The following is a 288358-nucleotide window of genomic DNA, read 5'->3' as shown; positions in this document are numbered from 1 at the left end:
TGGAATCTTCTGCAGTGGTCATATCCAGGAGTGCCAAGCATGTGATTGTGTTTTCCTGATTTGCATCTTCCCTTCTATTTTGGTAGTATTTTTTAAGTGGAAAGGGCATACCTTCAGAGGGCTACATTAATTGGTAAATTCAAGTTTTGGCCCTTCCTATCACACCTGCGAGAGGTAGCCCAAGCCATAACACAGCTTCAGCCTAGGTCGCAGGCAAGGTTACAGCCTCAGGGGAGTGAAGGAACACAACACTTTTAGTTTACTATCATTGTGGTAGGAAGTTTGACCTTTCAGAGGGTAAAATGGGGCTTGTAGTTGGCAGGATCAAGGAGCCTGCGACCATTCCACACACCATTCTGGCCACCCAGGAAAAAAGAGGACACTTTTACTACCTAAAAATGTCTTTCATGCTCACGAAAAGGCTCAGTGGCATTCAGAAAAAATTACAGAAAGGCCCTCTGGACTTATTCTTATCAGATGGTAAAAGATATTTTAAAGCTGCATTAATGTAAACAATTTGATTCTGGCACAGAAATGGATCAATGAGCCAAAATAAAGAGCACCAAAAGAGCCTGGAAAGCATAGAATAACTTAATAAATAAAGCATATGAAATAGGTAAAGGGGATAAAGAGGCACAAAATCTCAATTATAATATAAATTTAGTCTTGGGAATGAAAGTACAGCATAGAGATTCTAGTCAATAGCATTGTGATATCTTTCCATGTTAACAGATGGTAAGTACACTTATTGGGGTGAGCATTTAATAATGTAGGTAACTGTTGAATCACTATGTTGTACACCTGAGATGAGTATAATTATATATCAACTATACTTCAATAAAAAATTTTAAGGAAAAGAGGAAAAAAACAAAGGCATATTTCCAATCATCGAGAGAAAGATGGGCTCAATACACATAGTTGGAAAAAGTGGTTAACCAGAGGGAAAAAAGTTAAACTGTATCCTCCTTCAAGTCTTTATACCAAAATAAATTACTGGTAAAAATGTATATTTAAAAAAAGAAGAAAACTGTAAAATTACCAGATGGGAACATGAGGTAATTTTTCTTATAATCTTGGAAAAGGAGAAACCTTTCTTATTAAGACAAAACTCAGAAGCCACAAGTTAAAAATAGTGATGAGGTTGACTATTAAAATATTTAAAATTTCATCCACACCAAAAAAATACTAAAATGATGTCAAGATACAAATGAAAAGGTGGGGAAAATATTTGAAAGACAGGTTATGGACAAATATATAAAGGTCTTAATATAAAAATAGAACTTGTGAATGAATCACAAGGGAAAGGCCACGATCTTAATTTTTTTTGATGAGCAAAACATATAAACAAGTAGCTCACAGACAGGGACAGAGAGAGAGAAATAGACATGTCATATAAACAAGTGCAAAAAAAATTAAAAGAAAAGTAAAATGTGTAAAATTTACTATTAGATTGACAAAGATCAGAAAGTTTGATAATACACATTGTAGATTAAGATGCAGTGAAACAGGCATTCTCATCAACTCTGGGTTGTTTTGAGCTTTCTCAAGGGTAATTGAGTAATCAAATAAGATGCCCTAACTCACATGGGCAAAGACTGAGGACTTTCTGCAGCTTTGTTTGCAATGGCTAATGACCGGAAACCATCTGAATGTTCACCAAGAGGAGACTGGTTAAATGCTTTATGAGCATTCACACAAGAGTACACTTTGCAGTTGTTCAGAAGAAAGTGAGGCTTCTGTATGTTCTAAGAGAAACAATCTCCAAGATGGCTACATGAAAAAGAGAAGGAGCAGACCCTGTGTGTCACAACATATGTGTGCGTGGGTGCACATGTGGGTACACACTTGTGCACTCAGCCAGCAAAGCTTTATTGAGCAGCTGTCACACACCAGGAAGTGTTCTAAGCACCGGGGACACAGCATTGAACAAAACAGATCATCTCTTCTTTTCATATAAGCCTTCATGGGACTTTTGAGCTAACGAGGAAAACAGTAAATGGAATACATGGGGGGCCACGTGGTGGGAGGGGATGTGGAGAAAAATGAAGAAGAGATGGATAGGGCATGCAGGGAAAGGCTGCCGATTTAAATAAGGTGCTTGGAGACAAGCTTCACTGAGAAGATGTGTGAGCTGAGGTTTACGGGAGGTGAGGGAGGGAACTTTGCCTGTAGAGCGGGAAGCGGGTTCCAGCCAGAAGGAACAGCAGGTACAAACGCCCCAAGCAGGCAGCCTGGTGACCTGATGGGGAAGAGGAGGAAGTCTGAGGCTGTCGCAGTGGGTGGAGAGAGGTCCTGGAAGAGGGAGCTTAGAAGAGCTTGGCGGCTGTTTGAGGGACTCTGGCTTTTTAGCAGCAAGAAATGCGACATGACCTGACTTCAGGTTTTAGGAACACACAGAGAAAATTTCCAAAGGGATGCACCCAACCTACTCATGGTGGTTGCCTTCACAGAGAGGAGGGGCAGGGGAGAGGGGAGGAAGGGGCAGTCAGAGGGGTGGGAGGAGAGAATGGCTTTGCATCATATTCCAGGGCTGTTTTGTTTGTTTCTTTGTCCTACAGTGTGCAGATGGCTTTTTCTATTTTTTAAAGAGCCCTCTTGCTCTGGGAGAAATGCAAAATAAAGAGCTTTCCCCAGAAAAAGACCCTTTTCCTGGATGGCCCGATCATTTAGGGAGGGCCTGAATGATGGCTTAGGCTGGGTTCCCCCAAACAGCAGACCCTGAGATGCGGATTCAAGAACAAGGAGTCCATCTGAGAGGTGAACCCAGGGGACGCTGATAGAGGAGTGGAGAAGTGAGGCAGAGAAGGAAAGGAGGCTGACACCCAGCACGTTTTGGCACACTGCCACTTGGGCAACTGAGGTTGCATCCTACTGGGAACTCAGAGTCAGTGTGAAGCTTGCTTCAGAGTTACCCACCCAGCTTAGGGGCAGGAAGCTGGCTTTGCCCTCCAGCTCCTGATTGCCACTGCTAGGGGAGCTCTGGGGCCTTAACTTCCTGGCCCTCCAGGGCATCAGGAAAAAGCAGGCGGTGGAAAGCTGCCATCAGCAGATGCAGGAATGGGAGGGGATGCGAGCTACATGCTACAAAGGGTGTTCTGCCTTTTAAAAAGCACTTACAATGGTTTTTCCCTCAAGTTCTTTCCTCCCTGCCTTCCCCAATGGGCACTGTTCTTTAAAGCATTTCACATAAAGATGGAATAAAGAGAACAGAACAGGGTGGACTTCACAATGAGCTCTGTCCCACCTCTCCTAGAGCCCACAAGAAACCAAGAGTGCCCTGGAATGAGGGCACAGATGCAAGACGATCTGCTAAGGATGCTCTGATAGAAAAAAAAAAACTTTAAAAATACACCTATAGAAAATCTATGGCTCACATATTTTTTTAAGAAAAGAAATTATAATAACAGTCCACATTGGATGCCCCACCCTCTCCTCCACACCCAGTCATGTCCCTCTCCTTCTTCAAGCCCAGCTCTAAAATGCTCACCTCTTTCAGGCCCAAAGGAATTCCGCCTGCCTTCATCCAGTCTACCAGAAGATGCTCAGCATTTGGGCTACTAGAGCCCCTGCCCCGGTCCATGACAGACATCAGCAGTGGACCTGGAAGACTTGTATGTATTGAATTCAAATACTCAACCAAATCACTGGGCCTCTCTGACCCTCTGTCTCTTCATCTTTAAAATGATTGGGTGAGATTAAAGCATCTCCACTAAACGTTCTTCTCTCTCAGTCATTCTATGGTTCTAAAGCAACTCAAAAATGGAATTCAAAAAGGCTCTGAGCAGGCCCAGTTTTGTTGAATGAGGGCACATCCTCTCTAATTGATGACTTTGGAGGGGACAGCTCTCACTTGAGTACACAAGTTCCTGTATATGTATATATATATTTTAATTATTTATGAGTTTCTCAAAGGCAGGCCTTAAATCCTACATTCCCTCATCTCCCCATTTTTAAGGTTCTGCCTTGGGTTATTGATAGACCAAGCCAGTGAGAGGGGAAATCCAAAGAGGATTTAGCCTTGGCTTACAGATTTAACAATTGCTCTGTCTAAAACCCTGCAGTGGCTCTCCATTATTCTTAGGAAAAATGTTTGCCTTTGCTTTTGTTTTTTGAGGTGACCCACTTTCACCCTCTACCCACCTCCCCAGCCCAACTAGAGTCACTCAGCCCACTGAGGGGCTTCTCAAAGTGTGCTCTTCAGGCCACCTGCACCAGAATTGTCTGAGATGCTGGTTTAAAACCCATCTCTCTGGGCCCCACCCCGAGCTACTGAGTCATGCTCTCTGAACATGGGTCCCAGGAACCTGCATTGTCACCACACACACAGGCAATTCGTGAGAACTTTGAAGGTTGAAACCACTGCTTCTGCTAGCTCCCCCAACCTTCAGGGTCTTGAATGAGCTGAACACTGTCTCTCCTGAATTAGTCACCTACTGCTGCATGACAAATTACTCCAAAACTTAGCAGCATTGAGAAACAAACACATTACCTCACAGACTTTCTAGTGGTGGGGAATCTGGGAGCAGCCTGGCTAGGCGCCCTGGCTCAGGGTCTCTCTGGAGATTTCAGAGCTGTTGGCCAGCCCTGCAGTCATCTGAAGGGTCCAGAGAATCTGCCTTCAAGCTCAGTCACATGGCTGCTAACAGGCAGCTTTACGAGCCTCTCCACGGGGCTGTTCACATGACATGGCAGCTCGCTTCACCCAGAGCAAGTGATCTGAGGCAGAGAGGTGAGCGTGCAAGACTATCGACACAGTCATTTTATAACCTGATTTGGAAGCCACAGACCATCATGCCTGCCATATCCCACTCATCAGAAGTGGATCACAAAGTCTGGCCCCACACTCAGGATGGGGGGATATCAAGCCTTACATCTTGTGGGATGGAATATCAGAGAATTTGTGAACATTGTGAACATATTTTTAAAACACCTCTCCACTTTAACACTTTCACCAATTTGGTTTTTTCTAAGTGAAATTCACATACATACACATACACATACACACGTGTGTGCACACATGCACACGCATTTACATGTGCATACACATGCATAGACATAGACACGCACTTGCCGGGATAAATCCTACTCGCCCTTCAAGTGTCACATCAAGCATCATTTCTGTCCAGGGCCACCCTGTATGATTGCTACATGGAGATGCAATTCACCCAGGAGTCATTGAACATGTGTGTGCTTAGTAAGACCATCTTTTCAGCAAGTGGCTGAAAACATCAGCAGCCTATATTCTCACATATCTGCCCCAGGATTCTGAGAAGTCTTGGTCAGCTGCAGGCCAGGAGAGAGCCACCTCAGGAACCCACAGCTCTAGCTTCGAGGCCCACTGCCAGTCCCCAGACTCACAGCAGAGTGCCTGTGAATGCAACCCCCACAGGGCCTACGACCCAAACCCAGCATGCCAGCTGACCTGCAGGTATGTGACAGCTTCCAGACAGTTGCTCGCACCAGTAAGTGTGAGTTCTGTTTGTAAGGGGCAGAATTCCACAGCTCTTTGCACTCAAGGAAGCAGACACAAGAAGATGAGGGGAGGAGACCAAGACCAAGATCCATTGCGGCAGTTGTGAAATAGGACAAATTTGGAACCAACCCAAATATCCACCGGGGAGGAATGGACACATGAACTCCAGCGCCTCATAGCAATCCAAAAAGATGGAGGCGATTCATGCACATCAACAAGGAGAGATGTCAAGTGAAAAAAGCAAGTTGCAGAATATGTATAGTGACCCCATTAAAAATAACTGTCCATATTATGATACATACATAAAATATGTATACATACATCAAATATGACTGTATTTACATGGAAGCAAAACGAATGTAAAGGGACATATGCCAAATGGAAAACTGGGGTAGATGGAGAGAGGGAGAGAAGCTTCTACAATTTACTTTAGATGTTACAGGACAAGGTCTGAAAGGTATTGAAATCACAAAAGCTGAATGTATGCCAGGAGTTCTTAAGATTTCTTAAAATAAAATACATAGGGCTCAAAAAGGACACCAATTATTTTAAAACTAAATAATCAAAGGTGTTTGCTTGGTGCTCTACGGGTTTTATTCATGCACTAAATAACACGGTATCCCTGCAAGTCTCAGGCCTCCATAACTTCAGAGAAGCAGTGAGCATGGCAAGGCTTCAGATATCCACACCTGTCATGTGGTATGAAAATCACCCACGATTCCCACTGGTGAAAAAGTCACAGATACTGTGAACACATCACTGAAGGAAATGCTAAAATTCAGTGAAAATAAAACTGTAATTTTTTTACCTTCCAAGTTCATGGACTCCTGAATTCTATCTGTAGACCCCTTGAGGGTCCAAGGAACTCAGCCTGAGAACACTGATGGTTTCCACCTTCTAAAGGTCCACACTAGTCTCTCGGTCAATTCCTCCTTTTCTTCTGAGAGAGACCACTTTGGAGAGTTCATTTATTCAAGCAGATGAAGGGATTTTCTTAGGGAGTCCAGAGTCAGTGAGTACCCCAAACGCACATGCCTCTGATGGAGATGCTCAGTGTTCCATTAGCCAATGTAAAATAGGTCTTTTTCCCCAGCTTTATCAAGATATAATTGATACATAACATTGTATATGTTGATGGCAATACAGTCATGTTGATTTGATACACTTGTGTACTACCGTGGTATTAGTTAACACCTCCATCCCATCCATAATTACCACTTCCTTATTATGGTGAGAACATTTAAAATCCACTCTCTTAGCAACTTCCAACTATACAATACAGCATTATTAGTTATAATCACTGTGCTGTGCAGCAGATCCCCAGAACTGACCAGACAAAAGCCTTCTGCTCTGCGGAACGGTTCTGATGCCTCAAATGCACTGTGTTCGGTTGAATATTGTGATTGTCTTTTCCAGACCAGGGAAATGAAACCACATCTCATGGGCGAGGCAGTCGGTACTCCGGTGGCACTTTTATCTATGATCAAGACAAGAGGGAATCTATTGATACGGGAAGTAAGGTGCAGGCAGCTGCAATATCTCCAGGATGAAAAGGGAATCATGAAGTTACTAGAGATCCTGAATTGATGGAGATACACTGAGACCCGTGTTGACAATAGAGCTGGCTCTCACTGAGGAACCAAAATCAGGCTGAGGCTGTGGGCCTCCCCGAGTGGGCGCTTCTGGTGGCAATTGCAGTTAATCTGTTGTGCTTCTGATCCCCAAGCCTTCAGGGCAGGCTCATGGATTGTTGCAACCTGGGCAGAGATGTGCTTTGGTGGCCCTGGTGGCTAGGTTGGGGAGAAGCCAAACAGCAGTGACCTGGGAGCTTGAAGTAAGAGCTTCTGGAGGGAGATAGATGTCCAGGGTGGCAGGTGGCCATGAGAATGCTTTGTGCAATATGCAAGCCTTCCTCAGAGTGTCCCATTAAGTGCCTGGGAACTTCCCATTGTCCGCAGGATGGGGGCTCAGACTCCTGGTATGCAAGCATAAAAGGGACACACCTCTCCCAGAATTTGTGAGGTCAGGATCATCTTGGTTGCTTACACTTCAGGGAGCCTGAGTCACTTAAAACAAGCAAAAAAACTAAATAATAATGAAGACCAAAGGGAGGATAAGAGAGAAAGTTGGGGAAGGGAGGGATGGAGCTTTACGGCTATAACCAGAGGGAGAAAGGGGGTGGGGTAAGGGCAACATCGAACAGGGGGATCCCTGAAATAGCGCAGGCCCTCCCTGGGTGGCTACGCACCCCTTGCCCCAAGTCTACCAATGGGCCTATAAGAAGCTAGAAATCCTGGTGGGAAGCAGGGGCTGTCTGCCTTAGAGAAGAAATGGAAAGCCAGAACTGGTCTTTTTGTTCTGGAGACAAGACCTAGTCTTGTTGAGATGGGGCAGAAAGAGAGGTCTGCTGGGAGCAGGAAAGGGGTTTTGAGGTCTCCTTTGAAGCTGCCCAGCCCTGGCCTTTGGGACAGAAAGGCAAGCAGCAAGTGAGTGTCCTGGAACAAGCAGTGCACAAGTGTAATCCCTGCCTCTGTTGCGCAGGGTCAAGAGGGAGAGGCCCAAACCCGAAGCCCGCCCAAGCTGGAGGTCAGCTCCACGGTGCTGCAGAAACAAACAATGAAGTTGGGGCCAAGCATAAACTGGAGGCAGCTTTACAAAGTCTGAAAGGCTCACCAGGCTACAGAACTCTGACTTGGCCAAAAACTCGCCATGACCTCACTCCTCTCCATGAGCTGCTGCCTCCTTGCAGAATCCCCTTCATGAGCCTGGAGGGGACCCACCAGGAGCCTAAAGCAGATACGCTTCCCACACCTCTGTGCTTGTCACACACGTCTCAGCTGCAAGTGGACTGTCCAGAGTCCCCACTGCCAGATGGAAGCCTGAGGGTATCTGTGGGGCTCTCAGCTGGGCTCTGGCATCGTATGTGGCACAAGCAGGTTCTCAGGGTGTATCTGCCAGGTGCCCATCGGACTGGCTGCAAACTTGGAAATGAGAGGATAAGATAGGTCTGTGAAAGTGCATCTCAGCTGACCAAGGTTAGAGAAAAAATTAGAACAAGCTTGGAATTCCATCAGATGGGCATGGGTTGGTCTAGATGTTAAGTTTTAAGAGTCTGTGCCTCCTGCTCATCTGTCTCTGCAGTACCCTGAGGAAGGACATACCAAAGGGACCTACCAAATCCTTTATTGGAATCATACTATCAGGTCCAGAAGGAACCTTACAGCAAGGCTGCCTGCTCAATGCCTCGAACCTTCTACAGACCTGGTCAGGTGGTTTTCCCGGTCTCTGGACATTATGAAGGAAACCACCTCTTCCCAGTGCATTTTGTTTCAGGGGTTAGGACTTGCTGTTGTAAATCATTTGTGCAGTTAATTCTTGCATGCCAAATCTGCACCAGGCTGTGGACCAGGCTCTGGAAGTATGACAGGGAACCCACGTGACCTTGTCCAGATTTCTCGGCACTCACTGACTCTCTGTCCCACTTCTGCTGGCCCAGTGGCACACAATGAACTGCGTCTGAGGATGTGTGCCCCATAAGGAGTGGTTTCTAATAAAGCTGCTTTATGATACAGGGTGCATCACTGAATCCAGGGGTCAGCAGGCACAAGCAGAACACACCTGCCGCCTCTGAGGATACAGCAGCAGGCCTGCCATAGATGGAACTGGGGAGGACGGGGAAAGGACTTGTGCAGGCTGGATTTGGAGTTGAGAGCCTGGGTTCCAATCCCAAAGAGGCTCATGGATGCCACTGTGTAAGCCAGTCGATTAGGAAGCAAGGACAAGCTTACGGGCAGAAAAATGGACATGGATGAGCTCCAACACACAAGTGTCAGCAGGGCCTGGCACAGCTTCCTTCCAGCTATGGCGTCTCTGGTGCTAATTTTGCTCTCCATAAATGTCCTCCCAACTGACAGGCACAGAAACAATTCCACAGAGGCAGGTTTCTAACTTGCCTGAAAGTTGTGGCTTCTCACATCCCTAGTCTACCCAGATGAGTCCAAGGTTCTGAGTGGCTGAACAAGTGAATCTAAGGGGAAGTGAGTTGCTACCATGAGCCTTGCTGGGATTCCAGCAATATAAGCTGCCTAGAAAGGCCTCAGGTAAGGTGTGCATTTTTATTTGCCATGGAATATAGAGCCTGGGAGAAGAGATGGGGGCCCCCACCAAGACCCCTCTCTCCTTTTCATACACTGTTTATACTGTTGTATCCCATAAGGAAATTGGATCGTGGTCAGGATTAAGGCATAGAATATGGGGTGGCATGGGCTCCACCTAAACACTGAGGTGTTCCTGTACCCCCTGCTGGCCCTGTCTGCTCCCCTCACCCCCAGGCCCTGGGAAATCCCACGTACAGTCAGTGCCAGGAACAGGCACAGGCCAGCCAGGCCCTACCGGCAGGGGACATGGTAGTGTGATTTCCAAGTAGCTGGCTGAGGCTTTGGGTTCCAGGTGAGAGGTGGAGGCCGGGAAGGGCTGGAGGAGGAAGGGGGAGGGTTTCCTGACTGCTTGACAGACAGAGACCCGAACCTGAGCCTCAGACGACGTGGGACCACAGCAGACCCAAGGTCCCTGCCTTCTTCCCACCCGTCTCCCGTTCTGTCTTCTCTTGTCTGGCACTGATCAAGCTCAGGCTCTGAAAGCGCACCTGTCCCTGCAGAAGGGTGGGGATTCCCGCAGGCTCCTAGGGATGAATGACCCGGCCAGGCTGAAAAGGGCCCCCATGTCCAGAGGCGCACATCTGCTGCACACATCCTGCAAAGCACTGTCACAATCCTTCATCACCTCTGTTGACACATGGAGGCTCAGGGCCAGTGTTCTGTCTCCTCGCACACGTCGTCAGTGCCTGTGTAGGATTCCTGCGCTGTGACCCCTGCCCCTGTGACTTCTCGGCTACTTCTGAGGGCCTCATCAAAGCCCAGGGGTAAAATCCCTACCTCAGAGTACCTATTTTGTTCTTCCATCCTAAAAAAATGACAAAGAGGGGACTGGGAAGCATCCATGCCTCCTACAGAGGCCAAATAAAGGAAGAGCAGGATTTGCCAATCATGCTGTGCTATTAACTTGTCCTGTTTTAATAAAGCCCACAATTTTTTTTTTTTTTTTTTGAGAGGGCATCTCTCATATTTATTGATCAAATGGTTGTTAACAACAATAAAATTCAGTATAGGGGGGTCAATGCTCAATGTACAATCATTAATCCATCTCAAGCCTAATTCTCGTCAGTCTCCAATCTTCTGAAGCATAACGAACAAGTTCTTACATGGTGAACGAATTCTTACAGAGTGAATAAATTCTTACATGGTGAACAGTACAAGGGCATTCATCACAGAAACTTTCGGTTTTGATCATGCAATATGACCTATAAACCATCAGGTCAAATATGAATATTCATTTGATTTTTGTACTTGATTTATATGTTGATCCCACATTTCTCCTATTATTATTATTATTTTTATTTTTAATAAAATGCTGAAGTGGTAGGTAGATGCAAGATAAAGGTAGAAAACATAGTTTAGTGCTGTAAGAAGGCAAATATAGATGATCAGATGATCAGGTGTGTGCCTATGGACTAAGTATTAATCCAGGCTAGACAAGGGCAGCAAGACATCCACGGATGCAGAAGATTTCTCTCAAAGCAGGGGGGGTGAGGTTCTGAGCCTCACCTCTGTTGATCCCCAAATTCTCACCTGATGGCCCCCCTGCGACTGTGCCTGTCTTAGGTTGTTCCTCCCTTGAGGAATCTTACCCGTCTCTGGCTAACCAGTCATCTTCCGGGGCCATACAGGGAAATGTAAAGTTGGTAAGTGAGAGAGAAGCCATATTGTTTGCAAAGGTTAGCTTTTTACTTCTTTGCAGATTTATGCCCTGTGGCTTCTATGCCCAGCACTTGTCTCGAGGTATCTTTACCACCTGGAGGAATTATGATACTCGGTAAATTCGATATGAGGCACGAATTCTATTTAAGGTTTGTAATTAGGAAGGAAGAAGAAAAGCTATAGATGTAGCATATGAAGGAAACTTGGGAGGATTGATTATTTCTTTGACATATCTTCTTGTATAGTACCTTAATTATGTATAGGTTTTAAACTACTAACTAATTTGCACACACATATTAACATAATAGGAATACGGTGACATAAACAAAGCAAATCTATAATTACCAGCCATCTCCAGTGAAGCCAAGAAAACCATTTAGGCACCCTAGGCATTTGTGAAAATTTATCTATGATATGATGGATATTGTCCAACTGTACTTGAACCATCAGACAAATTAAAGCAGCCCATTTCTGGGATCTGTTCACATCCCATATGTTCTTTTAACCATAGATAGTCTATAGTCATGAGATTTTGGGGTGCTACAACTTGCACCCCTCCCAACTCCTGGTTGAGTTCCAACAGTACAGATCTGGTCAAATTCGTTGTCTCACTGTATGCACATGCCAGCCTAGACATCTCCCTCCTCCTTCTTATGGCAAGTCCAGGAGACGGTGGGCTGGATGCAGCCACAACCGCAGCATCGTCCGGATCCCTGTGGAGGCTTTTTGATGATCATCCCCCGGCACGAGTCCTCCAGAGAGTGCTGATGCCGGAAGCTCCTCCTCATATCGTATCTTAGTTCATTTTCTGGGTATCCAAGCTAGGCCTTGATCTTCTGCGTAGAAACAAACAGACCCTTTGCCCACACTTTGACATGCCCTCTATACCACTGTGCAGAACTCATTGGAGGTCAGCACACAGTAACTGCTTTTTTTTTTTTTCTTTTTTTTTAATTAAGAGAAAGGAATATTATCAGAAAAGAGTACCTCCATAGCTGATCATCTGACACCCTTTAAGTGATCAACATTAAGGATATTTAAAGCATGCGTTGATCTTTGATTTACCAATAGTTTTATCCTGTTAAGGAGTAATCCCCCTTTTCTTTCTTTCTTTCTTTTTTTTTTAAATTTTTAATCTACACTTACCTGAAGAATACTATGTTTACTATGCTCTCCCCTATATCAGGTCCCCCCTAACAACCACATTACGGTTACTGTCCATCAGCTTAGCAAAATGTGGTAGAGTCACTACTTGTCCTCTCTGTGTTGTGCAGCCCACCCTCCCCTTTCTCCCTCCCCCCCATGCATGCTAATCTTAATACCCCCCTTCTTCTTCCCCCCCTTATCCCTCCCTGCCCACCCATCCTCCCCAGTTCCTTTCCCTTTGGTACCTGTTAGTCCATTTTTGGGTTCTGTAATTCTGCTGCTGTTTTGTTCCTTCAGTTTTTCCTTTGTTCCTATACTCCTCAGATGAGTGAAATCATTTGGTATTTCTCTTTCTCCGCTTGGCTTATTTCACTGAGCATAATACTCTCCAGCTCCATCCATGTTGCTGCAAATGGTTGGATTTTTCCACTTCTTATGGCTGAGTAGTATTCCATTGTGTATATGTACCACATCTTCTTTATCCATTCATCTACAGATGGACATTTAGGTTGCTTCCAATTCTTGGCTATTGTAAATAGTGCTGCGATAAACATAGGAGTGCATCTGTCTTTCTCAAACTTGATTGCTGCGTTCTTAGGGTAAATTCCTAGGAGTGGAATTCCTGGGTCAAATGGTAGGTCTGTTTTGAGCATTTTGATGCACCTCCATACTGCTTTCCACAATGGTTGAACTAATTTACATTCCCACCAGCAGTGTAGGAGGGTTCCCCTTTCTCCACAGCCTCGCCAACATTTGTTGTTGTTTGTCTTTTGGATGGCAGCTATCCTTACTGGTGTGAGGTGATACCTCATTGTAGTTTTAATTTGCATTTCTCTGATAATTAGCGATGTGGAGCATCTTTTCATGTGTCTCTTGGCCATCTGTATTTCTTTTTTGGAGAACTGTCTGTTCAGTTCCTCTGCCCATTTTTTAATTGGGTTATTTGTTTTTTGTTTGTTGAGGTGTGTGAGCTCTTTATATATTCTGGACGTCAAGCCTTTATCAGATCTGTCATTTTCAAATACATTCTCCCATACTGTAGGGTTCCTTTTTGTTCTATTGATGGTGTCTTTCGCTGTACAGAAGCTTTTCAGCTTAATGTAGTCCCACTTGCTCATTTTTGCTGTTGTTTTCCTTGCCCGGGGAGATATGTTCAAGAAGAGATCACTCATGTTTATATCTAAGAGGTTTTTGCCTATGTTTTTTTCCAAGAGTTTAATAGTTTCATGACTTACGTTCAGGTCTTTGATCCATTTTGAGTTTACCTTTGTATATGGGGTTAGACAATGGTCCAGTTTCATTCTCCTACATGTAGCTGTCCAGTTTTGCCAGCACCATCTGTTGAAGAGACTGTCATTTTGCCATTGTATATCCATGGCTCCTTTATCAAATATTAATTGACCATATATGTTTGGGTTAATTTCTGGGGTCTCTAATCTGTTCCACTGGTCTGTGGCTCTGTTCTTGTGCCAGTACCAAATTGTCTTGATTACTATGGCTTTGTAGTAGAGCTTGAAGTTGGGGAGTGAGATCCCCCCTACTTTATTCTTCTTTTTCAGGATTGCTTTGGCTATTCGGGGTCTTTGGTGTTTCCATATGAATTTTTGAATTATTTGTTCCAATTCATTGAAGAATGTTGCTGGTAATTTGAGAGGGATTGCATCAAATTTGTATATTGCTTTCGGCAGGATGGCCATTTTGACGATATTAATTCTTCCTAGCCATGAGCATGGGATGAGTTTCCATTTATTAGTGTCCCCTTTAATTTCTCTTAAGAGTGACTTGTAGTTTTCAGAGTATAAGTCTTTCACTTCCTTGGTTAGGTTTATTCCTAGGTATTTTATTCTTTTTGATGCAATGGTGAATGGAATTGTTTTCCTGATTTCTCTTTCTATTGATTCGTTGTTAGTGTATAGGAAAGCTACAGATTTCTGTGTGTTGATTTTGTATCCTGCAACTTTGCTGTATTCTGATATCAGTTCTAGTAGTTTTGGAGTGGAGTCTTTAGGGTTTTTTATGTACAGTATCATATCATCTGCAAATAGTGACAGTTTAACTTCTTCTTTACCAATCTGGATTCCTTGCATTTCTTTGTTTTGTCTGATTGCCGTGGCTAGGACCTCCAGTACTATGTTAAATAACAGTGGGGAGAGTGGGCCTCCCTGTCTGGTTCCCGATCTCAGTGGAAATGCTTTCAGCTTCTCGCTGTTCAGTATAATGCTGGCTGTGGGTTTATCATATATGGCCTTTATTATGTTGAGGTACTTGCCCTCTATTCCCATTTTGCTGAGAGTTTTTATCATGAATGGATGTTGAATTTTGTCAAATGCTTTTTCAGCATCTATGGAGATGATCATGTGGTTTTTGTCTTTCTTTTTGTTGATGTGGTGGATGATGTTGATGGATTTTCGAATGTTGTACCATCCTTGCATCCCTGGGATGAACCCCACTTGGTCATGGTGTATGATCCTTTTGATATACTGTTGAATTCTGTTTGCTAATATTTTATTGAGTATTTTTGCATCTACATTCATCAGGGATATTGGTCTGTAATTTTCTTTTTTGGTGGGGTCTTTTCCTGGTTTTGGTATTAGGGTGATGTTGGCTTCATAGAATGAGTTTGGGAGTATTCCCTCTTCTTCTATTTTGTGGAACACTTTAAGGAGAATGGGTATTATGTCTTCTCTGTGTGTCTGATAAAATTCCGAGGTAAATCCGTCCGGCCCTGGGGTTTTGTTCTTGGGTAGTTTTTGGATTACTGTTTCAATTTCTTTGCTTGTAATTGGTTTGTTTAACTTTTGTGTTTCTTCCTTGGTCAGTCTTGGGAGGTTGTATTTTTCTAGGAAGTTGTCCATTTCTTCTAGGTTTTCCAGCTTGTTGGCATATAGGTTTTCATAGTAGTCTTTAATAATTCTTTGTATTTCTGTTAAAGCCCACAATTTTTGAAGGCCCCTGTCTGGGTCCCATCCTGGCCTCTCATTCAAGCTGAAGAGCTCAGGCCACCCCCAAACACCTGGCTCGCATACACCTGATACACCTGCACCAGCAGGTTTATGCAATTACCTCCCTGAGGGCTTCCATGCACCCCCTTATCTGGCAAGCAGCCTGATCTCCTTCAAGACGTGCTCCCAGGCCACAGCTAGGATGTTGCAGAATATGGAACTGTTTGATGTCCTTACTGTCCCACCAGAGTGAAGATGACCTGTGGGGTCAGTCAGGTTAAACATCAACTGTTTAAACACCAGCCATGGAATCTACAACTGGGTAAATACCATACTCTGCATGGGAGCCAAAGAATTTACTCAAAAACAGCTACTCAGTATGTGTCAGAACAGGGCCTTAGTTACAGAGCAACACAGAAGAGCCAACCAAGTACATATTCTGGTGTTTCACAAACCTCCTAGAGCAGGGAGATGAACTGAAACAACTCTCTTGCCAAACAAAATTCCAGATGCAGAGGAGATTAGTTCGAAGAGGCTGTTGGCTGTGGGTAGAGACAGCTAGTTCCTTCTTAGGGATGGAATTCCAGTATGTTCACAGGCCCCTGAGTACCCAGGTCCCTCCAGCTCAGACAGGTGGATGAGGTCACATTAAGGATCACCCACATTCCACTCTGCCCCCCTCTGTCCAGGCTCCATGCCTACTCTGGGAGCACCAGGGATGTCTCACAGATTCTCGTGAACAAAGCTGGTTCTGCCACACATCCACAGGGTTCTAGTGGACCCGGCTGTTCCTTATTTACATCCTGGGCTGTGGGACCCTGCCTGTGGGTGCACTGTGGAATCAAGAAGCTTTCTCCCACTTTTCATTTGTATTCCAGGGCCTTCTGGGATTTTAGCCAAAGAGCCCTTAAAGAGTTTGACATGCAGGTCCCCCCCCACCCCATGACATGCAGGTTCCCACATGCTCAGAGACAACTGGGCCAGAAGACAAATCTCAGCAACAGATACCGCGGGTGACTCAGGATCACCCTTCTCCCCCAAGGACCAAGGTTTCATTGCTGGGTCCAGCTGGTGTTGGCCAGCTGCTTCTTCCCTGGGAGAATTATTTCCTACCAGCCTCCTCAGCCCTCATGCAAACACACTCATGGCTGGCAAGTCCCCATGGTGGCCAGACCTGTGAGCCCCGGCTTTGGCTTGAACACAGTACCCCCGTTTCAAAAGGAATTAGACTTTTTATATCTTAAAGTTGCCTCAAGAGGCAATGTAGCTGAACTGCAATCCAGATGCAAGAAATTTTCTTCAAGATGTAAGGTATTCATAATGTCTTTGGCTCATGCTTACCTTGTTATAATAAGCTGCAAATTAAATTAAACAATGATATCTATAAAACAATTTAATTTATAGAGTATACATATACTTGTGTAAAAACTATTAAATACCTAGAAATTTTTTTTAATGTGTAACTGCTTTAACTCCAAAGGAAGTGGAAGATATAATCCCAAATCCCCATAAACTCTAACACTTAATGAGGCTGTATAAAAGATAGCTTCCTAAATATACTCTGGCTCTTAACTCCCATAAAAGGATAGAAGAAACAAAAATTCTTATTGGAGGAATTTAACACCTGCCTCCATATCTATAAATGTCCCATGGACACAAAATAGTTATTCAGATTCACTGGAAATCACCTATATCTTCACAAGAATTATTCTGGGCAAGAGCTGGGAACCCAGGAATTGGGTCCGGAGCTCCTAATTCATGCAGCTGTCCCAACATGACACAGGCACAGAGTTGAGTGCAAAAGTTTCTGCAACACTCTCGAATGGAGGGAATGCATTTGTCGGGCAAATTCAACTTCTTCAAGTAGCATTTACAGCAACTAGCACATTGTATCCTCTACATCTCTGTAAGGGAAACAGAATCAATATGAACTGCTTCGCAAATATGAACTTCAGAAGTTCGCTACCAGTGGAGCCATGCTCAATAGATACACCCCAATCATGAAACTGGCTGGGTCTGCCCCTCATAACCAGACCCCCTTGTGTCTAAAGACAAAGCCCGTCTGCTTTGAAATTGAGTTTAACATCACTTGCTTTGGGGCCAGCTGGGAAGAGTTCAGAGCATGGGTGGACCAGGTCCAGCTGCAGTCTGACAAGTAACATCTGCGATCCAGCCAGGAACTCCTCCCCTGCCAACTCGCTGTGCACCACAAGCCTTAAAGAAGCACAGGGGAGAAAACCCCCACTTCTCAGCAGTGGACACTGAGGCCCCCACTGCCATTTTATAAACCGTCCAAGGACAAAACATCTCAATACCTTGGGTTCAGGGGCCAAGTGGAGCAGCAAGATGTGATAGCTTGGAATTCCCCCATTCTCGTTTTTAAGCTAACTTTCTCTTGACCTCAAGCCCATGCTTTCATACTTTGCGATGCTGTAGTGGGGACACTGCAGACCACGTTTCTGCTTCCCTCCCAGGTAGGCGCTGCCCATGCAGGGCGCTAGAAGGAGCCTGCCAAGCCGAGGAGGAAGAGGGAGGCCCTCCTGGCTGCCCCCTGTTTGCTTTGTGTTGCCCTCTGTTGGCTTCCTGACTGTCCATTTCCCCTGCTCACTCAGGCCATGCCAATTCCTTCCAGAAGCATGGAAGTCAGTTTGGGGTTTGCCCAACACCCACAGAACCAACCTGAGCCAAACTGCCCCCTCTCCTTGGAGGCAGGGGCACTGTCCCCACGGGAGCTCTCTCCCAAGCTCAGATACTCCTGCACCAGCTGGGAAGCACCCCACTCTCCCACCTAGAAATCTGTGATTCAGCCCACATGCGCCTTCTCCAGGTGTCTAACTTTTGGTAATTCCGGGATCTTCCCTGTGTTCCCGAGCCTCAGGGGTGATGAATGCCTCCTGCAGGTGCTCCCGCCACTCTCACCTTTGTGTTCTCTTCCTGCCTTTTCAGTAACCTGTTTAAGAATCCTTTATATTAAATGATCTCTGGTAAAATAACTGGTGTGATTTCTGTCTCCTGCCTGGACCAGGACTAATTCACCCAGAGTTAGGTCCTCAGTATCTGTGGCAGAAATAGAGCCTGAGTCCCCCGACCCCACCTGACAGCAATATTGGCAGGGGATCCACCCACCCACCCCCATTCTGATCTGCTTTATCTCAGCCTACCTCTGCACAAGCAGGGGCAGGGACAAGGTCAAATTTAAAGGTCATAGTGAAATTTGTGGCAACTGAAACTTAATTGTTGTACAGTTCTGGGGGATGGCTGCCGGGACTCCTCGCTAAATGTTTGCATGTTTCTCCTTGCTGGCTAGAAGTGAGCTGTATGGAAGCATCCTCATCAGAGGTTTTCGAGAGAAGATGATCTTGTTATAGTCTGCGGTGGGATTTTCTCTGGATTCTGTCTGCAAATGTATGGGTTCTGAGATAACAGTGTGACCCATGGACAAGGCAGAACTCGTGCTCCACACTGATAACATGGTCTCAGACCTCGAGTCCTCGAGCACCATGTTGCCAGAGGACTTGGATGACCTTTTCCTTTTCAGCTGCCTGATGCTGGAAGTGTTGTTCGGCCTCGTCATCCGCTGGCTTTCCTCCAGAGCTTGCGTCCATGCAAGGTCTCTAGCTCTGCTTTTCTCAATGAGTCGCTTCACCGTCGGGGAGGTATATGTGACGTAGGCTGGCCAAGGGTCATGTTGTTCAAGCAGATGCAGGGGAAGCCCAATGTTTTCTGTGAGTTCTACCAGCAAAGAGAAAAATAGGCAACTTAGAGGCACTCACATACAGTGCTTTGATTTTTCATAGCATTGGGACCACATTTTGAATTTCTCCCCATCATGCATTACAGCCCTTGCACCCCTGGATTCAGTGGGGTGGAAGGAAAATTAATTGTATAACACCAGTTGTTTAATCTGTGAACTTTTTTTTGACCAATAAAAATGATTACCATAAGGTCTCTGTGAGGACTAAATGAAGTAATACATTTTAAGGGCTGGGAACAGTAGAGCTTAGGACTTGAAAGCTGGGCTCTGGGTGAGTTCAAATTCCTTCTCTAGCCCCTTAATAGCTGCGAACCTTGAGCAAGTCTCTTAGCCCTTCTGAACCTTAGTTGCTTTGTGCCTAAAATGCTGATTAGAAGATCAATTTCAGAGAGCTCTCTTGTGGGTTAAATGAAATAATTTATGTAATGCTTTTTAGCACACTACCTGGCCTGGAGCAACCAGTAAACAGTTAACTAGGAGCATTTGTATACTTCCTGATGCACTGTTTCATTTAGTCCCTGCTACACCTGACAGCAGATAATACCCCCATTTAACAGCAGATAAGGCCAAGGATGACTAGTTTGCCCAACCAGCAACCATGGTGGGCTTGGACTCAAGTCTAAAGGGCTCAAAAATCCATAAGCTTTTCACTGTCGGGTGTTTGGGATAGGGAGGCTTTACTGGAGATCCTACTACCCCGTTAGTTTACCAAGCAGCCTGTCCCTCTGTAAAGACCAAATCCTGGGCAGGTCACTCCTTCCTTCTTCACCTGGAAGCTTCATTGTGTCTAGCAGAAATGCCTCAGAATTCTGTCCTGCAGCTGCTACCTTCCCATTTTCTCAAATGGTGCCCCTTCCCTGATTTTATACTTCTTTGGTCATTTCAACAGAGTTCAGGAGGCAAGGAAGGTTGAAAGGTGCATCTCACCATCTTCAACCTGAATTCAGTGAAAAACTACCAGTGGGGCTGATCAAGAAAAAAACAAAGGCTATATAGTTATTCCCTGGCTGCCTTGCAGACATTTGGGAGCTCATCTGGGAACAGATTTGTCAGTAAGGAACGTGTCATGGAAGATTCCACCTCCCTGCAAGAGTTACACATCACTCTGCCTGAGGAAGGCAAGAGGTGTGACATCAAGTTGCACTAGAAGATGCCCTTCCAAGCAGACACGACTGTTCATCCACGTCTCACCAAAGCAAATGCAAAACACAAAGATCTTGCAGGTTAGAGCAGTTGCTTGCATCTGGCAGAGGGGAGACTAACACCATCTGGAGCACAGCAAGCAGCAGCTCTCTTCTGATTCCCAGCATGCTGTATGCTCTCTACTTGTGTGACAGGAGTGGCCACCTTCTGAGCCCAGCCCCACTTTGAGCACTGTGGCTCAAAGGCCCACCTCTGTCTGTCTTCATCTTTCTTGCATCGCTCGTCTCCTCTCCCTTGTTAGAGAGTTCTTCATGCCAAATGTCCAGATGCCTTTAGGAAAATACATGTGTTAGCCAGAGCCACCACAGTGGGACCCAAGAAGAAAGCGATGGGCAGCCCCCTGGGCGCACCCATGTGTGAGGGTCTCTGCATGACTCACCCCCGGAGAAGCAGACGTGCCTCCCATGGAGCCAGGCAGAGGCAGGTGAGCCCCGCACAGGAGGCTGTGTCACCCTAGGCCTTCTGCTTTCTGGGCTCCTGGCTCTTAAGGGCTGAGTGCTGGGCAGGCCTGGGGGCTGTGTGGAGGTTGAACCACTGAAAAAGGTAAAGGAAGCAATGTCCCCGCTTTCGCACCACACCATCTTCTCTACCAAGTGCGGTCCTGGTACTGCAGGTGCACCCAGCTCCTGCCCCCGAGGGCTGCCCTGCTCAGCCTGGCATTGGGGGAAGGGTGGCGGAGAGGGGCAGCTGCCAGGAGCCAGGCTGAAACAGGGAAGTCGTAAAGCTCTACCTGGCCAATGCATGTGGGCAATGTGAAGGGAGCTATGGTCTAGTGGGTCCCAACCTGAGGTCTATCTAACCTGGAGGGCTTGTTAGAACAGTGCTGGGCACCCCCTCCAGAGTAGCTGACTCAGCCCACAGTGCTCCAGTCCAAAGGTCGGGAGGGAGACACTGAGGTTTCCTTAAGGTTTTATTAAGTACCCAGCAAGGAAACAGTCCCAGGGGATCTTTCAAGTCCTTTACTGCTCTGAGACTGGAACTCTTAACCAAATTTTATCCAAAGATTCATTCTTTTATATGTTCAGTTTTGCCAGTTCTGTGACCTTTAAACATTTGAACATATCGTGGCATATTTCCATCATCATGTGTCAATGCCCAATGAAAACAGAGTGTCAGGTGGTTTGGAACAAGTTTCCAGGTGTGCTGGTGTGCCTGGGCAGGAGACCCCACTGTGGGAACCATCTTTCTAGGGAAGTGCTCATCAGTCATGCCAGATGGTAGAAACATGTTTTGAACTGGTGATGTTTGGGGAATTAAGGATAATTTCTCTCATCCTTGCTTCTAAGTTTCTAATTAATGGAACTTGAAGCCTCAGAGATGCCCAGTGATTAGTGAATCATTTGTTTTAATGCCAGTGTGCCCTCTCACTGTATCCCACTGGGCCCTCACAACAGCCCTCCGTGGCTGGTAGAGCAATTCTATAGATTGGTAGGTATTTCTCATACCTGCTGCTGCAGGGACTAGGAAAATCTATGATCAGTGAGCACCAGAATTACCTGGAGAGTTTGTGGAAACACAGACACCTGGGTCCACCCCCACCAATTCTGATTCAACAAGCCCAATTTGGGGACCTGAGAGTTTGCATTTCTAGGTAACTCCCAGCTGGTACTGCTGGTCTGAAGATTGTCCTCCAAGTAGCCCTGCCTTAGATTGGTAATGGTGCCAAATCTGTCTTTCATTTGCAACATTGTGAGGGTCATTGACTTGCTCATACGTGAATCACTCTGCCAAGATAAGCACATTCCTAGGCTTTCCACCTTTTCCTCCTAACCAAGGAACCATTATAGAATGCAAGTGTGTTACTGACAAGGGCAACCTTAAATTGGACCATATTTCTTAAGTAAATTATTCACAATGTCATCATTTTATTATAACACACCTAACAGAGATTCATTCATACTCTAAAGTATAAATAAGTAAAAGCTGGTTTTTCTCAAATCTACTCAGAACCAGGCCATGTGGAGCCTCTAATGTTAAGTCTCAGTGGCAGTCTTTCATGACAATACATTTTCAGCAGGGTTCACAGAATCATTTTTCTGAGGCTAGAGAAGAAATACTGCTCAAATAGTCCTCTAACCTAGAGACAGTTTCATGTAATAATTTTTTTTAATGGAAATTGAAGCATCTGTCTCTTTCTAAGGTCTACCATAAGATCTCAGAATTCCAGGTCATTCGTTCCAAGCCCCCAGTAACACAGAGTATGTCATCCAGGTGGTTGCCCACCCCATGCCTGTTCACCTCCAATAAAAGCAATTTCTTGACTTGTCATCCATAATTATAGAGCTGCTAGAAATGTGTTTGTACTTCCCCCCATATATACAATAGGATGAGTCAGTCATGCCACATGGTGGAAACATGTTTTGAACTGGTGATATTTGGCGAGTTTGGGATAATTTCTTTCATCCTTGCTTCTAAGTTTCTAATTAATGGGCCCTGAAGCCTCAAAGATGCCCATTTATTAGTGAATCATTTGTTTCTGCACCAGTTCATGCACCAGTGTGCATGTGCATGACCCCCCATCTTGCTCGAAGCCTCTCACTGTATCTCAGTGGGCCTTTAGGACAGCCCTCCGTGGCTGGGAGTGCAATTCTATAGACTGATAGGTATTTCTCATACCTGCTGATGTAGGGACTAGGAAACTAAAAGACCAAGGGACGGAATGTTTGAGACAGCGTCAAAACTCATGGGGAGGACTTGTTTGTGTGAAAATAAAAGGAGACAAATAGTTGACATTAAGTCTGAAGACAAGCTGTGGGCTTTCATAATTTCCTTCATCTCTGGCACAAAGGTTCCATTTTCTCTCTCCATAAATAAAATGCAAACCAGCAGTCTACAGACAGAAACATCATTGATGGGAGGGGCAGGGGGCATGACATTGAAGTGGTTTTCTTGTTTCTCCTACAGGCACAAAGGCTCATGTTCAATCCACTGGGTGTTCAAGCCCAGCTCCTCCCACCCCCTACCCAATCTCCAACCCCACCATTTCCAGAACCTAGTCCAATATGCTGGGCTTGGTCTAAATACATTCAAAAGAGTGACACTTGCTTGGAATCTGACACAAATTTGTGACCTTGACTGTATTCCTTAACTTTCCAGGGCCTCTGTTATCTCTCCTAGGAGATGGGAGTAAATTCCTGTCCTGACTCACAGACACGTGGTTGTTATAATAAAATGTTTGGAAATTAAAGTACTTCTATACCAGCGGTTCCCCAGCTTTGCTACCCCTTGGAATTAGTGGTGAATGTATAAAAAATTCAGATGCCTGGCTCCCACCTGCAACACTGTGATTTAACTGGAATGGAACATAACACAGGCACTGGGATTAAAAGCTTGATTCTATTACGCAACAAGGTTTGGGAACCACTGCTCTAGAAACTAAATCAAACAACACTAAACATTTACAGGGTATTAACTACTTAGGAATAGGAAATAGGGCCAGGAGATCATTTTGGTCCTTTTGCAGTTCTAAGAATTTTCATTCAAGAATTGTTTTATTATATATGCATTCAGAACTGCATATCAGTGGCTTTAAACATTTAAAAGGACCATGGAGCATACCCACCACCACCTGCCAAAACTGGGATTGATTTAGATCAAAGGGGAGCCTATGCCTTAAAGTCCTCAGCTATGAAAAGTGTGGCTGTGGGTGGTATTCTTATGCAAAGCTAACCTCACCCTCTGTCTGTGGCCACAAGCTGCCTCCGTACCTCGGAAGCCATCTTGCAGACGGATTTTGCAGGATCCCGGCAGGACTGATGGATGAGCGCATTTGCACAGGTCAACCCCGCTGCACACACACTTTTTACCCCACTAATGCTATGAGAATTGTGCCATTTGCATACTCATGAGGGGCAAGACATTATTGTAATCTGGAGTTTCCTAAAGTGTGTCTTAATTGAATGCTGAATCTCTCAAGATGTGAATGAACAGGTGCTACTTAGGGGAGAGAAAAGGTCCACAGCAAGGGTCACCCTATGCAGCTGTATAGATTTTTTTAATCCAGGGGCACCATTCACATCATCTATGCTGTGCAACATAAATACAGCAGGCCTGGGTTCAGTCATGCAAGTTTGCAAAAATGACATGTTAAACAAATTCCTTTAGTGCAGGACTTCTTAAAGCCTGTAGTATGCTAACTTGGTTTGTAACCCTCCAAAAAGGGAGGTTGATGTACAGCATCTCCTAATCTCATTTTACCAGGGAATCATTCATTCATTCATTTATTGGGTAGGGCATGTCACAGAACTGGTACCCAGGGAACACTTGTGTGAGTTCTAAAGCAGCGTCCTTCTCCAGCCCTCGCTCTGGACCTGAGCATCAGACGATGTAATGCTGTCAGAGGATGGAGGGAGGCCCTTCCTCAGGGCCCAGCTGGGTCTTTGGGGACTCACCTCGTCCGAAACCAGCCTGAGAAGGTTGGTCCCCCAAAAGTGTCCACATGTAGAACAAACCAGTGGGGGCCCAGCGCTTCACTGGAAACTAGCCTTACTTCCCTCTCTTCAGCCTCTTTCCTCTCTTCTCTGCTCCAATCTGCAGGGGTCTTGGCATCTCGTCCTGCACGTGTTTCATCCCTCTTTCCTCCCTGAGCCGCACCTGGGTTCTGTCTGGCCCCAGGAGGAGAGCCACATTATCCCACCCAGGAAGCCGCAGGAGTTCATTGCATCTCTGCAGTTACCCTCCCAGCCTCCTGTCTCCTCCCCTGCTTCTGTTTTCTCTCCTGCCCTCTGACTACTCCTCAATTATTTGGGCTGAAGAGGAAGCTGCCACTCAGGCCATTAGCATCTGGGCAGGTTTTTCTCTAAGATCCGGAGAAATGTTCCTGGGCTGAATCAGCTTGGCGCAGCGTGTGGTTGGTGAGCTGGTGTCCGTCGCAGTGGCCTACCCAGGACCCTCAAAGGTACCCCATCCTTCAGGCCAAGGGCGTGCTCTGCCCACCTGCATTTCAGACCTGGGGAAACAGTGCACGCCCCACAGGCTTTCGGTTAGCCCCGCCTTCTCCCCACTCTCCGCCAGTCTGCCCCGCCCCGCCCCATCCCATGGACGCCATGGAAATTCATGCCAGAGCCCTGCAGCTACTTGTGGGGAGGTGGGTGTCTAATCAAACTGCCCGTCTTCTAACAGATCTGGCATTAGTAATTCACCACTTATGGTGGTTTGGAAGGGGACGCACGGCTTCTTAATGCTTCGGTACTCTATGTATTTTCTCTAACCGTAAGAGATACAGCAGTGGAAATAGCTCAAGTGTCTATGGCCGCGGAGCACCAATTCATTCATGCATACAAGCAAGCAACAGATCTACAGTGAGTTCCAAACCCTACGCTTCTCATAGATGTGAGTCCTGTGCTCACCCAAAACACATGATTCTCCACATTCACCTCCCGCTTCAAGGCCTGCCCTTCTCAGTGCCAAAGGTCCACAACAGATTGCTTCCCATGGTCAGTAGAAAACCAAACAGGAATAATCCATGTCATTATCATCATCAGATAAAAAAAAAAATCAGGCCCAAAGAAGTCACAGCCACTCTGCAGCCAGGTATTATTTGCAAGTACTGGGTATTGCAGTAGGTGCTGGAGACAAAAAGCAGAATGAGATAGAGCCTTGGTTCAAGGAGCCCACAGCCCCAAAGAGCAGGCAGATGATGAGAGGCCCAAGTCAGCCTGGGTGGAGAAGGATGTCAAGAAGCAGGTTCAAGAAGAGAAGATGCTTGTCCTAAATTTTGTAGGTCATGAGGAATGACGGGCAGTGGCCATGGTTTAAATGCCTCCATGTTTTCAGATCCTGAGTGAAGTGCTTCTTGCTTAGGATGCACAGTCTTCTTCCAGTATGCCAATTATATAGGCTGTTTCCAAATGGAATGTTTTCTGTCTATGAACTACAGTGTCTAATTGGCTGAACAAACACTTTGCAAGTTCACTACAGGAAGAAGCACTGGTCATTGTATACCTATCAGATACAGCTATGAATCTGAATTGTACATTTATCTGAGAAATAGCCCACCATAAATAATCAAGGTTCCCATTTTAAGATTTAATTTATGCCATCAAGCACAAAGCACATGTGGCCATATTCTCTCTAGATCAAGTCCCAATTCTTAAAGTGAAATTTCCAGAACAAGCCCAATAGACATAAACAGAGGAAAGCTTGTGGATCTTTTCCTTCCATGGACATTTGGGATGGATCTGTGTATAGATGGAGAAACAAGCAGCAAGCTACAGTGCTAAGATTTCATATTCGGGAAACCAAACATGAAAGGCTGTCAACAATTTGTGCTCAGAGACCCTCTCTGCCTGACCACTGCCATGCGCAACGGGATTATGAAACCCACAGCCCCACAATGTCTAATCAATCAGAAAAGGAAATCCTGCTCCTCTGGAACAGTGGGGCATTGTGGACCTGGAGAATACATGGGGGAAATAGGCATTTCCCAGGACTGGTCTCAATCAATGGGCCAGGACAACCCCTTTCAAAATGCTCAAAGCACTAGGAATCCAGGCCAGTGTTTGTGTTGAGGAAGATGACTTGTATTTGAGCCTTTGTCTAGAAGCAAATAACTAAAGTAGCTGCTGTTTATAGGATTCCATGACTCCCTCAGCTGATTGACAGCATGTCCTCAGTATCATACAGCTATCCCAGCTCACAGCAGAATGTGAGAAAACGCATACATCCCACACAGCACCCACCTCCAGCATCACAGGCAACCCCAACTGTGATTCTAACTCTCAGTTGTCTAGGGTGAATTTCCCCCAGTTGAGCCACAATCCAAAGAAATCACTCTCCTGAAAATTAAGAATTTGTATTTTGTTCTCAATCTCTTCATTCCTACTTAGTAATAATTTTAGTCCTAAAACACCTTACAAAATGGGAATTAAACAAAAGGAAGATGCAACATTTGGGAAAGAAGCAAAGGAAGGAAAGCTTTGCAGATGGATACTCAGCACTATTCCAGCTGGAAGACAGAGTGAAGGAGGCTAGTTTCAATGCTGTGCAAAGACAGCTCTACCCAATAAGCAGCCCCATTCCACTTCCCACATGTGCCCCTCACACACACACACACACACACACACACACACACACACACACACACGCACTCTCACACACACACTGACACACACACACACTCACTGGCAGAGTGTGAGCAGGACCTGGAACAAACCATCACCTGTCCTAGAAAAGCAATTCAAGGCACGTGCTATGTCGGTTACGGCCAGTTGTATTTTGCTGCACTTATTTGTATGTGTTCTCGTAACAGAAATTATATAGCAGCATTATAGAAAGTTTAGAAAATGTTGTTTTTCAGTCTCAAAATTCCATTACCATCACACAACTCTCACCTGCATGCCTCATCTGGTTCTTACAGGGTGATGGTCACAAAATGTACCCATCCCTTTGAGTCTGTCATTTCTCCTCTAACATATAGCATTTTTTGCCCATGTTCTTAAAGATACCTCATAATTATTTTAGAGGCTGCTTGGTAATACATCAAGTGAATGAACCATTATTAATTCTGCCTTCATCTGGGGACTCTGAGATGTTTCCAATGTTAGCCCCTTTAAGCAATGAGCAGTGTCCTGTAAGATGAAGAATTCATTGGTGCCCTTCTGCTGTTTATAAACCTGTGTACAAAAGGTGCTCAGAAAATGTCAGCTGCTGAAGGCTTCCAGACTCCCAAAGACCTCAGCACTACCGAAGCCACTGCCCTCTCACTGACCATGGAGCTGCTCAGTGCTCCCTGCCCTCCTGCCTTCATGGAAAGAACAGGTGGGATGCGTGTTACCATGGACTTGAGTTCCTACCAGCTCCAAGGGCTGTCATTCACTGGAGCACACCCCATAGTGATGAGGCCAGAAATACAACAGTCTGTGAACAACCACTCCCGGCACCAAAGCAGGCAGACTTCAGGCAGGAGACCTGTAGCTGAAGCCCCTGCTACCACCACCCCAGCCATAGAAGAGTCAGGGAAGACGTTAACAAGAATCAGTAGCCTGTGGCCCAGACCACCTATGCCCAGGGGAACTGCCCTGAAAACATCCTAAATGCTGCAGTGCTCCTTAAGACCGGGTGTGCTAGCAACAGGGTCAATGAAAAAACTCTAAACTTCCAAGGGGTGGTGCCTAGAGCTTAGGGCATAGGAGCCAAGTAAAGCCCACCCAAATATCCTCTCCAAACAAGGAGGTACAAGATATTGCAGCAAACTGTCAGGACACTGAGTGACTGCTAAAGGAAACACAGAACAATAAAAGGCAGATCAGTTCCCTGTAAAAGCACAATAAGCATGAGCCATTTAGGGAAGGGGCCGCCAATCTCCCAATAGAAATCACTGATGCTCTTGATCAGGTCCCTGAGCCATCAAGAAATTGTCAGATTATGTCCCATATTTTCTATTGAGAAAGCAAGGAAGTGTGGAAAAGATCCTTGCAAAGTTTGCAAGTTTCCTCCAGCACTGTGCAAGGATGAGGGTGCCATGGGCTGGAGAACACCTGTATTTGCTCCTAGAGAAGTGATTGAATAAAAAGGGTGGCACCCTGGCTGTATGAGTTGAGAGAAGTGGTCCCTTTAGCTCCTGTTCACTCAGCAATCTTTTGAAAATTGATTATCTCAAATAACCCATAGGTCTATATCTCATTATTAATAACTATATATTGGCATCCTGAATTATTAGTCATTTTTCCTTTGAGATTGGTCAAATTAGCCACGTCCTCAAAGCCTTATCACTCCATGTCTTCAGGGTCACTGGGACCTTGATAATCAACCAAAATGTGCTCCCAGGAGCCATCTCTCTTCTGAGACTAGATTCTTATTCCCAACTGCTTGTTAAACAAGTTTCTCTAAGTGTTTTGCCTTTTCATCTAACTTAAACCTGTTCAAAACCAAAGTGTGTCTGTCATCACCCTGTGCTTCCATGAACATCTCTGTCCCCACGTCCTTTCCACCATGGCATCACCATCCCTACTGACATTCAAATTAGAAACTCAACTCCTTCCCTCATTCAGGCTCCATTCCCCAAATTTGTCTCCCTACCTCTATTCTCTTTCTCTCTAGCTCATCCTCCATATGGTGACTGCAAGAATCATCATTTATAAATCCATTCATTCATTCATTTGACAAATATTGGCTGAATGCTTATTGCCAAGCACTACACCAGGCATTACTCTAATCAGAGAAAACCAACTGAGAAAGGTCTGATCACGTCACACTTCCCTTTTAAGCGCATTTTCTCCCTACTGCCTGGAAGATAAAATTCACATTCCTTAAAATCTAGTCCCAGAGAAGCACCACTCCATTCCCCTCCCTCCCTATACACTCTCCTCCTACCCACACCAGGCTCATGCACACTCGACACCCCATCAGTCCCTGAACTCTCTCCCCACTCCCCACTTCTAAGGGGCTGTGTGTGCTCCAAAACCCAGAGCATAGCTCAGCCACTCAGTGAAGCCTTTCCTGACCCTCCCAGGAAGAGAATCTGTCCTTCCCTGTGCTCTCAAAGGACGGCAAAATGACCCTATTACCACATTCTGCTGAGAAAATTGCCAAGGGGATCAAAAGGCGTGGGATCTACTTGGAGCCTTGAGTAAACTGATGAAATTGTGTCCAGAACTGGAAAGCTGAGGGTAAGAAGCTGAAATCTGGGGATCCCCTGGCCCCTGTACACCCCTGGGCCTTTCTGCCAAGAGTGTTTTGTGGGATCATCACCCAAGGAGGTGTCTCCTCCCCCGGTCCTCAGGACACCACGTCCCTGCAGGCCTCTCGAGGGAGGGCTGTTTTGCCCCTCACGAGCCTCCATTTCCAGGCCTGGAGGTGGGTGCTTCCTCCTCAGCCCCCACAGCCATTCTCAAACCACCTTCCTTCCTCCTCCTCGGGAGCTCAAGCTCTTAGGCGGTGCCATGCCCTTCCCCCCCAGGTCGGTGCCAGCTTCTGCTCCCACACCTCTGCCCTGCAGTCACAGACCACGTTAGCTCCTGGTGTGCTGGCTTCGTTTGCACATTACTCCTATCATCCATAGTGGTTTCTTCATGTCATGAGTGGGCCATGCAAACCTGCAGTCCAGCCTTCCTTGATCTACTCAGTTCCATTAACCTTGCCCTCCTGTCAATCTCTGCCATCTGCCCCTGTGGTCAGGCCACTGTTCTTATCATCACCAATAACCACACTACATCCAAGCCTTGACTGTGAACCTCGCTATCACCCTGTGTGTCCTTCCAGCTCACCCCTCGGGCAGCTTGAGTTGAGCAATTCCTCTATGTCAGTCCACCCATCCATCTCCCTCTGTCACCTCCTCCTGCCCTCACTCCCTGCTTTATCCTGCTCACATTCCATGGTCCTTTGTTATAATCCCTTGCAAACAACCTTAACGCCCTTATTCTTCCCCCCTTGCTACCATATTTGCATGACAAAACACCGGTACTCATCAAACCCAACCTTTGGACTCTCTGGGTGCCTCCAGCTCAGCTACTAGACAGAATGGGAGAGAAATGCACGTGCAGCCTGGCCCCAGGGCATGACGACAGCCGACAGTTCTCCACCTTGGGCTGTGTACTGGGCACAGTCTAAGCACCTAACCTATGTTAACCAACTTAATCCTTGTAACTACAGATACCATATCATCCCCACTTTACAAGCAAGGAAACTAAAGCCCATAGGGATGTTTGGTGGCTTGTCAAAGGGAACACAACTACCGTGGGACAAAGCCAGGCCATCAAGCTGCAGAATCCTTTTGTTTAACACTCCACACTAGTGCTTCTCCATCCCAAAGTCAGCCAACAGAGCAAGCCCATCCTACTTTCCCCCATTTCTGTGTCTTTTCACTCTCCCACCCCATAGACAAGTATTTCAGACCTCCTCTCCACCTCCTTCTCCCTCTCACTCTCAGCACATGTCCCTGCCTCACACTCCTTTGGGAACATCCGGGAATGCATGGGGAACACCTCCGGCTCCCCAGCATCACCCCTACTTACCACCTGCTCCTGCGCACACTGTCTTCCTCCACTGTGAAGGATAAAGTGTCACTGTTTCTATCAAAGTGACCTCTCCTCTTGCACGCCAGGCTCCTCCCCACTGGCCTTCCAGACGCGATGGTCATGGATAGACCATTCCATGCTTGAAGCATTTCCCTGCTTGACTTCCGTGACACCACAAGGACCTGTTTTCCTCCCCTGCCACTTGCTGCCCTCCTTCCCAGTCTTCACTGATGATTTCTGGGCTCCCTTCTCTTTCATGTCTACACATGTCCCCAAGGTGACATCCATCAGTTCTGTGGCTCTACATCTCACAGATCTGCCAAATCTTAACACTCGCCTGACCCTTTCCTCAAAGTGCAAACATATGTGTCCACCTGCCATCTTCACATCACCATTTGTATATTCTGACCTTACTCTCTCAGATGTTCCTGCCCCATCTTTCCCATGTCAGATGGAGGTACAATCATTCACCAAACTGCCCATTCAAAACTCGAGAGCTTGTCTTGAATTCCCTACTTCTTCATGGAGTATATCCAGTTCAGTGCCTGCCCCCGCCCGGCCCTGGGTGTCACCTGACTTCTGCATCGACATTTCTTTGCTGGACTCCTGAATATCTGCTAAGTACTCCCCCTTCTCCACTCTTGTTCCCTTATAATTCCTTGTACGCAGAGAACTCAGAGTGATAATTTTTAACACAAATTAGATTAAACCATTTTGCTGTCAACATGCCAATGGCTTCCTGGCCCATTGAGGACACAATGCACGGCCCTCCTCTTGGCCTGCACAAGGCCCTGCTTGAGCCCCTGCTGACCCCCTGGCATTCGCTAGCACTTCCCTCCCCATCGCTCACTGCCCCAGCCACACCGGCCTTCTTCCTTTCAAACACACCATGCTAGTACCCACGCAAGGATCATTCTCCAGCAGCTCCCTCTGCCCGGGATACACCTTTCCCTGATCTCCGCGTGGGGTGTTTGGTTTTTTGAGTCAGGATTCAGCCTAAATGCAAATTCTTCAGTGAGGCCTTCCATGACCACCTCAAGTCACCCTCTGTCACTACCATGTTAATGTTCATTGAAAATTTAATCTCCTATTTTAATTCTCTGCGTAGCATTGTCTCTGACTGACATGTCTTATGCTTTACTCATTTGTGTATTTTGTCTTCACCAACTAACTAGTAGGCAAATTCCAGAAGAGGAGGGATCTCGGGCATCACATTCTCTGTCCCCAGGTACTTCCATCAAAATCATTAGCTAAATGGACGTAACTGCAGTTGCCACAGCAGTTTCCCCTAGAAGGCCTAAGGACTTTTAGAAACCTAAGTATTAGGCAGCTATATACTTGCGCAGGACCCAAGGGAAACCAGTGACTAGCTGACTTGACAATAGCGACTGGGGAGGGTCAAGCAGCAAAGGTGAGATGTTAAATAACATGATGAACAATCATGGCTGATGGAAAGGCCTGCGTTCAGTTCCTAGCACTGTCACTGCTTTTAAGTGGGCAAATCACTGCCCCCCACCCACTCTCTCAGAGCCTTAAGTTTTCCCATCTGAAAAATGGGACATCTCCCTTGCAGGAGTAGATTAAATAAGAGCCTGCCTGTGATGTGCCCAGAAAAGAACACCAGTGCAGTAACTCAAAGTCATGGCCATCCAGGATTCAGCCTTCTTCAAAAGACAAAGTGAAACCCTGGCTGATGTGAAAAGTCCATAGGGCCTAAAGTTACCTAACACCAGCTCAAGCCCTACTTTGTCTCCCCTCCAGACCTCCATTTCCCTCCCTGCTTGCCCACTGTGCGTCTCCTCCACTCCCAGCAGACAGCGCTGGTCTCACTGCCACCAGCTGCAGCCTCAGGGTGCCCACACACCACTGGATGTGGCTGCCTGTGAATGGATAGGGGTTTTCTTCCCTCAAAATGATAACAAGCTTAGATGCACAGCCTTGCTGTCCTTCAATGCCCCAATGACACCCACCTTGGGAGGCCAGCTAGGCCTGTGGACGCGCTTCCACATCCCCACCTGGGCCTCATCCATCAGGGCCATTTACCCCACTGCGTGTTACTTAGCTGATATGTATTTCCGTCCCTCTCTTCCTAAGCTTGCTTCTTATGGCTCAGAAGTAGGATCTTTCAACTCCAGTCACCTCTGGGCCCGCTTGCTGTCTACCCCAAGGACTGACTTGGAGCAGACTCGCTCACCTTCCTCTGACCTCCTCTCGCCCTCACTTCTTCGGTTTGCAAGTTCTTGCAAGCACATGGTGCAGTTCATTTCACAAGGTTTCTGAGAAACAGAGAACAAGAAAGATAAACTGACAAAATGTAATAAAATCTTAACTAATACAGATGGCCGGGGGAAATGGACAGTTGAATATATAGAAAACTGTTGCCTATGCTTTAAAGAGAAAATCGCGATCATCAATTCCACAGGGGTCAAGGAAGAGGTCTTTTGAGATTGGGGAGAAGTCTTTAGTTACTGGTTTCAAGTGAATCTTTCTAGGCACAAATATACAAGTAGTATACAGTGAAACATAACTGCTATCCACATCGAAATATGTGTGGGTAACATGCCAGGAAGTCTTGAAGTTCTGACAAAAGGACTTTTTGTTGAGTCAGCAATCCAATTAAACAACAAGGGCTATAATGTGTCTCCTTGGCAGGGGAGAGGGATGCATTGAATACTTTAAAAATCTGGGGACAGGCCCTCCTGGAGTGTGTGGTGTGGATGTCCCCCCAGCGAATGCCTGGCCTTTAAGATCCATCCTTGTATAGCATTTCAGGAAAACCAGCTCTCTCCTTGCTGTTCTAGTTGTTTCTGTGTGATATTGTGTGCATTTCCTTTTCTCAAGAGGCACCTGATAAGAAAATTAGCCAAAGTTCCTAACATGGAAAAGCCGCAAAGCACACGATTGTTTGGTGTAAAGGACAGCATTAGAATTAAGAGCGTGAGTTCCAGACAGGCCAGCTCCTTCTTAGCTATGTGACCAGAAACAAGATATTTAAAATTCCTTAGACTCAATGTTCTCATCTGTAAAAGAGGGGCAGTAATAGGAACTATCCTTGGATTGTTATGAGGATTTTTGTCATGAGATCATTTAAATAAACCATCGAGCACAGGGCCTAGGCAATGGTAGGAGCCAGTTGGCCGGACTGCCATCACCCTCGCTGATATGTAGGACTGTGGTGTCTTCCATGATGCCAAAACAATGTGGTCCAGTTTCCAGGAAATTAGTAACAAAATGTATCTTACCAAACTGGCCAATAAGTTAACCATCAGAAAAGAAAAGAATGGAGCAGCAGGGGGGTCAGAGGATGGGCTCAGGGGACCCTCCAGCACAAGTCTGACAACACTACCACCCCTACATTTCAACCAGCCCACCCCACCCACCCCACTTCCCAGGTCCCAACAGCCCCACTTATACCATTTGCTCACTAACCGGACACCTTCTGGAGGTCATCCCTGAGCCTGGGCAGGTCTGAGGCAGCTCCGCCCACTTGCAGCCACATAGGTGATCACATACACATATACACACACAGACCAGGGCACCTGTGTCATGCACGCACACACACACACACACACGCACACACATGCACACCCACCCTCCGTGTCTCCCCAGTCACCAGCCATGTCTGCTCTGCCGCCTTCAGCTTTGACATCCCTGGCCCAGCTGAGCTCTAGTTCTCAGGCTTGTGCAGTCCTGGTCTAGAATGACTTAATGAGGGAACCTGAGCCAGGAAGTCTTGCTAGACTCCTAATGGGAATAATCTGGAGCCTAAGCAATGTTAAAGAGGACACAGGGTGGAGCACAGTACTTGGAGTCAGGAGAACTGGTTTTCAGCGCAGGCTTCACTTCATCACGTCCCATCTGTGCAAGTTACTTGATCTTCCAGGATAAGAAGCATCCTGCCTCTTGGGACGTTGTGATGATCCAGTTAGTTCAGGTGAAAGTATTTCATGATCCATAAAGATCTATATAACTGTCTGCTTTTGTGGTGAAGACCAAGAATCTTAATGGTATAAGTCTATTCTCTGGTTTATGCCTGGGGTTTCCTTCTGATAAAAGAATAGTGAAGCCATTGGCACAAAGGTGGGGACAAGATGACCTCCAGGGACAGCAGCTATGTCACAGAGCTGTAGGGGAATGACAGAGACCACAGAGAGAGGGTGGCTTATGCGGATGCTGTCTGAGGCTCCTCTGCTTCCCTTGGGGTGGAGGTGGGCTGAGAGAACAGAGGTTAAGAGTAACTCATTTAGAAAGTCAGAATTATTTGCCCTGAGAAGTCTTCAGAATGCTATGCCCAGGCAGGTACGCAGCTCCCAGGAGGAGAATAAGGAACTTGGAACTCGTTTCCCTCAGCCCCTCGCAGCCACTGGCTTGTCAGAACTGCTGGGGTGGCAGGGCCTGCAGGCTGACAGATGTGACAGCAGCTGGGTCCAAAGGCCTGAGGCGGGCAGCCCCCAGTGACACCAACTCCTGGTATTCGCCTTCTCATGAAACCTTCTCCCTTTGAGTGTGAGCAACATCTACGGACTCACTTTAAACAAACACAACATGATGGAAGTGAGGGGATGTCACTTCTGAGATTAGGTCCCAAGAATCCTTTGGCTCCCATCTTAAATACTCACTCTCACAGTCTGTCTTGCTCTGTCATCCGTTCTGGGGGAAGCAAGCCACCGTATTAGGAGCTGCCCTGTGGAGAAGCCCATGGGGCAAGGATCTGCGGGAGGTCTCCAGCCAGCAGCCAGCCAGGAGCTGAGGCCCTGAGTTCAATAGCCCGTGACTAGCTTACTCTTGCCAACAGCCATGTGAGTTAGCTTGCAGGTGGGCCCTCTCCCCAGGGCAGACAGCCCCACCTATGCAATGACCACATCCTCATGGAGACGCCTGAGACAGGCCCACAGCTGAGTGACCCCCATATTCATGACTCACAGAAACTGGGAGATAACAAATGTTTGTTTTAAGCACCTGAGTTTGGGGTGATTTTATTACATAGCAAGAGATAACTAAGTGATGGAAGGCTCTTCCCAGACGTTCCAGGGGAAAATTCCACCCAGGAGACTGAACAGAGAAGGACTTCCTACTCCACCGGCAGTGGAAGCAATTTCACTGCATAATTCCTTCCAGTCCACACCCACCTCCAGCAAACAAGGCCATGCCTTCTAGAAGAAAGGAGCACAGGTAAGTAAAGAACGTATGGCTATAAAGCAACACAGAGATGAGGCCAACCTCTGACAGCCAGTTTTGCCACAGCACGTGTTCTGATGTGGCTCCAGGTCAGGGACAGAGGGAGGGATAGGGCAGGACAGAAGGGGGCTCAGAGACGGTGCTAGGGTGCTTGCCTCACACGGTACCTGAGAGGTACAGAGAGCTGAAACTGCAGTGGTTTCTTTTAAGACCAGGTAAAAAAGTCTTTGGCATCCAAATGGCTTTGTGAAACGAGCCAGCCAGATCATCATGCCAAGTTCTATCACAGAACTACTTCACCAGCTCCTCAACATAAATGCTGTATGGCTCCCCATAGGTCCTGGACCAATCTTCCCTTCTGTCTGTGTGCACGCATGTGCACACACACACACACACACACACACACACATCATAAAAGGGTTCAGGGACAGATTTCCAGGGTCCAAGAGCACAGGGTCTAGAATGATGTGCATCTCAAAACTGTCTGCCCCAAGCCTACTGAGAGGTGGGCTGTGCTGACTCCGAAGGCTGACAGTCGCCTGGCCCAGAGGCTGGAGCTTCACCTAACTCTAGAGAGAAAGACATAGTGGGGTCCCAGGAGTGTGCCCCCTGTTTTGTTCACCATCCCACAGGGTAAGGATGAAGAAACTGCTTATTGTGCACAGTGAGAGTAACAAGCACTGGAATTGGAATTTTATCTTGTAATTGATCCTATTGGTTTCTGAAGTTCTCAGTACCTTGAAAGCCACTGAAGCACCAGCATTTGATAAAGAGAAGAATGTCTCTCACACCCCATGTGGTTGTATGGCAACAAATAACAGCAAAGTCACAGTGACCCAACCCCCACCAGCACACTTCTGAGTAACCTACCCAGCAGTGTTGTGGGGTCTGCCACTCTTGTGCCCCATCCAGCTCTGAACCCCTGCATATGGCCCCAAAAACCAAACAAGAATAGCCCACCGAATAAATTACTTATGAGCTCGGCTTCTGTGTTTACACCATCAGGGAAAACCGGGCAAGGCCTAACCTTTAGAACTCAGCTCCTCACTCCCTGCTGTGTTTCGAAAGAGGAAAGCTAACTTTTGCCCTCTGTGGTGGGAAATGTGAAAGGCACAGCTCCGAGCCCCGAGCTGAGACCACCACAAACCGCTCCCGGGCGTGGAGCCCACTGAGCCAGCGCTCACAGCTCTCCATCCACCGGGAGGAAATTCTAGACGCAGGAGGAGCCCAGACAGACCCTGGCTTGGCTCCCCTGCCAACTACCGTAAACCTGGTTCTGTGCCGTTGGAGTTGCAACGTAGAGCCAGAAATCTGGAAGAATTTAACACCCAGTCGGTTCAGACACAGGAAAACATTGTTCAGAGTAAACACTGGAATCCCTCCCTCATCATCCAGGAATGCAGAGCTAGCAGGGTTGAGATCAGCAGCTTCTCAGAAAAGCCGTGGCCCTGCTGCTCTGCCTGGGCTGCAGCCCGGGAGGCCCAGAGGGGCTCCGCCCGGCTTTCTGACCGCGACCTGGCCAAGGCTGGGCGGCCAGCAGGGCTCTCCTCTCGCTCCCGGCAGGCAGGGGTTACCGAACTTGCTGTTTTCCCTGGACTCAGCCTCGTGCAAAGGCCCTGCGCTGTCCCTGAACTTGGGAGAGGTCACTGAAGGCAATGTGCCCCCCACAAACTGGAGGGGCTTGGGGCATTCTGGGACTTTCCGTTTCCTGAGCCTGTGGCAGGCTGTGAAAGAGTCACTTTTACTCAAGAAAGAAAGAAGGCTCTGTGTGCACAGCCAGGGTGCAGAGCCCCTCACCAGAAGATGTGTGCTGGTGCGATGTGGCCACCAGCGTGCCTTTTGCTTGGAGACTTAACTAATTCCTTCTCTCAAAAGCCATGTGCCAGGCCCCCACCCCAGTTCCTCTGGCCCTGGAGGGTGGAGAGGAGGAACTGGCTTTCCCCAGGGGCTACACAATGGATCCGGGGAAATCATTACGCATTAAATCTTTGTGTCCCTGTGTCCGCTGCCTGAACTCCGCCCAAGAGGATGCAGCCTGAACTGAGTTGTTAAAAGGCTTCTGACAGCCCATGTGTAGGAGGAAACCTGCGAAGGAATGGTTCAAGGAGAAGAGTGCAGAGTCTGAAGGTGGCCGCTCTGCCCTCGAAAGCTGGGTGGAGTGTCCTCCACGGTGCCTGCTGGGGCAGGGGGAGAAGCTCAGGGGCAGCAGCAAATTGGGTGACAGCTGTCTGTCCCTGACCCTCACCATGGCACTCACCCCGTTCCTCAGCCCTGGGGGATCCACAGAGGCGTATTTAATACAGATGCATTGAGTGCTTCCTCTGAACCAGACAAGCAAGAGGGAGCTCCCCGCTCTCAGGGAGTGTAGAATCCAGACCTGAGGTTGTCAGCCACGTCACCTACTGACGCTGGGAGCTCATTAGAAATGCAGTTTCTGACCCTCCCTGGCCTCCTGCATCAGCCTCTGGGCAGGGACCTGGGGACCTGTATTCTACAAGCCATCCAGGGGATGCTGATGCACTGGGAAGGTTGAGAACTGTCAGCCTAAGCTATCCCCACCTTACTGGATAATAGAGAAAAGATTAAAGGTTCCTGGTTTGCTTTGGGAAAGTCATAGAAATGGTGTGACTGTTAATATGCTCCTGGATTCAAAACAGCTGCACCAAATGGTGGTGTCACTGGCAGGTTTGGATTCCAGCTTCAAAAACTTTTTCCACCCTAGTCTGGGTCACCCTTCACTGGTGTTGTCTAAAACTCTGAGGAAACGGGAATGTTTCTCCACTATGAGCAATGGAAGAGGTGGATTCTTCCAACCTGCAGTGCCCCCCTGGGCGGGGTAACCCCTGAGAAGCCTGTCTGCCCCGTTGTCTCATTCTTGCTGCGCACCAAGGAGAGTGTACATACAGACTTCTAATCGAATTGATTTGCGTATAAAATTACCAACTGACAAGTAAGACTTCATCCCTCCATTCAGCGAATGACCTGAGTGTTTCTAGACTCAATTATCTGCTTTGTATTTGGTGGGTGGCTTGCCTGACCTACTGGGCAGCGTGGCAGCCTGGCTGCTCTCTCTCCCTCTTCTCTTGCCTCCCTCACTCCACTTCCTCCTGGTTTCACCACCGCACCGCCTGCCCTTTTCAGGCTCCAAGCAGGATGCCTCTCCTCTGCTCCACCGTTAAAGCAACAGAGCCCGGGGCTCTTCTTTCTCCACCCGCACAGCCTCCGGGGTGACGCCCTGGCAGTGCCATGTCTCCACATGCCTCCAGCCATCGACTCTTCCCAGGCTCCCATCGCCAGACTCCTGCCAGACGTCCCTTCTCGGTGCCTCAGAACCACGCTGTTCAGAGCTGAGCTCCTGATAAACACACACACACACACACCCCAAAACCTGCTACTCCATTGGCCTTCCCCATTTTGTTGAACACCACCACTAACCTTTGGCAAAAAACTAGGGGTCCTTTTCTCTCCTCTTCTTTAAAACCCAATGTATCACCACCGTGCCAACTCAGCCTGTACAAATACCCTGAATCTATTGTCTCCTCTCCATTCTCTATTGATCACAATTACTCCCACTGCTACTGCAGCTAATACTACAAAATAAAATAACTCACAGTGTGGGTGCTCACATCCTGCCTGTAGGAACTCACTGAGCCTTACCCACAAACCTATGAGTTAAGTGCTGCTAGTATTCCCTCTGACAGAGGGCACAGTCGAGGCTCGGTGACTCGCTCAAAGTCATGCACCTGCGGTGGAGCCGGGATTTAGATGTGAGTAGTTGGCACCAGGATCCACATGATTAAACGCCATGCTCCCTGTGCTGCCTCTGTACCCCCCAGATAGTCACAGGGCTTCCAAATTGGCCTCTCTGCTTCCACAACTTATTTTATGTGCACAGCAGCCAGAACATGCCCATGTTCAGTCACTCTCCCACCTGACATCCCTCACCAAAGGTTTCCACATAACTCTCAGACAAAAACCCAAACTCCTCCATGCTGCCTGTCTCCCTCTCCCTCCCCTAACCACATTGCCCTTCTCTCTGTCCTCACACACACCCAACTCCACTCTTCTCTCAACCTGGATTGATCTCCCAGATTTTCACGGAGCTGTCATTCAGATCTTGGCTCCATGTCACCTTCCCAAGAAGACTTTCCCTAATTTCCTATCCCAGACTGGCCACTCAACCCTTCTCCATCATGTCACCTTATTTTATTTTCATCATAGACATATCACTATCTGAAACCATGTTAAGTTTATTTGTTTACACCTTATTTTCTTGCATGCCTTCTTAGAATTTAAGCTGCATGGGAGGATGGAACTTGTCTTTTCCTCACATATATCCAGACTCTAAACTGGACAAAGTCACTGAACACCTACTCTGTACTGGGCATGGGGATAGAAAGGTGAACACAGCAGTATCCCTACCCATAAGGGGGCCACCGTCTGAGGCGCCACTAGAGCATGAAGGACCATGTAACAGGAGACAAGTGTCATGAGGACGCCAGGAGCAGTTTCCCACCCAGCCTAGGAAAGTCACAACTACATCCTGGGGCAGAATTTAATTGATTTCATTTCAAGAAACAATTATTCTGGAACCAGAACTGCCAGATACAGAGATGGAGGAGACCGGTGGTTATCTCCCTAGTCACCTAGAGAGCTTTGTAATGCACAGACTGTTGGTTTCTGATCCAGTAGATCTAGGGTAGGGTCTGAGAATTTGCATGTCTAACATGTTCCCATGTGGAACTGGTGTTGCTAGTTGGGTGCCACACTTTGCGAATCACTGGACTGGACCCTTTCCTTGTCCAGACCTCCATGAAGAGAGCTGAGCATGATGCTGTGTTGCTATGTGCCACCTGCTCTGATAGAAACATGGACTGATAATGCGGGAGGGTCCCCAGCTTACCTGGGAGAAGGAATCAGATGTGACTGCTAGAAGGGACTGGTGCCTGCATTTAGTTCTGCATAGCAAGTAGGCATTACTGAGACACAGGAAGAAAAACAGGAAAATGTTTAAAGCTGGAAGTAGCATGATTTGATTTTAAAAGTTAAAATATATTTCAATATCTCTGAAGCCTAAAGCATAAAACCAAGATTTGCTGGATGTGAGACTGAAGCAAGTACCAGATGCAACAGTCTTACAACATAAGCAGCAGGAGGCCAGGCGGAGTAAGAGTAAGGTGAGTGTGCTTGCTCAGAACTTCAGGAAGTATGGCCGACACACAGGGGGCACACAGGTGGAAGGAGAGGGCTGCACGGAAAAGTGAGTTTGTCGGCAAAGGTAGTCAAACCATGAGGGGACCCCCCTTGGGCCTTTGTTTCCTGTTGAACATTTGTGCTGAAGAGATCCATCTTTGTCTTTCAGGCGCTGGGCGACTGCTGCTGCGTGGCTCTGAGCAGGGAGTAGCACTGTCAGCTTCATGTTGTAGAAGGATGCCCAGGGCAGATGTATAGCTGTGCACCAAGGATTTGTACTCCCCATTCTTTGTGCAAACTTCATGATGGAAATCAAGGTGCCAGCCAAGAATTCTATTCCACCCAATTTGTATCTTGGTGGAGTCCTGTGTCTGAGTTCTGGCCCATGGGTGATCTAATGTGACTTCTCACTCTCTTTCTTTTCCCATTCAAAGGCTGGAAGGAATGCAAGGAGATTGAGAAGCAAGGTGCCAAGAAGCAAAGGTGCCACGGGATTGCAGAGACACAGATGGAAGGAACCTGGATCCTTCAATCACTGCATGGCAGTTAACTGCAAAACACCCAAATGATTTTTAATGACATGAGAAAAAATTTTATTGTGTTAAGTCCCCTGATATATAGAGGGTTATTTGTTACAGCATCTGGGGATATCTTCATAAAAACCAATGGCTACAAGCTTGAAGGATGGAAATCAGCAAATAAGCTGATTTTTTACCAACTGGGGGGAAAAATATGAGAAACAGAACCAATGTAATGGCAGTGAGAATGAACATAAGAGGGAAAGATCACAACTAACTGCAGGGAGGAAGGAGAGAGACACGCCAAGGTTGCTCTTGTCTCTGAGCTGGGTGTTGGAGGTAAGCACATTTGGGGCATACAGAAACCCACAGAGTTATACCCAGGGGCAACTGTCCATATGAACCCTGTATCCAAGAAAATTATCATGGCTACAGATACACAAATTTGGTAAAAGATGAGGCCAAAGATTGTCATATATCTCATTTGTATAGAATGAGCTGAGAAGAGGGATGAGAACAGAATCATGAAAAACAAATCAACATTTAAGGCATGGGAGGTAAAGAGGATCTGGACAGGAGACTGGCAGAGAGAAGGAAGGAGAAATGGGGCGGATGGGGTGGGAGCAGGGGGAGGTGCGGGGGAAGCTGGGTAGACCAGGAAGCCAGGAGAAAACACTTGCGGAGGAGAACATGCTGTAGTATAAAATAAAAATCATCAGTATTTGTTCTTTGTCCCCCATTCTTACACAGAATTTCTAAAACCTTTGGAATTTTTTGTCCTTTGTACACTAATAAGATGGTTCATGGGGGAAGCCCTAGATTCCTGAAGGATGGGGGCTGGTGGCCAGGGAGACCCATCAGGTAATTACAGGGTTAGCACTTTCAGCCCAACCCCCATCCTCCAGGACGGGAGACAGGCTGCAGATTGAGTTCAGTCTCCAATAGCCAATAACCTAATCAACTGTGACCACATAATAAAGCCTCCATAAAAATCCCTCAACAGTGGGGTTCAGGAGGTTCCAGGTTTGCACTCGGAAAGTGGAGTGCCTGGAAAGGGCAAGGAAGCTCTGTGCCACCCTCATCTCTTCTATTTAGTTGTTCCTAACTTATATCCTCTATAGCAAACTGGTAAACATAAATAAAGCATTTTCCTGAGTTCTGTGCATCACTCTAGCAAATTGTCAAAGCAGAGGAAGGGGCCCTCGGAACTCCTGAATGTATAGCCAATTGGTCAAAAGTACAGGTGGCCCCTGAGATTTGAAACTAGAATCTAAAGTGGGGGCAGTGGCAGTCTCGTGGGGCCAAGCCTTAACCTGTGAGGTCTGCATTAGTTTGTGTCAGAGTTGAATTGAACAGTTGGTATTGGAGAATTGAAGAATTGGTTGATGTGGAAAACTCCACCCATTTGGTGTTGGAAAAAAGACATCACAGAGATGGAGATGTCAAGGGCCACAGAAACGCCAAGAAACTCAAGCACTGGATGAACCCACAGGAGTTGGCACGGGAATGCATTTATGAGGCGTGATTCCACAAAATGACAGAGGAAATGCCAGAATTGGGAGCCCTGTGAAGTTAACAGGAGAGGAGGGAATAAAGACAGCAAATGCAGTAGCAAAGGGTGGCCCTCAAGATGATTCGTGCTTCACTCGTTTCTTACGGTAAATGCATGAGACAGTGTCTCCATTCTGCAGAGAGAAATGAGCCTCAGAACAAAATGAAGTAATTTTCTCAAAGTGCTGCATTTAGTAAATGGTGAGGTTAGAATCAAAACCAAGTCAGATTCTAAAAACCAGTGTTCTTAACTAGTATTATTATGATAGAAACCCAAACAAATCTACAAATTCAACTATTAGAACAAGTGAGTTTAGCAAATCATTTGCATTTCTAATTATCAGCCATAAGCTGATAAAATAAATCATCTAAAAAGATACTATGTACAACTCCTTCAAAAATATTGAAGTCAAGAATAAATCTCACAAAAGATGTACAAATCCCCACAGAAAATTATACATTTTTGAAAAAAAAAAACATGTTTTAACATCGAAATGAATGGAGGGATATGCCATGTTCACTGTAAAAATGTCAGTTCTCCTAAAATTGGGCTGCAGATTCAATATAATGTCAACTGAAATCCCGACAGGATTGTTTACAGAACCTGACAAGCTGACTTGAAAGTTTATGTGGACACAGAAGGACCTAACAGACAAGGTAACCCTGCGGATGACGGAACACAAAGAACGTGATGGTAAGCTGGGTTGCAGAACTTTCAAAGCCAGAATAACTGAGATTGTGTAGGACGTGTGCAAAGCTAGATAAAAAGACAATGGCACTGAACAGACAGCTCAGAAACGACCCGCTTCTCTACGGCTCTGCAGAGCAGCAAGTGAAGGACAGCATTTTCAGTACGTGGTGCTAGGCCAGCTGAATCTCCATATGGTGCAGGAGTCACACAGCTACTACTCTCTCACAACACCCAAAAATCAAGTCCAGGTGGGTCATACTTCTAAGTGTTAGAAGTAAAACTATAAAACTTCTAGAAGATAACACAGGAAAATATTTTTTCATGCCCTCATGAAGAAAAAAATTCCTTAAATTTATGAATTTCTAGTCACTGAAAGACGACATTGAGAAAATGAAAAGGCAGGCCTCAGTATGGGGGAAGATTTCTGTACTCCATACAACCAAAGAGCACTTTTACACAGGATTCATTTTCTTAATTGAAGTATCAGTGTTATACAATGTTATATTGGTTTTAAATATACCATCCAGTGGCTTGACAGTTCAGTATACACTTTTAAATTTTAAAAAAAAACCTACAATCAATAATAAAAAGACAAAAAAAAATATAAAGTTGATCAAGGGACTTGAATAAGCTCATCCCAAAAGACAGTGTATCCAAATGGCAAAATAAACAAATGAAAAGGTATTCAACCTCCAGGAAAACTGTTAAAACCACCGTGAGATACCACTATACCCTGAGAAGAATGACCAAAAATTTTTAAAGTGACAATACCAAGTGGAAGGAAGCTACAGAGCAATGGGAGCCCCCACAAGCTGCCAGCAGGAACGTAAACTGAAAACAGTTTGACACTGTCACCTGAAGACACACACACCCACTCCCTGACCTAGTGATTCCACGGCCAGGTCCAGAAATGAGTAACATAAAAATTCATATTCAACAATGCTTATAACTGCGTTACTTAAAATTGCCAAAAATGGGAAATAACCCAAATATCCACCTAGAGTAGAATGGGTAACACAGCGGTACATTCATACGGCGGCACACTTCACAGCACTGAAAGTAAATAAATGAGATGCCTAAGTGGAGTCACGTAAATGAAGCTCACAAACAGAAAACAGCGAGTGAAAGGAGTCAGCCAGAATGGTGTTTAAGAATACATGTCCTTGGTGTCAAGCCCAGGCGGGATCACCACAATCAGGCGCACAATCACCACTGAGGCCCCGGGAGAGGGAAGTAACGGAGGGCGCGGCGGGGAGCTCCTGGCAGGGTCCCACATCCTGACAGGAGTGTGTTACCACATGTCCACTCTCAGTAAATCTCACAGCTGTAAGCTGTATGTCTTTGTGCACTTGATGTATATTTCAAAACTTGGTTTTTTATTTTTTAAAGATATGAGGATGAGAAGGGAAGGAATAGGGAGGGGTGGTCAGGAATGGAGAAAAATTGCTAGAAGGAGGAAAATGGAAGATTGTGTAACCCAACCACCATGAGAGAGCATGATTGTAGGATTACCAGTGTGTGTGGGAGATGGAGGTGGGGATGGGAAGAGGGGATGGGGGTGGGGGTGGGGATGGGCACAGAGGTGGGGACAGGGCTGGGATGGAGATGGAGATGGGCTGGGGGTGGGGATGGGGGTGGGGATGAGAACAGGAATGGGGGTGTGAATGGGGTGGGGATGCACAAGGGTGAAGACCCAGGGGCCAGGCAAGCCTTCAGGAGTGAAACACTGACGCATCTGTGTCCCAGAACACCTCGAACCTGTCCAAGGCAGAGGCAAGCAGGGATTACCAGGTGTGGTAATGAACATGAAGGTGCGTGAGCAGTACTATCAACCTGCAGATGTGCTGCCGTTTCAGACTTGCTTCTCTGTCCGCCCCTTTACGGCGAGGAGCTCATTCCTGACTGACATCTCCAGAAACTGGGACAATGGGCAATCCCAGAGCTTGGGAACAAGTCCTAGGAGGAGGGTGGCCCTGCTGACATCCATTTCCCTGCACTTCTCATTCCCCCCCCATCGCGTCCCAACCCCACCCCTGTTCAGCCTCACTCCCAGCCTCCCGGCCAGCACCTCACAGACAGCCCACTCCACGGCTCCACCTTCCTGCCTTCAGACTTTCTCAAGTCTCCCCTCCTCTACAAAATTCTTCCCTTGACCCCAAGCTTCCCCGACTTCTATTTTTTTCCTTTTCTCTGCCAAAATTTCCCAGGGAGTGGCCTGTTCCAGCTGCTGCTCTTCACTCCCCAAGCCCCTGTAGCCTGGTGTCCATCCTCACAACTCAATGACAGCCACTGGACAGGAAGGAGCCAGTGGGCTTACATGTAAGAAACAAGCACAGCCATCAGCTGGGGGAGTGGGGGCTCTAGAAAGTGTGGGCAGGTGGGCACGTACATAGAGTCACACAGCAGTATAAAAACACACTAGCACAGACAGAAGCATCACAAACATGCACAGACATATGGGCACACACAGATGCACACAAATACACATCATACAAAGACAAACACATGCACACAGGTGCACACACAGACACAGACACACATACACCAACACACACACACACACACAGAGATGCACACGCACACAAACCCATTCCAGGAAGGCAGCCAAGGGGCTGTCATTTTGATTAGAGAGATGAGGGGACATCTCAGCCTGAGGACGCCAGCCCCTGATGGTGACAGCACTGGAGCACTGCTGCACCCAGGACAGATCCGGGTTTCCTGGGACCCGCACACCCCACAGCTGGGGAGGAAGCCGTCTGTACCCTGAACCAGTCCCAGCTGTGAGCACTAGAAACACACCCCCAGAATAGTGTCAGCTGCAACACAGGGAAAGATATGCTGGTCAGGAGGCCTGGAAAAAGTGACCCTGGGACTCAGAAGGTCAACTGTGCAGGAACCAGCCCTTGAAACACAGTGGGAGACCCTCTCTGGAACAAGGGGCGGAGTCTGGATTTGGCCCTAGGGGATCTGCCTCCCCAGGTTCTTGCCCACCTTTGACTGCTTCTCTCATTGTGACTTGCAGCTCAGGCAAAACCACAGCTGCCAGCCTGAGGGAGCAGCGTCCGGGCGCTCGAGCCTCCAGAACCGCCAAGGGGATGGGTGCCCAGGGTAGGCCCAGCCTGCGGCGAGCAGGGCAGAGAGGAGAACATCTCTTCACTCCCTCCCCTTCGTATCCAAACCTGCACCCAGTGCCTTCATGATCATAAGACTTACTAATTGCTGTGTTTATTTATTGACCCCTTTTATTCCTTCTTCTTAATGATTTTTACATTAGCAACTCAAATATTCATTATTGTTCATGTGGCTGTTAATGGTCTTGTTCCCTATAAGCTCCTATAAGTTCTCAATAATAAAGGCGTTTACCAGTCTTAGCTTAACATTTCCTTGGTCCTTGGCTCTGCGCCCTCGGAGCAGGGGGCTGTGGTGGAGGACACACAGTACCACCCCCTGCTCTGCACCCTCCGCCCAAGAGGAAACATGGGTATAGTTTGGGTCTGCTTCATTTCCCTGTTCAAGTAGAACAGACCTCATACTAAAATCACCTGACCATTTTTAAAATATATCCATGCCTGAGCCCTCTGCAGACAAAACTAACCAGAATCGGGGGTGTGGGGCTTGGATGTCCCTGTTTGCACAGAGTCCCAGTAGGTGTGTGACCTTAACTGAAGGGAAAGGAGACGGGGGTCCTCAGACCAGCAGAAGACTCCAAGGAAAGGAGCCCGTGGGTTTTACTCTGACCTGGGCTCTCCTCACCGCGCCCCCTGGTGCCCTGCGGTGTGAAACAGGACCCCACCCAGGCTGTTACCTGAGAGGCTTCTGGCGCTCCGCATGCCAGCTTTGGGGTCTAGGTGGCTCTGCAACCCGGTCTCTCCTCAACACGTGTCCTCAGTCCCACCGCCCCCTTCACCCTCTGCTTGCTGCTGCCAGCCATCCTGAAGTCCGGGCTGAGTGGGGGCACTGTGACATCACCCGTTGCCGTGCTCCCCAGCCTGACTCCTCTGTCCTTGTTCTCTCCCTCCTCTGTGAGCGCAGCCTGCCCCAAGGAGGCAGACCTCAAAGCCCCGTGCTGGGGCAGCCCCTCCTGGCCCATAGCAAACGCCTGCTGTGTGCAGGGCCGCAGCCCAGGTGCTGTGTGTGTGTGGTCTCTGATGCCACAGGGGCAAGTGAGGTCCTTGAGTCTGTTAACAAACACTCCTGCACCAGACCTGGCCAGGTGCGGGACGTGCGACCAGGGGCTGACTTCCTGGGTGCCAGAGTCGCCTGGAGGGCCATGACACAGTTTGCCGGGTCCCTCCCCAGAGTTTCCGATTCAGTAGCTCAGGCGTGGGGCCCAAGAATCTGCCATTCCAACAAACTCCTCAGCGTTCTTCTGAAACATGATGCCCTTTGGATGTTTTGGAGAGGGAACCGCTATCGCCAAGAAGCTGTTTGGAATCGGCTGCCTCCCCAGCTCTCCATGGACCTGCCCATGTTTGCAGTGAGCATGCACACCTTCTGAGCTCACCTGCAACCTCCGGCTCTGGAAAACATCCTCCAGTATCCAAGGAGGACCAGCCCGGAGCAGGCTGGGAAGTGTGGCAGGCCAGCTGCAGGGGCCGGTGTGGGGCAGCCTCGGGGCCCAGGCTGGGCTTCTGCGGCACAGAGCCGGCATGGCCAAATGGGCATCCCTCCAGACTGTCTCTCCTGGAGCCCACTCACCTCCATCCGCCCACCACTCTAGTCTCTTCCCACAACCTGTCCACCTACAATCTAAAGTCCCCTGGCTTCCCTGTGCCCAGAGCAGCGCATTGGCTTCCTCGGTCTCATCAGCACATCCCACTGTGCCCTCCTCCTCGAGGTTCTCTGAAAACTGGAGGGGCACATGCTGGAAAAAGCCCAGGACTAGAAGGCAGGTCTGTCTCCTGGTCACAGTGTGATCGCCTGGTGGTAGGAAAATGCATGCTAAATGTACCCAACATGAGCCCACCATTCTTACTGCCCACGGGCCAGACCTTTGCCCAGACCTTCTTCTCCAAAGGCCTTCCTTAGCCTCTCTGTCCACCCTTCCCTCCAGACTCCAGGTCCTCTGCAAGTCCTGTCTCATTCCCTCCAAATCCTGCCCCATTACACACCCCCATGCCAGAGGGGCCGTGCTTCTCACCTCTCCTCGGGCATCACAAAGACTCTCCAAACAAGGGTCAGAGGCCTGCATGGCCAGGCTGTCTGGAGGTGCCGTCAGGCAGGCATGGGTGGGGAAGATAAGGTCTGAGGAGGTTCTGACCTCTCTCTTGTCAAGTCTGGACATCTTCATGTGCAAAAGCCAGGAGCAGGAATAGGTACAAAGTGTGGAGGATGGCACGTGAACTACTCCAGTTTTATGAGAACCTCCAAAGGTGCGACCCTTAAAGGCTTCTGCAGCTGGAAGTAGCTCCTGGAGCTGCTTATAGGCCTAGCGCTGCAGGTGATGGGCCCCTGGCCCAGCGGGGAGCCAGACTCCTGGACCAACTGGTTAAAGAGCTGAGGGGACATTAGGGAGTGACATCATCCCCACCACCTGCCAGCACACAGACGATGCTTCTGCAGGCCATGATGCTAATCACGTCTGTGTCTATGTTGTTCATGGCAAGACTCCAAGCCTTGGAAATAAAATCTATAGCCCAGGCTTCCTCTTACAGGGCTTGCCTGGCATTTGTCAGATTTAGAGGGTGCATTTTTCCCTTCTCTGTGGAAGCAAAGTCCCCACGAATCAGCCTGTTGTGCCCCGGGCTCACCCAAACGCTTCTATGGGCTGTGAGGGGTGAGCTGAGCATGCTTGAGCTGCTGAGGTCCCTCAGTGCACCTCCTGCCTCCTCACTGCCTCCAGGGTGCTGAGCAGGCCCCTCCTTCATTCACAGAATAAGTTAAGGCCCTGGGGCTTCAGGAACTGGCTCCTGGTTACAAGCACATGGATCCTGTGCTAGGTACTGTTTTCAGCTTTCCACACACTACCTGATCCAATGTTCGGAGTCTCCTACAGGGACCTGACAGGTGAGTTCAACTGTTTTAATCACCATTTTACAAATGGAGAAACTGAGGCAAGAAAAGTGAGTTGCCCAGGGCATACATGCATCATAAGGAAAAGAACTAAATGTGCCAACGCCAGAACATAAGCCACTAAGAAGGGGAAGCCAGGTGTCTCTGTATCGACTCCACATCAGGACCCCCAAGTCCACAGCAGGCTTGCCAGACCCAGCGCCTCCCTCTCCGGCATGAGCTACTCTTTCCCCTCCCCTCCTCAAATCTCTAGCTGAATGGACTCCCACATATCTCTTTGGTCCATACATTCAGATTTTTTAGGAAAACTGAAAAGAAAATCAGGGGACAATAATCAGTACTTCGGGTCAGAAATTTATTGGCTCTCCCTCTGCATCCCCAAATTGCCTTCCAGAATGTCAAACATCAGGACACATCACCGCTTCCTAGTGGGGCTCTCTGTAGCCCCAGATGGACTTACGACCAAATCAGGTGGCCCATTGCCTGGCCTCTGACCTGTGGCATGACCAGGAACAAAAAGAGGACTCAGGCCACTTCAGTTCTCTTGGGAACACACACAGGAGGTGAAGAAAGAACTAGCACTTGGCATTAGAAGCTGAAGCTAAGAGGATGTCCTGAGTAGCATAAAGGCTGTGAAGGGTCCTGGCAAACCCAAATGAGGGCCACAAGCAGCTGATGTACCTCTTAAGTCTCTCATTGTACAGATTTCCTTCCCTCTCATTTTGTTTCCTTATTTGTAAAAGAAGCTGAGTTTTCCACAGTCTAGATTTGCTGACCACATCTCCCTGGGGTCCTTTAACTCATTCCTCAGTCCCCTATAATTTGGCCATAGGATCTGGAGTCTTGGCCAGGTCCCATTTTGCCTCCCGTATGTGGTGGTGTAAATATCAGCAGGCACGTGATGCCCAGTTGTCTGTCCTTTTGTGATGTCAGCCATTGTTCATGATTTTAATGAAAACATTTCATTAGTAGCTTCCAGTTGGTAAAATTCTATCATTCCTTCTTCATTTTTTTATCCAGAATACTTCCATAAGGGGATCCTGTCTGTCAATTCTTGCCCACACTGAGGTACAGTTCATGGGAAAAGCAGGGCAAATTCTGGATTTTTTTCCTTACTTGTAAGTTTTCAAAATAATAAATAGGATATTTTGCATGCTTCAAAAGTAAAGTTTTTGAGCTTTGTAATGAACTTGCAGACTTAAATGTATTAAAAGTGTTTCAGTCCATTGAAGCTCTTATTCTTATGGATTCTCAAAGTGTCCTTTCTCTAGCCAGTCAGAACATTTTCAAGCTGGTTCCTGAGTCCTCTCAACAAGACCTTTTGACATGACCCTAGAAGGCTTTGATAGCTTCCTTGCTATTTTTACAACCAGCTATTCCAAGTTCATAGAACATGAGATGGGCAGTTTTTCTAAGACACCCTCTTGCTTTGGTGGAAATAGTTATTGGAAGTTGCACAGAGACTCCCCGTAGGGTGTCTTTAGTCACATCCTCCCCCTTCTGCTGATGTTCTCCACAGGACCTTCGTGCAGAGCTGCCCCCAGGGACCTCCCTGCCTACCCCGCAGCATAGTATCCCAAGGCAGATTCCAGAGATCCACTACTGTGCTACAAACCAAGATTATTTCATGTAGGCCTCTGTGGGTCTGGAATTCAGAAAGGGCTAGGCTGGAGAGTTCATCTCTGATCCGCACAGCATCAGCCACAGCAGCCAGACTCGAGGGTCCATTTCCAAGATGACTTCTTCATTACATGCCTGGCATGGTGACGCTCCCTCCCTTCTTCTCTCCCCCTCTCCCCATGGTGTCTCATTCTCCATGCCTCTCCCTGTGGCTTGGAGATGCTCTGCACCAGCAGGGTGGTCTCAGGGCATAACTTCTCACACAGTGACTGACTTCCAAGAGGCAATAAGTAGAAACCACAAAGCCAGTTAAGGGCTATTCACAGAACTAGCACAGCATCACTTCTGCCATATTTATTGGTCAAAGGAATCACATTTGCCCAGATTCGAGAGGGTGGTGAAACAGATTGCACCTTCTGATGGAGGAATGACAGGCAAGGCCAGGTTGCAGAAGAGCATGTGAGATGGTAGGTATAGTTGAGACCATCTTCAGAAAGTGAAGTCTGCCACAGTAACTATGCATAGTCACAGCCCTGGGAGTCATTCACAACACTTTCCCCTGACTCAACAAATAATTCCTGAGTTAGGTCAGTCACTCTTGCTAAAGACATAGAATTTCTGAGAAAATGAGAAACGTTTGGAAACAATTTCAGTTTTTTAATTTCAATTTCCCTTTAATTCCCACCTTACTTTTTTTTTTAATCTTATAAAAAGTAAATCTTGCCTGTTTTAGGCAAGCTCCAATATCACCACCACCTCTAAGAAGCCTTCCCTGATCTCCCTTCAGGCACACTATTAACTCCCATAGCACTTTGTTCACACTAGCAGTGCAATGCTTATATATGATTTATAGCTCATATCTGTAGCTTATATATGATTTGTAGCTCACATCCCTCCCAAATAAAGACCATTTCCCAACCACTTGTGCAACTGGATGGCCGTAAGACTAAGTACAACCTACAAAATTTAATGGGAAGTGATATTATGCAACTTTCAGAAAAAGTCCCCAAAGAAAGTGAGTATATCCTTTCCTTTCCTTCCATTTTCTTGATTCCCGGAATACAGACACGATGGCTGGAGCAAGCCAGCCATTTTGTACCATATAATGATTTGGGGAGTGGAAGCTACATACAGGAACAAGTTAAAGAGCTTGGGTTCTTGACGCTGTGGATGGTCACTCCCACTCTGGGGCTCCCACGTCCAGGTTTTTACATGAAACAAATGAATTTCTATCTGGTTTAAGCCACTGTTCAGGATTTTCTGCCACCAGAGCTGAACCTAATCCTAGCTGATAAGACACATATCAAAGAGGAGAGTGGAAAAAAACAAAATACAACTGAGTGACTTCTCCACTGAACTATGTACAGAACTTGTAGCTTTGGGGAAAAACTAATTCTACCACTCTAATTCTACTTCCCAGGCAAGAGAATGGGTACAGCAGATAGTAAAATAATGGCCTGAAACTGAATGTGTCTGGTGACATTGCATATAATGCTCAGAGTCTAGAAATGAGCTATATGCTGACCCAGGGAGGACTGATTAAAATATGGAAGATACGTATGTTGGAAATTCTATGTCTCTTTTTAAATGAATGAGGCAAATCTGTATGCACAATGACCACAATAAATATTTAGGTAAAAATGGCAAGGCCTTTAAAATACTAAAATCCCAGTGGAAACCAAGCAAAATCAAAGAAAGCAGGTTGTAAATGAAAAACTTGGGCAAAAGTGGAAAGCTGTTGAAGCCGTCCGCTGGGCACATGAGGGTCACTGCACTTGCCTCCCTATCCATGTGTACACTTGAAAAATTTCTGTCATGAAAGTAAAACAAAACCATGTGGTTCTGAACCTTTTTAATAGTTGTGTTTTTTGTTTTCACTTTTTATTAAAAATACTTTCAAGGGGCTGCCTTTGTGAAAAAATGAAAGGGATGAGAAGGTGCAAATCTACACTTAAGTGTTTGAATATACATGGAAGATTGGTGTCCAGAATGCAGGACATCAGGAAACTCCCCCTGTGACCGAGGAGGGAAGGCAGGGCCACAGGCTGGAGGCAGGGGACTTGCTCTTGGTTTTATAGTTTGCTTTGCCGCCTGCCTGTGCGCCTTGGCACACAAAAACGAATTTCTAAGAGGAAGCATAGGAAAGGCAGACAGTCACCTGTGGTAGGTCTGGACGCTTTGAGGTAATGAATCCCCACCACTGTCCCCCTGCCCCCCTTGGTTTCCTGTCTGGCTAATTGAGACCAGCCCTGAAGTTCCAGGTCGGAGGTCACCTTCCACAGTGAAGCACAGAGCTCAGAGGCTTTGAGCAACAGGCTGGGAATATAAGTGTCCCAAACAAATAAGCTTAATTTGTTAAGGAGTGGCAGGAATGCCGGGCAGCCTAAAGTTGCTGAATTTCAAAATCTTTAAACCCAGCAGCAGCCTCCAGTACATGTGTGTGTGGACCAGGTCTGAATCTTGGCCCCAGGTTGCATCCTGCACAAAAGCCTCCCTCCTCAGGCATCCACCCCATGTAGAAGTGGCTGTTCCTTTACTGTGCCCATGGCCATTTGGTCGTATATCTTATGCCCTGGTATAATCACTCTTGTGCCTCTCAGACTGCAGCTCTTTGAAAAATTAGTGTTAATCATTGCCAATCTTCCCTGAGGGTACCAGGGGCCAGGCAGCATGCAAGGACTTTGCATCGATCCTCTCACTTGGGCGTCATAGCCAACCTAGAAACTGGGTACAATTTTTTAATCCCCATTTATCAGATGAAGAAACTGAGTCTGAGAGAGGTTGAATAACCTGCTCAAGGTCATACAACTAGCAGTGGGGAAGGCGGCGGAGCTCGGGTCTGAACACAGGCAGTTTGGCTCTTGAACCTACCTGCTTAACCGGCACTTTATTTTGGAAAACAGGACTTGTGTCCCAATCCTATTGGGAGATACAGCATCTAGCATCTTACTTTAAATAAAGCGACATTAATTCAACCATATTTTATTGAATAATTACAATAAAAGTCTGCATCCCTGCTTCCATAAAGGCAATAGCAGAGAGTCATTTTCGTTACATCTCACCTGACCCACAAGTTCTTCTCGAGAAAAACAGCCACTACGTGAATAAACCCTGAAAACATTATGCCCAGTGAAAGTAGTAACAAAGATATCATATTACATGACTCCATTTATCTGAAAAATCCAGGATAGACAAATCCATAGAGACAGAAGCAGACTGGTGGCTGCTCAGGACTGGGGGAGGGTGGGGGAGCTGGGAGGTGACCACTAAAGCTACAGTGTTCTTGCTGGGGTGATAAAAATGTCCTAAAAATTGACTATAGTCATGGTTTCACAACTTAATATGTTAACACTATTGTATGATTTAAATTGGGGAATTATTTGGAATATGAATTATATCTCAGTAAATTCATTATTTTAAAAAGGAAAATACCTGAACTATCTTTCCAAATATATGCCAAAGATTAGATGAGAAAGAGAATAGATGAGGGATGCAGTTAATAACAGATAGCGACAGATTAGATAGTTAGCTAAGCAGACAGATATCTGGATAGACAGATGATAGATGGACTAGACACGTCTCCTGTTTATTTTTTTCTCCAGGTTTTCCCTCCCAAGACCAGCAACCTGAGAGAGTAGATCTATCAACCAATCAGGACAGCGACTAAGTTGTTAAGAGGATGGCAAACAGCAGAGAGTATCAAACACCAAGCCATACAAAACTAGGGCTTCTCCCAGGCAGAGAAAGACAAGTACCAAATGATTGCACTCATCTGTGCAGTATAAGAACAAAGAAAAAACTGAAGGAACAAAACAGCAGCAGACTCACAGAACCCAAGAATGGACTAACAGTTACTGAAGGGAAAGGGACTGGGGAGGATGGGTGAGAAGGGAGGGATAAGGGGAAAAAAGGGGCATTATGATTAGCAGACATGATGTGGTGTGGGGGTGGGGGTGCACAGGGAGAGCAGTACAACACAGAGAAGACAAGTAGTGACTCTATAGCATCTTACTACACTGATGGACAGTGACTGTAATGGGGTGTGTGGGGGGGACTTGATAATGGGGGGAGCCTAGTAACCATAATGTTGCTCATGTAATTGTACATAAATCATACCAAAAACAAAAAGCAAAAAACTAGGGCTTCTCCACAAGCAACTGCAGCACTTTTTTACCAGTTCTGATGCCCCAGATCGTCTGGGCAGTCAGTCACTTCTCTCAGATGTGCATCGAAACTCCTGGCTTTGCACTGTGCTGCCATATATCAAAACACATCACAAGATATATTTCACCCAGCCAACCCTCAACTTTCAACTCAAGAAAGAATGTTGCAATAGCTAATCAGTCTAGCTGGCAAACCCATAGGAATTTCTTTTATCTGTGGAACTCTTTACAGAATTTATTTGGCAAGAGATCCACATACCCAATGCCATTTTTCATTGGCAGCTATTCACAGGAATTCACCTTCATTCCCAGAAGAAATTGAAACTCCACAGGATGCTGGTGGATGGAACAGGAGGAGATACAGGAGAAAGTGTAGATTCTGAGCCAAGGATCCTGCAGCGCTGAGAGGAAGGGACTCTGTGTCAAGCGGACTTCAACTGTGGACCCTCACTGACTGTCAACTACATCTGCCACTCAACAGCCCCAGAACCATGTGGGAGGAGGGACTCAACAGCCTCATAAGGGGTGGGAGGCATGAAAGCAAAGTGTTGCCCCAGGGGAACTAAACATAACCTTTTGAGGATTTCCCAAGGAGCCCAGCCAGTGTGACAGGTGATGTTTCAGAATGCTCACCATTCCCAGGGCATCAGGCACATTCATGCTGTTCCCTCCACCTGGAATGTCCTCATCTCCTTGTCTTGTTTGCAAACCTCGACCCATCCTTCCAGGCTGGCTTCACCTCCCTGGGGCCTTCCCTGACCCCACCAGGCAAAGCTAATCACTCCTCTGAAGTTCCCTGAACATGCCATTCATGCTTATCTGGCTGTAATATTCTTGGTTGTTCATGTGTTTGTTTTCTCCAGTGAGTCAGTGGCTCCTTAAGGGTAGCAACCGTGTTTTGGTTACTGCTAAATCCAAGGCTTTGTGCCCTTTCTGGGCTGGCAGTGGGCCTGCCACACCTCCTGCTGTGCATTACTGAATCACTATTTTTTAGAGACCCTGTAATTAATTTACAATAGTACAATTATATTTCACTGCACTTTTAGTATATTGATGAATTGCTTTTTTATTGCAAAATTCCCTTAAGATGGTGGTTTTCTCATCTGGCAAGATTCCAATGCCAGAAGATGATGGTTTTTCTATAAGAAGACAAACCTGATAGTTCTCCACTTCCTTTCCAGCCCTAGACTGTAGGATGCTATAGCCTATACTTACCCCGTAAAGCATATCCCAGTAAGCAGCCTGCCTCCTGGCCCAGCCTAGCAGCAATCCCTCCTTAGCATAGTTCTCCCATGACTACTTAACACCTACACGTCCCAGGCAGCAAATATTTCTGTTCCAAACAATTTGTGGCACAGAGAAAAGGTTTAAATTCTGCTTTTTACTAACTTGGGAGCCTTAGGAAGGTCTCTTCACTTCTCAAAGAGTGCAGTTTCTTCATTACAAAAGAAAGATCATGGGTAAATGTAGTAACCACATTGTTTTTTCATGTGAAACCTTCATAAGAGTGTGTATCACTAATACCTTAATAAAATATTTTTTAAAGTAAACAAAACAAACACACACACAAAAAAAAGATCATCGTAAAACCTGCCCTATTCATTTTGCGAGGATGCTTTGAGTATCAAATTAAAGACTTTATTTAGAAGTGTTCATAAACTGTACACGGGCCATGCAAATGGAAGAGTTTTGCTGTCAGCTTCTCCTCTGTATGTGGATAAGCCAGGCTTGATATGGAAAATGGTACCATTTACATGCAAAAAAAAAACTAACATAGAAAACCCTCACTACTATTGAAGCAAGAGCTGGATGACCCACTTAGACAAGCCCAATCTTACTGTACAAGAAGGCAATCTTTTTTTAACCTAATCCTTCTTCCAAAAAATGCAAATATAATTCCTTCCTTTAATGTTACTTAAAACTTCCAATAATTAATAAACTGAATATAATGACTCCAATAGGACCCCATACCCACCCTCCCCAGCTAAAAGCCACTCTTGGGGCTATTAGCTATTTCTAAATGGGGGCTTTGTATTGGACATGTATAATGTGCAGGCCCTGCTCTAAACATTTTATGAGTGATAACTCAGTAACTGACAACTTTATAAGATATGTACTTGTATTTCTCCCACTTTACAGATGAAAAAACCAAGGCACAGTTGATGAGTAATTTGCTCAGACACAAGACTGGAGAGTAGCAGAGCCAGGCTTGAATTCCCGACCTCTAACGGGTGCACCCAGCTTCCTCACACACCCTGATCAGTGATTTGAATCAATCTCAATTTAGTTTTCATTCGACAATGGGCAGTTTTTAGAGCATCTGCAGACTGAGCAGCTGCAATAGGAAGCCCACCTGGGAAGAAGGTGAGCAGTAACTCTCAGCAGGAAAACCGCTCTGTGGACACTGGTTGCCACAGCCCCTGCTTGTTCCCACCCAGAATCCCACACCACTAAACAAGCCCATGAAGTTGGTAGTCTGTCAATGTTCCTAGGTAAGAAAACTGAACCCATTGGGCTGACCCCAGACAGTACAGCTGTGAAACTCCCGGACTGAGGGCCACATCCAGGAGTCTCATGAAATCTTCTCCCTCCCTACTGTACCCGCATCCTTTGAGATTTCCGGAGCCATATACATATTTTTTCACCCCTGTATGAGAAGCTGCTCTGATCTCTCGTTTCCTGGGACAAACCAGAGACCATTTCCGCTTTCCTGAGGTCCCAGCCCCCTTCAGGGGATCCAACCTTCACCCAGCCTGAACATTCAGAAGACTTTTCAAGAAAAATTCAGAACCCCTATGTTTGAAGCATCTGTTACATTTCCAAAATGCTTGTACTACATTTAATGATTGAAATGTTTTCTTTTACAATGCAGCCAAGAGCTGCAGACCATAGAAGGATGGACTCCCCCAGTTTATGCTGGCTGGAGGTGCAGGAAGTAGTGGAAACGGGTGAAACCATCAAGGTCATAGGAACAACAGAAACCAGCCATTATTTGTGTCCCTTGGGAAGAGGGTCTAGCTGACGTAAAATCCACAGGAGGCTGGTGAGAGAAAGAGGCGCCAGGCAGACATCCATCACCTTCACGCAGCAAGGTGAAATGACAACACGAAACAAAGAGTCGGGGAAAGCCCACCTCTGCGTGAGAGAGACGCCGTCCTCGTCCAGGCGGAGAGAAAGCACGCGGGACTGGACCAGAGGACGCCAAGGCCGGCCCAGAGCCCCGTTCCGGGGGACGAGGGGCAACGTGAAAGAGGCAACAGAGAAGCTGGGAAGAGGCTGTAACATCTCCCAACTTCCCAACTTGGGGCAGCCCAGGCTACAGGCTGAGGCGGGCCATGGGGGTCTGGCCGTCATGGGGAAGATAGAGGATCTCCGTTATCAGGCTGGGGGCTCATGGGACTGCATGGGCTTCCTCACAATGAAATGGAGACCCCACTAAGATGTAAGCCCTGTAAGACCCAAGTCTGTGTTTCTCTTGCTGGCTGTTGTGTCCTCGGCACCTAGAAGCGTGTCTAACAGGACTTGCTGTCCTTTGCGCGCTCACTAAAAAGCCAGCCAAAGATAAGAGTGCCGACGTCACCCGTCAGTGCAGCCCCAGTGCACCCATCACAAAGGACATGCCTGTCTGCGACATCAGCTCCCCACCCCACCCCCGCCCCCGCCTGGGACAGCCTCCAGCTCCACCTTCGGCCCCTCCCACCGCGGATCTCAAGCCACTGGGCTGGGTGGCCCACACCTGCGGGAGATTTCAACAGCACCAGGTAAATAAAGAGAATCCTTCTGGGGGGACCAATAGAAGTTAGATTTTTTTTAAATACCAGGATTAACACAAGAAGAAGAAATTACAGAACTGAAGCATTCTGTACTGTAAGTGTGGAGATGACAGATACATAGATAAAAGACAGATACAAATAACTGTAGACAGATAATTAACAGGTAGATGGTGGATGAATGGACAGATAGGTAGAAGTCTGAAGATGGAATATATCTTTACATATATGTATAAAATGTATACTCTATCATGTCTATATAATAAATTAGATAATATATATAGTGCATGAAATATTCAGTGCTGTCTTCATCCCCCCAAATACAATGTGTTGTTTATTTCTGGCCTCCTTCTTCCCAATTACATGGAAAAATTATATAGAAAGAATTGGAAATTTCTGCTATTTATTTGGATGGCTTCCTGCAAAATATACAATGTGTTGTATGGACCTGAAACTTTAAGCATCTAAGGCTCTGAGCTGCAAGAAATGTGATATGGGCTGAATCGTGTCCCCCAAAAAACATGTTGAAGGCCTAACCCCAGTAACTGTGTATGTGACTTTATTTGCATTAGGGTCTTTATAGAGGTAACCAAATTAAAACTAGGTCATTAGAGTGGGCCCTAATCCAAAATGACCGGATTTTTAAGCCACCCCGTTAATGGTACTTTTTTGCAGCGGCTCTAGGAAACTAATGCAGACAGACACCAGCTAAAAGCAGGAAAAGGAATGTCCTCAAGCTCAGTGTTTCTTGATTTCCCTAAGCTCTGCTTTACTCAGTCTGGGCTCCAGTCCCAGGCTGTCACCGCATAGTGGCCTCCCGAAGGGACAGACTTTCATTTCAGTTTCAAGTCCATTGGAAGGAGAGCTTCTCTTCCCAGGAGTTCCAGCAAAAGACCTGGAATCCGGTCTTAGAGACGTGAACCTTGGGGGTAGTGTTGGCCTGCGAAGAATGTGATGAGGACTTTTTTCCCATGGAAAACCAGGGTTTTAATCCCCCCAAAAAAGGGAACATGGAGGCTGAATGCTGTACAGGCAAAGCATAGGAAGGTATCTGAAGCACATTTAACATAAAGGACTCATGTGTATTCACTCAACAAGGCACTATTCTAGGTACTTGAGATACAGCTGTGAACGGGATGGGCAAAGCTCACTCTCCACTAGGAGAAAGAAGTCATCATTGGGGGCCAAGGAAATCCCTATGGTAAAGTAAATGCCTGCCATCTTGCAGGCTCTGTATGTTTGTTGAATGAATAAATGAATGGAATATGAAAACAAATAGATCTGCCCACTGAATTCCAGCTGCCTCTGAGAGCCCATGGATACAGGGGATTATGGAGTTTCCAAATGCTATGTAGAATGGGACTTCAGTTAAAAAAAGTGGGGGGGGATATCTGAACCCAGGAAGGTGATAATAAGTAACTTCATCCACACTGGGGAACCTAATGCCTGGTAATGGGACATTGTGACAGACACAGAAAACTGATGAAAAATGGACACACAAAACCCCTGTGACAATGGACCTTTGATGAGCTGGGACTGAACATCTCCTAAGTGTTGTTTTTCTGTTCCTTCAGGGAACTGCTGGCCCGGGTGTGCCAGCTTGAAGAGAACTGTGCTTATTCTAAGGGAAAAGAGAACAGTGTGAAGTCACCCTATTTTGCAATCAGGATTCTTCAACAGCCAAACGTGTTTAAATCCAAAACGCTCCCTCCCTGAATGAGATCACAGATGGAGTGAGTACTTGCAGCTGCACCAGTAAGCTTTCAGAAAAAGGAGAATTCTAAAATAACAGCCTTGACACTCCCTCTGAAATTCTGAATCATTCAAACAGGTCCCCACTCCCTGAGCGAAGGACACAGTCTCTTCATTTGCTTTAAACCAAGAGCAAAGATGGTGGCCACTGGAGAAGGCTTCAGTGGGTATTCACCACCTTTAAGATCATCAATGACATTTTATTCATTAATTTACTCACCCATCAACAAGTATTTTTTGAGTGCTGTATGCATGAGAAACAATGACCAGCAAAAGGAGACTCGGTTCTACCCTCATGGTGCTTACAGCCTATCCAGTTTGTGCAGCCTACAGACTGACATCCATCAATCACAAACACAATTTCAAGTTGCAGGCAACATAAATGTGGCAATTGATCCAATTGGGGGTGTCAGAGAAGAGTTCTCTGAACAAGTGAGAATTCAACTGAGGTTTAAAGGATTGAGTAGAAGGTACCCAGTGAAGACAAAGGAAAAGGAATTGTTTGGAGAGAAGGAACAGAATGTTTGCCAATTAGTAGTGAAACAGAATGACGTTCAGCATGCATGCCATACACAAGGGTTGGGGAGTGGGGTAGTTGGCAGTGGGAAATAAGCCTGGAAAACTTGGCAAGGACAGACATTGAAGAGAAGCTTTCTCTTCACCCACCACCCCCACCAAGAGCACAGGGAGGCATTAAGGTTTTAAGCAGGGAGTGAAACTCACATTTGTATTTTGAAGCCGTGGTAGATACAACATGGAAATGAATGGAGGCTCAAGATGGAAAGAGACCACTGAGAAGGCTGCTGCAGTCCGTGGGCTGCCTGATGAACTGGGAGGTGGTGGAGGAGAGGAAGACAAGAGGATGAGTTCGGAATTGTCTGGGAGGTTAAAGCCACCACTCTTGCTGATTAAAAGATGCAGAATTGAGTGAGAGAAGGTATCAAGGTCAGCTCCTGGGCTTCTGGCTTACATAATCGGATGCTTGATGATGCCTTTGATTGAGATAGAACACATTGGAGCAGGAAGAGGCTTTGAGAAGTTAATTGGTGAGTTGCTGATATTGTTGTTTTAATTAAGAGATTTTAGTTTTTACCCCAGTTTTAGTTTTACCAGAAAAAATTGATTAAGACAGTACAGAGTTCCCAAATACTCCCTTCCGGACAGCTCCCCATTATTAATACCTTGCACTGATGTGGTGCTTTTGTCACAATTGATTACTCAGTATTGACATATTATTGTTAACTAAGGTCCAGAGTTTACATTAGGTTTCCTTCGGTGTCGTACAGTTCTATGGGTTCTGATAAATGTGTACTGTCACATACCCACCATTGTAGAACCATATAGAATAGTTTTGCTGCCCTGAAATTCTCCTATGCTCCACCTATTCATTTCTCCCTATCCTCTAACCTTTGGCAACCACTGACCTTTTTACTGACTCTATGGTTTTACCTTTCCCAGAATGTCACAGAGTTGGAATCGCACAGTATGTAGCCTTTTCAGATAGGCTTCTTTCACTTAGAATATGTATTTAAAGATCTTCCATGTCTTTTTGTGGCTTGGTAGCACATTCCTTTTTATTGCTAAATATATTACCATATCTAGATGTCTCACTGTCGAGTTATCCATTCACCTACCAAATGATATGGTGGCTGCTCCCACGTTGTGGTGTAGGATTTTATGTGCCATAAGTCACGACCTCACTGAGGTAAATTCCAAGGAGCATAATTCCTGGATCATACGGTAAGAGGATGATTAGTTGTGTAAGAAACTGCCACATCGGCTGCGTGTTCTGCATCCCCCACCTGCAGTGAATGAGAGCTCCTATCGTTCCACATCCTCACCAGCTTTTGGTGGTGTTCGTGTTTTAGATCTGAGCCATTCTGGTGGGTGCGTAGTGATATCTCCTTCTTGCTCTAACTTGCAATCCGCTGATGACATGTGATTTTCAGCGTCTTCCCATATGCGCATTTGCCATCTGCAGATCATCTTTGGTGGAGTTTCCATTCAGATCTTTTGCCTACACTTTAATTGGCTTGTTTGCTCAGTTTTGAGAGTTCTTTGTATATTTTGGATCCCAATCCTTTATCAGATATGTCTTTTATGAATGTTTTCAGCTAGGCTGTGGTCTGTCTTTTCATTCTCTTCACAGAGTCTCTTGCAGAGTTGGTGAGTCTGATTTTGAACTGGTTTACGCTGAAGAGCCTGGTGGCCTCAAAGGGGAAATGCCAGGCAGGCGGGGCGAAAGTCCTGGGACAGCAGGAGCAAGCTCAGAGTCCCAGGAACCAAAGAAGGGAGGCCACAGCTGATCTTCACAGGGTCCTGTGGGGTTTGGTGAGGAGTTTGCTCTAATTCCTGGAATTCTGATGAGTCACCTTTGAAGCCAAGCCTTTCAATTCTGATACAGTTAAGGTCACAGCAAAACTCCCTTCTCAAAGGTGGCAAGGCAGCAAGGAGCAAGTCTCAGGGTTTGATCCAGGGCCTTGGCTTGAATATATGTTTAATCAGTGTTTGTTGAGTAAATGAATTACATGTCTAATATGTTGTATGTTGGCATTTATATAAATATCCACGTGAAAAATTCATTAATTCATTCAAAATGTATTTCATGAGTGACTGTTCTGTGTCAGGCACTGTACTAGTTGCTATGAACAAGACAGACGAAGATCACTGCCCAGTAGGGGGAAATAGTGAATAAAATACAATAAGAAGTAAATTATATTGGATGCTGAAGGGATTGTCAAGCTCTAGAAGAAAAGAATATATAAATCAAGGTAAGGAAAGTGTTTAGTTTATGGGGTTAAATGGAAGGCCATGTCATGCTTCATTGATAAGTAACAGTTAAACATTTGCAGAGGGGAGGGAACAGCCATGTGGGGAAGAGCATTCCAAGGGGAGGGAACAGCCAATGGAAAATTCCTGAGGCAGGGAAGTTCAAGGAACAGCAAGGAGGCCAGGTGGCTGCAGAAGAGAGAGAAAGGGAGAAAGGAGTAAGGGGTTATGTCCTAGGCAACAGGAGGCAAGATCCCATGAGGTCCTACAGGCCAATGTGTGGGTGCAGACTTTTCTTCAGTAAAATGGGGAACTGTTGCTGAATTTTGAACAGAGAAGTAACATGATCTGGCTCGCATTTTTTTTATTGAAGTATGGTTGAGATATTATATTAATTTCAGGTGTACAACATAGTGATTCAACATTTATAGGCATTATGAAATGCTCACCACAATGTATAGTTACCATGTCACCATACAAAGTTATTCCAATATTATTGGCTACATTCCCCATGCTGTGTTTTAAAAAGATCCCTCTTGAGAAGGATGGGAGGAAGGAGACCAGTTAATGACTGCAGTAATTCAAGCAGGTGGTAATAATGGTTTAATTCTAGATACAGGCTGGAATCAGCAGGTTTTCCTGACAGATTGGATATGGGGCGAGTGCAAGAGAGGGGTCAAAGGTTCCTGACCTGAGCAGCACAAAGGATGGGACATGCAAACAACCAAAATATAAAAGGATGCAGGGAGAGCAGGTTTGCGATGGGGGATTCAGAGTTCAGTTTTGGAGCTGGTGAGTTCAAGATGCCTGTTAGAGAGCTAATGGACAGAGATGTCAAGCAGGAGTCTAGGAGGAGTCCGGGCTGGAGACACAAGCTGGGAGTCTTAGTAACACAAGGTGGTGGAAACCGTGGCACTGAGTGAGATTGGCTAGAGAGTGAAGATGGAGGAGAACCAGGGTGGCCCCCCGGGGTGCCCCACACACCACCCACATCCATTCACCCCCTGGTCCAAAGCCCAGCATCAACTGCATTGAACAGCCTCCAATCAGCCTCCTAGGTTCCACGCTTGTCCACTTTAAGCCCTTTCTCCATACAACAGCCAGAATGGTCCCACCACTCCTCTGCTCAAACCCTGCCATGGAAAACAACCGAGATGTCTGTCAACAGACCAGTGGATAAGCAAAATGTGGTGTACCTATACAATGACTATTATTCAGAAATAAAAAAGACTGAAGCGTGGGGACAAGCTGCCACAGGATGAACCCTGAAAACATTGTGCTAAGGAAAAGAAAACCACACAAAAGATCCCATATTATATGTTCCATTTAGATGACATGGTCAGAATAGACAAATCCTCCAATTCAGAAAGGAGATCGATGGCTGCCAGGGGTTGGAGGGAGGGAGGAATGGGGAGCAAGGCTAACAGAGAAGGGGTTTCAAAAGCTCCATGGTGATGATGGTGGTAGAGCTCTGAATACACTAAGAATCATTGCAAGGCACAATTTAAATGGGTGAATTGTGTGGTAGATTAATTATATCTCCACCTGCCTATTTAAAGCCCTTGCCACAGCCCCCGATCTCACACAGACAGGAGCCTACTCTTTCAAGGACCCCCTGCAGCTCACACTGTCCAGTCCCTGCCTCTGCTCAGGGGATCTTTCTCCGCCGCTCTTCTGCCCCAGCCTTCCTGCTGCTCCTCAAATATGCACACTGCACTTGGTCTTTTACACCTGCTATTCCTTCTTGCTCCATTTACCTGCATATTTCACCTCACCTCCCTGAGGCCTTCACTCCAGCATCACCTTGCCACCCTGTCCGCGAGGCCTTCCTTGGTATCCCACACCGGCCCATAGTGGCAGTGTACTCCCAGTACCATAGCAGGTTCCCCTCTTCTCCGTTACCCATCTCGCCGTGTAGCCCACTATAAACTTACCCATTTCATTTATTGTCTGTGTTCAGACCAGGAGGTAAGCTCCCACAAGGGTGGGAATTCGCACTGGTTTGCCCACTGCTGAAAGCACAGGACTTAGAACAGAGCTTGGCACCAAGAAGGCAGTCAATCAACCAATAAGTCTTCCGAGTAAGTGGTTTTCTCTGTGTGCCTTTATGCAAACCTTCTGCTTGCTTTTCTGCAGTGATTTGTTCAGTGTTTTTTATGCTGCAAGTTTTCTACAAGGAATATGTATTACTTAGATATTCAGGGGGGAAAAATAGTAATAAGGAAAAAAAGCCCTGCCACTGGTCTCCTCTGCCCCCAGGATGAAATCCTAAACTTCTCAGGAGATCCTGGTTTTTCTGAAAGCCGAACTACCCACCTCCCTGACTCAGGCAGAATGAGTTCTGTGTGGCTCTGGCTCTGGTTCCTCAAGATGAAAGTGTTTTCTGAAACAAAAAGAAGGGGTTTCCCTTGCTTAAAAATGGTTGAGCAGGTGTCTTGTCTCATTTTGTTTTGTTTGTATATTGAAGAAGAAGCCTGCAGTATACTTCTGTGCCTGGTGGAACTCTAAGAGGGCCAGATAGCAGGACCGCTCCTCTGGTGGCTGGTCTCCCAGGACTGAAGTCCGTGGAACAAGTCTCAGTGACACGGCCCTCGTGAGCCAGGACTCCAGCAATCCAGCAGCATCTCACGCTCTCCCAAGACGCACTGCTGGAAACTTCAACCCTTCGCGGCCTGCGGAAACCCTACTCCCGCTTCAAAACCCAGTCCAACAATGCCCACCTGTGACATCTTTCCTCATCTCAGGCTCTAATTAGCATGTCACTTCCCTGCATTCCTACAGGATTTTATTTATATGATTGAAGCTCATCATATTTGTGGCTTGAGCTCTGATCAACTATTTGAGTGTCTTTCTCCAACCCCAGACTGTGAGCCCCTCAAGGGCAGAGTGGTGGTGCCTCCTCTGCCCAGGTTTCCCAAGTGCCCAGCGTGGCACCAGGCTCCGGGAGTGTTTGGGCTCCTGGCACTGCCTCTGGAGGCAGGTGGGCCTCCCCAGGGTGGCCAGCAGGCCAGAGGCAGCCTGGAGGAAGGCCCCAGGCAGACACTCTTTCTGCTCTCCCTTCTTAGTGTCTCTGGCATCTTAGGGGAGAAGGTCCCTGATAATCTTTTTTGTAGCTATTCTCTCTTTATCTCTGGAACTTATGTAAAAGACTGGGATTTTCTGCCAGTTTTATTGAGGTGTAATTGACATATAACATTATATTAGTCACATGTATAAAACATTATCATCTTAAATTTGTATATATAGTGAAATGGTCACCACACTAAGTCTACTTAACATCCATCACTACACATAGCTAAAAATTTTTTTCATGTAATGAGAACTTTTAAGACCTACTCTCTTAGCCACTTTCAAATATACCGCAGGTATTGTTAACTCTAGTCACCATGATGTCCATTACAACCCCAGGACTTATTTATCTTTTAAATTGAAAAGTACCCTTGGACCAACTTCATCTGTTCCCCCCACCACTTCTGGTGACCACCAACATGTTCTCTGTGTTTGAGTTTATTTTTTTAAGATTCCACATATAAATGAAATCATACAGTATTTGTCTTTGTCTGACTCATGTCACTAAGTGTAATGCCCTCAATGTCCATCCATGTTGTTGCAAATAGCAGGATTTCCTTCTCTTTATGGCAGAATGACCCATATACATATATATTCCACATTTTCTGATCCATTCAACCTACAGTGTTTCCTTGTCTTGGCTATTGTAAATAATGCTGCAGTGTACATTGGGGTGGAGATATGTTTTTGAGTTTGTGTTTTCATTTTCTTCAGAAAAATACCCAGAAGTGGAATTGCTGGATCATATAGTAGTTCCATTTTTCATTTTTTGAGGAACCTCCATCCTGTTTTCCATAGTGGCTGCACCAGTTTACATTCCCACCAACAGTGCACAAGGGACCCCTTTTCTCCACATCCTGTCCAACACTTACTATTCTGTTTGTGATACTAGCCATCCTAACAGCTGTGATGTGATCTCTCATTTTGTGGTTTGGCTTACATTTCCCTGATGATTAGTGATATTGAGAACTTTTTCATGTACCTATCAGTATTTGTATGAAAGGGGACTCTTTTTTTTTTTTATTAAGGTATTGTTGATACACACTCTTATGAAGGTTTCACATGAAAAACAATGTGGTTACTACATTTACTCATATTATCAAGTCCCCACCCGTACCCCAATGCAGTCATTGTCTATCAGTGTAGTAAGATGCCACAGAGTCACTATTTGCCTTCTCTGTGCTATACTGTTTTCCCCATGATCCCCCACACCATGTGTACTAAACATAATACAAAAGGGGACTGTTTTTAAATCAGAGGTTCTGGGTTCTGGAGTTAGCCTGGCCTGGCTATGATTGTGTCATACTGAGCCTGACATTTCCTACCAACTTATTAGTTGTCAAAGGAGCTGTTTAGAAAACAAAACTGCCCACTCTGTGGGCAGAGGGTTGTGATCTTCTGGAAAAGCGCTAGACTGGAAGTCGGGAACCTTACGTTTGAGTCTGAGCAGTGTCACTAACACTGTAAGGGTTTGGGGCAATCCCTTAACTCTTCTGAAATTCTATTTCCTCAATTCTAAAATGAAAGGATCTCAGAGAACCTTAACAGCTCCAAGATGAAAGATCTGCTTAAAAGGAATAGCCCTCAGGATATATATTTGCTGAGAACTTTATTTTAAAACAGTCTAATGACCATGAAGTACCATCTCACACAGGAAAGCTCCAAGATCTCCACCAGCATCCATAATAAAAATCAGATGGGATTTTCATCCATCCCTCTTGCCAGCCCCTTTCAAGATGGCCTTTGAGGAGCAGCGCAGTAGTCGTCTATCTGGAAGCTCGTTGGTGACCTCAGATTGGAGAGAGCTTGCATGCAGCTGCACTCGCCGGCACCACCTCCCCTGCAGGGGAACCATCTCCAGAGAAGCCACTCATAAAGTCAATAAAGTCATTGAATGTCCAAGGTCCTCATGTCCCATCAGAACCCCGTCCATCCAGGCCCCTTGTCCTGATTTAGTTTGGAAAAAATGGTCGCTATAGCCATGGCTCTGTTCCTCCTGCAGGCAAGGAGCTGGGGAGCATGAGTCAGTTCTTCCTGGACTTTCAGGAGACTCTGAGCAGAGGAAGGACAGGGAAGCGGAAACAAACAGAAATCCTGGACAGTGAAGGGCCATTGATCTGGCAGGGGGAGGGCGTCGCCTGGATGGGTGACATCTCAGGCAAGGGAAGGCTCCGATGTCCGATGATGTCCGTGCTGGCTGAGATAACAGGCCCCGCAGGAAGTCTGAGTCACCTCGGGCAGACTCTCTTTCCAAGCATGTGGGCCTCACTCAGAGCAGCGTAGCCCGGAGGCTTGGGGAGTCAGCGTTTCCTGTTGGTGACCTTTGACCTGGGCAGCCACCATCCTTGGGAAGCTTCCGGCCACGCTCACCCAGGCACTGTGAGCCTGGTGTGAACAGGTCTTTGCCTCTCTGCGCATCTTGCATTTGTTTCCCCTGGAATGTTCCAAGCCCCTTGAATCACCCTGCACCAGAAATCCGAACATTCCAGAGTGGGAGAGGCGGCCTGTTACTAATCCCTCCGTGTGATTTCCCAACGGAGGATCCAGAGACCTGCATTCCTGCCCAGGTCCACAAACCATTAACAGTCCCTCTCTAAGCTTTACTCTCTTCATATGCATACCTGGGGTGAGGGGGAGGATGGAACAGTTTGGGGAAAGCAAACTTTAGAACAGGAGCATTAGGACATTTATGCTTCCTGCAAATGAGTTGCTACCTGCTGGCTGATGCCTGCCATTCCATCATTTGGTGCAAAAGAAATACTTGAAGCTGTTACCGTTCTTGAACTCCTTAGTATATGCGAAGGATCCAAGCAGGCTTCTGACAGAGGCAGGACTAATCCTAGATTGTGCCCAGGCTCTGGCTCCTCCAGGGCCTGGAGGAAGCCCCGGTGAAGAATGGAGAGGGGAAGAAACACGGATAGAAGACTTGATTCCACACATTTCTTAGGATGTGGCGTAAGTGAAGGGACTTTCAGAGAGGATGACATAAGCATACATGAGTTAGAGTAAAAAAATCACAGGAAATCAGCCGGTCCACCTGTGATTTCCCAGGTAGGGAGACAATGAGTTCAGTCTTATCAAAGTTCCCAGAGCAAGGAGCAGTGCGTTGCTATCTCACCTGAATAGTTCATGCCTTTGGGCAAGCTGCTCGACCTCTGAGGTCTCAGCTTCCTCAGCTGTTAACTGGGATGACAGCAGGATTGTGAGGAATAAATGACACTATATACTGTGTCTGGCAATTGTAAACATGCAATAGATGTTAGCACAATAGAATGACAATAATAGTAACAATAGTAACATCACCCTGGTCTCCCTATAAGAGCTGCCCTGAACCATCCTCTTCACCAGCACTCTATACTCTTCTCAAAGGTTTTTTTCAGAAACAGAGATAATATAATTCAGTTCTTAAATGAACCTAACCTCCACTTTTCACAACCCCTTCACCCAGACCTTTGCTGGAACCCCACACCCATGTGCACCCACAAGTGCCCCAAGAGAAATGGGCAGGGAGGTGTGATCGTGCAGCAAAGGGGACTGAGGGAAAGGGAGACCAGCCTATCTTGGAGACCCTCACAGGAGGGAGCAGCTGCCTCCACCCCCCTGACCAGCCTGGCTCGGCTATAGACGCTCATCTGCTGGAAGGGACGGGGCGCTGACTGCTGACAGCCCTGTGCCCTCCCGGCACCAGGGCTTAGAGCCTGGGGTCCAGAGCTTCCCCTGGGTGGCCGCCAGAGACAATGCTGGGGGCCAGCTACCACTGCTAAGCTGTCCTGCATCCTGAGAGCCCTGGTCTCTGTCAAAAGAATGAATTTGTGCAGCTCAGACCCCACAAGGCTTGGGCATTGTGGACCTGTCTGCCTGCATTTCAGCACCAGGCTTCACCCTCTGCTGAAAGGGATCCTCTAGTCACACAGGCATCCAGATGGGAAGCAGCAGCAGTTCACAGCCTCACTGTTTCAGGCCAAGAGCTGTGTGTGGTTCGGGCCAGAGGCCTGTGCTGGGGGTGGTGGGGAGAGTCACAGGAGTCAGAAATCCTGCCCCTGCCCGCGGAGGCTGCTCTCTAGCCTGGAGAAGGGTGGGCATCTGCAGCAGCAAAAATGAAGTGCTGCCTGGCCTGGCATCTGTCATGCTCATGTGATGATAATAGTGCTATCCTGGGAAATATAACAGAACCAATCATTCACTACATTTCACACATTCGGAAGATAAAATTAAGAGGATGTTCCTAGTAGTTGTTACAACTTACATTGTTAACCCTAAAGTCTGGGTACAAGTTACATGGACCACATTAGGTCATTCATCTTGGCTAACTTTCATTTGACAAGCTGTGGTTTACCTCAACTAACATTTTCTCATTATTTGCAGGTTATTATAATGTTTAAGTTTCTTTTTTGATGCTGTTACTATGTCTCATGGGATAGCCCCAAAGCACAGAATGGAGCAAGAGTTCAAAAGCAATTCCCTGTTGAGTAAGGAGGAAAGCAGTGAGGTAGAGTTTACTCAGAATGACGTAATGGGAACGTAGGCTACATCTCAGAATATCATGGCAGCTGTTAATGTAAGCATGACCTCAGTGGGCATAGAGACTGAGAACATACCAGTACTGAGACTAGTTAATTCACTAATTTACTAAATCACTAGTTAATTTGCAAATTCACTAATTTCCTACACCCCACTAAAAAACAAAAAGAAAAAGGAGCTCATAAACAGGAATTAAGTTAATTTATATGTTAATATTGAATGTCATCAGAACAACCCTCCATTCCAATTTCCAGCAGACTGTCAGGTAAGAAACTCTATTAAATCACTCATTTAATCACAGGTGAGTCAATTAGTTTTTGTAGAACAAGTGGAAAACCATGTTTTAAAAAAAAAACTAGGGGCGGAGCCAAGATGGCGGCGTGAGTAGAGCAGTGGAAATCTCCTCCCAAAAACACATAGAGCTATGAAAATATAACAAAGAAAAATCTTCCTAAAATAGAGACCACAGGACACAGGACAACATCCAGACCACATCCACACCTGCAAGAACCCAGCGCCTTGTGAAGGGGGTAAGATACAAGCCCCGGCCCGGCGGGACCCGAGCGCCCCCTCCCCCCGGCTCCCGGCGGGTGGAGAGAAACCGGAGCGGTTTTTTTTTTTTTTTTTTTTTTTGGCAAGCGCTTTTTGGAAGCCTTAGAGGGACGGGCCCCCGTTGCTGGGGAAGCAGGGTGGCGGGACCGGTGAGGAGGTGCCTGGGAACGGCGCCGGAGGACAAAGAATATCCCGCGTTTCTCCCTGCGAGACCTGGGGGCGGGTACCTGAGACCGGTGCCTGAGGACGGAGGAGGTCGCGCGTTTTTCCCCTTTTTTTTTTTTTTCTCTTTTTGGCGAGCGCTTTTTGGAAGCCTTGAAGGGACGGGGACCCCAGTGCTAGGGAGGCACGGTGGCGGGACTGGTGAGCGGGTGTCTGGGACCGGCGCCTGAGGACAAAGAATATCCCCCGTTTTTCCCTGCGGGACCGGTGGGCGGGTGCCTGAGACCGGCACTTGAGGACAGAGGAAATCGCGCGTTTTTCCCCTTTTTTTTTTTCTCTTTTCTGCGAGTGCTTTTTGGAAGCCTAAAAGGGACAGGGACCCCGGTGCTAGGGAGGCAGGGCGGCGGGACTGGTGAGCGGGTGCCTGGGACCGGCACCTGAGGACAAAGAATATCCCGCATTTTTCCCTGTGGGACCGGTGGGTGGGTGCCTGAGACCAGCACCTGAGGACGGAAGAAATCGCGCGTTTTTCCCCTTTTTTTTCTCTCTTTTTGCCGAGTGCTTTTTGGAAGCCTTGAAGGGACAGGGACCCCGGTGCTAGGGAGGCAGGGCGGCGGGACTGGTGAGCGGGTGCGTGGGACCAGTGCCTGAGGACAAAGAATATTGAGCGTTCCTTCCCTGCGGGACCGGTGGGTGGGTGCTTTTTGGAAGCCTTGAAAGGACAGGGACCCTGGTGCTAGGGAGACAGGGCAGCAGGACCAGTGAGCGGGTGCCTGGGACCGGCACCTGAGGACAAAAAAAAAAAAAAAAAATCGCTTGTTTTTTCCTTTTTTTTCCTTTTTTTTTTCTCTTTCTTTCTGTTCCCTCTCTCATTGTTGCTGCTGTTGTTTTGGTTTGGAGAGTGCTTTTTGGAAATCTTAAAGGGGCAGAACAGGTCACTTAGACCAGAAGCAGGGAATCTGGGGATCTCTGGGCACTCTAACCCCCTGGGCAGCAGGGAGCACAGAGGCCCCTTACGGAGATAAATAGTCTCCTGGCTGCTCCCCCTCCAACGGGGCTCCACCATTTTGGAGGAACAGCCCCAGCCAGGCCAAGCCCACAGCAACAGCGGAGATAAACCCCAAAGCAACTGGGCGGGAAGCAGAAGCCCTGTCTGCGCACAGCTGCCCAGCACAAGCCACTAGAGGTCGCTATTCTCCCAGGAAAAGGCTACAAACCAACAAGAAGGGAAGCTCTTCCAGCGGTCACTTGTACCAGCTCTGCAAACTATCTCTATCACCATGAAAAGGCAAAACTACAGGCAGACAAAGATCACAGAGACAACACCTGAGAAGGAGACAGACCTAACTAGTCCTCCTGAAAAAGAATTCAAAATAAAAATCATGAACATGCTGACAGAGATGCAGAGAAAAATGCAAGAGCAATGGGATGAGATGCAGAGAAAAATGCAAGAGCAGTGGGATGAGATGCAGAGAAAAATGCAAGAGCAGTGGGATGAAGTCCGGAAGGAGATCACAGATGTCAGGAAAGAGATCACAGAAGTGAAACAATCCCTGGAAGGATTTATAAGCAGAATGGATAAGATGCAAGAGGCCATTGAAGGAATAGAAGCCAGAGAACAGGAACGTATAGAAGCTGACATAGAGAGAGATAAAAGGATCTCCAGGAATGAAACAACACTAAGAGAAATATATGACCAATACAAAAGGAAAAACATTCGTATTATAGGGATACCAGAAGAGGAAGAAAGAGGAAAAGGGATAGAAAGTGTCTTTGAAGAAATAATTGCTGAAAACTTCCCCAAACTGGGGGAGGAAATAATCGAACAGACCATGGAATTATACAGAACCCCCAACAGAAAGGATCCAAGGAGGACAACACCAAGACACATAATAATTAAAATGGCAAGGATCAAGGACAAGGAAAGAGTTTTAAAGGCAGCTAGAGAGAAAAAGGTCACCTATAAAGGAAAACCAATCAGGCTAACATCAGACTTCTCAACAGAAACCCTACAGGCCAGAAGAGAATGGCATGATATACTTAATGCAATGAAACAGAAGGGCCTTGAACCAAGGATACTGTATCCAGCACGACTATCATTTAAATATGATGGTGGGATCAAACAATTCCCAGACAAGCAAAAGCTGAGGGAATTTGCTTCCCACAAACCACCTCTACAGGGCATCCTACAGGGACTGCTCTAGATGGGAGCACCCCTAAAAAGAGCACAGAACAAAACACAGAACATATGAAGAATGGAGGAGGAGGAATAAGAAGGGAGAGAAGAAAAGAATCTCCAGACAGTGTATATAACAGCTCAATAAGCGAGCTAAGTTAGGCAGTAATATACTAAAGAAGCTAACCTTGAACCTTTGGTAACCACGAATCTAAAGCCTGCAATGGCAATAAGTACATATCTTTCAATAGTCACCCTAAATGTAAATGGACTTAATGCACCAATCAAAAGACATAGAGTAATAGAATGGATAAAAAAGCAAGACCCATCTATATGCTGCTTACAAGAAACTCACCTTAAACCCAAAGATAAGCATAGACTAAAAGTCAAGGGATGGAAAAACATATTTCAGGCAAACAACAGTGAGAAGAAAGCAGGGGTTGCAGTACTAATATCAGACAAAATAGACTTCAAAACAAAGAAAGTAACAAGAGATAAAGAAGGCCACTACATAATGATAAAGGGCTCAGTCCAACAAGAGGATATAACCATTCTAAATATATATGCACCCAATACAGGAGCACCAGCATATGTGAAGCAAATACTAACAGAACTAAAGAGGGAAATAGACTGCAATGCATTCATTGTAGGAGACTTCAACACACCACTCACCCCAAAGGATAGATCCACCGGGCAGAAAATAAGTAAAGACACACAGGCACTGAACAACACACTAGAACAGATGGACCTAATAGACATCTATAGAACTCTACATCCAAAAGCAACAGGATATACATTCTTCTCAAGTGCACATGGAACATTCTCCAGAATAGACCACATACTAGCTCACAAAAAGAGCCTCAGTAAATTCCACAATATTGAAATTCTACCAACCAATTTTTCAGACCACAAAGGTATGAAAGTAGAAATAAATTCTACAAAGAAAACAAAAAGGCTCACAAACACATGGAGGCTTAACAACATGCTACTAAATAATCAATGGATCAATGAACAAATCAAAATAGAGATCAAGGAATATATAGAAACAAATGACAACAACAACACTAAGCCCCAACTTCTGTGGGATGCAGTGAAAGCAGTCTTAAGAGGAAAGTATATAGCAATCCAGGCACACTTGAAGAAGGAAGAACAATCCCAAATGAATAGTCTAACATCACAATTATTAAAACTGGAAAAAGAAGAACAAATGAGGCCTAAAGTCAGCAGAAGGAGGGACATAATAAAGATCAGAGAAGAAATAAACAAAATTGAGAAGAATAAAACAATAGCAAAAATCAACGAAACCAAGAGCTGGTTCTTTGAGAAAATAAACAAAATAGATAAGCCTCTAGCCCAACTTATTAAGAGAAAAAGAGAGTCAACACAAATCAACATAATCAGAAATGAGAATGGAAAAAGCACGACAGACTCCACAGAAATACAAAGAATTATTAAAGACTACTATGAAAACCTATATGCCAACAAGCTGGAAAACCTAGAAGAAATGGACAACTTCCTAGAAAAATACAACCTCCCAAGACTGACCAAGGAAGAAACACAAAAGTTAAACAAACCAATTACAAGCAAAGAAATTGAAACAGTAATCAAAAAACTACCCAAGAACAAAACCCCGGGGCCGGACGGATTTACCTCGGAATTTTATCAGACACACAGAGAAGACATAATACCCATTCTCCTTAAAGTGTTCCACAAAATAGAAGAAGAGGGAATACTCCCAAACTCATTCTATGAAGCCAACATCACCCTAATACCAAAACCAGGCAAAGACCCCACCAAAAAAGAAAATTACAGACCAATATCCCTGATGAATGTAGATGCAAAAATACTCAATAAAATACTAGCAAACAGAATTCAACAGTATATCAAAAGGATCATACACCATGACCAAGTGGGGTTCATCCCAGGGATGCAAGGATGGTATAACATTCGAAAATCCATCAACATCATCCACCACATCAACAAAAAGAAAGACAAAAACCACATGATCATCTCCATAGATGCTGAAAAAGCATTTGACAAAATTCAACATCCATTCATGATAAAAACTCTCAGCAAAATGGGAATAGAGGGCAAGTACCTCAACATAATAAAGGCCATATATGATAAACCCACAGCCAGCATTATACTGAACAGCGAGAAGCTGAAAGCATTTCCACTGAGATCGGGAACCAGACAGGGATGCCCACTCTCCCCACTGTTATTTAACATAGTACTGGAGGTCCTAGCCACGGCAATCAGACAAAACAAAGAAATACAAGGAATCCAGATTGGTAAAGAAGAAGTTAAACTGTCACTATTTGCAGATGATATGATACTGTACATAAAAAACCCTAAAGACTCCACTCCAAAACTACTAGAACTGATATCGGAATACAGCAAAGTTGCAGGATACAAAATCAACACACAGAAATCTGTAGCTTTCCTATACACTAACAACGAATCAATAGAAAGAGAAATCAGGAAAACAATTCCATTCACCATTGCATCAAAAAGAATAAAATACCTAGGAATAAACCTAACCAAGGAAGTGAAAGACTTATACTCTGAAAACTACAAGTCACTCTTAAGAGAAATTAAAGGGGACACTAATAAATGGAAACTCATCCCATGCTCATGGCTAGGAAGAATTAATATCGTCAAAATGGCCATCCTGCCGAAAGCAATATACAAATTTGATGCAATCCCTCTCAAATTACCAGCAACATTCTTCAATGAATTGGAACAAATAATTCAAAAATTCATATGGAAACACCAAAGACCCCGAATAGCCAAAGCAATCCTGAAAAAGAAGAATAAAGTAGGGGGGATCTCACTCCCCAACTTCAAGCTCTACTACAAAGCCATAGTAATCAAGACAATTTGGCATTGGCACAAGAACAGAGCCACAGACCAGTGGAACAGATTAGAGACCCCAGAAATTAACCCAAACATATATGGTCAATTAATATTTGATAAAGGAGCCATGGACATACAATGGCAAAATGACAGTCTCTTCAACAGATGGTGCTGGCAAATCTGGACAGCTACATGTAGGAGAATGAAACTGGACCATTGTCTAACCCCATACACAAAGGTAAACTCAAAATGGATCAAAGACCTGAATGTAAGTCACGAAACCATTAAACTCTTGGAAAAAAACATAGGCAAAAACCTCTTAGACATAAACATGAGTGATCTCTTCTTGAACATATCTCCCCGGGCAAGGAAAACAACAGCAAAAATGAGCAAGTGGGACTACATTAAGCTGAAAAGCTTCTGTACAGCGAAAGACACCATCAATAGAACAAAAAGGAACCCTACAGTATGGGAGAATATATTTGAAAATGACAGATCTGATAAAGGCTTGACGTCCAGAATATATAAAGAGCTCACACGCCTCAACAAACAAAAAACAAATAACCCAATTAAAAAATGGGCAGAGGAACTGAACAGACAGTTCTCCAAAAAAGAAATACAGATGGCCAAGAGACACATGAAAAGATGCTCCACATCGCTAATTATCAGAGAAATGCAAATTAAAACTACAATGAGGTATCACCTCACACCAGTAAGGATAGCTGCCATCCAAAAGACAAACAACAACAAATGTTGGCGAGGCTGTGGAGAAAGGGGAACCCTCCTACACTGCTGGTGGGAATGTAAATTAGTTCAACCATTGTGGAAAGCAGTATGGAGGTGCATCAAAATGCTCAAAACAGACCTACCATTTGACCCAGGAATTCCACTCCTAGGAATTTACCCTAAGAACGCAGCAATCAAGTTTGAGAAAGACAGATGCACTCCTATGTTTATCGCAGCACTATTTACAATAGCCAAGAATTGGAAGCAACCTAAATGTCCATCTGTAGATGAATGGATAAAGAAGATGTGGTACATATACACAATGGAATACTACTCAGCCATAAGAAGTGGAAAAATCCAACCATTTGCAGCAACATGGATGGAGCTGGAGAGTATTATGCTCAGTGAAATAAGCCAAGCGGAGAAAGAGAAATACCAAATGATTTCACTCATCTGAGGAGTATAGGAACAAAGGAAAAACTGAAGGAACAAAACAGCAGCAGAATTACAGAACCCAAAAATGGACTAACAGGTACCAAAGGGAAAGGAACTGGGGAGGATGGGTGGGCAGGGAGGGATAAGGGGGGGGAAGAAGAAAGGGAGTATTAAGATTAGCATGCATGGGGGGGAGGGAGAAAGGGGAGGGTGGGCTGCACAACACAGAGAGGACAAGTAGTGACTCTACCACATTTTGCTAAGCTGATGGACAGTAACCGTAATGTGGTTGTTAGGGGGGACCTGATATAGGGGAGAGCATAGTAAACATAGTATTCTTCAGGTAAGTGTAGATTAAAAATTTAAAAAAAAAAGAAAGAAAGAAAGAAAAGGGGGATTACTCCTTAACAGGATAAAACTATTGGTAAATCAAAGATCAACGCATGCTTTAAATATCCTTAATGTTGATCACTTAAAGGGTGTCAGATGATCAGCTATGGAGGTACTCTTTTCTGATAATATTCCTTTCTCTTAATTAAAAAAAAAGAAAAAAAAAAAAAAGCAGTTACTGTGTGCTGACCTCCAATGAGTTCTGCACAGTGGTATAGAGGGCATGTCAAAGTGTGGGCAAAGGGTCTGTTTGTTTCTACGCAGAAGATCAAGGCCTAGCTTGGATACCCAGAAAATGAACTAAGATACGATATGAGGAGGAGCTTCCGGCATCAGCACTCTCTGGAGGACTCGTGCCGGGGGATGATCATCAAAAAGCCTCCACAGGGATCCGGACGATGCTGCGGTTGTGGCTGCATCCAGCCCACCGTCTCCTGGACTTGCCATAAGAAGGAGGAGGGAGATGTCTAGGCTGGCATGTGCATACAGTGAGACAACGAATTTGACTGGATCTGTACTGTTGGAACTCAACCAGGGGTTGGGAGGGGTGCAAGTTGTAGCACCCCAAAATCTCATGACTATAGACTATCTATGGTTAAAAGAACATATGGGATGTGAACAGATCCCAGAAATGGGCTGCTTTAATTTGTCTGATGGTTCAAGTACAGTTGGAAAATATCCATCATATCATAGATAAATTTTCACAAATGCCTAGGGTGCCTAAATGGTTTTCTTGGCTTCACTGGAGATGGCTGGTAATTATAGATTTGCTTTGTTTATGTCACCGTATTCCTATTATGTTAATATGTGTGTGCAAATTAGTTAGTAGTTTAAAACCTATACATACTTAAGGTACTATACAAGAAGATATGTCAAAGAAATAATCAATCCTCCCAAGTTTCCTTCATATGCTACATCTATAGCTTTTCTTCTTCCTTCCTAATTACAAACCTTAAATAGAATTCGTGCCTCATATCGAATTTACCGAGTATCATAATTCCTCCAGGTGGTAAAGATACCTCGAGACAAGTGCTGGGCATAGAAGCCACAGGGCATAAATCTGCAAAGAAGTAAAAAGCTAACCTTTGCAAACAATATGGCTTCTCTCTCACTTACCAACTTTACATTTCCCTGTATGGCCCCGGAAGATGACTGGTTAGCCAGAGACGGGTAAGATTCCTCAAGGGAGGAACAACCTAAGACAGGCACAGTCGCAGGGGGGCCATCAGGTGAGAATTTGGGGATCAACAGAGGTGAGGCTCAGAACCTCACCCCCCCTGCTTTGAGAGAAATCTTCTGCATCCGTGGATGTCTTGCTGCCCTTGTCTAGCCTGGATTAATACTTAGTCCATAGGCACACACCTGATCATCTGATCATCTACATTTGCCTTCTTACAGCACTAAACTATGTTTTCTACCTTTATCTTGCATCTACCTACCACTTCAGCATTTTATTAAAAATAAAAATAATAATAATAATAGGAGAAATGTGGGATCAACATATAAATCAAGTACAAAAATCAAATGAATATTCATATTTGACCTGATGGTTTATAGGTCATATTGCATGATCAAAACCGAAAGTTTCTGTGATGAATGCCCTTGTACTGTTCACCATGTAAGAATTTATTCACTCTGTAAGAATTCGTTCACCATGTAAGAACTTGTTCGTTATGCTTCAGAAGATTGGAGACTGACGAGAATTAGGCTTGAGATGGATTAATGATTGTACATTGAGCATTGACCCCCCTATACTGAATTTTATTGTTGTTAACAACCATTTGATCAATAAATATGAGAGATGCCCTCTCAAAAAAAAAAAAAAAAATATTAATTGGGAAATGGTGACAATTATCTATTCACTTTATATGTAACACATTAATGAATAAATTTCGACTATAGGCTGAAAAAAAAAAAAAAAAAAAAAAAAAACTAATCATGTCGATAAAGATGAAGAGACCAAAGTAGAGACATCATACTAAGTTACACTTGAGTAGCAAAAGCAGCTCACACTATTGCTAAGATGCTAGAGAAAAAAAAAAAAAGACCTAAAGGAAAAGACAAATGTAGAGCTTAGAATGAGAGACATGTTTTTGTTTTAATTTATCAATAAATTCCTTTATCAGATGATACTGTTGGGCACCGTAATGTCCATGTGGAAGAGCAATTACTGACGAATGTGACAGCAGAGATTTTCATGTGTATTTGTCTAAACCAGTGATTCTCAACTGGGTCCCGATTTCTGCCACCCACCCCCCCAGGAGACATTCGGCAATATCTGGAAACAGTTTGGGTTGTTATAGCCAGGCAGGGAGGGGGAGGGGGGAGCTGTTGGCATCTGCATGTAGAATCCAGGGACGCTGCTCAAGTCCTACAAAGCAAAGACAGTCCTCCGCAACTAAGAAGTACTTGGCCCAATCGTCAGTAGTGCTGGGGTGAGAAATGCTCGTCAAAATCACTAATGTGCAGATGTGAATCAGTTACATAGGTTGAAAGAAAGAAAGGAGAGAGAGATGAGGAGCCTGAAGACTTTTAATTGTCTTTTTTTTCAAAACTCCATGCAATAAAAGAGATGCTGTTTTTAAGGTAATGATTGTTTTCTGATTCATGATGTCCGCAGAGCATCTCAGCCCCCATGTGATGAAGAATCCGGCATTTGTGCAGCTGCCCTGCATGCGCCTGGCTTGGCTGCAGAGACCAGGCCAGCAAATTTCCTGGCGCGACTCATGCCGAAGTTAAACCATAAAAACTGTGAATATGGTCAACTTGTGGTCACTGGAAGTTCATCTTTTACTCTCGTGAGGAAATGAACCCAAGTTCAAGCTTCTCTTTTTCTACCCTGCAGAGTACAGCACTCAGGGGCCAAGCACTTTCTTGGGGTTTTGAAAGGAACACTGTAAGTTGATTTGTTTTTCTTTTTTTGCTTTGATGAAAATTATGTTGGGAAAGGCTATTTTCAGGATTTCAAGTAGCTTAGGAGGGTGGTGTATCTCACTGATGCGCTGGGGATGATCTTCGGGGCAAGAGCTCCAGTCCTGCTCAGAGCAAATGGAGCTCAGAGGTGGACTTTCTGCCTTCCGGGGTCCCGGATGGCAGGCGTGGAGAGTGCTCTCTACCCCTCGATCTGCAAACCCAGTCGGGAGCCCTCTTGTCCCGCCACAACCCCACGCTTTATAGTTAACCGTGTGGAAGGTGGCAGGGGAGCCTTCTAAGGGAGCTTAACTCTCCTCCTTAACCATTCTCTCCTCCGTAGGAAAAAGAGCTCCTAATCTCCTCTTCGGCGAGAATATTTCCAGTCCCCAATGAGGAAGCAGCCACCAGGAAAGTGGAGTAGAGACCTCGCATGGATTACTCAGGAGTTCCACAGAGTCTTGCATGGCCCCGGGGAGCAGCCACATGCTTGGAGGCGAGCAGGCAGGGGGCTGAGAGCCAGCAGACCTGAGGTCCAAGGGCCAGGGTGCTGAAGCCGTGCAGGCGGACGGAGTTACCTAAAACTCCGTAAGGTGCCAACACACAGACTGCAACTGCTGTAGGACCAGAGCATCTTCCCCTGCCCCCATGCACGTTAGATGGTTGGTGACTGGACTCAGATACTTCTCTGAAAGGACAGGGGATGGAGAGACCCTAGATAAGCAAAAAAGCACAGAAAATTCTTGATATGACTAAGTTGTACCTCTGAATTGGCAAGGTTGTGTTTTCTACTGTCTGTGAAAATACCTCAGAACTGAGAATCCAGTCATGCTAATAATATTAAATGTGATGGTTATAAGAAACAGAGCTCCCTGAACAGTGTAGCACAGAGAAGGCACATAGTGGATCTATGGCATCTTGCTGCACTGATGGACAGTGACTGCATTGGGGTATGAGTGGGGACTTGATAATATGGGTAAATGCAGTAACCACATTGTTTTTTCATGTGAAACCTTCCTAAGAGTGTATATCAATCATACCTTAATAAAAAATTAAAAAAGAAACAGAGCTCCCTTTCCTGCAAAGCAGAGTGCCAAGTTCGAAAATGTGAACCCCCCTGCACTCCTGAACTCAATGGAAATGTAGAAGCTCAAAGGAAGATGCAGATTTCGATCATACCAAGGGGGCAAGCCTCAAAAGAGGGCATACTTGCCCTTGAAGCACCAGTATGAGGCCATGAAAACCCAGACCTGGGGAGAGCTGTTCCTTCCTACCTACCACATACTCATGCGCTCCATGCCTGGGCTAGAAGTGCTCTGGCCCCGGAGACACTTAGAAAGCAATGAGAGGAAACATCTGTCAGTCAGAACCTTCCCTTGGAACAGATTATTTGGCTTTGGGGTCTTCAGAAGCACAAGAATTTCTTTTGTAGAAACTAAGAAGGTCAGGAACTGGAAAGAGGAGATGGTTATGAGAAGTTAGTTCCAAGGAGCCTGGAAATGCCTCTCTGTAGAAGAAAATGAGCAGTTTCAAAGTCCTATCTTGGAATTTTTGTACAGACACAGATCCCCTGAAAGAAGCAGATTAACCCTGTGAAACGGCAGTCGGGGCCAAAGCAAGACCTTCGCTTTTGGGGAGTGGGAGAGGGTGTAAGTATACAATTACATTGATGCTCAAAACTACCCTTTAAAGTTTACTCCAAAATTAAGCATACACACCCACATAAAACACCAGTCTACAATGTTCATCAAATGTTATACCTGAGAAATGCTTCCAAAATTATCCATTCTGGCAACCTCACTCTGCAGATGAGGGCTCAGTGTGACCTGAATGGTGGGAAGGAGGCAAGAAGGTCCAGTCTGGTGGGCACTGACCCTAAATGAGAAAAGCACTGCTCCCTACAGTCTGGAGGAGTGGTTTCCAAATGTTTTGATCACCTATCAAAAAAGGTTGAGCATTAAATTATAGACATATACTAACTATATTAGTATGCTGTATATTTAGAAACATGAACACCAAAGGACAGAAAAATTTTATAGGTATTTTTTAAAAACGAAGTTCTAGCAGAAGTGGACTTAATCAACATAGGGTGTCATTATAACAAACATGCTCCAAATGTCAATGTCTTGACACAAAGTTTATTTCTTGCTCATGTCAGAGTCTGGAGTTGACTGGTCAAGGGGGCTCTGTTCCTTGCACTCATCTGAGGATTCAGAATCCTTCCATCTCATGGCTCCTCCCTCCTCTAGGGACCTGGAAGGCAGAGCATGACTTCCCTGATCCCACTGGTCCAAATGCATCATGTGACCCCAGATCACTGCAAGGGAGGCTGGGAAACGTAGTCTAGTTCATGCCTGGAAAGAAAGGCACAAACCACAGCCAACTCAGACACAGAAGTTCAAGTCTCCCATTCTCCCACCAAAGACTTGTTGAGCACCATGGGTGTATGTGCTCCCCACTTTAGAAACCACTGATCTTGTTTCTAAGTAAAGACTGACCCTGTGGCTCTCCTTTCTTCTTCCAGAGAACAGGACTCCCCAAGAGCCAGATTTGGAGTAACAAATGGGCAACATCTGGGTAGCATCTTCTAAGGAAGATGTTAATACTAATTACTTTGCATTCACCCTATCCAGTACTAAGCAATTTACATACATTAACTCATTTAATCCAACAAACAACCCACAGAGGCAATGCTGTTATTATCCCCACTTTCCACAGGAGGAAACAAAAGCACACAAAGCTCAGAGAGGTATGTAGCCTGCCCCAGATCACACAGTGGCAGGGATGGGACAACTTTGGATATTGGTTCCAGAAGCGGGGCTGTTGGCTAAAGGGAAAATGAGAGATGAGCTCGCAGCTCTTTGCACGCCTTCCACACCAGGTAGAGGGGGCAGCAGAAGAGCAGGGAGGGGCTGGCAGGAGGCGGGTAGTGCTGTGAGAAGGGAGGCAGCCAGAGACAGCACTGAGGCCGGGGGTGGGCACCAGGGGAAAGGGGGATGAAGAAAGCAGGTGGGCTTGCAAGGTCAAGCTGTTGGAGCTCATTCAGGAAGCCAGCGCTGAGTCGGATTCATTGTCCCCAGATAGTGCTCAATGCCCAGAACCCTTTTCATGGTGGTATCTCCCTTTGATTAAGCACAGGGTGACAACTGGGAATAAGATGGCCCCACAGGAATTCCATGGACTGCCCATACCCCAGCTGCTGCCAGAACTCACACCTGTTGCATCTCCAGGGCAAGTTCAGCCTGTCCCCTGCCCTGGCAACAGGGTCCAAGTGCCACCCAATGCATGGGGTGCGGCAGCTCCTGCTGTGGCCAGACCCTCCAGATTCCACCAGCAGGAAGTGAACTCGCCCACCTCCTCCAGCTGCCTTCTGAGGAGTCCACCCTGAAGGCACCTGCTTTTCCCAGGCCCTGGGGTGTCAGCTCCAGAGCACCATCCCTGATATCCTCACTTTGGACTTGAAGCCAGTGGCTGAACAGCCTTGGTTCTGGCTGCCCTTCAGATCTGATCAGGCTGAGAAACAGACTGTCCTGTCATTCTGCCATCACTGTCTGTCAGACCTCCAGCAAATCACCCCCCCGTGCAGTACCTCAGTGTCTGTACAGTAAAATGGGTTTAGAGCCATGATGACGTAAGCTCCCAAAGAAACCCCTGGGTAGCTCTTTATCTCTTCACCTCAAAACTGGTGAGGCCTCCTTCAAAGTGGGTGGAAGGGTCTTCCTCTGAGGATATGTCAGGTGATGATTTAGACTGAGAGACCCAGGCATCTCCACAGGGCCCATCTTCCAGAGAGAGGCCCACCTCCGCCAACAGCAGGGTGCCTAGGGAAGCCACACTAGTCCCGTCACAGAGCTTCCTTGCTCCGGGGGCTGTGAACTCTGCTGCTGAGGAAAACCTCTGCTGGTCAGAGCCTCCGCCTTGCTCAGGGATTAAACCTGGACTACAGCCTCAGCTTCAGGAAAGAAAGAGATACATGCCTTTTCTGCCTCTGGTTTGATTTTCTTAATTGTCCTACCTATCAATCCAGCCAGTTACCATTTATTTTAACCAATTTGTATTGCATACAATCCAAACTGATACAAAGTATTAGGTTCTGCAGTGCATTATGGAATACCACACCCACCCCCCTAAAACACTCTGGAAGGCTCTATTACCCTTACGATCCCATTTAACCCATATGGTAGTCCCTGAAGAGCCCTCTCCCATCTGCACTGTCTGGATAATGAAACTGCTATACAAAGAGTGTAAGTGACTTGGTCAAGAACACAGAGCCAGTGCGCAAGTGAGCTGGAATTCAAACCTTGGTTTCACTTGACTCCGAATTTCAGCTATTTACACCTCACTCTGCCTCATCAGTAAGACAGAAAGTTAGATAAGCCAAAGACAGATGTACTAAGAGAAAAGAAAAAACAGAAAGTGAGGGGAAAGTCACAGAAGGCCTGATGATCAGGTCCTACAGTGTATGACTATTATTATGGTGGACTTAACTATTTGACCTGTTTGAACTTGGAAAATAGTTTTTTTTCATTCTGTAATTTATTCATTCATTGTTTCAATAAGAATTTGTTGAAAAATTACCACATGTGAAAATATCTTGTAAACTCTTAAGATATATGCAATTATTAATTTTTAAGCCTTGTGGGAGATGTGAAAGATGTAAAAGATGCAATTTCTGCCCTCTGGGGCTTGTAATTTGTTTAGCCTATAATATATATTTCCCTTAAATTTCTTAGACCAAGACCTAAGCATCCTCTAATGACAGTGGAAAGGTGCAGGATGTAACTGAATCATTTGTCAGGGTTTCCCCAGGATCTCTCCCTATTTGTCACTGTCCTATCCCATTGACTCACTTCAATTTGGGATTCACTGTGATCACTAGATTCTTCTCTTCTGTCTTCTACTCCTTTGGGAGCCCATTTGGAGATGAACTCCTTAGAGATGATTTACTGCTGAACTTGGAGTAACTTCAGGATTTACTCCTGAGCTCCTGAACATTCGTAATGATTTAATTCCATATCCACAGTGCCTCCCTCCCTGATCTTAAGCTGACTTGGTGACCTATTAATAGTTTCTATTTCATTCCATGTGTCACTGGGGAAAGAGGGGAACATCCCATTTGTGGGACTGGCTGCAGTATGCCTCCAATGAGAAGCTTCATGGCAGGCTGCTGATAACACTGACTCAGGGAGTCCCTGGGGAAGGCAGGGCAGAAAAGGGGGCCTTACAAAAAGTCAGTTCAGCTGGACCTGCCTCCTAAGTCTGGAGTCTTTTTCCATACAATCCCACCAGAATAGAGTCCGCAGGAGCAGTAGGAGAACGATGACATTGTGCACAGTGGGCAGCCAGCTGCAGTGGGCTTGGGATGTAGTTTAAGTAGAAAGGTATAAAATGATCCATTTCAGGGGGCCCTACCCACCTGAGAACAGCTGTAAGCCTCAGCGAACAAAGCTATACACAGGGTGGCCCAGCTCCTCTCCACCTGAGCCACAGTCATCTCTGGCCAAAGGAGCAGGAAGAACCAGACCTCATTCTCCGAATGGGAGAACTGTCCCCACTGAGGCACAGCCCAGAGAGGTGGCCCAGGAGACCAGCCCCCATCTCCCTCCAGGCGCTTCCCCTCTCACCTCCCTCCCCACCCAGAGCAGTGCTGGACCTCATTTGCCAGTTGATCACGTAGCCTGTTGGCACTAAGTAGTGAAATCAGACAACTGTTTTCATTATAAAGGCCCAGAAAAATGTAAGAGATGAAATCAAATTGTGAGACGAAATCAATTTGTATCGGGGGGTGGACCATTAAACACGGACATGTTCTGAAATTAGACCCAGTTAGCCTTACCCATTAGTCACCCACAGAAGCAAGGGTATGTCATTCTGTAAATGGACAGAGTTGCATGCAAAGGAGGAAGGTGGCAGACCTCCACCCCTTCCCTCCTTGTCCCTGCCTGGGAGAGGGGGCGATGCCAGTAAAAGAGGGCCTGGCAGGCGCAGGGCTGGGGGATCCCGGCGTGCCATCCTTTGTTTGGAGCCCTCTGGCTCACAGCTTCCTTCCTCCCGGCAGTCACCCCGTCCTCCCGGACCGGCGGGCGGGGGCGCAGAGGCCGCCCTTCCGAGCCAGGCCGCCGGGCAGTCCTGCATCTTCCCGGCCCTCTTCCCCGCCTAGTCTTTCCGACTCCCCGTCTCTCTCTCTCTCCGTTATTCTCTTCCAAGGAGATGGGATTCAGATTTGTGGGCTGTTGTTAATGCATTCCAGATGCCAGAAGCAAACTTGGCCCAGGCCCTGCAGTTCCGAAGTGGGCCTCTCCCCGCACCCGGCTCCCTCGCCCAAAGGCCGCGGGGAGAAATCCGGCGGGCTGGCGCCCCCTGTCGGCAGCAGCCCAAAGCTCGGCGAAGGGAAGAGGATTTTAGGGTGGGGCTGCAGGTTTCCGGTAAAAGCTCAATTCACGAGTCCCGGGTGAAAGAATTCGGTTTATCTGATGAGAAGTCCCCGAGGCGAAGGATTACATAAATCAGACCTCTGTGGTCCTCAAAAATGAACAATGAAGGGGGCTAAAGATTTATGGAGTGTTTGGACAACCTCTTTGTCTCATTTTGATACTGCCTTATATTCTATTTAAACTTATTTTTTTTTAATTCCAGTCTGGAGCCCAGATGGGTTGTTTCCAATGTCGAATCCTTTGAAGGGTGGAGATCGTTGCGTCCAGTCTTGTGTTAAATAAAATAAGCTAAGAGAAGCCAACATGTAAATTAACTCACACGTCTGTGGCTTGGTGAAATCTCATGAGCAGAGGAGGAGGAAATCTTAAATGAAGCAAATGGAAATGAATGGTCTGTCTTTGTTAGGAAAAAGCAATCATGAGGATTTTCAAGGCTAGCCCTAGGCCATTGACTTTCTAATCAAACAGAGAGAAACTTTCTTAAAATGTGAATCATGGCAGTGCTGGGCAAGGAGAGGATTCAAAGTCCTTTGGAAGGGGAAGCAGTCCTAGTGAAGACCCAGAGGCCAGGCACAACCGGGGGCTGGGTGGGCAGCAAAAATTCCAGAGGATAATTCATCTGGGAGAAGGATGCAGTGCACAGTCTCCCCAGAGTAGAGCACGCAGCCCTGGCTGTGAGTATATTTCACTGAATGTGGTCCTGCCCTCCTCAAACCAGGCCTCATGGAGGATCCGGAAACACCTCCAGGTCCTGGGCACTCCCTCCCCAGACAGGCGGGAACCCAGGGCTCAGGCTTGAATAGTGGGAAGTGTCCCATATAGGACTTTTTATTCATGCATTTTCAACAGGGATAAGACTTACTAGGAGGGTGTTCACACCCTTTCTTCCTTGTCTTCCTGTTAAAGAAACTTCTATCCATGCCAGCTTGCCCCTGAGCTCTGGTACTACAGAGAATGAAGGCAGAAAAGGCAAAGAGGCAGAATGGGAGATGCAGTCATGGGGTTTGGTTTCTGGACAAGGACAAGGATTACTTGAGCAAGAATATTAAAAAGATGGGCTGCTTAAACAGAAGTGCTGTGCAGGCTGCTTATAAACAGGGCTTGTGCAGGAGAATTGGGAGAGGGGAGGTGAAGCAGTTTTGGAGGTCAGCAGCCAGTAATGTAGGAGACTCCAAGAACCATTTCAATGAGAAAAAAAGATATTTTTAAGGTGATTTGTTGTACACTGGGAATGCACTTCCCTCCCCGACCCATGTGTAGTGGTTTCTTGAGGGACTAAAAAATCAGAATTACTTTCCCTTGCTTTTTTGCCAGGAGGAGAGAGGTGTGTAAGACTGTTGTGCCTTTGAAACAGCATCGTGACTAGACTGGTCCACATGGGCCCCAGTTGTATGGTGATTACATATTCAGTGCATATATTTTCCAAACACCGAAAAGTACCAGTAATAAAGGCAGATTTGGAGATACAGTCTCAGAACCTTTTTCTTTCCCTTAATGTTTAAAGCAAACATGACCAATGAAACAAAGAAGTAACAAATATATCAGTTTCTTTATCTAGACTACATGTCTTTCCGAGATGCCTGGAAATCATTTGTCCGAGGTTCATGGCTGTTGATGAGCCTCTGGGTGGGAGTGGAAGTCTGTTAGTGGGGCTTGAGGCTGTGGAATATGTACCAACCCCCACCCCACAGCCTCGGGCAGTGAAGCACAGTGGTTAGGAGCATGGTCCTCCCTCAGAACTCCCTGGGTCCAAATCCCAGCACAGTTACTTCTTCCTGGTAAGACCCGGGCTAGTCATGTCTCCTGCTTGTGCCTCCACTTCTTCATCTGTAAGGTGGGGATAAAAATAGAACCAGTCCCTCAGAGTCAAGAGTCGGGGTAAGGATCAAATGAATGAATAGGTGAAGTTGTTGGCCCAGTGACCACCGTATTATAAATACTCACCAAAATGTTCGTTCCTAGCAGGGAAAAAGAACTATTTTCTGAACAGGTACAGGGCCTTTGTAAATACCTGTAGTCTGACCATTCAATCAGATCAACCCAGAGGCCACCTGCACTTGTGCCACGGGCCGGACAGCCGTCCAACAGAGGAGCTCCCAGGTGGAGGCAGGGATTCTGAGGGGCTGGCTCCACGTCCTCAGCCTGACCCCGTGCATTCTGACTCTTTGCCTCCCCCTCTGGCAGCCCTCTACCTGCTCTACATCTGGAAGTGGGGAGGAGAGGATGTTGGTAGGCAGGTCTGGGCAGCCGTGGTCTTTGTTCCCACCCCAAAGCCTCTGGAAGGAATGGAAGGACATCGGAGGCCGCTCATGTCCCCTCAGCCCCATGTGAGTGCCCAGCTGCAGGGGGCCGGTGTGGGTGACGTCCTGCTCACGCCCTGCAGTTGCCCACATGCCCTGCTCCAACCCGCCAGGAGTGCCCCTCCTGTTCCTCAGGAGCCTGGGCTCCCAAACCCCAGCTGCTCTTGACATGGGGCTCACAAGCCCCTGCTGCCCTCCGCATTGGCTCCCCTGCTGCTTCACACACACCCAAGTCTCCACCCTCCTCATCCGTCATGCACCTGCATTGTGCAATGCCGCTTTGGAACCAGGAAAATGACCCAGTAATAGGCCCTCAACTCACAAATGGGTATGGATGAGGCATCACTGTAACGCTTAAAAATATTCTGGGTATTTCTGGACCTACTTCATACGTCCTTCATAGCCACTCCCTCCCTTGAGTTCCTTCTGCCTCTTTCTATGTGAAGGGAAAGTCACTGCCCAGCCCAGCCTCTCTACTGTCCAGACAGCACCCAGCAGGTGGATGCACCCACCCAAAGGAAGGCCAAGCTGAGTCTTGGTGGCTGTGGTCAGAAGATGCTCTAACTTGGATTTATATTTGTTTTTACACTCGTTTTTTAACTTCTGTTTTTGTATATGTTTCAGATTTTACACAGGAGCCAATAATAACCTTACATTTATAAGTAAATGCATAGCCATGGGGGCACATGCTCACACACAGAGGTGCACAGTGGCAGAGGTTCGGTGACCTCTGCCCTGGCCCACAGCTCCTGTTAGTCATCCTCTCATAGGGCTCCAGGTGGCCTTTGCTACTGCATTGGCACCCAGAGCAGTTCTTCCAGCCAGGGCCCTATTCACACCTCTGACTGCAAGGGAAGCCTGGCACCCTCATGACAATGTCAGAAGCAAACAGGGGCTCAGGGTTGAGCTACAGTAACACTTTAGTCCCGGACTGGGGAGTTTGTTGTGTTCCCAGTGGACGGAGCAAGCAGCCCAGTGTCACTTGGGTGACGTGCAGTAGCTGCTGGCTACAACCAGTTGGGAAATACTTCAGAAGGTTAACAGCCAGCCGTGCTGAACATCAGTTCCCACTGCACCCACACCCTTCCTGTCAGTAGGTGGTCACATCAGCTGTAGCTTTGCAAGTATCCTTCCGCCCTTTCTCTGCCTATGAAAATCCCACTCTTCTCTCAAGATCTAGTTCTGACTGTCCCCCTCAGAGAAAGCCCTCTGGCGCACCCAGCGAGAAGGAAGCACTCCCTCCTTTGCTCACCCTGCACACCTGGGCTCTCTCTCTCCTTCCAACTTCTGTCCCAAAGAAACACTGTAAGTCCCTTAAGAAGAGAACTGCTATATTTACATAAATCCAAGATGTAAACCAATGCCGTGGATAAACCATGCATCATTATTCTATGCACCTCTAAGAAAGAAAGAACCTGTCAATAGACTGCAGACTATAAGACATACCCTTATTTCAGAGATGCTGAAATTTTTAAACACTACTTATGAATGAAACATGGTGCCTAGTTTGTACCTGCATTGCCCCATGTCTAGGGCAGTGCTTTGCATGCGGTATGTGTTCAGGAAATATTTTTGTGCTTTGTTGGAGGTTCTAGCTCAGAATTCCAGGAGAGGAGGGAGTGGAAGAGATCAAGGGCTGGAGGGAGATAAGGTGAGGATGCAGGGAGACAGGATGGGCTGAGTATATGAAGCCACCCCCACCAAGAGTCAGATGTGTCTGCTCCCTGTGGTTCAGGAAGGAGTCCGGGCTAAGGCCCCAGGCATCCCAGTTGGAGTTCCAGCCCTCTAATGACCTAGATGTCACCAGAAAGCCACTTTACCTGAGATTCCCCCTATTGAACGATGACTTGTTAATGACAACTAACATTTATTGAGTGCTAACTACATGCCAGCGCTTTTACACATATGAACATATTTTCTTCAAAAATGGAAAACTGGTGTCACTAGCCCTTTTTATTTTAAGAAGGCTAATGGGAGGGGCAGCCACCCATAGGCTATGTGACATTAGACAAGTCACTTCCTGCATTTCATAGCTGAGGAAACAGGATCACAAAAGTTAATCAGGCACCCAGTCTACATCAGAGGTATCTTATGAAGACAAAATACAAGACAGAATGTCAAAGAGCTTTGAAAATCACAGAGCCAGACAAATGTGAGAGGTTATCATGGGCAAACAATTACATTACAGATTTCAGAGTGCTCACTGCCATCCAGAACAAGGATCCTGTTTCATTGCAATGTATCATCACAATAGACACAGAGTCCCTGATCTCAACCATAAATTTTCCCCACTGGAAGCCTTCAGACAGTGTTGAAGTCATAACTCATTAACAGAAAAGCATCCTGAAAGTTTCTATAGTTTCCAGGAACCCAGAGGAGTTGGTTTTAGGTCTTGAAGAATTGGAATCATTAAAAAATATAAAGTATCAATACAGTGTCTGGTAGTCGGCTGGGAGGCTTCACTGGTAGAGTCTGTGCCAACGTCTCTCTAAGTGGGGCGGTAGACCCACCCTGGCAGCCTCCCTCAGGGAGCTGGAAAGTGTGAGATCCCAGGTGCCTCCTTTAAGGCCCTGTCTCCCCTGGGTCGGTCCCAAAGGGACTTGCCCTGACAGGACTCCAGGGGCCAAGGCACCAGGGGGAGGCCCCCAGGACCAGAGCTGTGATGTGCCCACACCACCACGGTGCCATGCTCAGGGCTTCATGAAGGGTTCCAACAGGTGGCGCCCAGCCCTGAGTGGGCAGCAATCTATGTTGCCACAATCTGAAACTATTGGGGGCCCTCCCACCACTGTGTGTATTGATTATTGGATACAGACTAAATGTATATGTGTAAACCTCAAATAGCCCCTAGAAGGACACTGAGATTTTTTTTTTAACATAGTATAGCTCTCAGATCTGGAAATACTGGAAGACCTCCCTGCTTACCAATGCCCAAGCAATCATTGTGTGCCAAGGAAACCAATCCTACGCCGTGACCAAACCTAACCGGCCAGCAGGAAGGTGCCCAGAGGAGGAGCTACACTGAATCAAGACGGGGCCAACCAGCGGAATCCTCCTGGGAGGCTGAGTGGGGAAGTGGATGGGAGGCGTGGGACCTCCAGCGAGTGCCCCTCCTCCCTGGGCTTTCATCTCGTTTCTGCAAAGCAAGGACACTCTGGCCATGCTTAGCTCAGGAGCCCTTTCTCTCCGCCTGCCATAAACACAGTGACTTCTGTTCTTTCCCCTTCCCTCTGTGCTATGCTAGGAACTTGCCCCATCATCAGATTTGGGTTGGCTGCTCAGAAAGGCTGAGAACAGCCCCTAGGAAACCAAGGCAGACTTCAGACTGTACGGTTGGACTCACGTGACAAGGAGCTTGGACAATGTTACATTGTGGAGTTAAAAAACATGCATTTTTAAGAGCCTGGGCTTACTGAGTCAGCGATTGGGAACATTCTCAAGAGACTAAAAATATCCTGAGAGTGCACTGAATTTTAAACTATGCTTTAAAAAACTTTCTATGTGAAAACAATTGGGCATTTCTTCTTCAAAACAGTTATTTTCTTTATTTAGATTTTCACTACTGTAATAGTACATATAGTGGGTTCAAGCCTCAGTCGGGGCATTGAACACAATGGCCCAAAGGGTCATCCACTCCTAAGATTCTATCCAGAGGACCAAGATTCATAACTCTAAATCTCTCAAAACAATTTACATTTTGAAAGAAACAAGGTAAAAAGCTTTCCTTGCCTTCTGGTGGATAGTTGGAGGGTTTTGGTTCACAGCATCAATCTGCAGGACAAAAGGTTCTTTTAAGCCAGGGGTTGGCATCTGCCAAATGCTCAGTTCTTGGTGTTAACTGCCCTCCTGCAGCATGACATGAGAGAGAGAGTCTACAACAGGTCAGATGTACCACCACCACCCTCCCCTACGAACCTTTCCTTATACACACAGTGCACTTGGAGACATAGGGAAGGCAGAAGTTCATGATACCGAAAACTGACACAGGTAAATGACGACCTGATTCTCAGCAAAAAGCAGAAGGGGCTGGAAGGGGAAAGAACCTTCCACAGTCTTCTCAAGTGTGCTCTGAATCCAAGGGCAGATGGGGAGGGAGGCGCAGAGACACAGGGTCTGTGAGGAACCAGAAGACCACAGCACTGAGAAGCAGCCTCGCACACTGCCAGAACTTTCCCTTTGCCATTCATGGGGTGCCACACCTTACTGTGGGCTGAGGAATTTGAACATGAATTTGTTGAGGACACAATTCAGTCCACGGCATGTCCATTCAACATCCATTTATTGAGCACCTACTATGTGCCAGACATGTGCTGGGTGCCAGGGATACAGAGACCAATAAAACATAAACCCTGACCTTCAGGAGCCCCCAGGCAGTAGGGGCACAAGGGAAGACACATTATCGCAATTCAGTGCAGGAGTTACAGTAACAGACACATACAGGGAGCACTCTGGTGGCAAAGAGAAAGCCTGAGAGCATCAGAGAAGGCTTCCTGGAGGAGGTGGCATCTTTGCTGAGCCCTTTCTCTTCTTTTTATTGGATTTTTTTATTAGAGAAGTTATATTTGTGCTCAGTATAAACAGTAATGTGAAGGTTTATGAAAAGGGGACTCATGTTCCTCACTCTGCCTACAGCCCTAAACATGCAAATCTAATGAAGGGTAACAATTTGCTATGGGCCTTGCTCAACTTTTTCTGTGCTTTTACAAACAGATAGGCACCTGTGTGGAAGAGTGGTGCAAATTCTTTAATTTTGTAATAAAAATGCAAGTATTCTATGCACATCACTCTGAGCCTTGCCTTTCTCTGTATCATAGCCAACCCTCCACCCAGGCCCTCCTCATTCTCTTTAACCAGCTGTCCCCAAAGTGGCTATGTCTTCTAGCAGAGCTTCAGTTAGTAATAAAGCATTGATGTCGTTTCCTTATTTATTCATATTTTTCATTAAATTTTAGTTCAATTAGCTGTCTCACTCTTCTCAGTTGAGCAAGGTGATCAAAATCTTCACAGTGGCATACAGCTATCCGTGATTAAATAGACATCGAGAGATATAAGCAGACTGCTAGAAGTCTGGCCACATGACAGGCGCAGAAGCGCACACAGTTTTTAATTTACACTTTTCATTGTCAAATCTGTAAATTAACAGGGTGGTTTTCACACCCCAGCTGGAATCTAGGGAAACACATCTCAGCATCTGGTATGGATGGTGGAAGACAGCAGACTGCTAACCAACGGCTGCAAGTCAGCTCAGCCAGGCCCTTCCCCATGCAGGTGGCCCGAGGCAGGGAGGGCCTGGGGTCCAGGTGTGTCCAAGGCACTGTGCGTCTGGGTAAACAACCTGTCTGGAGAAGGAGGTGCAGTCAGAGTGCTGAACTGTGCCCAGAGCAGCCAATGTGACAGGACACTGTCCACAGTGGTCTGTCCTGACTGGTCAGTCTGTCCAAGGTGGCTGGGGGTAGACCTTACATTTTATTTCTCCTGGAGCTTATTACAGGCCTGGATACAGTCTTTTGGTTTGGCTGGGGCAGGCGCTAGCCGACTGCCCTCACTGTTGCTGGCCCTCGGGCCCCCATCCCTGGGACGCATCCCAGTGTCCCAGCCTGGCCAGAGGCCGCACAGCAGCAGGCGGTAGCCTTGAAGGAGCCGGTGGCCTTGAAGCCTGGCTGCCTGTTTGCGGCCAGCTCACTAGACTACCTCACACAACCTCAGCCTGATGGCAGAGCCCCTCGCCTCAGGCATGGATGACTCTGAGGGTGTGAAAGTCTGGAGGCCATGCGGGTTGATGAGGGCCACGAGGACCCCAGGACAGAGCTGCCGCCATGTCATTTCATAATCATCACACCACAGCTTCAAGGCCTGACGTGACTGGTCCAAGGTGGTAGGCAAGCCAGCGAAACTGAAGATGAGACTCAGCCCCAGGTAGGCCTCCTCTGGAACCAGGAATAAACTGCTTGCACAGGGTCGCCGTCCCAGTGTCCGTTCCCGAGTCCGGACCCATGATAAGCACCCGGGAGAGGCGGGCACCGCCCGGAGCAGCAGCGTCTCCATGCTCAGGAAGCGTATATGCCTCCCTGGGGGCTGAGGTGGGAGCTGCACCAGATGCGACCTCTGTGCTGAAATGTCTTCAGGCATTTGGATTCAGGGAAGAATGAGATGGAGTATTTTTTTTTATTGTTTCTGTTTGTGGAGAACCAGAATCTAGGAAAGCCAGATGACAGAAGATGAGTCCCTGAACACCAGGCAAAGGAGTTGAGACCAGTTACCCTAAAACCCAGCTTTCATCGTGTGCCTGCCTTGCTCAAGGTCTCTTCTTGCCTCCAAGCTGACTGGACATGAGCAAGAAATTCCAAACTCCAAAGACAGTGAGGCTGAGGGCTGCTCCCAGCACACGCCAAGGAAGCAACAGCAAGAATGGAGAAGAAATCCCGGTGGTCAGTGTGAAGGAAACCCGGGTGAGAGATCAGGTGGGCCGGGGCAGTGTGAGCAGCTCAGGCTGCCAGAACGCAGAGCCACAGACCCGCGCCTCTAACAACACACAGTCATTCCCTCACAGGCTGGAGGCTGGGAGGCCCAGAGCAAGGTGTCAGCAGAGCTGGTCTCTCTGAGGCCTCTTGGGCTGCAGGCGGCTTAGCTCCCTGTCCTCACACAGTCTTCCCTCCACGTGTCTGTGTCCTGGTCTCCTTAGAAGGACACCAGTCATAATGGATAAGAGCCACCCTAATGCCTTCGTTTTAACTTAATCACCTCTTAACCACTGCCTGTCTCCAAATTCATTTACATTCTGAGGTATGGGGGTCAGGATAAGAATCTGGGGTGGGGTGAACACAATTTAGTCCATAACATTTAGCAGTAAGACAATGAGTTTGATTCCAGAAAGACTGAGTTTAAGGTGATGGCCAGACCTTCCAAATAAGTATCCAGATCCAGCATACTGTATTCCAAGTCTGGGAATTAAACTCAGGAGAGAGGCCATGGTGGCAAATGGCTAGAGGACGAGGCTGCCTGTCTGCCCGAGCGAAGCACACACCTCAGGGCATATGCTGTCTGTGGAAGTGCCCAGGCGTGGTTCCCACCCACGTGTGCAAGTTCAGAAATACGATTGTATCCAGATACGGAGTGCTAACCAAACTCCAGTTGAGTCGGTTCATGCCCAGCAAACTCAAAGGAGGCTCCCTTAGAAATGAGACTGCCCATTTAATAACTCACCAGCAGAGATTCCTGGCAGGATAGTGAGTGCCAGCCTTTCCAATGGGACACTGCTTCATATCCCCATTCATTCATTCCTAAATGTATTTTATTAATATTTGCATCCTCCCCAGCATCTAACCCTGTTTCTTGCAGGAGAAGGAGGCCTACAAATATATGTCGATGGTCATGCAGGCAAGACCAGGACTGGTCCCTAACAGGTGCAAAGTAGAGACAGGCTCTGGGTCAGACTTCCTGTCTTTGCCAAGTACTAGCCATGTGACCCTGAGCAGAACCAACTGCTCTGTGCCTTGGTTTCCTCATCTTATCAAATCAAAGAGGAAGAAGCCAGGTCCAGCAAAGGGAAGCAACCTGCCAGCAGCTGCTCAACTGGTAAGTGGCAGACACAGAATGTGAGCCCAGAGCAGTCTCACTCCCATTCTCTTTTTACTGTGAAACAAATTAGGCTGAAGCTAATCCTCAGCCAAGAAGAACGTCCCCAGGCTGTCACAGGGAAACTAACAGGCACGGAGTCAGAAGGCAGGATCCTACCCAAAAATAAGGGGTCAGAGATGCGATCATGTCCCAATTCCTACCCTACGCTTGCAACCCAATATACTATATTAACATCACACCCAAGTTCAAAAGCTTTTTCATTTGCCTCATCCGGAAGGCATCCAGTGCCCCAGAATGTCCCCCTTGGCACTCAGCCAAACCATCAGCAACCCAGCAGTGCCCACATAGTTCTTACGTCTGGAAAGCAGATGACAGCTGGGCTCCCCAGCAGCTGGTGCAAACAGATCATGACCAGAACGGGTTGTTACTGTGCCTTAGAGAATCCTAAGCATTCTTTCAGCTCCAAGATGGCAAAGGGTAAGACACTGTCAGTGCTAATTCTAATTAGTTAGAAGTGATTGCCTAGAATCAGTGTTTTCCAAAGAGTTCCATGGCTAAGACTGAGCTGAGGGGAAAATGCTCCACAGTTGACCAGTGATGTCTGCCAGGGGCACAGGAGGGAGCGCAGCATACTAGATGTATGTTTGCCAGCCTTCTTCAGGCCAAACTGCTGACATTCTCGCAGGTCTGGAGGAAGCACCTGGTATCCACATGGTTCACTAAGGGGGATGTGAAAGCATGGATATGATGTGGCCCCTGTCTTCAAGGAAAGACACCAGAGGTGAGAAATCAAATGAAAATGTAAATACACTGATGTGTGGGGAAATTTACTCCATTGTAAAACCCTATATACTTTTTTTTAATATGGTGGGGCCCTCAGGGGCTCAGTTTTCTCAACATGCTTTAAAAACACAGTCATTTGGTGTCTCTTGCCTCTTATGGAGGCTAAGCTATAAAAACCAAACCATAAAAAGAATTTGCAAGTGGACCCGGGCTGTCATGTAGCTTCAGTCCCTTGCCCACCGCAGGAATACCTTTGGCAACAGCGCAGCTGGACAAGACAGCCACTCCAGTCGGATCAACCACAACAGCCAAAAAGCATTTCCTTGGGCTTAGCCAAAATCCTGTTTAATTTCTATCCAACCTTCCTACTTCTGCCTTGCAAGGAACTACAGAACATGAATACCCCCGCTGAGGACAGTTTGCACATTTCCCCCGTCTTTCCTACTCCCAGTTAACCACTGTTAACCCCAGGACTCCACTGTTTTTCCAGGCAACCTGGTTTCAGATCACCTAATTTACTATGGGCTCCCTGCTTCTAGTCATCTTGATCCCCCCAACTCCTTGCCAGGCTCTGTTTGGTTTCCTCCCCACTGATCGTACTGTCAGAAACTGCCTCCAGGTAGAAAGCCAGGTGATTATAAGGCTCACTTCATTTATTTCCCTTTCCTCAGGCACCACAATTTTGCACCACCTGTTGTCCAATGCCTGAAAAAAAAGTTATTTTCCGTATCTTCCACAGCTCTCTAATTGTTTATCCTATGGGAGATTAAGTCTAGTCCTTGTTACACATCATGGCTGGAAGTGGAAGTCCCAGAATGGTTTTTTTGTTGTTTTTTGATACATTTATAATTTTGGAAGTTATTTCTGATGGAGACCCATCCACTTTGGAGCCCCACCAGTGATATGTGAGAATGCCTGGTCTGACAGTTCTCCAAAGGTTCTTTTATGTCTAAATCTGTATCTATGTATTAACAGGCTCTTGCATACTTATTATTATTGAATTCTCACAATTCTGTGAAGAAGGTATTATACTCATTTTTCAGAAAAAAAAACTAGGCTCAAAGAGATTAAGGAGTTAAAAGGTAGGCTCGTCCTTCCAGGGTAGGACCAAGTAAGAGGTGCATCTCTTCCCTCTAATTCCCAGTCCACTAAACACACATAATCTTAAAGTTTAAATGGGAAAATGTGTGCTTTCTAGTGGTGTTGACTTTACCAAAAGATCTAACACGCCAACTTGATCATTTCCACTCCCATGTTTCAAAACTGGCAAAGTGGGACAACTCTCTTTAAAAAATTTATAGAAACCAAACAGACTCAAGAAAAATAGAAAGCCTGAACAGACTAACAATAAAAGCAACTGAATCAGGAATTTAAAATGCACACACACACACTATCACCAAGCCTAGAGTTTTACAAGCAGTTTCTACCAAACATTCAAGGAACAGATAATCCACATGTTGCACAAATTGTTCCAGAGGAATGAAAAAGAAGTACTCCCAAACTCATTTTATGAGGCCAACATAACCCCAATGACTTCCCACAAAGAAACAACAGGCTCAAGCAGTGATTCCAGGGAGCAGTACCAATCACTAGAAAAACAATATTTCCAGAGTTACACAAAGGAGTCGATGATCTAGAGAAAGAGAGAGTGCCTGGCAACTCACTTCACAAGGCAATCATACCCTTGACACTGAATTTCAACAGAAATTCAACAGAAAAAGTAACATTTCAGATTGATCTCACTTGTAAACATAGATAAAAAAAATTATTTGAAAGTATGGAAGCAAACCCAATCCAGCTCTATATACAAATGGCAAGGAATCATGAACACATTGTATTGATCCCATGAATGTAAGGTTAGTTTGACATTAGAACATTATTTAGTACAACTCACCTCTAAAAGAGAAAAACAAAATGACCTTCACAATGAATGAAGAAAAAAGCTTAATAACATTCATCAGCCATTTGTGACAGTCTTTCAGCAAGCTAGGAATAGATAGGAGCTTCCTTATCTTGATTTTAAAAAATGGTATCTACAAAAATCCTACAGCAGATGTCATATGGTAAAATGTTAAAAGCATTTCATTTAATATTAGGAACAATATTATGCTATCACCCCATCTTTGCAATGTTATACTGGAGTGCCTAACCAGTGCAGAATGCCTAATTAAATAAATAATATAAAAATTGGAAATGAAGAAACAAATTTGTCTTTATCTGCAATTTGTATGGTTATCTACATAGAAGTCCCAAAGCAGCTACACAAAAATCCTAACATATGTACATTTAAAACACACATTTAGAAAACAGGACTGTAAAAGTAACACTTGTTTATGTTAGCAACAAAAAATAAAAGTACCTACCAGTAAAGCTAACAAACAAGCATATAAAAGGCCTCTATGGAAAAAATTAAAACAACTTTACAGAAAGAAACCAAGGAATGAAGATATGCATAATGTTCATGAATCAGAAGACTCAATTTTGCAAAGATGAGAGGTTCCCCTACTGACATATAGTTTCAATTAAATTCCAGTAAAAATCAGTAGGGTTTTTTGTAAATAACAAGCTGACTCTAAAATTTATATGGAAGGAAGCCAAAAAGAAACCCCATAATGCTCCTAAAGGACTAAGTTAGGGGAATGTTCCTAACAAGATTTAGTAATTATTACATATTAATCTATATGAATTAAGTTAGCATGGTACTGGTACAGAGATATTCAAACAGAGAAATGGACCTGAAAAGAGAGCCCAAAAATAGACCCACATACATAGAGAAACTTAATTTGACACAGTTGGTATTGGAGACCAATGTATAAAGAATGGACATTTCAATAATTGGTTATTCATATTGAAAATATAAAGAAATTAATCTGTTAGTCTGCCGTGTTGCTGCAATGATGCTGTATAACAAACATCCCCAAATTCTTGGTAGCTTACAACAAGCAGTATTTATTTCTCATACACAGGTCTGTAAGTCAGCTATGGCATACATCAGCTCAGATTCAGGTCTGCTCTCTGAGTTTCTTGCTCTCTGAGCCAGGCTGAAGGAGCAGTGCTACCTGGGCCATGAACTTCTCATGTTGCAGGTGAGGAATACAAGAGGGTAATCCAAACCACAGCACATTTAAAGTCTCTTGTTGGATGGGGCATGTATTAATCTGCTCACATTCTATTCACCAAAGCAAGTCACATGGCTAAGTTCAAAAACGGTAGGGAAGTAGAGTATATTCTTCCCACAATGAACACAGCAAGGAAAGGGAGGAAAGAAAAAATGTGAGCAAATAATACAATTGATTTGGTACCCAGCACCACACAAAAAAGTTAACCTTACAGGTTTAAAAACAAAAGAATTATGAAACTGTAAGGAAAATATCTTTATATCCTTAGAGTAAGATATATGACACATAAAAAAAACTATAAAAATGTACTATTTTAACATTAAAATTTAAAACTTCTGATCATCAGAATTTCAAAGTGAGACAAAACATTTGCAATATCTATCAATGGCAAAGGATCATTATCCACAATACATATATCTCCCCTTCAAATACACAAGAAAAACGGCCCTGTGCACATGGCATACTTGGTATTTGAAAGAAGCGACATTACAAATCAGTGAAAAATAATCTGAACTATCTATGTAGTACAAGGTGCTGAGATGACTGGCTGTCTATAGGGGAAAAAGATAAAATGGGATCCCTACCTCACACTACACACCAAAATAAATTATGGATTACTTAAGAAGCTAAATATGAAAAGCAGCATTTTAACATTTTAAAAGAACATACAGTATCATTATGCACTGTTTAAGGAAAGAGTGTTTTAAATGAATAATGAAAAGTCAAACCATAAAAAGGAAAGGTTGGTATATTTGACATTAGGAAAAAAAAAACCTTCTGGAAGTCTAAAAACACCCTAAACAACAGTGAAGTTTTAGACTGGAAGAAGATATTTTCAACATATGTTGAAACAAAGAAAAAAGATGAATATCTAAAATATCTAAAAGGTGCTCTGTGCACACCACAAAATTCTGCTGGAGAGAGCTTGGCTCATTCAGAGAGCCAAGTATCTCTCAGGGTTTTGGCACAGAGTGGTGTGTGTGTGTGCACACACACCTGCTTGCTACTGTCTGCTCCTTTGCACAAGTAATTCCTTTGACTTAGAACACCCTTTATCAATTTCTTCCTAGAGCTAGAAAAACCTTCATGAAACTTAGTGCTTCCTTCCTTTATGTGTCTCTGGCTTGTTTTATATCCTCTATTAGACAAACTTCCAAACATTACAGTTGCCTACAATAAGTACTATGTTAGCCTGCTTGGGCTGCCCTAACACACCACAACAGACCAGGTGGCTTAAACAACAGAAATCTAGTTGTCACAGTTATGAAGGCTTGAAGTCCAAGATCAGGCCCAGCAACTCAGTTCTGGTGAGGGCTCTCTTCTTGGTGGGCAGATGACCACCTTCTCACTGTGTCCTAACATGGCCTTCCCTTCGTGTATGCATGTGGAGGTCTTTTCCGGCTTATCAGAAGTCACCAATCCTATCAGATTAGGACTCCACCCTTCTGACTTCATTTACTGCTTAAAAACCTTTGAGCCTTCATCCCAAGGGGAAAAGTTGCAAATAGCATCAGGAGCTGGAAACAGGTGCCAGCAGAAACCCAAAAACAGAAACATTATCCTACAAGGAGCCCCACTCAGCTCTTAGTGATAGCAGCCGGGCTGAAGGCCCCTTTAAACCAAGTAAATAAGGTGCTATAGTGCGGCTGCTGCATCTACATTTTATGTTTGTGTATTGCCATCTAGTGGAAGACGAGCAAGTTCCAAGCAAAAAGGGAAAGGGTGCAGAGAGAAAGGCAACCTAGAAGAAATCATTACAAGTATGAAGGCTGATTGGAGCATTGTTGGATTTCAGTAACTATCTCAAAAGAACACGATGTGCTTTAAATATAAAATAAATTAAAAATGAACACTATAGTAAGTTATCCGCTCATAATCTTACAATCTCCAACTTGTTCTAGGCAAAATAAAAAATAAGATAATCAGAGGGAGCCAAGATGCCGGCGTGAGTAGAGCAGTGGAAATCTCCTCCCAAAACCACATATATTTTTGAAAATACAACAAAAAAAACTTCCTAAAAGAGAGACCAGAAGACACAGGACAACAGCCAGACCACATCCACACCTGCGAGAACCTAGCACCTCGCGAAGGGGGTAAGATACAAGCCCCGGCCCAGCGGGACCTGAGCGCCCCACACCCCAGCTCCCAGCAGGAGGAAAGGAGTTGGAGCAGGGAGGGAGAGGGAGCCCAGGACTGCTAAGTACCAAACCCCAGCCATCTGCACCAGAGTACAGACACAGTGCATGCGTGAGGTGCTGGAAACTAGGGAAACAGGACAGTAAGACCTGTGAGCGGGTCCCTGTAGATGTTGCACCCGGGACAAAGAAAAGCGAGTGCTTTTTGGAAGTCTTAAAGGGACAGGGACCCACGGCCAGACAGAAGCAACCTGGCACACTTAGTCAAGCTGCAGAGAATCTGGGGATCTCTGGGCACTCTAACCCCCTGGGCAGCAGAGAGCACAGAGGCCCCTCATGGAGATAAATAGCCTCCCGGCCACTCCCCCTCCAACACGGCTCCACCATATCACAGCGGCAGCCTGAGGCAGGCCACGCCCACAGAAACAGCGGAAATAAACTCCATAACAACTGGGCAAGAATCAGAAGCCCTTTCTGCACGCAGCTGCCCAGCACAAGCCACTAGAGGTTGCTGTTCTCCCAGGAGAGGAAGGCCACAAACCAACAAGAAGGGAAGTTCTTCCAGCCGTCACTCATGCCAGCTCTGCAAACTATCTCTATCACCATGAAAAGGCAAAATTACAGGTGGACTAAGATCACAGAGACACCACCAGAGAAGGAGACAGACCTAACCAGTCTTCCTGAAAAAGAATTCAAAATAAAAATCATAAACATGCTGACGGAGATGCAGAGAAATATACAAGAGCTAAGGGATGAAGTCCGGAGGGAGATCACAGATGTCAGGAAGGAGATTACAGAAGTGAAACAAACTCTGGAAGGATTTATAAGCAGAATGGATAAGATGCAAGAGGCCATTGATGGAATACAAACCAGAGAACAGGAACGCATAGAAGCTGACACAGAAAGAGATAAAAGGATCTCCAGGAATGAAACAATATTAAGAGAACCGTGTGACCAATCCAAAAAGGAACAATATCCGTATTATAGGGGTACCAGAAGAAGAGAGAGAAAAAGTGATAGAAAGTGTCTTTGAAGAAATAATTGTTGAAAACTTCCCCAAACTGGGGGAGGAAATAATCGAACAGACCACAGAAATACACAGAACTCCCAACAGAAAGGACTCAAGGAGGACAACACCAAGACATATAATAATTAAAATGGCAAAGATCAAGGACAAGGAAAGAGTTTTAAGGCAGCTAGAGAGAAAAAGGTCACCTATAAAGGAAAACCCATCAGGCTATCATCAGACGTTCTCAACAGAAACCTTACAGGCCAGAAGAGAATGGCATGATATATTTAATGCAATGAAACAGAAGGGCCTTGAACCAAGGATACTGTATCCAGCATGATTATCATTTAAATATGAAAGAGGGATTAAACAATTCCCAGACAAGCAAAAGTTGAGTGAATTTGCTTCCCACAAACCACCTCTACAGGGTATTTTAGAGGGACTGTTCTATACAGGAGCACTCCTAAGACTAAACAGATGTCACCAGAGAAAATAAAATCACACCAAAGAAAGCAGACCAACCAAATACTAACTAAAGGCAAAAAATAAAATCAACTACCCACGAAAAGCAGTTAAAGGAAACACAAAACAGCACAGAATAAAACAACCAACATATAAAGAATGGAGGAGAAGGAATAAGAAGGGAGAGAAGAAAAGAATATCCAGACAGTGTATATAACAGCTCAATAAGCGAGCTAAGTTAGGCAGTAAGATACTAAAGAAGCTAAGCTTGAATCTTTGGTAACCACGAATCTAAAGCCTGCAATGGCAATAAGTACATATCTTTCAATAATCACCTTAAATGTAAATGGACTGAATACACCAATCAAAAGACACAGAGTAACAGAATGGATAAAAAAGCAAGACCCATCTATATGCTGCTTACAAGAAACCCACCTCAAACCCAAAGACATGCACAGACTAAAAGTCAAGGGATGGAAAAACATATTTCAAACAAACAACAGAGAGAAGAAAGCAGGGGTTGCAGTACTAGTATCAGACAAAATAGACTTCAAAACAAAGAAAGTAACAAGAGATAAAGAAGGACATTACATAATGATAAAGGGGGCAGTCCAACAAGAGGATATAACCATTATAAATATATGCACCCAACACAGAAGCACCAGCATATGTGAAACAAATACTAACAGAACTAAAGGAGGAAATAGAACGCAATGCATTCATTTTAAGAGACTTCAACATGCCACTCACCCCAAAGGACAGATCCACCAGACAGAAAATAAGTAAGGACACACAGGCACTGAACAACACACTAGAACAGATGGACCTGATAGACATCTACAGAAGTCTACATCCAAAAGCAACAGGATATACATTCTTCTCAAGTGCACATGGAACATTCTCCAGAATAGACCACACACTAGCTCACAAAAAGAGCCTCAGTAAATTCCAAAAGATTGAAATTCTACCAACCAACTTTTCAGACCACAAAGGTATAAAAGTAGAAATAAATTCTACAAAGAAAACAAAAAGGCTCACAAACACATGGAGGCTTAACAACATGCTCCTAAATAATCAATGGATCAACAAACAAATTAAAATAGATATCAAGGAATATATGGAAACAAATGACAACAATAACATAAAGCCCCAACTTCTGTGGGACGCAGTGAAAGCAGTATTAAGAGGAAAGTATATAGCGATCCAAACACACTTTAAGAAGGAAGAACAATCCCAAATGAATAGTCTAACATCACAATTATCGAAACTGGAAAAAGAAGAACAAATGCGGCCTAAAGTCAGCAGAAGGAGGGGCATAATAAAGATCAGAGAAGAAATAAACAAAATTGAAAAGAATAAAACAATAGAAAAAATCAATGAAACCAAGAGCTGGTTCTTTGAAAAATTAAACAAAATAGATAAGCCTCTAGCCAAACTATTAAGAGAAAAAGAGAATCAACACACATCAACAGAATCAGAAATGAGAATGGAAAAACCATGACAGACTCCACTGAAATACAAATAATTATTAAAGACTACTATGAAAACCTATATGCTAACAAGCTGGAAAACCTAGAAGAAATGGACAACTTCCTAGAAAAACACAACCTTCCAAGACTGACCAAGGAAGAAACACAAAAGTAAAGCAAACCAATTACAAGCAAAGAAATTGAAACAGTAATCAAAAAACTACCCAAGAAAACCCCCAGGCCAGATGGATTTACCTCGGAATTTTATCAGACATACAGAGAAGACATAATACCCATTCTCCTTAAAGTGTTCCAAAAAATAGAAGAGGAGGGAATACTTCCAAACTCACTATGAAGCCAACATCACACTAATACCAAAACCAGGCAAAGACCCCACCAAAAAAGAAAATTACAGACTAATATCCCTGATGAATGTAGATGCAAAAATACTCAATAAAATATTAGCAAACCGAATTCAAAAATATATCAAAAGGATCATACACCATGACCAAGTGGGATTCATCCCAGGGATGCAAGGATGGTACAACATTCAAAAATCCATCAACATCATCCACCACATCAACAAAAAGAAGGACAAAAACCACATGATCATCTCTATAGATGCTGAAAAAGCATTTGACAAAATTGAACATCCATTCATGGATAAAAACTCTCAGCAAAATGGGTATAGAGGGCAAGTACCTCAACATAATAAAGGCCATATATGATAAACCCACAGCCAACATCATACTGAACAGCGAGAAGCTGAAAGCTTTTCCTCTGAGATTGGGAACAAGACAGGGATGCCCACTCTCCCCACTGTTATTTAACATGGTACTGGAGGTCCTAGCCATGGCAATTAGACAAAACAAATGAATACAAGGAATCCACATTGGTAAAGAAGAAGTTAAACTGTCACTATTTGCAGATGACATGATATTGTACATAAAAAACCCTAAAGACTCCACTCCAAAACTACTAGAACTGATATCGGAATACAGTAAAATTGCTGGATACAAAATTAACACACAGAAATCTGTGGCTTTCCTATACACTAACAATGAACCAATAGAAAGAGAAATCAGGAAAACAACTCCATTCACAAATGCATCAAAAAGAATAAAATACTTAGGAATAAACCTAACCAAAGAAGTGAAAGACCTATACCCTGAAAACTACAAGACACTCTTAAGAGAAATTAAAGGGGACACTAACAAATGGAAACACATCCCATGCTCTTGGCTAGGTAGAATTAGTATTGTCAAAATGGCCATCCTGCCCAAAGCAATATACAGATTTGATGCAATCCCTCTCAAATTACCAACAACATTCTTCAATGAACTGGAACAAATACTTCAAAAATTCATATGGAAACACCAAAGACCCCGAATAGCCAAAGCAATCCTGAAAAAGAAGAATAAAGTGGGGGGGGGGGGAATCTCACACCCCAATTTCAAGCTCTACTACAAAGCCATAGTAATCAAGACAATTTGGTACTGGCACAAGAACAGAGCCACAGACCAGTGGAACAGATTAGAGACTCCAGAAATTAACCCAAACATATATGGTCAATTAATATTTGATAAAGGAGCCATGGACATACAATGGGAAAATGACAGTCTATTCAACAGATGGTGCTGGCAAAACTGGACAGCTACATGCTAGAGAACGAAACTGGACCACTGTCTAACCCCATACACAAAAGTAAATTCAAAATGGATCAAAGACCTGAATGTAAGTCATGAAACCATAAAACTCTTAGAAGAAAACATAGGCAAAAATCTCTAAGACATAAACATGAGTGACCTCTTCTTGAACATATCTCCCTGGTCAAGGAAAACAACAGCAAAAATGAACAAGTGGGACTATATTAAGCTGAAAAGCTTCTGTACAGCAAAAGACACCATCAATAGAACAAAAAGGAACCCTACAGTATGGGAGAATATATTTGTAAATGACTGATCCGATAAAGGCTTGACATTCAAAATATATAAAGAGCTCACCCACCTCAACAAACAAAAAACAAATAATCCAATTAAAAAATGGGCAGAGGAACTGAACAGATAGTTCTCCAAAAAAGAAATTCACATGGCCAACAGACACATGAAAAGATGCTCCACATCACTAATTATCAGAGAAATGCAAATTAAAACCACAATGAGATATCACCTCACACCAGTAAGGATGGCTACCATCCAAAAGACAAACAACAACAAATGCTGGCGAGGCTGTGGAGAAAGGGGAGCCCTCCTACGCTGCTGGTGGGAATGTAAATTAGTTCAACCATTGTGGAAAGCAGTATGGAGGTTCCTCAAAATGCTCAAAATAGAAATACCATTTGACCCAGGAATTCCACTTCTAGGAATTTACCCTAAGAATGCAGCACTCCAGTTTGAAGAAGACAGATGCACCCCTATGTTTATCGCAGCACTATTTACAATAGCCAAGAATTGGAAGCAACCTAAGTGCCCATCAGTAGATGAATGGATAAAGAAGATGTGGTACATATACACAATGGAACATTATTTAGCCATAAGAAAACAAATCCTACCATTTGCAACAACATGGATGGAGCTAGAGGGTATTACGCTCAGTGAAATAAGCCAAGCAGAGAAAGAGAAATACCAAATGATTTCACTCATTTGTGGAGTGTAAGAACAAAGGAAAAACTGAAGGAACAAAACAGCAGCAGAATCACAGAACCCAAGAATGGACTAACAGGTGCCAAAGGGAAAGGGACTGGGAAGGATGGGTGGGTAGGAAGGGGGGGGGGGGGGGAAGAAGAAAGGGGGTATTATGATTATCATGCATAATGTGGGGGGTGGGAGAAAGGGGAGGGCTCTGCAACACAGAGAAGACAAGTGGTGATTCTACATTTTGCTATGCTGATGGACAGTGACTGTAATGGGGTTTGTGGGGGGGACTTGGTATAGGCGAGAGCCTAGTAAACATAATATTCTTCATGTAATTGTAGATTGATGATAACAAAAAAAAAAGAGAAAGAAAAGGGGGGTTACTCCCTGATAGGATAAAGCTAACTGCAAATCAACGATTAATGCATGCTTTACATATCCTTAATTTTGATCTTCCAGAGGGTGTCAAATGATCAGCTATGGAAGTACATTTTTCTGATAATATTCCTTTCTCTTAAAAAAAAAAAAAGCACTTCCTGTGTGGTGATCTCCAATAGGTTCTTCACAATGGTATGAAGATCATATCACAGTGTGGGCAAAGGGTTTGTTTGTATTTATACAGAGGATCAAAGCCTAATTTGGCTACACAGAAAACAAATTAAGATACGATATGAAAAAGAACTTCCAACATCAACATCCTCTGAAAGAGTCATTCCAGAAGATGAACATCAAAAAACTTCAACAAAGATCCTGGCGCTACTGCAGTTGTAGCTGCAGTCATCCCACCAGTTCCTAGATTTGCCATTGGAATGAAGGAGATATCTATGCTGGCCTGTGCATACAGTAAAACAACAAATTTGACTGGATCTATACTGTCGGAACTCAACCAAGAATTAGGAGAAGTGCAAGTTGCAGTGCTCCAAAATCGTGCGACTATAGACTATCTACTGTTAAAAGAACACATGGGATGTGAACAGTTCCCAGAAATGTGTTGTTTTAATTTGTCTGATTTTTCTCAAACTATTTAAATTCAGTTAGACAATATCCATCATATCACTGATAAGTTTTCACAGATGCCTAGGGTGCCTAACTGGTTTTCTTGGTTTCACTGGATATGGCTGGTAATTGTAGGTCTGCTGTGGTTATGTAGCTGTATTCCTATTATGTTAATGTATGTGTGCAATTTAATTAGTAGTTTAAAACCTATCCATGCTTATGTTACTCTACAAGAAGATATGTCAAAGAAATAATCAATCTTCCCATGGTTTCTTCCTTCTGCTACTTCTATAGCTTTTCTTCTTCCTAATTACAACCCTTTAGTAGAATTAGTGCCTCATATCGAAAATTACTGAGTATCATAATTCTTCCAAGTGGTAAAGATACCTCAAGACAAATGCTGGGCATAGAAGCCACAGGGCATAAATCTGCAAAGAAGTAAAAAGCTAACCTTTTCAAAGAATATTGCTTCTCTCTCACTTACCAACTTTACGTTTCCCTGTATGGCCCCGGAAGATGACTGGTTAGCCAGAGACGGGTAAGATTCCTCAAGGGAGGAACAACCTAAGACAGACACAGTCGCAGGGGGGCCATCAGGAGAGAAATTGGGGACCAACAGAGGGGAGGCTTAGAACCTCACCCCCACTGTTTTGAGAGAAATCTTCTGCATCCGTGGATGTTTTGTTGCCCTTGTCTAGCTTGGATTAATACTTAGTCTGTAGGCACAGACCTGATCATCTACATTTGCCCTCTTACAGCACTAAATTATGTTTTCTACCTTTATCTTGCATCTACATACCACTTCAACATTTTATTAATAATAATAATAAGGGAGAAATGTGGGATACACATATAAATCAAGTATAAAAGTCAAACGAATAATCATATCTGACTTGTTTATAGTTCATGATGCGTGATCAAAACCAAAAAGTTTCTGTGATGACTGCCCTTGCACTGTTCACCATGTAAGAACTTATTCACTATGTAAGACCTTGTTCACCATGTAAGAACTTGTTCGTTATGCTTCAGAAGATTGGAGACTGTTGAGATATAGGCTTGGGGTTGATTAATGACTGTGCATTGAGTCCCCTATACAGAATTTTATTGTTGTTAACAACCATTTGATCAATAAATGAGATGCCCTCTCAAAAAAAAAAAGTAAAAGAAAGAAAAATCTTATAAATGAAGTCATTTAAAATAGTTTAAAATTCTCTCTCTCTAATGGGCTGACATTCTCCACTGAAGGAAGAAAGTAAACGGTAATACTGGATTGCACCCAAAGACAAAAATACAGCTAGCTGTGTGATCCATTATATAGAGACTGTACCGGCAGCATCAAGAGAGACAACCAGCTGAAAGGCAGGTCCCATAACTGTCTGCAGGACACAAACCATTTAGAGGTGAGTACAAGCCTATATGCCCTTATCCACCACGTTGATGTTGGAGACTGCAAAGAATATTCAAGTTTAAGAACTATAACCACAAACATCTATGGTATCTTCATACAAAGATCTCTGTTATAATCATGTATAGAATTCTCTTTGACAGATAAAGTCACACTGTAATTTCAAGAACTGTCATCATGTTTGCTGACTTTTCAGTTGGTACTAAACCTTAATGCTTTTGTTTTAAGCCTCCTTTCAATTCTTATTATGCTCAACCCTGTAACAGCTGTAAATATGCAAAATGTCTCAAAAAAATAAGATAATCAGCAATCTTTCCTGCAACTGACAGCTTTGCTACATTTGAATTCTTCATGCCATAAACTGGATGGGAATCTACATTACAGAGAAGCCACGCAGATATGGGTTAGATTTCCTGACTGCTCTACCTTTAACTAGCTAAGTAACACTGTTTTCCCTTCTGAATAAGGTATTATTATTGAATGTTTAGCATATGCTTGGGACTATGTTGAATATTGAACATGGAGTATCTCATTTAATCCATATGAATCCCTCCCCTCCAAAAAGGGTCATACTTACGACTCTCAGTTTACTGTCTCATCTATAAAGACAGGATAAGCAGCTTGTTTAAAGTTCAAACCAGGACATAGAATTCATTCTACAACCCAGCTCTGCCTGAATCAAACCCAAGTTTTTCATGAGTACATTTCCTTATATACAACATCTGCATTCTAAGAATGTTGTGAGAATGAAAGTCATGGAAAGCACTTTTTGGAAAAAGTACAATGTTTGAATGCTCACATAACAGAACGTTAATGACACAGGTGTAAAATTATATTTTATTGAGACAGCCATTCACTTTACAAAAGTATTCAATAAGGATTGCTTTTCTGACTAGTGACATTCCCTTTCATTCCTGGTTTTAGTAATTTTAGTCTTTTTCTCTTCAGCTTAGCTAAAGGTTTGTCAATTTTGTTGATCCTTTCAAAGAACCAATTTTTGGTTTTACTTATTTTCTGTTGTTTTTCTATTGTTCTTTTATTTCCCCTCTCACCTTTAGTATCTCCTTCCTTCTGTTTACTTTGGACTTTCTTTGCTCCTTTTTCCAGTTTCCTAAGGTGAAAGATTAGACTATTAATTTCTAATTTCTATTGATTTAGACTATTGATTCCTCTTTTTCTTTTAAAGTAGTTTTAGAAATTTTTAAAGTAGTTTTAGAACTGCAGCAAAATTGAAAGGTACAAAGACTTCCAATGTATTTCCTGCCCTACATAACAACCTTCCCCATGATCTAAATTCTCCACCAAAGTCATTCATTTGTTAGAATTGATGAACCTACATTGACACATCATAATTACCCAAAGTCCAGTTCACCAAATGTTCACTCTTGGTGTTTTACATTCCATGGATTTGGACAAATGTATAATTTAGACATGTGTCCATTATAAAAGTGTTTTCACTGCCCTAAAAATCCTCTGTGCTCTGCCTATTCATCCTTTCCCCAATCCTCAGCAACCACTGATCATTTTACTGTCTCTAGTTTTGTCTTTTCCAGAAGTCATATAGCAGGAACCATGTAGTATGTAGCCTTTTCAGATTGATTTCTTTCACCTACACCTAATACTATGCATTTAAATTTCCTGTGTCTTTTCACAGCTTGATAGCTCGTTTCTTTTTAGTGCTGAATAATATTCCACTGTCTGGATGTACCACAATTTAATTATTCACGCACATGCTAAATGACATCTTGGTTACTTCCAATTTGGGGAGAGTTATGAATAAAACTAGTCAATATCCATATGCAGATTTTTGTGGGGACATATTTCATTTCATTTGTATAAATACCAAGGAGCTCAGATGCTGGATCATATGGTAAGAGCATGTTCACCACAAAACTATCTTCCAAAGTGGCTCTACCATTTTACATTCCCACCAGCAATGAATGTCTTATTTTTTAATACAGTAATTTATAGTTATAAATTTCCCTCTAACCACTGTTATGCCTGTATCCCATAAGTTTTGCTGTGTTGTTTCCATTTTCATCAATCTCAAAATACTTTCTAATTTTCCTTATTTCTTCTTTGACCTATTGGTAATTCAGTGTGTTAAGTTCCACATTATTTGTGAATTTCCAAAATTTCTTTCTGTTGCCGATTTCTAATTTAATTCCATCATGATCAAAGAACATACTTTATATGGCTTTAGTGTTTTTAGAATTTCGAGGACTGTTTTATGGTCTAACATCTGGTCTATCCTTGACCGTGTTCCATGTGCACATGAGCAGAATGTGTATTTGCTGTTCTTGGGTAGAATGCTTTACAGAAGTCTGTTAGATCTAGTTGATTTACAGTGCTGTGAAATTCTGTTTCCTTGTTCTGCCTAGTTCACCTATCCATTATTAAAAGTGAGATATTGAAGTCTCAAACTTACAAAACAACTCAGTTTTTCTAAATAACAGTTAAACCTTACCAAGTGCTTATCACACATCTGGGACTATGCTGAGTATTTTACGTAGATTATGTCATTAAAAATTATTAATTGCAAATCATTAGTAATAATAACATTTGTCTATTTCTCCTCTCAGCTTTTGCTGCATGCATTTTGGGGCTCTGTTGTCAAGTGCATATGTTTATAATTGTTATGTCTTCCTGATTAACTGACCCTTTCATCAATATGTAATGTCTTAATCTCTTGTAACAATTTTTTTGTCTTAGTCTATTTTCAATATGTCATCTTCAGCTAAGCTCATGGTTTCTGATGAGAAACGTTTTGATCTTATTGAGCATCCTTTATATGTGATGGGTTTTCGTTTGCTGCTTTCAATATTCTGTCATTGGCTTTTGGCAGTTTGACTATGATGTGGATCTCTTGGAGTCTATCCTACTTAAATTTGTTGAGCTTCTTGGATGTGTTATTTTTTTTTCAAGTCTGTTGTCAAATTTTGGGAGTTTCCAGTCATTAATTCTTCAAATATTCTTTCTACTCCTTTCTCTCTTTCTAGCACACCCATAACATTTATATTGATATTATTGATGGTGTCCCACAGGTACCTTAGGCTATGTTCACACTTCTTTGTTCTTTTCTCTTTCTGCTCAACTGGGTAATTACAATTCCTATTTTCAAGTTTTCTGATTCTCTCATTTGACTGCTCAAAGCTGTTAACTCCTCTAATGAGTTTTTCATGGCAGTTATTGTACTTCTCAATTCCAAAACTTCTAATTAGCTCCTTTTTATAATGATCTGTTGTTCATAAATCATTTCCCTAATTTTTAGTTCTTTGTCCATGTTTCCTTTAGCTCTTTAAACATATTTAGGACAGTTCATTGCAAATCTGGCGTTAATTTAAGGTTTGGATAGTTTGTTTTCTCTCTGTATACAAGCCATAATTGGTTTCTTTGCATGACTCACTTTTTGTTGAAGACTGAGCAGTTTAAATAATATAAGGTGGTAACCCTAGAAATCAGATTTGTTGCCCCCTCCTTCTAAGGTACGTTGTGGCAGGTTTTAATGACTTTTCTGACCTAATTCTATAAAGTCTGTATTCTTCTGTCAGGTGTAGCCACTGAAACCTCTATTCAGCTTAGTCTTCAGCACCTGAAACAGTGTCTCCCACTCTTTGCTGAGAGGCTCATGTGTTTTCCCGCACATCTTCAACACTTCAGCAATTTACAGCTCTGCCTAAGCCTTTATTTCCTGTTTGTACAGAGCCGTGAGATCATCCCAAACTGAGATTAGGGCCTTTTCAGGTCTTTCTTGGGCATCTAAGAAATGCCTTTTATCCCCAGGAAAATATTGGGGTTTTTCAAAACCTCCTATAGACATCTTAGTCCCCTTATTTTTCTAAGTTTCTTGACCAGCCTCTTGTTTGCCCCAACTTGTATCACCATCTCAGGCAGCTGCACTGTTCAAACAGTTGCCACTGATTATTTCCAACGAACAACCTGAGGGAAGGGCTTTTCTCGCTGAGGTAGGAGGTTAAAGATTAGCCCTGTGATTGGGACTTTTCTAGGGAGCTGCAGGACAGACCAAATAGTGACAATTCTCTGAGGATGGACTTCTTGGATAACACCTAGCCCACTCAGGGGAATTCCAAACCATCCAGTTAGCTGACGGGCTGCTTGCTTTCACAACTACTGTGGTTCAAGGTTGATGATTTTCAAGACTACCAGAGAGCTGGGGAGAGAAGGATGGGATGAGGATAAGTTAAAACACCACAAAGTTTATTGTTCTTACAGAGATTCAACCATTTTTCTTGAATACGTGTTCCTCAAATTGTTGTAATCCTTTGGTTAATCTCTGGAGTTTAAAATAGTTGGTCTTGGCTATTTCTGCCAGTGTTTTCATTGCTTTTATGGAGGATCAGATTTTCAGAGATCCTTACCCCAACAACCTCAAAATATTTCTCTGGGATTTCTTTTAATTAAAAAGTGGAATACATAGGATTTCTCTTAAATCCTTAAATGCAATCAGCATATGCTGAATTCACTTAGGACATTACACATTCCACTTGTATCAAAATTGTTTGGCTTCTCAAATGTGACAGTAGAATGTCAGCACTTTTTTCCAGTCTACAGCATCCACTTTAGTAAACAACACAGAATGTTAGAACACCAGAGTACAAGCTCAAACCTTTCTGCTCTCCAATTCCACCTGAGTGAAGAGGGGCTAAGGGACAAACTGTCCATCAGTGACTGAAAACTAGTGTTTCCCACAGCCACTTTTTATTACAAATATTTTTCAATAACTTTATTATTCTAAAAAATTTAGACAATGTATCTTACCTCAGGGATATTTTAACCGATGCGTAACTGTGAAGCAACTTGTAATATGTAATTCAATATGAAAATAAATGACCACAACTACTGAAGACACAAGTCAGATGCTTGCATTTATGTACATGTAATTACTATGAATGTGGCCACTGCAAATGCAAACTAATGCAGCTGCAGTAGTTTTGACTCTCAATTCAAATGTCATGAGCAATGCTACCACTGATGACAGAAGTTTTCAAAATGGTGAAAAACTCTTGGTAAAGTTTTAAACCAAATAAAGAGTACAAACTTCCCTCGTTTGACAGTTGCATTTTTGATAAGTATTACAGATCTGCAACAAAAAAATGTAAAATGGAGTTTCTGTATGTAAAACGGACTTATAGTCTAGACTCAGATATTATTGCCAATGTTCACCAGCTAGAGATCATGAGTAGCAGATCTGTGGTTGAAACAATTTGGGTTTATCAGCACTTTTTGCACCAGGGAGACCCCACACCATGGGGGTTGGGGAGGGCCTCAGTAGGCAGATGCTAAGAAAGGCTTATTATGATTTGGGCTTGTGTTAGGAGATTTCAAGACAGGTTCCATGAATCATAGGTTTACTCTAGATTGGGTACTTTCAGAAAGCAAAGCAATTCTCTAAGTAGATATCTTAATTTTGATCTATGGGGTAGGAGGAACAGTGATCTAAAGCTGTAGTTAGTAAAGCAGCAGCCGTCACTCATGTAAGCCAGGAGGACTATTTGGTCACTCTTGTGGTTTGCAGAGTATTCTTATTTCTATGTTTCAACCTGACTACAGAGTGTCCTTATTTTCACCTTGCTCCATCAGTCACAGAATGGCCTTGTCAGATGTCAGTGTTGTATAAAATTGTTTATACTCAACATCACAGCCTGTTAGTCAGGTCAGCTTCCAGCTTCCAGCTGTCAGGGGTTAATTTTCCTTTCTCATTACAAACAGAATTGTCATGTAATTATTCAGTGGAATATATAGAAGTTATTAGAGATGCACGAGACAACTTTTGGCTGTGTAGACCGATCCTATGCTTTATAAGCACCTGGCATCCCAAGGCTCCACCAAGATATCACCCATTAAAGAGACCAGTTATTGTGGTCAACCACCCCTTCCTTCCCCAAATTACAAAAACACTCCCTTGGGATTGGCACCATCTCCATGAGAACCACTGCTCTGCACATGCTAAATCCAACCCTGGAATCACATTAAAGTCAGTCTAAACCCTCACAAAACTATCTTAAAAAGTTGTGTTTAACGGTTTTGTACCACAAGTTGGCTTTAAAAAAACTGTCCAGATTAAAGGCTGTTTATTTATTGTAGAAATAACACTGAGAGCATGAGCCACCACAGCAGCTGGTGTCCTCTATATGAAGCCCAACTGAAAGGGGTACGCACTGCCAGTTGCCAACCCAATGTCCCTCTCTCCCTTTTTCCCTAACAAAATATCACTTTTATTCAAGGCAGCAGCATGCGTACCCAAGTACCTCCTTTCCCGGATTTCCTTACACCTGAATGACATCATTTTGCCTAATGAGATGTAAGAACCAACTCTCCTGTGACTTGAGAAAGCTTTTGCTTTTCTGATAAAAGATGCAACTGATCCTCCAATCCTCTTCCCCTCTTTAAAGTAGATGAGTCATCTTCAGCTGTGACAGGCATCTCGTGACCCTGAGGCAATAAGCATGAAGACAAAAACCAGCTAAGGAATTGTTTAGGAGCTGCATCCATCCCAACAATTGTCCACTCACAGACTTCCTTTGTAGAACAATACAAAGCCTTTTTCTGTTTAAGCCACTACTGTTTGTAGGATTTTTGGCTACTTGCAGTAGAACAAATTACTAATAGAAGGAATTAACAGTTGCTACAGATAACTGATGGAATAAAGAATAAGGGTTTACGTTAAGCCTTTAATATTATAACCAATTGGACAAAAAAAAAACAGTGCTCAAACTGTAAGTGGGGGAGGTGTTTAAGTTAAATCATCATTTTTCATAGCAGGAAGTCAATAGTTAATGTATCAATTTGGCAAGGCAAGAAATACCGTAAGCACTATAAGCATATTATTTAGCGGTATATAAGTAAATATCCCAAAATATAAAGACAGAAGCAGCTGAAGATGTTTGCTTCTGGAGCATAACTGAGAGCAAGACTGTGGCTTTTCTTTGTGGCCTTTCTGTACAACTTGATTTTCTGACCCTTGAGTACTTTTTTTAAATTAATCATAGTAGGGAAAAGTTATATGACATTAAATTAAAACTTTTTTAGGAAATTATATTTTTCCTTATTGAGAATGATGGTTTCAGGAGTGCTTCTTGCCTCTCACAAGAATTAGATATTATTTCTATTTATATGTTAACTGAAAAGTACATTTAACAGACAATTTTAGAATGTGTTCTTCAAAACCAGGGACAGGTTCTCCTTTCCTGGAAGTGGTTTTCAGACAGTGGCTCAGGAGGCTCTTTGGAAACTGGGAGTTAGGGCTGAGTGGCTGATCCCAGACCCTCCGGTCCTGTTTCCACTAGAGCAGCTCTGCTTTATTACAGATACTAGGCTTCCACACAAGACTTAGAAGAGGTCCACAAGAATTAAAAGTTTGAAAATCATTGCAAAAGCTGACACAGTTCAATCTGACCTGCAAATAATTCACTTTGGCTTCACGTTCCTTTCTTCTCTTTAAATATAATTTACAGGCATTACAAGATCAGATTTCATATAAATACCTAGATTTTCCATTTTTCTAGAAAAACTGAAAAACCTAGCAACACAGAAACCACAATCCTGAGTGACATCAAATGGCTGGAAGTGACTGATCCCTTTAGACGGAGTGTGGACTCTCCTAGTTGACAGTTTCAGCTGGTAAATTTCGCCTGTCTGGCCCCACCAGAACTGGCAACTATGTACTTAGGGACAAGAATACAATTTCTTTCTTTACAAAAAGAAACAGCTGGGGCAGTGGAAAGATTACTAAATTAGGACTTCACAGTTTTCTTCACATTACTTACTCAGTTGTACAACTATATTAGTCAGAATAGGCTATTATGATATGGAAACAAATTAACCAGGAAATCCAGTGACTTAACACACCACAAGACCACTTCTCACTTATGTGCATGTCCAACAGGAGTAGGTAGGGTGATTCTGCTCTTCAAGTCTCCCAGGGACTCGGTCTGACGGAGGCTCCAGCATCCTGGGTACCACTGGTTACCACAGAACAAAGGGGAAGGAGACTAGAGAACCTCACCTCAGTTTCCCCTTCCTCATCCAGAAACGACACTGGTCACTTTCACGCACATTTCAGGGCCATAAATATCACATGGCCTCAATTAATCACAGGGGCTGGGAAATACAGGAGAACAAATAGAGTATCTGGTGAGTATTACCATCCCTGTTACATGTAACCATTGGTAAATTATTTTACTTATCTCAGTCTTAGTTATGCATCTGTAACAGGAGGCTATTAGTGGCCCTTCCTCTCACTAAAGGCACTGGGAAGAATCGAATGAGATAACAGATGTGTAAGAACTCTGATGAGCTCTAAGAGTCACACAAATTTAAAAGCATCACAGTACCCATACCACAGTGGAGTCACTATGCCACACCTCCCCACACACACACACCCTGCCTATTTATTTTAGAGGTGGTGGAATCAAGAGTAAGATGTTGCTTTCATTTTCACTGCTGCATTCAGCCAATCCACTTATACTCAAGGCTGACCCAGGAAAGATAGATGGGAAAACAACACTTAACTCCCCTCAATCTCTTCCAAGTAATTTTTCAGTCTTGAAATGATTAAAGTAGGTGTGGCAGGTTTGACTTTCCAGAGACGGCTGCAGTAGTTTCCCCCATCCCTTATACTCTTGTAATGTCACCTTAACAGCCTTCTCACCAAGCTTGGGTCTATATACTCTTCCCTTGAATTCAGGGAACCTTGGCGGCTACTCCAACCAACTGACAGAGTATAGCAGAGGTGACATGTGAATTCCAAGACAAGTCATAAAAACACCATGCCCTTCTCTTGCTCCCTAGGGAAGCCCACACTTAGGACATAGCCTGCCACGTTGTGAAGAAGCCCAAATGTGCCTGCACAGAAAAACTCCACAAACGGGTCACAGATGTATGTGTTCCAACAGCCACCAAGTTGAGGAACCAGCTGACAGCCCGCATCGCTTCTCAGGCTTCCCGCCCCAAGCCAGCAAAGCAGAGCCTGGCCTTCGGATCTTCTCAGCTGGGCCCAGATACTGTGTAGCAGACAGAAGCTGTCCCCTCCAGGCTCCATCCAAATTCCTGTCCCACAGCATGTGTAGGCATAATACAACAACCATTTTAAACCACTCAGTTTTGGGGTGACTTTTTATGCTACAGCTGAATTCGTTAGCACCTGTAATATTAGCTTAATCACACAGAGAAAGGGGCAAATATGGGTTTACTGAACCATTACATCTCGAATACTACACTAATGCAAACAATTATGGGGGATGCCAAATTCCTCGTATTGATAAGAATTCAGTTAGGCTGTAGCAACAGAAAAGCCAAAACGATAATAACAACCTAAACAAGACCGAAGTTTGTTTCTCACTTAAAAATTCACATAGGCAGTTCAGGGCTACTAGCCCTATCGGAGAGAACTCAGACAATCTCTATACCTTATTTCTCTATTACTCATAAAACAAGGTTTCCACCCCATAGTCCAAGACAGACATTCAAGCTCAGTCTGTCTACATTTCAGTAGCAGGCAGCTAGCAGGAATGTAAAGAGGGGAAGGGGTGGGTTTGCCCCTCCTTGTAAGAATACTTCCTGGAAGTGTATCTATTAGCCAGAACTGAGTCCCGTGGCCACACCAAGATGCTGCAAGAAACCTGGGAAAAGCTGTCTTTGTTGTCATGTCCCAGCTAGTAAGTGGGAAACTCGTAGAAGAGAAAAATGGGGGAAGAAAAGTGGTAGCTTCTGCCACATGAATATTCCAGAACTCAATTCATATCTGGTTTAGGATTGCAGGTTCAAATAACATGATTACCTCTAGAACTATACCAATGTGTCAGGTCAGGCTGTCAACTCTAAAGATTTGGATCAGGCTTTCAGGTTAAATAAAAACATCTTTACGCAGTAACAACTCTCCTGATCAGATGAGTATAAGTAAAATGGCAAACAAGCACTTAATAAATGAATGATTCCTAAGAAAGGAAAAGACATTTCAAAACCAGTATTTCCTCTAAAACAGTAATACATTCTGATGGGTCTTCCTGTAATCTGTGTTTCCCTGGGCACTCAGTAAAAGAAGTTCCATTTCATGATCTGTAAATACGTATCACACATAACTGGTTTGTCATGAGGATGAAATGAGATTACACGTGTCAAGTGCTTTGTAAACAATAGTGTTTTATACAAATATAAAGTTAGGCACCTTCAAGCTATCACTCCAATAAAGTCACCTATTCATTCAAACTGAACGTCTTTTCAAAATTTTTAACAATGTATAAATACATTCACAAAATAATCTATTGATTAAAAGACTTCAACAAAGTTTACAATATCTACAAGAGAACTTACAGATGCCTACAACAGTTTGTAGATTACAAATATTGCTTTGTCTTAAGAAATACCATTAATACAAATGCTTGATTTACAATATCCACCTTACAGCAAGAAATTGATTCATAAAATTAAATGTCTTTGAGGCATTTATTATGCCAAGTATTTAAATGATTATTCTCACTATGACATAAGAATAATACTTTTTTTAGTGGCAAAAGATAGATTTCATTAGGTCAAAGACCACTGAAGAGCTTCCAAGGAGATCCAAGTAAAATCTGGCCATGTCCGAAAAATAAAGAGCAGCAGCAATCTCTAAGTATCCCTTAAACATAAAGAAAATTCCATTTACATCCATTGGGCCTCAGGTATATGATTTGTTACAAATAAAAATAAACAGAATTTTAGAAACTCGTTAATATCACTGGCCCAAATTTGGTTTTTCCTACCTGTGAATGCCTAGGATAAGTTTCATCATGAAGTATATCTTTTAAGTTGCAAAATTAACAATAATTTCTAACTTACACATAGGCCAAAGTGCTCACTCTTAACCACAGAAGCAAAACTTTATGAAAATAATCTACAAAAATAAATGTAAACATAAGAGTTTTGAGACAGACTAAGAATATCCTTTTATGTTCTATTGATCAAAACACAAAGGTCTCCATTACATATGCACATGAACACCCTTTCATTAATTTGGGATATACGGACATGACATGACTATGTGCAAACACATGTAAAACGAACAAATTTTGACAATGTTTCGAGCAACACAATACTTTCAAGCCCCAAGTGTTAAAAGAAAAAAAATTAATGTGAAAACTACTTTTCCTTAAAGTAAATTTTAAAATGGAAAAACAAACCAAGCACTCCTCTTTGTGACATGTACTGTGCTCTAAAAGGTTCAGAGTCAGGTCTTCAGCAGTCCCCCGATTTAACAGACTATGTAAGCTTTTGCTTGCTCTTCAGGAAGTCTGATCATCTCCAGTGCTCTGCGAGAGAAAGAACTCCTTAGTACTGAAATCTATTTTCATAACCTACCCAACTTCAAAGCACTAGAAAAACACTTATTTGTAGTATTTATTGTAATGTATGTAAGCAGAGCCAGTTACTACATTACCTTACATTCAATGTTAAAAATTAACAATGTATATAACATTCCTCACCCAACCTACTGCACTAAACAAAGGTGCGGCATCCCTCATACAAAGACCTAGTCAGTTTTCCCAAGAGACGAGATCAACAATTTACTTATGATTACTTACCCACTGAAAACCCTGATTTAAATATTTTATTAGGTAACTATTGTAAATCCTGCATTTTCTTTAAAAAAAAAAATCTGAGTACTTTAAAAATCTTACAAGATATAGTCTTACTATGTTTCTACTTGTTCTTACTACACAATATACATTCTTCAAAACTGTTCATTTAGAGCCACCAGAACTATTGGAAAGCAACTGAACTTAAGGTAATTTCTTTTAAATAAGTTGTTTAAAATAAGTCTTAAAATAAAATATGAATGGTAGTTTACCCCTCTGGTCTTACAAGTTTCAGGACACTGACAATACATTTATGAAATGCCTGCTGTGATATGATGAATCATAAGAAATACGTATTTGGTCACTGATATAACCAAATTTCCCAGGTATACTTGGTCTTCATCCACAGTTCCTGAAAACACTTCAGAGCCTTAAAGGTGAAATGGGTGTCTTGTCATGTTAATGAGACTTTTGGACCCCACCCAAGGGCAGAGGCTGGAGGCTGAATTAGCCAATGGCCAATAATTTAGTCAGTCATGACTATGCAATGAAGCCCTCACAAAACCCAAGAGAAGAGGTCGCGGGCACTCTCTGCTTTGCTCTGCCTGCTCTGCTCGGTTGGATCCTGCTTCTTGGTCGGAGAGCTTCTATGCTTGGGGAACAGAACGCCTCCATGTGCGGAGCCGGGCCCTAAGCTCCACGAGAATAGAAGCTCCTTTATTTGGGACCTTGCCCTCTGCATCTCTTCATCTGGCTGTTAACTTGTATCCTTTATCAAACTGGTTGTGAGGTAAAGTTGCAGTATTTCCAGAGTCTCTCACCTGGCCTTAGTCCATTTAAACATCAATAGGTATTTCTTCCCATGGCCTTGGAGATGAGGGGTGGAGAGAGGCTGTTCTCTCCTCCCCTCTGTTGCATAATTGGTCTGACACCTGTCAGTTTCTGGGGATCTGCCAGCAGAGTTTCTCCCAGAAGGGGAGGGTGGAGAGGCGAGCGTGCACACCAGGATAGGAGAGACCAAGAGGTGGCCATATGGGAAGAAAGGAGCCGGGCCTCATTGTGAGCAATAAACAGGTTTCTCCAATCTAGGCTTTCTTTAGACTCACTTTGGTCACACTGGTTTATTCCCCCCACTCCAGGAACACTGTTTCCACCCCGTGTTATGCTGGTAAATGTTAAGTGTTTTCCTGAGCTCTGTGAGCCGCTCTAGCAAATTAATTGAACCTAAGGGGGAGGTCATGAGAACCTCCAATTGGTAGCTGGTAGGTCAGAAGCACAGGTAACTGCCTGGGGCTTGCAACCCACACCTGGAGGGTGGGTAGAGTGGAGGGCAGTCTTGTAGGATCGAACCCATAACCTGGGAAATCTAGTGCTGTCTCTGGGCAGAGAGCATCAGAATTGAGTTGAGTTCCTGCACACCCTGCTGGTTTTCGAGAATTGCTTGGTGTTGTTATGTGTGGGAAGACCTCCTCCCACATACTTACACACACTGGAATCGGGTCCGGGAAGGCGAATGGAGTTACACTACTATTACTGCTGTGTATAATATTGTTATTGATATATATATATATATATATGCATGCATGTATGTAGGAAAAGACTACCCCATTGCATTTGGTATCAGACGAGTGGGAATAACAAAGTACTATAAATCTCCAAAGAGTAATTAAAATAACTTTATCTTCATCATCTCATATTTAATTATGTGCCTTAAAAGGTTTTTAAAGTATGACATAAAATTAAACCACAAGAATTAGAAATCATTGCATTAGTCACTGACCACATCAAAATTACCCCCACATCCAGAAAAGACTTACCTGTCTTAAAAACTGCTTCCCAAGGTAAGATGTAGCCATGCTAGTTAAATTCTTTCTGCTGCCCACTTTGCACCTGATGTAACCATACAGGTTGGCACCTTGGAGGACTACACCCATGATAACCACTGCCTGGGGAAGGGAAACAAATATCAATGTTACTGGCGAAAAGTGACTGACCTTGCTGTGTGCCATAAATGAGACAAGGCAGACTGTCATGGGAAAGCAATGCAAAAGGAGGCTCTGTAAAGCAGGCCTGTGCCACTGAGGCTCCTTAACTTGCCAGAATAGACCAACCCAGTGCTGCACATGACACGCCATCATCCACCCAACATATCTTATGAAACACATATGCTACATGCCAGGCCCACACCAGCCCTGGGGGTGCAGTGGAGGAATCCTTCTCTCTTTAGTATTTTCCATGGATCTGTGAAAGGCACTCAGAAGAGACTCAAATGTTAATTATTCCTTTAAGAATTTTCATAAGACAAAAGAATTTCAACTACAGAAGAATGGTGCAGGGACCAGGGATCAAATTCAATTAACTGAGAGCTTACAGAGGTGAATCTGCTGTATGCTAATTTTGGTGTTACAGCTGGTAAACCAGAACCAGGCAGGAGTCCACAGGTGTGGACCTCCTGTGAGGGCACTGGGAGGAAACACACTGGGCAGAGTTGTTTCTTCCTTGTGGCCAAATGACAGACCCTAGAGGTCAGTACACTAAGATCATTAAGGATTGAGAAAAAGAAACTCAAGCCTATTCTTTAAATATTATGGAAGAAAAGTTAATTAGGACAATGTGAGGAGGTCCCATACTTAAATATCCTATAACGGCTTGACAACATTTTTCTGTAAAGGGTCAGATAATTAATATTTGAGGCTTTGCAAATACTCAATTCTGCCATTCTAGCCCAAAAACAGCCAGACAATATGTAAACAAACAGGCAAGGCTGTGTTCCAACAAAAATTTATAAAAACAGGTGCTGGGCCAAATTTGGAAACACTGGTAGAGAAAGACTGGGCTGACATTCCCAGATGGCAGCTAGGGATCCTGGGCCTCACAAATAATGTGAGCAGGAGGGTAGAACCAGGATGGAGCCTATGCCCAGGCAGAAAACAAGAGCTCCGCCACATACGACAAGGGAAAATCCAAGCAGGGCGGCCAAGGTAGCCAGAGGCCAACATCCAAACTAGCTCACAGCAGGACCTAGAGGCCTCGCACAACGTGGGAGGGCAGGCAAGGAGAATTCACCTACACAAACCAGTAAAAAGAGGAGATCTGGGCAGGCAGAGCCAAGATAGCGGCGTGAGTAGAGCAGCAGAAATCTCCTCCCAAAACCACATTTATCTATGAAAATATAACAAAGACAACTCTTCCTAAAATAGAGACCAGAGGACACAGGACAACATCCAGACCACATCCACACCTGCGAGAACCCAGTGCCTCGCGAAGGGGGTAAGATACAAGCCCCGGCCCAGCGGGACCCGAGCGCCCCTCCCCCCAAGCTCCCGGTGGTTGGAGAGGAGTCAGCAGGGAGGGAGAAGGAACCCAGGACTGCTGAACACCCAGCCCCAGCCATCCAGACCAGAGCACAGACACAGTGCATGCGTGGGGTCCTGGCTACTAGGGAAACAGGCCAGCAGGGCCGGGGGGCGGGTGCCTAAGGCTGACACCAGAGAACAAAGAAACGGGAGCGGCTTTTCTTTTTCCGGAGAGTGCTTTTTGGAAGCCTTAAAGGAACAGGGACCCTAATACTAGGGAAACAGGGAAGCAAGACCAGTGAGCAGGTGCCTGAGACCGGTGCCTGAGGACAAAGAAAATCGTGCGTTTTTCCTTTTTCTTTTTTAATTATTTATCTAAATTTTTTTTTTCTTTTGTTGTTACTGTTGTTGTTTTGGTTTGGAGAGTGCTTTCTGGAAGTCTTAAAGGGGCAGGGCAGGACACTTAGCCCAGAGGCAGGGAATCTGGGGATCGCTGGGCACTCTAACCCCCTGGGCAGCAGGGAGCACAGTGGCCCCTTATGGAGATAAATAGCCTCCCGGCCACTCCCCCCTCCAACGGGGCTCCACCATTATGGATAGCAGCCCAAGCCAGGCCATGCCCACGGCCACAGCAGAGATAAACTCCATAGCAACGAGGCAGGAAGCAGAAGCCCTGTCTGTGCACAGCTGCCAAGCACAAGCCACCAGAGGTCGCTATTCTCTCAGGAGAGGAAGGCCACAAACCAACAAGAAGGAAAGCTCTTCCAGCTGTCACTCATACCAGCTCTGCAAACTATTTCTATCACTATGAAAAGGCAAAACTACAGGCAGACAAAGATCACAAAGACAACACCTGAGAAGGAGACAGATCTAACCAGTCTTCCTGAAAAAGAATTCAAAATAAAAATCATGAACATGCTGACGGAGATGCAGAGAAAACTGCAAGAGCAATGGGATGAAGTCCGGAGGGAGATCACAGATGTCAGGAAGGAGATCACAGAAGTGAAACAAACCCTGGAAGGATTTATAAGCAGAATGGATAAGATGCAAGAGGCCATTGAAGGAATAGAAACCAGAGAACAGGAGCGTATAGAAGCTGACATAGAGAGAGATAAAAGGATCTCCAGGAACGAAACAACACTAAGAGAACTATGTGACCAATCCAAAAAGAACAATATCCGTATTATAGGGGTACCAGAAGAAGAAGAGAGAGGAAAAGGGATAGAAAGTCTCTTTGAAGAAATAATTGCTGAAAACATCCCCAAACTGGGGGAGGAAATAATCGAACAGACCATGGAAATGCACAGAACCCCCAACAGAAAGGATCCAAAGAGGACAACACCAAGACACATTAAATAATTAAAATGGCAAAGATCAAGAACAAGGAAAGAGTTTTAAAGGCAGCTAGAGAGAAAAAAGTCACCTATAAAGGAAAACCCATCAGGCAAACATCAGACTTCTCGACAGAAACCCTACAGGCCAGAAGAGAATGGCATGATATACTTAATGCAATGAAACAGAAGGGCCTTGAACCAAGGATACTGTATTCAGCATGACTATCATTTAAATATGATGGCGGGATTAAACAATTCCCAGACAAGCAAAAGCTGAGGGAATTTGCTTCCCACAAACCACCTCTACAGGGCATCCTAAAGGGACTGCTCTAGATGGGAGCACTCCTAAAAAGAGCACAAAACAAAACACACAACATATGAAGAACGGAGGAGGAGGAATAAGAAGGGAGAGAAGAAAGGAATCTCCAGACAGTGTATGTAACAGCTCAATAAGCGAGCTAAGTTAGGCAGTAAGATACTAAAGAGGCTAACCTTGAACCTTTGGTAACCACAAACCTAAAGCCTGCAATGTCAATAAGTACATATCACACAATAGTCACCCTAAATGTAAATGGACTTAATGCACCAATCAAAAGACACAGAGTAATAGAATGGATAAAAAAGCAAGACCCATCTATATGCTGCTTATAAGAAACTCACCTCAAACCCAAAGACATGCACAGACTAAAAGTCAAGGGATGGAAAAACATATTTCAGGCAAACAACAGAGAGAAGAAAGCAGGGGTTGCAGTACTAATATCAGACAAAATAGACTTCAAAACAAAGAAAGTAACAAGAGATAAAGAAGGACACTACATAATGATAAAGGGCTCAGTCCAACAAGAGGATATAACCATTCTAAATATATATGCACCAAACACAGGAGCACCAGCATATGTGAAACAAATACTAACAGAACTAAAGAGGGAAATAGACTGCAATGCATTCATTTTAGGAGACTTCAACACACCACTCACCCCAAAGGATAGATCCACCAGGCAGAAAATAAGTAAGGACACACAGGCACTGAACAACACACTAGAACAGATGGACCTAATAGACATCTATAGAACTCTACATCCAAAAGCAACAGGATATACGTTCTTCTCAAGTGCACATGGAACATTCTCCAGAATAGACCACATACTAGCTCACAAAAAGAGCCTCAGTAAATTCCAAAAGACTGAAATTCTACCAACCAATTTTTCAGACCACAAAGGTATAAAAGTAGAAATAAATTCTACAAAGAAAACAAAACGGCTCACAAACACATGGAGGCTTAACAACATGCTTCTAAATAATCAATGGATCAATGAACAAATCAAAATAGAGATCAAGGAATACATAGAAAAAAATGACAACAACAACACAAAGCTCCAACTTCTGTGGGACTCAGCGAAAGCAGTCTTAAGAAGAAAGTATGTAGCAATCCAGGCACACTTGAAGAAGGAAGAACAATCCCAAATGAATAGTCTGACATCACAATTATCGAAACTGGAAAAAGAAGAACAAATGAGGCCTAAAGTCAGCAGAAGGAGGGACATACTAAAGATCAGAGAAGAAATAAACAAAATTGAGAAGAATAAAACAATAGCAAAAATCAACAAAACCAAGAGCTGGTTCTTTGAGAAAATAAACAAAATAGATAAGCCTCTAGCCAAACTTATTAAAAGAAAAAGAGAATCAACACAAATCAACATAATCAGAAATGAGAACGGAATAATCATGACAGACTCCACAGAAATACAAAGAATTATTAAAGACTACTATGAAAACCTATATGCTAACAAGCTGGAAAACCTAGAAGAAATGGACAACTTCCTAGAAAAATACAACCTCCCAAGACTGACTAAGGAAGAAACACAAAAGTTAAACAAACCAATTACGAGCAAAGAAATTGAAACGGTGATCAAAAAACTACCCAAGAACAAAACCCCAGGGCTGGATGGATTTACCTCGGAATTTTATCAGACATACAGAGAAGACATAATACCCATTCTCCTTAAAGTGTTCCAAAAAATAGAAGAGGAGGGAATACTCCCAAACTCATTCTATGAAGCCAACATCACCCTAATACCAAAACCAGGCAAAGACCCCACCAAAAAAGAAAATTACAGACTAATATCCCTGATGAATGTAGATGCAAAAATACTCAATAAAATATTAGCAAACAAAATTCAACAGTATACCAAAAGGATCATACACCATGACCAAGTGGGATTCATCCCAGGGATGCAAGGATGGTACAACATTCGAAAATCCATCAACATCATCCACCACATCAACAAAAAGAAAGACAAAAACCACATGATCATCTCCATAGATGCTGAAAAAGCATTTGACAAAATTCAACATCCATTCATGATAAAAACTCTCAGCAAAATGGGAATAGAGGGCAAGTACCTCAACATAATAAAGGCCATATATCATAAACCCACAGCCAACATCATACTGAACGGCAAGAAGCTAAAAGCATTTCCTCTGAGATCGGGAACTAGACAGGGATGCTCACTCTCCCCACTGTTATTTAACATAGTACTGGAGGTCCTAGCCACGGCAATCAGACAAAATAAAGAAATACAAGGAATCCACATTGGTAAAGAAGAAGTTAAACTGTCACTATTTGCAGATGTTATGATACTGTACATAAAAAACCCTAAAGACTCCACTCCAAAACTACTAGAACTGATATCGGAATACAGCAAAGTTGCTGGATACAAAATTAACACACAGAAATCTGTGGCTTTCCTATACACTAACAATGAACCAATAGAAAGAGAAATCAGGAAAACAATTCCATTCACAATTGCATCAAAAAGAATAAAATACCTAGGAATAAACCTAACCAAAGAAGTGAAAGACCTATACCCTGAAAACTGCAAGTCACTCTTAAGAGAAATTAAAGGGGACACTAACAAATGGAAACTCATCCCATGCTCATGGCTAGGAAGAATTAGTATCGTCAAAATGGCCATCCTGCCCAAAGCAGTATACAGATTTGATGCAATCCCTATCAAATTACCAACAACATTCTTCAATGAACTGGAGCAAATAATTCAAAAATTCATATGGAAACACCAAAGACCCCGAATAGCCAAAGCAATCCTGAAAAAGAAGAATAAAGTAGGGAGGATCTCACTCCCCAACTTCAAGCTCTACCACAAAGCCATAGTAATCAAGACAATTTGGTACTGGCACAAGAACAGAGCCACAGACCAGTGGAACAGATTAGAGACTCCAGAAATTAACCCAAACATATATGGTCAATTAATATTTGATAAAGGAGCCATGGACATACAATGGGAAAATGACAGTCTATTCAACAGATGGTGCTGGCAAAACTGGACAGCTGCATGTTAGAGAACAAAACTGGACCACTGTCTAACCCCATACACAAAAGTAAATTCAAAATGGATCAAAGACCTGAATGTAAGTCATGAAACCATAAAACTCTTAGAAAAAAACATAGGCAAAACCTTTTAGACATAAACATGAGTGACCTCTTCTTGAACATATCTCCCCACGCAAGGAAAACAACAGCAAAAATGAACAAGTAGGACTATATTAAGCTGAAAAGCTTCTGTACAGCAAAAGACACCATCAATAGAACAAAAAGGAACCCTACAGTATGGGAGAATATATTTGTAAATGATAGATCCGATAAAGGCTTGACGTCCAAAATATATAAAAAGCTCACATGCCTCAACAAACAGAAAACAAATAATCCAATTAAAACATGGGCAGAGGATCTGAACAGACAGTTCTCCAAAAAAGAAATACAGATGGCCAACAGACACATGAAAAGATGCTCCACATCGCTAATTATCAGAGAAATGCAAATTAAAACTACAATGAGATATCACCTCACACCAGTAAGGATGGCTGTCATCCAAAAGACAAACAACAACAAATGTTGGTGAGACTGTGGAGAAAGGGGAACCCTCCTACACTGCTGGTGGGAATGTAAATTAGTTCAACCATTGTGGAAAGCAGTATGGAGGTTCATCAAAATGCTCAAAACAGACCTACCATTTGACCCAGGAATTCCACTCCTAGGAATTTACCCTAAGAACACAGCAATCAAGTTAGAGAAAGACAGATGCATCCCTATGTTTATCGCAGCACTATTTACAATAGCCAAGAATTGGAAGCAACCTAAATGTCCATCGGTAGATGAATAGATAAAGAAGATGTGGTACATATACACAATGGAATACTACTCAGCCATAAGAAAAGGGAAAAATCCTACCATTTGCAACAACATGGATGGAGCTAGAGGGTATTATGCTCAGTGAAATAAGCCAAGCGGAGAAAGAGAAATACCAAATGATTTCACTCATCTGTGGAGTGTAAGAACAAAGGAAAAACTGAAGGAACAAAACAGCAGCGGAATTACAGAACCCAAAAATGGACTAACAGGTACCAAAGGGAAAGGGACTGGGGAGGATTGGTGGGTAGAGAGGCATAAGGGGGGGGGGAAGAAAGGTAGTATTAAGATTAGCATGCATGGGTGGGGAGGGAAAAAAGGGAGGGCTGTACAACACAGAGAAGACAAGTAGTGATTCTACAACATTTTGCTATGCTGATGGACAGTGACTGTAATGTGGTTTATAGGGGGGACCTGGTACAGGCAAGAGCCTAGTAAACAATATTCTTCATGTAACTAGATTAAAGATTAAAAAAAAAAAAAGAAGAAAGAAAGAAAGAAATGGGGGATTACTCCTTGATAGGATAAAACTAATGGTAAATCAAAGATTAACGCATGCTTTAAATATCCTTCATTTTGATCACTTAAAGGGTGTCAGATGATCGGCTATGGAGGTACACTTTTCTGATAATATTCCTTTCTCTTAAAAAAAAAAAAAAAGCAGTTCCTGTGTGGTGACCTCCAATGAGTTCTACACAATGGTATAAAGGGCATATCAAAGTGTGGGCAAAGGGTCTGTTTGTTTTTATACAGAAGATCAAAGCGTAATTTGGCTACCCAGAAAATGAACTAAGATACGATATGAAAAAGAACTTCCAACATCAGCACTCTCTGGAAGACTCATACCAGAAGACGATCATCAAAAAACCTCCACAAAGATCCAGGCGATGCTGCAGTTGTAGCTGCATCCATCCCACCATTTCCTGGACTTGCCATTGGAATGAAGAAGGAGATATCTAAGCTGGTCTGTGCATACAGTAAAACAACAAATTTGACTGGATCTATACTGTTGGAACTCAACCAAGAATTAGGAGAAGTGCAAGCTGTAGCGCTCCAAAATCTTACGACTACAGACTATCTACAGTTAAAAGAACATATGGGATGTGAACAGTTCCCAGAAATGGGTTGCTTTAATTTGTCTGATTTCTCTCAGACTGTTCAAGTACAGCTGGACAATATCCATCATATTATACACAAATTTTCACAAATGCCTAGGGTGTCTAACTGGTTTTCTTGGCTTCACTGGAGATGGCTGGTAATTATAGATCTGCTTTGTTTATGTAAAAAAGAAAAAAAAAACAGGAGGTCTGGATGGAGCTGCCACTGTAAACCAAAGCAAGACAGAGGGGGACAGAGGGAAAGGCATTCATGCAAAATGAAACCAAAAAAGAAAAGAAGGGAGTCTACAAAGATGGGTGGAAATCTACTCTGAAAGAGAGAGCCCACCAAAATGAAAGCATTTCCGGAATACTTCACCCAGTGGAAGATGAAGATAAAGAATTCAAAGAGTGTGAAGAAAAGAAAAGACAACGGGAGATGAAAACAGACAGAGCTAAACACGTGCAGAGAAGCCTCTGCTGCCCACCAACCTGAAGAACACCCCGTTGCTTCTCTGGCCCTCTCCACCCCGTTCCTGTGGGTCACTACGCTTCCGAGATGTCCTGCTGGCTTCAGCTCTACCCCACTAGGACACAAGCTGTGTCAGAGCAATTAGGCTGCCTGTCTGGCCCCATCTATATCTTCAGTGCCTAGAACAGCTCTGCTATATGGAAGACACTTGCTGAGTAAATAAATAGAAAAAGTAGAAAGGAAAAAGAGAAGAGATTTTCAAAGCAATTAAAGATGGCAGATGAGAAGAGAGTAACAATTATTCAACATAGAGGTAACTGGTATCTAAGACAGAGAAGCCAAAAAATAGAACATAAATAAATTTAAAGACTTAACAGGAGACAATTTTCCTGACTCAAAGCAAAACCTGTGCCTGTCTATTAGAGGGAAATGGATTTTCCAGAAAAATCAACATGGAAAGCTAATAAACACAAAGACATTCTGGTTATGGTGTTTTAGAACTTCAAAAAATTTTTTTTAAAAATTTCTTCATCCAGGAAAAAAATGATCCACTCACTGACATGGAGGTTAAGTAAACCTGGCCTCATATTTCTCTGCAATATTCAGTGTAAGAAAACAATGAAGCAGTGTGTTTAAGAGCTAAGAGAAAGCTGTAAGCCAAGAATATGAACCCAGCCAAGTCGTAATTCAAGAATAAAGTCAATAGGCTCCTATTCTCAAACATGACAGAGCCAAAGGAAAATAATACCACCGAGGTTCTGGAAAGAACTACCCAACAATGAAACCTAGACAACCAGCAGATAAAAGGAGAAGCTGCAATAAAAGGACTGAATCAGTGTGTTTAAAAATAGATCAAAGACTCAACAGCTAGTAAGAAATATCTTTTCAAAAGGTAATTGTTTCAAACCCTGACAACAAAAATGATACTGGAATAAACAAAACTCAGGCTACAGAAAACGGAGAAACAGAGGAGGGAATAAGAAAGTACTTCATTCCCTTTCTAAACAGAACCTGTGAGTCAATAACAAGTTTCAGTACTTGACTCATATAACTAAAATAAGACTAACCACAAAAATCCAAAGGTGGAAGCGGGGAGAAGTGGGAGATGGCATGAGTGGTAACTTCAGGAGCCTTCATAGCAGGAGAACAACAGATATTAAATATATTTCCTAATTCATGAAAGAGGATATGATACAAACATATAAAGTAACAGAAATAACTATTAGAAAAACTGGACAAAAACCCTCCCAAATCCCCAAAAGCAAAGTATTTATGTATGTGCATACACAAAGGAAAAGAGAACCTATACAGCAAAATGGAATGAGGAAATAGGAAAAAAACATAATGAAGGCCAAAACACACCTGCTATCAACAAATGTTAAGTGAGATAAACTGAGCTATTAAAGAACAAGACTCACACTTTGACTCAAATGACAGATATTTTCCAAAGTTGGTAATAACTGTATCTCCTATTCCACATGTGCTCCTACAACCTTCTTAGACCCCCTGTAGAGTTTACATCCCATTCCCTTGAACGTGGATAGGTGGCAAAAGTGATGCTATGACTTCTGAGACCAGGTTGTTGTCATAAGCTGAACTGTGTCCTTCCCAGAATGTTTAAGTCCTCAGTGCCTCCAAATTTGACTGTATTTGGAGATGGGGTCTTTAAAGAGTAATTAAGGTAATGAGGTCACGAGGGTGCACCCTGATCCATTACGACTGGTAGCCTTATAAGAGGAGATCAAGAGATGGACAACACAGAGGCAAGGCCATGCGAAGACACAGGAAAAAGAAGACCATCCACAAGCCCAGGAGCCTACACTGCCGACACACTGATCTGGGACTTTCAGTCTGCAGAACTGTGAGAAAATCAAGTTCTGTTTTTTAAGTCCTCCAGTCATTGGTATTTTCTGTGGCAGCCATAGCAGACTCATACAGTTGTAAAAGGCAATTCAGCTTCCAAGTGAAATTCTCCTAGATATGAGCAAGCTGTCTAACTGTCAGGAGGCCACCATGCTGTGAGGAAGCCCACATTACCCACGTGCAGGGACCAGGTAGAGTCCACAGGACCTCATGAAGAGGAGATGCCTTCCCAGTCCCCAGCTACTCCAGTCACTGCCTGCCTGAAACTACGTAAGATTCCAAGTACCTCAACATAATAAAGACCCTTTATGACAAACCCATAGCCAACATCATACTTAACAGTGAAAAGCTAAAAACTTTTCCTCTAAGATCAGGAACAAGACAAGGATGCCTACTCTCCCATCTTTTATTCAACATAGTACTGGTGGTCTTCACCACAGCAGACAACATAAAGAAATAAAAGGCATCCAGATTGGTAAGGAACAAGTTACTGCCACCGTTTGCAGATGACATGATAGTGTACATAAAAAAAACTAAAGAATCCAGCCCAAAACTACTAGGACTAATAACTGAATTTAACAAAGTTACAGGATACAAAGTTAATACACAGAAATCTGTTGCATTCCTATATACTAACAAACTAGCAGAAAGAGAAATCAGGAAAACAATTCCATTCACAACTGCATCAAAAAGAATAAAATACCTAGGAATAAACCTACCCAAGATAAAAGACCTATACCCTGAAAACTACAAGACACTCCTGAGAGAAATTAAAGAAGACACTAATAAATGGAAATGTAACCCATGCTCTCGGGTAGGATGAATATTATCAAAATGGCCATCCTGCCTAAAGCAATCTACAGATTCAATGCAATACCCATCAAAATACCAAAAGCATCCTTCAACAAACCAGAACAAATAGTTCTAAAATTCATACGGAACTACAAAAGACCCCAAATAGCCAAAGCAATCCTGAGAAGGAAGAGTAAAGCTGGGGCAATTAGGCTCCCCAACATCAAGCTCTACTACAAAGCCACAGTAATCAAGATATTTTGATATTGGCATAAGAACAGACTGGCACTGGAACAGAACCAAGAGCCCAGATATAAACCCACACATATTTGGCCAATTAATATGCAATAAAGGAGTTATGGATGTACAATGGGAAAGTGACAGCCTCTTTAACAACTAGTGTTAGCAAAACTAGATAGCTACATGTAAGAGAATGAAACTGGATTACTGTCTAACCCCATACACAAAAGTAAACTTGAAATGGATCAAAGACCTGAATGTAAGTCATGAAACCATAAAACTCTTAGAAGAAAACATAGGCAAAAATCTCTTCAATATAAACATGAGCAACTTTTTCCTGAACACATCACCTTGGGCAAGGGAAACAAAAGCAAAAATGAACAAATGGGATTACATCAAACTAAAAAGCTTCTGTACAGCAAAGGACACTATCAGCAGAACAAAAAGGCATCCCACAGTATGGGAGAATATATTTGTAAACAACATATCTGATAAGGGGTTAACATTCAAAATACATAAAGAGCTCACAGGCCTCAACACCCAAAAAGTAAATAACCTGATTAAAAAATGGGCGGAGGATCTTAACAGACACTTCTCCAAAGAAATTCAGATGGCCAAGAGGCACATGAAAAGATGCTCCACATCACTAATTATCAGGGAAATGCAAATTAAAACCACAATGAGATATCACCTTACACCAGTTAGGATGGCCAACATCCAAAAAATAAGGAACAGCAAATGCTGACGAAGATGTGGAGAAAGGGAAAACCTCCTACACTGTTGGTGGGAATGTAAATTAGTTCAACCATTGTGGAAAGCAGTATGGAGGTTCCTCAAAATGCTCAAAACAGAAATACCATTTGACCCAGGAATTCCACTTCTAGGAATTTACCCAAAGAAAACAAAACCCCAGAGACAAAAAGACATATGTACCCCTATATTTATCACAGCACTCTTTACAATAGCCAAGATGTGGAAGCAACCTAAGTGTCCATCAATAGATGAATGGATAAAGAAGATGTGATACATCTACACATGCAATATTATTCAGCCATAGAAGAAAACAAATCCTACCATTTACAACAACATGGATGCAGCTAGAGGATATGCTCAGTGAAATAAGCCAGGTGGAGAAATACAGGGACCAAGCAATTTCACTCATTTGTAGAATATAAAAACAAAGCAAAACTGAAGAGAACGAAATAGCAGTGAACTTGGAGACATTGAGAAGGGACCAGCAGTTACCAAAGGGAAGAGGATGGGGAGGGTAGATGAGGAGGAAGGGAGAAGGGGATTAAGGGGCATATGATCAGCACATGTAATGTAGAGGGGTCATGGGGAAGGCAGTACAGCATGGAGAAGACAAGCAGCGACTCACTCTACAGCCTCTTACTATGCTGATGGACAGTAACTGCAATGGGGTCGGTGGGGGGGCTTGATAATATGGGTGAATGTTGCAGCCACAATGTTGTTCATATGAAACCTTCATAAGATTGTATATCAATGATACCTTAATTTAAAAAAAAAAGATTCCAAGTCCCAACTTCCCAGACAAGCCCTTTCAAGTCCCTGAACAGAGAACTGTGAGGGAATAAAATGACCATTTTTTTATGCAACTACGTTTTGGGAAGATTCATGATACATGCAACAACCAACCAGAACAGACTCCCAAGAAATTTTTCAGGAAAAAATTTCAGTCCCAAACTAAGCTAAATATGCTAGTTTGGAGTTCATGGAACAACTCCATCCAACAAGACAATGTGATAAACATGGCAATCTCTGTACAAGGCGAGGTAAATTAAAATTCTGTGAGGGGCTTGGAGACCTGGTCAAATGGGGTCTTTAAGAGGATTCTGCTCTCTGTTCTTAGGGAAAAGCAGAGCTGGAGAGAGGACTTGGGAGACATGACAAAGCTGCCTGTACAAAATGGGCCCCTTGTGTGAACATAGGCAGTAGGTCCCCAGTGTGAACACAGGTGGTTATTTATTCTGATCACCCACCGGGCACCCTAACAACTTCCTCACCAGCTCCACACTGATACTCACCAACCACTTCACTCTGAAGGAGAAGAGTGCACTGAAGGCAAACACCACCCACAGCACAGGGCAGGCAATCAGTCCTAACCAAAAGATTCTTGATTCAGCCTCTGAAACACTTTTACTCTCTTGGGAGGTTGCCTACAAAAGAACACGAACTTAATCACCAATACTGTGTATTTATCAGTAAAAAGTATAACATTTTTAATGAAAACACCTTAACTTCAAATTAAAATAAATTAATACAGACAACCCAAGTCCCGAGTTAGAACCCCAAAAAGAACAGTGAGTAGATCTAACACTGTTTAACTCAAGAGTCTTGCAGATGACCCAAAACAGTAAGGGCGGTCTCCAACAGGCTTCTATTTAATCCATATTACACGCCCACTGTATCTTCGTAAGAAAGCTTTGGATCCTACCTTACTAGGTGAGGACCCAGGGAATTAAGGCTATGGTCATCCTGGAGACTAAAAGGTCAAGTCAGGGTCCAGAGCCAGAAATGGAATCAAGGGATGCTGGACAATGACCACAATGTCTTAGTTAATACCCAGGAATTTCGAAGGGTGGTAAGCTGTTTCCAAGGTAGATTTGGTAATATAAAGGACTATGGGCTCACTGAGCACAATGCTGCTCTCTGAGAAGTACTTCCAGGCAGAAGGCAAACAATTTAACTAGCACTGTATCCAAAACTTTAGTCCTCTGACTCACAACACGATATCCACAGGGAAACTGAATGTTCACTGTACGTAACCAGGCTAACGCAAAATGGACCAGGGTCCCCTAGGGCTCCTGAAGGAACAGGCTGCTCTGATCAATCGGGGTTTCTGTCTAGCCACAATCCTCTTCTTTCTTTTTCCTGACGCAAGTGGAAAGGACACTGGAAGCAAGGACAGAACAAGCTGTTGGAAAGCAGTTATCTGCTGGACATGGAGATATCCCAGGAGACACATGGTGAGGAATGCAAAGCTGTGGGTCCTCACAGAAACAGCCTTTATTGGCAGCCCCGACGGACAGCTTCACACGCTGAATAACTCTGACCCCAAGCCCTCTCTCAGAGGGTTCTTTCCTGCCCACACCTTGCTTCCTCTCTGAACTAGACAGAAAATGCAGTGAGTTTCAGAAGGCCATCTGGCTCAGTGCTGACATGCTGAGGGATCTGGGGACATACAGGGATGTACTTTTATTCTCCAGTACTTCACACTTAATTATTCAAATGTAATCTACACATAATTTATTGAATGATACTGTTTAGAGGGCAGGTTACCTTTCTGGCTTCAAACACCCAATGGCTTTTTCCATCTTCATCAATATGATTCCACCAGCGCAGGCCAACCATTAGCCTACCTGTGACATTCTGGAAAAGGTTAATATACATATGCACACTTTTAAAAGCACTGTTTAAACACCCACCATAAGGTTATAGCTGAGGGTAACAGTCCACAAACAAAACATCTTCAGCTTCACCTCCATAATATCCAGTTAACAAAGCCCACAACACACCAGGGCTGCAGAAAAGATCGAATGGCCACAGCAGGACTAGCAGGGAGGAGGTGACAGGGGACGCAGACCCACACACTTTCCCCTTTTCCCTTATGAACTCTCATCCTTTCTCCAATCCCCTGATGTGTTCTGAAGCCCCTTTCTCTTTAGCTACCGGGAACTACTTTTTCCTATGTCTCCTGAGTCAAGAGCACTAGCGTGCTTCTTTCTGCTCTCTGCTATGGGAAGATACAATGAGAAATCGGCAGTCTGGAACCTGGAAGAGGACCCTCACCAGAAGCTGGCCATGCTGGTGTGCTGATCTTGGACTTCCAGCCTCCAGAACTAGAGAAATAAACTCCTGTTGTTTCCAAGCCACCCAGTCTAGGATATTGATACAGCAGACTGGCTGAGGCAATGGTTATAGGCACCAGCCTTCATTTAGTACTTCAGATGCACCAAGATCTTTTCCTCTTGCTAATATATTACTAACAGTTTGCCTAATGTTTGCTTACTCAACAAATATTTACTGAGTACCTACTGACAACAAAATGTGCTGGTAACAAAATGGTCACTAACAGATACCATCCCTTTCCTCATCAACTTCAAGAATTGTGGGAAAGAGAGGCAGTCAACCAACGTACAAATGTGCCGTTACCAACTGTGGTGCTGTGAGGGAGAAGAGGGGTGGGGGGGGCACCTTAGGAGTTTAACAGGGAAATGTGATCTAGTCTGGAAGTAAGGATGTCTCCCTAAGGAATCAACATCTGGGGTGAAATTCAAAGGATACAAAGGAAATCAGTAATGCAGGGGATTTAAAATTTAGTGGTGTCCATTAATAGACTTGGTGGTTCTCTAAACTTGGATGGGGAAAAATACTACATCTTTATTTTCACTAACTTCTGGCTGAAGTTAGTTTACCTTTAAGTTATGAGTATAGACAATAAATGACATCACTATCAACAGTCCCTGGGACTCTGTCACAATAAAAACCACAGGTATTTTTCATGCTGTACTATGTGTTGCAAATATCACAAAACACCATTCATGTTCATCGCTTTCAAAGTAGTTAGAACTGCTACTAGATCTTGCTTTTTAATGCATTAACAAAGAGGCACATACTATTGAATCAGAAATGTCTGTTTAATGTGCTTTCATTGTATTTCAAAGTAAGTGACTTCCTCTGTAATCTTATGTATTTCCTTTTATGTATTTAAAAGCATTATGCATAGTTTAAGACTGTGAAAGGAGTCCATGGCACAAAAAAGATTAGAAGTCCCTGTGCTAAGGCGATGTGGGAGTGAGAAGAGCATTTTCCATGTACAAAACAGGCACAGAGCCCTAAGAAAGGAAGTAAAATCTATGGACTTATGGGAGTTTGTGATTAACTGGATAAGGGGTAGGAAGAAGGCAATTCATACATTTCCAGTTTGCTCAAGTCAAAAAGTAGTGATTCCAGGCTCTGCGGAGGGGAACATTGATGAAAGAGAAGCATCTGGGGCTGGAAGATGCCAAGAGTTATTACACAGGTTGAATCCGACATGCCTTCACGACAGTCAAGTAAAATGTCAGGAAGACTGACAGATGGACAGTCTGGGGCTGCGAGAACAAACCTGGACGGGAGATAGAGACCTAGGAGCCAACGGCTTATGGAAAGCAACTGAGACCGGCAGCTTAGGGATGGAATACAGAAGGGGAAGGAAGGGAGGAGCTTTGCAGACCAACACCCAAAGCGCAGAGGTGCTCACACTGAAAGGCGAAGTGAAAGAGAAGCCCTGGCCAGGAAGACAGGGCTGTTTTATTGCCGTCTTCAAATAACAGCTCTTAGAATATTTTCAAACTCCTCCATTTTCTCATTTCCAACTCTTCACTTTCTGCTTTTCTCTTGTTTTCCTCATTTCTCTCAGACTTACTGTTTTTGAGCTTCTGTACCTCTGTCTAATAAAAGCCTTCAGTCTATTGTTTTTCCCTAAATTCAGCTTAGACACATTTCAAAAGTTTCAATGTAGATGATCTGATCATTATCATTAAGATATAAATAATTTATATTTACAGTTTCTGTTTCCCTTTTAAGCCCAGATATTTATATTATGCAGCATGGTTTTCTTTTTTATTCCAATTTTGACAACCATTTTTTTTTTATCAATTTCCAATTTTGTCACATTGGACTAGAAAATGCGGTGCTTTGGCCAATTCACTTGGATATTCTTCACAGTGGCATCTAATTAACTGGTGTAAATGCTCTGCAAGAACTGAAGAAGGCATTATCTCTGTACGTACAAAGTACCAAATGCTGCTATTAAGGTGAACCTGTTAATTCATTCAGATCCTTCAGAACTTCATAATCTTTTGTCACTTTATCAAGGACAAGTCATTTGTCAGACTCCCAACATAATGAATGATGTTTCTTCCATCTTCTCCTCATGTTTCTTGTAACTTTTCACTATGCATAGTTTAATGTAATGTCATTCTGTGAATGATGCTCACTGTGACTCATAAAATGACCTTTTTCATTCCACTGAATGCTGTCTTTACCTTTGTTTGTTTGGTCTGGTAGTAACATTAATGCCAGGGTTCTTTTTGTTTGAATTGGCCTGATGTTATCTTTGCCTTCTTTACCTTTTTCTAAAATCATGATTTTAGTTAGCTCTTTTTGGTTGGACTTTTGATTTCTAACCCAATCTTAGAATTCTTATCTTTAAAAAGAGAGCCAATCAAATTACATTTACTGTTATAACTAACTGCCTCCACTGCCATCACCTTGCACTACACCCTGTGATTCTTAAGCCTCCGTGACACTGACTAGGTTTCCTTCTCTTGCTCTATGAATTATGTTGGAGTTGCTCCTACTTTCTCCAGTGTTGGGGAAGATACACAATTTGTTTTAAATTTTACTAAGTTACCATTTATATTTTTAAACTTTTATTTAACTTTTTTTACTCTATTTGTCAGAGTAAGAAATAAAACTAAAGTCATATATAAACTATAACATTTAAATTGTTTTACAGTAATTTTATCTTTTTATTTTTTAATTATCTCTTCTCTTGACAACTGCATTGAAATTTATAATAATTATGACACATCTCTGTTCTAACTAGGTTTAGAACCCTTTCCCAAGTCTATTTAATAATTTTCCCATTCCTGACCTATTTTCCTTCATATCTCAGTTGTTTGGATATCTATAAATAATTTTGCCACAAATAAAAGGGTGACATATTTTAAGCCCTTGTTTAAAAAAAAAGCTTATCAGAAGATGTACCTTTGGCCACATTTTTTAAAATTCCTAAACCTAGAAGGATTTAGTTATTTAATTATGAGAGTTTGAAAATTACCAGTTTGAAAATGACTGAAAGCTGTGTTATACTTGGCTAAAGAGAAATTAAAATGCACAAAAAAAAGAAACGTCCTCAAAACAAAATTGTGATCAGGATACATTTAGAGCATAAAGCATCAGAAGAAATTCAAAGAAACAGAAGCCAACGAACACTGTACAAGGAGAAAGCATACAGAAAACAGACCTCTGTTATGTTCATCCTCAGCTTTTTGTGGCCTATAGAATGCCACCAAGCCAACCACTTCTCTCTAAAAGAATCAAAAGACCTAAAACTGGCTAGGTTCTTGGGCATGCATAGATTTGTAACATCTTACTGGTCTTTGAATCAGTATACATGCCTGAAAAATCACAGAATTAGCTTTTGCTCTTTTTCTCCCCTTTCAGTTACTTTCATTATAATAAGAAAATTTCCAAATGCACAGAAAAGTCAAGTTTTACAGTGACCACCCACATACCTACCACCTCGAGCTTACACTTAGTATCTGACTGGAGTTACTTTATCACATGTCCTCTCTCTGGGTACTCATTTCTTCATCCCTCCATCTCTCTACCCATCACTGCCTTTGGGTCTGAAAACATTTCTCACTCCTCTCTACACCCTTTGACAGGGTTTCTCAACCTCCTCACTACAGACATTTGGGGCCAGACAATTCTTGGTTGAGGGTGCATCTGAAGATGTTTAGCTGCATCCCTGGCCTCTGCCCACTAGATGGCAGCAGCACACTTTCCCCTCCCTCAGCTGTGAAAACCAAAAATGTCTTCATTGACAAGTGGGCCCTGTGGGGTAAAACTGGTCCTAGCTGAGAAACACGGGCCCTAGAGCACACACAGTAGCCTGTGCAAATGGAGGGTACTCTTAAGTATTGGTGGACAAACTATCATAGGTCTTATCAAGAATCACACACCAGCATGCCAAGTGACCCTGAAGTAAAAGCAGTGGCATGAATTACGCAAACTGTATAGGATCTGTGGCCTTTGCCCTGTGTTATTTGTCTGTCTGTCTATTTAATTTTAAAGCTGATGTACATAGACACAAGGCACAGCCAAGTCAGTCAGTAATAACCTACAGATATGATATACTTGGCACTTTAACTTCAGACAGATGAGGCCTGAAGTAGCAAAAAGACAAATTAACACCAATTAAATGCTATCTTTCTTTTTTTTTTACTATTTATACATCATTCAATCTCATATTTAATACAATTTTAGAATAAAAACAATCAAACCTACCTTGACTGCCCAAAAGTCACATGACAACAACAAGATAATTGTCACCATACAGGCAATAAAGCTGCTGCTGAACAATTCACAGAGAAGATAGACTACAATTGCACTGACTCGAAAGAATAAATGGAAAAATGATGCCACTGGGTGTCTGAAAACCAAAACATAATAAAAGAAATGCAATTACATTTTACTACAGGTACTGCAGATGTGGATGAAAAATGTTTCAGCCACAGCATAACCATGCAGTTTTCTCAAAATAACAGAGATGACTTGAAGAAGCAAACTGCCTACGTCTGCTTTTTCTTAAGTCCCATTATTTGACTAAGCCCTGTTGTTACAGAAAATGCACTATGAAAACATGACTTTAACACCTCATTGAACATAATCTTTCACAAGATACATACCAAGATATTTTACCCCACTTGGAGGAATAAGGAAACAATACTCATAGGATTGAGTCCTACTGTCACATGACTGAAAACTGTCACATGCCGAAAGAATTCCTAGGTCCCGAGAAATCACCTCGGGCATTAAAACAAAGTAATCATCAAATAGGGTTTGTTGGGTTTTTTTAAACAACTTTATTGAGATATAACCAAAATACCATACAATTCACTTATTTAAAATGTATAATTCAATGGGTTTTTGGTGTATTCACAGAACAGTGCAACAGTCATCACCACAATCAATTTTAGGACCCTTTCATTACCCAAAAGGAAACCCTCTACCCATTGGCAGTCACTGCCCATTTACCCCACCCCACCCCTCACCAGCCGTAGGCAACCACTAATGTACTTGTAATCTCTAGGATTTGCCTATTCTGGACAAACACATAAATGAAATCTTGTAATATGTGGTCTTCGTGACCGACATCTCTCCCTTAGCATAATGTTTTCAACATTCAGGTAGAATTTGGTTAAGTGAATTTGTTTAAAACTAAATTTGGAAGAGAAAAATGTTTGGTTTGATATTTTCATGTTATTTTACACAAAATATGGAATTCTGAAATTTGTACAATAAATCGAAATGTATTTACAGAAACTATCTAAAGAAATGGTATATTCTTGGTAAACAGTAGCTGAAATTAAAAACACTATTGTTCACATAATGGGATTTGCTTGCCGAATCAAATTCCACTTGCCAGTTAGTCCGAAAGAAAATCTGCAATGTCACCTTTGTCTCAGACTGAAGCTCAAACTAGTGACATACAATATTCACAAGTACATTTCCACCACTCTGCCTTGAATCGAATTGGTGGCACCCAGCTACAGACCGAACAGCACTGAAAACAAACACAAATCTCTTTTACTTTATTTTATCCTCATACCTGATCTTGGATTTTTTGGGTCTGTTAGTTGTCTCCTCTTCCGCATCAAACAGTGAAACATCTTCTGTGTCATCATTACTGTCCTATAGAAAAATACCCATGAGGCAAAACGAAAGTCAGTTATCTGCATGCCTACTTCATACAAGACGGCATACTAATTGGGATGGAAGACAAATTCAGTCAGGCACAACCCTCTGGGATTCACCACCTAGGGAAATGGCACGCACAGTTCTCTCACCCCCACCCAGTTATCTGGCCAGGTTGCTGAGGCCTGTGAGAAAACCATTGCGTGCAGACGATGGACCTGCAGCCTCCATGTCTGGTCCCCGCTGCTCTCACAAGTCACAGGGAGAGCTGGCCCGGAATGACACCACACAGGACACCACGCTTTTGGCTCCTTCAAAAAATCATCTGCCTGCATCCTTGTTCCCAAGCCCTTCTCCTGACTTTTTTTCTCCAACGCTGAACCTAGTGTGCCTGGAATCCCTTCTTTTCCTGCCTTCTCAAGGGCTTTATTCCATCAACTTTCCCTTTTTTATTTACACTTTTTTGGATCTTCAAGTCTTTCTATTCTAAACTTCTTCAGGTGTAATTTGTTGCTGAGAAAAAAAAAATTTAAACCCTGATTCAGAACCTCCCCTTCTAGCTGCCACTTTCCATCCCCAGCATTCCTTCAACAACCTCAAGCTTAGATCACACCTCAGCCCACTGCCCACAGCCTCAAGCACAGCAAACCTGCTCTTCCTTTCTAGTGCCAGCCATTCTCCACTCACCGCCTTCATCTCTAGCCTCACCCCTGCTCTCCTCCAGCCCCTCACTGCCCACAGAAGAACCTTCCTAACATAGAAATCAGAGCAGGCAACTCACCACCTCCTATCTGTCTGCAGTGCCCCAACCTGTACAAGATAAAATCTAATCCTTTCACATAGAGCAGATTCCACAGCAACACTGTTACTACATGTTCTCTGAAAACACCAGGGTCTCTCCCATCTTTCTGCCATTCACATTTGCTCTACCCAGAGGCTCTTCCCTTCTCCATCCCCTACACAGCTCACCACCAGGAAAACACCAAATCACTTTTCAAACTTCAACTCAAATACTCCATCAGCTGAGAAACTCCCTGAAACCCACAGGCAGAGTTTCCCACGTTCCCCCAGCACTAGGACACATCTCCACGTGAACCACTGTCTCAGGGTATTCTGGCTGCAAGGCCACTCCTACTTCTACCTAGACCCTAAGCAACTGGAAGGCAAACCCGTGCACTGCACTGTAATAAACCCTAGTGGCTAGCAGAGCACCTGCCAGGCCACACAGTACTTGCTGAATGTGTGATGCTGAACGCGTGAGTGAATAAACAAAGGAGACAATTACCTATGACACACACAGACTGTGACCAGTGCCAGGAGAAAAATACAAGTAATGGGAGCACCAGGAAGCAAGAGAATCATTTCTACTGCTGGCTCTGGAGTAGCTTCCTGGAGTTTATGTCCTGGGACTTGCCAGAGAAAGTAGGCCTCCTGCTCACTCCAGTCCCTTGACCAGATATATTTTCAAGGGTACAGAGTGGAATACACCAATTATGCACAGAGAATGGCCAGAGAATCCCAGAGTAAGTGGAGCAAAAAGTGGAGTAGGAGCTCAAGCTAGAAAGGTAAGTGGATTCAGATCTATGGGACCAGTGGTGTTGGGATCTTGGCTACAGGCTGGTATTACTGGGGTGCTTTAAAAAACAAAAAAAAAACCTAATACATGGGTCCCATCTGAGATTCAAATGCAATTGGTCTGGGGTGTTGTGTGGTCTGAGTAGCTGGATTTTTTAAAGCTCCCCAGATGATGACAATGTGCAGCCCAGACTGAGATCCACTGTATATTATGGAGTAGCTGAGGCCTTCCACTCATGGCTCCAACAGACGAATCTCCATCCAGCAGCGAGGGCAACCCTTCACTTCGGATCCTATCATTCCCCAACTTAAAACCCAGAGGACCTGACTGAAAAACAGACTCCTTATCAGGACCTACCAGGATCTAGCTCCTGCCCCTCTAAGACCTTATCTCAGTCCACTTCCCTTTATTAACGGTGGTAACATAATGCTTCCTCTCTCTTCAGCCAAGAACTTCCAGGCTCTAATCCTTGGGATGGGTGAATATGTAAATTTAATAGGCAAAAAGAACTTTGCAAATGTGATTAAGGATCCTGAGATGGAGAGTACTATCCTGGGTTACCCAGGTGGACCCAATGATTAATTACCACGGTCCTTGTAAGAGGAACACACGAAGATCAGAGTCAGAGGGTGATTGAGACAAGGAAAGCAGAGGGTGGAGAGACTGGAGATGCTATGCTGCTGACTATGGAGACGGGGGAGGGACCACCAGCCAAAGATGGCAGGCACCTCTAGAAGCTGGAAAAGGTGAAGACCAATCTTACATTCTCCCCTAGAATGTCCATAAGGAACACAGCCCAGTCAACACCTTGATTTTGGCCAAATATCACTCATTCTGGACTTCTGACCACCAGAACTTTAATACATTTGTATTATGTCACTAGGTTTATGGTAATTTGCAACAGCAGCAAGAGGAAAGCTATACAGCAACTAAGCCCCTGCCAGAATAGCCTTCTTGTTCCTTAAACATCCAAACTAGTTCTTTTACCTTTGTGCTTCATTCCATCTAGAACATTCTTTCCTCTCATCTGTTCTTTGAAAGATTGGCTTATTCTTATTCATTTAATACTGAGTGCCTACTATGTGTCAGGCCTGACACCCAGAAAACAGAAAAAAGGCAAAGAGCCTGCACTCTTAGAGTTGTATTTAAGATGGGGAAGGCTATGGGCACAACAGATTTCAGAGTGGTTTTGGACCATTTAAGATCAAAATGCAAGGATTAAGAACTTTTTTAATTGAGAGGGGGAACCATTAGTATATTCTGGGCATAGAACTAAGATTCTGATTTAGATGTTAAAATGAAACTTCTGGCTATTTTATTAAGAACATTGGAGGAAGGGGTAAAAAAGAAAGGCACAAAGCTGGGAGACTGGTTAGAAAGCTAACCCAATAACAGAGCCAAGAAGTAATGATTTGGTGTAGGGTGGAGGTGGTGAAAAGTAGCCAAATTCCAAACACATTTTAAGGTAAAACTGGCAGGACTGTGATGGGTTGAATGTGGCAGTAAGTGAAAAGGAGTCAAGGGCAATTTCCAAGCTTTTGTCCTGAGCAGATAAAAGGAGGAAGGTGCCAAAGGAAGATTCTGGGAACACCCATATTTAGAGATCAGAAAGCTGAGAAGAAATAAACAATGGGGGCTGAAAAGAAAGTGCTAAGGGTAGGAGCTGAACCCAGAGGAGTGTAGAATCCTGGAAATCAGGTGAATTGTTTCCAGAAAACCAGATCAGCTGTCAAATGCTGCTCACAAGACGAAAACCAAAAACTGGCCAATGTATTTCTAACAGATTATCAGGGACCTCAGTAAGAGCAGCGTTGGTATGGCAGGGGGGAAGGGGAGACAGCAGACTAGAATGGGTAGGAGAGAGAATAGAATTGAAACAAGTATAGACAAATCTTTTAAGGAGCAAAGAATGGAGTGGCAGATGAAAGGGCATGTGGAATTTTTACTTTTTAAGAAAGGAAAAATTAAAGCATGTTTATATGTGAACAAGCTTCTAAAAGAAAAAAAAATTTGACAATAGAGAGAAGAGAGAAGAGTTTGTGGAGCACTGACTTCCAGGAGGCAAGAGGGGATGGAAAGCAGGGCACAAGTCAAGGGGATAGTCTGCAGAGGAGCACAGACAGCTCAGTTCCAAGGAAGAGGATACGGGAAATGGTGAGCAAAGATGCAGATAGCAGGTGGTGAGAAAATTCTGATGACTTCCGTTTTCTCAGTGAAACAAGAAGCAAAGTTACCAGCTAAGAGAGAACAAGGGAGGAAATGTTCTGAGTCTGAGGACAGGTAAGTTGAGCATAGGAAGAGGGGAGAGTGAGGGGAGTATGGGGATGGAGTGCTGATTGCCTGAAAGGACTAGGGGCTCACTTGAGGTTCAGGATTATGAACGTAAAGTGACAACAGTCAGTATGGTTGTTTTTCTCCGGCCTCCTGCCTAGGTGCAGGTTCGGGGAGCTGAATTCAACCATCATCTGATCTTCTCCACTCAAGAAACCTCCTTAGAGTGGTTTTTCCTGACCACAAATTCTAAGGTTGCCATATTCTCATATTCACATTCTCCTGTTCAAGGTGCTCCTCAACATCACCTTGACTTTGCTACCATTAACTGAAAATATCTTTACGTTATCTATTGTGTCTTCCCACTCCTACCACTTGACAAGCCCCCATCCCCGAGCACCCTCCAACTCACGCAGCAATTCAGGGCAAGAAACCCGTGTGTGCGGCTCACAGTCCTATTTCAGGGCCGAGTACAGTGAATAGGCCGGCCATAGCCAACCCTCAGTAAGGAAAAAACTGCCCGCGATACTCTAAAAGTGCACTATAAACTACAAGTTTTTGTTAAGTAGGAAGATTAAATTATTCTTACTAATCTTCAGTCGTACAGCTGCGGACGGTAATTAACTCCAAGGACAGAGATGTTATCATCCAGTGGACCAACCCTAACCACCCACGTTAGCTCGGAGACGGGAGCGCCCGGCCCGGGCGGCGTCTCCCACTACAGGGCCGCGGCGCGCTCCGGGGGTCAGGCTGCCCCCTCCGCCCCTCGCCTGGGACCACCGCCGCTCCACTCGAGCGCGTTCCAGCAGCGCGGCACCGGGCAACCCCGCCCTCCGCGTTTGTTGAAGCGCACTTCTCCACACCCCGCTGTCCGTCCACCCGAGGCCTCGGGGCGCCCAGCCATGCTCCTCCGGCGACCCGCAGCCCTGCACCCACCGCGCTCCTCCTCGGGCTCGGGCAGCGAGCGGGGACGCTCGACTCGCGCCTCTCAGCCCCCATCCCCGCCGCCCGCGCCCCGCGCCCACAGCCCCTCACCTGCTGCAACATGGCGGCCACGCGCCAGCCCCACTTCCAGGAGCCACGTCCGCGCGACAGCGGCCGGGCAGGGACTGGCACAGATGCGGTCAGGTCACCGCAGGCCAGGAGGAGCCAAACTCTAAGCCTCAGCACGTCCCCCCTTCCGCCTGAAGAAGTCTCGCGGGAGGAGCAACTGAGGGGCCGGGGTGGGGGCGGGGATGTAGGGGGCGGGGCGGACTGAGAATCGCGGGGGGGGGGGGCGGGGCGGGGCTGTAGGGGCGGGGCGGACCAAGAAGCATCTTGTGGTGGGGGCGGGGCTGTAGGGGTGGGGCGGACTGAGAATTGCCGGGGGCGGGGGCGGGGCTGTAGGGGGCGGGGCGGACCGAGAAGCGCGGTAGCGGCGGGGGCGGGGCAGCAGGAAAAGCTGGAGGGAGAATCCGCTGGGAGGAGGGCCTGCTTGGGCCCATCGTCGGCCTTAAGGTGACCATTTCCTGGCTTGTCGCATGTAGATGTTGCTACTTAAGAAGTGTCCCTCCCGCCAGCATCGTTGTCCTGAAGGCAGGCGCTTGCGGGGAAGGGCTTTAATATTCTATAGTTGTGTTTTGTTTGAATGTTGACCACGGTGGACATTCTTGTACAGTATTATATGTGTACCTTAAGCTATAGAAGCAACTGAAAAAAATGTGCTCCTGCGAAGGGGTAAAAAGTTATTAAGAACAAGGCAGGAGGACTCCAGAGTAAATGGAGGCTTTTATTATAGGAGGAAAATAGGTGCCACGAAACGATAAAGAATAGAGGTTGAGAGCTTGGACGCCCCTGGTTTGAACCCAGGCTCCCGCACTTAGTAATTATCTCACTAATCTGTCTTTCCTCAGCTGTGAAGTGGGTGATGATAATCTGAACAGGATAACTGCCTAGAAAAGAAATGTTATTCTTATTTCAGTTCTAAATTTAGCAGCTAGTGGTGTCTGATTTACCCCAAGAAGGATCTGAAAATTCAGGGACTTTGCCTCGTCTTTGGACCTGTAATTATAACAAGATCCAGGCTGCCCAGCCTAGGTCAAACTGCTGTTGGTGCATGGAATAATGTGTATTGGCACATTTCCTTATTTGAAGGGACTCTTGCCTTTAAAAATCATAGTTTTTCTATTCACCAGTGCTACTTTAAACCTAATATCCTAATAATGAAAAAAAAAAAAAATTCTCGGAGAAAGTGTGGCAAACAATTGCATTCCTTCATTTGGAGGTGAAAAGCCAAGGCTGTGAACAGGTAACCTGTGCACCTAGCCTGCCCATGCCATGTTTTTGGTGGCCCATCCAGTATGTGGGTTGTGGGTTTTGTGAGGCCGGTGGGTTTTTGTTTGTATCCTGTTTGAATTCATCACCATCCGTAGGAAATCTTAATTCAGTCTATCTCCCATATGGGGAAACCCAGGTCTTCCCCACTGTGTTTCTCTCCTGTAAGTCTCCTTTACTACTCACATAAAGCAGTTCACTTCTGGTCACCAAATGTGTGAAGGTTTTCCCCACACCACACAATTCTCTGCAACACTAGCTGGGTGTCCTACAATTTAACTCAATTTGACACTCTCTACAGGAGATAGAGTCAGATCCCAGAGCTTAAGGGCTCAGTCCCACAAGACACACACACACACACACACACACACACGCACGCACGCACGCACGCACACACACGCACACACACACGTCATGTTATCACCTGCACTTCTGACTGACCAGGTATATGTAAGAGGTTCCAAAGATGCCCCCTCCATGGGTTCAATTAATTTGTTAGAGTAGCTCACAGAATTCAGGGAGACACTTTCTTATATTTACCAGCTTATTGAAGGATATGATAAAGGACACATATGAACAGCTAGATGAACAGATACATTGGGCAAGATCTGCGAGGGTCCTGAAGGCAGGAGCTCTCTCCCCCTGAAGCTGGGGTGCACCATCTGACCAGTACATGGATGAGTTCATGAACTGGAAGCTCTCTGAACCCCATTCTATTGGGATTTTATGGAGGCTTCCTCACAGAGGCATGATGAACATTAAATAAATCCATGTCCAGCCCCTCTCCTCTCTTTGGAGAATGGGCAGTAGGGCTGGCAGGGAGGGGGGCAGGCAGGGGTGCAAGTGGCTGAAAATTCTAAGCTTCTACATGGCTTGGTCTTTCTGGTGACCAGCCCCCATCCAGGAGCCACCCAAGAGCCCACCCAGAGTCACCTCATTAGAACAAAACAGCAATAGACTCATAGACACTGAGAACTGACTGGAGGTCACTATGGGCGAGAGGTTGGGTGGGTGGGTAGGTGAAGTAGGTGAAGGGAATAAAGAGGCACAAAATCCCAATCTCACAATATAAATTAGTCACAGATATGACGGTACAGCACAGAGAAGATAGTCAATAGTTCTGTAACATCGTTCTGTGTTGACAGATGGTAACTAGACTAGTTGGGGTGAGCATTTAATAATGTAGATAACTGTCAAATCTCTATGTTGTATGCTTGGAACCAATATAATATAATGTATATTAACTATACTTCAATAAAAAAATAATTTTAAAAAAGATGCTCCTAGTGCTCTTACAATTAGGAATTTACAAGAGTTTTAGGAGCCCTGTTGTCAGGGACAGGGTCAAAGACAAATTTTAGAATAACAGATGCTCCTAGTGCTCTTCTTACATCAGAAATTACAAGGGTTTCAGGAGCTCTGTGCCAGGAACCAGGGTCAGAGACCAGTGGATATTTTCTGTCATCCACACCATCCTATGACCATGCTGAGCCATTTAGCGAGAGCCATCCCTTCAGAGAGCTTGAGCTTGAGCTCTCCAAAGGGCCATCATTGCACTCTATTCTAAATTACCTACCTGGCCCCTGACACCATCCTCAGAAGGTTTAAGTAGAAGCCTCAATACATTGGATATTAGTGGCCCCCTTTGTAGAAAGGATGAATATGCTTAATTCTCATCCACTGGAGTTAGCCTGAGAAGGAAAAGAACACAGAATGTTCTCAAATGCAAGAGGTCAGCCCCTCCTGCTCCTAGATTCTGAACCCACTGAACTTTGTCAGGCTACTGTGCAAACCACCAGAGAACTCCAGTGCATTAATACAATCCATCATTCATTTGCTACAAATTATATAACACTAGATTGGTAGTGATGAATGGTATTTAATTTTCAATAATCCCTTCCCCTAAAATTGGGCTTCAGTAAGTTTCACTGAATGGTTTTCAGGGGAAATACAGATGCCAATCTCTCCTGGCCTCCCTCGGTTTTCTTACTTTGATGTTATCAAATCTCTGGCTTTTGGAAGATAATTATCAGTCCCCAAGCTCACTGCCAGGCAACAGTCAAAAACAAAACAATACAAGAGGCTAAACACCAATATCCACTTGGTTTTCTGTTTATTGTAAGACACTGTAATTTCCCAAGGCTGATTCAGATAAATACGTTTTGTCCAAGTTCAGGGGCTGCTGTTTTCCCTAGCTTCATGAAATTATCTATCGGCAGGCCTTTGATCTTCCTGATCCAAGCAGCTTTGCTGGCTTTTTCTGGATTGAGCACACCAGGAGGCTTTCTGGCCTGATACTCTTTCATCCTGGCTTCCACATACTCTTTCTCCTCCCTCACAGTCAGCAGCACGAGCTCCGTGTTCACTCGAAAGGGATCCAGGGCAGAGTAGAAGCGAGGCTGTCCCCTCCTGACCAACTGGGTTGCCGTGGCCGCCGAGGGAGCCAACATGCGGTTCGGTTTAATGACCTGCGAGCTAGTCAAGGGGCTGAAGCTACGCACCGTCCCATCAGTTAAACTGGTGGCTTGGTCTTCACCCTTTAAACTGCCAGAGAACCTGGGGCGGATAATCAAGGGCTGGGGTATGGTGGACTGGACCCGGGGACTGTGCAAAGAGTTCTTCAAGTGGGGCCGCAGTTTCTGGATTTCAAGGGGAATGTTGGTCTGTTTCACATGTATGAGAGGGTTGCTGAATCTCAACCTATCCACTACATGTTGGACAGGTTTTCCTTTGAAACTCAGGACCTTCCTCGGATGTGAAATTGAAGGTCCCCAGGCATCAATGATTTGGGCTTGCGGCCTGCCGGGATAGGCAAACCCCCGAGTTGTGGGCTTGCTGCACTGTGTTGACGGTCAGGAGGAACTGGTCTGGCAACATAGAGATTTGCCAGGACCTTTTCTTTGGGTGGTGGATGAAGTCTCCAGGATTTTCCAGTTGTTTTTGTGCTTTCTCCACATCATCTGGCTCTCAAAAAAAAAGAAAACAAAAAACCAGTGTTCCATGAAAAACATCAGTACTTATTATACATGAGAGTTAATTCCATTCTGAATGCTATGCAAACTGTGGTCTTTGTTCCCCAATGGGTATGCCAAGATGTAGGCAAAAATCCTCTGTGATACCAGAAATTACGATGTATTTGACACAGTAAGTTTTTACCAGATATGCTAGTACTTGAGTACAAGTGTGTATTACCTTCTAGACATGCATATTTTAGAGGGAACATTTGTAATCCCAAAGGTGCACACATATTTTAAACTTCCCTGTGGGAATGACCTTCAAACCTCATCTGTGACTCACACAAAACAGGCTTTATAAAAATGTATAGTTAACATACATCTGTTTTTTACCAAAAATTTTATCACAAAGTTTGGTCTCCACCTTGTTCATCAAATTTGACTGCAAAATATCTTTGGACATTTCCATAAATCAAAACTGCCTTCAAAATATATGTCATCCCTGGGAAATGCAAAATAATCACAAAATGACCAAAAGGCAGTTCCTAAACACGAGTTGCCAAAATGTTCTGAGCAGTAGCAGCAGGTCCAAAAATCACTGACATGAACAAGAGACTCATTCTGGCATTCTGCATTACAAGTCAAGACTTCCAAGGTGCCTAAGACCTCCAGTCAACTAGTATAAATGCACTGGTGAGCAAATTTATTACATCTCTCTCATTTGGGTTGTCAATCCCTAAAACACCTCAGAGATGCAAAAACATCATTCCCATTTTACATAAGAAAAAACTAGGTGGTAAAAAGTAGAAGTCATTCATCTAATCTGACTTAGCAAGTAAAAGTCTGTACCCAACCTATACCAGTCTATACCTAGCAAATAACATTCACCATTGTGTGGAGCTTTTAAGTTTCCCTGATGGAATAGGTTTTAGCCTAAGATGTTTGTGTGTGGGCATGCTAGGATAAAATGAAACTTCAAACTTCTCCCTAACCTTTACTTTGTTAAGTAAATATTTTATTAAAGCATATAAAACTAAATGAACTAAGATGTCAAAATCTTCCCCTCTCCTCCAAGCCCAGAATAAACCACTGTGTATGTGTGTGTGACAAAACACACAGGTTTTCTCTTTTTATCAAAAGGAATTGTGATGACTCATTGTCCATTAACCCATCTTTTTTTTGTAAAACAGCATATTGTGGGTATCTTTCCAAGTCAATATATGTGGACCTTCATGGTATAATTTTTAGGCACTCTATAATATTCGACAGTATAGATTTTTCATCATCTACTTAGTCACTGCCCTCTGATGATATTTAGTTTGTTAGTGATCAACCTTAAAGAAATGCAAATACCATTTTTACTTATCATATAAGCAAGTACAAAATGATGGATGGTACCCAGTGCTGGTGTGACTCTAGTGGGAGTTCTCATGGTTTGTTGGTGGGAGTATAAACCATCGCATCATTTTTTTAGGATAGCCATGGCAGTATCTGTCTGGTTTTTAAATGCAAGTAAGTGTAGGACTTCACCCATCTGGGTATACTTACTCAGCTACATCCACATGGGCATATACAAATATGCCCATTGTTAGAATGGCCTCCTAAAATTTAATTGTTTTACTCTGTCCTCAAAACTAATCTCACAGGGAGTTTGATTGAAAGAAACACCATTGTATTAGCCAGAAATATTTGCAAGGCATTTTAAGTCTTTACTCAAGTCTCTCAAAACCAACAAAGAGACATCCCATTCATGGTGTCCAGTAACTCTTCATAAAAGGCCCTCATCTCTCTCCCTCACCTCTTATACATAGCACCTCCCCCAAGTCTATCTCCTCCGTCATGAAATCCCGTTATACCCTCTGAAATCAACCCCTACTGTCTCTTCTCCCATCTGTTGTGCCCATTATTCAGATTGGCAAGACAATAGTCCAAAAGGTGAAGAGGCTGAATGTCAAGCTGTGAGCCCAAGCCTGGAAACTCAGCTCTTACAAAGGTTCCCACTTTGCAGCTTCAAGTTAGTAAGGGGGTTAATTAAGGAAAACTAATTGCTCTTAAGAAAAGCCATGCATTTTATCCATTCTGAATTCTCAAAGATAAGCTAAGTTACTGACTTGCTGAAAAACTAGACTGAACAGAGCAAGGGAACAAGAGAGAGACAGAGACTGTGACAGAGAGACTACATCTTGCAACTGATAGAGAATAAAGTATCATCACCATTCATTGTATCTCTGAGGGATTTTGCTTCCAAACTCTCTTGCCCACCATCCATGCCATCTGCTTCCTTAGAAATCAGACTCACCATATTCTTGCCTTCTCTAGGTGATTTTGACTTTCCTTGACTACTAGGTGTTTATACTAACATTGCTAAATTAAGATTGAGGAGGAAACCATGGTAATTACATAATTCAATTAGGTCTGAATAATAGGGGCAGAGCTCATAATTAGACTGATTTTCACCCAGTGTTGCCTAAGAAACCAGGTAGTCACCTGGAGCCTAAGGTCTAGGTCACCTCCCAACTGCCCTCCCACCATTTTTCCTAGTGATTGTCAAGCTTCGAGCATTATCTAAAACTCTCAGTCCTCTCAAAAGAGAGCTATTGGAAAGTAACACACTTGGAATGATCTAATGTTCTCTACAGATCTGTGGATCCAATTTCACATGCCAAATACAGGGCAGGTAAAAGGAAGGCATCTGGTACATAATTTATTCTCTGTGTGTCTTATAAATAGCATGAGCCACGCCACTCCTCCGTGACCTACACACACACACACACATACATGTATCTGCTTTATTACTAATATTTTCTAGGTATGCACATTATTAACCAGGGGTCTAAAGATGATACATTTTGCATAGAACATTCTTCTGCAGTATAATAATATCTTGTCTCTATCCTAAGGAAATAATTATGCACTATATGTTTGGTGCGATGTCAGTAGCTTGTTTTTTGTTTTAATGGCAGGTATTAAGGGCTCATGTTATCTACTGTACAAAGATTCTCATAAGTATGTAAGCCTAGGTGTTGAAAATCAGGAGATTTCTTTGAGCTGACTAACAAACTGATGAATCGAGATAATGGATCCCATTCTTCCTTAAAGAACCATTGGCCAAAATATCCCACAAAGAAGCTAGTCCTGGCACCCCCTCACCTTCTCCTTTGGGGGCCACTGAGATGGTCTGGGATTCACCTCTCTTACATGAAGGTGACCTGGTTGTCCTCAGGAGAAGGCAGGGCCTGTGAGGTTCGTTTAAGAGGGAGGACTCTCGGGCCACCGCTTGTTGACTGGATATTGAGTCCCTCAGGCTGTAAGTCTGAGTGCTAGACTTGGAGAGAACTTCTGCGAGGCTGTTCTCTTCTCTGTCCTCTTTATCCTTCTTTTGTTTGGCCCGTTCCACGGAGTACTGCCACTTTATATTCTCAAAGTGAAACAAGAGAATATTGCTCTCTGTGTTGATCACCAGCCTGGAACCAAAACAAGATTGTTCACCGAAGGAGCGTGGAGACCACCCCTGGCCAGCCTCCAAACACCCATGTCAGGTACTTGTCCTGAGGCCCTACAAACAGGGTGGTGTAGGTTGCTGGGAGGTCTAGAGGCAAAAGGGAGCAGGCCAGGTAATGGGGGTCATCAGCATTCTACCTTTTTTTTTTTAATTAAATGTGGGCAGGGCCCCTATGTTCCTTGGGTTAAAATATTTTTACATGAATGTCCATTCCTGGAATGAATGCCAACTACATAGGCTGCCCAAGGCAAAAGGCTTAGGGTACTCTGCATACCGATGCCTTGAAATTCATGGTGTTTTAAGCACAGTATTACAAACACTGTGTTTCTGTTGCTGGGATGGGGATGAGGGAAACGAATGGGCAGGGCCTTCCTCCCCTGCTGACCCTCCAGCCCACCCTTCTTCACTCCATCCCTGCACAGTCTCTGTGCACGCTCTGCATGTAGACAGAACATTTGTACTTCATAAAGCAGGGTGATTTCCATCCTCCCTAACCCCCAGCTATACCCTGGTAGGAAGAGTCCCTAATCTGGGTCCCCTGGTGCTGCCCCCCACCCACTCACTGACTTCTGTCACTCGCAGCATGCACAGGGCGAGCTGCTTTCCCTATTCTGTGCCTAGATCTCCTGGATCATAAACAAGAAATGGAAATACTTGGTGCAGGTTCCTTTCTGCTCCAAAAGGCTGCAGTTGTTGAGACCTTAACTGTTACTGTGAACTCTACAGAAGTACTTGTTTGGGTTGGAATTACTAGAATGGAATTTGGGAACTTACTCCTATTAGAAAACTCTTTCAGGCTATTTTTTCTCAAGCCAAAAGGAAATGTCTCTCTTTGGATGTCATAAATGAAAAAAGGCCAGAGGTGACTTTTCTTTTTTTCTTTTTTTTTTCTTTTTTTACCAGAATTGATTATTTTGTAACTGAAAAGTGTTAATTTATTGAGGCTTATTTCCAGCCCTCCCTCTTTGAAACAGGTAATATGGCTCAAGGAGATTAACTGATGTCTTGAGCGAGCCTATAATAGAATTTAAAAGTTAATTCTATTTGGGTATTTTCATATATCACCCTGAACCTAGCATATAACAAGCACAGTACCATATGTAACTGGTGGTGGCATGGTTCTGGTTTCTGCAAACCACCTGCTCAGTTCTGCCCCACTGAACACTGGACCCCGACCCTCCTGTAACCTCTTTGCATCAAAAGTAGGCCCCAGCAGGTGGAGCTCTCAGGCAGTGGAATGCACAGTCAGGGGGCAAGCAGGGGCTGCACACTTGCAGAACGGTGGTCCTTGCTGCACATCCATACAGCCCTTGCTGCATGATTTGCCCAGACGTCCAGAACAAATTAAGAGCAATGTGCACCCTGGCTAAATTTTGTGTGAGGTCCAGTTAGGCCCCCATAAGACTATTACTCTCCAACAGTCAAATATTCGAGGGGAGCATGGCCTGCTCTTCCCTGCTGCCAGCAAATCCAGGGCTGGTATCCCCAAGGAGAAAAAAGAACATCCCAACAGCTCTGACCTCCGCACCTACCACTCACCTGTTGCCCTGAATAAAGAAGGACAGCACGGGATCAGCTCTGCCACTGGCTTTCAACACCTTCAAGCAATTCCCATTCAGGAAGCTGTAGATGCGGATCTTGCCGTCAGCACAGGCGCTGATGACTCGGAGGAAGAGAAGGGCCACGTGAAGCACCTCCCTGGAAGGGAACAGGGCAACAGGCAGCACCCGTCTTCTGGGAAGCTGCTCCGGTTTGTTTGTAGTTTGGAGTGTTTTGCGAATGGTTGGGGGCAGCGGTCACACTGCCCTTTAAGTGATGTTTGCCATCGTTTTCTAATTCTGGGTACCAGCCAGTGACCCTCAAACATGGCTGTTTTCTCCTGCAGTTATTTGTCCTGCCATTTGGTCACAGTGCCACAAGGTGGCCAAAACACAAAGGCTTATATCACAGATTTTTTTTTTTTTTGGTCTGATATATAGATGATCATGCTTTTCTCTTACAGTTGGATTCCTAGCCACTGACTTCTACAAAAGTCGTGCTGAGAATTATTTAATGCTTTGATTCCTTTTCATAGTATTACTAGACTTAAAAAGAAAAACAGAGGGGAAAATGATCATGTTTATATGAAGCAAAACCTGCTATTTAAGCAGTTGCTTTTGGGTCTTAATTGAGTGGCTTTCATTCTCTCAGTGAAACATCCTGAAGGAAAATTATACCCATGGATGAGATTTATGAGTTCCCCTTTATGACGACCAGCAGGAAAAGAGAGAAGTTCAGGAGAAGACCTAGACAGATGCCTCCAATAAACCCTCCCTACAATCACTGGATCCAGCTGAATTTGATGCCATCTTTTTGTTAGATCTCATATGTAAAACAATCCGTTAGTCCCCGCTGTCTCTACCCATCCAAGTCTGTCCATGGCCGAGTTCATGAGCTAGCTTCTCCACAAAGCCATCCCTTATTTCCCTTTCCCCTCCCTCTATACACATGTACACAGACTTCAGGCACACTGGCAGATTCTCCTGGGCACAACTCGTGTCTCAGTCACTTCTCATGCACATGGCCTAGCCCATAGAAAGCCCTCAATAAATAAATTGTTGAAAAAATGAGCATCGGCTCGTGTTTCAGAGTATGATCATTGCTAGAGTGTGCCAGAAGAATGACATCCACCCCATATCCTTTAGCCTTAGCCTTAGTCAGATCCAAGAGCCAGATTAAGACTTTTTTAAGGCCCCAACCACTAGCAGAACAGAAATAACAAAATCCTTGAAAGGCAGGAGCATACTTAGCACATTCAAAAAATAGCAAAGAGGCCAATGTGCCTCGAATCCCACCTTATTTGTTTGTTTGATTGATTGGGATGGTGATAGATTGCTCAATCTAAAGTGTAAAATAAGTATAAAAAGGTCCAACAGTAACTTTATTCATGCCCAAAGTGCATCTTAGTCCACCTACAGAGGACTCCAGCACTAGGAGAGATGCCTTGTGATAGAAAGGTTTGATCATATCTGTATCTCTTTTCATCTTGCTGAGCTGAGTCTGCACTTCTCACAGGAACCTGTGACAGTGGGTAGTTCAGTCTAAACCCTAGGCTTTGGGATTAGAAAACCTGGATCAAAACCTAGTTCTACCACTTACTGGCTGTAACCTTGAGAAAGTAACTTAACTTCTCAGCCTTCAGTTTTCTCTTCTATGAAAAAGGGATAGTGATTTCTGCCTTACAGGAATGTGCCAGGATTACATTAATGAAGGTATTTTAAAAAGAGCCCAGTACCTCATATGATAGTTGAAGGGCCCCCACCCGTAAGATGGTGAACTTCCGGCTTCTCTTCCGGGTCCTCAGTTCCTGATGGCGCCACCAGAAGACCAATCACCTCTCACCCCCCTCCCACTCCCAGCACCTAGCCAATAGCCACCAGCCCCGTAGAAGTAACACCACAATCACCCCATGCCCCTTCCTATATAACCCAGCATCTTTCCCTAATAAAGCGGAATTCTCCGGTGAATTGCTGCTGTGTGTCGCTCCTTCCTTTCATTGGTGCTGAAACCCAGGAGATGGGACACCCCAACTGGGCCCCGTCTTCCCTCCGACACCAGCAGCAGCTTGCCCTCGTCCTGTTTTAACGGTGCTGGCTCATCACACTCACCACTCCTCTCTGGCCTTTAGGTAAATTTTCCCCCGGAGTGGGCCACTCTTCCCCGAGCTATCGCAGTGCCATTGACCGTGATCGTCTGGCAAGGCCCTGACGCTCGGGGACAAGGAGGGAACTCTCCCCACCTCAGGCCTTCATGGCTGCGGTGGACCCTCAGGCCCCTCCTCCAACAGTCATAAACACACTCACTGCTCCTTCCATTAGTGCCGAAACTTTTTAAGCAAAATTTCCCCGGGGTGGGCCACTCTCCCCCGAGCTATCGCAGCGCCATTGACCATGATTGTCCAGCAAGGCCCTGATGCTCAGGGACGAGGAGGGAACTCTCCCCGCCTCAGGCCTTCACGGCTGCGGCGGACCCTCAGGCCCCTCCTCCAACAGCCATAAACGAGGTGACTCCTTTGCGGATGAGAACGCTCCCTTTTTTTCCCCCCTCCTCCTTCTGTTCCGTCCACCAAAATCCGTTCTGTCTGCCGAAAATTCCTAGTACTAGGTACCTCGTGAGTCCGGCACTCTGCCTTCTGATGACCCCCACACTTCCTAAGAAATTCTGACTCGTATACGAGTTTCCGCAGACCACCAAGGATCATTGGGGACGCCCTTTGTCTCCTTGCAGTCTGCTTCCAGTCCGAGAATCTCCATTCCTCTTCCCCTGTTTGTCTCCTTCTCTGTCCTTTAGCCATGGGAGCCTCCTCATCCCTCCCTGAAAGTTGACCTCTTCAATGCCTGCTCAAGCATCTGGCTACCCTCTCACTGATGCCTGATATAAAACCAAAACTTCTCCATAAATACTGCTCCCAAGATTGGACGACATACCCCCTAGACAATAACAACCAATGGCCCGCAGGGGGAACTCTTGATCTAAACATCACTCGGGATCTTTTTAACTACTGCCAGTGCCTGAAAAAATGGAAGGAGATTCCCTATATGGAAGCTTTTCGCCTCCTAGCTCAAAATCCGAGCCTCTGCACCACCTGTTCCCCGCCCCAAGTTCTCCTAGCCTGCAAGCCATCTCCCTCCCCTCCCCACACTCCCAGTCCCTCTTCGATCACCTTTGACCCAGCCGACGAGCCTCCACCATACAGGCTTCCCCCTTCGGCCCCTCCCCCTCCAACAACCCCTCCGCCCTCTTCCGCCATCGCTGCCTCCACCTCCTCCCCTGCAGAAGCCTCCCGTCCTCTCCCTTCCCCCTCCTCTCCTTCCCCACCTCACCCCCTCTGCCTCCGTCCCCCTCACCTTCCCCCCTCCCACAGATCGAGCCTGAGCCTTTCAGCCCCCCTAAGTCCCAGGAGCCTCCTCCGTCTTTGCCCCCTCAGACTCAGTCGCGAGGGCCTCCCAAAATTATCGCATCTTTGTCCCCATCACCTGTTTCCCCCCCACAGACTGAGCCAGAACCCTTCAGTCCCCCTCAGACTTGGTCCCAAGGGCTGCCCAAAATTATCGCCCCCCTCCGGAAGGTAGCAGGATCCAAAGGCATCGTGCGCATTCACATCCCTTTCTCCTTAGGAGATTTAGCCCAACTTGAGAAATGCCTAGGTTCCTTTTCCACTGATCCCACGACATACATCAGGGAGTTTCAATGGACCCTCCAGTCTTACAGCCTCACACATCATGACATTTTCATGCTCCTGGCCAATACCCTCCTCCCTGAAGAGCGTAGACGAGTTTGGGACTTCGCCCAAATGCATGCTACCAAAACCCACAGGACTGACCCCACCTATCCCCCTGTCCCCACCGCTGTCCCCAAACAAGACCCACACTGAGATTATAACACCACCGTGGGTCTCCGCTCTAGAGATATTTTTGCCTCCTGCTCAATAGCAGGTCTGAAAAAGGCAGCTCATAAAGTAGGCAATTTTCAAAAGCTCCAAGACATAATTCAAAGGAGGGAGGAAACTCCCTCCGAGTTCTTAGACAGACTCACTCAAGCCCTATTACAGTATACCAGCCTGGACCCAGAAACACCTGAAGGAAGACATGTCCTTATGACATACTTCCTAGCTCAAAGCTACCCCGACATTAAAGCTAAACTCAAAAAGTTAGAACAGGGCCCCGCTACCCCACAGACTGAGATCCTAACAGTGGCCTTTAAAGTCTTCCATAACTTGGAGGAGGAGAAAGAACACCATAAACAAAAGGCTGATCAGGCCAATTTCCAAATGTTGGCCCAGCTGATAAAACCACAACCTGGGTGTCCCTCTACAAACAAGCCCCCCCCAGGAGCTTGTTTCAAGTGCAGAAAAGAGGGACATTGGTCAAGGGTGTGGCCCTCCCCCAGATCTCCTACCACCCCATGCCCCAGATGCCACAAAAAGGGCCACTGGGGGGTCTGATTGCCCAACCACTTGAAGGGGAGGCTGGACGAACAACCCCCATCCTAAGCCCGCCGTAGTGGGGCTGGCAGAAGAAGATTGACAGGGCCCAGGGGCTTCTCGCCCGACCATTTCCATCACCAAACAGGAGCCCAGGGTTACTTTAACAGTAGACGGTCACCCCATCTCCTTCCTCCTAGATACAGGAGTCACCTTCTCAGCCTTGCGAGAATACCGGGCCCTACCACGCCTGCCATTACTCCAGTAGTCAGGGTAGGAGGCAAACAGATTTTCCCATTAAACCCCCCCCCTTTTATGCACAATCCAAGACAATCACATACCTTTCTCCCACTCCTTCCTGGTTATGCCCCAGTGTCCCATCCCTTTACTAGGATGGGACATCCTTTCTCTCCTCCACGTTTCCATAACTATATCCACTCCCACAGCCCCCAGTACTCCCTTTCTGATGGCCCTCATAGCCGACAACCCCCCTCTACCCAATGAAAGCTCCAGTTCCACCCTCATTCACCCTGTAAATCCCAAAGTTTGGGACATTACAAGCCCCTCTGTGGCGCTATGTCCTCCTGCCTCTATCAAATTACATGACCCCTCTCAGTATATCTGTAAGGCCCAATACCCCCTAACCACTTCAGCCCTCATAAGCCTCCAACCCATCATTCAAGATCTCTTAAACAAAAACTACCTCAGACCCACTCACTCCCCGTTTAATACCCCCATATTAGCTGTTAAAAAAACCAACGGATCTTTCTGCCTTGTCCAAGACCTTCACCTCATCAACATGGCCATTGTCCCTATCCATCCCTTAGTTCCAAATCCATACACCCTTTTATCGCAGATCCCTGCCTTGGCATCCCACTTCTCAGTCCTAGATCTCAAGGACGCATTTTTTTCTATCCCTCTGGACCCCTCCTCCCAAGATTTTTTCACCTTCACCTGGACGGACCCATACACAAGACATTCTGAACAACTCACTTGGACAGTTTTGCCACAAGGCTTCCGAGATAGTCCCCATATTTTTGGACAGGCCCTAGCTCAGGACCTCAAACAGTTTCATCATGATCACTCCGAGTCCACCTCATTACAATACGTAGATGATCTTCTACTCTGCAGTCCCTCGTGGGAACAGTCTCAACTTGACACTGCCTCCCTACTTAACCTTCTAGCTTCCAGAGGTTACCGGGTATTCCCCGTCAAAGCTCAAATCTCTTCCTCTTCTGTCACTTACCTTGGATTCCTTCTGTCTCAACAAAGAAAGTCCATTACCTTAGACAGAAAACAACTCCTCTCTGACCTGCCCGTTCCCAAAACCAAGACAGAAATCCTTTCCTTTCTAGGCCTGGCTGGGTATTTTAGAGCGTAGATCCCTAACTTCTCCCTGTTGGCAAGACCCCTATACAACCTCAGCAAGGGCCCCCCTGAAGAACCATTATCCTCCTCACCCTGACACTCCTTCATTAAGCTCCATCAAGCCCTTGTGGAAGCCCCAGCTCTCCATCTTCCTGATTTGTCGAAGCCCTTCTCATTATACATCCATGAAAGGTCCAGTCAAGCACTAGGAGTCCTAGGCCAATATTATGGTCCATCCTTTGCCTCAGTAGCTTATCTCTCCAAGCAATTGAACCCCACAGTTCAGGGATGGGCCCCCTGCCTAAGGGCATTAACTGCTGGGCAGCTCTTGCAGAAAGAAGCTCATAAACTAACATTCGGGGTGCCCCTTACCATTCTGTCCCCACATCACCTAAAAGATCTCTTAACTTACAAAGTTTACAGACTCTCCCTCCCTCCAGACTCCTGACCTTACTGTCCTCTTTCCTCCAAAATCCAGACATTTCTTTCCTCCCCTGCCAGCCCCTGAATCCGGCCACTCTTCTTCCTCTACCCTACTCTCCTCATACTCCCTCGCATGATTGCCTGGAAGCCCTTCACAACTTCCTTCCGTGCCACTCCACGATCTCTGAAGGAGCCCTCTCACACTCCGACCTCATCTGGTTTACTGATGGGTCCTCCTTTAAACATGAAGGCACCCATTATGCAGGATACACAGTAGTCTCCCTCAAAGATGTCATTGAGGCACGAGCCTTACCCCCTGGTACAACCAATCAGCAGGCCGAACTCATTGCAGCCACCAGAGCTTGCACTCTGGCCCAGGACACGTCTCTCACACTGTACACTGACTCCAAATACGTATTCCACATTCTCTTGTCTCACGCGGCAGTATAGAAAGAATGAGGCCTCCTCACCACAAAATGAAATTCCATCACTAATTCAGCCTTAATTACTAAACTTCTAGAGGCTTCACAACTCCCACACCGACTAGGCGTAGTCCACTGCAAATCACATCAAAAGGAAGACTCCCCCATTGCAATAAGTAACAACAAAGCCAACAGAGAAGCCCGGTCAGTTGCCCTATCAGAAGACACACCAGACAACAATCCGTCTGCCCTTGCGGTTTTAGCCTTATCACAAGACACCCTCTGTTCCCAGGACAGAGTCTCTCTTCTGCTTCTTACATGATCTGTTCCATCCCAGCCCCCAATCCTTGATCCACTTTTTACAATCCTTTTTTTCTCTCTCTCCTGAAGACAAAACCCTACTTAACCAAATCACCCGCAGGTGCACCATCTGCCAACACACTAACCCTAATACCCCCCTCAAGGCCCGAACCTTCCCGGCTCATCAAGCAAGGGGTAATGTCCCCGCCACAGATTGGCAAATAGACTTCACTAACATGCCCCCTGTACGGCGTACCAGATACCTACTCGTGTTAGTAGATACATTTTCAGGATGGGTCGAAGCTTTCCCCACCACTAACAAACGAGCGTCCGCGGTTGCCTCTATCCTCCTCACCCAGATCTTTCCTAGGTTCGGGATGCCCACTTCCCTCCAATCAGATAACAGCCCTGAGTTCACTGCCCAAATTATCCAGAACCTCTCCAAGTCACTCTCGCTCCCCTGGCATTTACATTGTCCTTATCGACCACAGGCTTCGGGAAAAGTAGAAAGAACCAATAGGACTCTAAAGGACATCCTGACCAAACTATCTCTTAGAGCGTCGTTCACTTACTTCCCTTAGCTCTACTCCGCATTCGAGCCCTCCCAAAGAAACCTTCCTTCTTGTTGCCCTTTGAGATCATGTACGGCCGCCCGATTCTACCCCCGGGGCTCCCTTCCCACAAAGGACCAATTCCTCCCAATATGGCCCTTCCGCTATTCTCTCTCCTCCACACTGAATTGTGGAAATATCAGGCTCCTTCCTGATCCATCCGCCTCCCAAAATCCTCCTGTCTTACAGCCCGGCCAACTAGTGTTTTATAAGCCGCCAGAGGATCGGCCCTCTCTCACCCTGAAATGGGAAGGTCCACACCCAGTTATTCTCTGCACCCCCTCGGCCGCCAAGCTCTTACTGCCTGATAACTCTTTCACCCCTTGGATTCATATCTCCAGGTTGAAACCAAATACCCAGGACCCACCTTCTCTGGACACCCAAGACCCATCAGTCACAATCCAGAGTCCTTCGGATACAGCCCAAGACACTGTCTACTCTACCACGCCTCATCCCTCTGATCCCTTGAAACTCCGCATCTCCCGTTCACCCCCTTTGCCATCCATACCTGAATCATGACTTTTTCCTCCTTTACTGCTCTCTCGCTTTTTTCCCTCATTCCTATTGTCTTCCCCGCCACCCCAGCCTCCTTGGTATGGCGATTCAAAGCCAGACAGACTTACACACAGCATCAAACAAAAGTTACTGCCCTCATTGCCACATCAGACTGCCCTCTGAAAGGCTGCTCTGAGCCTTTATACCTCCACTTTCCTCCCTCCACTGAAGTGTTCACTAGCAGCTACCTTTATTCTCCCTACCTCTACTTCCTCTATGACCAAAAACAAGCCTATTGCAGGTGATGGCCAGACACCTACGGGGGATGTCCCTACTGGTCTTGCGCCATTCACTACATGGGTAACTCCCGGTACCCACAGTATTACTCCTCCAACCGTTTCATAAAATATCCCAACAGCTCATTCTCCTTATCAATCCCAGATCCCTGGGACTCTCGATGGGCCGCCGGGGTCACAGCCTCAGTTTACTATGGGGGTCCTCGACCCCCCATGGTACCCTTCATATCTCTCGAGAGTATGTTCCCTCTCACTCCCAGATCTCTCAAGTTGCATCAGATATCGGACATTCCGAAAAAGTCATTATCCAAACTCTTGACGGCACCTCTTTATCTTCTTATTCCTCCTACTCTTGGTTACAGCTCATTCAAGACACCACCATCTTTCTCAACCACACCCTCAACAACGCCAATTGTTTCTTGTGTGCATCACTACAGCGCCCACTGCTGGCCACCGTGCCCCTTGATATTTCCAACTACTCCTTCCATGCAGAAGGACAACCCCTCCGCCCCCTGGCTGACACACCCCTATGGGAACCAGAATATGCAGATAATCTCACCATCCACCACTGTGTAGGCCCAACTCCACCCCCCTCCAGTGCACTTCACTGCCTCTCTATCTACACCCCTACCTCCAGCTCTAAGACTTTTATGCAACTGGGACACTTCTTTTGGTGTAATGGCAGTCTTTTCAACTCACTGCCTCCCAACTCCAATACACCCTGCATTCTCGTCACCCTAATCCCACAGCTTACACTTTACAGCATGGCAGAATTTCTTGAGCTCCAACCTCCCTTGCCCTCGCGCACAAAAAGGGCTGCTTTCCTTCCCATCATGGTCGGTATCTCTTTGACCACCTCAGCCATTGGGGCAGGGTTTTCGGGAGGAGCCTTGGGTCACTCTCTATGGGCAATTAGAGATCTCAATGCCAAACTTGAGGGAGACTTGACATCCACTGCCGATTCCCTAGCCTCTCTCCAAAGACAGGTCACTTCGCTAGCTAAGGTCACCCTTCAAAACCGGCAGGCCTTACATCTGCTTACAGCCGAAAAGGGCGGCACCTGTGTCTTCCTTCAAGAAGAGTGCTGCTATTACATCAATGAATCCGGCATTGTAGAAACTGACATTACCAAACTCACCGACCTTGCCTCCAGCCTCCACTCTGCTTTCAATTCCAACCCATTCTCTTCAATACTAACAAACCCCCTCCTTACCTGACTCTGGCCCATTGCAGGCCCCATAATAATCATTCTTCTTGCCTGTCTCTTCTTACCCTGTATAATAAAGTTCATCAAATCCCAAGTCAGAAAAATCTCTAATCAAACTTTCAACCAGCTTTTACTCAGAAACTATCAGCTTCTGGCCACAGAAGATCCCTCACCCTCACGTAACCTCCTCACCACACGCTGAGATGGACCCCTCTCTCTGCTGGAAACTGTTCCTAGAAACAATGGCCGCAGATGCCTGGCTTCTGGCACCCGTATCCTCTTGGCACCATTGGAATCAACAGGTCCTCAACCTATGGTTACAGGGAACCTTCATTGATTTCCAACCTGAAGAAGTCCACATCTACTCGTCCTTACTGTGGGGAGTCCTATCAACCCTTTCCTCCCAATCCTCAAGCCCTCACTCCCTTCTCCGACCCCGTTCAGCAGGAAGCAGTCAGAGAGAAAGCAACATCCACAACCCCATAGAGGAGAAAGGAGGGAAGGAAGGGCCCCCACCAGTAAGATGGCGAACTTCCGGCTTCTCTTCGGGGTCCTCGGTTCCCACCGGCGCCACCTGAAGCCCAATCACCTCTCGCCCCCCTCCCAATCCCAGCACCTAGCCAATAGCCACCAGCCCCGTAGAAGTAACACCACAATCACCCCATGCCCCTTCCTATATAACCCACACCTTTCCCTAATAAAGCGGAATTCTCTGGTGAATTGCTGCTGTGTGTCGCTCCTTCCTTTCAATAGTGGTTATTATGATCCTGTCATAGCCCAGTCTCTCTCCAGGCTTTATCACTGTGCCAGAAATAACTCATTTTGTCCCCTTCTTTGTTCATTTTTTATCAAAAGACACTGAAGACAGGGTTCTTAGTGAAAATGGTGGAGGAAAGAACTCCAAAATTCCACCCTTCCATGAAAGCAATGAAAGAAATGGAAAAAAATGTCAGAATCAACTTTCATGCCACTCTGGAGAAGAACCCAGGGTTTGTGGTAACTCGGGGAGCACTTAGATGGGAAAAGTGGCTTGGTCTCAATAAGAACCTGGACTTGGTGGCCCATTAACTTACCTAGTCCTGTTCCCAAATCCTCCACCCAGTGGTAGCCATGAAAATAACCCACATTCTTGATACCAAAAGAAACACAACAGACCTCATTTATAATGAATTATTTGACCTGTCTGGTGGCTTCCTGAAAGACTGGCTCAAAACACTTGTCCTTACTTTACTGTACTAAGAACTCACCTGGTGCTGAAGCTGCTACCTGATGGGTATTTGTTGAAAACACTTATAGGTAAATGTTTTAGTCACTGCTCTGTAAGGTAATAAATATCTGTTGGGGCAAACAATACCCTAATCAAAAAGCTTTGGAGGAAGAGCTGGGGAATGAAATATTCATAAGGACTTTGAAAATCTCAGGCATATTCATGGGTCTCTACATGGCTGCATACAGGGCTGTGTACGTGATTGGGAAAGTCCTGAAAAAACCCTGAGCTCTCACTCTTAGCTGACCTTGGCTGACTTGAAGTTCTCCATAAGCAGGAAGTGAGAACTAAGGCAGAGTTGTAAGCCACCTGGCTGAGTGTCAAAGGTTTCCCTCACCGGGCACACAGAGCCCCTTGGCAAAGAATGAGAGATATTTTATTTCAAGGTGTTCAAGTATATCTCTTTCCAGTCATTAGGGTACCACCAAGGTAATAGAACAGAGACTTCTGTGGCCAAACAATACAAGGAATATAGACTCACTAAACAAACAAACAATAAAAACTGCAACAAGCAACAATAAAAACAAACAGCCCTAAGGATGGTGGAGAAAAGTGCAAAAAAATATATTATTACAATACTAGCTGTGGAAAAAATATTTAAGAATAAAGCATTTTTTTAAGACCCTACAGAGTACCAAAGCTTTTCTAAGGATCATCATTCCCATCAGGCCTACTTTGCACCCCCTAATTTCATACCTCATATTCATTTTCTCCCACACTATATGCAGAATCTCACTTTTGGATGAAAAAATCTTGTCTCAAGAGAACATAAAGGAGACCTTTTCTTCAGTCCTTCTTACACCAAAGAACAAACAACTATGTTTTTTCATCTATGTTGTATTCAAAAGATGGGTTTCAATAATTAGAACAGTCCAGAAGGGCAATCTGTCAAGCTAGCCCTCATTTACCAATGAATTAGAAATATTTATAGAGCACTTTCATATGCACAGCACTACTACAGATGAGTGGGAGGAAGGCCCTACAAACAGGAGCATTGACCAGGTCCTGCGGGTGTCTATGGATTTGCTCTAACTGTGCAAGGTCTCAAGAGCTGGTGTGAATGGCATGTTGGGACTGTCATTGGTGGGTGTGACAATGGTCTGAGAAGGCCTCATTGTTGATGGGTGTGGGAGGTTCATGGATTGATGGAATAGCGACCCAACTGCTGGATTTGCTGAGAACAAATTATTTTTCAATGCCTAAACTAACTCCTAACTTAATCATGCTTGGAAGGTTTTAAAAACATACAGTCAATTGTCAGATGACATCTTAAAGTTTGACTTCTTCCTTGAGGTCAAGGTTTGATAATCTAGATGACAAGAGGCTTACTGATAATCACCTATAGGTGAAGACTAATCACAGAACACAGGCCTTCCAGACATCCACTCACCAACAGTGCAGTTATACACTACAAACAGAGAACATATATACCCAGATACCCTTCCACTTCCCACAAAGCCAGTGCACCTGCGTGGGAGGTTTCTATGGGGGTATGAAGACATCTAGGGACATATTTTACTAAATAACTATCCCCTGACAGAGGCCCTGAAAGATCCATTTACTCTTTTAATCAATTAGGCATTTAGTTCCCTGGAGCTTTTCTACAAAGCACTCAGGAGAAGCAGCATTATTCATGCAGTGAAGAAGTAGCCCGTAAAACCCATGGCTTGGCAGAACCCTGAACTGACCACAATACCCTTTCCAAACAAGCCCAGATGTGACCTCAGACTTCCCAGTTAGGTCCAAGCAGCCACTACCACTAAATTGGGATGGGAATTGTAAAAAGAAATCCATTTGCTGTCCTGGAATAAACTCTAGCCCATAGCTCCTTCTTTAAGCCTTTTGTTATTTTTAAACCATTGGCACTTGGATAATTTTAAGCTTTTTGAACACAAGCTTAAATGGGTAAAGGCCATTTCCAAGAATTTTAAGTGTCCTGGAGAGGGTATTATTTGGGATGGTTCTGTCAATATTCACAAATTTGGCAGATAATAGATTATCGTTTGAGTCGTAAGTGTAATCTTTCAATGACTTGTCAAAATCCACATCTCATATTGTTATTCTTAAGAGAAACAAGGGAGGGCATGAACAGGAAGGAATGAATAACAGGTGGAAGAGGAGGAAAACAGAATAGGTGAGAAGCAGAGGGTTCAAAGGTCTGCAGAGAACAGAGCGACTGATGCCAAAAATCAAAGTCTAGGCTATGACAAGAAAAGGGGCGAGCACTGCATTCATCTGACAGGCTTTTCTGGCACCTACTTTGGATGCTTGAAGGCCATGAGGCATCGCTCATATGTCCCCACCATGCTCCAGGCCATGACCAGCCCATCAGCACTGCCAGAGAGGAGATGCCACTGGTCAAAGTACAGACACTTCACAGATCCCTTGTGGCCACTGAGAGTCTGCAAGAAAAGATGCCCATTTTCAGCCCATCTTCATCTCAGCTTGTGACTCCTGCAAGAGCCGAAATTGGAGGCTGTTCTCCACGAATCCCAAAGCCTCAGTCCAGCAGCCTGTGATTACCGCTTACTTGGCATTTGTCTGAGTTGCTTCACCTTTGGCTCTAGGAAGGTCCACAGAGCCCATGCCGCCCTCTCTTCAGAGCACTCTCCCCAGTGAAGTGTGATCAGGGAGAGGCCTGCTCCTGGTGGGTCTGTGGCTGGGGCAGGCCCCATCTTCCTGGAGTACCAGAGAGGCCCAGAGCCTACCCAGAGCACCCCTGGGGCACCCCTGTGCCTTCCGCTGCTAGGTAGACCACAGTGACAAGATTGGTGGGGAGAAGCCCACCAGCCAGACCGCAGCTCGTCACTGTGATCCTGTGTTCCTGGCAACGATACCTCACTACCACTCACCAGGGCCTGGGACGTCACATCCAGAAAGAGCATTTTTTCAATATGAATATTCAATCCTTGCAAAACAGCCAAAGCTCTCTTTTCTTCAGAGAGTAAGGAGAAGAAACACTGTGACTGTTCCCTCACCTCATGCCAAAATGGGGGTAGAATACTCTGGAAGAGGAAAAGGTACTGTACCTCCACGGCTTTCAGTAGATGCTAAGCCCATGTACTGTCCTGAGTCAGAAAGCAGCTTTCTGCCACCACGCCCATGACAACGTGGGTCACCAGGGCCCTGACCACCCCCCGCCCCCCAACTCAGAGTGGCCCCTTGGGCAGGGGGTCCTTCCCCATCTGCCCCTCAGGACCTCCCTTTGGTGACTGAATTTGATTGCTCTAGGGTGGTCTGAGGAGCCATGTGGGGGAGACCATCAGTCTCCTGCAGTCCATCCCCCCATGCCCCGCTCTCCCCACAGCCCACCACCCTCTCACCTTTACCAGCTGGGCTGTGACAATGTGCCACACTTTGACTATCCCCCGCTCACAGCTGCTCACAATGTGGGTGTCATTGATCCTGGTGGCCAAGATGGGGTCTTTGTGTTTAAACGTCTTCAGGCACTTTCCTGTCTGTATGTCCCACTCTGAAAAGCAGAGGCAGAGAGGGGGAGGGGAAGTGGGGAGAGAGGGAGAAGAAGGCGGGTTTCAGTGGAGTTCCACACCCCATTGCAGAAGCTAAGACTAGCTGAGCTGAGCCATCAAGTCAGACCCTGCAGCCTGGCCCAGACCTCCACAGGCTCACCCCCAAGCTCCGGCACCTGCAGCACAGAGCTCCCTGACCATAGGCCCCGGGAAAGCCTGCAAGGTGCAGACCTTGGGCTCTGACCCTGGAACAGCCTTGGGGGCCAAGTGCTGGACTGAGCATCTCCTGTAAGCCTCCTCCTCACACTGAAAACTGCTAGCTATTGAGTAGACCTCAGGAAGATCATGGCGTGTTTCATGGCATCATTCTTCCAGGGTACTATTCTCCTGATCCACTGCTTCTATCCCCAAAGGAAAATAAAGCTATCCATCCTCATTATGTTTAAATGTACCTGAGCCTAACTTTTGGATTTTACTAATTGCGAGACTGTCACAGCTGGGGGCAGCTTTAATGCTGCTCCTACATAGACGGCGCACCAGCAGCTGCCCAGCACACTCCAAGGGTTGGCGGACAGGTGAGTAGAAGGGAAGGTGGGAGAACAGAGCTGAAAAGAAGAAGCTGAAAGTGGGCACCATGTATTCTGGGGTGAAAACATTAAATTTAGCTTCAGCAGCTCCCAGAGCACATCAGTGAGCAGAACGTATAAAATCTAAGACAAAATAAAACCACAGGTGACACTACAGGACACCAACAAGCCGGGCACCATTCGAAGTGCTTGACGTGTGTCTGCCATCTTCAGAAGGCAGGTACTGTTATTATTCCCCATGGCACAGATGGGCAACCTGGGAGGTTCAGGAAACTACTCAAGGTCACACAGGTAGTGAACAGACTGACCTGTGACTCAGACCCAGCCAGTCTGGACCCAGAGGCCACACTCTTCGCCACATACACAAGGTGAACCCTAACTATGTAAGTGTGCTTTGCTTCACTTAGTTTTTATATCTACATTGGCCCTTTTATCAAAGTATCAAAAGAAGTCATCAAATTTTATCAAATGGGAAAATTGAAAGATGAATTAAAAGGTTCATTGGTGAGATGCCCTGGTTTAAAGAATTGAAAAGTAGAGGGTTGCCTTTCAGGTCTCTAACTGACTCTTTTTTATTGGATCTTTGCAGGTGGGAAGAGCCCAGGGGAAGCAGGCAGGCCCATGGCAAGGGCCAGGATTAGGGTGAGGAGGGAGAACTTTGGATAGTTTTTTCAGCATGCATTTTGTACATTAATTTTGATTTTTTAAATACTGCATTAAAACAAGTGTCTCGATTACCGAGGCTCCTTTGGTGCCCCCTTAAGTTGCACGCCTGGGATGAGGACCTAACTCCCTTTGCCCCAGTTCTGGCCCTGCCACTGGCCCCACAGGCTCAGAGGCCTTGTCTGCCCTCCCATCTTCAAGTCCCCACCTTTCAGCCTGTTCTCTTCTCCTCAGAGCAATCATGGCAATGAGACTAGGAGGGCAAAGCAGGCGTGGGTTGGGTACCTTAGGCAGGTCTGAGTGTTGCATACATAACACCATCCAGTCTCCATTTCCTATGTGTTTCTCCTCCACCCGTGCCTAACATGCTGTGGTTTCCTGGCCCTTTGCTTCTCTGTTCACTCTTTCCTCCTGCTCTGCTGGGGAAATTTCATCCATACCTGGGGCCTCCACCTTTCATTGCAACTTACAACCACTCAATTGACATTATCTGGAGCCCCAAACCAGTAAAGCCCTCTGCCATCCTCACCTGATGTCCTCAGGAATCCCACACTCTTTGTATTAGCTTCCTATTGCTACTGTAACAAATTTCCACAAGCTTAGTGGCTGAAAATACAGTTTACTCTCTTACAGAAGTCAAACGTGACTGCACTAACGTCTAAGATCAAGGTGTCAGGAGGGCTGTTTCCTTTATGCAGACTTTTCCTTCCTTTGCTACCTCCTGAAATCACCCACATGCCTTGGCTCATGGGCCCCTCCCTCCATCTTCAAATCCAGCAATGGTGCATCTAACCATTCGAACTTAATCACATTGCAAAGTCCCCTCTGCCCTGCAAGGTAATGTAGTCACAGATTCCAGGGATTAGGATGTGAACATCTTTGGTTGGCCATTATTCTGCTACCACTCAACCTGTCCAAAATTGAAATCAGCACCTCCTCCTTCTTCCTCCCGTCTCCTCCTCCTCCCCTACAGTCCCTGCTTCCATTAATGGCACCTCCATATACCCAGTGGCCTGAGTTCAAAAGTCTGGCCTCTTCATCTATCCTTCGGTCTTCCTCACTTTCCTTATCCAACTGGAGGTGACATTCTGCCAACTCTCCCTCTAGAAATCTCCCTCTGGTCTGTGCCATCTCACACAAACTCACATGCACCTGACTTTCTTCACACTCGACTGTTCACAGATATTCTGAAGATGCCACAGTCATTCTCTAAACTGAGTGGTGTCTTGACTTGTCCTTCCCACCTAGTCACCCCTCTCCACATCTTTCTTCCATACTATCCTAGAGTTCCCTTCCTCAAACACACATTTGGTCATGTCGATTCTCAGCTTAAGAGGCAGTTGTGGCCTCCCATGTCCTATAGAATCAAGCTCAATTTCCTACCCTGATGTAGAAGGCCCCTGACAACCTGGCCCCAAACAGACTTACCAGCCTTAGTGCCAATTCTACACATGGCAGCTCAGCCGTACCAAGCAAGGGGAAATTCTCTGAATACTCTGTTTTCCCCAACCTTCTGTGGATTTGCCTGTTCTGTTCCTTCTGCCTGGAAGGTCCCACACTCTATCTCTGCCTCCAGAATTACTCATCCTCAAGACCACACACAAATAACACCCTGTCTGTGGTGTTTTCCTTTGTACCCCTATTTCCATGGTCCCTTAGAACTCCACATGTTGATCAGGAGCACATGATTTAGAGTCAGATACCCTGAGTTCAAATCCACTCTCTACCACTTGGCAGCTTTGATTTGGGGCAAGCTGTTATTCTCTCTGAGTTTTGGATTCCTCATCTGCATCCACCCCACAGAGCTCTTGTGAGTGATGAATAAGATAATATATAGGTAAAGCACCTATCACGATCACAAAGTTAGTATTCGATAAATGGCAGCTGTTACTATTCACATATTTATTATATCCTCATTATATATTTATATATCTATCTTCATTAGGAGACCATGAGCCTCTGGAGGAAATAAAAAGCCATATCAAAAAGGCCAATCACATTCATTTTTTTCCTTAGCACCTAGCATAATGTCTAGCATATTGTAGGTATTCAACAAACAGTTGTTGAATGAATGGATCAATAGATACAAGGATGTGTGGATGGATGGATGAATCGAAAACTAAATGACTGCCTATACAAATGAGCAAAACAAGTATTCTGGCAACCCGTGGATTTGGGAAAACTTTGTAAAAAGTTTAAGGCATTTCTTTCTCACTTTTCACCTGGCAATCTCTTGCTCCAGATACCAGCCTGTTCTTACATAAATCCATGCAAGTGATTGTCCCCTGGTGGCCACTGAAGATTCGTATGCAAGCCCCACTTTCCAGATCCCAGTATCTGCAGAAATCAGGCCAAAAAAAATGTTTTTGAGGTTTTCTGAGGGCCCAAGGGAGCATACTGTATAGACTTCCTTTGGATCAATGGGTAGTTGGAAGACGGCAAAGTTGCATGGTCAAGCTCAGAATTAGAGGCCTGGATTTGAATCCCAGTTACACCTATTAGGTGTAACTTTGGGAAAGTTACTCAATTTCTGTGTAAGTTTCATTTCCTCACTGATAAAATAGAAATGATAATAATAGTGGTTACCTCATAGAGTTTTTGTGAAAAATTAAATACACAAATGCACCAGTTGTCAGCTAGGGGTGATTTGCATCTGTAGGGGACATTTGACAATATCTGGAGACATTTTTGGTTGTCACAAGTGTGGAGAGAGGTGCTGTTAGTACCTAATGTGGAGAGTCCAGAGATGTTGCTGAGCATACTAGAATGCACAGGACAGCCTCCACATGAAGAATTTTCCAGCCCCAAATGTCAATAGTGCTGAAATTGAGACACCCTGCATTAATGCATGTAACGTCAGAACAGTGACCAACATGCAGAATATGCTTGATAAATGTTAGTTGGTATCAGATGGAAGAGTTCCTGGATAAGTTACTGAACCATTCTGTACCTCAGTTTCTTCATCTGTAAATTGGAGATAATAATGGTACTTACTTCATAGAGTTAGTATGATACATGACACATAATAATTGATTAATAAATGTTCCTTTTGTTTTCCTTGGGATGTTTTAAGCTTTCTCTTCTAACATTTCCAAAGGTCCTATGGCCTTTCCTGTTTGTCAGACCCTATTATGCACCTACAGTGCATTTAATGATGCCCCAGTGGTCTGAAAAAAAGCATGACTTTAATTTCTGTTTCTAGCAAAATGGCCAACCATGTGTCCAGATTTTTTTTCTTATTTATGCAGAAAAAGTATTTGATAAACACTTTTAGGAAAATAGGAATAGAGGGAACTTCCGTGATTTAGGAAATCTATAAAACAGTCATAACAGCAAGTCTTACGCTTAATGGAGAATGCACTCTCTTCAAAAAGGCAACAAGAAAAAGATGCCTGCTTTCACTGCTACTGCTTAACTGGGAGGTCTAAGCGAAGTTAGATTGAAGAAAAAGAAAAAGGTAGTATAAGTATTAGAAAAGAAGATGATACATTATCATTATTTCCAGTTGATAATATCATCTACATAGAAGAATCAAATCAACACTCATACTTTTAGAACTAATAAAAGGTTACCAAGGTTGCTGGATATAAGATCAGCCTATAAAAATCAACACCATTTCTCTATACCAGTAATAACCAACTTGAACATATAAACATTTTTCATTTCATTGTGATACCATTCACAACATCAGTAAAATGTTTATAGATATGAAAGAAGAATACACCAGACTTTTATAAAGAAAAGTGTAAAGTGCTAAGAAATAACAGAATAAATGTGTTGCCCAGATTAGTCTATCAACTCAGTACAACTCAATCAAAAGTCAAGTTAGATTTTTTTAAGTGTATAATCTTACTCTAAAAACTGAAAAAAAAAACTGTCACTAAGTTACAAAGAAAAGGAAAGTGAAGAGTAGAACTTGCCCTACCATCATATATTAAAACATTCTGCAAATACATAGCTAAAAACAAAACAAATTCAAAAAATTTTAAGGAGGGTAGTCCCAATCAAAATCCAGTAGGTTATTTGTGAATATCAGCAAAATTTATATGGAAAAGCATAAGACCCAAATCTCCAATACAATATTGAAGGAAGGGAACAAGGTTGGGGGACTGACACTACCCCATTTCAAGGCTTGCTATAAAGCTACAGTAATTAAGGCAGGGTTGTATAGGTTAAAGAATAGACAAGTAGATCAATGGAACAGAATAGAAAGCCCAGAAATAGAACCCTACAAATCCAGTCAATTGATGGCAAAAGCAATACAATGGAGCAAAGACAGCCTTTTCAACAAATGGTGCTGGAACAACTGGACATCCACATGCATAAAAGTGAATTTAGACACAGACTTTATACCCGTCAGAAAAATTAACTCAAAAACTCATGTACATATGTACCAGACACACATCCAAGAATATCTGTGGCAGTACTCTTTGAAAGAATGAAAAACAATAAACAATAAAAATATCTATCAACAGAAGAATGAATGATTTATAATATATTCATCCAATAAAAACTAGACCTCAGTGAAAATAAATTAATTTCTGCTACCTGCATCATATGGACGAACCTCAAAATGATAGTTCAGTATAAGAATCAAGTACAGAGATGATTTTTTAATATAATTCCATTTCTGTTAAGTTCAAAAATGGGCAACAGTAATCAATATATTTGGAGTTATACAAATAGGTAGCAATCAATATATTTGGAGATATATAAAGAAATATAAGGGAATAATTAGTATGAAATTTAGGATACCATTACCTCTGCCTGGGAGGAAGAAAGAAGCAATGAGAGGCATGTGGTGGGATTTGGGGGTGGTGATGTCCTGTTCTTGGCCTGACTAATCAGTACATGGGTACTTATCATATTGCTTAAAAATATGTGTATATATACATGTTTAAACACTATTTTGCTTCTAGCCCATTTTCCATGCCCACAAAAATCGACTTTTCCCTGCAGGAATCTATAAAAAGAAATATAAATTATGCTTTCATCTAAGAATCCTTAAAAAGATACTTTCTGATTCATAGTCTACAACAAGCAAATAGACCTGATATTTGTTGTAAATCTATCTCATTCAAAATTTAAACAACATGCAGATTCATAGTTTTTAACCTTGCCAAAAAAATTTGAAAATGTGGGCTATTCTAGAAGTCAGTATTGTGTAGGATAACTTGGCAATAAATACGAAAAGGCATGCATGTTTCTTCCCCAAGCTGATTTTGGGCTCTGGGTGGGGCGGGGACCACAGCCGCCTTGGACTGCTCACCTGATACTCAGGTCATAACTCCCACTCAGTAGAAAGTTTTCCTTCTCACACAAGAAGAGGGCACGGACACTCCCAGCATGGCCTCGGAACTCTATGGGTATCTCCTTTACTTGTACGATGTCCAGAAGCCAGATCTTCCGATTGGATGACACAGCTAACAAATCTCCCCCAGAACAGTGGATGACTCTCTTTCGGTCCCACCTGAGTAGCGGGGGTAAAGGATGATCCATGAAAGAAGAGTTAGTGTCCTTGCTGGCACTCACTGGGTACAGTGGCTTTCACCTGCTGCAATGGTTTAGGAAAATTCAGGGCCGTCCAGCAAGGGATGCAGCAAAAGGCAAGGCCTAGTATTAATGGGCCCTGGTGGATCCCTACCTCATACTATAACAAAATTCCATTTCAGGTAGATTTCAAACCTACAGGCAAAAGGCAAAACTATTAAAAAATTCTGCTAATGTATGATAAATTCCCAAGAGAATAGAGTATGCATCATCTCCCAAATTTAATCAAACATGGAAATCTTTTTTTATTGGCAAACCTCAGTGGAACCGGTTGAGAAGCCCTATACCCACTGTATATCCCACTGTTACATTTTTTTCCTTAGCCAATATCCAGGGAGCATATATCAGGTTCAAAGTCCTGTGCTAATAGGTACCATGGGAAATATAAAGATGAATAAGAGGACCTTGCCCTCAAAGAGCTCGTAGTCCAATAAAACAGGATGAGTTGAATTAATTTTCCAATCATAAAATTATCAGCACATAAATAAAATATGAGCAGGATGACCAAATTTTATTGTCCAAAATGAAACTTTTTTTTACTTTGAAAGAGGACACTATTATTAATTACTTTGGGACTGCATCATAAATTGGGATTGTTTCAGTCAACAGAGATGTATAGTCACTCTAAATATGAGGAGAAATTCTTGATTTTTTAATTAAATATTTGATATGTCATATCTAGAGTTTGACCAGTCATCATCTCTTCTAAAGAGCACTTGTCACCAAGCTTTTTTTAAAAGTACTAACTTCTCCCTTTTCCCTGACTGCTGTCTTCCCCCTAGTGACTGATCAAAATGCAATTTGTCAGTAAGATTCATGGCCAAAACTAAAATAGAGGTGATTTTTACAAACTCTTATGAATGAAAAGTGAAGTCCTAGGCCTGAAGTCTGCCAGGAAGTTGATCATTAAAGGGTCTTCTTATGGCATATCCCAGTGATGCCACACTATGCAGTTATCATTAACACCATTTTCATGCTTAACATGGAGAGATATCCACAGCACTTAGCTGAACTGGATGGCAGAAATACGCAAAGAAAAACACTCTAGGACAGACATCAGTACAAACGGTGCTTATCTCTAGGTGACAAGATTACAGAAGACTTTCACATTTCTCTATACATTTTCTGGCATTTGGTGGATTTTTTTCCCCCAACAAGCATATATTACTTCCAAATTAGAATGAAACATTCGGGATACTTCAAGAAAAGAAAGATTACATGTATGTGAATTGTACAAAACATCATTGGTCAGCATACCCAAAATTTATAAGGGGAAAGTGTTCTCCACCAACTGCTGAATGGTGCAAAAATGAAGCACCTGCTCTCCAAATGGGACCTCATGTTAGTTTGGGGCTGGAGGGTGAGGTGAGGAATGACTGCCTTCCCAAACGAATGGAAGTCATGGGAATCCTGAGATGCCAGTGTGGGTAGTTCAAGGGTCCCTGAAGACCTGGATTCTGACCCCAGTACCTACGTGTCAGAGAGAACGTGGATATTGTAAGTCCCACAGAAGACATTTCTCTCCTCCATCTGGACCTGCTGAGTTTCCTGGCCCTGGCATGCAGTCTACAGGTTGTAGTCATTCTAACAAGGGAACACTTGGAGTCAAAGTATGGCAGCAAATTTACTCTGGACCCCAGGTGCACATCCTCAGGGTATCCCCAGGCCAGGGCACAGGGGCCCACAGACGCTTTCTCTGTGGCTGTGCCATGTGGGGATGGGGAGGGGCCAGCAAGCAGGCACTAAAGTGATCTGGGAGTTAGAAAGTATTGAGTCAAGGGTCTTAATTCTTCTTCCACCTCTGCATTTTCAGTGTTCTGATTTTATGAAATTTTGATGTCACTGGTAGCTCAACCTTTCCAAAACTGAGCTCGGAAAGGATATGCTCACAAGACAGTCACAGGTGCCCTTTGAACAGCTATTTCACAAAAGTCAGGGTTTCCTGTTTTATTGCATATACCTGATAGTACAAAGCCTGCTCACAGAACTCAAGCCATATGAGAAATTACTGCTACACACTATGCATCTGCACTTCAAAGGTTTCATGCATCTGCAACCTTAATTTCTCCTTACAGCTGCCTCACAAAATACATCATTTGTCTGACAAAATACCCTCATCATTTTATGAGGTATCTGGGCCTCAGAAATCAATGTTATCAAGCGTCAACAAGGGTTCTTCCCTGCCCTTTCCAATCCCTCCCTTCCTTCCTTCTTTCTCCCTTCCTTCCCACCCTCCCTCCATCCCCTCAGCACACACTTTCTGAGCAGCTATTGCATGCCAGGCATGCCAAATTCCAGACTCCCAGTTCCACTCCTTCCCAGCCATACTCTTCACTCCCCAGGAGCAGCAAATCACACTAGCAGGAAACCAAAAACAAGCGGAGCTCGCCATGAACGCAAAGCAGACCACAGCATCACGTCTGCATCTGGGGATTCCTCCTGGGGGCATCTCTTCCTAAGTCTTCTTCCAAACAGCCTTCTTCTCCATGCCTGTATTCTCTTCCTCTGAATACCTGCTTTCCTCAGCTTACTCTCTTCCTTAACCTTTAACCAAGTAATGATGTCCTCCTAGAAGTCTCTCCCCAGAATCTACCTGCCTGCCCTCCAATGTCAAGCAGTTCTGATATACCACCCACCTACAATTAAACAAGGCTTCCTGGCTTCTCACTGCCCAGGCTGGAATTCCTTGGCTTTTGCTCATCAACTAAGTTGTGAGAGTCTAGAAGCTACATCACGGAGTCATTGGGAGGGAAAAGACCCAGGTTTAAATCCCAGCTCCACCAATGACCAGCTATGAGACCTTGTACAAGTCTTGCAATATCATAGCCTTCATTTCCACATCCATAAACTGGGGGCAATGATATCTACCCAACCTATGGTGAGGATGAAGTAAATGATGCATACAAAGCCCTGGGCACCAAGCTGACACCTATTTGACCTCAGTACGTACTGCAATCCCCATCCCTCGCTAGCACGCACCTTCACCTTTTCCTGGCAGGCCCCTAAACTGCTGAGTCTTGCTCCTTCACATTATTTTCTGATCTCCATACTACTTAACCTGTTTCTCTCTCTTTTCTTAAATTATACATTTCTAAAATATCAAACACTGCCTGGGTAGTCCTTTTTGGTCAGGCAATTACTAGTTACATCACCTACAATAGAAGGGCATTCGCTTTCCTATGCTTAACAAAGCAACAGGGTTGAAAAGAGCAGATCAGTGTTCAACTTGTGTCTCTCACTCCTCTGGCTGCGAGACCTGAAACTCTCTGTGCCTCAGTTTCTTCATCCATATAACAAGTGAAGTGTACGGGCCACTCAAAGATGAAAAAAAAAATGGCAGGTCAAATAAATGAGTCCAAAATATGTTTTCTCTGGCCCATGTCATTTTTTAAAATGTTTAATCGGTTGCCAGCATTTAAGAAAAGCAAGGGATGTCACATAATAATTCAGATTTCTAACTTCTCTTAAAAGCTCAGATGGTATGGGAGGTTGAGGTCCACAATAACTAACATGGCAATAATTAGGTGGAGTTGAGTGGCAACTGGCCTGTTCCAATGGGGAGTGGGCTCTCCAGTTGATTTCAGTCCCATCGTCCTTTACTGCTCACAACACCCACTACCCTCATTTGTGTGACCTGTCTGACCTCTACAGACATATGAGCTGGATGGTCTCTCTAGACGCTTCTATTTCTCAGATTCTAATTTGCCGTGCACAGGTTCCTTCAGGGAAGCTAGTCTGACCACCCCTTGTGAAGTATCCTCTTGGGGCCCGCTGAACAGATTATAAAATAGAAAGCCCTTGAGCAGAGAGGAGAGGGCAGGGTCTAACAGTCTTAGGAATGAGCACCATGCCTAGATAGGCAGAACATAGAGCTCAGTCTTCTATCTACTCTTCTTCATTATTGCCCAAGATCTGGTAGGCAAGGCTATGGTCCTGTAACTCTGCTCTTCCATCCTAGAACCAGAGTGAACCTGGAAGTAACAGGTAAGAAAGCTTAATTCATTGCAGACCCTGAATTTTCTGGACCAGCCCTGACTCTCCCCTCATGTCCTTCTCATTCCTGAGCTGCAGGCTCTTGCAGCTCTAGATACACGGACTGAAAGGTGTCAGGAAACCCCCCACTACCTCTGACACTGCTCCTGACTCTCCAGTAAATGACCTGGTGCCACGCACAGAGGACACGGCCACAGGATGTGAAGTAAGGAAGAATCCTGGAAGGACAATCAAGTCCTCTCAGTCCTCTATGTCCACTCATTTAACAGATGAGGAATTTGAGGCTCAAAGCCAGGAAATGACTGGTTTAAGGACGTACAGCACAGAGGTCTAGTCTCCCTTAGGGAACGTCAGCTCCCCTCTCCTGTTACCCATATGCTACACCCTGTACCCTCCCGTCTCCTATATCCTTTATGTGAGGGCCGAGTTCGGCCCTAAGAGTGAGGTGCTCACAGTTGCTTGCCCTGGGTGCCATCACAACCCACCTTTGTTCTCGGTTTCCATTTCTGGTTTTTCACAAGCATGTGTTGTTCATCATCTACCATTTTAGGAACTGGAATAGGAAACTTGTTGGCATAATTAGGATCTATGCCCCTGATGTAAGACCCCTGCAGGACAGAAATAACACACAAAATGACCACTCTTGGTTCCTCCTCTCCGAGAGGGGAAAAACCAGTGCTTGGCAAGATCTAAAGATGGAGCAGCTGTGGCTGAGGAAAGCCCAGGCCCAGCCAGCTGGGCCAGTCGTGTGTGCAGAGTGGCTTAAGGAGGAAAATGAACACCAAACATCTAGAGCAAGACCAGCAAGACGCGGTGAGCAGTTCCCAGCTTTCCAGTGAATGGCCCGCCGCACAGTGCCTGCTTCTTCTCACCTTCTGTACCCACCTCTGCCCAGAAAAATCCAAGCTACCCAGAATCCATGATTTGGGGTTAGACTTCAGGTAAGAAGCAGACATAAACATGCCAGAGATGATTACTACTGGAGGAAAATTCTATTTTCACCTAAAAACATACTTTGTGATCTTGTAAAGTTTGTGTACTGTATGAGGCTGATCCACAAACATACTAATGGTGTTCTTACTGCATAAGCTGCAATGTAGCACTCTGGGAAAAAACTCCCTGTTCTGTGAGGTTTCAGGAAGCCTCTGCCTCTCCCGTCCTGAGAGGTTTCCAGGGGTGTGGTCCCTGCTGGAAGCACTGGTGATAGGAGAGTGAAATGGTGACCAGCGGGGAGGCCAGGCAACAAGGGAGTGACTGCTGAAGCCTGAGAGGCAGCAGCTACGGGGCAGGAGGCCAGCTGAGGGCCTGCCAAGCGGACCCGAAGGCTCGCGGTCAGGCCAACCTTAGCACAGAAACGCGACTGGCCTCCAGACTGGCCCTCCCTGAGGGGAAGTACCTGCAGGAGGGCCACCTGGTTCTGAATGAATGTGTGCATCGACAGGTCCGCCTTGACCTGTTGTGCCAACGCAGCCCAGTGCTGGCTCACAGACGCACACTTGTTCAGGGTGTTTGTATCCAGCATACCTGCAAAACAGAAGATGGACCTGGGGAACCTCTGAACTGGGCCATGATGGAGATCCCCCAGGACACCCCAACATACTTAGAATGTACTTAGAGAGGTGGATAGGCAGCTGACGGATGAAGTCCCGGAATTTGCTGACCCCAGAAGGCAGGCCTCGAACAGCACCCAGGTCAGGCAGGATGTTGGCAGGGGCACTCTCGGCCTTGGGCCTGTCTGCTTTTCCAGAAAACAGAGCATGCATTTTGGAAATGCACTGGAGTGAACACTTGCATTGTCCCTCTAGAGTGAAGCCAGAGAAAGGTGCATGTTTGGGTCAGCTTGGTGGTGACTCCAGACCAAAAGCAAGGCCTCCTCAAAGGCTCACCCCAAAATATTGCTCATCAGAATCTACCCACAGGCACTGGATTTGGGTCATTTCCTCTGCCAAAATGGAATTATAACCTCCTGAACCAAATACACAGTCCTTTTTGGCCTTCCCAGCACAAGGAGAGGGCTATAGATTTAAAGGTTGCCCATCTTGTGAGAAATGGCTTTGTGTCTAGAATGTCCTTCAAATCACCCCAACAAGTAAAAAATGTAAACACTCTTTTAAAGGGGGAATGAATGAAATAGATTGGTAAAATGTTGACAATGGTTGACGTTGGGTGATGGTTATGTGGGTAGTTATCATACTGTTCTACTTTTGAAATTTGAAATTCCCCATATAAAAAAAAAGTTTTAGAATCGATGCTTTTTGTTCCCTCTAATTATTTCATATGTATGTCTTGCTTCAAAACCCACTTTAGGGGGTCCAACTAAATTCCCCACTGCTGTGATTTACTCCTCAAGACTGGATTCGATGCTGCAAAATAACCACTGGAGGGTTGATTTCTAGAAGTGTCCACCATGCAGGGGTCAGGGGCTAGATGGGGAATCATGGCCTGGGACAGAAGGAGACTTCAAAGGAAACTCTTGATAACTTCCTTTCTGATCTCTATGTTCAGACATCTCTCGGAAGTACCACGGTGGAGAGGCAAAAACATGAGCTTACTGAGAGATCTGTATCCTTTGAATCCTTGCTTCTCTCCTTATCAGATGTGGGATTAAATGAGGGACTAAATATCACAGAGCCCTACACATGGCAGGTGCCAACTGAACATGAGTTCCCCAAATCTGCAATCCCTGGATGCTGTTGCCCTGCCAACCGGGCAGCTGCACTTGGAACTTCCCAGCCTTCTCTCTCTTGGCTCTCTCACTGCAAGATGACTTCCCAGTATGAAATGCTTCCCTCTGCACATTTTCAAGCAAGTTGCCTTCTCAAGTTTTGGATAAAGGGAAGGATGTGTGCTTGGTTCGGGCTGCCCAGTAGACATGGGAGGTCTTGGACTCGGGGTTGTAGCCTTTCTCAGGGAATAAAAACACATGGCTGGAGTCTTGATCAAGCCCTGAAAACCAGAAGGCCACAGCAAAGTTGCTCTTTAAGCATGCGTGTGCAGGGGAGACAGGTGGAAAGAAATGGTTTTTTTTCCATGCAAAATGGACCAGGCCCTGTTATGTCTGTTTTTCAGTGGGGGCCTCTGAGTCTCTGTGCAGAAATCACAGAAAGCCCCCTGGTAGATGTCACAAGTTCACCTACGATGCAAAATTACCAGAGCTCTATGTACGAGGAGAGAAAGTGAACAAGGTGTGGCCAGGAGCTGGAAGAAAGCCTGCTTTTCTGAAGCTCTTGCTTAATTTCAAGATGAAAAACTACCCTTGAGTCAAATTAGAAATTTTAATATTTTAAGAGAGAAGCTCCTCTAGGAGAGGGCAAAGGTTGCCACAACTTATCAGTGGGTTTGTATAGCTGTAGTAGTAATAGCTGATTCTGACGGGGGTGGTGGGGCCTGGCTTTCAGCCCCCTTACTGGCTCACCTAGGCCGTGGCACTCAGATTCCCCGAGTTCAGGCTTCTGTATAAAATTCAGGAGGCAGACTGGTGGATCTCGAATCTAACTTACAGTACCCTTTGACTTTCTTGCCACTGCTTCACTCCTGACACACTAAAGAAAGTTAGTGCCATATATTGGGACCTATCTGTCCCCCAGGTCACCCACCCAGCTTTAAAAGTATTTTGGGTTCTTTCAGTCCACACGTATGACCACAAATCAGGTCTCATGGACATTAGGAATTCTGCACCTCCAAGAGCTCAAACTGCTCCTGACTCTCCCTCCCAGCCCTCTCCCAACCCCCACTAAACCTGTGCGTCCCATGCTGGGCCTTCCACTCCCAGAACACTTTATAATCTCTAATCTCTTGCCTCCCTTCTGATTTTTGTTTTGTTTTTGTTTTTGTTGTTTCTTTTTGCTTCCCTGGTCCAGCTGGTCAAACATTCCCAAGATCTTCCCTACACCACACCCTAGACCAGGGGCTCTCAAAGTGAGGCTCCCAGACCAGCAGCGTCAGCATAGGCTGGGAACGTGCCAGAAATGCAGACGCTTTGACCCACCTCAGCCCTGCTGAGTCAGGAGCTCAGCAGGGGTACCCTAGCCACCTCACCCCACCCCCACCATGCATTAATAACCCTTCTCTGTGATTCTGATATAAGCTGAAGTTTGAGAACTACTGGCCTAGGCTTATTTGTCCTTTTGCTGTCTCCAGCCTCAGATAAACCGCCCTTCAAGGCTGGATTTTATGAACAACCAAGGAATGTGGTGGAATGAATGAAAAAGCCCTAAATTTCAACCTCTCAACCTGGTTTCTGTGCAGTGCAAACCAAAGGGCAAAACAACTCAGTAATTTCTCTCTTACATCTCGCCCTCCCAAATCCAGTCCAGTCTCTAACCCACTAATGCAGGAACAACACCAGCATTCAGGAATAGAGGTGCCAAACAACCATTTCTGGGCCTGCAGGATGCAGAAATCCATTTTAAATGCCTGAAATCCACACTTGTCATTTTACGATTTTCTAGAAAGAAGTCCTGTTGAACAATTTCTCCTTCGGTAAACACGATTGGGTGTCAGGACAAAGAACTCTATCCTGCCTCTGGAAAATCCCCACCTGCCTAAGCTCGTCCACACCTCCAGCTCCTTCGCAGACTCCTGAGATCTGCCTTCCTGGTCTCTGGGGGCCCTCTGGTTGCTCCCTGTGGCCTGGCTCACCTGAGATGTGCTTCTGCTCTCTCAGAAGCAGGGCTCTGATGACATCGGCAGCAGCGAGCAGTAAATTGGAGTCGCACATCTGCAGCAGCAGGAGTGTGAAATGTGCCTTAGTCCCGTTGGGGCTCTTCCCAAACCAGGGCAAGATCTCCTCCGTCTTCTGTTCCACAGTTTTATCCAATATCTGGTTCAAGGAGGGCTTCAGGCTTTTCCCTTCCTTCTTGCTGAGGTTGATCCGGGACCTGCTATAGATAAAATCCTTTCCCTGTGTGGTCTGAAGGATGTTTTGAAAATAGTGTAACAAGTACAAGCTATCTAACTGCTCCAGAATGCTAACTAGAAACCTCCTCTGGGACATCTCACTGACCCTGTGGAACCACTCTTTGGCAGAGAAGATCTTGCAAGCCAAGATACATGTTTCGCACTTCTGGCACACGGGGACAGAATCGCTTCCCTTCTCACAGCGGAAACAGGGAGCGTTCCTGAGCCTAGACTCCAGGTTTTCCATGATCCTGAGATGACCAGCTCATTTTATCTTCGCGCATTGTTGTCAAGTCCACCAAACGCCAGAGGGACGGGAGAAGCTGATGTATACCCCAGTTGAGCCTTTTCTATTATAAACATTTCCCAGGGACAAACTAATCCGACGGATGGAAGGCGTATGACTCCCAGAAACTGCCGGTAGAAGCCTGGCTTTTTGTACCGACCTCCTAGGAAACACGGCTTTACCGTAAATCTCCTAAACCTGGCACTGCTGATGTGGAGGCAGTTGCTGTATATTCTGAAAGAGCTGGTCATCTCATTTCTAGAACAAGAATAGCGTTAATTCATAAGGACACCTTTTAATGGAAAAAATATATATATCTATATAGTCGAGCCTGGTGTTGAGCTCCAGTTGTAACAACTTTTAAATATTTGTGACTATAAAGTTAAACTTATGTTTATAGTTGTTCAGTTATAAGGTGACAATCCCAAAGATCTTGAATATGTTTATATTCACTTTCTTAACTCGTCATCAAAGTAAAACACAAACATTTGATATAAATTTAAGTTAACTTCTTCAGAATGCTAACCAGAATCCCTGCAGGGAACCACTCCTTAGTGGAAAAAGTTTCACTGGGCCTGAGAATGTTTCTGGGGACACCCAACCACTGTCACACACCCACATGTGTGTCTGGAGGCAGTACAGCTTAGCAGTACGCTTAGTGAAGAGCGTGGGTCTGGGGTCTGACTCCTGGGCTTGGACCCCAGTCCAGCTGCTTGCTGCCTCTGTGTACATGGACACATCATTTAATCCTCTATGCTTCAATATCCTCGTGTGAAGCAGCAACGACAATGGTTCCTACTTCACAGAGTCATTGAGAGACACTACATGCAAAACACTTAGAAAATTGCCTGGTCCATACTTAGCCTTCCATGAATCCTAACTAATGTCTTGCTGTTGCCATCCTCATCGTCATTTTAATCATCGTCTGGGCAGCCAAACGATGTCCACTACCATGTTTACACATGGTATGTACATGTATCTTGTTTGTGTGTGTATAAGAATGATGTCTTGAGCCATTAGCACCAACCCTGTGAGTGCACATGGACCTTGGGGTTCCCATCAGAGGGCTTCTGCTGTCAGGTATGACCCGGAGAGAGGCCAGGGGCTCACTGGGCTTTTCAAACATTTTCATTGGGAGATCCTATTTGCAAATCATGTCTTCTGTAAAAGCTCAAAATGTAACATAGACAAAAGTGATATTATATTAGTACAAATTTGTGTTATAAGTTCAAAAGTTTACTTGTTAGCCAGGTAGTTACTGAGGACAATGGCACTATTCTGATGAAGACAAAACCTTTAAACCTGAAATTAGGGAAGGAAGATACTGTCATATCAGCTTCAAAATCCACAAAATTTCAATTAGCAGTGGCTCCAGGGACCCTAGAAGCCACAGAAGCCAGTTTAAAAAAAACACAATTAAATGCTGACATATTCAAGATGAGGGCCTGCAACTAACAGTCAAAAGTTTCCACCAAAAATATACACTCACACACACACTACACACATATATATGCATACACACACAGACAGAAAGAGCAGATGTAACAAAAATGCTAATAAGTGGTGAATGTGAGTGAAGAGTATACGAGTGTTAATTGTTCTATTCTTTTAGCTTTTCGTAGGTTTGAACTTTTTCAGAATGACTAATATATACGGCTAAGTTGGAAAAATTTCCTCTAATAGACTACTCCCCAGCGGTGGCCACCCAGCTCCCCACCTCAGCCAAAATGCCCTTGCAGATGTTGGGCAGCCCAGAACGGACATTCAAAGGCGCGTGGAGACAATTCTACTTCAGAAAAGACTAGGTTCAAACACTGATTCGGGTTCTTAGGAGCCCTGTGATCTTGAGTAAGCTACGTGGCCCCTCTGAGCCTGTTTCTCCACCTTACTGATGAGGATGGCAGAGATGAAGGTTAAAAGGAAAAGACTGGATGCAAACTCCACAGTTCAAGCAGGTTTATTGCTAAACCTGAGAGGGACCCCTCTGTTCTGGTGAGCAGAACAAAGAAGGCCTCTCTTACAGGCTAACATAACAGGCTTTTAATGGCCAGGTTTTTAGGCGGGCTTCTGAGGGAATGGGTCAGGGAAAAGGTGGGCTTGTGGCTTGCTGACATGTCCTCTGGAGAATGCTTATAGCCTAAGTAAGATGAAACCTAGGTCTCTCTGAGATGGTGGGTGGGCTTATTCAAGAAGGTGGTACTCCTGTCCGGGCTCTATCAAAGGTGGATAATAAAAGCTAGAACCACCTTCCAGGATACAGTCAAATGTGTGAGACCAGTTGTCACTGCTACTGTCATTGGTGCCCTAGATTAAACTTCCAGTGCCCATATCTGGAAACCCAGCATACTCAGAGAGAGACACTGAAAATATCACCGGGCTTGCACAGGGTCAATGTGGGGACAGGAATCAGGCTGGGAAAATCAATTCTAACAGCCTGGCCTCTTCTCTCTGCAGAGGTATCTGGAGTCAAGGCAAGAGGGGATTAGCATCTCATTTATCAGGATGGCCAGACAAAGGGGAGTAGCCCAGGGCAGGGGCACAAATGGGGGTCAGAAGACAAGCTGGAATCCCATTGCTGCTTCTTACTAAGGTGTGGCCTTGAACAAACTGCTCAAACCTCTCTGAGCAGCTGCTTCCTTGTCTGTAGAAAACATGACAATGCCTACCTGCAAGGTTTTGTAGTGTAAGGATTACATTAAAGTAGGTGAGCACAGCTGCTGCCCCTCCACCCATTCACCACCACTGCATGCACACACACATGGACACTCAGGTATGCATGCACACACCCGAACACTCAGATGCACATACACACTCAGGCATGCACATACATGGACACTTGGACGTGCACACTCATGGACACTTGGGTGCACAGCATCTCTCCTGCCTTAGGCCGGAGTCAGGGCTTTGGTAGAGGGCAGGCCCAGAAGGGATAAGCTAATGGTGGGGAGTGGCCAGTGGTAGTTTAGGAGGCAGGCAGGCAAACAGGTCCCAGAGTAAGACCCTAGAGAGGAAAACATTTCTGAGGAAGGCTTGGGGCTAAGAAATACATCTGGAGATTTCTCAAATACCTAGGCTACCAGCAACCTAAAGGCTTCATGCCAGTCTCCGAGCTTCCCTTTCTGTCCTGTATTATTCCATTTTATTCATGATTCTGATTAAACCTTGTCTTGCCAGTGGGTTTCAGCCCGGGGCAAGTTCAGTATGGATTCAGCGAGACCAAGAAATGACAGTGGAACATTTTTGGCATAAAAGGGTTTATTACCCAGCTTGTTCTCCTGGCTATAGGTCAATCACTAGAATTATGTCTGCATCCAACAATCCGAAGGTCTGTATTCTCCTTTGCCTCTGCCTCTGTCCAGAGAACAGGGCAGAGCTCTTTATATAGTGACTCAATAATAGCTTATTGCCTAAGGGTGTGGAAGCAGTAGCCTAGCAGTAGGTCAATTACATCATCAACTAGTTTAGGGTCAGGGGAGGATCCTGGCCACAGGAAACCCAACTTTCCCCACAAACTCTTTTCCCAAATGTGGATAAAGTGAAGGTTCCTATGACCAGGATTCTCACAGGGCCCTGGTTGGGCAATATGTCATTATTGACTCTAGATAAAGAGCTCTGCCCAGTGCTCTGGGTGATGCGGTGGCACAGCTGCAAGACTGCAGGAGAACAGAGACGAGACTGGGGTAGTGGCACTGCCGAGGACAAAGACTGAGATGGCTGCGGGGGCAGAGAGGCCCAGAGGCAGAGATGGGCTTGCTGCATGCAGACTCACTCTGAGTGGATGGGATTTTAGTGATTGACCTGCCATCGTGGAAATAAAGTTGGGTATAAACCCTTTCACCCCAAGAACATTCCACTGTCATTTCCTTTGTCTCATTGAATCCATAGTGAACTTGCCCAGGGCTGAAACCCATTGACAAGACACCAAATCACCCCAAATCTCCACTTCCTTTACCCACTCTCCCGCATGGTTTAGAAAGCCCCAGGAGGTGTGGCTGCTGCTTCACCCCCATTGGCTTTGCTGTCCTGCACCTGAGCGTCTGCTGGCCCCACAGCCCCTGCCCGGGTCGGCCAGTGGGAAGTCAGGAAGGTTCCAGAGCAGGAGAGTGTGGATTGCAGCAGGGCAGCTCCCAGCCTGCCCCTGTCTTGCCTGTGGGTTTCAACCCCAGGCAAGTTGGCTCTGGATTCAGTGTGGCTAAAGAAATGACAGTAGAACATTTCTTTGGTGTGAAAGGGTTTATTACCCGGCTTGTTCTCCCAGCGTCTCTGCCTCCACCCAGAGCACTGGGCCGAGCGCTCTATATAGCGCAATAATAGCTTATTGCCTAAAGGTGTGGAAGCGGTAGCCCAGCAACAGGCCAATTACATCATCAAGCAGCTTAAGTTCAGCAGGATCCTGGCCATAGGAACCCCAACTTCCCCACAATACCCAACTTTATTCCCACGGTGGCAGGTCAATCACTAGAATCCCATCCACCCAGAGCGAGTCTGCACATAGCAAACCGGTCTCTGCCTCTGGGCCTCTCTGCCCCTGCAGCCATCTCAGTCTCTGTCCTCAGTGCTGCCACCACTCCAGTCTCATCTCTGCTCTCCTGCAGCCCTATAGCCATGCCACCGTGTAAAGAGCAGAGCTCTTTATAGAGTCAATAATGACATATTGCCCACACATGTGTAGTGAGCTAGCCCACCTGGGCCAGGTGAGAATCCTGGCCATAGGAATCTTCATGTTATTCACATCCTAGATCATAATTCCACCTATCCCACGGGTGAGTGGATAGGTCAAATGAAGGGATATATTTGTAAAGGCACTTTGTAACATGCAGTACAGGGGGCATTAGGGAAAGTGTTTTATCCATCACCCCCATCATGCAGTATTACACTCATTAGCAAAGTTAAAAGAGAAAAGTCTTTGTTCATGAGAAGTCAGGGAGTTCCCATGTTGCCAATTTGCCCTCTGACTTTAAAAGAAACAGGTGGAAAACAAGTGTACTGGCTAGAAATGTTTTCTCATCCAGAAGGGAGAGAACCAAAAGAACACAGAAGTTCTACACTGAGCGGAAGTAGCTGATTCTCCAGGACTCTGTAGTGGCCGAAAAACATCTTCCTACTTATACTAAAACTTGCAGGCACTTGTAATCAGAGAGCAGAACAGGTTACAGAGAGCTAACAGATGTAACCCAACTGTTCTCAAACCTAAGCACGTGTGCAACGCCCCTTGGAGGCCTTGTTAAACAGATTGCTGGGCCCACCCAGGGTACCTGATTCAGTAAGTCTAGGCTGGGAGCAGGAGAATTTGCATTTCTAGTAAGTTCCCAGGTGATGCTAAGGCTGCTGGTCAGGAAATTACTACTTGAGAACCACTGAAATAAGCTCTGCTCATGTCTCAAAATCTGTGAACATAACTTCATGTTGGAAATAAACACAAATATGTGTGCATTTTATTGTATGTGCCTGTGGGGGAGTTGGGGTTCCTATGGCCAGGATCCCCACTGAACTTAAACCACCTGATGATGTAACTGGCCTGTTGCTAGGCTACCACTTCCACACCTTTAGGCAATAAGATATTATTGCACTACATAGAGAGATTGGCCCAGTGCTCTGGGTGGAGGCAGAGACGCTAGTGCTCAACCTACCACCGGGAGAACAAACTGGGTAATAAACCCTTTCACCCCAAAGAATGTTTTGCTATCAATTTCTTTGGTCACATTGAATCCATAGCGAACTTGCCCAGGGCTGAAACCCATTGGCAAGACAGTACCTCAACATTAAAAAAATTTTTTTAAATAAGCACAACTATTTCTTTCAGAATGTATGTGTGTCCTTGACCAAGTTACTTAACCTCTCTGAGCACCAATTTTTTCATATTCATTCCCTAACACAGGGAATTTATCTCATTGGCCTGCAAAGATTAAATGAGATAAGAAATGGTATGGATAAAGTGAAGGTTCCTATGGCCAGGATCCTTACCTGACCCTAAACTACTTGATGATGTAACTGCCCTGCTGCTGGGCTACTGCTTCCACATCTGTAGGCAATAAGCTATTATTGACTGAGTCACTATAGAGATGAAGGAGGATTACAGACCTGCATACTGATGGATGCAGACGTAATTCTAGTGCTCGACCTATCGCCGGGAGAACAAGCTGGGTAATAAACCCTTTTACCCTAAGAATGTTCCAATATCATTCCTCAGTCTCACTGAATCCATAGTGAACTTGCCCAAGGATGAAACCCATTGGTAAGACAAATGGTATTAAAAAATAGCACTCAAAATGCTAGAGCCTTTTTTACTTCTCATTAATCTTTAAAAAAGTCTAAGCTTTTTAGAGGACCTGCAGCACTCAGCAGATACATGTGATAGTCCAAGGCAGACTTGGAGAGAGGCTGCAGGTAACTGATACAGTTAACCAGCTGAATCTGCTATTATATGTTGTCTTGCCTGAGGGTTTCAGCCCTGGCAAGTTCACTCACTATGGATTCAGTAAGACCAAGGAATGACAATGGAACTTTCTTACGGTAAAAGGGTTTATACCTGGCTGTTTTGCCAATGGGGGTTTCAGCCCCAGGCAAGTTCACTATGGATTCAGTGTGACCAAAGAAAATGACAGTAAAGCGTTCTTGGGGTGAAAGGGTTTATACCCAACTTTATTTCCACAGTGCCAGGTCAATCACTAAATCCTGTTCACTCAGAGCAAGTCTGCATGCAGCAAGCTGGTAACTGCCTCTGGGTCCCTCTGCCCGCACAGCTGTCCTCTGGGCCTCTTTGCTGCACAGTCAGTCGTCCTGCACAGCCATCCTCTGGGCCTCTCTGCCACACAGTCATTCCACACAGGTGTCCTCTAGGCCTCTGTCCTCAGCTCTGCCACCACTCTAGCCTCTGCTCTGCTCTCCTGCAGCCTTGCAGCCCTGACACCATTTCACCCAGAGCACTGGGCAGAGCTCTTTATATAGAGTCAAAGCAACATATTGCCCACCTGTGTGTTAGTGAGCTAGCCAATCAGGGCCAGGTGAGAATCCTGGCCATAGGAACTTTCATTTTATCCACACTGGCTTTATTCTCATGGTAGTAGGTAGAGCACTAAAATAACGTCTGCACGCAGCAGTCTGCAGATCTGTAATCCACCTCCGTCTCCGCCTTCACCAGGAGCAGTAGGCAGAGCTCTTTATATAGTGACTCAGTCAGTAATAGCTTATTGCCTATGGGTGTGGAAGCAGTGGCTTAGCAGCAGGCCGGTTACATCATCAAGTAGCTTATGGTCAGGTGAGGATCCTGACCTAGGAACTTCCATTTTCCCCACACATGTTATTTGTGCTTACAGACTCACCAGATAAGTGAGGGCTCCTGTGTGCCAGCTGTCTGGTTTGCTTTCAGACAGGCCCTAAAAACCATGCTACAATAGCTTAGCAGCTTTTGGGGGGCTCTAGCTATGCATTTATCACTGATGAATAACACATGATACATTGGTAAAGGAGGCAAAGTGATCACCAGTGTTCCGTGAATAAGAAAAGGGCCAGGTTTTAGGGCTGGATGCACTCCGAGATGCAGGTGGGGAGTCCAGTGTCCCCATTTTACATATGAAGAAACTGAGGCCCAAAATGATTCCACTGGCAGAATGCCAAAGTTAAAGGCAATGATGAAAAATAGAGCGACAAATTCATTCCAGGAGAAGTAGGACTTGGGGGTCAGTAAAGGTGGCTGTTCACTTCCCTGAGATGGGGGACCAAGAAACCCTGCAGTCCTAATGGTCAATTTGAGGAGCAGGCCAAAAACAGCATAAGTGGAAGTGTTACTGGTGGAATGCATTGTTTCCCCAATTCTTGTCCTCTCAAAGGAAAGAATTCAGTCTAGAGACCAAATAGCAAGAAAAAGAGCAGAGAGGACTTTATTGGTTAAATTGTTAAAGCAAAAAGTACACCCTCAGACAGGAGAGTGGCTGTCTGGAAAACAGAAGCAGCTTCCTGTGAGGATTAGGTTGGCTTTTATTTTTTCTTAAATGGCAGGAAGTCCTGCCCTGCATCTTACATCATTTGACTGACAGGTTGCTTGACAGCTCTAGGTCATATAACCTTTTTCTCTGTGCACAGACACCTTACCCATAAGTACTCAATCAAAGCCTGCAGAAGGGCCAAAGCCACAATGCTAATTATATTTAGATGTTATTTTAATGAGGTAGGGTTACCTTCGAACAAGGTCTTCAGACCTTGAGCAGGCCTTGTAATCAGGGAAGCCCCTGCGGTCCTGAGCCTCTTGACAGTCCAGGTGTCCTAGACTGTCTGGGCCTCCTGATCAGCTAGTGTCCTTGACTGTGGAACTGGGCGCTAAGGAGGGCTGAGGGGTTGGCCAGGGAGGAGTCCTCCTTGGTGATGGGCTGGCCCCTTTCTCCTGCTCATGTCTAACTGCCTGCTCTAACAGAAGAAATGAGAAAGAAAAGAAAAAAGAGAGAAAGGGTATGGGAAAAAAATGGAGGCAAAATGAGAAAGAAGAGTAAGACACCTTCCTCTGGCAGCCTTGTCCCCATGCCTCCTACCAGGGAACAGGATGGGGTCCTGACCCTAATCATTACCACTGTCAGCCTGGCTACTGAGGTCAGCGCAGAATCTATTTGACAGAGAGGAAAAGGAACACTAAATGGAAGGATGATGAGAACAATGAAATGAACACCATCGTGAAATGGAAACACTACTCATTTAAGATCAAGAAAAATTAATAAGCAGACCCCATACCTTTTGGGTTATCATGCCCCTCTAAATTTACTTAAGCAATAGGATAAGTAAGCTAGTTGCACAGAACCAGGCATCCTTGTCCTCTCCCAGAGAGAGCTGGATAAGACAGCCCAGGAGCCCACCTCTAAGTGCACCAGGGCCCCAGGACCCCGAAGGCCATCGCCACCTGCCACTACCCCTGCCAGCCTGCCTGGGCTTCCACGGGCCCTGCCAGCACTTCTAGCAGAGAGGGCCATGTGCCTGGGCAGAGGCCAGCAATGGGACACCCAAAACCAACCACACTACCTTCGTATCACAGTGGAAAGCCTGGAGTATCCAGTAGGAAAATAAAATTCAGTTTCAAAATCAAGACTGAATGGAAGATGGAGCAAGAGCAAGGGAGGAAGGGTCTGAGAGGAATGTCTGGAACAGAAGGATGACAAGGGTTTTTATGTAAACGTCTGGAGAGCACATTATAATCTGAAAAGACCAAAAATGTGCAATTCTATAGCGCAAAGCATCTGAGATAGTGTAAGGGGTTAATTGCAGTTTGCAGCAGCTTGGTAGGATTTTTGAAAAGTACTTTTTCATATGAGACATCAACACACACACATGCACATTTTTTTCAGTTTATCAGGATCACTGCACAAGTCATTAATTGGATGGACAAGATTTTAATCTCAAATGACCCATCACTGCTATGCTGACCCTCAGTCCTTTTAAATGACTTGCTTGCCCTCCTCCTGTCCAGGACTTGGCCTCCTTCCTTAGGGCAGAAGGTGGGATTTTCTCAAAAACACCAGAAATAAAGATAAAGGACTAAGCATGTCCCAAGAAAGCCTGGGTGACCTGTCCCTCTACCTGAGCCACACACAGTGTGAGCCCTGCATGTGAATATCAGACACACACGGTACAGTGCACCTCCCTGCCAGGGCCTCCCGCCCTACCACCACAGTGTCCCCTCAGGGGTGCTGAGGGAGGGAGGGGCGCCATACCTGAGGGAGCCAGAACAAAAAGGAGGTGTGCTCGCTACCTTTCCTTCCGCTTCTGTCTTTGGCTAGTGGGGCTGGAGTAGCGGCCCCTGGAATGGGGGCAGTTGGTTGCAGAGATGGGAAGTAATCAGGTGTGAGTCAGTCGGCAACCCAATCTATAACAGTCACTGGAGATGGCCTGAGATGACGTTAAATTAGAAGCAGTGTACAAGACACCGAGAGGAGGAATGCAATGCATTTCCTACATGGCCTCACCTATTATTGCCTTGAATAGTAGATTCCTATTAGCTCTTCAGATTCGAATTCTGTTCACTTCAACTTAAATCAGCTTCTGTGACCAAAAGATACAGCAAGCTGTCTTCTGGGTTACTGTATCTTAGTACCTAGCATGGTGGTTTGCACATTATAAATGCCACATAGGTTAATTCAATTTGATTTTAAGACAGTCACACCAAAACACACCAGAGCAAGTTAAAGACAAAAGGGCTCTGTGATTGGGACAAAATTCCTATCTCATCATTTCATCAATAATCTTGGGACAATGCAGGAATTTACTCCGAATCTGAAAGTTTCCTGGAAATGAATGCCATGTGCACTTGGATTTCAGAATTTGAGTCAACAGTAAATCACATTACAGCTAAAATTATGTTCATCCTCTACAATCACAAGTGATCTGCCACCAGGGGGGCACTCCTGATGAGTTCAGATTTTCTTTTCCTCAAAATGAGTCCACACAATGGGTGAGGAAATAAATATGAGTAAGCACAGAAGAGTGGCACACACTTACACAGCTTTGGGGAAATGACAGAGAATATAAAAATAGGCCTTCGTTCTCTCTCTTTTTTTTGTTTTAGGAAATTTTCAGTTTGGGATCAAAAGAAAAAAGATAAGCCCATCCGCTGAGGCAATGACAGAAAGAAAGTAAATACTCCTGACTCTCAATTTTGCTTTGACCTCTTGTAACAAGAAGAAAAGTCTTGGAACTGAAAACCACTGGACGAAAAAAGCTGATGGGGAATGAAGCTCAAGACAGGTCAGGAGACCTCCCAGGGGTTCCTCTGATATGAGGTCGGGTATTCCGACCTAACCTCTCATGACTGACACAGTTTACTACTGTAACTAACACCAGGCAGGCATCTTTGGGAAATTAGGGAAAAGTATAAAGGGTGGTGACAGGAAAAATATTCTTGATTTTAAAGGAGAAAAATAAGGTCAATTCTGGAAACAACAGACTACCCAAGTTGATGTTAACCCACAGAATTCAAAAATGGTTTGATCAAGTATTTTGTGAGTGACTAGAAAATAAAGTAGCCAGCATCAATGACCCACAGTGGTTCAATAAAAACAAGTCTGGCCAAGCTGATCTCACTCTCCCTTCTGGCAGCATTATGAGTAAGTAAATACTCACAGCCTATGTTGATTTCTGCCCCCTGAAAATCCTTCATGGTGTCCCATTGTTAAAGGAGCAAAGGTGAACTATCTTAGGTACAGTTCTACCGATACATAATTTGCTGAAAACAAACCCAAAAGATACTGAGTGCTGCCAGGTTCTGTATTGGGCCCTACCCTAATCAATGTATCAATAAGATTAAGACTTAAGAAGAAAGGTTACCAAAGATGACAGTATGGTAGGAAGGAGAGCTCATAAATTGGATGCAGAATCATGCATCAAAATATCTCAGCATGCAGTTCTGATGTGATGAAATTAAAATAGAAAAAAATTAATTCGATAAAAATCAAATTTTTTAAAGTTCACATCCTATTAAGCGGCATCATGATTAGCACCATAATATGGGGGGGGGGGGCACGGGGAAGGCAGTATAGCACAGAGAAGACAAGTAGTGACTCCATAGCATCTCACTATGCTTATGGACAGTGACTGTAATGGGGTATGTGGTGGGGACTTGATAATGGGGGGAGTCTAGTAACCACAATGTTGCTCATGTGAAACCTGAGTGTAAGATTGTATATCAATGATACCTTAATAAAAAAAAAGAAAAGAAATAAAGATTAAGTCCCTGCCCTCCCCTGCACCCCCCAAAAAAGTCTACATCCTACACTCTTTAAATCCTGGGACAGAGATATAGGATGGGCTCTTCTGGAAACAAGCCGAGTGCTGCCCAAGTAATGTGCTCCTGAGATGGGACCATCGGCCTGGTTAGAGGAAGAGACTTGTCTTAACACAAATCACAGGGAAAGGCAGGAAGTTACATTTCTGGTGAAGCCTGACTGGGGCTTCACATTTTATCCTTGGGACACCATTTAGGCAGTTTGCCCTTCGCCCGAAGCCTTGGTGAATGTTCGCCATTAAACTGAGGGAGCACGTCTGTCAAAAGAGGATGAAATGATGGGAGGGGAGGATGAAAGGCCAGACAAGAGTACTTCCCAGGAGAACTGTCTTCAAATACTTGAAGAGCTGCCCCTTGAAGGAGAAATCAGACAAGTGCACATAATCCAGGTGACATCAGAAGAGAGGAAAGAGGCCCCTTCCCAGAGGTCACAGGGGCTAACACTTGGACTCCATTTAGACATTTCTTATAATCCTCACTGTCCAAAAATAGGATGAGCTGCTGTGTGAGGCAGTGAGCTTTCTCACAGCTGCCTGGCCCTGTTGACATGGTGCAGAGATGGGCGATTTAAGACTCTCAGTTTCCATGCTCTGTAGCTCGTCGTGGAGTTTATTCCCTCGTGCACGATGCCCATGATCTAGTAAGGCAGCGCAGTGCAGCGGTTGAAATCTTGGTCAGGTTTGAATCCCCGCTCTACCACTCACTCACCATGCAACTACAATGAGCAAGTTCACTAGCCCCCAGGACCACTGTTTCCCCATCTGCAAAGTGGGGATCAACCCAGTGGGGCTGCTCTCAAGGTTAATGCCCAGGAAGCGCTCAGAACAGGGTCTGGGATGCTTGAAATGGTCAATAAAGCTAACAATTTATTATGGCTATTCTGCAATCTTTTTAATCTCTCTGAAGATTCCTGGTTGCCAATCTTGGGCACAGTGTGAAGTTCACCTGAGCAGATAGAACAACACTGGTCCAGAAGGGGATTCAGGCACCTAAGGATGCCTACAAACACAGAGGACAGGCCAGCACTCAGCAAAAGGGAGAAACTGGAGACCCTTCTCCTGGTTCATGACCCACATGATTCCTAAAACCAGCTACCACTGGCAGAGATCTCTGCCCCCAAGTCACCCTTAAAATGCAAGCTGCTGCCCCATCTTCACAGTTAGCAAAAGCCTGGTGGAGTCTATGGAGCAGCCTCTACCGAGGCAGGTGCCAGCTTCTCAGGCTCCTCTCCCAGATCCACAATCCGGATGGTGTTTTCCTTCTTGGAAAGCCAGAAGGCAGGGTAGACTGGCTCAGAGAACTTGCACTCAAACTTGTGAACAAGAGTCATGGCATCAGGCTCTATGCCATAGAACGAAAGGATGCCTCCCAGGAAGTCGACGTAGATCCCCAGCCTCCGGAAAGGGCTGGCTTTGAGAGGCGTCTCCGAGTCACTGTGCCAGGCCGTGAACTCCTTGCCATTCCAGTGGAGGCTCCAGGAGAAACTGTTTCCAGAAATGCAACCATTACGCTCCTCCCCTCTCCGGTCGATGCCTTTGCAGGTCAGGCCAACGTAGATGCCCCCGCCAGAGAGCTCCACCTCAAAGTAGTACCTGTGCAGGTACAGGCTCTGTTGGGACAGCACCTGCCGCCAATGCACGAACCTACTGGGGAGGTCGGGGTAGGGATGCTCCCAGGGCGTGGTGTTGGTGACCTTGCGGTTGTCCTCCTGCAGCCGGAGATACCTGTGCGCCGTGTCTGGGTCAAATGCGATGTCACACGCATCTGAGGAGATACAGAGGGCAGGGAGAGTAGGTCAGGAACCAACAGGTGATTCAGATAGAACATGTCAAAACCCAGCCAGCCTCCAAGGTGTGAGAAAACAACCATCTCCTGTTCTCAGTTCCCCAGGCCACTGGTGCCCTCCAAAAAAGAGGTGGGCAAAAACCAGAAGGTAGAGAACGCATCACTCCACTTCTTTCCTTTCTGAAGCTCAAAGCCCTTGGCCCTTACTGTATTATTTGCTGAACTGAATCAAGAAATAAAATCCATTGATTTGCTCAGTCACTCAACAAATAGGTGTTGAAAGCCAGGCACTCTTCTATCCAGTGCTGGCAAGGGTTTGAGGAAATAAGCATTCATATACCCACATTTGATTCATCCATTCTTCTTTACAAAATATTTGACCAATATTTAGCATGGTGAACTTGCAAATATTCCCTCAAACATATTCTCTGCCCAGTCCCAGACAATAGTAGCACCTCTATGCAGCTGCTCAAGTCCCACTGAGGTCATTTTTTACATTTCTTTGCCCTCATCCTCACCCTGCCTTATCCCCCCCCAGACACACATACAAAGGCAGCAGCAAGCCCTGGAGATGCCACCCACTTCTCCCCAGTCCCCTGCTTCACCTCCCAGCTCGGCCACCACCAAGTCTCGCCAGACTAGTGGGAAAGGCACCCTGCTGGTCGTGTCACTCTCTGGAACCTTTTCCACACCTTCTGCACGACAGAGCCACAGTGAGTGTTCCAGGGTGCAGGCTGAAGCAAATCCTGCCACCCGGGTGTGAAGCCCTTTGATGGTGCCCCTTGCTCACAGGGTAGAGCAGCGACCACTCGCCTGCATGGCTGGCCCTTGCCTGCGTCTCCAGTCTTGTCTCCTGCTCTCTCCCCCTTGACCACCACACTCCAGCACCCAGACCTCAGACCTGCCCAACGCTGACCCCACTGCAGGGCTTTAGCACAGACCCTTCTCTCTGTGACGAGATAGTCACCCTGACCTGAGTCTGGGTGATTCCTGCTTCTCCTTTCAGATGGTGGGTAAAAGTCTGGGTCCTCAAAGAGGCCCTCTGTGACCCCCAAACTGAGGCAGATGCCTGTCCTCACTTCCTTTCTGAGTGCCCTGGCCACTTACACTTAATGGCACTCTTTGCAATGTACAGTAATCTATTTATCTGCGTGTATGTCTCTGCTTGTCCTTCTGATCTATAAGCTCCACATTACATGAGGGACTCTGTCCTGAGGTTCTAGCTCAGAGATGTTTCGTATATATTTTCCAAATGAATTACCATATTAAAAGCTATTAAAAACCATTACTTTAAAAAGTTATCTTAGATTAACTCAGAGTTTTCCAAACTGTGTCTGAGGTAAAAAAAAAATTCTTAATAGTCAATGAGACCCCGTTAGAAGAAAAGGGGGGGCAGAACAATCCAAGAAGTAAAAAGGGAAAATGAATGTGAGCTGTGCACCATACAAAGGCATATGGCTGCTCGTTTCAGCAGCATAGTATTAAAACTGGAAGGATACAGAGATGAGCACAGTCCCTGCGCAAGGATGACACACACATTCGTGAAGAGCTTCCATATTTTTGAAGGTGGTCCAAGGTGTAAACTTCCAGTTATAAGATAAATAAGTTCTGGGGCTGTAAGTACAGCCTAGTGACCATAGTTAACCACACTGTATTATATATTTGAAAGTTGCCAAGAGAGTGGGTCTTTTGTTTGTTTGTTTTTTGAATAATCAAGGTAAGAGAGAAAGAGTAGGTCTTAAAAGTTCTCATCACCAGAAAAATAATTCATAACTATGTGAGGTGATGGATGTTAACTTGACTTGGTGGTCATTTTGCAACATATACATATATTGAATCATTATGTTGTACACCTAGGATTAATGCAATGTTATACGTGAATTATATTGCAATTTTTTTACAGTCTTAAAAACGAGGCATATTTTTTAAATGTCTGCCACTCTGTGGTCCTAAAAGTGACCCCAACAGCATCAAAAACAACTCTTGCCCACCACTGACTCGTCTGGCAATCCTTAGCATCCAAATATTGAACAGAAATATCCTTCTCATCTAAGGGGAACTGGGAGTCCTAGGAGAGTAGGTGGTTTTATGTCTTGAGACCAGAAAACCAGAATGGGTCTGGAACATTCTGTTAGTGCCAGAAGGCAATAATATTTTTAAGAATGTCAAGGTCAGAATGCTAATGTGTAAAGGAGGAAGAAGGCCAGCTCTACAAGGATCAAGTTGGCAACTTGAGCTGCAGAACTTTGACAAGTGAAATAATCTGAGTCTATTAAAGGGCAGAACTTCGTAACAATACTCAGAGAGATAAAGTTAATATCATGTGTGGAAAAAGACATTTGTGATGTCAAAGAAGACACATTCTCATAGGATAGGTTTTGCTTTTATTTTAATGTTAAAGATAAAGGGTATTTGGTTTCTTATATTAAAATTATATCTGGGCAAGGGAAACAAAGGCAAAAATGAACAAGTGGGACTATATCAAGCTAAAAAGCTTCTGTACAGCAAAGGACACCATCAATAGAACATAAAGGTATCCTACAGTATGGGAGAATATATTCATAAATGACAGATTCAATAAAGGATTGACATCCAAAATATATAAAGAGCTCACACCTCAACAAACAAAAAGCAAATAATCCAATTAAAAAATGGGCAGAGGAACTGAATAGACAGTTCTCTAAAGAAGAAATCCAGATGGCCAACAGGCACATGAAAAGATGCTCCATATCGCTAATCATCAGAGAAATGCAAATTAAAACCACAATGAGATATCACCTCACACTAGTAAGGATGGCTACCATCCAAAAGACAAACAACAACAAATGTTGGCGAGGTTGTGGAGAAAGGGGAGCCCTCCTACGCTGCTGGTGGGAATGTAAATTAGTTCAACCATTGTGGAAAGCAGTATGGAGGTTTCTCAAAATGCTCAAAATAGAAATACCATTTGACCCAGGAATTCCACTTCTAGGAATTTACCCTAAGAATGCAGCACTCCAGTTTGAAGAAGACAGATGCACCCCTATGTTTATCGCTGCACTATTTACAATAGCCAAGAAATGGAAGCACCCTAAGTGTCCATCAGTAGATGAATGGATAAAGAAGAGGTGGTACATATACACAATGGAATATTACTCGGCCATAAGAAGGAAACAAATTCTACCATTTGCAGCAACATGGATGGAGCTAGAGGGTATTATGCTCAGTGAAATAAGCCAGGTAGAGAAAGACAAGTACCAAATGTGGTACTCATATGTGGAGCACAAAAACAAAGGAAAACTGAAGGAACAAAACAGCAGCAGAATCACAGAACCCAAGAATGGACTGATAGTTACCAAAGGGAAAGGGACTGGGGAGGATGGGTGGGAAGGGAGGGATAAGGGTGGGGAAAAAGAAAGAGGGCATTACGATTAGCATGCATAGTGTGTGGAGGGCACGGGGAGGCTGTGCAACACAGAGAAGACAAGTAGTGATTTTACAGCATCTTACTATGCAGATGGACAGTGACTGTGAAGGGGTATGTGGGGGGGACTTGGTGAAGGGGAGAACCTAGTAAACATAATGTTCTTCATGTAATTGTAGATTAATGATACCAAAATAAAAATAATTAAATTAAATAAAAATTTAAAAAATATTATATCTGTTTGTAAAATACAGGTGTGCTTCTGTCAGGAAGGAGATAAAAATGAGTGAAGAACAGTGTGGAGGTCCTGGGAAAAGAGTAGAAGCCATGGCAAGAATAGGGGACAGTCATCGGAAACTCAGGCTCCACACAATAACCAGAGAAAAAAGGGGTCCAGGAGTGAGTCAGCCAGTGGTTGTCTCCAGAAAACAAGCAGAAGCGGGGTTCAATGGAATGTTCCAAAAAGATAAATTAGCCAAATGTCATAAAAATGAGTCTTGACTACATAGATATAGTCCTTCCTCTAGTAGGAGATGAAAGTTCATGGACTCGTTAGCCAAAATTAAGTATTGACAGGAACTGCAGCGTTTTTAAAATGCCAACAGACCAGGTCAATGTCACATAAGGTTAGGACAATGGGTTATGCAACTTGGCCCAACCAGACTTAAAAGGGAACCGTTTGGTAATTAGCCAACATCTTCAAAAGCGTCAAGGTCATGAAAGCTGGAGAAAGACTAAGGGACTAGACCCAGATGGGGGGAGACAAGGAGGCATGGAAATAAGTGATCCTGGATCAGACCTTAGGCCCAAAAAAGGATATTAGTTGAAACACTTGGGGAAATTTGAATAAATTCTGAAGGTTTGTTAGTGTAGCAATTTTCATTTCCTGATTTTGATCAATATACTTAAGTCAAGTGTTAACATTTGGAGAAGTTGGGTGAAAAGTATATGGAAATTCTTTGTCCTATTTTTACAATGTTTCTGTAAGTTTGAAATGAAAAGTTAAACATTTTAAACCCTAATTTTTAAATATGTGCCATTTAGGAATAAGCCCAAGGTTGCAAGAACCTGACACCAGCATGAGAGATGGAGTCCTTGCTTTAGCAAAGCATTACAGTGACACCAATAACTGGGGAAGGGGAGGCTGTTCACAACTTACATTGGAGGAACTGTTCTCTGGTGCTGGGCTCGGGTTTTGAGGTCCAATACTTGCGCTCAACAACGGCAGACACTTGAGTTGTGATGTCACACTCCTCTAGAAAATTAGAGAGTTATGAGTGCACACGGTCCAGGCAGTCAGGATAACCTAAGAGGCAGGACTCCCCAGCCGATCTTCCCTGGGCTTCCTGGGAGAGGAAGGAGCTGGAGCTCCCCTACCCCCTATCTCAGAGGATCATGCTCGGCAGACTGCATTTCTCTCATGGATGAAGCAAAATAGGAAGAAGATTCCCAGACTGGCTTGTATTTCACTTGAAAGTACAGACATTAACAACCTCAGAAACCAGTCACAGAAATGCCAGCCAATTGCATGTGACTAACTTACTTTCTCTGGGTCTCAATCATAAAATAAAATAATCAGGATAAAGCCCATTAGTAACACAGTCAAACTGAAGGACGGCTTTGAAAGTACAGTATTCCCCGATTTCGCCCTCCCTCCCCGGGCTCTCTCGCCTTGCCCATCAACCACTCTGAGGGACACATACCACAGCCCACGGCCCAGAAAGCCTCTCACCTTCCTTGGAGAAATCCTCCAGCGTCTCCTTGTAGTCCTGCAGCAGCCGGATCAGGTGCGCTGTGGAGTCCGTGATGACCTTGCGGATGCCGGAGAGCTTGTCCTTGAGGCCTATGTAAACACTGGGGAAGGCGCTGTCCTCAGTGTTCTTAAACTTGCAGTACTCCTGCAGGGAGGGAAACATGGCACTACTTGCCTTGGTCTCTGCACTTCTTACACTGGGCTGCATCCGTGAAATGGGCTGATGATTTAACATGGGTTCACAGAGAAAGTGTATATAATGTGTCCACCTCAGGACCTGACAACCAAAAGTATTTATTATTTGAACTGGGAAAATGGACTTTAAAAAATCAAGAGACACTAGACACCCATGAATAGCTCCAATATACAGTCCAGACTGGGGACCAAGAAACAGTGCACATTTTATTCCAACCACCCACTTGGCAGGAGCATTCCTGCTATGTTCATTCCCTCAGAACTATTTTTTTTTTGATAATTTAATCACAAGCCATGGTAGCAAATGCAGGAGCTGGTGCAGAACCTGGAAGATCCACAGATAGGTCATCAGACAGGGTGCTGGCTTCTCCTTGTCAGCTTAATCCCACACACCGTTTTCTGTAATTCTCATACTTTGCTTTACAGCTTGAAAAGTGTTTTTCACGTAATCACATTAAACTGCTTAAGCTTCAAAATAATGTGGTGAACAGGAAAAGTTCCTTTCAGAAGTAATATATTATCAGAATTCAAATGCAATTCAAGTATTGAAGAGCAGAGGGATACAGCAGGAAAGTTAGGTTGAAACAGTTGTTCCAAAATGCTTAGATTAAAAGCAGAGAAGAAAAAGTCCAAACCAGAGAGCTGATAGAGAAAAAGATAAACATTTTAACACTATATAGATTTAGTATCACTACAGTACTAAAGTAACATTTTAAATCAGTGGTGGAAAAGACAGGTTATCTGATACATGTTGTCTTTTCAAATGGCTAACAGTTTGGGGAAAAGGAGTTATCTTTAACCAAAATAAATAAGTTTATCTTACACTAAAATAAATTTTATATATATTAAAGTTTTTATGTTAAAGTTATAAAAGAGAAATTATTTAAAGGAATTATTTCTTTGGAGAAACTCATGACTTGGGAAACCAACTATTTATTCATATTTTCCTTGTTCTGATACTGAAAAGCAAAGGCACTGACAGAAAGAGAGACTGTCCATCGGCATTTTTTCTCTCCCTCTGCCTGCTTCTCTTTCTCTCATTCAGTAAAGAGTTAACTTTGGTCGGCCTTGTGTGGTAGGAGTATGGGTGGTTGTTTTCCTTCATATTTTTCTGTATTTCCCAAGTTCTTTTTTCATAATAAACATTTATGTTTGTTGTAATCCAAAAAGTGCAAGAAAAATTATGTGTAGTTAGGGATATTAGAGCTGAAGGAGCCTTGAAAATTTTTGACTCCCATCTGATTGTCTAATGTGTGAGGGATTTGAGACACAGAGAGGGTAAGTGACTTACTAAAAACTACACAGCCATTTTAATGACAGATCCAGGGTGATAGAATTTACACCCAACCTAGTGCTCCTTACCTGCAAGACTGCCTGTCCTTCACATCTGCTCTAACGTCATGTGGCTTAATGTACAATGAGTGGTTCGTGTAAAGGAAAGTCCCATCCCCTCAGCAGGGCCTCCCTCAGTCAACCAGCACACACAGCTGCTCTGAAAGGCAACAGGTCTCCTGTCTCCTTGCTGGGAGGCAGGCTCCCAAAGGCTGTCAGAGTGGTTTATAAAGCACACTGACCTGAGCTCATCACTCCCCATCTGACGTCCTCCACTGCCTTCCGTGACCTCATGACAAACCTCATCATAAGCAGATGCCCTGGCCAGCCAGCCTCACCTCCCATCACTGCCAGCCTCCAGCACTCCAGCCCTACGCATGCACCTTGGTTCCCCAAGTCACCTGAGCTTCCTCAAACCTCTCTGCCTTTGCATACACTGTTCCCTCCATGGAACATACTTTTGCTTGGACATTACTCATTTTCTGTGACCTGGTTCCAGCCTCCCCATTCCAGGAAGTCCTCCCTACCCATTCCAGGCTCTGCCCTCTGCTGGATCTACACCTGTTTCTCAGCCCCACGGCTCCCTTATAAATGCTCCCATTCATCAAAGAGTGGCTCTGTATCCACATTTCCCGCATCTGCCACAGGTGTGCAGGGCAAGGGCGCTCCCTGCCCCCAGCCACATGCATGCATCCACCTGCACCCCTGCCCGACCTCCAGGAACAGGACGGTGTTGCTGATGGCGGCAATCCTGTGCAGCTCCTGCTTGCTCTTCTCCAGCCCTGCACTTCTGTGCTCCAGGTAGGTCTGGATGCCATTGGCCTGGCTCAGAGCCGCCTGCTCCTTCTCCTCCAGGAAGAGCACCACGTCAGCCTGGGCCTTCCTCATGGCGGCAAGGACTTCCTCAAACTGCTCCTCGGCCGCCATCTTCACCTCTGACACGGACACCTGGTGACCAAGGGAGTTAGTGAAGAACCTGTTAGTGAGGTTTCTGGCTTCGTCAAAGCTCAGCACACAGAGATGTAACCTGAGAAACTGGACATGGCAAGCAATTTTCTATGCAATAAATAGGGAAGCTCTTATTCTCATCTGAGTTCTGGGTTCCTGGGAAAAAGGTTTTACTCTCCAGCATATTAACAGCTTATTTTTATCAATCTTTAACAGTCTCTACCCATTTGCTAAGCAACTCAATTATATATTTCTGAGACCCCATCCAGCTCTGACAATCCAGGGCTACTATTCAAGTTTCTGAAATCAATTTTCCTACCAGGGCAGTGTAAGTATTCAGAATACTTCATACTTGTATTTCTTGTGGCGAATGAGTGCTTTGGCTTCTTTGTACAAATCAGTAGCATGAATCAGCTTTCTTAGCATTTCATTATGTCAGGTTACACTGCCTACTGAGTCCATCAGAGCTGAAAGCGCATCTAAGCTTTTGATGATCACAGCACCTGAGCGTTGCAGGGTGAGCCCACCTGTGCAGAATGGAATGGTACATCCAAACAAAACAGAAAACAAAATCCATGTGATAAATATTAAGGATTTGTACAATAGTCCTTGTGTATGTGGGTGCTGTCCTATCACAGGTTAAACATCCTTTATAAATGCCCTCAGTGGATTTCATATTTACATTAACCCAAGTTTAAATGGTTTCCTCTTCTCCTCAGTAGTTCTTAAGTGTCGGTGCTGACAGCCCCCTCTGATACCCTCCAGTCTCATCTCATTGTACACCCATTAATTATCTCATTAAACTTCATATAAAGGTCTTGGACACAAGTTCCTTTGCTCATACTCCTTCACCCCTACTCCCCAGCCCAGAACCTGTTCTCTGCCTGCCTCAGTCTCCCCCACTGTCCCCACCCACATACATCCCATCTGACAGCATTCTGAGCACCCCTTCACGGTGCTCTTCTCTGCTCCTCCGGGAGCAGGGCCAGCCCTGAACATCCTGGGCTCTAAAGGGAGCCAAGACAAGATGCCTTCAAGGGCTGGGGCTGCAGGGGCACTCCCTCCACTGGCAAGGGAGGTAGGGAAGGAAGGGAGGAGGGGAAGGGGGCTGGGTAAGGAGAGGACCCAAAGGGATGGGACCTCGGGCCCAGGGCATGTGCAAGCCTTAAGGTTTGGAGGGAGATGGGAAGAAGAAATGATGACACCAGATAGGAGGACTCCTGCCTGGCTGGGGCCTCTGCTCAACCAGGGCTCAGGAATGCAACCTCATAAGGATGCCTGGTCTCTGATCAGTCTGATCTGATGGTGGCGGGAGGAATGAGGAGGGGAAGGAGGCAGGGGTGTCCTTACTGGAGGGGGCATGGACAGGAAGAGGGGTAGAACCTCCTTACATTCTCATCTGCCTGCCAACTGCTCTACCACCTATTGGCTTCCTCGAGGTCAGGGCAGCTGAACAGAACTGAAAATATAAACTGGTAAAGGGATAAAGGAAGAGAGCAAATGGGAGATCTTCTCCAAATTCCTCAAGCCCAACGCAGGAAGAGCCTTTGGAGGATGGTGGTTGTAGTGTAGGGGCCTAACATTAAGCTTTTGGTTGCCAAGGCAACCATTTCAAAAGACATCCATGTGGAACTAACGCATTGCCAGCTGTGTGACACAGCCCCTAGTGAACAACCAGATAAGGAATTAGCCTGCCCTCACTTCCAGAAAGCCCTGGGTGACCTAAATAACTGAGTAACCCCACTCCTCCCTGCCCATGCCCTAATTCCCACTCTTATTGCCTCCAATTGCCCCTAAAAGGGTGAACCCATGTGTCTTGCCTGAGGGTTTCAGCCCCAGGCAAGTTCACTATGGATTCAGACCCGAGAAATGACAATGGAACATTCTTTGGGTAAAGGGTTTATACTGGATTTATTCTCCCGGCAGTAGGTCAAGTGCTAGAATCACATCTGCACCCAGCAGTCTGCAGGTCCATAATCCACCTCCATCTCTGCCTCCTCCCAGAGCACTGGGCAGAGCTCTTTATACAATGGCTCAGTCAGAAGTAGCTCATTGCCTACAGGTGTGGGAGCAGTAGCCTAGCAGTAGGTCAATTACATCACCAGATAGTTTAGGGTCAGGTGAGAATCCTGGCCATAGGAACTTCCATTTTCCCCACACCATGAAACCCTAGACACCCCATCCTCAGACCCTAACAAAAGACAGAGCCCCAGGCCCACACTTTCTCCCTCTCTCTCTCTACCTGTGACCTCACTGCCTGCTGTGTGGCCCTCAAGCATGTTGTGTGCCATCCAGAACCTGTGAATAATAAATCTTACTGTGTACTTCAAAGCTCCCAGACAGTTTCTTGCTGAAGTGCATCCTGCAATTATATACAGTAAGAGCTAGGCGGGCTCTCCAGCCGTGACACGGCTCTGAAGGGGAAATGCCCGTGGGGCTCGCCCTGAGCAATACCAGCCTCAGGGAGCATTACTGACAATAGGTGGGAGCCCACGGCAGTGCTGAGAAGCGAAGGCAGCACAGAGCCAGGCCGGGAAGCCCAAGGGCATCCGTGGTCTCTGCTCCTTTGGAGCCCTGGTGGTGGGGCTGCCCTGGCTCCTGGGGGGAGAAACAGCAGCACCTGAGCAAGCTGCTCAGGGCTTTCAGATGGGATGTGGGAGGGTGGCGACGAAGGGGAGACTGAGGCAGGCAGCAAACAGGCACTGGGCTGTGGGCAGGGCCTTTAGGTCACTGTCTGAAGACCGAAGACCTGAGAACCAGGGAAGCTACCTGGACCCCTCCTGGGCCCCAGCAGCACACCTGGGCGGGGCCTCTGCTGGGCACAGGCTCAGCAGCCCTCTGACATCTCACCTGTCTCCCTCTTCTCACTCGCCAGGGAATGACGACCCTCTCTGCCTGTCTGGTCTCTTTCTTAATTACATAAAACAGTGATCATAATAACTAATATTTAGTAAGTGCTTTTTATGCAGCAGCCACTGTTCTTAGCACCATACACACATTATCTCAGAGCAAGGCCAAGAGGTGGCTACTATCCCAGTCCCCTTTCTTAGGGAGGCAATAATAAATGACGGGATTTGCCCAAGATCACACAGCTAAGGCTTGACTTCAGTCTGTCTGCCTCCAGAGCCCATTCCTTTACCACCACTCATGGGGCCTCTCAGCAGGGCTGCAGCCCAGAAGCTTCGCAACCACAGCCTGACCTCTGCCTGTGGACACAGGCACACTCGTGAGGCAGAACAAGAGAGATGAAAGGCAACTCCGCTGAGCTTGAGCCCGAGGGCTGGAGCCCTGTGAGGACTGCAGGGAAGGGCCTTCGGGCTCAGCCCTTTAAACCGAAGCCCACAGGACTTCACCATGGGTGCTGGTCCAGGAGCGCTGCCCACACCGTGAAGGACCAAGGGTACAGGGAGCTTCTGGGCAGTGGCCAGAGGAGAAAGATGGCAAGTCTTCCTAGCCACTCCTGGGTCAACCATTTGCGAGTATTGCCTCCTGTCATTGTAAAACCTATGAATCTGAGAAAATTAAATCATACATGTATTTAAATCTAAGTGTCCAATTATACTTCAAGACTGCAACAAGTAAAGATGGAGAAATCTCTCAGGAGGCAAGCCGGTTTTGCTTATAACCAGTTTGGTGGGGAGTACCGCTGTTGGTATTTTCACCAGGCTCCAAAGTAACTAAGACATTCCGGCTGCCTCGCTTCCTCCCTTCCCTGCCCACTTGGGGGCCACAGGGTGCTCCCTGCCCACTCCTGATCACTGCCAGAAAGCAGGGGCAGGCAGGGCCTGGGGGCCAACATGAGGGTGCTGTGGAAAAGGCACAGAACCCACTCATTCCCTATAATTATGACATGTAGCTTCCTCATACAAGCACGATACCAAGAGGCTGAGAGGCATGGCTCTAAGACAACATTAGTGTCCAGAACCCCTCTCCCCCGCTGAGGCCCTCCTGAGCAAGGGGATGGCAGGAGGTCTCAAAGGACATCAGTGGTTTGACTGTTCCACAGGCTTGTGACCCTCATTCCTAAGCCATCCCATGGAGAAAAACTTCTTCCCCACATGAAGATGGAATGTGCAAAGGATATCATTTACTGCCCAAATGACAACAAATAAAGACCACAGAAAGGAGGGGCCACAAACACAGCAAAGTACCCAAGTTAATGGTTTAAAAAGGTTGAGGATGTTGCATATGCCTGTCAATGTACCGAGTCTTCCTTAGGTTGAGGGAGCAACAGTCCAGGGTTCTCCTGTTCCGTTAACCTAGGGGCACCATACAAGTCTTGTCATCTTTCTGTGTCTTCAAGTCCCTCATACATGGTGGCCACTGTGATAACCACCTCCCCAGCTATCAGGCAATGTGAGAAGCGCTGAGCAGGGATCAAAGAATCCAAGAAATAAAGAGCTGGAAAAAGGCAAGATGCTCCATGTGGTTCTCCAAATTATTGTGAACCTGGAAATCAACAGTCTCTGAAGTTATGAGGTTTTAAAGGGACAATTACTTTTCTTCTTTTCCTAAGACTATGTGGGTATGAAAGAGGTGTCTGTCTGTGAGCAGGTGATAAGTTGTAAACACTGAAGAGGAGGAAATTAAATTGAAATGGGTACATGTATTAGATATGGAGGATGAATGGATGGATGGGGTGGATGGGTGGATGGATGGATGGACAGATGGGTGTGTGGATAGATGGGTGGGTGGATGGGTAGATGGGTGGGTGGGTGGATGGGTGGATGGATAGAATAATTCATGGTATGCAAAGATGATACTGCTAACTCATTACCATAGGTTAGGTGTTTTGCATTCTCTTCTGAGTGGTGGTTATTGGCTTGCCACTAGGGAGAGCATTTGTGGCACTGTTTGGGTTTGCATGGAAAGTGGCCATAAACCAGACAGACTAGAGCTGAGTAGCCTGGCACACTATTGGCTTTTCAAGTTACCATCCACTAATCCAGCTGCTCTTAACTCTTTCTTCTGGCTCCCAGGACAGAAGACTGGTGAGACTCACATGCAGAGCCCTCTCCCATGATGGAAGAGGCTAGGATAATTCCTGGAGCTCTAGCTAAACACCACATCCATTCCCCAACACACTCTTTTCTCCAGGTCAGAAAAGCATATGCAAATGTAAAAATAAGAATGCTGTTGTCCGGGACCAGCCTTGCTTCTACTCTACATTATTAGAAAGTAAATCACTTGCCAGTTTTGAACTCCAAACTAATTTCATAGCAAATCCCAACAGCAAGGTGAAGACACCCATGGTGTAGCCAACAGTATCTGTACATAAAATTCTCATCTGCTGAGAAACCACTGGGAGCCCATGTCCAGGGCAGCTGGGCCTGCAGCCGCCTGTCCCACAACCCCGAAGGGCTTGGCTAAGCCTGCAGCAGCAGCCAGATGTGCTAAACCCTGAGGGTGACCCCAGACCAGACTTACCAAAACAGATTTGTGGTTGGCTTGGAGCCTGGCAATGGCATTTTCATTCAACTTGAGTTTCCGCTCCAGATCTAACTGGGTGCTCCAAAGCTCAGCCTAAGAAAAGGAAAGGACAGTATTAAGGAGGAAGGAGCCCAGTGCACACAGAAGGTCCCCAGGAGCAATGGCGCTATCCACTCTTCTTCCATTGAAAGGAAAGTTTGACCTCAGAAGCCAGCCTAAAAGAGTGCCCTAAATGGAGGCCTGAAGGGTCAGCTGGATTCCAGCTGAACTCAGCACAGATCAGCTAAAATGCAGTGAGCACATATGTTGTGTTGTACTGGTCTTCATTACAAGCATTAATATGGATTACCTCATATCCTGACCACACCCATATTACGCAAATATCATTATTTCCATTTTACAGATGATGAAATCAGGCCCCCATCTCAGGTCTCACAGTTCACCGGTGGAGCTGAACCCAAGCCATCTGACCCCAGAATGATCTAAGGAGGAATTGAGCAGGGGGTGGGGAGCCCAAGTTTTCTGTTTTGCAGCTGGAACTTTGGAAAATTCTACTTAACATCTGCAGACTTCCATTTCTTCACCTGTAAAATGGGGATAGCCACAGAGGCTAATTCAGAGGGTTTCTGGGAGGACGGAATGAGAGGGTGTGTGTTGGTAAGAATTTGTCAGGAAGCTGGCACACTGTAAGGGCCTCACTAAGGCCAGTGATGCCATTGTCATCAGCATCAGCATTATTATTATTGCTATGATGGCTGCTTCCCATCACGGACTCTCATTCACTCCTGGTGGCAGGCGGGGCGAACCTCCCAGCCAAGGCAGGTGCTGGCAGAGAGCCAGGGGTTGGCCTGCTTTGACCTCACCACCCACTCCACTCTAACCTCCTGCGACTCCCTAAGCACTTTCTGCCAAGAAGTGTACCAAGGCATAACACCTAAGCTTTCGAAAATTTCAAAAGCCCTGTCACTTTCCCACTTCCACAAGGGCATGAGACAGCAAAAAAGAATCGCTTTAAGTACTTTTAATAAGTGAAGTCTGCATTCAGAACTGTGAGTCCTTACGCCCCAATAGAACCCAGAGGGCAGAGATGAGGTGTCTCTTCTTTCCCCCACTGAAGCCTGGGGGGATTCCAGGCCCCCAGGGAGGGCCACAGAGGCACGCAGGGGGCTTGCCTCACTCTGCAGAAAGCAGGTCACATTTGCTCAGGCTCTGGGATGCTGACTTGGAGCAGAGGGAGCCCCAGAGAGCTCCCGCCCTGGGACCTGAAACCTGATGCCCCCTGGGGGAATGGGCAGGGGAGTCTGGCGTTATCTGACTGCAATCATGGGACCTCGGTCTGTCTATCTAAAAGGCTCACACAGCGACCTGTTCAGGGAGAGCAGAAATGCAAACTAGTGTTTAAAGGTGGTGGAAGACACAACAGAATACACCCTAGCAACAGGATGCAATGCCCCAGCATGCTCCAGAGCCACAGGGAGACACCCAGAGAGTATCCAGTTGGGGGCCTCTCCACTATCTGAAGGCTGCCATAAAAGGAGAAAAGGACTCCCGAGTATCGAGTACCTGACGGGGATCTCTTTGAGTCACCCCAGGAGGAGGCCCTCCCAGTTACCACAAAAGGTGGGGCCACTTTGGGAGACCAGTATCTCCAGTCATTTCTGTTCCCAGAAAATGACGGGGTGCCTCAGACCCCGGCTCCAGGGCTTCCCAAGATGCCAGCTGTGCACATGACTCAGGCCAAGGTGGGGCCTGCATGAAAGTGGGACAGTGATGCCAGTGAGTGAGGGCTGCCCTCCATGGAAGGGCCCAGAGCCGCACCTCCTTCAGCAAAGCAATGAGAAATGCTGGGCAAAAGGCCCAGTATTGGGGATGGGAAGACCTGTGTTGCTGGTATATGGTTTTTGTCAAACCGTTTAGCTTCCATCCTCAGGGCAGAGGTGGCACCTGAGCTTGGTGGGCAGGGTTTAGGGATGCAAACAGGAACAGCAGAGGCATGAGAAGAGAGAAGAAAATTCTAGATGGTGTCAGTTCCTTTGTATTTTGACCCACACAATGCTGGCCCTTGTGGAGAGTTTGCATTTGGTAGCACTAGGATTCCCCCCAGACCCTGGCTTCATCCCTCAGTCAATTGCCCAGAACCTACTGGCTGCCAGTCCAGTCAAATAAAACACCCTCCCTGCTCTTGAAAGGCATACAGCCTGGTAGAATGTTTAAGGAAAAAGAAGTTACACAACACTGAGTCCACGGCATTCCTCAGAATTTCCAGAGGAAGCTCTTTTCCTGAATGGCCTCAAATCACCCCCTTCTTGGCACCCAGCAAACAGGCTGTGAGCAGTGCTGGTTAACCGCTCCTCAGCTCAGCACAAATACTTTTGGCTCTCAAAAACTTGCCTCCTGCTCCTCATGGAGACCAGGTCCGAGGGCAGCATCCAGTCTAGAACTTTCTGGAACCAGTGGTGAGGTTGGATGTAACCACCATCACTGGGGCACTCCACCATCCAACACAGAGCCCAGCTCAGGTCTTCCCTCCTCCAAGGACCTGCCCTGACCTCAGTCCCGATGCTCGCTCCCTCCTTGGCACATGCGAGCCCTTTAGCACTCCAAGGAGCCACAGAGCACCTCGGCTTCCTGGTTCCAGCCCACGCTGCCCAAGGACAGATGGTGTAGGCTCACACTGAAGAAGCACTCAACTGTGCTTAATGTGCTTGGAGACCAGGAAAGAACCACTCGTACTCAAGGGGTCAGAACAAACAGGAAAGTGGCCACTGAAGGAATCCAAGTTTTACAACGCATGCAGGCACACATACAGCCTCCCTTCCATGGCAGCAAGCCTGAGATTCAGAGATGGCAAGAGCAGTCAAGACCAGGTGCTCTTAAAACTAAGGGGCCTCGAGAAGCTGGCCTGGAGGAAGGGAAAGAGCTGAGGTCCCCATCAGGAAGAGCCAGGCTATGGAAGCCCAGAGGAAGTGAACAAAAAACCAAACAGCATCCAGAACTCCCCAGTCCAGAGTTTGTACCCATTAGCATAGCTAGAGACCATGGAGCTTCAGAAAAGGATCACTTGGTTACCTGAGAAATTAATTGCTCTGGGGACCTGATTTTGGCAGCCATATGTCCTCATGGATGACCTTGCCATTTGCATGCGCCTGCCTGAGTAATTGGTCCTTACTGATCCAAGTGACCTTCAGCAAGTCACTCCAGCAGGCTTGGGCTAGCTGAAGGGAATATCTCTGGAGCCTTGATTACATCCAGTAAGACATTCAAAATAATTCTGGTGGCAGCTGCAGCCCCATCAAGGGATTGTATCTTCTTGGACTCCTTGCAAAACATTGTTTGGCTCCTGAGATGTGGCAGAACCACCCTGGAGAGTGGCTGCAGTTACAGAACAAACTTGGTCTCTCCACCAAAAACAAGCACACAGGGTAGAAAGGACAAGAACACTGCTAGGCAGACAGAAAGTAGAGGTTGTGACTTGGGACCATCACCAAACCCCCGGAGCACAGGGCCGTTGCATTGTACCTATGACCATGACCGCTTTCAGCACCAAAACTGCCCCGAGCCCTTCCCCAGGCATGCTTGTTGTGCAGCTCTTTCCCAGGACGGTTGATGTGGGGTCCCACTTATGTCCTACACAGCTCCTCCTGCTCAGGATTACAACACCCCCAAGTCTCTATGACGTACCAGTTCACACTTGTAAAATTCATATTATATCTATGCTGCTCCAGGCACAAAACATTTCTGAAATGCTTGCCTCTGGGGAGGGAGATGGGGGCTTCTAGCATGGGAGGGAGGCCTTTTCCTGGTATAATCTATTGCAGTATTCAGTCGAGATAGTTTTTCGATGTGCATACATCAACTGTCCTGTGATGTAACATTATTCAGATGCTATACCCAAAAGGAAAAGCAGCTTGCTTTGTCTAAATATTTCTACTATATGTGTGGTAGGTTTTGGTACCCAAAACAGGAAGATTATAAGATTCAGATCTTGGGGTCCTTCCCTTGTGCTCCTTCAGTAAGATAGCTTTTCAGAAACTTCCATTCCTTACTCCATGATTTAGTCATCTGTACAAGTTTGGACAAATGTGGTGGAAATAAAAAAGAGTTTGCCACTTTATAGAGTTATGTGAGGACCAGATGAGAAAATCCAAGAATGCATTTAGCACACAGCAATGCTCCATGAAAACTAATTTCCTCAATTACATGGAGCTTTTTCTTTTGTTTCTTCTGTTTCTTTTGTTGATGCAGAACCTCTTCATGGTTATGAAAGCAGGGAAATTCCCTGACACTGGAAAGGCTGGAAACAGTTGGCTTCCAGAGCTAGAAATGGTGACTCATTGGTATCTAGAAAACAGAGCTTTCCAGAATAATTCCCACTAACACTGGATAAAATCTATGCCTAAGAAAGAGCATGGGGGTGGGGGCAAGTCAACTGCCTTTCCCAGAAACCTCTTTCCTTTGCTGCCGAGGAACACGGGGCCAGGAAGGTGCCATTGGTCTTTAGCTGTGTGCAGTGCAAGCAGGGAGCTGCAAGGAATATGAACATGAGGAATGTGGGACAAAAGTCGACTGTACCTCCTTAATGAGAAAAAAAATGCTCATGAAATTCAAAAGTATGAGAAACAAACTATGTAAGTTGCTAAATGCATCCCAAAGAACCTCTCTAGGCTCTCATCTTTAGGGCAAAGAAAAGCTAGCTGTTCTAGAAACAGTTTCCCCATCTGGTGGGAATAAAATTACAGTCTGCGATCATGATGTTTCTCAGTCTCTCCTGTTATCTCTGATAAGGAACTTTTATTTTCCCTAAATTAAGCCATTCTTGACATTGTACCTGCATGTAAGTTTCCAATGCTGTTATCTCAGTGCTTTCCAAGCTCTTACCATTTCATACCGGGTAGCTCTAGAGAGGTACTTTCTACTGGTCTCTTGTTTGGGTAAAAAGGAAAAGAGAAATGAGGGGAAAGGTCTGATTCTTTTCTCTTGAATTTCTGCCAAGGTTCATTGCCACACAGATCACTGCCCCAAGCCCCACAACTTGTGCACCCCACACCCAAACACATTCCAGTCACCAAAAGTTGAGTGAGAAATAGCAGGAAACCAGCAAGTTTAAGGAGAGACAGACACCTACAGAGACAGCACAGGGACAGCAAGACCGAGATGGGGAAGAGGGACCCAGTTCAGTTTCCAAAACCAGCTACAATGAATATTTGTGCTTCCTGAACAGCTATGTACTAAGGCTAACGTTCCTTTCAGGTGAACTCAGAGCACAGAAGGGAAGTGGGCAGCCCGCTCTCCCTGCGCACACCTCGCCCGACCTCCCTCTCCCGAAGGACCCCAGCACCCACCTCCTTTTCTCTGCGGGCAGCATCCAGGGAGACGGAGGCATGGCCCCTGTGCTCACCCTGGCCGCACTTCTGACAGATGCACTGCCCATCGGTGCGGCAGAAGGCGGCCAGGGGGCTACGGTGGGCAGGGCAGCTGCGCAGGTCCCGGTCCTTCACCGGCTCGCCCAACTGGTGGCTATGCAGCTTGCTGTTCTCCTGGTGCGGCCGCAGGTGCTCCTCGCAGTAATTCACCATGCAGGTCAGGCAGGACTTCACTGCCCTCACCCTGCTGGCCCCGAGGCAGAAGTCACATAGGACCTCCATGTCGTCCTCGCCGCCAGGAGCCTCCCGCAATGCACAGCCGCGGCCCTGTGCCTGTGTCTCACCCTGGGGACTCCCCAGGGAGCCCATGTCCCCTCCTTCTTCTGACCCGGAGTCTGGGCTGAGAGCGGCCAGAGGGTGAGCAGTGGTCCCGGGCAGTGGCCCTGGGGCCATCAGGTCCAGCTCGCCCATCTGGAAGGCTCTTACGCCTAAGCTGTCCTTCCTCTGCCCCTTGGCCCAGGGTCTGTGCAGCCCGAGTCAGACAAGAGCACCACGCCTAGATGGCTGCGGCTGCCACAGGAGTTGAACTGTTTCCTCCCTCCCAGAGGCGGTTCAGTCCCAGGGCCCAGGCCTGGCCGGCAGCCAGCTGCGCTGAGGACAGGCAGCGACAGGCGGCCGGCCCCAGGCTCGCAGGCAGCCAGGCCCAGGACCCGGGCGGGATCAGCCCCTCCTCCGGCCCAGCCCCCTACCTTCTATTCCTACGGGACTCATTCCTCCCCAACAGGCTCAACCCAAGACCGTAGTGTCCGTGGCTGCTCCGGAAGGGGCTGGAGATTCCTGAGCTCTGCTGTAACCAGCCAGCACTGCTTTATGTGGTTTGACAGGCTAAATATTTTGTTTTCAATTTTTCAACAGATCCAAAATGTAAGGAGTTCAGCGATAGGGTAGCCCTTCATCCCTTCCCACCTCATAGGACTGGAAATACCCAGGAGTCATGTTTCTGACTTGGACCTTTTCCATACCACCTTCCTGCCCTTTCTGGCAGACAGGCTCCAGGCGGGCCTCCAGTGTGGGTGAGGAAGGTCCAGGGAGAACCGTCCTTCCAGGCAGAGCCCCATTCAGACAGCCTCTGGGGCTGCACATCGGCCTTTGGGGCCCCTGGAGAGGGCCTGTGCCCAGAGCAGCCTCTTTGCCCAGACAGTGAGGTGCTCAGACACGGTGTAGGACTTCTCTCAGGCTGCCAGCACAAAGCACCACAGACTGATCAATTTAAACAACAAATGTATTTCTTCACATCTCTGGGGGTTAGAAGTCCCAGATCAAGGTGTCAGCAGGATGGTCTCTTCTGCAGCCTCTCTCATTAGCTTGCAAACGTGGTCTTCAGCCTGTGTCCTCACGTGCTCTGCCCTCTGTGTGTGTCTGTGTCCTACTCTTCTCCTCCTAGGAGAACTTCGGTCATATGGGAGACCAGGCCCACCCTTATGACCTTATCTTAATTACCACTTTAAAGACCCCGTCTCCAAATACAGCCACATTCGGAGGGACTGAGGGTTAGGACTGCAACATATGAATTTGTGAGGGGAGGACACAGTTCAGCCCATAACACATGGCCAAGGGATGCAACAGGAAAACGCCTAGCTCCTTAGATGAAAGGGGCTCCCAGGGGCGAAGAGTTCTCAGCCTGTGCCAAGGAAGCACCGGAGCACCCGGGATTATTCCAGGATAACTGGACCCCGACTTCGGCATCCTGGAGAGGTTCTGCAGCACTCCCCAGGATGTCTTCACAGACACTCAAATGGACTTGGAAAGCTACCGGAGCAGAGAGAGATGGGGAGGGACGGCGGCCAAGCCGGCCCCTGGGGTGCAGTGGGGCGCACCAAGGCGTTGTGGTTCCCAGCCACCCAGGGGCTCTCTGCCCCTGGGGTGAGGTCTGCAGGATCTGCATACAACCAGGTAAACCAAGCGGCATTTCTTGTCACTAACCAGAACATTTTGGAAATCCAAGAAAGCCAGAGGCTGCTCAGTGTTGGAGGACATGGGAAATCAAACATCTCTCTCGGATTGCAGCTCTCTTTCTATTTCCAACATGGGCAGAACATGCACATCACAATGGCCTAAAAGCAGCCCTTTTTAGCAACATGAAGTTTCCTAAGTAGCCTGTCTCGCCTACCCTCTTCCACTGCTGAAGACCCCCCAGAAGAGGATTTCTTGCATTTAATTTCGTGGTTCTTATATCTTCGGCTGAAAAGAAAGCTGGCTTCAACTGGCCCAGACTGTTTTCAGGCTTTCTCCAATCTTACCAGACAGGGTTGTCTTCCTTTCCATCCCTTTTCGGAATGACCGGGTGCTGGAAGCTGAACTGGTCCGCCCACACGCCCGGAGCCTTGATCTCTCTGAGGGGAGGGAACGCAGTTGCCCTGCCCGACCAGTCCCACGGCCTCCAGGGCCGATCAGTGGCACTGAGCTTTCCCCAGAGCCTCCTTCTCATCTCATTCCCTCCCTTTTCTTGTTTCTTGAACTGTTTCCCTGTCTGCCCCTTCTCTGCTGCCAATCCTGCAGGGCGGCTTGTGTAAGTGCCCAGCCCTTCCACGGGGCCCCGTCAGAGCCCTGGGCTTGCAGACGGTCCACAGCCCCATGGAAACTAGAGCATCTGAACTCGGGCCCCAGCCCAGCCTGGGAAAGCCGTTTGTCCTTTCGTAGCCTCAGCTGCCCCCCACTAACGTGAGGATGTCGCCCATGGCAGGGCTCTGCTAAACGCACTCCCGGGCTGACTCTGGGGACTCATGCTGTCTCTGCCATCATGTCTGAGTTTACTGGGACAAGACTCCAGAGCGGAGTCATATCTGATGTGGGCCCGGGACAGGAGAGGGGTGGCCCTCTGGAGCCCCACCTCTAGCTCTCTGGGGACCACAGAATTCGCCACAGCCTCTAAATCCCCCCCACCGCCACACCTTGAGGCAGAGCCTTCCACGCACACACTGCTCACCTGAGCTGAGCTCGACCCTGCTTCCGGGACTGGAACGCCTGTCATCACAACCCTGGCTCAGCACCTCAGCACCAGAAGATTGGGGCTGACATCAGGCATAGCTCTAAAAGTCAAACTCCCTATTGTGCCACGCATTCTAACCCACCACCACCCCTTCCCCACAGTGCCCTGGGGGGACCCCCAACAGCCCCACCTGCCGTCACTGCAACGTGGCTTCCCCCCGAAGACAGTCTCTGCTGCCCCCTCCCAGCTGCCGCTGCTCCCTCCCTCCCCCGCGTATCTGAGCCCAGGCAGGCAGGGAGTCCTCCTCACCTGCACAAGGTCCAGACTGCCGCCCTTGCCTTTTTGCCAGCCCCGCTCCCCTGATGCCTGCACAGCCCCACAACACCACCCTCTCCTCTCTGCCCGCCCCACTTCCTCCAGGCCCCCACATTCCTCCAGGCTGGAGTTCCTGGCCAGAGTACCCCCCCACACAACCTGCCCTCCCCTCCAGACACCCTGGCTTCACCCAGGCTGAAGCTCCTGGACTACAGCCCCCACGATCTGCCCCCCCTTTCAGAATCTGCACCTCGGAATGCTTCCTTCACCCCCTCATATTGCTGAGGACCTTTTCCTCAACCACACACCCTATGGTCACACATGGATTTATTTTTAATGTGAACTACCCATAACACAAAAGGTACCATATTAAACCCTTTCAGCACATGGGTCCGGGGCAGTAAGCACATTCACACTGTTGTGCAGCCCCCACCTCCACCCACGCAGAACCCTTTGCATCTTCCCCAGTAAACACTACCTCCCCATCCCCCTCTCCAGCCCAGGCCAACCACCATCTGTCTTCTGATGAACAGGTTCCTCGTGTGAGTGGAGTCATAGAGTGTGTGTCTTTTTGTGTCTGGCTAATTTCATTCAGTGTAACATCCTCAAGGTCCATCCATGCTGTGGCAGGTGTCCAAGTCCTACCCTCACACATGGATTTTGCATTCACCAGAAATCACTGTCTCCAGAATCATGAACTGATAATCTACTCTCTGACTATCCCCCAGCTCACTTGCTTAAGTGCCTCAGGCCCATCAGGCCCCGAAGGCCCCGCTCCCACCTGTTCCTCCTTGTCATCTCCCCTGCCTCAGCTGCTTGTAGGTCCCATGGTCCAGCACAAGCATCGTTCTCTGGCATCTCTCTTGCCCTTGCTACCCTCCATCACACTCCCCTGGCTAGCCCAGGACCCTAAATGGCCCCTACTGCACTCCTCCCTTGAGCTTGCACCTAAAAGCAAAGATTACTGGGGCACAGTCACTAATCACACAGAGGAGCCCCCATAAGTTCAAGATTACCCTCCAGTGGACCCCCGACATTGCACAGCCATCATGCTCTCTTCCCTCCCCAAGGCCTGGGTTCCTCACTTCTCAACCCTCTTGCTTCTTCCCGCCTCCACTTTGAGCAGAGTGTCTTGACACATGCTGTCCTTGGAAAAGACACCACTAATTAGGAACTGCCTATTGCCCCAGACCAGATCTGCCAAGATGCCAGCATCTGTAGCCTCTCCTCCACTCCCTGTTGCAATGCAAGCAGGGTTCCTATGCCTGTGAACATCCAGTCCCTCCCTCTGCCTTCCCAAGTTACTTTGGGAGAGTCTGGCTTGACCACCTTGGCAGCAAGAAGTGACACCAAAGGTCTGGCTGCCCTTCTCCTCCCACTCCCAACTCTGGTCAGTTCAGCTGTGACCTCCAAGTTCTGTAGGGCATTCTGTAGCCTGCCAGCTGGTATCCACAGCAGTGAATTATTATATGCAAACAATTCACTGAGATCAGTTCAGGCAAAGGAATGATCCTGTCTGAGAGAAGACTTAGACGATGGTGTTAATCCTACATCACTGACTTTGTGCTAACCAACCCCAAACACTCAGCCTTGTATAACATAAAGTGTCTCTTTTTCCACAAGACAAATGTAATTTCATCCTGGTATCCTTTCTTGAGTCAAAACCACCACCAGGAATGTTAGGACCAAGTTGTGGGTTGGTATTCCTTTCCAGAACTGAGGGAGGCTTCCCTACCCGGAGTTCTGAGGATCCAAATTCTAACAAGCTTTGGGGTAGGTAATTGGTAGGTAGTGTTAGAAAGAGAGATGGAGCCTGGGATGCAAATGGCCCCATGCACAAACCAAGGCTTAATATCTAACCTGATGGCAGTTTCACACACACATATGCACACACGCGCACACACCACCTCCAGGAATATGTTAAAAAGAAAGACAAGCCCAATATGGTGTCCCTTATGCTGGGCCAAGTCACCAAAACTGGGCTTAATACCTAACCTAGGTGTAGCTTCAACCTGTCCCAGTTGGTCAAGAATTCTCTGGTAATATCCCATATGCCCTTTCCATCCCATCCCCAAAGGCAGATGAGGTCATCTGCCCAGTGAGACCCCTGTCCTTGGCTCCTCATTCCTAGCACTGGAATGTCTATTACATGATCTTTCAGGAAAATTACTGGGTGTATCCCTGCCACACCGCTTGATGCATTGATAAATGTGACCTGTCTACACAGGTCCCCTGCTGTAGAGAAAGTGTTTGGGATGTGTCTGGAGCAGTTTATCAGAGCACTAATGGGCTGCCCTTGCAGCCATGGTCCTCAGTAAGACTATGAATAAACTCTATTTTTCTTAAAAATAACAGTCGTGTTGATTTCAGTTGACAAACACAAACTTTAATCAGTCAACATGGAATTTCTTGGTCAGCACTAGGAAATTTTCTGATAGACCGCTTCTGTTCCCCTTAGGAGGGCGACCTTACCTAAAACAATGGATTCTGTCAATAATTTCCTTTCTTCAGCGCCCTCTCTACTTCTAAAAACCTTTTTTTTTCCTGCAGTTCAACAGAGCATCGCTACTTGCCAGAGGGGATGCCACCCAATTCCCAAGTCATTTAATAAAGCCGATGAGATCTGCAAATTTACTTGGTTGAATTTTGTCACAATAAGTAGGTAATTATCAATCTTTCATTCAGTTGACCTTGTGACAAGCAGTCCCATGAGCTAACAAGCTCCCTGGGAGGTGCACAAACAGTGAACACCAGGAGACTCCCTCTGGTTTATGGGCTTGAGGTCATCGCCTGGAGGAACCTGAAGAATTCAAGATCTTTCTTAACTCAAAGACTGTATGTGGCAGTTTCTGGCTAAAGAAGCTCCCCGAGCTTTTCTTCTAAGCAAACAGCCCTCGGTTGTTTCTTCAAAACTCTCGGTGGATTTTTTTTTCATTTGTGTCTCTGCTGAACCTTGCAGAGCTGTGATTCACATATATAGGTAGTATCTGTCCATGAGCCTGCAGAGATTAAGAAAAATCAGTCCATCAATCTGAGAAGAATAAGAATAATATAATAAACTAGTTATGAACCTGAATTTGATCCATTTTAAGGAATGGGCTTTACTGAGACTGTCCTTCCCCCTTTTCTGGAATTCAATCTTCTTTTATGAAACTATGGTGACAGTAGTGGGGGTGGAGTTTTCTGGAAATCAATCCTCCAAATTCACTTGGCATTTTTCCTGGTAAGATCCCAAAGCCTGAGAACCACCGAGCTGGAAGTTGCGTCAGTCTTCCAGAAACCAGCCTGTTTCCCTGGTTCACCTCCAGGTTTGGGCCCAGGGGACTCTCTGGCCTGGGGCCACCATCAGCAAACCGATCCCCAGCCCTGCTTTTCTCCTAAAATAAGAAGAGAGCCTCTTGGATGTTTTGGTAATGAGTTACTGGTAACAAAACAAGAGAACAACTGAAGAAGAGGCCAACCAAGCATTACAGACCCAAAGGACCACAGCTCCTCATCTCAGACAGAGTGGTTGGACACCCCCAATGGCCCCTGGGCCTCCTACCTCTGCATAGGATAGCGATCAGCCTCCTCGGAAAGGAGGGGCCTTCTCTTCACAAAGTCGGGTCATCAGAAGATGAGATTGCCAACTCCAATAGGGTCTGGCTTGCCCAGCACCTGGCACAATGCTTAAAGGATTCCTGCCATTGGGTGGAGAAAACTGGCCAGAATCAGCTTCAAATGTGCCTTTAGCTACAGACATCCTCCAGCTAAGGAAGTGCATGAGGGTCATTACCTCCCTGAGCTACAGAAGGTCTAGTCCTGTTCCCAGGCTCCCTTTTGTTTGCCAATGAGGTGTGGCCGTGGTGCACCCTTGATCACTTCTGCTCGGCACCGTCAGGCTCACAGGGCCAGGATGCAGCTGCGCCACACAGAAACCTGTGTGGTGGGAGGAGGAGTGGGGAGTCTTTGGTGCTCTGCAAATGATGCTCAGGAATTTGACCACACTCTCCAATTATTCTTAGTAGATTCCAGTCCCAAGGCCATGTTCATGTAGGACACAGTTAGCACATTGAACTATGTGCTCTGTTGAATCTCTGTATCAACCTCTGTAACAATTCTAAAACTATGGTATAATAAAACCCAAAGTAATTATACAAAGTAAGCTCTAGTTTTCTTTACGTGTTAGACAAAAAAACCTACTCGTAACAAATGGAATAAACCTTATAAAATTGGTGACAACTGTCCTCCCTTGCCCTGGAAAGACAAGGGAGTCCCCACCTTGGCTCCCCCAGAGGCCCTCAGCCAACTGTTGTTTTGGTACAGCTGGTTCTCTGGAAGTTGGATGGCTGCCCAGCCCCATCCAAATGGGCACCTCTGATCTTGCTATTTGCTGAAATACCACACAGAGAGCCATATTCACCTCCATGAATTATCTCAGGCCAGCTTAGGCCAGCCAGGGTGTATCACCACCAGCATGCTGAGAGGCAGCCATTCAGCAAGGCAAACGGCCAGGCAGGGAACAGCCAGGTGGGTGTGCAGGTTACAGGGCCAGGGAGGGACCTCTTAGATTTGATACTGAGGTGCAGACCTTCGGAGTTGGAACTGACCTGGGAAAGTCATCCCCTCCACTCTCTTCCTTCCCAACGTTTATAAATAATGAAACTCAGTGTTAAAAAGAAAACCACAGGCCCAAAATTAATTCATTTATATCAGGAATCCTACATCAGGAATCCTACATCAGCAAACCAAGACTTACTATCTAACCTAACTGCAGTCTCAGCTCCCCCACCCAAGAATATAACCTTTCACCAATCAATATGGAATTTCCTAATCAGCACTAGGAAATTTTACTGATAGGCTCCTCCCATTCCCCTTAGGGCGACGTTGCTAAAACAATGGATTCTCTGCTAATAATTTCCTTTTCCCACTCCCTCTCTACCTTTAAAAACCTTTCTTTTCAAGTAATGATTCTATAGCATCTTACTACGCTGATGGACAGTGACTGTAATGGGGTATGTGGTGGGTACTTGATAATAGGGGGAGTCTAGTAACCATAATGTTGCTCATGTAATTGTACATTCATAATACCAAAATTTTTTTAATTAAAAATTTTTTTAAATTTTTTTTAAACTTTCTTTTTCTGTAGCTCAATGGAGCTCCCCTCTATTTGCTAGATAGGATGCTGCCTGTTTCATGAATCAATTAATAAGCCAATTAGATCTTTAAAATTTTCTCAGTTGAATTTTTGTTATTTAACATTGGACTCAGACAGCAGGAGCATATGATGTCAGGTAAACAAAAAGGATGCAGTAGGTACAGAAGCACATGCCAGATCCTCGGCATACTGACTACATCGGTACGAGACACCTGTGAAGCAGAGGAAGGAGCGAGGAGTAGCTAGCACAGGCCACCATTGTGACAAAATATGATGGTAAAATGTGGAAAATAAGCCAAGGGCATTGCCTATGGTCTGTGAGTGTGAACATGTGTGTGCATAGTACTGAAGGAGCTGGTTCTGGTCAATGCATAACTTGAAAATTACCAAAACCCAGCAACTCCCGGGAAACATGCTGTAGCTCCAGGCCAGAGTGGGTTCCAAGCTCTGGGCAAGTTCACTCTAGATTCTGTGAGGCCAAATAACAACAGAGGAACATTGTCGGAGGTGAGTAAAAGGTCTTATGCCAAGCTCATTCTCATGGTGGCAGGTCGAGTGCTAGAGTCACATCCACATCCAGCAAATCTGTGAGCAGCAAGTCCATCTCCATCTCTGCCTCCTCTCCAGGCTCTGCGTCAAGCACTGGGCAGAGCTCTTTATATAGCAGCACAGGAAATAATGGCTTATTGCCAACACATGTGCAAGCATGCACCTGTGCAGTAGGCTCAGTATTACATCATTGCATGTGCACAGTGGGTGAGTAGATTAGAATCAGGTGAGGCTCCTGGCCATAGGAACTTCCATTTTCCCTACACATGCCCAAAAGTGGTCAGACTTATCAGGAAAAAAGTGGGCATCTGGGCTGCCAGGAAATTCCATGGCTTCTGGGCCTTGTGGGAGAAGAGAACCAGCCTGGTGCCATGGGATGCAGCCAGGCACTACACACACACAGGGAAGAAGGGGCATCCCAAGGAAAGAGGAGGAATGGGAGAAACAGGGGCCTCTGCAAGAAGCCAAAGTTTCCAAAAGCCCCAGAACCTTTATCAGCTCAAGCAGGGGATGGCAGAAGTAGACCATGAGCTGTGTTAAAAAACAGAATCCAGCCAAGTAAATTTGAAGATCTAATTAGCTTTATTCAATGACTCATGATTCATGAATTGGGAAGCATTCCCTCTAGCAAGCAGAGTGTGCTCCAACATGCTACAGAAAAAAGAGGTTTTTAAAGACAAAGAGAGCATTTTAAAAAAGAAAGGAATCCATTAGTAAGGTATGCACTGTTCAGACAACATTGCCCACCTAAGGAGGAAGGGTCTCCCAGGGGATTATTTCTAGGAAACTCCAGTTTGGCTGGTTAAAAATTACACTCCTGAAAAGGGGAGCCCTCCTACACTGCTGGTGGGAATGTAAACTAGTTCAACCATTGTGGAAAGCAGTATGGAGGTTCCTCAAAAAACTCAAAATACCATTCGACCCAGGAATTCTACTCCTAGGAATTTACCCTAAGAATGCAGCGGCCCAGTTTGAAAAAGACATATGCACTCCTATGTCTATTGCAGCACTATTTACAATAGCCAAGAAATGGAAGCAACCTAAGGGTCCATCAGTAGATGAATGGACAAAGAAGAGGTGGTACATATACACAATGGAATATTATTCAGCCATAAGAAGAAAACAAATCCTACCATTTGCAACAACACGGATGGAGCTAGAGGATATTATGCTCAGTGAAATAAGCCAGGCGGAGAAAGACAAGTACCAAATGATTTCATTCATCTATGGAGCCTAAGAACAAACAAAAACTGAAGGAACAAAACAGCAGCAGACTCACAGAACCCAACAGACTAACAGTTGCCAAAGGGAAAGGGACTGGGGAGGGTAGGTGGGAAGGGAGGGATAAGGGGGACAAAGGGGCATTATGATTAGCAGACATAATGTAGTGGGGGGGGACACAGGAAAGGTAGTATATACAGAGAACACAAGTAATGATTCTATAGCATCTTACTACGCTGATGGACAGTGACTGTAATGGGGTATGTGAGGAGGACTTGATAAGAGGGGGAGTCTAGTAACCATAATGTTGTTCAAGTAATTGTACATTAACGATATCAAAAAGAAAAAAAAGATTATACTCATGAGGGGGCTAAAAGTGCAGTTAGGCTAGGTATTAAACCTTGGTGTGTGCTGGCCTTACCTTTAAGTGATCCCGTCATGGTCCTGTGATCTTTCTTTTTAACAGCTGGCATGGACACAAATACAAAATTCAAAGCAATGCAGGAAATACAAGGCCCTGGGCTAGCTGATGTACCTCTGCACATCAAGTTTGATGAAGCTCAGAGTATACTATAGAGAGGACCAGCATCAATATCAACACTAAGGGCTTTACATATATTACATGGGCTAATCTTCACAACAATCCGAAGGGGGAGGTGCTATTGCGATTCTGTTTAGTAGATGAGGAAACTATACCAACACATTTAAGATTATTGGATTTAAATAACTTGCCCAAAGATTCCAAGCTCTGAACCAGCCAGGATTTGAAACCAGGAGGCTGACCCAGCTTGTGATGCTAACCAGGGCAAACCTACAGTTTCTTTGAGAATATGCATTACCATACTGCACAGTGTTAACTCTCCCCCAGCAATCTCGGCATCAGCTCCATTTATTTATTTATTTACTTTCTTTTATTTTAATAATAAGTAAGGACTACTGACCTAAATCCCTGAACAAAGGGAGGAAAAAACATTTTTTATTTTAGGGCCAAAACCTGCCCCTCCCTCCAGGGATTGTTTGCGGACAGAGTCAGAGAACAATGAGTGGTTTTCCCTATAAACAGCACACTCTGCCTCATGGAAGTGCCTTCCCTGGGATGCTTATGTCTCAGGAGCCACTAGAGCTCTCAGTTCTACTACCCCTGAGAGGGACATCCACTTGCACAAATGGTTTCGATTTCTACCTCATTGCTGCAAGCCAGATGGTTGAAGAATGCTTGCTCTGTATTTCTTACCCTGTTTGGACAGAGGAAGCATAATGTCTATATATGAATTTTCTGGGATGAGGGGTGCATAAGTGTGCACCAAAGCATGGAGCATAGAGGAACTAAATATCTCACCAGCAGTGCTCAGAAGATGTAAGAGCTATTACCTCCGTGACAATGAAGCAATCACTGTCTTGCCAATAATATTTTAGTATAGGAAGGTAACAGACTTATTAAACGGGAAACATGAATGGTTTTATTATGAGAAGTATCCAAATGTAGTCAGAAAGAGAATCTGGAGTTACAAGTGTCAAGTGGTCAGTGTCTACGACTGTGGTCTAGCACCCACCCGCTATGTGACTTTGGTAAATATCTTAACTAACCTCTCTGAGCCTCAGTTTCTTCATCTGTCAAATGGGGGTACAGTGTCTGCTCCAAGTAATTTACATCTTGTGAAAAAAATGAAAGTGAAGACACCATACAAATGCATACCCCTCCTCACAGTGTTACTTGGGGTTCCTGGAGGCAGTACTGCATCCCTGGGCAGGCTCTTCTCCCACCATTGCTGCTTCTGATGCTCTGGAGTCCAGACAGTGCCCAGGTGCCCAGGAATAAAGTATAATACATTCTGCTAGAGGAGTCCCAAAACAGGGTACACAATGCCCCTCCAATTTTACTGAAACTGAGTATTCTCCTCTTATTCAGAGCTCTTTTTCTCCCTTAAACTCCATGATTCCATAGAGGCTGGCTAAAAGGAAAAGATGGGATGCGAACTCCACAGTCCAAGCAGTTTTGCTGGTAAACCTGAGAGGGACCCCTCCGTTCTGGTGAGCAGAAGGCCTCTCTTACAGGGTACAAGGCTTTTTATGGCCAGGTTTTTGGGCGGGCTTTCGAAGGATGGGTCAGGGAAAAGGTGGGCTTGTGGCTTGCTGACGTGTCCTCCGGAGAACGACTGTAGCCTCAGTAAGATGACACCTAGGTCTCTCTGAGTGGCGGGTGGGCTTGTTCACAAAGCAGGACTCCTGTCTGAGCTCTATCACTGGCTCCAGGGCAGAGCCTAGTGATATGTTGTGCCCTACTTAGGACCACTTTCCCACTCTGACCCTGAAATTGTGAACCTTGGGCCAGTCTGTCATGGATAACTCCTTCCCTCAGGGCGAGTGTTCTGCCCGGAGGTTCCTGGCCCCTCCTACAGTGAGGTTCCTGGTGGGCTGCCCCCTGAGCTCACAGCATTTTCTGAATCCTGCGTTCAAGCTTCACCAAGTGGCAGCACAGAGCTTCTTATTTTTTTCTCCCACAGGTTGGAAAGCATGCCTCCCAGCCGCCAGTCCATCCCCGCTCCAGGGATGGACTCTGTTCGTCTGCCCCAGACTCGCTTATTCCAGCCCACTGGCCAGTGGTGGCTGCTCTAGGGATGGGGAAGTCTGCGCAAAGTTAAGTCAGTGATATCTGAGAAGTTTTCTGGGATTTACCTGGCTCTTAAAAGAAATAGTTGGGAAATCAGCCTCTTTCCCTCTGGAGAAGGACAAGGAAGCATTGCTCCCAGCAGCCATCCTACAACAAGAAGGGCCTGAGGATGCCCCTCCCCCAGGACAGCAAAGCAGAAGATGAAGGGGACCTGGTCCTCGATGACATCGTCAGGCTGCAGGACCAACCTCTCTACTTTCTACACATCCCAATACAGTTTAAAAGGGTCTGGATTGGTCTGCAAATAACCCGAAACATCCTGACAAAGGGTTACTTTCAAAAGTACAAGCCCTGAAACTGACTTGCATTCTTTTGAATCCTTCTGACTTAAAGAACCTTGGGTCAAGCTGTACCTCAAGTTACTGCTGGCCTTTCTTCAGAAGGAGTGAAAATTGCCAAGAAACCTGTTTCACAAAGCCTATCACAAACACCCTTGGATTTATGTCAGATGTTTTTCTGGGTACAGAGAAGCCCTTTCATTTACAGGCATAAAATTTCTGCTAGTGACCATCACCAGCTGGCTTTCAAGTTCTCCTGCCTTCCTTAACTCTTACTACTCCTTTTGGAAATATTGGTGGGTTCAGGCTGCCTGCACCTGATGTGACCATCAGAGCGGGTTCCAGCTCTGGAAATGGACCCCCCTCCACATTGCATCCTGTTGCCTCTTCTCAGTGGAGAAACTGGCCATTTCTGCAGCTTACAGGGCAGGCTCTGAAAACAGACCGTCTGGATTCAAACTTTCAGGGGTGACCTTGGACAAGTTCCTTACCTATTCTAAGTTTCTCCAAATGGAGAAATAATAGCACTCACCTCCCGGCACTGCTGCAAGGACTCAGTCATATGGTACATGTCCACTGCAACAGACTCGCTGTCCTCATGAGCTATTACCAGGAGATTGAGCAGGATGCGAATAGTGACTAGGCAGGCTCCCACCAGCACTCCGAGTTACTTAGAGACCACAGCGCCCTCCTCGAGACCCAGTGCTTCTGTCCCATCCCCAGCCCTTTCTGCTCCAGCTTATACTCTGACAGATGCTTAAAGAAACTCACGATCATAGATTTGAGGTTTAAGCAAAACAATCATTTCTGCCTCAATTTTCCAAGCTCTTCCCTCCAAACATCAACCCTTCATGTACCAGCTTAAGTTTTGTTCCCTCCTCTTCTCCCATCACTTCATAATTACTGATGTTTCCCCTTTCTTCATTGCCTCTAGAATTTATCCTCTATTCCAATAATTACAGCATTAGATAAGTTATGTAAAGCATACAGTAGGTGCCTAATAAATATATGTCAAAATGAATCATACTGAGACCTGGTTGTGAGGCTCGGGGCCCAAAGAACTGTGAGCTCAGATATGGCTGCCCTATTTGTACTGATTTCTACCCAATTATCCCAAGAGTCACAGATTCCCTAACATGACCTTGCTGGGGTTTCTTTGAATTTCTTAGTTCATACTCACCTCCGTCTCTTGTACTATTTACATACACTGAATACATTGGGGTCCTTCAGCTTGTGGTTCTCAAATTTCATCATCCCTGTGGCTGGGTCCTCAGGACACCTGGATCTGATGTCCCCATCAAAGAGCACCACGGACACAAGGCCTAGTTTTCCTCCGTGCATCTTCCTGAGCTTGCCAGCAGAACCGGCTCTGAAACCGGCCGCGGCCCCTGCAGCCACCACCACAGGCCCCACAGCTTGCTACTTGCTCATGCCAGGGGCTAGCTAAACAGTGAATGCATGCTCTCTCCCTGAGAACAAGTTTTACAGGTAAGAAAATTGTCATTGAATGACTCGGTACCCTAGCCAATGCCATACATTTGATATATGATGGAGTCAGGATTCACATGCACATTCGTGGACTCCAAAACCAGCAGAAGTCCCAGGCAAACTGTGTGGTAACCTTCCTGCTGATCCTGGGGAAGGACAGGGCTGCTTCCAGATATCCTTCATCTCAGTGGAGAGGAAGGTGGCAAACTTGTGGAAGGTTTCTTTGACTTGGCTGGTAGTGGAGATGCGGGTCAAACCATCCCTTAGGCCTAAACTGCTCCTCAGACGCATCTTCCCTGGGAAGAAGAAAACAGACACAACACTCCCCAATGACCTGGCACTCCTTCTCTCTCTTCAAACACCTTTATCTCACCTTAATTGTTTCACTAACACCTAAGTGCCCTCCAGTGAAGAGCCTCTGCATGTGTCTGCCCCGGCATCAGGCCAGGCCCAATAGATGACCCAGAAAACATTTCTATGTGCCGGCCTCCTCCCCACTCAGGACTAGTTCCTTCATCAAGTATTCATTCTGCACCTGCTACATGCTTAATGTGAGATACTGTGGAGGCCACAAAATAAGTACCAGGATTGGATACAGGCCTTGCCCCCAGAGAAGACGGGTGCCAATCCTATACTGACGATCTCTCTGGAATTCGGCCTTGACTTGGCTGACGTCTCTGCCTTTCAGGCTGCAGCAGCCACCTTACAGTCATGAGCACCAACGCAAGGACCCCGTGAGTAAGCCAAGGATGACAGAACAGAGAAGCAGAAAAAAGCTTCAATGATGCCTGGAGGTGTTTAACTCCAAAACTGCTAGTTTTCAGGGTTCAAATCATGTAAGATAAAATGTGTCCTTATTTCTCCAGCTAGAAGCTAGTCGTAAGACACTCTCCATGTGGTAGGAAAAGTTGTCAAATAGCAGGCAACTTACAGCTTGAGATTCCAAAAGGAAAGAGACCTTCCCCCTACCAGTCCCTCCTCAGTGAATGTCACGGAAGGACTCTCATCCACCCTGTTTGCTCTGCTTGTCCACCCCTCAGTCAGCCACCGTGCTGGGGACATTCAGGGCTATTATCAGCCCCCATGTGGCACTGGACTGAGTCCCCCATGGCCACAAAGAAGGCGCACAGTGTCCAACCACATCCAGTGGGTTCCCCCATGGTGATCCAGGCCAACCAAAGCAACATATCCACCAAAATGGGATTCAAGGACAAAGTTGAACCCCTGGTTCTGCGTCATCTACAAAAGCAAAAAGGGGCTCCTATGTGGTGGCAGCTGTAATTCAGACGGAGTGGTAGGGGCGTGTTTCACCCAGTTGAGACGCTGCATCAGCTGAAATGCTGAGGAGGTGATCTCATCTCTCCACTAGCGTCAGAGAAGCGGGGCAGCTGCCACCTGTACAGGAGCACACCCCGAGGCTGGGCATGGCCCTGGATACAGACTTGGATGGGGCTGAAAAAGGAAATGCAGCATCAGGCGTGGCCTGGAAGATTCATAATGCTCAGAAGACGGGAATAATAAGCATGAGTGCTGGAGAAGAGCAAAGCCATGAAAAGCCTGGGTGAATATAAAATGTGAGTGAAGACAAAGGTTGGCAAAATCAACACTGACGAAATCCAAATAGAGATGCGGGAGGATCTGCTATGACCGCTGGTCCTGCTCTGTTGAGACTTACTTGTCGAGTCCCCAACATGACCTGGCACCTCAAAGCTAGCCAGACTACATCCTAAGAAAGTGTGCATCTGGGAAGCTTCCTGAGCAAGGTGGTAGCACAGCATGAAGGTAATCATGTGCCTTGTATCTGCTGCCCTGACCAGGAGCCAGGAAACATTGCTTCCACTGACCTCTTGGGCATGTGTTCCCCCTCCCACCCCAGACCTGTTACCCTGCCTGGCACCCACCGTGACACCCATGTTGACCTCCTGGCTCTGATTCCCTCAGCTGAGAGCAGGGGCATTGTAGCTTCATCTTTTAAATAAGGTGTGGCTTCCCCTTGAGAATCTGGATAAAAGTGTGTTTATTCTGTCCCCACAGACTAGAAACAGGCTGAGGTGGACCCACAGGCCTGGATAAGATCACTTCTGGCTGACGCATACAGCACACGTATGCCAAGGTTACATGACTGAAGCGGGGATTACAAATCTGAGTCATGAAGACTTAACTTCCTGCACCCCTGCTCATTCGAAAAAGTGAATGCACATGTTTTGGCTTCCATAAATGGTATAGCAAAAGGCCCAGGCTGTTGGGCAGCATTGTAAGTCATCTAACCAACATGACTTGTTTACCTCTGGCAAGTTGTTCTGTTTGCTTTTCTAAGATTCTGCCAAACAACCCATTCAAAACCAGTTTTTCATTATTTAATGGCACAAGGAAAAGATCACAATATATATTAAGTTTCTAAAAGAAGGTTATACAATGGGTTGTACACTCTGAGCCTAATCACGACAAAAAGCAATGCTTCAAGTGTATGTGTGTTAAGCATGTACCCAGCAGGAAGAGATGCACATGAAATTATTGTAGGTAGTTACTCTTCTGTGCTTTCCCATATTTTCCAATTTTCAGAATAATAGCTTATGATTTACATAATCAGAAAATAGCAACTTTAAAAAATAGAAGTCTGTTGACACATCTCCTATGGCAGTTCAGAATCACGTTCACAAGCAGAGCTGCCCCAGATTTAGGAGTAGGGAAAATGGGCTTACATTCCAGTCCAGCCATTTATTAGCCTCTTACAGACTTTGCCTTCTGAGCTCCAAGTTTCCTCACCTTGAAATTAGAGTAGCACTTACTTTTCCTAACTCTCAGGATTATTGTAAGATTCTAGACTTTAAAACAAGATAATGTATTGTAAAACTAGATGATGAATGGATAACACTCAAGTGATTCTACATTGTCCAGCTGCCCTCCTCTCCTTCCCCATGCCTTCCAGCCTGCCTCTCTTGTTCCTGTCCCGTTACCCAGCAGTTGAAGCTCCATCCAAGATGACTCCTTCTTCCCAGTCCATTTTCTCTCCTTGATGAATTCATCCAATCAATCCTAACACCTCAATTGACCATCAGTACAAATGACTCACCAGATGTCTCCAGCCCAGACTTTCAGATCTTAATACTCAACTACTTTCTAAATATAAAAATTATACTTTCTCATGGGCACCTTGAACATACACCCAAATTTAAACTTAGGACCTTCCCAGACCCCACCACCACAGTGCTGGTCCTCTTCATGGTTCTCTTTGAAGTTACCACCAGCACCCAACCAAACGTGCAAACCAGAAACCCTGGGGGCAACCCCAGCTCCTCGCGATGTCCTTTAGCCCAATACCGTTCCATCACCTTTGACATCCCAAATATGTCCAGAACCTTCACCCTTTACATTTTCCCTGCCATGACTGTAGTCCTAGACACTATTGTCTCTTACCTGCATTACGGCAATAGGCTCCGAGCTAGAATTCTGCATCCACTCGTTGTTTCCTCTGCTCCGTTCCCCAAACTGCAACCAAAGAAAGCTTTTTGAAAAATCAACTTTACTGGGGTATAATGTACATATAATGAAGTTAACACATTTCAATGTACAGGTAAATGAGTTTTGACAAATGTAACCACTGCCCAGTCAAGATACCAAATATTTCCAGCTCCTCAAGAAAGTTCCCTCCAGTTCTTTTACAGTAAATCTCTCTGCCATCCCTTGTCCCAGGCAACTGCAGATCTGATTTTTCTATCATTACAGATTAGTTGTGTTTGTTTGACAACTTCATGTAAATGGAAATACATGGTAAGTACTCCTTTGTGTCTAGCTTATTATTCATTCAGCAAAACAAGATTTTCATCCACATTATAGTTTATCGGTAGCTTGTTCATTTTTATTGCTGTGTAGTATTTCATTCTGTGACATACCTCAAAGTGTTTATCCATTCAGCAGCTGATGAGCATTTGGGTTGTTTCCAGTTTGGGGCATTTGGTATCATCTTTTTACCAACCTATCTGTATTTTGATATTTAAAATGCATCTCTTGTAGGCGTCATATAAGTGAGTCTTGTTTCTAATACAGTATAGTGAGCTCTGCCTTTGGTTGAGGGAGAAAGGCTAATAGGTTTTATGAATGGGACAAGCACAAAGTATTTGTAAGGACTTGCCTTCATCTTCCAAAATCTCTGGGTACCTAAAAGTATGATCTGGACTCTTAGGCTCACTGAGACCCATTTGGAGGTGTGTGAGATCAACACTGTTTTCACATCACTGTGCCTTTTTCACTATGGTGGTATTTGCACTGATGGGTAAAACTCCTTGGTCCTTTGCACAAATCAAAGCAGCAGCACTAAAGTGCATTAGTCATCATAGTACTCTTCCATCCACACACTCACAGATGAAAAAAACAAAACAAAAAACACCAGTATTACTTAAATGTACACTTGATGAAACAGTGAAAAATACTAATTTTGTTAAATCTCAACCCTGGAGTACCTAGTTCTCTAATATTCTCTACGTGACAAAATGGAAACTATGCATATGCCCTTCTGATGGTTGGCTAAAAAAAATGTTTTTGTGCAGTTTTATGAGATGCAAGTGAAAGTAGATATTTTTCCAGAAAGAATAATTTTTTTATTAATTAACTTACTGGTACACCTCTTTGATTCTTCTTCCTTTATTTTTGGGAGCCTTCTCTTTGAGTGCTTCTTCACATGAGAATTTTATATTACCTATTAGAAAGAATAAATCTCTCTACCACAGTGGAGCAAACTTTTTGTACTGAATTCCAGATATCCTACACCCAACTTCCCCTACTGTTAACACCTTATGTTGTTATGATAATTCATCACAATTAGTGACCCAATGTTGATACACTGTTAAGTGAAGCCCATACTCACTCAGATACTCCCAGTTTTTACCTAGTGCCTTTTCTGTCCCACAATCCAATGCAGGAGCACACATTCAGATGCCACTTCTCCTCGGGTACTTCTGGACTGTGACAGATTCTTAGACTTCCCTTAGTTTTGGTGCCTTGACAACCTTGAGGAGTCCTGGTCAGGGGTTTTGTATAATGTATCTTAACAGAGATATTTGTCTAATGCTTTTCTCATGGTTAGACTGGGATTTAGGTACTTAGGGATTTGGGCAGGAAGACCACAGAGGCACAGTGACATTCTCACTGCCTCATATCAAGAGCACACACAATCAGCAGGACTTACCACTGTTGTTGACCCTGATCACCTGGCTGGGGTGGTGGTTTTCGTGTTTCTCCACTGAAGTTAGTCTCTTTTCCCTCCTTTCCATCCTGCCTTCTTCAGAAAGAAGTCACTATGCACAGCGCACACCTAAGGAGTGACGCATTATGCTCCACCTCCTTGAAGGCAGAGTGTCTACAGAAATTACTTGGAATTTTATGTGAGAGATCTGTCTGTTCTCCCCAAATTATTTGTTTACTAATCATTTATTTATATCAGTATAGTCTCATGGATATTTATTTTATACACTGGGTTATAATACAGTACTGTTTTTCTTTTGCTGCTTAAGTTGTACCAGGTTTGGCCATTGGAAGCTCTTTCTGTTGACTCCTGTGCCCTGTGACATCCCCACAGTTCTGTTCTTGGTTTGTTTTGGCCTTGGTTTTGGAGAACTACTAGATGTTCCACGGTAGTCCTGTACATTCTCTGCCCCAATCCAGAGTCAGCTATTTCTCCAAATAGCCCTTGTTCTTTTCATTAAAGAATGGCATTAGAAACAAGATCTGGCTATTCTCTCAGCTGACAGAGCAAGAAATATGTGTGTGTACTAACTGTAGATACATACATATCTATAAATATTTCTATATGTATCCTCCTGAACCTATATTAAGCTGACCATGAGTCCGTACTGACGTCTCCAACTCTAATCTGGTCCACCATGGATCATTCTTGCCTTCTCCCTTGATTGTCTGTAGTTTCCTACTCCAGCAGTGAAAAACCTGGCTTCCACCATGTGGGTAAAGTTGTGACATTTCCAGAATATCTCACATGGCTTTAATACATTTGCATATCCTCAGGGGTGGAGAGAACTTCATCTCCATATCAATGGGCAACTACCTGGTCAACAGAGGGCTTATCTGTACCTGACAGGGGAGGGGAGGGCTTGTTTTGCTTCTGCTGGAACAAGAGAGAGAGATGGCCCCAGACTGCAGTTTGTAAGCAATAAAAGGGCTTTAAACTTTATTTCTCCCTTTGACTGATTTCAGTTTTAGAGGTACTTTGCCCCAGGATTTCCCCTCCCCGGACTTACACCCCATCCACCACCCATGTACTTAATTGTTCAATTAAGTATACATGTATACTGGTTTCAAATTCTCAACCCATAACCTCATGGGAAATAACTTTACCAACTATAGTTGGTATATACCAACTATATACCAACTATACAAAATAAACCAACTTTACCAACAAATATAGACAATTCCTTTTGTCTTTAGTCTTCCAGATTCCGCTCACTTCTAACGTTACTTAGGTCAGCACCGATTTTCCCCTTCAGTGAGGTTAGTTTGTAGCATTTGAAATATAATTAGATTCTTTCACCACAGTCATTCTTCCTGGAATCCCCTGGCCTCCTAAGTGATTTTTTAAATTTACCTACATTAAGGCTCATTTTTCACACTATTAGAAGTTTATGGATTTTAGCAAATGTATAGTGTTACGTATTCTAGGCTGTATCATTTTGCATTCCCACAAGCAATGAACTTCTGTTTCTGTTGCTCTACCTCCTCACTGGCAAATGATACTGTCAGTTTTTTGGATTTTAGTCGTTCTAACAGATACCTCTATTCATTTGTGTTCCTCTAATGAAAAATTATGTTGAGCATCTTTTTTGCTATGGCCATTTGCATATCTTTTGGGTAGAGTGTTTGGTCAGATTTTTTCCCATTTCCAAATTGTATTGTTTTCTTATTGTTGGGTTTAAAAAGATCTTTCATCTTATGTTCTGGATACAAGTCCTTTATCAGATATATGATTTACAAATACTTTCTCCAAGTCTGTGGCTTTTCTTTTCTTTCTCCTAACAGTATCTTATACGTACCGAAAGTTTTTAATTTTAATAAATCCTAACTATCAATCTTTTTTCCTTCATGGATTTTGCTTTTGATATTTAAAATCATCACCAAATCCAAGGTGAATAGGCCAGCAAATATTTAATTGTGTATATCCCTACTATCATTTGTGCAATTGTTGTTATAAACAATTTGTTATAAACCCCCCACATAGCAGTGTTATCATTTTCACTTTCGTTTTTTTTTAAAAAAACAAAGTATGTTTTATATTAATCCACTTTTTTTTTAATCATTTCTAGTACTCTACAATTTTTCCTATGTTTTCTTCTCAAAGTTTTATACTTTTGCATTTATGTTCATTTGGATCCATTTTGAGTTAGTTCCAGCACTACTTGTCAAATGATCTCCCTTTTGAGATGTTTAGTTCATTTACACTTAGTGTAATTATTGATATGGTTGAGTTTAACTCTGCCTTCTTGCTATTTGTTTTCTAATTGTCCCTTCTGTTTTTTCTTCCTTTGTTTCTACTTTTCTGCCTTCCTTTGAGTCATTCAATATTTTGTAATGTTCAATTTTATTTACCAATTTTATATAACCTTATTTACCTTGGTTATATCTCACTATATTTTTAGTAGTTGCTCTAAAGTTAACAATATGTGTCCTTAAAACATTAGGATCTATTTAGAGCAATACTGTAACTCATTCCTCTTCACACTTGACACTTCACATGCACTATTCCACATTTCCTATTTCATTTCACACACTACACACTTTACTTCACACCTAACTTTACACTTCACAATGAATAGCCCAGCAAATATTTAATTGCATATACCCCTACTTTATCATTTGTGCAGTTGTTGTCATAAACAATTTTTTATAAACCCCCCACCTAACAGTGCTATCATTTTTACTTTAGTTTTTTTCTTTTTAAGCATAATCTTTTTCATTTATCCACTTTTTTTTTTATCACTTCTGGTGCTTTTCATCCCTTTATGTAATTCTCAGTTTCTACTTGGTATCATTTCCCTTAAGCCTGAAGGGCATCTATTATTATCATTATTATTATTATTATTATTATTATTATTATTATTATTATTAACTGCTTGGTTAGCAACAAATTCTCTCAGCTTTTATTTGAAAATGTCTTTATTTTATCCTAATTCCAAAGAATATTTTTGGTGGTATGCAGTTAGTGTGATAGCTGTTTTTTTCAGAACTTTAAAGATATTTCCCTTATTATTCTGACCTCCATAATCTCTGGTAGAAGAAAGTGGATCATTCTTTTCCTTCTCGTTGAGTATATGTATTTTTTATCTGGCTACTCCAAAGACCTTTTTCTTTATCTTTGGTCTTTAAGGTTTGATTAGGATATATTGAGGTGTAGTTCAATAGACAAGTGATAGATGATAAACTAGATAGATAGATACAGATATAGATAGATAGATAGATAGATAGATAGATAGATAGATAGATAGATAGATAGATAGATATAGATAGATGATATAGATAGATAGATATAGATGATAGATAGATAGATAGATAGATAGATAGATAGATAGATAGATAGATAGATAAATAGATAGATAGATAGATGATTGATAGACTGACAAATTTATTGGGCTTCTTAGTTCTGTATTTGGTGTTTTCATCAAATTTGAGAGATTTTCAGCCATTATTTTTTCAAGTACTTTTTTTTGTTCCAATTTTACTTTCTTTTTCTGAGATTTCAATTACATGTATATTAGACTAATGCTGTCCCCCAGGTCTCTGAGGCTCTGTTCAATTTACTTTATTCTCTTTTCTCTTAGTTTCTCAGATTGATCTTTCTCTAAGTTTATTGGCTCTTTTTTCATCTACAATCTGCTAAGCCCTTCCAGTACATTTTTTATTTCTGTTTTTTGCTTTTCAACTGCAGAGTTTTCATTTGCATCTTTTTTATACTTCTCATTTTTTAGCCGAGATTCTCCACGAGCTCACTTATTAAGGTCATGTTTTTCTTTTAATTTTGAAACATATGCTTCTTTAATTGTATAAACATATTTATGATAGCTGCTTTAAAAGTTTAACTGCTAAGCCTAAAATTTGGAGAATCTCAGGTTTGGTTTTCTATTGATTTCTTTTTCTCTTGGCTAGGGACCACAATTTCCAGTTTCTTTGTCTAATGATTTTTTAAATTAAATGCTAGATATTGAATAGTTCATTGTAGGAACTTCGGATTCTGAAGAAAACTATTCACATTTTAGAAGGCAGTATGATTACTGGCTGATCATCCTAAATTTTTGTAGGTTTGGTTTCACACGTTGTTAGTGCAGATCTGTGTAAAGTCTACTGTGTTTCCCAAACCCCCTTTAACTAGGCAGAAGTCAATCTCCAAACACTGCCACCCGTGAAGTTCTTGTCAGGGCTTTTTGATTTTAGGCTTTGAGAGGTGGAATCCAAAGAAGTCCTTATTCTAGGGCGTGGTTCTTATTTCTAAAGGTGGCCTTTCTAAAGTTGGATACCATGGGTGTTAATAAAGGGCTAACTTCCACCCTGCTCTGTTACAGCCAGAACTCCAATGTCCAATACCCAAGAACTGCTGTTCCTATAGCACTGTTTGACGTCTAGTGTCTCTTCTACTCTCAACCCCACAGTAACTCCTATCTTGTGAACCTTGGATGATCTCATCCAATTCATACAAGCTCACCTCTTGGCCTTAGACTTGCAGGGAACCTGTACGTGCACTTCTGACGCCCTCTCTACATGTCTCCCTCCTCCATATACCTCATTCCATTTCTAGCTGCTTCAGCTGCTCTAGGCCCTGATTCCTGCCTCCTCAGCTTAGTGGGACCACTGTGCTCTGCTTGACTCCAGTTCTGTGTGTCGTAGTTGGTAAACTATTCCTAGACAAAGCTGGGTGGCCATAGGGCTCAGCTCATGAGTGTTTCCTCCTGTCAGGGATCATTAGTTTTGTGCTGCCTGTCATTCATTGTCTAGAAATAGTTCTGTCTTATGTTTTGTCAGGTTTTATAGACGTTTATGGTGAGAGGGTTAGTCTGGTACCAGTTATTCCATCATGGCTGGAAACAGAAGTCCAGAGACAGCTCTATAAAATATAAATCTGATCATGATATTCCTCTGGTTAAAATCCTTCCATGCTTCTAAGGCTCTAAAGATAAAGATCCAAATTTTCAAATGGCCTGCAGGGTCCTTTTAATCTGAACCCCACCTACATTACAACATCATCCCTCTTCTCCTCTCACCCTCATTATTTCTTTAGCCGCTATCCTATGTTTTCTCCTCCCCCTCAGCTTTTGTACATCATAGTACACCATCTTAACATTCTTCCCACCCCTCTTCACCAGCTATAAAGCTATAATAAATAAAACACTGTGAAACTGGCAAAAGAGTAGGTAGAACAGAGTCCAAAACAGACCCAAGTGTGTATGCATTTCAAATATGACAAAGAAGGTATTATTTAATAAAAACTGTTCATTCAATTGGCTAGCTATTTAACAAAATATTGCATTTTATCCCTAACTCACTTCTTAATCAGAAATAACTTCAACTAAAGTATTAATAAGCAAAATGTATAAAGAACTACTTCAAATTGATAAAAAGAACACAAGCCAATATAAAAATGGAAAAAGGAAATGAATGGGCAATTCATAGACTGATAAACAAATGAAAATATAAACATACGAAGTGATATTCAACCTCATTAAGAATGAAATATAATATAAATTTATAATAGTAAAATATTGGTAGTATCTAATGCAGGCAAGAATATGGGCAAATCAGTACTCTCCTACACTGTTAGAGTCCAAATTAGTACTGCCAACACATCAAGACTCTCAATGCACATACACTGTGACCCAGCTCTCACATTTCCAGGAATCTATCCTACAAAAATAACAGCATGGCCACAGAATTGCTTGTATCACAAAAAAAAATTGGAAAAAACCCAAATTCCCATCAACTAGAATATATATAAATAAATTATGATAGATTCATACATCACAGCATTATGCATCCATTTAAAAAATGAGGTTGCTCTAAATTACTTTTTAAAATGTCCACAGTATGATTTTGAAAATTAAAATTGAGTTGCAAAACAAAAGAAACAGTACAATGCTAATTGTGTGTGTGTGTGTGTGTGTGTACATTCACACACACATATACACACCCATACACTTATATATAAGAAAATAATCTGGTCAGATACACATGAAACTTAATCCTAAAAGGTAGAATTTGAAGAGAGAAAACAGAGGAACCCTTACTTTTACCTTATATACTTCCATATAATTTAAATCTGTTGTGAAGAATATTGCATTTTTGTGATTTTAAAAGTGTGTGTGTGTGTGCGCGCGCGCGCGATTAGAGTAACGCTGTTACAGCTGTGCTCCGGGTGCACGCCTCGAATTTCACCGTCCCAGCAGCAGGCGTTGACTGCCTTCTGGTGCTCGCGTGCTGCCGCGGTAAACTGCCTGCCTGAGGGTTTCCCCACCTCGGCCCTGTAGCCGTTTGGGGCCAGGTAATTCTTTGTCAGGGGGACTGTCCTGTGTATTGTAGGGTAAGCAGCGTCCCTTGCTTCTATGCTTTAGATACCAGTGACCCTCTCCCCAAGCTGTGACAACCAAAAATGTCTCCAGACGTTGGCAACTGTACCCTAAAGGTCAAAATCACAAAATCGCCCCTGGTTGAGAACTACTGATCTGAAAGGATGAAAATCTTGTGAGTGCAAAGTATATAAATAAAATGTCGTTCTTCACTCGCAAGAATACCCCCGTAGGCAAAGCCTTGACAGGCGGCTTTCCCGTGCCAGCTGGGATGAGTGATCTCTAGCTCAGGGCTGCTCTCCGGCAGAATTCTTTTCGCAGCTTTGCCATATCCTGAGGTTTAAATTCACTAACAAGAAAATCCGTGCTTACCCAGTGAGTCTTCGATGCCTCCGGCAGAAACAAAGATGGCAAATCCTGGCCCACGTGCCCCCCTTGCTCCGACCTACGGCAGGAATTCACAGCTCTGCATGCTGGGGCCTCATCCTGGTGCTCCCTACCCTCGGGAACTGCGTCTGAATACCAACCCAGTTCCCTCCTGTCCCTCCCTCAGCCCGCTGCTTCCCCCATTCTTAAGCATCCCTACGTCCACTGACTCGCACGATTACTTCTCTGTATCTACATGTTGTTAAGAGGTATTTGGGGAGGGAAACTGGAAATTCAGCTCTGCTGTTGACTAACCACCCCCCACAAAAAAAAAAACAACAGCAAAAAAAGACAGGGTTTGGGCATATCATTTAACCTCTCCAGACCTCCATCCCCTTACTTATACAATATAAGACCTGTACTAGATATTTCAAGTTCACTTGAGTTCTAACATCTATTAGAGGGGAACAGAAATAATCAGTAGTAATAAATTCTGCCATACCTATTGCAATGTATTTTCTCCAGTAAGGATTATCCTGTATAAAATTAGGCTGTGTTACTGGAGTCTTTTCATTTACCTATTTATTTTAATTCCAGGATTTGGGGTCCTAGAAAAACTGTGATGCTGAATAAGCACCGAATTCTAAGCCATGTCTTCACAATACATTTATATTTCTAGAGGTTGGTTTTGTTTTGCAGGTGTACACTATCAATGATATACGAATGAACACTTTCTGATGTGTTCCCACTTTCATTCTATTCAGATTCATTACATGCTCAAGTATGTGCATCATCAGATGCTGAGGCAGGCTAGGTGAAGACCGAAGGTGTTGCTGTGTTTACATGGTCTCTCCAGGTTGAATCTGCAGGTACAGAGTAGAAGCTCAGTCATGACAGTTTCTCTCAAATTTGCAGCCTTTGTAAGGTCTCTTTTCTGGGCGAATTCTGCAACAAGAAGAGTGAAGCTATGACCAAAGGCTTTGCCACATATCCTACATTCATATCCTCTCTGGTGTGGGTGCTATCATAAGAAGATGTATGTCACAGCCAAGCTTCTCCCACATTTAAGATATTCAAATTATTTTTTTCCAGTGTGGATTACTTCATATAAAATTAGGTTTCAGCAATTGCTGACATCTCTTCCATGGCTTCTCTCTAGTACAAGTGTTGATGTTGAGTAAGCTATCTATGTCCACCTATACCTATCTATCTATCTACATATTTACAGTTACGTATAAGCATAGATTTATGTATATGAAATGGCTGAGAGCTATAACATGTAATGGCTGATTTATTGTGTATAATATATACAATTGTGTATAATAAATAATATATAATGGATGAGCACTTCCTCATATTTAGGAACTAAGCAGTAGTATTCGATTATAAACTTAATGTTTAAATTACATCTCTGGCAGTTACCCAACCTAAGGATTTTCATGAGGACAAATAATTGCCTGAAACCTGTCTCTTGAATAAAAGATTTCTCTGCATCTTTCCTAAAATGTTCTTATGTGTTTCTAAACAGTTCTTATCTTCAGTCTTTGTCAATCCTGGGGCCCAAAGAGACATTGACCACTATTTTGAGGCTGTCCTCTGTGTAGCTCCAGGAGACACTACTCACATGGACTACAGTGCAAATGTAACTTGGAATCTTTAATAATGATCTTCTTAACAGGATCAGATGGAGTTAGAAAACAGAAAATATTTATATGGGTTATATTGACACATGAAAATTTCAAAGTACTTGAAATACTATGAAATGTTGCCTTTCTATCCTCCTGGCAAGCAGACATACCTGAATTTACGTTCTGATAAAATAAAAAATAGCAGGGTGCTGGAGCCATCATGCATCACTCACAAGAGCCACTCATGCCCATTTCTTCCCAACTCTACATTCAGTGCTGAGAGTAGCTTGATATCCACCATGATGGGAGTATTCACACCACAGAATATGGCAAACACAAATCAGGGTCACCCAGTACCCCGGAGCTAGTTGTTGAAAATTTGCCAGCATACCACTGGGTGTATCAGGTCCCACATGTGCCTCTCCTGGAGAGGCTGCATCTCTGCAATGAGGAACATGTCACATCAAGATTCCCCCAATTAAAATCCCCCTTTTAAATGGGAATTATGCTTGCTTGCTTTTATTTATTTTTATTAAGGTATCATTGATACACAATCTTACAAAGGTTTCACATGAGCAACGTTGTGGTTATTACATTCCCCATATTGTCAAGTCCCCCACACCCATTGTCCATCAGCATACTATGCTGCTATAGAGTCACTCTGTCTTCTCTGTGCTATACTGCCTTCTCCCATGACACACCTACATTATGTGTACTAATCATAATGCCCTTTAACACCCTTCTACCTCCCTCCTCATCCCCTTCCCTTTGGTAATCTCTAGTCCCCTCTTGAGTCTGAGTCTGCTCCTGTTTTGTTCTTTTATTTTGCTTTGTTGTTATACTCCACAAATGAGTGAAATCATTTGGTACTTGTCTTTCTCCACCTGGCTTATTTCACTGAGTATAATGCCATCTAGCTCCATCCATGTTGTTGCAAATGGTAGGATTTGTTCTCTTCTTATGGCTGAATAGTATTCCATTGTGTATATGTACCATATCTTCTTTATCCATTTATCTACTGATGGACACTTAGGTTGATTCCATGTCTTGGCTATTGTAAATAGTTGTAACTCCAAGGGGAAATCCCAGGGCAAAATACCTTTGAAACCAAAATCAGTCAAAGGGAGAAGTAAAGTTTAAGAAACCCATTTATTTCTTACAAGCAGTCATCCCATCTCTCTCTTGACCAGGCTGCAGCAGAAGAGAGTTCCACCCAACCTCTCCAGTCCAGATAAACCCTCTCATGCCCTTGCAATTACCTATTGATACGTAGCTGGACTACTTCTCTCCACCACTTAGAAACACCTATTGATATGCAGATACATTAAAGCCAGGCAAGAGATTCTGGAAATATTACAATTTTACCCACAATAGTGCTGCAATAAATACAGGGGTGCATATGTCTTTCTGAATCTATGATCTTGTTTTCTTTGGGTAAATTCCTACGAGTGGAATTCCCAGGTGAAATGGTATTTCCATTTTTAGTTTTTTGAGGAACCTCCATATTGCTTTCCACAATGTTTGAACTAATATACATTCCCACCAACAGTGTAGGAGGGTTCCTGAAGGCAAATTCTGGCGTGCTAAGGCCCCCACCCCTTAAGATCCAATCACCACCGACCAGATGGTCGCCCACCCCTTAAGCTCCAATCACCAATGCAGAACACACCCTACCCCTACTCCTTAAAAACGCACTTCCTCACCCACGAGCAGCTGCTCCCTCTCTCTGGGGGCAGCCATTTTCTCTTTCAGATAATAAAATCTCTTGCGTGGGCCTGTGTCTCCTGAGTCATTCTGGGGTAAGGAGGGTCGCAGCGAGATACCCTTTCAGTTCCCCTTTCTGCATCCTCACCAGCATTTGTTGTTCCTTGTCTTTTCAATGTTGGCCATCCTACCTGGTATGAGGTGATATCTCATTGTGGTTTTAACTTGCATTTCCTTGATAATTAGCCATGTGGAGCATCTTTTCATGTGCCTGTTGGCCATCTGAATTTCTTCTTTGGAAAAGTGTCTGTTCAGATCCCCCACCCATTTTTTTATCGGATTATTTGTTTTCTGGGTGTTGAGGTGTGTGAGCTCTTTATATATTTTGGGTGTTAACCCCATGTCAGATGTCATACACAAATATATTCTCCCATACTGTAGGAGGCCTTTTTGTTCTCCTGATGGTGTCCTTTGCTGTACAGAAGCTTTTTAGTTTGATATAGTCTCATTTGTTCATTTTTGCTTTTGTTTCCCTTACCCAAGGAGATGTGTTCAGGAAAAAATTGCTCATGTTTATATTCAAGGTATTTTTGCCTGTTTTCTTCTAAGAGTTTTATGGTTTCATGACTTACATTCATTTTGAGTTTATTTTGTGTATGGAGTTAGACAATAATAGTTTCATTCTCTTACATGTAGCTGTCCAGTTTTGCCAACACCAGTTATTAAAAAGACTGTCATTTCCCCATTATATATCCATGGTTCCTTTATTGCATATTAATTGGCCATATATGCTTGGGTTTATATCAAGGCTCTCTATTCTGTTCCATTTATCTATGGGCCTGTTCTTGTGCCAATGCCAAATTGTTTTGATTACTGTGGCTTTGTAGAAAAGCTTGAAGTTAGGGAGTATAATCCCCCCAGCTTTATTCTTACTTCTCAGGATTTATGTTTGCTTTCTTAAGGTCCTAAAAAACAAGGAAGTCTGTCCTTCAGTGTCTAAACAAGGCAAAAGAAAACTGTCATTAATGCCATCACAGCTCACTATTTCTGTCCTCTCTCAAGCATAAGAGGGGAAAACATTTCCCTCCCACCCAGCCCCACCCTCATGGTTGCCTCATCCACCCACAGAGATCCTTTTGTCACAAGCAGCCCTTCCATTTTCTGTCCCCATTGCCAAGGGAGGAGCCAACGCCAGCTCTGAGGAAGGTAAACAGACCCTTTGTGGTGGGCAATTTGACAACATGGATTTAAAATAGCCTACCATTTGATCTAAAATCCATTTCTAGGACTCTTATCTTAAAGATACAATCAACCACATTGCAAAGAGGTACAGAAGTGCTAAACAGTTAACACTCCAAAAGCAAACCTCAACAATGAGGACTGGGAGGGGATGAATAAATACCCAGGTTCCTAGACCCTTGCTGGGACAAGCCCAGAATCTTCAGGGTCTCAGGGTGCTTGAGCCTCACTGGTCACCTGCTCATTAACTGCCCTTTAGTGACTTTCCTTCCCGCCCTGTTTCACTTCCCCATTCCTTCACCATGCTTTTCAGGATTAACTCCAAATTAACTATTTGTACCCAAGCTCTTATCTCAGAGTCAGCTTTGAGGAAGAGAGAGGGATTAAACCTAAAGCAGGAAGTTACTCATGGGTCTTCATATTGATTTATATTTCTCCTCACCACCACCACCACCTTACCCATTCCCCAGGAAGAAAGGAAAGAAGAAAAGCAATGAGGCCATTGCCTAAAACAGCAACTCCTCCATGGAGTGTGATTTCCTCAAATGCAAAGTATTTGATAAAGTTAGACATTCAACAGATTAGTATTGGGATTTTTGTGGTGAGTACCTTTCCTTTTGAAAACTGATTCCTAAAGCCCACATCAATAATTCCATTAGAAAATTCCTAATGGTTTTTTAGTCATTTCAATTTATTCAAGGAGGAAGTTGACTTGAGATGGACAGTTTTGAGATAAACATTTAGAGAAATTTCACTCTCAGAACTCAAATATTTGACCATTATTTTGCATATTAAATACATCTCAAAACCTCTTCCTACCCTACTACATAATAATCCTGTTGTCATTTAAAGAATCGGCCTATATATTTCTCTCCCAAAATAGGGAAGGGGCCAAAAAAAGTTCCCATCTTTATTCTTTCTGAGAAGTTAAATGCTTTGGTGAAGGTGGATAAAATATTATCTTATTCTGTAGCACCTGACTGGGTAAAGCATAACTAAATCTGGGGAGAATGGCATCCACATTTGGGAATTTGTGGCAGCATAGCACTCCTCCATAAAATGCGAGTCCTAAGATGGAAGTCAGGTGGCTTCCGGGGTTGCACCCAGCCCACCCTGTTAGAAGTTCCGACACATCGGTTTAGGACACCATAGAAACAGAGCCTCCCTGGCCAGGGACACTGTCTGGGATTTGTTCTTGTGCAGGCCCCAAGGGAAGGAGACTCGACTAGGAGTCGGGAGCCCTAACGTGCCCCAGGCTGTGCATCCTAATTCGCCACCTCTCAGGAGTCCACCTCTTCTCACACTTAGTAATGAAGGAAACGGACTGCACATGGATTCCTCGCTGGATCGAGAGTCAGTGAGTCAAGCCGCAACTATACCACTCCAGGAAGGCGCAGCGCGGGGCCGGCCTCGCATCTCCGGGCTCCCGCAGAAGACCCGGCAGGGCTCGGCGACCCAACCGCAGCGAGGGGGCCGCAGCCCGTCCTTCGCTCCCGGAGTAGCAGCGCTGCGGTCCGAGCCGCCAGCCCGGCCGCCCGCCCTAGCCAGGAGCCACTGCAGCGAGCACTTGTGGCCCGACCGTCGCGAAGCCGCGGCGCCCCGCAACTGCCTCGGTTCCGGGGGTGGCGGCAGGATCCGCACACGGGGCCGTGCGGGATCAGTTCCGTCCCGGGGCCAGAAACTACCAGAAGCTCGGCCCGGGCTTAGCACCCTGAACCTGCAATTACCCAGAGAAACACCGCGTAAGGCCACCAGGTAGAGCTCTGTCAGGGAAACTGCGCCTGCGCAGGGAAACTGGCCTCTGAGAGGTAGACGTTTACCCAGGAAACAATGTGTGCCTTCCTAGCCAATCACCAGCTGTGGCGTACCCTCACCCCGCCCCCTGCCCGTGTTTGGTCTCCATGACAACTCCTGAGCGTCCGTGCTTCTGCGATCCGGCCAATCTCAGAGTGGCTGGTCCCGAGGTACTAAAGACCGGAGAAGAGTGATTAATTTCTGTGTCTTTATCACCTAAGCAGGAAGGGCTCTCGGAAAGGGCAAAGGTTTTCATGTCTCCCATCTGATTCACAAGCAAGAGGTTACAGTGAGAAAGGCTGGGTTAGCCTAAGACGTCGATGAACTAAATGAATGTGATCATTCCCTGAAAGGAAAACCCAAGGATACTTTTTAAAAATGAGAAATGACCACCAGCAACTTTTTCGAAGTCCGCGAGGGAAGCGAGCTAAGGATGTAAAAGGAAATATCCTCCCAAAATAGAGAAGTTGGACAACCTTGTAGCCAGGTTACAAAGAGCCTTCTGTGAGGGAAAAGGCAAGTGTGCTCCTGACGAGGGGGCGTTCATGCTCAGCGCCTGCGACTGCCCACTGCTCGAATCAGCTTTAGAGGAAAGGACTCCAGATCCCCTAATTGATCTACGATTTCAACCCTTTCCCCTCTGTTGGAGACCTCATTCCCCTCATTGTAAACAGGGGATAATAACAAATATTAGGAATAATTTCGCAGTATCCACACTCCATACTCCTAATATAACAAGAAATAAAAGGAAGCAAATCTAGCTATTTGCTCTTTCTTTTCCTCCAGCACTCCTCTGGCCTTTTGAATTTACTCCAAAGCCTCTGAATCTCTTCTCCTGAGATTACTATGTCAATAATCAAGTACAACTGAAAGGGAGAAGGCATACCTCAGAAAATCCTCAAAAAGGAAAATCAGCCCCCAAAATGTCCTCTTTCTAGTCTTAGAAGCGAGTGACCTTGTCACAGAATCTTAAGGACCATGTGGGAGCTACCAAAAACACTGGCATCTCTAAAACAGACCGGTAGGTACCTTTGAGCTGTTCTATCCAATTAAAACCACTCTCTAACTTGTAGTATGTTATTTAGTACCTTACTACATTTTTAGCAGTTCCCCTAGTAGATATAAATGCCTGGGGACTTTTAGTCCAGATCTCTTTCTTCTGGAACCTGAACATGAACAAGTCCCAGATGATACTGTCTTTGGCCACCGAGGCTCCCTTTGGATGGTGTCTTGATGTTTAGAGTTAGATCCAAAGAGTTTTGCCCCCAAGTCAACATAGAACCCCTCTACTCCTGGCATATTGTCTTTCCTAAGGCTTACCAAGTTGTGTAGCATGGAGAAAAGCAAGTTTTGACATCAGTAATCCTGCCAGTCACTTATGCTTCCATCATTTTAGAAGGCAGCCCCATTGTTACCACATGCCCTGGTGATTGGCACACTCAGAAGGCTTTCAACACACCTCAGGGTCACACATATATACACACATGTGCAAGGAGGCAGTAGAGCAAAAAGGCTAAGAACAAGGACTCTTGGGCTGGACTGAGTTTAAATCTCAGCTCCACATTGCTTACCAGTAGACCATGACTTGTCTTTTCTGAGCTGCCTCATCTAGCAAATAGGGATAGTATGAGTACCTACCTCAGAGCACTTTTGGGTAGAATGAATACAGTGATGCACATAAGAGTGCCTGAACAGTGTCTAGCACATAATAAATTTTAAGTATTAACTATTACTTTGTTGTCAGGGAAATCTGTAAAAGGTTTGGGGAGATATTTTTTTAAAAAGGTAGTCTGCACACTGAATTCTACCTTACCTCATACTTATAAAAAGGAAAGAAATAAAAATTAAAATTAAAATTTTTAAAAAAGGAAAGAAATAGAATATCAACACTTCTCAAGTTGCATTTCTAGCATAAGTATAAAAACCAGGTATCTCTTCTACTTTACATTTGCTACACAAAAGATTTAAAGTAGGTCTGTTATAAACTGAGGCAATTATCCAGATACCCAAGGCCAGGTTTACTTTGGGAAATGTATTTTTACCTTGGTTAACCAAAAGTGTTTCTCAGTTATCCACATTGCTGTATGACAGCAACCTTCCTACCAGGATGAAGTGGCATATCTTCTGATATCATCAACCTTGGAAAACCAAGCAAAAACATTCACCCAAAGGAATAAACTATTACACAAGTGTATTGGCTGTGCCTCTGGATTCTTTGGAGGCAAAATCTTATACAAAGTCAGCTTCTGGAGTCAGAAAATAAGATGAAATTGAGTATTAACAATAATGCCCTTATAAATCTCTTAAGTTGCCCATAAAATGCATATATATTGTTTTGTATATAACTCTGATAACAATGCTAGTATGTGCTTGTTTGTATAAATTTATTAGTAAATAATAGAAATGTTATATGCAAAATATAATCTTCAAGTATTTTTAATTTCACTGATTTATGTATCTGTGGGGATTTGGAGGGATCTTGGTGAATATGGTTGAATTCTTATGAAGTAAAATATAAGTATGATATGATTTCCCCAAGATGTTTATCTCAAGCCACTATATTTTGTATTCATGATTCTTGGAAAAACATCCAGAAATCATCTATGACATGTATCCAAAGGCACTAGAGGAATGACTTTCACTGAGTAACTCTATTCTATATGAATTTTTTAAACCATGTGCAAAGCACCATACAGTGACCTCATAAGACAATGAAAACTATCCAAGCTCCTTGGAGGAAGTTAACATAAAATATGTAAATCAATTCTCACTGAACACATCAAACATAAGCAGTTTTAACCACAGGAAGTAGAAATTTTGACTTGCATGACTGAAAAACTGAAGAATCCAGATTATCTTCCAAAAGCTGATCAAAATATAAAAAAAAAGAGTATTGACTAAAACCTTGAAGTCCAACAGCCAAGATTTCTGAAACTGGAACTTAAGATATCAAATATTTCTGGAACTGGAACTTAAGATTTCAAATATTATGTTCTAGAAATTTTAGTATTTCAGGATCCAAACTAGATTACACCAGAATTAAACCAATTCATTACAGTGCAATCCACACATTCTACAACAGGCCTTTTATTCAGACACTTGTCCTGAGTCTTAACTCTAAACAGTCATCACAGAATGAAGCCTCTGAAGGAAGGGCATATGTTTCTCCACAACAGAGCTAACTGGCTCCAGGGAAGAAATGTTCTCGTTCAGGGCCTTGTTACCTAAGTTCTTAACAAAGAACAGTTTAAGAGCTCTCATTCTAATAACAGACGTAGCTATAGTTGACTTTTACTCCCACCATTTCAATTTCTAAAAGTTACCAAGGATCTTAGGGGGTTCAGATCTTTTTTCTAGATGTAACCATTCCTTCAGAATATTTTGTCTTACAGATAATTTGCAGAAAAAAAATCCTTCTCAACCTTTAGTTGTACTTTTCAGCTCTGAAACTCAAATCCTGTTGAACTTCCATCTGTAGCTAACACCATGGAAGTGTTTTAAATAGAAGAGAATAGGAAAGTTGGTGAGAAAGGAGTCTTTTTAGTGAGAAAAATATAAAGCAGAGAAATCTCAAGTTCTGACTAGTACATCAGGAATGATACGGGAAAGTCAAGAGACTTCTTTCTAATCCTACACAATAATTCTCATACCTAACTGAAAAATGCGTAGGACAGAGAAAAAAAGGAAGACAAAATAATTCATGGAACCTAAAAGACCCTAATGAATTTAAGCTTAGGATGACCTGAAAGAAAGAACACTGCATATATGTATAGACTCACAGTGTGACCAAAAATTAATGCCTGGCTCATTAAGTACAAGTACAGCTTCTTAGGACCATATACAGTAATTTTCATCAGACAACCCCAAGTAACTTAATCTGTGATAGTTTGATACAAATTCATAGGCTTTCTTTTCCTGAAGTATTTTCCAGAAGTGTTGGATCATCCCCCAACTCCTCTGTCAGGATTGTATGAGATGGTAATTATTTTGTAAGGCTACTGGTTCCCAAGGTAAATAATGTTTATTTTCTGAGAAGTGATAGTTATAATTTCTGCCCTGGGGAAAGATGACTTTTAGAGGGGAGATAGTAAAACCAAAATAGATTCAACAAAAGATACAGTAATATTGAAGAGTTATTTTGAGCTAAGTGAACAAAGATTTTCTGAGAAAGTGGGTATAATAAGGAGTCTGACTCCATTTTTTATGTCTGGCCATTGGCAGCATTTGAGCTTCCACTCTTCCACCCCACACACACACCAGGCACTTTAGGTAAGGAAACTTATACGTTCCTCCTGAGCTCTTAGCACTGGATCATGAATCCCACTTGAATCCCCAAAATTTCATGCATGGGAACACTTTCCTAACCCTACCCCTAGCCACTAAAAAGGCCCAACCTGCTCTATGCTCTTGCCATTCTGGACTGGCATGAACCTTCCCTGCTCTCCTCAGAAGTCCCTTGTATGTGTAATACTTTCTCTCAAATTCTCTTGGTATCTAAATTGTCATCAGTCTCAATAACTGGCCTATTAATTGAGAAGCAGTCCATCTTGCCTCTGTGGGGTGCAAAAAAAATAGGGCAAGGTAAAACAGACAATAGCTGTCCACAGGAGGGTGTGTTCTGGGGATAGGAATGATTATATGTTAGGGCAGAGATTTAAAGGAAGGTGGATTAGGATATATAATCAACCAAGAGTTTCTCTATTTAGTTTGTACATGGGACTATTCCAATCAGTACAAGAAATGACAAGCTCAATTCAAACAACTGAAATTCCTTGGCATGTTGAAATAGCCTATTCCTGGGGCCAGGAAAATAATTAGATCATGGTGACTAACATTAGTCATTTTCAGGTACAGGTAAAAAAAAAACATGCACATACACATGAAGATTGGTGTTTAGAATTTCTTGGGTTATTTCAGATTTCAGGTAAGTGTTTTTTCACTTGGATTTGTGGTATTTTGGCAGCTAAAACTTCTTTGCAGGAAAAAATTGGGGGGGGGATGCATTTTCAGCCTTCAAAATAAAGTATCACAATTGTAATAACCTGTGAAAGTATAATCCTTTGGTATTTAATAAGGTAAACAGTCTGAACATTCAGAGCGATTCTGCACTGTGATGTCTCTGATGCCAAATGAGGGCTGAACTACACCTGAAAGCTCTGCCACATTCATTACATACACAAGGTTTCTCTCCAGTGTGAATTCTCCTATGTTGAGTTAGGTGGGCACTTCTACTGAAGGCTTTTCCACATTCAAGACATTCAAATGGTTTCTCTCCAGTATGAACCCTCTGATGTTGAGTAAGGGATGAACTCTGGCTGAAGGCTTTCCCACAACCCTTACAAGTGTAACGTTTCTCTCCATTGTGGATTTTTGTATGTTATATGAGAGTTGAGCTCTGACTGAAAGCTTTACCGCATTCTCTACATTTGTAGGGTTTCTCTCTAGTGTGAATTCTCTGATGTCGAATCAGGGCTGATCGATCACTAAATGCTTTCTCACAGTCATTACAGGTATACGGTTTCTCTCCAGTGTGAGTTCTCTGATGTTGGTAGAGGTGTGAGCTCTGGCTGAAAACCTTTCTACATTAATTACATTCATAGGGTTTCTCTCCAGTGTGAACAAACTGATGGACAATAAGGGATGCATTGTGACTGAAGGTTTTCCCATATTCATTACATTCATAGGGCTTCTCTCCAGTGTGAACAAACTGATGTTCAATATGGGATGTACTTGAGTGAAGGCTTTCCCACATTCATTACATTCATAAGGTTTCTCTCCAGTGTGAATTCGCTGATGTTGAATAAAGTGTGTTATCTGAATAAAAGCCTTCCTGCATCCATTACATTCATGGGGTTTTTCTCCAGTATGTATTCTCTGGCATTGAGAAAGAGATGAGCTGAGATTAAAGGCTTTCCCACAGTCATTGCATTCATATGGTTTCTCTACAGTATGAATTCTGTGATGTACAGTAAGGGCTGAATAATTACTAAAAGTTTTTCTACATTCACTACATTCACGGTTCTCTCCATTATGGATTCTCTGATGTTGAATAAATGGTGTATTCTGAATTATGCCTCTTTCATGCATATATTCCTTCCTACTGTGAACACTCTGATGTTTGGTAAGGTATGGGTACCAGTTAAAGCCTTTTCTATTTTCATAAGACTTCCCTCCAATATTAGTTCTCTAATGTTCAATGTGGTGTATACCATGATCAAAGGCCTTCAGTATTGATTACATTCCAAATTTTTCTCTCCATTATTCCCTACACAATGTTGAATATAAACTGAGTGATGATTGAAGATTTTATTACATGCATTACACTGAAAACTTTCTCAGTTGTGCTATCTTTCTGATGTCTGGATAATTTTGAAGTCTGCTTGGAGCTCTTTCCTGGAGCATCATATGTATAATGTATTTCCTCTTCAGGATGTATTGGTTTTATAACAAAGTCATACTTCAAACTAACTTTCCAAATTCAATACATTTGGAGTTACTATCTGCAATGGGAGTTCTTTTCTTGCAGATAACTGTTGCTTCTTTTCAAAGTCTATCTTGTGCATCCTCTTTGATCTTTGCAAATCACCAGGTATCTTTCAAACTAGAGATCCTTGCATCAGCCTCTGTGCTTCTCTCCATATTTATCCCCCAGTATAATTTTTTTTTCAGAAAATTCCATCTTTGGTGTCAACTTTCTGGTCTCCAAGTCTGGGGGGGAGGGGAAGTAAAAATGTTCTCTGTACTAGAAGGAAGTGGCTAAAGCAGGAATGAGATAACAACTGCATAAATACCAGTAGTCAAATATGTAAGTCAACAAATAAGTTATTGGATATCTATTATAGACTAGGCACCATGTAATGTACTAGGATTCAATGATAAAAACAGATACAGTCCCAGATATATTTTGAGATTTATATTCTACTGAGGCAGACAGATATTAATCATTTCAAGCATGATCAATGGTACAAAATAATGTGTTAGGGAGATCTCAGCTGGGAAATGATTGGTATTGAACATAAGAATGCTAACTACCCTAGCCTCTGAACCACTGGAATCTTCCCTGCTTTTTGATACCATCACCCTCTACCCTGCCCCTTGTCTGGAGTTCACCCCAGCTAGGGTCATCATTCAATGCCTATATATCCCACTCTGACTGGCACAGTCTCCCAGAAACTCTCCTTGATTACTGCTGGGGTTACTATCAAATTCAGTAATATCATTTCCCATATTTTCCTTTGCTACCCTACATGTTACAATTTGCCAGAGATTTCCTCCAGCCTTCACTTTTTTCCATCTTTCATACACACACACACAAATGCATGCATGCACCAAAAGCTTACAGAGAGTCAAAGTTCAGGAGAATGCAAAAATTTTATGAGATCAGGGGATCAGGCCTACTACTAGCTCAGCCTTCTTATGGGTAAATTACACAACATACTTTTTAATTGTTATAAAATTGGAACATTATCATCAGAGATTTTTTAAGTACTCTTTCATATTATAGGTAAAACAAACATAACACATAAGTCCTTGTAAGTTGAGGACTATTTTCAAAGTAACCTTATGTAGATTTGACAACCTTATGTAATGTATGAAAATGTACAAAAGTTAGAAAACAATGGAAGTTAAGCAAGGGACAGAGATGGTAGCAAGAGACTAATCCACTATTAAGTTACCAAAAACAACGAGCCAGCTATTAATATTAAACCTAATGGATACTTTCCAGCTTTTTTACTTGATCTCTCTTGCATATAACACTGTAAGCCCTTCCTCCCCTTGAAATGCTCTTTTCTACTGGCTTCTATGACAAGCAGACCTGGCTGCCTCCTCACTCTGGTCACCCTTTCTTAGTATCCCTTCTGGACTCTCTTTCTTTTATTTATATTGATAAATTTAAGGAATATAAAAATTTATATATCTCTACTGCCATCATCTTATTAAAAATTATTACCATTGTATTATTTTGACATCAGTATTTTCCCTATGATTTACTTTTGAACAATTATACCAGTGATATAGATACATAGAGAGATAGCAGATATTTAAATGTGTATGCTTATTGGGCTTCGAGTTTCACTTGCAACTTTTTTCATGCATCTCACTTCACAGTGAGATCACTATGGGTGATCTTATCCCATGACTTCAGTGACCATTATTCTCAAATGATTCCCAAATCTGTACCAATAGTTAAGATCTCTTTCCTTCATCAAGACCTATTTGACAGTTCCTCCCTGTATTCATCTACCACCCAGACATCTACACAGACCAGAATTTCTCAAATGCAGCACTATGGACATTTCGGCAAGACAAGCCTTATGTGAGGGGCTGTCTTGTGCACTGTTTAGCCATATCCTTGGCCTCTACCCACAAGATGTCTATAGCCCCTCCCAGTCTTCAAAACTGCCAGTGTCCCCTGGGGACAAAATCATCCCTGGTTGAGACCTGTTACAGACACTTCAAACAACTTAGGATAAACAGGACTCATCTTCTACTGACTGCTTCCACCACAAACTTGCTTCTTCTCTTGTGTTCTCCATCTCAGGGAAGAGAATTTCCATAGACCTACACAGAAACCAGAAACCTGGGAATTATCTTTGTTTCTCCCTTATTCCCATATATACTCAGGGAATTCTGTCAATTTTACAACCTTAAAATTAGATGTAAGATTATATTCCTTAAAATTACATTCAAATTCTTTCATTCCCTTCATACTTTTGTAGGAAAAAACGAGGGTTGATGAAGACAAAGTAAATGAAGAAGAGATCCCAGTTACTAGACAGAAGGAAATGACCTCAAAAAATACTTGGGGAGAAGATAAAAGTGATCTCTGCATCCAGTGTTAGGGTTATAACTTAAGTAGGAAGTATCTCTTTGTTGAGTCTGGGAAGTAGAGAGTCAGGCTATTATGACTCTGATATGTCCAAGTGAAGATGAGACTAGAGGGGTCTCAATATTTCCTACAGACCTGGAGGATTGGGGGAGGAACCCTAACTCATATTTCAAAGACATCTGCCTTGTTTCACTTACGTGTAAAGCTGCTTCTTAGCACATCTCCCTTCTGCATCCATGGGTTTACAGCTAGTTCCAATTGGGAGATGACACCAGGCTTAGGAAATGGAAATCCTACTCAAGGGAAAGAAACAGAATGTGACTTCAAAAGACAAAGCACCACCCCATTCACAGTCCCACTATGTTATCTTTTTGAGAGCAAAAGACAGAATAACTAACTGTTGGAAGAAATTGAGTATTTCTACCCAAAGAGAGTGAGAAACAGTTTAAGGATCAGCTCTGGATTCTGGAGGAGAAAAAAGAAAACCCAAAGCCTTATTTGTTATCTTCCCCTAACAGGAGCAAGGGCATCTTTAGAAAGCAAAGCTATCCAAGAGGCCTACCCAAGGTGTGCGCACCCAACCTCACCCAAGGAGACCAGGTGCCTATAGTTCTCTAGCATCACGTCCCTGTACAAGACTCTCTGAGAAGGATCCAGTTCACTCCATTCTTCCTCAGTGAAATTCACAGCCACATCCTTGAATGACACAAAGCCCTGAACCTTCTGCATGTGATTCTGAAGAAAAGGTTAAATGAGGCATAATTAGGGGCAATTGATGGGATGGGGAGGAAATGGATCCAAGCACGCACAGGTTTCAAAGGCAAGATTTTATTCACTTGTATGCTTAAGAGTCTTAAAATATGTACATTCTTTTGACATGGCAATTTCATATCTAAAAATAATTATAAGAAAATGATCACAATATGAAAAAAGTTAGAAATAAACATTATAACTTACAATAGCAAAATAAGACTAAATAATCTAAATATATGAGGAGAGTGGCAGAAACTGCTAATTACTCACTAAAATACACTTCCTCCTGACCTTTCAAGGTACACAAACATTTCCCAACCTCCTCTGTAGTTAGATGTGGCCATTTGACTGAATTATAGCCAACAGAATGGAAGCAGAAGGAAGGTACACCACTTCCAGGCCTGACTCAACACACATTCCTCCATGATGCTGTCCCCTTCTGGCTGGCTGGTGTAGAGATGACCCAAAGTGAGTTTGGGACCCATGTGGTAAAGATACTAGAGCTTCACATAACAAGGTTCTGAATGGCCACCCAATCATATGGTCACAAGAACAAGAAATAAACTTCCATTATATTAGGGCCTATGTATATTTGGGGTCTACTGGTTATACTAATTATACACTAGCCAACCCTAATTCAGAAATCAGCCTCTTAAAAGTGGAAGGTAGCATAATAAAAATCTAAAAGATAATGGTGGCATTGGCTTGACAAGCAGGTGGCAGGTTTCAAGAAGATGGATATTTAAACTAGAACATTGTAGGCTCTTGATATATACTAGCAAAATAATTTAATAACTGTGAAGGCAGACCAAAAGCTCACTGTGGCTATGGCTCCCAGGGAGGAGGTTGGAAAGAGGCAGAATGCTAGATGGTGTGGGATACTGCGGGATATATCTGGCAAAGAAGAAGAGCTGAGCTCAGTAAAGGACTGGCCAATTTTCAAGCTAAAAAAAAATGGAATACAGAGTCCAGAAATCTGGGGCTTCATATGCCTGCAAAAGCAAACTGTTTCTACATCTCATACAGTAGGAAGTAAGTTTGAAAAGAAATTTGAGCAACAAAGGCCCATTAAAACTTCTCAGCTGAACAAAATGACTTAAACAGATCAGATTAAGGATATGGCCTTCCCATCCAAGCCTAGCATTCAGCTGGCCTTAAGCTTATCTTCATTATATTAAGAAAGAGACATGCATGGTAAGTAAGAAACTGAGAAATATACCAAGCTTGAGAATTATATTTAGGAAAGAACTTTGGGTGTGATTATTAGTACACTGCAAACAGATTGGCAGCCTCTTAAGTTTCTGTAGGACAATAAACCCATGTTTTCAATGTACTTTCTTTTTCTTGCCTCAGAGTAGTATCTCTTCTCCATTCTAAGCCATTTATGTCACTGACTTTTCAAATCTTTCTCCTCAAAAATCTGCTCATCCTTCAGGGCCTACTTCAAAGCTCACTGCTACCATTAGCAGGGGTGGGGAGGTTGTCGGGCTGGTTGAAGGAATAAAGCCTTCCCTCTCTCTTACCCAGACCCGCCTGCTCACTCTCTGAATTCACACATTTTCCCCAAAGCACTTTATTGCTGAGTAGGCCTCCTTAAATCTGCTGGTATTGCACCACACAGATTTGTCTACATGTCTTTCCTCCCCACGGAGAAAATTATAAGCAAACAGGTGCAGAGCTGTCTCATATGCCTTTGCTTATCTGAGCCAGATGTCTCAAGTAAACAAATGGAAGCTTGATTCTCACCCAACCACCTCTATCAGTCCTCCTCTTCAACTATGTGCTAAGAGGCCCCATATTCCCCATGCCCTCTCCTACCAACTGATGGGAGAAACTGCCAAGGCCCCGATCTTCACTGCTACTTCTACACAACTAAGCAACACCCAGTCACCATTTTGTTGGCAGTCCATCGGACCCACTTGATCCTATCTTTTAAAACTGCTGATGCTAACAGGCTGACAAGCTTCATGCTAAGAGAAAGAAATTTCTTTGCTTTAGGAATTAAAATGAGATTTCAGAGGGAAGAGGAAAATTCCCAACTCACTTGGGACTTGGTTGAGTGGAGAACCAAGGCCATATTCTACTCCTCAATATACCTTTTGGGGAAACGGCAGAGTCCCTAGATGACAGAGCTAGAAGGGAAGTGTAATAAAGGAATCCTGTTTATCATTATGTATCACAGACCTACTAGATAGAAATAGCCTCTTCCAACAAAATGTGCCTCTGACCTTGGCTGTCATAGTATCTGAAGTACTGCACAGACATTAAGTAATGAGGCTTCATCACCTCAGAGAGTAGAATGAATGTAAACTTGGGGCAAGATCTGACCATTCACTGGGTTCAGGATATGCCTGAGCCTGTGCTCGGAGACTGAGATCCCTGTGACCAAAAACCAGCACATGTCATGAAGGGCTGAAGGGAAGCTTAGAGGCCTGTAGCGTCAACTTCTTTAATCACAAATGGAGAAATTTTCCAACTTCAAAGAACATGAAAAAAGAAGCCAGAGAGGCAAAGGGCAGCAGTGCCCATCCCTGCAGTCAGGGACACAAGGACCTTAAGCCACCAAATCACGAGTACTCTAGGCCCACAGTGTGACTGCAGCCACCCTAGATTAATTCCACCACACACATACATGAGCCGCTAAATTGCAATGTGTCACCTCATTCTCCACTACATCCTAAGCATCCAACACAGTGTGCCTCACAGGCAACAGGCCCAAAGTGTTGTGAACAAATTAATGATCCATTCACTCCCTCTGACTCCATGCCCATCAAGCAACCTACTGCTCATAATTTACTTTCCCATTTTGATTATTCGCCTATTGGGAGAAAACTGCTGAGCATATTAAATTTCAGCTCTTCTTTGAGCTTTTCTCACGGTAATAGGGGTTACATGCTATTTATTTTATTCTATAAATGATTTTGTGTTTTCTGAATATTCTAGTTTCTTTCTTTCCCCAAAAAAGCAATATTTAAAGCCCATTGTGGGCTTTAAATTTATTTGGGGAAGAAGTAGGAATTTGAAGTCCTGTCACTGTAAACAGTACAGGGTTTCACAAGTTTTTAAAAAATCTATGCCTCCTACAATGGTCTCTCACTAGAACACTGGCTCTGGAGTCTGTCTGCCTGCTTTAAATCCTGGCTCTGAATGGCCATAGGCGAGCTGTGTCTGTGCTTCAGTTTCCTCATTTGAAATTTGGGGGTAATAATGGCACCTACCTTGAAGCACTTGCACATTAACGTATAGAAAGGGTCCAAATCAGTACCTGATACAGAATAAGCATTCAATAAAATCATTTAATTATCAGTTCATTGTTTTCTTATTATTTTCTGCATGTCACCCCCTAGCCAAAATTTTATGGAGTTTTCTTTCTATCCTTTGTTTTATGAAAACAAAAAGTATAACCAATATGTTTAGTCATACTCCAAGCCTCCACTTGCTCACAAGACACAAGATGCCTGCCCCCTGCTGGAACTGAACTCTGACAATCAGTGGAGGACAGGGGTAGAGAGAGGAAACCCTAGGTTCCAGGGCCTTGGGAAATCACAGCGGCTGAGGGCAGAAAGCCACACAGACTGGAGACAGACTATGGGAGCCCCTCCAATATGGATCATCCCTTTGTAGCTCCTTAAGACACAACACTTCTTAAGGGGAAATTGAAAGGAAGTCCAGAGCAGCTCCCAATCCTGTCAGAATGGGTGGCAAGGCCATGGACCCTGCAGATGCAGGCCCCAGCTCTGCAGCTGAGCGATCCCATGGGCTGTACTGTGCAGTCCAATCATCAGCCCATTTCCTTCTCTCCTCCCAGGAAGTCTGACTTGCCCCCTCTCTCTCCCTTGGGAAAGGCATCTGGTATTAATAGAAAGAGTGTGGCAGGTAAGATGTTTTAACTTTTTTTGGAGCTTCAAATAAAAAGGGGATGTTAGGAAAATAACTCCTACTTATAAAGCACTCACCATGTACCAGATGCTTTCCATAAATCACCTTTTACAAATGAGGAAACTGATGCCTTGTCCAAGGCCTCAGAGCTGCCCACACACATTTTACAAAGCTGTTGTAAAGAAAAACTAAAATGAGATTATGGGTACACACTGTACATGCCCAGCAAATGGTAGAACCCTCTCTCCCTTGTATTTCTTACCTCTGTTCTGGAGTTTGTGGGTCCGATCCTCCATCGCCACATACACCACCGTTTGGGTGTAGCAGCCTCACCCAAGTCCTCCATGCCTCTTCCTGGGAATTACCAGCCCTCTCTCCGAAACTCTAGCAAGAGATTCTGGGTTGAATTTTTCTCCTTTTTCATTGTATATCTTTTTCATTCTGCCACCCCACTCATAACAGTCATCAGAGAGTCTGAAGTAGTATCTTTTGAGTTGAGAACTTCGATAGTCACACAGTCTTCAGGAAGCCCTAAATACAGACAAATCTGGATATAATCTTTATCCCAGTGCCCTGCAAAAACAGACACCCAGGAGCACAATCACACATAACAGGTTAAGAAATGGTTACCAACATGCTTGAAAGATACATAAGCACCAACCACGGTGAAAAGTGCCCTGCTGGGGGTAAGGGCACCTGGTTCTAATTTCTCTTATGTACCAGTTGGGTGGGTGACACAGAACAAGTTAATTTTTCTTCCCTAGGTTTGTTTCTTTTTATGTACAAATAGTGAGGCGGATGACTTCTATTAATAATCGCTATTGATTGAGCCCTTACTTGGTGCCTGGCACTGTGTCAACCGTTTCATATCAAAATGCCATTTGATTCTCATGACCACGTAAGGTAGGAAGAATAAACTTCACTTACAGATGAGGAACAGGAGGTGCATAGCTCAGAAACATCTAGTGACATTACTAAGCAATACAGCTTTCCCGTGATTTAGACTGAAGGATCTCCTACAGTATCCACGCCCTCCCATGTTAATTGTCTGAGTCTATACAATGGATCACAGGGACACAAGGGTGCAGGCGCCATGGTCTCTGACTCTGGGGCCCTGGAAGTCTAGGGCCCTACCTCCCTCACCATCCAGCCGAAAGCTTCAGCCTGTGCGGGCCCTCAGCCCGTTTCTCAGCAAAGGACCCGGAGGTGTGTCAGATATTAAACACACGTACACCCCGCCGTCACGTACACACCAAACCCAGGGCAGAGGGGCAGGAGCAAGGTGGCCGAGCCCATTCGGACAGCACCACAGCTCCAGCAGAAGGGATTATGGTCGGATCAGCGGGCTCAGGGAGCACCCCACTGGGACACGGCCAGACCCCCAGGCCTCACAGTCCCCTGCTGGAAACACACCCCCGTCCAGCGTCTGCTCCTCCCCGGTCCAGACACGGGGCGGGTCGCCGCAAGGGAGCGGAACCAGCGCAACGAAGCTGACAGCCGAGCGCGTCCAGACGAAGGGTCCGGAAGCGGAAGCGCGCGCAGAGGCCCCTGGGAAACGTAGTCCGGCCCTGGCGGGAGCCGGGGTCTAAATGCCAGGCTGAGGCTGGATTGAGAGCGCTGCTCATCTCTGACCACCCGGTTTGTTCTGCCTACAGCAAGCCTTCGCGCGGCCCTGAAAAGACAGCTTAACGTTGGCCGCCGCTGCCAAAGTGGACAGGAGCCTTTGGGGACGTTCACTGCGCCATCAATGACTGTTGAGAGTGTTTGGGTGAAGGGTGTCTGGAGAGCAGAGATCTAGTCCGAGGAGCTTGTCCCTTTGGTCACTCACCACAGAATGAGCGGAGCTGCAGCCCTGCTTCAGGAAGCCCGACACAATAGTCCCACTCTTTGGGTTCTGCATCTTTCCAAGAATCCTGGTGATGCGCTGCTCACATTCTGTAGCTAGTTCTTCAGTGCTTCCCACGCTCCAGCACCCTCAGCTCGGAGCGCGGGGTCCTTTGACGGCCTTTGGGATTCCCATCACTGCAGCGTAGGATCCTCCCTGGGCGGTGAATGCAGCTGATGTATAAGCACCGGCAGGAGAACCTTACTACATCCAGCTGAGAGTCCTTAGCACCACAGTGTTCACATGCCTCTGCCCAGAAAAGTGTCCCGTTATTCCTGTTACCTCCTGTTTGCTGACTCTTGCATATCCATGACAGTCCTCCAGATCCCTTGGTATTTATTTTATCTGTATCCACGTTGTTAATTTAGGTTGTTAATTAATCTTGGGGGTACATTCTGCGGCCGACTCTCCATGAAGGGTCCATCAGGATGCAGTCCCAAGTTCTACTGGGACAAGACTGCAGACAGTTGCGTTGTTGGTCTCAACTGGAGGTGTGGAGAGGATGCTACTCCAAATTCCAGAAAGCCCCAGACTTACCACCCACTGCACTCTTGAGAAGGAGACTTTCTCTCTAAATGCAGCCTATCCAGTCTGCCTACCTGAGTCCTGGATCCTGTCTTTATAAGCTCTTTTCTGCCAGAATGCTCTGGACATCCGCAAAGATGCCACTGTAAAGAAAGTAAACCCTCGACCATGAAATCCTTGTGCCAGGATTCCTGAAGAAATGCTGAGGCCTCCACAATTTGGGGTTCAGTAGGGAAACTTCATGAAACACTCTGCCAGCTGGACTTCTCCCTCCCCATACACTCCACCAAATCCTAAAGTCCTCAGTTAGTCTAACGGTTTTATTCTAAATGTGTGGGTGATAGGTGCAGCAGGAATGGCAAATTGTGGATAGTTGTTGACAGTGGGTGATAGATAAGTGAGAGTTCCTTATGCTATGACCTCTACTTTTGTGTATGTTTGAAATCTCCAAAAATTAAATTTTAACAATATGGATTCATTTTAAAAATAAAGCAGATGAGATCATGCCTCTCCTATTCTCAGAAGTTTCGGTTGGCTTCCCACTGCAGAGTAAAATCCAAAGTTTGCATTATTGTAAGTCCATGTAATCAATTTAGTGCCGCAAAACCAGCATTTTTTTAAGAATGAAATAGAACAGAAAAAAAAAAGAAAAAACACTAAATGCATTACATGTAGTAAGAATAAGTCTTGTTTCAATGAACTTTGTTTCTGTTCTATATGTGTGTATTCTTGGTTAACAATGTACAATGTGTATGTGTGTTTTCTGGGGTCATGATCAAAAGAGTTTGAAAAGTGTTTCTCTTGTGATCTGGTCTCCAACCTCGTATCTCACTTCCTTATCCCTCAGTGCTACTTCACCTCCCACCCCATCCTCAATCCCAGCCTCCAGCCATTCATCAACATGCCAATCCCTATCCCCAGACGTCCACAAAGCTCTCACTCCCTCACCTTTTTCGAACCTGTTTGAACGTCATCTTTAACCTCAGTGTCTTCCCTCAGCACCCTATATAAAATAGAGGAGCCATGTAACATTATTCACAATCTCCCTTATCCAGCTCTATAATTTCTTAATGACACTTAGCTCCACTTGTGTTTATCTGTTTACTGTCTCCCTCTCTCTATGCCAAATATCAACTCTTCTGTTTTGACCAATGTGCACCTGAAGTAATCACTTATAAATATTTGTATTGTCCTGTGCATTCTTTATTAGGTTAACTCCTATGTAATTTTTTTGAGCTTGTGACTGGTATCTTAAAATGTTTGCCCTTCCACCAGGTGAGAACACAGCAGGAAGTCAATAGTCTGCAACCCAGAAAAGGGCCACCACCAGAACCAAACCAAAGCCAGCACCCTGATCATGGACTTCCAGCCTCCAGAACTATGAGCAAATAAATTTCCATATTCACAAGTGACCTACTCTGCTGTATTTTGTTAGAGCAGTCTGAACAGACTAAGACATGTTTCTTTTTATTCTTAGGAGTTTAAGAATTAGGCATTACATCAACAATTACAAATTGTATTTGTACTTCTAAACTTCAAATATAATCATGGTATTAATATTATTAAGTTAAGACAGTATATTTTAATATAGTTACCCAAAACTGATTATATAAATTATGGAGCCCTTGGTAGCAGTAGCTTCGAGTATTTTACCAAAGGGAAGTATTTTTCATTGCAGATTCTTTTTGTGTTCTGCAGATCACCTGTGCATACCCACCCCAGAAGAAATAACAATCAGTATTGCAACTAGCATAACATGGAATTCATGGAATTGAGTTTTAAGTTTCACTGGTAGCTTACAGCAGAAAATTGTTTTATTATGTACAGCATATAGAATCTTGAGAAGGACCATCTTCACCATCTTGAGCTCTACTTTACTAAAGGAATATAACTAGAAGCAGTATAGTGAAACAGTATTTGACAGTTTACTTTTCTTACTTTCTAGAAAGGAAAAGAAAAAATAAACTAATTCTGGGTGGCTGCCTTCCAAGTGCTTTGTGCATTATGCTGGCTACTTTAGGTACATTTTCTTATTTACTCTAAGAAGAATATTCCTATTTTAAAGAAAGCATCATCCTCTCTATTTTAAAAGACAAAGAAATGGAGGCTAGGGGAGTTACAGTATATAGTCCAAAGTAACATTAAAGGAAAAATGAAGCTCAAGTCAAGAGCCAAGTACCATTTAATTCACAAATCCCATGATATGTCCACTATATTCTGCCCAATTGAGAAGGAATTATCATTTGTTTGATGGAAATATAATTATACATACTATTTATGTATCAAACCACTAATCTGGTTGAGCAACAACTCATGTAGAGAGTCCCCTTCAGCTGCCTCACTCCTAGAGACTATTTTTGGTAATAACAGGCACTACTGAGAGTGATAAAGAGCAAGGATTGTAGAATCTGAAAGCCTGGATTTGAATGTGGGCTCCACCATTGATTAATCTTGCTGTGTAGTGGTTTCTCATTCGTAAAATGGAGACAAGAGGAGTAACCAATTTAGGAGTGTGTCCTTAGGAATGAATGAGTTAATATAAAGCTCGTAAAATGATTCCTGGCATATTGGAAATGCTCAATAAATGTCAGTTAACTGATTCACGCAGAAAATTTTATTTTGTAACAGCAAAGGGAAGGAAAGAACTTTGGAGAGAGAGGAACCTGAATAAAATACAGTGGGATAAAATGGTCCCTGGATTTAGTCATGAGATGATGAAGGTCAGCCATCTCAAAAGCTGTTTTGTTGAGACTTTACATGACAACAACAGGAGAACCCTTCTACACCCAGCTGTCAGAGGAAAGGATAAAGCCATCCTTCATATAGAGCCTCACTGCACACACTCAAAAATGCCCCAGTGACTTTGCAAGGAGGAGTACATGAACAGAAGGCAAGAGCAGGTATTCTGGTTTACTGCTTATAGCATGGTAAAATATTTTGCCTCCAGGCAGAGAAGATTTAAACCTATTTAATAGATTTGATATTTACATCATATGCGTACATATAGATGGGTATATTTGGATCTTGGTCTCTTTATTCTGCATATTCATTAATTAGACCCATCCTGCAAAATAAATATAATGTATGATGTGTTAGGAAAGTTAATTTTTGTTAAAGATTTATCTAAATGATAACCACTGACTTCCACAAATTATTTTTATGTTGTTAGAAGTAGAGAAAAAATCTTCTAAAAGTTTTTATTATAAATATCACACATGCAAAAGAATACATAATGCTTAAAATGATAATAAAGCAAATGCCCATGTATCCACTACCAGCTTAAGATATATTGTGAATGGTATATTACTTTCTATTATAGTTGGTGTAGAGGAACGTTACTGATATTAGTAAACTGATCTTGAATCTAGAAACCTTGCTAAACTTTATTTTTCATAGTCTTTAATGATTTGCTGATTCTTTTAGGTTTTCTATGTGGATGGTCATATCATACTATTTTATTAGCAACTAAGTAAATAAATACATGCATTCATTTAAATGAGCTCATTTAATCTCAACAACCACCCAACAAAGTGGGTATTATTGTCTTTGCTTTACCAGTAAAAGAACTGAGGTTAAGGGACATGCCTGAGGTTATGAAAAGTGACAGATCCGAGATTCTAAATTTAAAACTTGTAGTCTGGGTCTACAGTCTATGCTCCTAACCTCTCCATATAAGTAACTGCCATTCAAATTTTGTCTCTTCCAGCATTCTAACCCTCTCTTTCCCCCTCTTCTTAAATTTTTCTTACTGTATTAGACAGGCCTTCTTCTACTGTACTGAACACAGGAGTGACACCAAACAGTTTTGTCTCACTCCCAGTTTTCAAGACAATACTCTTAAACACCTCTTTTAAATTCACATTTGCTCTAGGTTTTTGGTATATAGATTTTATCAAGTTAAGAAAGGTATCTCAGTTTTTAAACCTAATAATGATAGATACTGAACTTTATCAAAAGATTTTTTGTTACTATTGATTTAATTATTTTACATTTCTCGTTTAGAATCCATTAATGAAGCAAATTCATGGCTCGATTTTCTGATGTTAAACTCTACTTGATCACAATATCAGTATTTGATCATGATATAATATTTAACACTCAGCTAGTATTTCAATTTGCACCTGTAAATAAAATTGGTTTACAATTTTCATTTTTTTTCCCATGGTAGAATCCTCATCCATTATAAGAGCCAAGGTTATACTAAATTACTAAAACAAATATGACAGCTTTCTCTCTTCTTATTCTCTTCTTTCAGATATCTTATACAAGATTTATTCCTTGAAAGTTTAGGAGAATTTGAACTGTGGTCTCTCATTTAAATTTCTTTTTGATAATTCATCTATTCAAGGTTCTGAGTTTCATTTTGCAACAATTTTTGCATTTTATACTTTTCTAAATTCATCTACTTTATCTATGCTTCAAATGTATTATTTAATAACCTGTTGTTTCTCTATTTTTCCACTCATTCCATTTGTATTTTCTATATCTGCTTCTGTACTTTTTTTTTCGATTCATTATTCTCACTGAAGGTTTGTGTATTTTATTAATCAATTCATCAAACCAGGTTCTGGTTTTGATAATCTTCTCTACTGGTTTCTGTGTACTACTTCATGAATTTTTTGTTGTTGTTGTTATCATTAATCTACAATAACATGAAGAACATTATGTTTACTAGGCTCCCCACTTCACCTAGTCCCCCCCCACAAACCCCATTACAGTCACTGTCCATCAGCTTAGTAAGATGTTGTAGAATCACTACTTGTCTTCTCTGTGTTGCACAGCCCTCCCCATGCCTCCCCCCACATTATACCTGCTAATCATAATACCCCCTTTCTTCTTCCCCACCCTTATCCCTCCCTACCCTCCCATTCTCCGAGGTCCCTTTCCCTTTGGTAACTGTTAGTCCATTCTTGGGTTCTGTGATTCTGCTGCTTTTTTGTTCCTTCGGTTTTTCTTTGTTCTTATGCTCCCTCCACATATGAGTGAAATTATTTGGTATTTGTCTTTCTCCGCTTGGCTTATTTCACTGAGCATAATACCCTCTAGCTCAATCCATGTTGTTGCAAATGGTAGGATTTGTTTTCTTCTTGTGGCTGAATAATATTCCATTGTGGATATGTACCACATCTTCTTTATCCATTCATCTACTGATGGACACTTAGGGTACTTCCATATCTTGGCTATTGTAAATAGTGCAGCGATAAACATAGGGGTGCATCTGTCTTTTTCAAACTGGGCTGCTGCATTCTTATGGTAAATTCCTAGAAGTGGAATTCCTGGGTCAAATGTTATGTCTATTTTGAGCATTTTGAGGAACCACCATACTGCTCTCTACAATGGTTGAACTAATTCACATTCCCACCAGCAGTGTAGGAGGGTTCCCCTTTCTCCACAACCTCGCCAACATTTGTTGTTGTTTGTCTTTTGGATGGTAGCCATCCTTACTGGTGTGAGGTGATATCTCATTGTGGTTTTAATTTGCATTTCTCTGATAATACTTCATTAATTTTAACTCTTTATTTTTTCTACATTTCCTATTTCTTTGGCTTTTATTTCCTTTTTTAGGCTCCTTGAAGAGACTCCTTATCTCATTTACTTCCAATTTTTCTAAGACATTTACTTCCAATTTTTCTAAGATGTATTTTCGATAAGGAAAATATTCAACACAGCCATCAAGGTCAGCAAACCGCTTTTTTCCTCTGGTTGGCAAAGTCCACAGGGCACCTCCAGCTCCCTCCTCCCCTCCTTCTCTGGGCTCCTCTTTTTCCCTGTGCATGCCAAAATGCCGTGTATCAAAATAATATAAATTGCTCCCCTTACTTGTGCTCAGGGCTCAGATCTTGGGAGATTACCACCCTCTGAGCCCGCCGGTGTAAGAATAAAACTTTAACACTCCAAGACATCCGGGTGCTGCTTGGTTCTTCCATCAGCAATCCAGACAAGGTTTTCCAGTATTTTCCATAACATTTGGTTCTCTGACCGGGAAACCCAACCACACTGGCCCATTGTTGCCACCGGTGTGGGGCAACAGTGGGGGGGTGATGGAATGGGAGATCACAGGGGAGAAGGCGCGCCCTGCCTGACCCCTCGGCAGTCTCCCACCCGGTCACCCTGGGCCAGTCGCGCTCTGCTGTTCCAGCCGGACTCAAGGAGGCTTGGCAGGTGGGGACCTGATTCCAACATCGAATCCTGTAAGGCCCCGGTGCCTCTGACCCACCCAGTTCCCACCCGTCAGGGTGGAAGGGGAGACTGATCACCTCCCAGAGACTACTTTGAAGTCTCTGGGGCAGAATGTTTAAACTCTGGTCTAAGTGTGTGAGTGAGTGTGCAGGGTGGCTAAAGCCATTCAGTCTGCCCTGAATCTGTGATTCCATGGCCTGCGCTTTGGAATCTGATGGGCCCTTCGCTGTATTCACGGTCGGCCATGACAAAATAACGGTGACTCCGCTTCGGCTGACCTGGCCTGGGACTTATACGGGTGCACCTTAGTAAAGGCTGATCAAAATTTCTGAGAGGAGCATGAATGGCCAGTCATCTGACTGGTCTCCTCCCTAAAGGGGGCAGCCCCTTCCCCTTCGGTGAGTTTTGCTTGCAACAGACAGGAATAGGGCAGGGTCTTAGTCACCTGGACAAGGAAGCCTTCAAAGAATCAACAAAAGCCTGAGCCTCCGCAGATTCTTGCTGGTGACCCAGAGAAAGAGCTAATATTGCCCCCACCTTATGTGCCCCCAAGGCTGTCAGCACCCAGTCCCAGACACCCCACTGCCATCAGCCACCCCAACAACTCCAGAACCAGTGAACCTACTCGCTCCCGGACCAGCAGCTAGACCCTGTTCTCAGCCAGGAGCAGGCGCCCTTCAGATGCTGGTGCAAGAGACATGGGAGCCTGAAAGGTGTAATAAAGACAGGACCATCCAGCCTGGCCGGTCCATGCTTTACTGTTGACCCTTCTCCACAACTAACCTCATCAACTAAAAACACAACACCCCGTCGGAAAAGCCACAAGCCCTGGTTGATCTCATGAAATCCCTCTTCCAAACCCATCGGCCAATGTGGAAAGACTGCCAACAGCTTCTCCGCACCCTGTTCACAACAGAAGGGAAGAGGCAACTGGGGTCCCTGATCGGGATGCATAGGCTGAAATCACCGCCCCCAGGAGTGCACCGAGTGGGACTTCACCACCCCAGAGGGACAGCACCAGATCCACCAAAATCAGGACGCCCTCTTCCAGGAGATCAAAGCCGGGTACAAAAAGCCAGTGAACATGACCAAAGTTTTCTCAGTCATTCAACAACCAGGAGAGTCTCCTAGGGACTATTATAAAAGACTGTGTGAAGCTTATCGCATCTACACCCCCTTCAATCCTGAGTCACCAGGGAGCCAACACATGGTCAGCACCTCATTCATAGCTCAGGCAGCCCCAGACATCAGAGGAAAGCTCCAAAAACTTGAAGGCTTTGCCAGATGAATATCACTCAGCTGATTAAAATTGCCAACAAAGTTTATCTAAACAGAGAAGTTCAGGCTGACAGAGAGGCTGAAAGAGAAATGAAGAAAAAGGCCAGCCTCCTGGCAGCTGCCCTAAGAGAAAGAGAGAGATGACCAAACAGCAGAGCAAAGCCGACCGCCAAGATGGGGAAGGCCTAGGAACCCCCTAGCCAGGGACCAGTGTGCTTACGGTAAAGAGAAGGGGCACTGCAAGAACAAACGCCCAACCCAGGCAAAGCCCCGAGGCCCAGTGGCTGCCAGGAGGAGCCCCACGGGGAAAGGCTCACTGGCCTGGCAGGAGCAGACTCAGCCTGACAACGACTGGGCGGGGCTCTCTCGCACTCGGCCCCCAGGAGCCCACGGTCAGAATGAAAGTGGGGGAACAACAGATGACTTTCATGGTTGACACAGGGGCAGAACACTCTGTGGTCACTCCCCCTGTAGTCCACTTTGGTGAAAAAGACTGCAACTATTCTCAGAGCCACAAAGACAGGGACAGTACCCCTCTCACAAGAGGCAAGAGCAGGCATCCAGGAACACCTGATCAGACTCAGAGAGGCAGGTGTTCTGATCGAGGGTCAGTCACCCTGGAACACCCCGCTTCTACCTGTCAAAAGGCCAGGAGGAGGGTACCAGCCTGAGCCACAAAGACAGGGACAGTACCCCTCTCACAAGAGGCGAGAGCAGGCATCCAGGAACACCTGATCAGACTCAGAGAGGCAGGTGTTCTGATCGAGGGTCAGTCACCCTGGAACACCCCGCTTCTACCTGTCAAAAGGCCAGGAGGAGGGTACCAGCCTGTTCAAGACCTGCAAGCCATTAACAAAGTGACTGTCTCTTTACACCTGGTGGTCCCAAACCCATACACCCTCCTCAGCCAGATCCCGGGGTCCACCAAATGGTTCACTTGCCTAGACTTAAAGGATGCCTTTTTCTGCCTCTGGCTGCCCCTAAAGCCGGCTCTTGTTTGCCTTTGAATGGACTGAACTGGATACAGGGCGGCAGATAGAGTTAACCTGGACAGGGCTTGCACAAGAGTTCAAGAACTCACCCACTCTCTTTGGAGAGGCACTGGCTGCAGACCTTGCCAGCTTTCTGAGGGATGCCACGGGCTGCACCCGCCTGCTGTATGTAGATGACCTCCTCCTTGCCAGTGACACCCAGGAAAACTGTGCAAAAGACACAAAGGCCCTCCTACAACTCCTGTTAGACTCAGGACACCAAGCCTCATGGAAAAGGGCACAAGTCTGCCAGCAACAAGTCAGGTCCTTGGGATTCCTTCTCAGGGCCCTAGGGCTGGAGAGGAAAATAGTCATTAGCTCCTTACCCCAGCCCCAGATGAAGAAAGGCACATGAGAGTTCCTGGAGGCCACTGGGTTCTGCAGAATCTGGATTCCTGGATTCTTGGCAAAGGCAAGACCCCTCAACAACCTCCTGTGGGGGCCAGACTGAAAGCCCCCTGTCTTTCTTGGAAAGCCACTTTCTTGGAAATAAAGGCTGCTTCAGAACAGGCACCCGCCCTAGGCCTGCCAAATATAAAAAATCCCTTCAATCTCTTCATACATAAAAAAGTAGCAATTCTGCATTGCAAAGAACACCAAAAGGAAAACAACCCTATAACACAGGGGAACCAGCTAGCAGATAAAGCAGCTAAAACAGCAGCCAATAAAAAAAACAGATAAACTCCTTCTCTCACTATGGCCATAACACCACCAGTGGAGGCCCCTCCACCCAAGCACACTAAAAAAAGAAAAGGACTGGGCCATGGCTGAAGGAGTCACCCTAACTAAAAAAATGATAAATGCTGCCTGACAAACATATCTTTGTCCCACCTGCAACTAGAAGGGATCTAGTCAGCAAATATCATCAGCTCACCTACCTAGGAAAAAAACTGCACTGGAAGCCCTCCTCAAAAAGCAATACATCAGCCACTTGCCAGCATTATGCAGAGCAGTAAGTGAGCAGTACATGACTTGTGCCAAAAATAATGCTCAATCTGCTCCTCAACCCCCGCCAGGTGTCCAAAAAGCAGGAGTTGCCCCCTTTAAAGACCTTGAGATAAACTTGACAGGTGTCCAGCCAAGCAGAGGACTCAGATACCTTTTAGTGACAGTGTATACATACTCTGGGTGGGTCAAAGCCTTCCCAACCAGGACAGAATGAAGCAGACGCAGTACAGATTTTAAGTAAATCACTCAACAGGACCTGAAAACTCCATACTCCATACAGGCCACAAAGTTCAGGAAAAGTGGAGTGAATGAATCGCACACTCAAAGGAAACCCTAGCTAAGTTTTGCCAAGAAACTGGCCTCCTGTGGCCAGACCTACTGCCCCTGGCCCTCCTGCATGCTTGCTGCACCCCTGGGACTCAAGGCTTTTCCCCGTTTGAATTAGTGTATGGATGCCCTCCCCTGTGTCTAGGAAGCCTCCCAGGGAACCTACGCCAGAGAGGAGATAAGGGAGCAAGAGAACAGCTCCAGGCCTTGGGAGCCGCCCTAAATCAGCTGCAGCAATACAACATAGAAAGCCCCGATCTCTCTGGGAACCCCAGTGCATTCCTTCCAGGCTGGGGACTCAGTCTGGGTCAAAGTTTGAAAAAGGGACCCCCTCATACCTCAGTGGACTGGCCCCCACATTGTTGTTCTAACCACTCCTACTGCCCCCAAAGTTGCAGGCAGCACTCCGTGGGTCCATCATTCCAGAGTGAAAAAGGCCCATAATCTGGATGAAAAATACATCAGTGGAAGGCCCAGCCAGACCTCCCGAATCCTCACCGCCTCTGCATCCAACGATCACCCTCTGGCTAGTGAACACCTGCACGCCGTGGACCCTGGCCCTCGCTGGAGTGGTATCTTTCATCCTGGGCATTGAACTCTCTGCTGTTGCCCCCCTGGACCAGACTATTCATCAAAAAGTTGCCCTTTCTATTGTCTATTGAGCAATCGTAGATTGTTTTGCTGTGCTTACCTGTTTCTCCTAACTATACCCAAGTCTCAGCCTGCATCTCCCCACTACCACTCTGTAATGTGATTTTTATACCTTCTTTCCCTTCCCTTCCTCCCCTTCACTAAAACGAAGTGTTTAAAGGGGCATCAGAGGGGGGAGTGAGAGGGAAAAATTTACAAGGACAGCAATCTGGTCCAGGTGGCTCCCTTCTGCTTCTCAGCAAAAACAACAGAACCCTCCCTTAATTCCCGCTCTGCCAGGCACTCACTCCCTAAACTCACTCCCTAAACTCACTCCCCCTTGTTTGCTCGCTGTGCATGTAGAAATGTTGCAGATAAGGAAGCAGAAAGATATATATCGCTCCCCTTGCCTTTGTTCGGGGCTCAGACCTTGGGAAATTACTCCCCTCTGAGCCCACCGGTGTAAAATAAACCTCAACACTCCAAGACCTCCGAGTGCCGCTTGGTTCTTCCATCAGTGACTCAGTCCAGGTTTTTCAGGTTTTTCCATAACAATAATATTAACTTTGTCTTTTGTATAACTTATTTCCTTTGATACAATTTTCCATTTTTAAAATTTGTTCTGAGAGAATTTGAAAATTCCTGTTGAAACTTTTTTTTTTCAAATGATGGCTGCTTTAAATCCTTGTCAGATGATTCCAACATTTAATTCACCTCAGTATTTACATTAAAAGAGAAAAAGTTGATTGCTTTTTCTCCTTCAGGTTGTGATTTTGCTGGCTTTTGGTCTGATGGGTGATTTTGTATTGATTCCTGGGTATTTTATCTATTATGTTAGGAGACTGTGGGTCCTGTTTAAATCTTCTACTTTCGAATAATTTCACCCTGTTTAGGTTTAGCATACAGGTCCTGGCCTATTTTTGTGGGCTGTGTTTTCAATAGCAACTTAATTTTCAGAGCCTTTGTGGTACTATTTTGATCTGCTTGTTCATCTGGTACTGCTGGAACTCCCACTGTTCCCTGCTGGTGCTTCCTGTGTGGGTGGAAAGACCTTCCCCAGGCTGGGTCAGGGTGGGGAAAGTGATCTCCAGCCCATGGGAAGAGTGATTCCTGGATCAGGCCCTCCACGTGGTGGCAGTTCCCCCACAGGTACTACCCAGCCACCTGGTATTTCTACGGGGGTGTTTGTGTGTGTTGGGGGACGATACTGGGATTCCCAGGTCTGGTTGGGACAGACAGAGATTTGCTTCCTGGGCCAGCAATTTGTTGTGGGTGGAATTCCCCTGCTAGTACTCTCTGGAGTCTGGTTTCTCTCTGTGGTTGAAATCAGTCTCAGGCTTGGTGGGTACAGAGGCTTCCTGGCTAGGTGACTGTCATGGCAGAATCCCCCTTGCAGGTGCTGCCCATGAAGCTAGTGTTGTGGATGGGGAGGAAAGTTTTAGGCTGATGGGGAAGGAGAACACCTCCCCTGCTGCTTGTTAGTGGGGCTTCCAGTTATTGTTATTACCCCGCCAGTGCTCCAGGCTCACCCAGTGGTGGTGGGGGGTGCCTTACCACTGCTGGGTGGGGTGGAATGGGCTTACTGGAGCTACCTTCTCACACTAAGTTTGGGTTATAAGATACCCTGCCACCATTCTGTTACTCTATTCTGAGATCTCTCTCTATACATAGTTCCCCTTCCTCTCTCCACCTTCAGAGTCCTGGTGTATTACTTCTAGCATCTATATTGAAGTCAGCAGGACGGAACAGGGAGAAGTAAGTTTACATATCATCTTGTTTAGACCCATTATATACTTACAAAAGTAATGAGAGATCATTACTTCTGACAGATATATACGACTGACAGATAAATCAATAATTGTAGTAGGAAAGTTTTACATAACCCCTGAGAAATTGATACATCAAGCAGACAGGGAGAGATAATACATCTACTAGCAACTTCACATGCAGCAGAGATATGCATTCTCTTCTAGTATATGTAAATCATTCAGAAAATTGACCATTGAGGCAAAACACAGGAAATGTACCAATTAATTTAAAATAAGTATCATAATCTATGTCACTAGATTAGAGGTTATTGAAATATAATCCTTTCGACCTGGACACCGTCTTCCAGTAAGTTGCTAAAATGACTAACCCAAAGGGAAAGAGGAGAGGCACCTGCTTATGTTTTCTAGAACTTTTTGAAACAGGGAGTTTTTCCTTTGGCCACAGACATGTGAATCTACAAGAATGGTGATAGAGAAGACATCAGGGTGTGGGCACTGTTCAAAAAGGAACGCCCCACAAATGTTACCAGAGCCAAACTGGAAGAGTCTACAGCGTTACCCAGCATACTGTTGCCATTGTTGTAAATAAACAAGTAAAGGGCAAGATTCTTGCAAAGAGAATTAACGTATGTATTGAGCATAGTAAGCACTCTAAGAACTGAGACAGCTTCTTGAAACTTGTGAAGGAAAATCATCAGAAAAAGAAGGAAGGCAAAGAGAAAGGTGCTTGGGTTCAACTTAAGTGCCAGCCTGCTCCACCCCTAGAGGTGCACTTTGTCAGAATGAACGGAGAGCAGCCTGAGCTGCTGGAACCCATCCCCTATTAATTCATGACTTGATAGGTATAAAAAAAAAATAAAAGACCTCTAGACTGGAAAGAAAAAAAAAGAAAATATAACACAAGTCACATATGTAATTTAAAATTTTCTAGCAGCCATATTTTAAAGTTTCTTAAAAGAGAGGTGAAATTCATTAAATATATTTATTTAACCCAGCACATCATACGTGTTTTTACCTTGTAATCAACAGAGATCTCTTGTAATCAATAAGAGATTACATTTTTGCACTAACTCTTCAAAATCTGTTGGGTATTTTACACTGAGAGTACATCTTAACTCAGATTAGACACGTTTCCAGTGCTCAGTAGCCATATATGGCTATTGGCCTACCATATTGACAGCACAGATCTATACTCTTTCACCATATGCAATAAAATGGAAAAAAAACAATTCTCTTTCTGAATGTTAAAAGCAAAGGAAAATATAACACTAAATAAATGTTGGGTTAAAGAGAAAATAATGAAAGAAATGAGAAACTACTTGGAGCTGAATCACAGTGAAAAAATTCAAAACTTGTGGGACCAGCTAGACAAATACTTAAGGGATAAATATGACTTAAAATGTTACAGAAAAAACTGGAAAACCTGGTCTGGATCATGACGGAAGAACCAAGCGGCACCCGGAGGTCTTGAAATGTTGAGGTTTTGTTTTACACCGGCGGGCTCAGGGGTTAATCTCCCAAGGTCTGAGCCCTGGGCACAAACAAGGGGAGCAATTTATATTATTCTGACATGTGGCATTTCGGCATGCGCAGGGCAAAAGAGGGGCCCAGAGAAGGAGGGGAGGAGGGAGCTGGGGGTGCCCTGTGGACTTCGCCAACTGGAGAGAAAAAGCAGCTTGCTGACCTTGACGGCTGTGTTGAATATTTTCCTTATCACTCCCCCTTCTGATGCCCCTTTAAACACTTCATTTTGGGGGCATCGTTTTTTGGTTTATGATAGGGTCATAATGGCTTGTATTTATACTTTTAATTGTTTTGAGCTAGGATTTTTTTTCCTTGTGACTTTTTTGTTAAAGTCCTGAGTACTTTGTGAGGAACACAAATGATTATGCTTTTATTCATTTATCTGTACGGGCCTTCTGTGTGCAAGTTGAAATGAGTACTTCAGACTCTTGATAAGCCTGCACTTAAAAAACAGTACCCAGTTTTTCTTAGTCCTAATTTATTTTTATGCAGCTGAGCATTACACTTAGGCTGGCTCATTTGAGTGTGAGAGGACAGGTGCTAAGGGTGGAGGGCCACTGAGGGCAGCTCCCTTGGGTGATGACCATGCACTTTATAACTTTGTGCAGTTAATTTAATAGAGGTGATATTACACAGAGATTCTTTGGAAATGCAGGCTGAGACTTGAGTTCAGCTAGGAGAGACAGGTAAGCACAGCAAAAAAATTTACGATTACCCAATAGATAATAGAAAGGGCAACTTTGGAGGAACAGTTCAGTCAGAGGCAGCAGCAGCAGGGAGTTAAATGCCCAGGATGGAGATTCCACTTCATGAGGGCCAGGATCCATGGCGTGCAGGTGTTTATTAGTCAGAGGGTAATCATCAGATGCAGAGGCAGAGAGGATTCCAGAAGTCTGTTTGGGCCTTCCACTAACGTGTTCCTTCATCTGGATTATGGGCCTTTTTCACTCTGGAATGATGGACCCACGGAGTGATGCCTGCAACTTTGAGGGCAGTAGGAGTGATTAGAACAACAATGTGGGGGCCAGTCCACTGAGATTTGAGGGGGTCCCTTTTCCAATCTTTGACCCAGACTGAGTCCCCAGCCTGGAAGGAATGCACTGGGGTTCCCAGAGAGATCAGGGCTCTTTCTATGGTGTATTGCTGCAGCAGATTTAGGGTGGTTCCCAAGACCTGGAGCTGTTCTCTTGCTCCCTTATCTCCTCTCTGGCGTAGGTTCCCTGGGAGGCTTCCTAGACACAGGGTAGGGCGTCTATACACTAATTCGAAAGGGGAAAAGCCTTGAGTCCCAGGGGTGCAGCAAGCATGCAGGAGGGCCAGCGGTAGTAGGTCAGCCATGGGAGGCCAGTTTCTTGGCAAAACTTAGCTAGGGTTCCTTTGAGGTGTGATTCATTCACTCCACTTTCCCTGACCTTTGTGGCCTCTATGCAGTGTGGAGTTTCTAGGTAATGTTGAGAGATTTAGTTAAAATCTGTACTGCAACTGCTACAAAGGCAGGTCCATTGTCACTGTGAATTGTAGATGGTAGGCTAAACTAGAGCACAGTTTCTCTCAGGAGGACTTTGGCTACCTCCTGGCTTCATTTTGTCCAGGTTGGGAAGGATTCAACCCACCCAAAGTATGTACACACTATTACTAAAAGCTATCTCAGTTCTCTGCTTGGCTGGACATCTGCAAAGTTTATCTCAAGGTCTTCAAAGGGGGCAACTCCTGCTCTTCGGACACCTGGTTGGGGTTGTGGTGCAGATCAAGCGTTAATTCTGGTGCAAGTCATACACTGCTCACTTTTTGCTTGGCTTAATAATGCTGGCAATTGGCTGATGTAGTATTGCTTTTTGAGGAGGGCTTCTAGTCAGTTTTTCCTAGGTGGGTGAGCTGATGGTATTTGCTGACTAGATTCCTTCTGGTTGCAGTTGGGACAAAGATGTGTCCATCAGGCAGCATCTACCATCCCTTTTCAGTTTGAATGACTCCTTTAGCCATGGCCCAGTCCTTTTCTTTTTTAGTGTGCTTGGGTGGAGAGGCCTCCACTGGGTCTGTTAAGGCCATAGGAAGGAAGAAGCTTTATCTGTTTTTTTTAATTGGCTGCTATTTTAGCTGCTTTATCTGCTAGCTGGTTCCCCAGTGTTATAGGGTTGTTTTCCTTTTGGTGTTCTTTGCAATGCAGAATTGCTACTTTTTTGGGGAGTTAGACAGCCTTGAGGAGTTTTAGTACTGTGCTAACAGAGATTTGGAGAGGAAGCGCTGTCCTTGTATTTTTATGAGGGACACAACAGCATGGGGGACCTTGACATTTAGGTCTTTTTTGTCCCAGGGTAAGTTTATCTGCTTTTTTAATGAATAGAACTGTGGCTGCCAGTGTCCTCAGGTAGGGTGGCCATTCTGCCACAATTGAGTTTATGCGGGAGTCCAGCTCCAGCCTAGAGGCGGGATGCCTGAAGGTGCAGAACGGAGTCGGCGTATGGAGAGACAGGACACAGAGTCAGAT

General features: G+C 44.6%; 4 protein-coding genes, 2 long non-coding RNA genes, 1 other non-coding gene and 2 pseudogenes across 10 annotated transcripts; 3 read left to right on the top strand and 6 right to left on the bottom strand.

Annotated features, from left to right (window-relative positions):
- Nucleotides 1–18580: 18580 nt before the first annotated feature.
- Nucleotides 18581–48363, bottom strand: CDRT4 (CMT1A duplicated region transcript 4). Of its 2 annotated transcripts, XM_073232941.1 has the most exons (5): nt 48226–48363; nt 41371–41446; nt 33484–33565; nt 20525–20604; nt 18581–19109 (listed from the first exon to the last, which is right to left on the bottom strand). In XM_073232941.1, the coding sequence occupies exons 4-5, from the start codon at nt 20538–20540 to the stop codon at nt 18652–18654; spliced, it is 474 nt and encodes a 157-aa protein (XP_073089042.1). In that variant the 5' UTR covers nt 20541–20604; nt 33484–33565; nt 41371–41446; nt 48226–48363; the 3' UTR covers nt 18581–18651. The 2 variants fall into 2 exon arrangements, with proteins under 2 accessions (XP_073089042.1, XP_073089041.1); XM_073232940.1 differs by lacking the exon at nt 41371–41446.
- Nucleotides 48364–59907: 11544 nt separating this feature from the next.
- On the top strand, nt 59908–64216 carry LOC140848734 (uncharacterized). 2 transcript variants are annotated; one of them, XR_012129847.1, is made up of 4 exons: nt 59908–59976; nt 61560–61718; nt 62476–62783; nt 63887–64216. It is a non-coding gene; the product is annotated as an uncharacterized lncRNA (long non-coding RNA). The 2 variants fall into 2 exon arrangements; XR_012129848.1 differs by lacking the exon at nt 59908–59976 and adding an exon at nt 60669–61186.
- Nucleotides 64217–113451: 49235 nt separating this feature from the next.
- Nucleotides 113452–152051, bottom strand: TVP23C (trans-golgi network vesicle protein 23 homolog C). Of its 2 annotated transcripts, XR_012130454.1 has the most exons (9): nt 151875–152051; nt 146907–146989; nt 145583–145727; nt 140804–140893; nt 139549–139680; nt 126020–126148; nt 123807–123935; nt 120653–120747; nt 113452–119079 (listed from the first exon to the last, which is right to left on the bottom strand). XR_012130454.1 is itself a non-coding variant. In XM_073234755.1 (7 exons), the coding sequence occupies exons 1-7, from the start codon at nt 151884–151886 to the stop codon at nt 123909–123911; spliced, it is 618 nt and encodes a 205-aa protein (XP_073090856.1). In that variant the 5' UTR covers nt 151887–152051; the 3' UTR covers nt 122768–123908. The 2 variants fall into 2 exon arrangements, 1 of the variants encoding a protein (XP_073090856.1); XM_073234755.1 differs by lacking the exons at nt 113452–119079; nt 120653–120747 and having other exon boundaries at nt 122768–123935.
- Nucleotides 152052–155248: 3197 nt separating this feature from the next.
- FBXW10B (F-box and WD repeat domain containing 10B) lies at nt 155249–191597 on the bottom strand. The gene is given in 13 exon segments (XM_017659408.3): nt 155249–155969; nt 155971–156118; nt 159257–159570; nt 161148–161306; nt 174219–174361; nt 175283–175431; nt 178895–179016; nt 181949–182149; nt 183704–183813; nt 186708–186830; nt 187619–187746; nt 187823–188023; nt 190864–191597. Coding segments are annotated over 13 exon segments (2973 nt in total). The 5' UTR covers nt 191369–191597; the 3' UTR covers nt 155249–155299.
- A 7664-nt stretch (nt 191598–199261) lies between these two features.
- TRIM16 (tripartite motif containing 16) lies at nt 199262–224231 on the bottom strand. Its single transcript, XM_017659407.3, has 6 exons — nt 223357–224231; nt 218012–218107; nt 212351–212584; nt 210089–210254; nt 209516–209611; nt 199262–204932 (listed from the first exon to the last, which is right to left on the bottom strand). Exons 1-6 carry the CDS (start codon nt 223846–223848, stop codon nt 204349–204351), a joined length of 1668 nt encoding a protein of 555 aa, XP_017514896.1. The 5' UTR covers nt 223849–224231; the 3' UTR covers nt 199262–204348.
- Nucleotides 206411–206514, top strand: LOC118971577 (U6 spliceosomal RNA). The gene has a single exon (XR_005060085.1). It is a non-coding gene; the product is annotated as a U6 spliceosomal RNA (small nuclear RNA).
- Nucleotides 224232–229086: 4855 nt separating the features above from the next.
- On the bottom strand, nt 229087–250125 carry LOC140849015 (uncharacterized). The gene is made up of 4 exons (XR_012130453.1): nt 249953–250125; nt 243211–243336; nt 241443–241514; nt 229087–229680 (listed from the first exon to the last, which is right to left on the bottom strand). It is a non-coding gene; the product is annotated as an uncharacterized lncRNA (long non-coding RNA).
- Nucleotides 250126–261362: 11237 nt separating this feature from the next.
- LOC108396515 (uncharacterized) lies at nt 261363–272407 on the bottom strand (annotated as a pseudogene).
- Nucleotides 272408–284705: 12298 nt separating this feature from the next.
- On the top strand, nt 284706–285185 carry LOC108389418 (large ribosomal subunit protein eL21-like; annotated as a pseudogene).
- Nucleotides 285186–288358: the final 3173 nt, after the last annotated feature.

This window comes from Manis javanica, chromosome 4 (assembly GCF_040802235.1).
Source record: "Manis javanica isolate MJ-LG chromosome 4, MJ_LKY, whole genome shotgun sequence".
Classification (NCBI taxonomy): domain Eukaryota; kingdom Metazoa; phylum Chordata; class Mammalia; order Pholidota; family Manidae; genus Manis; species Manis javanica.
The sequence above is the reverse complement of the archived record's forward strand: the minus strand, read 5'-3'. Positions and strand labels throughout refer to the sequence as shown.

What these genes read in the sequence shown, in the direction of transcription:
- TVP23C (XM_073234755.1), bottom strand. An exon ending in GGGTGTTTGAAGCCAGAAAG is followed by an intron (nt 139,681 to 140,803) that starts GTAACCTGCCCT and finishes GTTCTTTTGTAG; the next exon opens with GCAACCTCCCAAGAGAGTAA. An exon ending in CCTTCAGAGTGAAGTGGTTG is followed by an intron (nt 126,149 to 139,548) that starts GTGAGTATCAGT and finishes TCCCTTCCCCAG; the next exon opens with GCAGTGGTTATCATGGGTGT.
- TRIM16 (XM_017659407.3), bottom strand. Translation starts at nt 223,848, where the DNA reads ATGGGCGAGCTGGACCTGATGGCCCCAGGGCCACTGCCCGGGACCACT. An exon ending in CTGCCCGCAGAGAAAAGGAG is followed by an intron (nt 218,108 to 223,356) that starts GTGGGTGCTGGG and finishes TCCTTTTCTTAG; the next exon opens with GCTGAGCTTTGGAGCACCCA. An exon ending in CCAACCACAAATCTGTTTTG is followed by an intron (nt 212,585 to 218,011) that starts GTAAGTCTGGTC and finishes CTTGGTCACCAG; the next exon opens with GTGTCCGTGTCAGAGGTGAA.